General features: G+C 42.2%; 2 protein-coding genes across 3 annotated transcripts; both read right to left on the bottom strand.

Annotated features, from left to right (window-relative positions):
• Positions 1-2,651: 2,651 nt before the first annotated feature.
• Positions 2,652-32,930, bottom strand: GNG4 (G protein subunit gamma 4). Its single transcript, XM_054024380.1, has 4 exons — positions 32,647-32,930; positions 16,035-16,143; positions 4,960-5,088; positions 2,652-3,038 (listed from the first exon to the last, which is right to left on the bottom strand). Exons 2-3 carry the CDS (start codon positions 16,131-16,133, stop codon positions 4,960-4,962), a joined length of 228 nt encoding a protein of 75 aa, XP_053880355.1. The 5' UTR covers positions 16,134-16,143; positions 32,647-32,930; the 3' UTR covers positions 2,652-3,038.
• A 7,740-nt stretch (positions 32,931-40,670) lies between these two features.
• Positions 40,671-194,897, bottom strand: LYST (lysosomal trafficking regulator). 2 transcript variants are annotated; one of them, XM_054022597.1, is made up of 53 exons: positions 194,814-194,897; positions 165,851-165,950; positions 160,964-161,162; positions 150,760-150,850; positions 146,282-148,376; positions 143,002-144,037; positions 142,172-142,333; positions 140,739-140,895; positions 138,314-138,540; positions 135,605-135,671; positions 134,056-134,165; positions 132,695-133,115; positions 130,758-130,902; positions 127,517-127,690; positions 126,105-126,262; positions 125,671-125,861; positions 123,584-123,829; positions 121,614-121,787; positions 119,785-119,934; positions 118,902-119,039; positions 116,563-116,761; positions 113,144-113,275; positions 109,982-110,609; positions 108,389-108,566; positions 107,147-107,316; positions 104,803-105,033; positions 102,215-102,381; positions 100,388-100,540; positions 97,834-98,025; positions 94,646-94,824; positions 93,134-93,340; positions 91,253-91,429; positions 88,332-88,408; positions 83,807-83,995; positions 81,085-81,230; positions 80,894-80,990; positions 79,973-80,034; positions 76,866-76,921; positions 75,920-76,072; positions 75,288-75,532; positions 72,883-72,949; positions 69,768-69,924; positions 69,241-69,381; positions 65,160-65,377; positions 63,940-64,170; positions 61,930-62,119; positions 58,466-58,602; positions 56,587-56,685; positions 48,459-48,598; positions 48,180-48,277; positions 45,815-45,971; positions 45,498-45,569; positions 40,671-43,445 (listed from the first exon to the last, which is right to left on the bottom strand). In XM_054022597.1, exons 3-53 carry the CDS (start codon positions 161,153-161,155, stop codon positions 43,307-43,309), a joined length of 11,418 nt encoding a protein of 3,805 aa, XP_053878572.1. In that variant the 5' UTR covers positions 161,156-161,162; positions 165,851-165,950; positions 194,814-194,897; the 3' UTR covers positions 40,671-43,306. The 2 variants fall into 2 exon arrangements, with proteins under 2 accessions (XP_053878572.1, XP_053878573.1); XM_054022598.1 differs by having other exon boundaries at positions 130,758-130,899.
• Positions 194,898-243,793: the final 48,896 nt, after the last annotated feature.

Here is a 243,793-nt window from a genome sequence, read left to right as displayed (position 1 = left end):
CCAGTCTGTCACGGGGGGTGGATCAAGATTGGTACTGGTGTCCTTTTTCATGCACAGCATTGACAACTAGGGAATTTGAGGTGGGGTGAGAAAAAAGAAATTCCATGTCTTTTGTGGCAATATAATATTTTTTGTCTGCCATTTGCAGGTCAGTAGGATGGATGCTGGTGTCTACCAGAGCACCTTGCTGGAATTGAGAATGGCCTCATTGACAGAGAGGGATATTTTGGATGAGGATGTGTGCAGGATGTCAAGCTGTTTATGTTGTTGATCTTTCACTTCCTTCCGCCAAAGGAATCTGGAGAGAGTCCCCAGTCCAACAAAACAATGCTTGGAAGTGTTTGAAGTCATCGACTGCAGTAGGGAGGCGTGATCTTTTCTTCCCATGATGAGGCTAAGTGGAGTGACGGTGGAATTTCCTCCTCCTTTTCTTCCTCCTCATCAGCTATCGGGAGAGGCTCAGCCTCTGGTGGTCGAGAGACCAATGGAGATGGCAAATGTGTAGGTCTTTGGCTTTGTTCTACAGGATGCTTCCCAAACTGTGCTCTGTACATGGCCCAGGGATTCCAGAATGGCCAATGTGGAGGGAGTGGCACATGGGGTTGCATCTATGGTGGTCCATACCAGGGTCCCGGTCCAGTTGTGGATTGTGAAGACATGTAGAGGATGCCTTTTGCGCCTGTCCAGAGTATGGGGGTGTGGATGGAGTACTCCTCCTTCTCTTCCTCCTCTGCATCGCTGGGTAAGGGCAGTGCTGTCCTTGGAGGAGAAAGAGAAGAATGGTGTAACTCCAGAGAAGAGGACGGAAGTGGAGAGAGGTCGTGTCTGAGTAGTGGTGACTCAGACATATCAGATACAAGTAGGTCCTTAGGATATCTGAACTCTCGGGGAGGAGCATCACTGGCACTAGCGCATGTCTACTGAGGAAGAGGTGCATTCCCTTGAGCAGCCAGCAGATGGAATTGAAGACTTGCTCGGTGCTGATGGTTTGCTTGGTGCTGAAATGGTCATCAGCACTGGTGGTATTGTTGGTGCCATAGTACCCGAAGTTGGTCTGGTCAGGGCAATTGGCACCATTCTTGAAGGTCTTGTGTCTTGATCTCCAGCGCTGAGACATGGTGCCAACGGCTGTAGGCCTGCCTGATCAGGATCTTTAGACCTTTACTTAGCTCCAGTACCGGAGGTACTTGGATATCCCTTGAGCTATGTCCCCTGGCCAAGGATGTCGAGACAACTGACCTCACAGGGGATGATGTTCTGGTGGGCGGAGCCTCAGAGGGTGATGAGGGAGCCTGTTTCTTCCCATCAACGCAGGAAAGAGAAGATTTTCTTTTAGAGGGATGTGGCGAATGAGGGTTGGTGGACAACCGAGCAGAGCATGAGAGTTGCATGGGGGAGGTGTCCGGGCTAGGGTCCAATGCTAGATGCAGTGATTTCTCCATGAGGAGAAGTTGTAACCAAATGTCCCATTTTTTGCTGGCCCTCCCAGTCAGGTTGCAGCAATGAGTACACTTTTGCGGGATGTGTTCCTCTCCCAGGCAGTGAATGCACTGTGGGTGACTCAGTTACAGAGAAAGCATCTTGGCAGGAAATGCACCTCTTAAATCCAGGAGATCTGGATATAAGGGTGAGGGAAAAAGCTTCCTGGTTGGGAAGGGCAGGAAGCGGGAAAACAAAAACCTAAGCTACCAATTAACGGGGAGGGCAAGAAGACAGAAAAGCGATTTTTTTTTTTTAAGTGAGATGATGAGAAAGGAAGAAGTAACTATTAAACTACACTGAAAATCAACAGGTAAGGCACTAACAGGTCAAAAGAAAAAGAGACTCTGCTGCAGATTCCATCCCAGACCAAAGGGGTTAGAGAAGGGACGGGGGGCAGTTGGACCACACAACACTACATATACACATCCCACTCATGGCAGGAGACGAGAAGGTGTGCGTGTGGTCCGATGGGCATTGCTGATGAAGGTCTCTGATCCCAGTTGCAGGGGGCGCTGCTGCACCTACAGTGGAGCACCATCGGGCATCACTCAAAGAAGAACCAGTAAATCTCTGTCACAGGATAGACAGAGAACATATTATCTCAGCAACTGAAGCCCCTTTGTGGGGAATGGAGAAGTACGAGACCTTTCAAATAAGTTTTCCTGTGAAGTTTCTGGGACAAGCAGTTTTTGGAGCTAAGATGGTGAAAAAACTTAAGTAGTGTAGGAAGAAATTTCCAAACATAAAACTAAATTCCATCTCTCCAAGCAGCTGATGCGAATCATCGTAACTGTGGTAAAGTAATAATAAAAAATCTGGTAGGGATATGGGCAAAGTCTGTGGTTGAAAGAGGCCATTCTTGAAAATGTTAGAGGTGTCACATGGCCCAAACATGCATAAATGGAAAGTTAGTTCCACCCTTAATTATGGAGAGCCATAAAGATATATTTTGTTATTAACCCTTGAATAAAGGCAATTCTTAAGTGATCTAGAACTGTTACCACTACATTGTACTACCAGGTCCTTCTAATTAGGCACTATTTGCCCATGGTGTACGTACACACACACACACACACACACACACACACACACACGTTAAACAGAACATGAACAGTCTGTAAAAATGGGAGAAGGGTATCCCATTTCCAAATAAAATTAGAGTCACATGGTATATTCTCCTCAGATATATTATATACATACAATACGCCAAGTATGGATTACATATTTACCCCCTTTTTACTGTAAGCACAGAAGAGTCTCAGGAGGTATAAAATTAATTATCTTGATTTGGCTGAGTTTTGGACTTATCTTTGTTCAAGAGGATGAAAGTTGTTATAAACACACTAGTGGGTTATTAGAAAACAAGAACAGACATTTAAGACTAATTCCATCAGTGTTTCAGAGTGCAGACCATCATGCACAAAACAATGAGTTGTTTTCATTTCAAAATAAGTTTACCAATGAACAGACTTGATTTTTGTAAACACAGCTTTTTTAAACACTGATGCGCAAGTGTATTTGATGTGGCTCTTTAATTTGCAGACATTAGAAGTAATCTGAAATAGAAAACAAGAATTCTAAATAAGCTGTTGCAATATTAAAATGCTAGATGAGATTGTGTTAATGAGCCACAAATGCAAACTCAAACAAAACCTTTGAGAATACAGCTGTGTGGCCTACATTCCCCTCACTCTCTATTCTATTAAAACTGTATACATTGAGGAAGGACAAGTGAACATGTTACCATGGTGATCAGAACAGCCTTATCAAAGTTACAATATCATTTACTATGTAGAAAGGAGTCCCTAAAAGACCTTATTAAGCAAGAAGAAACACAATGATTTTTTTTAAAGTTTTCAGAAAACAATTTTTTGTTCCACTTATAATAAGGTATCTGATATATAGGGCCTTTCATTTTCAGTTGTTATTTTATTTAATTTTTCCCAGGAATTTATCAGTGTTTATTACCACAACAACAAAAACAGGTGAAAATCAGTGCAAAAAAAAAATCTAGCTCCTAATGAAGTCAATGACAAAACTTCTACTGGGGGACAGATAGCGCAGTGGTTTGAGCATTGGTCTCCTAAATCAAGGGTTGTGAGTTCAATCCTTCAAGGGGCCATTTAAGGATCTGGGACAAAAATCTGTCAGGGGATTGGTCCTGCTTTGAGCAGGGGGTTGGACTAGATGACCTCCTGTGGTCTCTTCTAACCCTGATATTCTATTGACTTCAATGGGAACAGGATTTGGCTGAAGCCTTACACTTTCACACACTGAGAACATTGTATGCAATGAACGAGCATGTCAGAACATCTAAACCTATAGAAGTCTTCTGGCACATTCTTCAAGGCACTGTGACAGACCTCTGCATTTACCATTCCCAATGCCTTGACATTTTGTTCTGGAGGGATTGTATAGATAGGATTAGATATTGAAAAATAAGCAATACAGCAGTGGTTATTTCAGTGTGGTGCACAGACTGTAAATGTAAACATTTAATTAAGGTGAAAGATATACCACTCATGCTCAGTACATCATCCTCATCATCTTCTAGATGCATCTATTTTAAATAAAGTATTTATATTTCACACATTCCTCACTGAGGGCTTACACGAGGGCAGGTTTGAGGCTTTAAAGTCTATGTTGCAATCAGCAGCAAGTATTAGCTAAGGGCCTACTTTATTTCTATTCAAAAGCAGCAGCATAATGTGCTCCATAGAACAGCCAAACTGAAAGAATGAACAAGGATTTACTCAAAGCTTCCTACAAGTTTATATCATTACAGTTTTAGAATGGGAGGTAAATGGCTTTTTGTATTTTTATAAGCCTTCTTGGTGCAGAGTTAAGCTAAAGGAAAAAAGCAAGCCCTAGATTGTGTGCTCCTTTATTTTCTTCAGTAAAGGAAATTTCAGACTCACAATGTTGCTTAATTCCACCAAGTTTTAAAGTAAAATTTGCTACAGTGTTCACTAAACATCCACATTTATAAATACCATTTACTGTACAGGATTGACCGTTCCAAGCAGCATTACAGCAGTAACGGACGTTCTGCTTCAAGAGAGGTCATTCTGCCTTTGTTAGATATAAATTTGTAAAGGCAAATGAAAATAAATTACTCACCTTTCTAAGAAAATGAAAATGAAAAATAGGTTCAAGAATATGTATGACTGATTTTGGTCTCAGAAAAATCTATGACTGGCAAAGATATCTACCATTTAATATTATATTTGGTTCTTTCATGAAAAACCAAAACAATCTTTATTGATAACTGAAATTATTAAACTTATGCATTGGCAGGAAAGTGAGGCTATCCTAAATCTGCATGTAAACCACTTATTTACCATAAAAATTTATTGTGCTTCTAAAAAGATTGTAACTGTGGGTTTAATTGTTGATAACTCAGGGAAAATCTAATGCTAAAAGCATGCACCATCAGTAATGGATTTTCACAAAGGACATTTTTAATTACAAACTGACTCAAAGGATAGTACAAAAGAATTTCTTCTCCCTGAAGGGATTTTCAGATGCAGGCACTGGTATAATAAGGGGATCTTCTCCAATATGAGCATCACAGTATGCCAATAAATCAGCTGCAGCCTTGGATACCTATTGGAGAAAAGAAAGTGATAACCATTATTAAACTTGTGATACTGAAATAGTCAGCGTTGTTTAAACATTCCCATTAAGCATAAAATATCAGAAGTCCCCCTTATGAAAGCAGCAGATGATCAGCGTATCCACTTTTCAAGGCATTAGACCAAAGGTCTGAACCTGCTCTTACAAGGCCAGATCATTCTTTTACATTGTTTTCCAACATAGGGGATAGGAAACAGTCTTGATTCATGAAGTTTCTTCCTAACTGTTTCCTCGGGGGCAAACAGTGAGTTTAATACCCTTTGTGAAGTCACCAATTAATGTGATAAATATAGCATTAATTATAATCTGAATCTTAGAGTAAATTGTCTTAACATTTATTTGTACTTATTCTTTCATATTCATGGGATAAATCTAAATCTTTCAAAATATGCAGGTAAAAGTTTTATTTTTTTCTGTCCTTATGGAAAAGTCTGATAGAAATTTAACAGAAAATGAAAACCTTTCTTATAGGGGTTTTTGAACTATACTACACAATTTAACAGATATCTACCTCCCTGTTATACGATTTTGTGAACATTAACCTTTCTATGTGTTTTAGCCACTCTATTGGAATGTATGTAGAGAGATTTTTATAAAGCCCTATTGGTTTCATACCTATCAAATTCTATAATTTTTCCATACAGATGTACCACTCTCCTCAATTCAGTGCTACACAAAACACATACTGATTTGTGTGCTGGGGTCAATTACAATATATTGATTTCCATTTCATGCAAAAATGTTCCTCATTAGCTGAAATCCTTCAACATTACTCTATTAAGTCTCAACAGGTTTCTTTACTGGAGGACTTCAATGGGAGCTAAGGATGCCCAGCGCCTTGGAGAATGAGGCCCAATATGAGTATTAATTGTTAGCCTTCAGGATGCATTGTAAGTCTCACTTATTTTCCTCAGGCCTTTGTGATAGGGCTATGGCACCTAGTCATCATGTGTCACAAAGTATGTGGAGTATTTTTGTATCCTCTGACAGCCTGGCTGGCTATTTCTGCTACGTGACTTGAGCCATTTAAATTTTTCTTTTTGTTTTTTTAAAAGAGTATTGTATCTTAAGTATTGGGACAGTGCCCAGAGCTTCGGATAGGTGCTCTTTTTGTCAGTCAAGCTATATTAAAATAATGGTGTCCAAATAAAGGACAATGATGTGCCAAATTCTCCCTTCAATTATAGACTGAGCTCAGTATGATTGCACCTGTATAAACGAGAGGAGAATTTGTGCCTAAATTTCCTATGTTCTCTAAAGAATTTGTAATCAGCCTCAAAACTCTAGCCTGCTCATGCATAGCTTCCTTTGGCAAGCGCCCAAACCTCCAGAGGGCTTTGGATCAGGCCCATAACATCAATGGGAACCTTTCCAATGACTTCAATAAGCTTTTAATCATGCTCCATATGAACTTTCCAATCTGTTTTCATATCAAGGAACAATTTATTCCATACAATTTTGTACTAGAAAACTTAAAACCGACCAAATATTTATGATTGGAATCCCATTACAGACTCCACTCCTTAGCTGAAGAAATCAAAATGTTAAAGTCACGATAACTAGTTTGTAGCAAGTGAACCATGCCGAGAGAGAGAAGGTTGGGCAGAGGCATTACACATGAACAACGAATCATTGGGGCAATACATAGCTAGGAAAAACAGTATTACATAGGGCAGGAAAAAAGTTCAGTTGAGCAAATCTTGAGGGGAAAGAGGTCTGCAGAAAGGAATAATACTTTAGAAAAAGAAACAGGAAAATAAAATGGGTGAGAAAGGAAGAAAGTAAAAGAGGTGGAAGGAGACTGTTTCCCTATTATTTTCAGACTCCCTCAAATATATACTGGGTGAGATGTGGCAAAAGAAAAGATGATTTTTCACTTTCTTCCGGAGCTGGTCAGGGATCGGACAGGTCTGAATTGTAATAACCAAAGAGAATTGCAAAATCTTTTTAGCAAATTCTGATGGGATTTTCATTTAAATTCACTGGAGAATTTAAAGAGACTCTACAAGGAGCCTTGCTGTGTATATTAAGGACAAGATCATTGCCCGCACTCCAGAAAGGCAAGCCAGAAGATGGCACAATGAGCTCTCCCTTACTAATGACCCTTGCAGGAACTGTGCAAAGTACAACTTTGTGTTTCATTGAATGGTAGGCAAATTACTCTGGCTAATGGGTAGGCCATGGCCCTAGAGGGAATGTATGCTACTGCATTCTGGAGCATAAGGAGAAATGAGTGTGTTGCCCCGGATTACAACTTGACTGATCTTTCCGCTTTTCCATTCTCACTCCTGATCAGACTCAACTTCACCTCACAATCCTCAAGGCAGAGTTCTCCCCAACTCACTGAGCTCGTCCTGAATTCACTTGTGTAAATTTAACCCTCAAAGCCAGATCTGCCTCCACAGACATCAAATCCATTACTCTGTAAGGTTATGTCATGTGCCTCAAACAACTTCACTACTGTAAAGAGCTATTACATAGTAAATAAATCTTTAAGCCTACCTCCACAACAAGCTGAAATAAAGTTTAGCTAAAGATGCTTGGTGGGTTCATTCTGAATTATTAAACAGCAGATAAGACGACATTTTACCCATGAAGCCGATTCTCCATTACATTTAGGGCCTGATCCTGCAAGCCCAGCATGCACAGAACTGACATTGACTTCAGTGAGAGTTCTGTACACAGGGGACTGATCTTTCTCTAACTGTCTGCTGCCTATCATAGACAGTCAATTTATGAAAGGTAACAAATCTGAACATTAAAAAAACCCACAGATTTCCACTGGATGGGAAAGGAAAGAATAGTTTTCTACCATCACCTTTTGAGAAAAATAAAGAATGTAATTCCACTGCCCTACCACACAAACACCAATGTGACTGAATATGAAGACTGGGAATGATGGCAGAAGTTCCAACTTCTAGAATGCTGAGGGGTTAGAATGTTGATTGGTTACAAGTTCTTTATATGGCATGATGTCTGAGAGCACAGTGATATGCACGGTCACAGCAATTCAAGATGAAAAAACCTATTACTGAGTCCATCCCTAGGCTCAGGCATGATATAGCCCCCACATCTAACTTATAAACCAATTTATGAATAGGAAAAGGGAACACTTCCAGAAACAGAGAGTTGGCGTACCTTTCAACAGCGTATTAAAACAACACTTCAGATTTACTAACGTCAGAACAAGAATCACAAGTGAGTTGTAGACTCACTATAGTATGATGCAACAGTACCCACTTACAACAAGCAACAAAGCAGCACAGGCCAACATTTCAGTTCAATGATTGTCACAAGCTAAAACCTCCATCTTCTTCCCCATACCAAGCCCAATAACTTTTTTTATGGGGGAACCCCCCCCCCCCACCTCAGGTTTACACTGCATTAGGGCTGTTGGAGTAGCTCCCTGGCGGCTATAGAGCTACAGCAGTTGACTATTTACAACAATAGCAAAAAAGTTAGTGGTCATACTCCAACAGCACTAAGTCACATCAGGGTGAGCTTTTATAGGTTACGGACATATTTCTGTCAGCACCCAAGAGGTGTGCTGCAACAGCCTACTAATGCATACCCTGCTATGCCTTATTTCTATATGTAATGTACTGTGTCATTATCACATTTGAAATACAGGAAATGTTAAATAAAGGACATGATTTTAAACTTTAATAACAGTTGCTCACCTTAAAATATTCAAGCTGAATGCTGCTTGGCAGTTTCTGTTCAATGTTGCATGGCTCAGGACTACTTTTATCAATATAAAAAAAATCAAGTGAACCTAACAAATGATTTGCATCAATCCTTCCCTATTTCCCCAATAAAACTGTGGCTTCTGTTTCATAAAAACTCATTTACATCTGCCACAGAAATGGCTAAAATAATCAGAATTCATCGGTCAAACTGAAGTCTAACAAAGTTAACACGAGGGCTTCTTTAACACCTCCCCTTTTTTACTGTATTAAAATATGTATTTGCCCAATCTCTCATTTTACATATCATGCTTTTCTACTCCCCTTAGGATAAAGGGAGTACCTAGTTGTCAAAGTTATCAAATAGTTGTGATGCTGAAAACAACTGGCAGCCTCAGGAGGACTGTGGAATTTTACCATTACATTTCAGAACAACAGAGGTGATTAAAACAGCCCAAGTTAGAATGTAATCCTGTTAGCTAGCTGTACTATAATTATAAGCTTCAAATGACAAGGGAAAATGCTGCAATTACTATGTCATCTGCCTTGTCATAGATTGTGACTAATTACTATCATTGCTATGACACCCACTCCACTTATTCCTTTGCATCCAAAAATCAACAGATCCACACACATTTCTCAGCAACCCCGCCGCTTATCTCATAACATTATTCAGAGGCAGTTAGGGATATTTTCTACTTCCTTTTGAAAAAAAGGAAACAAAGTAATAGCTGATACTATATGATACTTAAGTGTTTCAGCATTCCTTCTTGCTGAATTTTTCTACTCATGAAGGTGAAGAGCTCAAACAGAACTCAGAGCCTCTATTCATGGGACAACTATGGTGCAGCCAGTTGCAGCACTACATTCTCTTAACCTCTCTCAATTTCGATGACCTTCCTGGTTAGCAGGAATCAGATCTTCCATAGGCACCAGTAGTTGTTCTTGGGGCGTCTCTTAGGTAGGAGCCATTATGTATATCAGCATCCTGATTCCATGCTGTGGGATCGATCCTCACCTTCTGTAGTCAGATGACACCAAACTCAGTTTACTATTCTTCTACTGTAACTCATTCTTCAGGCTTATCATATGCCATCAACAACAGCATTCCCACAGACACTGGTACACGTACCAGTATTGATGCTTCCAGCTTTTATGACTAGTAGAAGTCTAGCCTCTCCCTCTCTTTAATGAGCTTCCTTGTTGGACTCCAGTGCACTGGCACTGCTTGCTTCTCTGATGGGCCATGGTGCTTGCTTTCTAGTCAGTTATGAACAATTTAAGCTGCAATGGAGTATGGGCACCTCCAAATGCAACTTTTAGGACCACAAATCTTTGAGATGAGCAGGCTCACATAACCTCTGCTGGTTACAGCATGTGAGGCAGCCACAGACAAGGTGATGTTCAATGGAGCCCTTTTGTTTCTTTATGATGTATGAAAGTGGTCTAAAAAGTTTATTTTAAGAAAAACATTTTTTATTCCTTTTTTTCTTCTCATTAGAAATTCATGTCTTATCTACTCTGGAAGACTGATTGGATAGTGAAGCAATTTTTATTCAAACTATTTAAAAACATTTTTTTTTATTAATGTCTATTTAAATTAAATAGTTAAGAAACACTTGGGAAAAAGGACATCTTTAATATTCAGCACTGCTACCTCTTCAGTAAAGATCTGCAAGAGCTCTAAATTCACATCTTGAGACTACCAATGAGTCTTTCAGTAGAGACAGGATAGACCAGATTTGTTATGTCTGCTATTTCTAAGGTTAAAAAATAAAAAAAAAAAGCAGTCAGAAGAAACCCTTTAAGCCGAGCCCATGTCCCCAACCTATTAACATCTCTTTTCAAGTTTTCTTTGATCATAAAAATAAGGCACAAACTCAACTGTTTTCTCCTTTGCAAGTCACCTTTAGGCTGTTAAGCTAATACAGTTGCCATGAAAGACTTGGAGCCACTGGTTTTTCAGCAGCTTATAAATTGCTATGATACAAATTTCTGTTTAGTTTGACCTTACATCAGGTACCAAAATGCAACTGGAGAACAAATGATTGGGCTTTTAAGCTATCTGGGCCTTAGGCCTGCCTCAGCTGTCCATAATTAAACTGACAACAAAAAAGCCTCATTTCCCTTCTGCCTTTGTTGTTTTATATTTAGTTACAGAGCATTACTTTGTACTTCTAACACATTACGTTGTCCCCACTAATTTCCCCGAACAAGACCTTATCAATAGCTAGGCTGTAGTTTGGTGCTGTAGTAGCTGTTTTAAGATAATGCCTAGTAAATGAAATTATGTTTTACAGGGGAAAAAAGCCAACTGAAAACGGAGTTTTTGAAAAACGGGGATCTTAGTGCAGATACACAAGAACAAACAGATTTTCACTAAATGAAATGCAAATATGAATGTACATGTATTCATGACAATTTCATCATCATGTAATAAAGAGGTGAAATATAATTAAAGCTGTGTTTATATAGTTTTCAATGGAACTTTGTGTAAGCAGTTTCCAATGATTGGTGAATAGATTTAGATAAAATAAAAGCACCAGTGATAATTGATATTCTGACTATTCACCTAAACGCAAGAGTGCCTTTATTCACTCAGTAATTACTAAAATGCCTGTATGACATTGAATTAGAAAGAAAATACTATTTATATGTACATGATGCAGTTTTTAAATACACAATCACATATTTTTTCTCCCACAGGTACCCTGCCTCATTTAGTGCATAGGATGGATTCACAAGGAGGCCAAGTTAAGGTTGCATGGGTAATCTTGTAACTGGCACTATCTAACAGTGCTTGGCTTTATAACTTAAATAACTGTCTTTTAACTTTTTTTGTATTGTAATGTGCTGAAGTGTCACTTTAATTCTGGGGAGGTTATCACATCCAAAGATACTGTAACTTTTAAATGAGTGCTTTGAAGACTTCCAGATTAAATATAGCATTTCAGAAATTTAAACAAGAACTTTTCAGCTTCTTAATGACTACATTTGAGAATGGTATAAATTCTAGGGTAGTAGGTTTTATTGAGTTTTTTTAAATACAAAACGTGATTCCCTTGTATTGATTTTGCAATTATTTTAAATGTGTATTTGAACAACAGCTTGGCTGCTGTACTTCTTCCATCTAGTCCTGCAGTAAATTTATTGTACTATTTGGGGGACAGAGTGGATAAAAACTAGGGTGAGATTCTCACTCCGATTCCATCCCCTGTATGTCAGGTAAGGGGGCAAGAGCAACTTAAACAGTTCTTTAGACCCCCAAATGTGGCCAAGAGAATTTCCCCCGCACAGGAATTGAGGAAGATAGCTGTGAGGCAGCCACCTAAGAATCCCTTGCAAGCCCTGGCAAAGGAGATGTGAAAGGTGCATCAAAGGTGGTCCTGCAGCTAGGATTCCAGACAGCATTGCAACCTATAGGGCAGTCTCAGAAGGATGTCATCATTTAGCTCCACAGAGATGTCTAAATTATGGTGGGTCACTTAGCCTCCAGAGAAGTCCAGAATTGGGAGAGCATAAAAAGCCATGTTAGATCCTCTTCCTCATGGACTTTGAGTTCTATGCTGCATCTCTGATCTTTCTTGAGTTAACCAATGAATATGTATTTATATTGAGAGATTTGATATGCGTTATCAGTGCAATCAAGCTTTTCCTGTAGAAGTGCATGGATTGGAGAGACTCCTTCTCAAATATGGTGGTTAAGATGATGGACCCAAATTTCCTCAACAATCACTTTGTTCTACTGTAGCTTTCCCACAGTAAATGAAAAGCGCTCAAATTTGGAAATAGAAAGAGTCAGAGATCCTTGTGTGTTTAATTTAGATTTTGTACATCCCTCAGATACTATGGCGTCCAATGTGGCAAGGGCAAGTTGTTTGAAAAAGGAAAGAACAAGAGGCAGATTGACATATGATAAACCTCCCACTATGTGTGGGGTTAAAAATACTGTTTTAAAAGTCTCTTACAACCTTTCATGTGTTAATGGATATTGGTCTTCATTACTAAAGCACACGTGATTATGGTACTTCACAAACTCATAGAAATGTCTGTAGGGACCTTGAGAAGTCATCAAGTCCATCCCCGTGTGTCAGGAACTCAGCTGGCTCTGGGCATGGTTGTGTGGCAACCAAATGAGCTTGGCTGGGCCAAACAAACCCTCATTAAGTGACTGTGCTCCCTGACTGGACAGAGGGGCCAAGAGATCAGATCATCCTTTAAGCCTTTCAGCAACAGCAGCACAGTGGCTGCTCAATGTGTTCCATACTCACAGCTGCACCAAACCTGCTTCCTGTACCAGCCCTTGCTCCAACTGATGTCTGCCCCCACTACAGCCTTAATTCCTTCCTTCTTCAGAATTCCTGGCACCGACCACTGGCTTGTCTATTGACCATGATTCCAGCTCTGCCCTTTGGTTCTGTTCTGACTTCCAACTCCGACCATTATCTTGTTCCCTGATTTTGCCCAAGCCAGATTCCTGTTCTGACCACTAAGTCACACCACCTACACAGTGGTCTGACACCCTGCACTGAGGAAGGACCAAGTAAACCTAGACCATTCTTGACATGTGTTTGTCCAAGCTGTTCTTAAAACCTCCAGTGATGGGGAGTCTACAACCTCTCTTGGAAGCCTATTCCAGAGCTTAACTACCCTTGAAGTTAGAAAGTTTTTCCTAATACCGAACCAAAGATCTCCTTTGCTGCAGATTACGCCAATTACTTATTGTCCAACCTATACGGTACATGGAGAATAATTGATAACAATCTTCTTTATAATACATATCACTTAGTAAGAAACAACATCTTTAACATCTCTGTAAATTTTTCTGGAATGGGAGCTAGACATTAAGCATTTGCTTTAGGTCTTTAAAAAAATAGGGAAAATATGTATATACAAATATTTTCCAGGTATCACCATTCCATGTGAAGGGTAAATAAATATTACTGATTATAGGAAAGCTATATGCTAGCAATACTAAGCTTATTCTAGATCATGCTATGCAATAACTAAACAGAAAAAGTAACCCTCACTTACCCAATAGATTATTTTAAAATATTCTATTCAAGAGCAGGTTGCATATTTAAGAAATTAAAGCCTATTAAAATTAACTTCTTGCAATGCAAACATTTATTGTACTCTTACACACGAGGAACATAAGAAACACACAACATTTATGATGAAATTTGTAAAATGGTTAGTTGGAGGAAAATTTAATTAAACTGAAGTGGACTTGCTTAAAAGCACTCCCTCTCTCTTCCCTCTCATCCTTTATTTACTGACAGTTATGTTTTTCAGACATAGTGATTAGTGACTGTGTGTGCAACATGACATCTTAAAAGGAAGCTGATTTTCAGAGTGCTGAGTACATGCCCTTGAAAAACCAGGCCCTTCTAAGGTGACTAGTGATTCTGGGGGCCCAACTTGTCACCTTTTAAAATCTTGGCCTAATGGAAGACATAGGGAGAAATTAAAAGTAATAATTCTCCAATTTTCAGTTCAAAAAATATAATCTCTTCACCCCACATGCTTAACAAATACAGTTAAAGGTGTAATATTTAACCCACAAAAAGATGTCTTCAAATATCAGATGCAGACAAATCTGGAGAAGCCAAAATGAAATATTGCATCATTCAACTTAATTCCCCAGCGCAATGACAACTCTGCTGAACAAAATAAAAGTGAAATTGATTGTGTATTTTGTGTTTCATCTATGTTCAGTGGTAACACAGAATGACAAAACAGTGATTTACAAGAGTGATGAAAATTCTAAGGGCCAAAATGTTCTAAAGGACAGCCTCCTTTACTATTGGTGCAATCTGCAACTGCAGAAACTGCTTTCACCTCAACCCAAATGCTGTTGGGCTTTGTCCTGCCATCAGGAAGAAAAGGGCTTGTGGCTCCTTTAAGGTTCCCCCTCCCCCCACTAATTACAAGATGAGTGCAAAGAGGACAGTTACCTGAGCCAAGGGCAATTGGATGAGGCTGACTCAGGTGGGATGCCAACTGTCTTGTGTATTGTAGGAGGGAAGGTATTTATAGACAGTTCTCTGCAGACCAGAGGTTCTCAAAATTGGGGTTGGGACCCCTTAGGGGTGGTGAGGTTATTAAATGGGGGGTCACAAGCTGTCAGTCTCCACCCTAAATCCCGCTTTGCCTCCAGCATTTATAATTGTGTTAAATATATTAAAAAGAGTTTTTAATTTATAAGGAGGGTTGCACTCATAGGCTTGCTATGTGAAAGGGATCATCAGCACAAAAGTTTGAAAACCACTGCTCCAGACATAATCTCTCTCACCATGGACCAGGAGCACTCACCCTCCCCACCCATGGGATCAAAGTTGGTCTGAGTTTTATGATCGGCTGTGGGCATTGCACTAGTTGCCTTTTTCTTTGGGGCTAAGAAGGAATTTTTCACTCACTGGCAGATTGGCTGAGGCAGGATGTTTTTTCGCCTTCCTTACAGCAGGACAGGGCCCCGGTGGGGTATTTAATGAGGGTAGGTCAAGTTCTTGCAACTTATCAGCTATCCAGTGCAGGTCCTAATTCCATAAGGGGTACAGTTCCCTGATAAATTGGAGTTGGGAATCTGGGGGAAGGGAGCTGGCATTCCTAAAGTCTAGTACAGCAATGAGACGACCCCCCCCCCACCTCCTTTCACCCTCATAGAGGGGAGGGTGATGGGGTGCAAGCAATGGGCGAGTTGGGTAGAGCTGATGATAGCCCTTCCAAATAGGTGAGAATGATTAAGGAAAGAATGAATACCTACACTATATGATTTATTGATGAATATTTCCCAGATGAGTTAATAAAATCATGGCCCAATTAACCCACATCCCTTGAATTTTGTCTTTCTTCCTGCCGGGTTAGGATAATGCACCTACATTTAATTGCAGGAGCAAATCTGAGTACCTGTGCCTCAAACCACCTGATTGTGGGTGCAGACCAGGTAGTTAGAGATGCAAGTACTTCTATTTCACCTGTTATTATTTACTGATGTACACTGTACCCACCAAAAAAAAAGTAGGCTGGGCATCAGTCCTTTGAGAAGTACCCTGATTAAAGTCAGACGGAATCAATTATAAACCATTGTTTTTTCATGTTGTTATTCTTTGAACATTATTTCATATATCACAATGCAAAGTACTCAGTTAAGGATTCTGAAGTACTGAAGGTGAAATTTTACTACACAAAAGTAAAGAGCAATTTCAGAACAACATTGACTCAATTTACCTTTATCCTGTCCATGTATGCTTCCATTTTTAACTGCTCCACAGCTTTTCTTGCTTGAGATATATTGGTTGTGTTGTTATTAGACATGATTTCCTTCATTCTGTTTTCCCTAGAACAGTCAAAGTTAAAGCATTTGAAAAGTTGCTTTTCTAAACAGATTCTTACAGGCTTGGTTAAGAGTACACTTGTTTAATGTAATATAGCAATCAGACTACAGTTAACTCTCCCTAGACTAACAAAAATAAAATTAAATGTAAAGTTACCATTGCTAAACTGCATAACTACAAATGTAAACCACATAAGGCGAGGAAATAAGTACCTATAGTTGTTCAACGATCCATCTATACCCAATTCCCCTGTTCATCATCTACCATCCTCCCCACATATTTGCACCCTCAACCACAACTCTGAGCATAACTAATATGCCAAATCACAAATACAAGTTTCTACACAGAAACTACTTAATTAAGATTGCCAACACAGATCATGCATTCATATAATACAAATACACCTCAACCACCATTTGCAATTTTATTCCAGGCCTCACTTACACACACTAATACAAAGCCACATACAGATCTGTTGTACATATGATTTATGAAAGCCACACCATCCTGATATCAGTCATCAAAACAGATGACCTTTTTAAGCAATTAGAATAGTAATAGTTAAGACTGCTCACAGGTTGTTCAGGAAGAGTGCTAGAGATAAGAGTAATGGAAGAGAAGCAATCAAGGTTGTAAAGGGGAATTAAGGAGTTGAGCATAGATGGAGCCTTCAACTAGATACGTTCATGCAGTATAGGTTCATCAGTGGCTATTAGACAGGATGGTGTCCCTAGTCTCTGCTTGCCAGAAGCTGGGAATGGCTGATAGGGAATGGATCACTTGATGATTACCTGTTCTGTTCATTCCCTCTGTGCCACCTGGCAGTGGCCACTATTGGAAGACAGGATACTGGGCTAGATGGACCTTTGGTCTGACCCAGTATGGCCGTTCTTATGTTCAAAGACTTAACTGCTTATTTCCCTGTTTTTTATGGTTTCCATGATTGGGATATGTACTTTCCCAGCCTAAACACAAAACAACCCCCCATTAAGTGTAGGAATTACCCTGCTTTTAAAAACAAATTGTTATCAACTTTGATATCTGTCTGCAAACTATGAAGGTAACAAAGATAAGATGGGTGAGGTAGAATCTTTTATTGGACCAACTTCTGTTGGTGACAGAGAGAAGCTTTGAGTTTATACAGAGCTCTTCTTCAGGTCAGGGAAATGTACTCAGTGTCACAGCCAAAGACAAGGTGAAATAGATTATTCAGCATAAAGAGTTAACACATGTTGCAAGAAACCATTCAAGGTGAAGTGGGTAGTTAACACCTCTGCAATCACAGGACAGAGGGTTAATAGGTTACAGATTGTTGTAATAAGCCATAAATCCACTGTTTTGGGGTCTGTGATTTTTAGTGTCTAGCAACGCTACCAATTTAAGCTTCCAGGCCCATCTTTTGAAGGTGTTGTGCAGGTTTCCTCTGAGGATGATGACAGAGGTCACATATGGAGTGATCGTTCAGTGAAGTGTTCATCAACAGGTGATATGGTGTTTTTATCTTTTATTATTTTTCTGTCAGTGTAGTGATTGTTTCGTTTCACCCACATAGTTGTTCTTGTGGCATTTAGTGTACTCAGTACTGGGTTTACCATGGCTCCGGTGGCACCATGGGTCCACGCTAGGGTGACCAGATGTCCCAATTTTATAGGGACAGTCCTGATATTTGGGTCTATAGGCTCCTATTACCCCCCCACTCCCTGTCCCGATTTTTCACACTTGCAGCCTGGTCACCCTAGTCCACGCCCACGCTTGGAAGGGGCCAACATAGGGTTAATCCAGCCTGGGCCAAAGCCCAGCAATGTGAAGAATCAGCAGCTTCCCTGTGCCAGCTGAAACACTCAGCAGCCTGAGAAGCGCAGGTGCAAAAGGGACGGGGTGTTGCAGGGTGTGCTGGGAGTTATAGTTTGCAAGCCACTGTGTTCCGCTGGGACCTGTGCTGCCAACTGCACTACTAGTCCCAGAATGCCCCGCACCATGCTACCAACCACCCCAACTGAAGTGGTCTGAGCGGACCAAAAAGAAATCCCAAGCAAGGAAATGGTCTGGTGCAGGGAGAGGGTTCCCTGCATTAATCCCGCTGAGCTCCTGGCTCCCCCCCACCCCTCTCCTGGAGTGGTAGGGAGCTGGGGGCAGCCCCCCAATGAACATGATGCCCAGGGGCTCCTGGGCATTGTCTCGATCTTGCACTTCACGGTGGGGGTTGATTATCTGTGGTCCCTGGGAGCAGGGCGGGTGGTGACAGTGGGGCTTGTCAGTGCTGGCTGCCGTGCCCCCTGCCAGTGGAAATGCCCAGAAACTGCCCCCCTGCCCTCTGGGGAGGGGAAGGGGTGCAGCCCAGTTTTGGGGGAAAGGGGCAGTTGTGGGGCAAGTCAGGGTGTGATGGGGGAGCTGGTGGTGACTCCATGTGGGGGGTGTAGGAGAAGCAGGGTGTTATGGTGGTGGTTGGCAGAGGGAGGGAGGGGAGTGTCTGTGTTGAAGATGGGGGTTTACTCAGTGTGTGTGGAGGGGGGGTAGTAGAAGAGAGAGAGGTGACAGCCCTGGGGTGAAAGTGTGTGTGAGGGGGTGGGCAGTAGCAGGGACATTGAGGAGAGCCTTTGTTAGGAGGTTAGTTGTGTGGGATGGGGACAGTAGGAGGGACCAGGGGGAAAACCCAGGTGTGAAGATTAGGGTAAGAGCTTGAGGCTGGATTGTGGCAGCCTTTGTGGTATAGTGTGTGTTTTCTCTCTGTGTTTTTCCCTGCAAAAAGCAACAGAGGGTCCTGTGGCACCTTTGAGACTAACAGAAGTATTGGGAGCATAAGCTTTCGTGGGTAAGAACCTCACTTCTTCAGATGCAAGTAATGGAAATCTCCAGAGGCAGATGTAAATCAGTATGGAGATATCTCCAGAGGCAGGTATAAATCAGTATGGAGATATCTCCAGAGGCAGGTATAAATCAGTATGGAGATATCTCCATACTGATTTATACCTGCCTCTGGAGATTTCCATTACTTGCATCTGAAGAAGTGAGGTTCTTACCCACGAAAGCTTATGCTCCCAATACTTCTGTTAGTCTCAAAGGTGCCACAGGACCCTCTGTTGCTTTTTACAGATTCAGACTAACACGGCTACCCCTCTGATACTTTTCCTGCAAAAGATGAGCACCAGTAATTTTCCTCCCCACATTCTGCCCCAATGTTTTGTAAACATTATTATACCAAAGTAGAAAATGCAGCTTTAAAAAATGTATTTACAAAACACAACTTTGAGTGGAGGAGGAAGTGGTTGTGCTAGGGAGATGCAGGTGTGACACCACTGACCGCTACATCCAGGCTTAATATGGCTCATCAGTGTTGTAATTAAACATTGTGTTCCGAGCCCCAAGCAGGCCATGAGTGTTTAAAAAAAAAAAAAGACAAAACTAACAACCAACCCCCTCCCACACAAACCAAATTCAATGGTATTCTGGGTACATTGATGTTAGCCCAGTTTGTTCTCTATAGGCGGAGTGTGGCTTCAACTATCTTATTTTGTTTTTGAATAAATGTTTTCATCCCCATCCCGGCAATACCACATTTACTATGCATCAATGGTGCTGGCACGCTGGGCCCACACTTGAAAGGGGCCCAACACAACCCCATGGGGGCCCTCAAATATGTTTGTCACTGGGCTCACAAAAAGTTACTGGATGAGTTACACTACATATTGTGATGTGAATTTGTAGGACACATGGGTCTTGAAAGATGTGTTTGGGGGGGGGAAGTAATTGATCACAGTAGCAGCGGAGGTATGTCTGCAGGTTTTGCGTATGTTCTGGCATGGTCTAGTGCTGTTTTGCGTTGGTGGGTCCTGGTCTGTGGGGAGCTTGCTTCTCATGATGAGCTAGATGAGGTTTGGGGGTTGTTAAAAGGTCATATGAGGAGGGTTTGGGAAAGATTTCTTTCAGAATGGGGTCTCCATTGAGTAGGGGTTGTAATTCTTTAATGATACCCCAGATGGATTCCACATCTTAACATTTAAGACTGTATAAACCAAATAAGGAAACTCCCCCAGAGAAGTAATTGCATCATAGATCAGGCCACCCAAATACTCCAAGAGAACCTTATAGGCCTAGCTTGACATAAGGAACTTGCCTCATTTCTTAGTGAGCATAATTGGGAAAGTGAACGAAAGGTTAAGTTGTAAATAGGGACTTGACAAACAGTGTGCGGGATGTTTGTGCAAGCAAAGATAAGCAGCCACATCTTGATGGTAGGGACTATGGACAAGATTACATTCCAGGTTTAAGATCAGTTTCCATGACACAGTACATGGACAGAGCATGCTGTACATGGATTGGTTCTTGCAAAGTAATCAATCCAATAATGAGCGAATTAATGTATAGCAAATGCAATGTAATGTGTAAATGTATATAAAGGAAGAGGTTGTCTGTGTAACTTTGGATGAGGGGTACACCCTATATCTTTTCCCCTAACACTTGAATCTAATCAACTCAGTGTAGCTTTGGTGTATGGCATTACCAAATAAAGGAACCTGAGTGATGAAATCCAGAGTCAAACTGAGTTTTTGGATCCCAGCGAACTGGATGAAGTGTTCTCTTAGAACTGGACAAGTGGAAAAGGTCTCTAAGGGAATCCCAACAAACCTGCTTCAATATGAAAAAAACCCCAACTGTCCTACCACACGCTCCTAGGTGTCACCTATCACCCCCCCCCCCCACTCGTGGTGTGCTTTTTGGGGCTGAAGTGAGTAGAGTGGAAGCAGGGCTATATGGGAGGTAAGCAAGGGAAAACAGTGGGTCCTGAGGAGGAGCTCTGGTCCAACAAGGCAAGGGGAACTCGACCACTACACCCAACTCTGGCTCACCCTTAGTGCCCCGCCCTCCCAAACAGGTGGCCTGTGACATTAGGGAGCCAAGTGTCTCTGTGCCAAAGAGCTGGAAGTTGAAAGGTTACACTGAAACTGCTGCTCCCACGTGTACTGATGTAGTAGCACCTTGGGGAGGGGAGCTGAGAGCTTTTGGTCAATAAGGCTTCAATACAGACGCACATTGGTGTTGGCCATGTTGGAGAGCTGTGGCAGCAGCACTAGATAGGCATGCAGACACTAAGTTCAGATATCAGTGCTTGAAGGGATCCCCCCTACAGTGCTGCTGCACAGTGACTGAGGGGACAAAAGGTATGTTTTGTGCAATACAACAGTTCACTATGTCATCTCTAGAAACCTGGGTTCAAGTGTGCTCAGGTAATTTTATTCAAGTCCCCTAATTTGCATACAATTCAGTAAAATTATACTCCGTGAGGAATTCTGTGCTACTACACATGCATAATTAATGAGCCACACATTTTTAAGTTTCTGAGCAGAAATAAGCTTGTGCTGAAATGTTGCTTCAGTTCTGCCTTTTTCCCACCAGAGGGCGATGTGGCGCAAGAACAGCAGCAGCTCCCAGCAGAAAATAACTTCTGCAGTTATGCCTTTTGCAATAGAACACAGCAACACCTCCCAGCCAGTGAGGGAAGAGAAAGAGCCTGCCTTCTTCGCAGCACCTGTCAGGACCGGCTCTAGGCACCAGCAAACCAAGCACGTGCTTGGGGAGGCACAATTCCAGGAGGTGTGTGTGGTTTTTTTTTTTTTTGCGCTTTGGCAGTTGCACTCTTGGAGGGTTTTTTTGTTGTTGCTGCTGCTTGGAGAGGCAAAAAAACTAGAGCCCGCCCTGCAGGCCAGGTCAGGAGACGGGGCTAGGGGGAAATAGACAGTGTGGGGTGCTAGGGGATGTCAGACAGGGGCTCATAAGGGCTAGTGGGGGATGACAGATTGGGGCAGAGGAGTGGAGGCACAGGGCCACAGGGGTGAGAGAGGTGAAGGGCCACATGGTGATGGGGAGGGGGGCACAGAGCTACATGGGGACGGCGGTGGCTGAGTGGGGGTGTAGGGCCACATAGGGACAGGGGTACAGAGCCACATGGGGATGGGGGGGAGTGGGTGTCAGAGTGGGGGTGGAGGGACATATGTGGACAGGGACTACAAGGACACATGGGGGGGTACAGGAACACATGGGGACAGGGGCTACAAGGACACATGGGGGGGGTACAGGAACACATGGGGACAGGGGCTACAAGGACACATGGGGGGGGGTACAGGAACACATGGGGACAGGGGCAGATGTGCCTGACTGAATGGGAGAGGCTATACAATTAAATTAATTATTACCCTGGGTTCTGTATTAATATACCTACTAAAGAATCTGTGTCAAAAAACATTTCCTGAAGCTTTTTTGTTGTCTGTATTGTTAGACATACTTGCTGATACATACTGTGAAATAAATGACCAAAAATAATTGAAAGTGGTGTGATAATATTGTGTTATTTTGACAAATAAAATATGCAGAATTTTAAAATATTGTATGCAGAAAGTTTAATTTTTAAGACCTAATTCAACTTCCATTGAAATCAGTGGAAAGACTCCAATTAACTACAACTGGATCAGATTCAAGTATTAAGAGGTGCTCTGGATTTCAGGAGCATTAGTACTGACATCTGCTGAGATCTACCATAATGGTGGCGATGTTGTACGAGACAAGTAACCTCTTCTTTGAGAAATTGTTCCTATGGGAGCTCCACTTCAGGAGATTCCTGAGCAGAACCTCTATTATGGAAGAGTGTGCTGAAGAGGCAGATTCATAACAGAACATAGAAAAGTGATACCAAAAACCGCATCAGCTCTGGAAGCATGCACAAGAGTACAGTGCTGTGAAAAAAGCATGCACCAACGATCAAGTAGCAGCTTTACAAATATCCGAGAGGGGTATATACTTCAGTAAAGCTAAGGAGGTAGACTGGGCACAGGTGGAATGAGCAATCACTCCAGGAGGGCTTTATAACAGGCTTTAAAATATGCATCCTGACATCTATTTAACATAAAATGGCCATACCAAAGGTCCATATAGCCCAGTATCCTGTCTTCTGACAGTGGCCAATGCCAGGTGCCCCAGAGGGAATGAACAGAACAGGTAATCATCAAGTGATCTATCCCATCATCCATTCCCAGGTTCTATTTATTATTATAGTCTTTACAGATCAGGTGCCTTCATTCGTTCTGTGATAGAGATTAAAAGTCTAAGAGAAGCCCTGAAGGGCTCAGTCCTGTTGAGGTAAAAAGCAAGTCTTGCATCTAGTGATTGGAGACTAGCCTGCCTCTAAGAGTGACCCTTGTTTCCTACCTAAGGTATCTTTTTAGAGTTCCACATTAATTAAGACATTCATTTAGTGGTGCTTTACCCCAAGTGTCACTCTTAGAGGCAGGTTAGTCTCCAATCACTAGACGCAAGACTTGCTTTTTACCTCAACAGGACTGTGGAACTCTAAAAAGATACCTTAGGTAGGAAACAAGGGTCCAGACATAATATCACCTTTCAGTGATGGATTAGCTAATGGGCCCATGGGGCCCATGCTCCCAGCCAATTAGGGGGCTCCAGAAAGATGGTCACACCATCCCCAGCAGATATCCACTGCAGGGCATGGAGCCCTGGTAGATGCAAAGGCTGTGCGGGGCGGGGGAAGCCCCTGCACCCTGATTCCTGCTGCAGCCCTGGGACTGGAGGAGCTCTAGCCGCAGCCTCAGGGCTGGGGGAGCTCTCACTCTCTGCCATGGCCCCGGGCAGTGGTGGGGGAACAGAGCTTCTCAGGTCTTGGGGTCATGGGGGGGAGGGAGAAAGGAGCAAACGGGTTGCAGGGCAGCAGGGGGTGGAGTGGGGTGGGGATGGGGCTAGACTGTGGGTGGAACAGGGGTGAGGAGAAGGGATAGAAAGATGTGGGGCCATGGGTGGGGCTGCAAGCAGGAGTGTGGAGGCCCCCTCTTGTTCTGGCTCAGAGCCCCACAAAACCTTAATCTACCTCTGCCACCTTTCCACGATAAAACACTATGTATGGTGAGTACCCACTAGGGTCCCTAGCTCTCTTACCCTCACAGCCAAGGTGATATACGTAAAGAACAAAGTCTTGAAAGAGAGACGGAGGAGGGAACAGCTATCCATAGGTTCAAATGGGGGTTTTCTCAGTGCATTTAGAACTATGTTGAGGTTCCATGGAGGACTACGTTCCTTGAGAGTCGGAAAAAGGTTAAACAGGCCTTTAATGAACCTTGCAGTAGTTGGGTGAGTGAAGACTGAAAACCCTTCAATGGGGTGGCAGGGTGAAAAGCTGTAAAGGCAGCTAGGTGAACCTAAACTTAGCTCAGAGATAACTCGGTGGTTTTCAAATTTTGCAGACTAGAGAATCCTGGAAAAGTGAGACTCAAGGAGGTATAGCACAGAGTCTGAAAAGATTTTCACTTTTTACAGGTAGGTTTTCCTTGTAGGGGATTTTCTACTATTGAACAGTACTGTTTGGAGGTCTGGAGATCAATCCTTTCCTATGCCAGAGAGGCATCGAGTAGCCAGGCACTGAAGTTAAGTGACAAAAGATGGCAGTGAGTCGTGGTCCCTGACTCTCAGGTAAGGAGACCTGCTGTCAGAGGAAAGTGGAGAGGTGGGTTGCAGGGACAGTCGAAGGAACTCTGGAAACCATACTTGGCTCGGTCATGGTGATGCTATGAGGATGGCCATTGATATGGGCGGGGAGTTCTATGGGCCCATGGTGCCCAGGCACCACGGGCCCGGCTCCAGCACTGTCTGAGGCAGGTATTGGTCTCTCCCTCGGCCCTGCCTTCCATCCCCGGGCGCGCTCCCCCCACATCCCCCGGGCCATTTAAAACAGCCCGGGGCCCCCCACTCACCACTGGCAGTGCAGCAGAGCTGAGCGACTTCCTGCCTGCTCACTTCATGTGTCTGTTGGCCCCTCCCTGTACCTCCTGGGCGGGGTGGTCTGTGACCCACCCCAAGTGCCCCAGAGGCCAATGGGAAGCTGCAGGGGCAGTGCCTGGGGGTAGCAGCAAATGTAGACTCCTGGCCGCCCTGCCTAGGAGCCCCAGGTAAGCGCTGCACCCCCCATCCACCCCCAGAACCGGCACCCCCCCGTTGGCCCCCAAACTCCCTCCCAGAGCCTGCACCTCCCCATTTGGCCAGTAGCGTAGCTAATGGAGTGCAGGGGAAGCAGCCGCTTCCCCTTAGCACATTTTCCAAAAGCGGAGCCCACGATCCGCTCTAAAGTTTGGTCTGCCCAGCGGTGCTGGGCTCCTGCAGGCAAGGGACGGCAGCACGCCTGGAGGAGCCATAGGGTGGGGGCGGCACGGTCAGAGGAGGGGGGTGCAGTATGGCGGCCCGCAACCCCCCCCCCCCCCCGCTGCAGACAACTTTGATGCACTGACCGGGTCCCGGGGCACCCTCAGGGCCGGGAGGGTCTCCCCCGCCTCCTCGCGGCAGCCACCCCAGGCGGCCCGCGGTTGGTCACTCCCAGCAGGAGCCTCGGCGCTGCCCTCGGCTCATCGGAATAAATCTCCCCCGAGGAGGGGAGAGCGCTTCCTCCCTCCCGCCGTGGCCTGTCAGCGCGATCCACCCACAGCCAGGCTCCGCCAGCAGCCCCGGGCAGGGCAGCGCCCCCGGGCTGAGCGGGCGAGCCAGACTGCAGCTCGCTCAGACCGCGCCTGGCGGGGCTCGCTGCCTTCTGCCCCCACCCCCCAAGGGGTAGCACCAGCGCTGAGCCTGGGCTGGCGCTGCTCGCGGCGAGCCCCTCCAAGGCAGTGACAGCGGGGTTTGCTGCTCTCTGCTGCTGGCCGGGCCAGGCCGGGCCAGGCCTAGTGGCCGGGCCCCGGAAAGAAGCAGTGGAAGGGCAGGCAGCGGACTCCCAGGCTCTCCCTCTCCTGGTCCCGGGGGCAGCTCCAGTCCCCTCTGCAGAGACCCTGGGGACCTCAGCCCACGGCACTCTCATCCCCGGTAACCCCTCCCCAAGCTCCATACCCCGTGTACCTCTCCCATGTACTCCGTGCCCCTGCCTTTCCCTCCCCTTCACCTCCCCTTGTACCCCCTATCCCCTGCCACCCTCCCACCACATCCCTCCCCTCCACCTCCCCTCAACCCCCCTGTCCTCTGCCAGCCTTCCTCTACAGCCGGGGGGGGGGGGAGGGGCAGCGCGGCCGCAGTAGCCAGCCAAGGGGGGGCACGGCGTGGCTGGAGGAGCCAGAGGGAGTGGCCAGAGGAGGAGCCAGGGTGGCGCCTTTTTTATGTTTGCTCTCCCTGCTCTCAGAACCTGACTATGCCACTGCATTTGGCCCCCAAACTCCCACCCCCAGCCCAGAGCCTACACCCAAACTCAGTCCGAGAGCCTGAACCCCTCATACCCTCCTGCATCTCCAGCCCCTGCCCCAGCTTGGAGCCTGCACACAGCACCCAAACTCCATCCCAGAGCCTGCACCCTCCACCCCCTTCCCACACACCCCCTCCTGCCCCTAAACTCCCTCCCAGAGCCTGCATCTCAGCCCTCCGCACTGATACCAGACACCTCTGTGTTCTTGGGGAACCAGGGTGCAGTATCCAACCTGACTCATGAAAGTCACCCCCCCCCCCCCGAGCCTCTGCTTAAACCAAAACGCATCAGAGGGAAAAAAAAATTGCAGAGAGCAGTGAAGGGCATTGGGAGACACACCTAGACCCCTCCTGACAAGGGTGACAAGATTACGATATCTCCATTAGCATACAGAATGGAGAGCAGAGACAACTCCCCTAGCCTCATCCGCATGACAGATGGGACAGGGGGACATCTCAATTTACATACAGAATGGAGAACAGAGAACTACACTGAATTCTGGGACCAGAAAAAGCAGGGAAGCACTGCATCATGGGAATCTCTGCTCCAGATGCTAATGAACCTATGTCGGCACACACCCAGCTCAGCAATTATCAGACCAATTCTAGTAATGAATCCTTAATTGATATCCAAATACTAAAGCAGCCTAGTTGCATTGTGAGCTCCCTGGAAAAAAACACCACCCATAGCCAAGAGTGATCAGCTCCTATTGTCTAGTCTAAAGAAAACCCTTGAGTCATCAGCTTACCTATAAACAAATCTAGTGTCCTCCCTTGAACCATTGTATTTTCTCTACAAAAATCTCTACTCACCCTCTAGTCAGGGTTCTGATGCTTAGATCCAAACTATGCATCAGTTCCACTGGGATTCCATCTTCTCCTGACTGATCATGCTGGGGGCTCTGCCTTTCTCCAGCATTCGGGACCCTCCGCTACCACCATCACCTGGGAACCCCCACCAGTTCAAGCCTCATGGAGTGGGTGAGATTCCCTCCCCCCACCCTTCTCTCTCTCTGTTTTCCTTTCTACCTTAGGCATTAACCTTTAATAATGTATGTTATGTTGGTTTAGTCCTCCTTGTGTAGTTATCACTATTATTCAATAAATAATTTTTATGGTTAAGTTGGTTGCTTCTCTCTCTCTTGCTGAACTTTACTCTTCTGTGTTTTTAGCTTCCCCCATTCACTCTACAGCAATGCTTCTTTCACCTAAGCTAAAGATCCCTGCAGTGCCCAAAATACTGTGGGGTTTGCTCATCAAGTAGCAGAGGGGTAGCCGTGTTAGTCTGGACCTGTAAAAAGCAACAGAGAGTTCTGTGGTACCTTTAAGGCTAACAGATGTATTGGAGCATAAGCTTTTATGGGTGAATGCCCACTTCGTCCAACCCTCACCCCCTCCATACCCCTACCCGGAGCCTGCACCCAAACACCATCCCCGAGTACGCTCCCAGACCCCCTCCCCCACCCAAACTCCCTCCCAGAGCCCAACCTCTCAGCTGTCCTGCATCCCAATCCCCTGCCCCAGCCCAGGGCCTGCACCCCAGACCTCCTCCCCCCACCCAAACTCCCTCTGAGAGCGTTAGGCAAGTGGGGGGGGAGATGGAGTTGGGGGGGGGTGGAGTTTGAGTGGGTGGGTTCTGGGCACCACTAAAATTTCTACAAACCATTGATTACTCCTCAAAGTCCTGAACAAGTTGAAACAGGAGAGAAGGCATCAGGGGATTCCTGAAAGGATAACTACAGCATCTCCCAGACAATTCTAACTGCCCCCCGCGCCGACTTTGTCCTTTCCCAGGCGGCTGCTTGACCCCCGCTCCTCCCCAGGCCCTGCTCCTACTCCACCCTGTCTCTTCCCACCCCCTCCCCTAAATGTCCCTGCCCTCACTCCTCCCTTCTACACCTCCCAAAGCCTCCTGCATGCCACTAAACAACTGATCCATAGTGGGCAGGAGGTGCTGGGGGTAGCACTTATTGATGGGGCTGCCATTGGGCAGGAGGCACTGGGCGGGAGGAGCTGATGGGGGGCTGCCAGTGGGTGCTAAGCACTCACCATTTTCCCCCCAGGGGTGCTCCAGCCCTGGCGCACCCATGGAGTCGGGGCCTATGCTAACTGCATCCTCCTCTCAACCAGAACCATCATCACTTCACACTGGAGGGCATCACAAACAGATCTATTTCCAGAAGACTCAAGATAAGGCAAATCTTCTGGAATACTGCATCGATGAGCTCTCACTTGTGGTCGTGGCCCAAAAATCTGCTCACAGAGACTGCTACTATGTTCCGTAACCCCAGTAGATAAATTATTGATCTCTCTGTGTCCTGTGATACACATCATTCCATAGTTTTATGGATTCTGTGCACAAGAACTGGGATCTTGCTCCTCCTTGACAATTTACATAATGCATTGCTGCTCTGTTGTCCAACATCAGTCTGATTGAGGGGTCCCGGATATGTTGTAGAAAGCAATGGTAAGTGTAATGGACTGCCCTGAGTTCTAAAATGTTGATATGGAGAGCCATCTCCTGGGGAGTCCCCTTGCCTTGAGCTGTGAAGTTAGTGAAGGTGAGTGACCCAACCTAGCAGAGAGGCATCTGTGGTGATCTTTGGGGGAGGCGGATTTGAGAACAGTACTCCCATACAGACCTTTTAGGGTTTTTTCCCCCAATTGAGGGAGTTGAGGACCTTCTGGGTATCGATACCTGCTTGGACAGATGGTGTTTTTTGGATGTGTAGACTGTTTAGTCAGGCTTGAAGATAATGGGAGTGTAATCTTGCCAAGGATGGTATGAATTTACAGGCTGCCACGTGGCCTGGGAGCTGAAGGTTTGTGGGTTCTGTTATATTGTAGAAATGAGGCTGGGTATTGTAGCAAAACCTGCCTGTGTGTAAGTATGCTCTGGCAATAGTAGAGTCTAGAGGAGCCCCTGTGAAGTTTGTCCATTTTGCGGGTATGAGCGTAATCTTTTGCATTAAGGCAGAGGCCCAAAGAGCGTTGCTGGATGCTAACTGTCACTCAAGAAATGAGCAACCTTTCAGAAGCTAGCTGGCCAGGTAGGAAAAGAGGATTATCTCCATTTGACCGATATGGGCTGCAACAGCCAAGACAACCTTTGTAGAGATCCTTGGGGCAGTGGAGAGGCTGAAGGGTAGGACCCGGTATTTGGTAATGGTCCCTACCACTAACGAAACATCTGTGGGAAGAGTGCATGGATATAGGAAAATAAGCATCCTGAAGGTCCAGGGAGACAAACCAATCTCCCAATTCCAGAGGGAGAATTACCATTCTGGCTGCCAGAGTTACCATTCTGAACCACTGCGACAGGAGGTAGAAGAGCGCTAGAGCTGAACTGAATGGAGTAGCCTGTTGAAATCACTTCCGGGATCCATCTGTTAGAGGTGATGAGCTGCCAGGAAGGAGTGGACCCATGGGCACTGCTGACAAAATCTCCGATCAAGAATGCATGGGCACATACACATCCTGAAGTGGAGCACTCACAGGTACAATTACTTAAAGAACAAAATTTCTGATAGCTGAGAAATGTTAGACGGTTGTTTAGAATTGTGGAAGTTCCAAGATATCAGCATCAGAGTATCCCACTGTTTTCCTTTTTTAAAATCAAGATCTCCCAGGGTGACCAGACAGCAAATGTGAAAAATCAGGACAGGAGGTGGGTGGTAATAGATGCCCAGGTAAGAAAAAGACCCAAAAATCCCGATTTTATAGGGACATCTGGTCACCCTAATATCTCCACTCTGCACCCAGTTCCTCTCAGTATTTTTAACCAGTACTTTATATAGAGTATACATGTGGATATGCCTTTGCCAGTGCAACCCAGTGTCAAAATAAAATAAATAAATAAATCCTAGGAATTAAATTATTTCATTTTATTTTGTTAGGTACTTGAAGGCTTTCCAGCTTGGGTGATCCATAAATAATTAAAATATTTATTAAAATTCAACAGCAGTGTTTTCATCTTACGCAACTACTATATCCAATACTACAACTAGCAGCCTCCAGGAATTCCAGGTTTTTCATGCCCTCTATCAGATTCCACCACCTCTGTTTTCAGAACACAAGATCTAAAATATGACTGAATTAATCTACCATTTCACAAGTACAAATTCTTATACAATTTACTTAAAATCTCATTAAAAATGCAAGGACATGGTTATTTTATTTCATGCTTTCTTGTTGTTCTTCCATGTCTCTGGTTTCTGTTCCATAGAAGTTTTTTTTTCAGATTCACATTTCAGCTATTTTCACCTCCTACTAATTTTATTAGGCTTCCTACTTGTGTGAGTAACATCTGTTCTTTTCCTCTATAATTATGAAAGTTATTTTATTGTAATGTTTTCTATTTATAACATTTTTTACATTTTAGTTCCTCTGCATTTTTATTTCATTCCCAACCTTATTTTATCCTTGCATGTTTCCTATAGGAGAAAAAGATGCTGAATTGGTTTTCTATCCTCTTCTCATTTTTGACGGAGAAAATGGAACACTCAAATTTATTATTAATTTAATAAAATAAGACAGTAAAAGTACAACCCAGCCCAAAGAGAGGTAACAATACATCTGCAAAAAGATGCTATTATGTCTAAGGGATGCTGTTAGGCTCAGTTAATTAGTGTATGTAAAGCACTTTGAGACCATACATTGTAAAGTGCTATTTAAGGGCCCAATTCTGCAGATACAGAAATTTTACTCATGTAAGTTCTATAATTGACTTAACAGGACTGGTTATGTGAGGTAAAGCTACTGAGACATCTAAGTGTTTTCTAGACTGGATTCTAAGACACAAATAATAGCCCAGATTGTTGTTTTCTCCCTCCTTTCTTTCTCCACTCGCAAGAAATGACCCTCCTGACACAAATCCCAGAGTTATCTTGGTATGTCAAAGAGATGGGTTGGACATTACACAGGCCAGGTTGGGGACATAGTGGAAGGAGTGGAAAAGACAGGCAGATCTGGAAAAATCACTGGATAAGCCACAGTCTAAGACTGTTCTAGCTTTTCCACAGGATCCGAGTAGCCACCACGGTGAGCATGTGCATACATGCCTGGCAGCAAAAGGGCCAACAGAAGCACACTGCCAGTATCCAGAGCCAGCGCATTGGCATAGATTCTCTGTGCAGATGACCCTAGACTCCCACAGGGTTTAGGTTTGGCCACTCCAGAGGACGTCATCTTGTCCCTTATTGTTGTTTTTTACATTAAAATTAAAATTCAAGAGAAATAAAATTGCTACATGTTCACAAGTTCCCTTTTATAAACAAATATGAAGGGATTAGGTTATTTCAGATTAATTCCTTTTTCAATTTTCATTAGCTTGCAATGAGTTGAAGCTAACAGACTATCAGAAGCCCAGAAGACTTTTCAGAAAGGAACATTTCCAAGTTACCACTTTGAATTTTCTGTTTTAAGTGCATTATCTTAATCGGTTTGCAAACTGTGGTATAGCTCACAGCACCATGACAATAAAGAAGAGAATTTATGTGCAATACTTGAGGCTTTTTAGATGACTACTACAAAACAACAGCCACTAGTTGAGAACGATGGGGCCTCCTAACCTACACCGATCTCCGGACAAAATAACAGGACTGCATAAAAATACCTCAGTCAATAAATTCACTGACCATCAAACAAGCTCATTTCTATGGAGAAAAGCAAGTAACTGGAAGCGTGCACTAGACTCCAGGCTGGGACTGACTTGTTTACATGCAACAATTACAGACCTAGGTAAAGAACCGAGAGGGGTGGTGACTAGTCAATTCGCTGTCGCTCACGTTTTCCAGCTCGCTATAAACAGGCAAAGATTTCGGCTAAGCCTCCCACCTCCAATTAAGCACCCCGAGAGCCGCTATGCCAGCGGCCGCTCGGAAACGCTTCCAGGAGGCCAGCTGAGCTGACGTAAGATCCAGACACTTTGAGGTTTCTGAGGCTGGAGGCGGCTTCTTCCAGCGCTTTCATGGTCGTTACTGCAACGAAACCAGCTCGCTCCTGCGCGGCCGGCATTTCCCACATGCCCGCCCAGCCCCTGGCGGAACCAGCGGCGAATCAGACCCGCTCACCTCGGTAGGACCGGAGACACGGACCCACACCTCCGTCTGCTGCCTCCGCTAACACTCCCAGCAACCCCCCACCCCAGCGCGCCGGTCACGGCCCCGGGCAGTGCACTGAGCATTGCCGGGGCTGGGAGGATCCCCCCGCCCCACGGAGTTCCCCACCCAAGGCCAAGCGGCCGGGCAGGCTCTCCCGGCGCGGACCGCGCAGCCCCCGCCACTCACCTGCCGGCCGGCGCCGCGGAGGCTCGGAGACTGCAGCGCGGCTCACGCCCCAGCAGCCGGGCTCGGGGAGCGGCACATGGCGGGGCTGGCTCCGCACGCCAGCCAGCCAGGGGACCGGCGCGCCCCGCTCAGCGACTCCGGGAGAAGGAGAGGAAGAGGCGGTGGCTCAGCCCCCCGCAACAGCCCCAACTGGCAAGAGGAGGCGCGCGCGCTTCAAGTCCTTCAGGTGCATCAGAGCTGGCGCGGCGCGAGTCAAATCCCAACTGCCTTGGAACCAGTGCGTGCCGCCCACGCGCATCCCAGGCGCTTCCTGGGAAAGTCCATTTTATTGGGAGGGCAGGGGTTGCCGTCAGAGAAAGGGGGGGGGGGGGGTCGGGGTTGGGGGAAGAGCACGTGCTGGTTTAGCCCACTGCGGCCCCTCCCATAGAGGGAGCAGTTAGGTCCCCACGGCTCAGGCTACTCAAGGTAGGCTGGACCCACTCTTCCCTTCCCATCGGGATGTTTGTGCACATGCATGCCCTCATTCAGGCATAGGGTGACCAGACAGCAAGTGTGAAAAATTGGGACAGGGGGTGGGGGTAATAGGAGCCTATATAAGAAAAAGACCCAAAAATCAGGACTGTCCCTATAAAATCAGGACATCTGGTCACCCTATTTAGGCAGGGTATGCACAGAGGGGGTGTGTGCACATGCACACCTTCATTCAGGCATGGCGTAACTCAAAATCACAGTGCAAGGGCTTTTCATGCCAGCCTGAGTTAACCCATCACCGGGCCCTGAGCAAACACACACTGCTCCTGGGCATGTGCAAAGGGTAGGCCAGGGCCTGGAGCACAAGCCCAATCAGCAACGGCAGCTCCTATCCCTGCTCTTCACTCTATGTATTGCATCCTAGTGCAGAGTTACAGGATTACTCAGGGTTGGGCTAGCATGCCAGGTCACAATGCCTGGAGTTGGGAGCCTGGGTCCAACCCCTCAGACGGAAGCTGTGTCTCAGATGAACATAAGGGGGCTTGATCTCAACCCCTCTGCTGCATTTTAGGCCTAGGTACATGCCTAGTTTGCCTCTGCGTTAATCCAGTTTCATCCTGCACCCCTCTGGAGCACTGGGAGTGCTTCGGCCTATGCTGTATACAGAGCACCACGAGCAGCCATCCAGCCACAAGGAACACCAGAAAAGACAAGGCTACTTTAAAGCATGTGGCAAAAGTATAAACCTCAAGCAGGAGGCAGGTTTATAGAGTAAGCAAGCCATGAGCTGCCTTGGGAGTGATAGATGTTTAATGGGACACAGGGTTCATCAACAGAGCAGACTCCCCAAGCAATCACTGTTACTTCTTGTGTTTAATGGATGGTTCTATACCTATAAATAATTATGTAAAAATCAGGCCTGCTGACAGCAATTCCAGACCCCAGGGCAGAATAAGTCAATGGGTCCCCTAGAAAGGGATGGCAAAGGTTTGATTCGTGCAGGGAGGACTGGGGACAGGCCCCCCGCTGCTGCTGGCCCAGCGTCACCACACAGGCATGGAACTGGATCATGTGCAGCGGCTGGTGCACACATGCACAAGCCACGGAGACAGTCCGCCTGCCATTTGGGCAGTGCTGCGCCTGTGCTGGTTGGTGCCCAGCGAGCTGCCCGTGGTGCTGCGAGGCATGCTCTTTCAGCAGAGCCAGGGCTTCCAGCTGCCTGCTTGGCTGCCTTCGCTGCCACTGGTACCACCCCACACACGCTTAGGCGCCCTGCGGCCCACCCGGGCGATTGCCTCCTTTGCCCCCGTGTCAGCAGGCCTGGTAAAAATGGGACCTCTTGTTTCAGGGTGGATTCAGTTAGATCAGCTGACCAAGCTAAAAAGTAGGCTTTACTTGCCTTAGTCTTAAAGGGCCAACATAGCAAGCTGATGTCTATTCTGGCTGATGCACTAAAAAGAATTAACTAATTTCCAATTCATGGCCAAATTCTGCCTGATGTAGTACCCCTGCAACAGCACAGAAGAAAATGGAGTTGGACAGGTGTCAGTGAAGTTTTGGAAGTAAGAATGGAAAGAAAAGTTTCGTGGGCTGTAGTCCACGAAAGCTTATGCTCTAATAAATTTGTTAGTCTCTAAGGTGCCACAAGTACTCCTGTTCTTCTTTTTTTAATGGAAAGAAAGGGACTCCCCCCCCCCCCCAGCTATTTCAATCTAAAATATAAGTAATGTTGAAGGGAAAGGGGAGAATAGGGAAGAGAGAACCAACTGAGGAAATGTTCTTCCCTCTAAGTAGGGCGACCAGATAGAAACTGTGAAAAAACAGGATAGAGATTGGGGGGGGTAATAGGTGCCTATATAAGAAAAAGTCCCCCAAAACAGGGCTGTCCCTATAAAAATGGGACATCTGGTCACCCTACCTCTAAGTCACGTGATCTCTAACTATAAGCATTCACTGTTTCCTAGCTCCCCTTCTTTCCCCCCCCACCTTTGTAATGTGTTGTTGATCCTTTTCAGAGTGCTTCACAAAGACATTCTTACAGCCCCCTCTCTAGTGTGGAGAGTGACACAAAACTGCATTTACCCTACAGTACAGGAATAGGGGAGGAGAAATTTAGGCCATTGCATTAATGGCAAACCCTTACAAAAATGCTGTAGAATAGTTTATTATCACATGGAAGAAACAGGATAATCTTTTAAAAAAACAAAACACAAAACAACAAAAAAATGTGCTAAGAGGAAGTCTTGGTTTCAGGGAGTCCAGAAACTGTGAGGCTGTATTTTCAGCCAAACCCAACCATTTTGACTATATTTTTTTCCCAAGTATTGTAAGTAAACTTTAGTTTTATACACACATTACTAGGGGAACTGAAAAATGTTGCAAACACTTCAGTTTGTTTGATTTCCAGTGCTTTTACAATTCTCTCCTGGCCTCGTCCTGGCAGCTTCACCCTCACCCAGCAAATGCAGCAGTAACTCATAATTCAGATGCACCTTCCTAAGTAGCGTTTGTGATGTAAACACTCATGCCTTTGTAACTGGACTGAGATTACTAGTTACACACAACATGGGTTATTTTAAAACAGCCTCTGATCACTGACCTGGGTTTGAACCAATGACTCAAAAGTTATTGGTTTCTGACACACATATCAAGCCCCACTATAAACATTATATTTTACCAGTCCACCCACACAGCTTCTCTCTTCTTCCCCTGCTGTTCTTGCCTTGAAGGTCACCCTCTAAGGGGGTGGGCATCCACCTCTCTTGAGCAGCCCCTGTGGTTGGGTGTGTCCATGGTCTTTAAACCAGTCTATCCCCGGTATGGGGCCATGTCCCCAGAGCTTCCTCCCTGGAGACACTATCTCCCTGCAGCCCTCCCCAGGCTCAGTCCCTACTTAGTCCCTGCAGCCAGCCAGGAGCTACTTCATTACTCCCCCAATCCCTGCTAGCAAACTGGCTTTGGCTCAGTCCTAGCAGCCAGCCAGGAACCTCTTGTTCCCCCAGTCCCTGCCCCCATTTAGCTGTCAGTTATGCTGCATTTCCCTCAGCCAGGCATGCAGTCCTTTCTTCTCTAGCTGCAAGCAGCAACTAACTGTGGCTCTGTCCTGCAGCTTCCCCTGCAACCACTCTAGCATGCTTGGGGGATCTCACCACTGCTCCTTACCTGGGAGGAGTGTGACAGGACCCAGAGGCCTCCAGCAGGGAGCCTCTGGGTTTAGTCCATCCCCTCACACCCTCCATTCCCAATCCCCTTGTCAAAAATAGACACTAGGGTGAACATTAATGGCTCTTAGGAAACAGAGCTATTAGGGAAATCTTGCCCAAGACGAAATGCCATAACAGGGGAATTGAGCTTTGAGGAAAAGGGATGGATTAGCATTGAACTAGTAGATAATTTAACATTGCGAATGAAGCACAGAGGTCAGTGACATTTAAGAGACCATTAAAACTTTAGTGAAAAAAGACAGTTCCCTAAGTAGTAATACTTAAATACTTACTGCAAAAAGAGGACACTCCACGGGGCCCTGGCCCTGCCCCAACTCCGCCCCCGGTCCCACCCCAACTCCCCCCCTCCCCTGAGCACCCCGCATTCCCCCTCCTCCCTCCCGCCCCCCGGCTGCTGCTGCACTGGGGAAGTTGCTTCGGCCCCCGCTGCGGTGGAGAGTGGCAGGAGCCGGGAAAGTTGGAGCCTGGGGAGGAGGCGGTCCCCTTACCATACCTCCCTATTTTCCTGGACATGTCCGGCTTTTTGGAAATTCCTCCCGGACGGGGATTTGAGGACCAAAAAGCCAGACATGTCCGGGAAAAGCCAGACGTATGGTAACCTACCCCAGAGGCGTCTCCCGCCCGCCCGATGCCCCCAGGCCTCACCTCAGAGCCGCCTCCCCCCTGCCCGCCGGAACCCCCAGGCCTCATCTCAGAGCCGCTTCCTCCTGCTCGCCAGACCCCCCCCAGGCCTCACCCCAGAGCCGCCTTCCACCCGCCCGCTGGACCCCCCAGGCCTCACCCCCGAGCCACCTGCTCTCCACAGACCCATCCTCAACCTTCTCCTGCCTCAGTGTCCCCTCTCCTGAGAGCCTGCCCTCCGCAGCTCCCCCACTCTCCACAACCCCTGCCTCAGAGTCCCCCACCTGCCATAGCCCCCACCTTCCATAGCGCCCCCCCACCTTCCACAGCACCCCCACCTCAGTCCTCTTCACCTCCCTCCATAACGCCTACCCTTCATTTCCCCAGCTCCTCCCATAGCCCACCCCCTCCACAGCCCTCCACTCTTCACAGCCCCTGCCTCAGAGCCCCACACCATCAGAATCCCCCCCACCTCTGAGTCCCCCACCCTTCACCTCCCTCAGGGGAGCCTCCACCCTGCTCCCAGCTGGACCCGGCAAGGCTGCGGCAGGTGCTGCAGCATGGGCCCTTACCGGGTGGGGGAGCTCGGGCTCCTGGGAGCCGCTGCCACGCACCAACTTTCCCCTCCGCCGGGGGAGGAAGCCCCGGCTGCATGGACCGCTGGGGGGGGGGGGGGGGGGCTCCTTACATGGCCGGGGGATGCTCGGAGGAGGAAGCAGCAGCCGTGGGTCCCCCGCACCAGCAGCTGGCTGCAGAGACGCCACCGCTCCTAGCCATGGGGCGCAGGGTTGCAGCAGCACGGGGGGGTTGCAATCTGCAGGCTGAGCGAGCTGACACCTCAAGAGGAGAGGGGGCAGTGGGTAGGGTTATCATATGTCCGTATTTGCCGGAAGTTTTTATATATTTAAAAAATCCTCCCAGATGGCAATTAACAACTAAAAAGCCAGACATATCCGGGAAATACGGATTTATGGTAACCCTAGAAATGACAACATACTGGAGCATAACTTATGCTCCTATAGGCATTTTCAAGTAATAAAGCATCTTGTAAACATTATTTTGGCTCCTTGCTTCTGTAGCACTATATTACAGCATGGAAACACATGACAATTTATTTTCTACTTGAGGGTTTGTCTTGGCCTGTACAAACCACTAAAATACCACTATCTTTGGTATAATTATTTTTAACTAGCAGAGCAATTCATCCTCATTAGGGAACAGTCAATAACAAATCTGTTTTTAAATTATAAAAATGACAAAGCTTGAAACTACCATATTTTAAAAATGTTGTAGTTCAGAAATGAACTACTTTCAGAGTCTTTCTCCAGGCAAAAGTATTTATGCAAAGTATCAGTCCAGCCTTATTTATTGAAAAAAGAATGACTCTCTGAAAGTAGGGTCACCTCCTTTCACATGGACAAAGACCAAAAACTATGCCTATGATCCTGTCCACCAAACTACACACCATCTCTTCTAATGGAATTGTAATGTGTACATTGCATTTTGAATTCACTGTAGTAGCAGCTCTAATTAAGAGCATAAGAACAGCTATACTGGCTCAGACCAGTGGTCAGAGGGAATAAACAGAACAGGGCAATTATTGAGTGATCCATCCTGTCCTCCAATCCCAGCTTCTGGCAGTCTGAAGTTTAGGGACACCCAGAGCATGGGGTTGTGTCCCTGATCATTTTTGCTAACATCTTCTGTGAACTTAGCTAACTAATTTTTGAATACAGTTACACCTCTGGCCTTCACAACATCACACTGTGTACAGTCAACCTGCGCCAGGGGAAGTAGTACTTCCTGAAGTGGGTTTTAAACCTGCTGCCTCTTAATTTAATTGGGTGACCCTGGTTCTTGTGTTATATAAAGGGGTCAATAAAACTTTCCTCTTCACTTTCTCCACACCATTTGTGATTTTATAGACTTGTATCACATCTCCTCTCAGTCATCTCTTTTCTAAACTGAACAGTCCCAAGTCCCAGTCTTTTAAATTTCTCCTCACATGAAAGCTGTTCCATACCTCTAATCATTTTTGTCACCCTTCTTCGCACCTTTTCCAATGCTAATATATCTTGTTTGAGATAGGGCAACCAGAACTGTATACTGGATTTATATAGGAGCATTATATTTTCTGTCTTATTATTTATCCCTTTCTTAACTGTTCCTAACATTAGCTTTTTTGACTGCTACTGCACATTGAGCAGATGTTCTTGGAGAAGTATCCACAATGACTTCAATCTTGAAGTCTTTGTACCACTCTTTCTTGAGTGGTAACAGCTAATTTAGACCCCATCATTTTCTATGTGTAGCTGGGATTATGTTTCCAACATGTATTACTTTGCACTTACCAACTGTGAAGTTCATCTGCTGTTTTGTTGCCTACTGACCCATTTTTGAAAGATCCATTTGTAAGTCTTTGTAGTCAGCTTTAGATATAGCTATCTTGAGTAATTTTCTATCATCTGGAAATTTTGCTGTTCAACATATTCATAAATGATCTGGAAAAGGGGGTGAACAGCACAGGTCTCAGTACAGCTCCTTCAGGGACGCTGGTATTTACCAATTTCCTTGGTGAAAACTGACCATTTATTTCTAGCGTTTAACCACTTACTGATCTGTGAGAGGACCTCTCTTATCCCTGTGGTAAGGGACCTTGTCAAAGCGTCCTAAAAATTCACGTACATATATCAATTAGATTACTCTTGTCCACATGCTTGTTGACACTCTCAAATAATTCTAATAGATTGGTGAGGCATGACTTCCCTTTACAAAAACCGTGTACTTTTCCAACATATTGTGTTCATCTGTGTCTAATAACTCTGTTTTTTACAATAGTTTTTCAACCAATTTGTCTGGTACTGAAGTCAGACTTACCGGCATGCAATTGCCAGGATTGGCCCTGGAACCTTTAAAAAAAAAATTGGCATTACATTAGCTATCCTCAGGTTAAACTACTTAGTGTAGGAACTGCCTATTGGACTCTACCATCATAAATCCTTAACAGGAAGATAAGCTTGTCTGTTTGGAGAATTACGTAGTGTAAGTAGTAAATCTCATGGTCTTTCTGTCCATTTTAAAAGAACCCTTCACAAATAGACTATCTACAAATCTACCACAGGTACTATGAAGGAACTCTTCTCTGGTAGAGCTAAGAAGTTAGAAGGGGAAGAATAGTCTTCTTGCTGCTGATGGCTAAGAAGGGACCCATTGCTCTTCTCCAGACTGTTTCCCAGCAATTCCCATATCAGAGCAAGTGGGTGGCCATTCAGTGGTGGTCTAGTGGGGGGATAGTACTGAGCCAAATCCTCCGATCCTCACTCAGGCAAAATATTAGTCAACTTGAGTGGGATTTTAGCTGAGTAAAAAATTGATTAAGGGCCTCAGGATCTGGGCCAGTGTCATTATGTCCTTACTATGCACCCATAAAAGTTTGATCTTAAATGAAAGTCTTAATTTAAGGAAAGGATTCACATCCTATAACCAGATCTACATCTGCCAACCCTTGCTCTGTAATGGAGGAGTCTAACTACAATGGGATTCCACATGGGAGCAAGGTTCTGCATGTATGGATTTGTTTGCAGGACTGCAATTCCGTTGAAGCCTCTGCCCTTACCAGCAATAGTTGAATCACCTGTTGTTGCTACGCAAGTCAAAAAATGATTGGACATATTTAATATCTGTAGGTGCTTAAGTAATGGCATGAAAACAGCTCAGTTCATTTTATTTCCAGTTGAAAGTGCTATGGATTTTACTGTGAAAATAAAGAAAGGACATAACCTGGGAAAATGAGAGCTGGTACATATGAGAACCAAGAACAACTGAATTAAAGTAGGTTGAAAAAAAGGGGCTCATATAGAAAAGTATTTTCATGTTGCAGATTGTCTACACAGCAGTGTTCATACATGGTCATAGCTATACAGAAAAATCTCTCGGAGTTTACAATATCTAAATCAGATTAGTAGCAATTGGAGGGAAAGTGGTTACAAAACAAATAATGGACCAAATTCTGCCCTCATTCACATCCAGGTAACCGTATTGCCTTTAGTGTGGGGTTGCCTACATGTAAGAGGGGGCAGAATTTAACCCTGTAACTGGTTCTGTTGTGAATGCAATTTGTTCATTTTACTTTTTAAAGAGAGTAGGTTAAGGTACAGGAACAGCCGCAAATGGCACTGAAGAAGTGAACAATGGAATGCTAACTGGAAATGAGTCGATAGACCGAACCCAAAAAACTGCTATAGGCATTGCATAAACAGCCTTTTATCTGTATTTGTATCAAATTAATGATTTATTACCCAACACCACAGGTGGCAGTGTATACAAAGACAGTGCAACATGTGATTATTTACAGGAATTTTCAGCCTGACATGCACATATACTATCATGAGATGTTTTAATATTTCCAAAACATGTTATCAAGCTGAATAAATATTCCCTGCCCCAAAAGTTCATTTGTGTTTTACATAAAAATATAATATTGCACTTTTTACAAGAACAGCTATTTTGCATATCTGAGATTTATAACAAATGGAATGCTGCTTTTTAAAAAATAAGACTCCATGAGCAACATCCCATATTTAAATTGGGGAGCAAGTAAAAGCCTCCAAAACAAAAAAGTTTTAAATGAAGCATATCACTTCAACATGAACCAAAAAGCTTCTCAGTTTGTATTTGGAGTATGAAAAACATGATTAAAGCCAGCTTGTAAAATGTACCTGCAATATATGCATTTAAAAAAGTTAAATTCATACAGTATGCAGCCATTTGCTTATTCTTCACTGGTCCAAAAGATCTATTTTTGGAATATGAACTGTGGGAAGATCCTTGTACTTAATCTATCAAGTTTTTTGAAAATCTAGACATTAAAAGATGTACACTTGGAATTTTCACAACAAATGCACAGATTGTACGTATATTATGATTTGCAGGTATCTATACATATTTTGTCTTTATCACCAGGTGCCAAATTATAGATCTTAAGTACAGTGTTTTGCAGGAGGATAAATACATGCAATGAGTAAAAATATAGCCATTCAAATCTATATGGTAGAAGTGGAATGTGTAAGTGACTTAAAGGAAAAAATAGGTTTTAACTACTTAATGGGTTTCTGTGGCATTCTTGGGTTGTAACTTTTTTCCCCTAGTGGAGGAATATGTAATTATGCTCAGCTGATATTGGCTTTCCGAATATTTAAATTATTGAGCGCGTCAGTCCCGTGTGGAGGATGCCATACAAAATTCACCTTCAAATTCAATTGAGAGGTTGTGAAGTATTAACCCCTGACCTGAATGCATGTTCCTTTTTCAAAGATTAGCACCTAGGAATAAGTATCATATTTGCACTCTGTGTGTGTAAACTTTTCTGAACGATCTAACATATATGATGAACACTGATTAGTCAAGCAGTTATGGTCTTATTCAAACATTTTACATATATTTAACTCTCACATGGCACTAAATGGGAGCAGATGATATCTGCACTGTTTTCTTTGTATTTTTGAACTCTGAAATGTATGCTAAATATATTCTGCCACTTAGATTCATAATAACTAACTAGTGTTATGCATTTGTGCAATTTACAATTAGATGAAAAATCTTGTTTAACTATTGCTTCATAATGCCATGAGGTGTCTGGTTGTTATTAGAAACCAATGTGTGTGTTTTGTCTGTTACAGGAATATTGTCCTATTAGAGCTGAGAAGACAATTAGCAAAAAACTATGGAATATCAGGGAATAACAGAAGTTCAATTTTTAGCATCATGACACACCATAAAATGGTTGGTGCACAAAGCACCTACTGAGTTATTTGCTTCTTCAAAAAGCAGTTTTGAATCCTCCATGTTTAAATTTTTGGGGTACTAATGCTAGAGCCAATTAGACTGTACTGACTGATCAGATACACACATTGACAATCTTCTTATAAATATTTAAGAAATTTTAATGCTATTGGTACTTTACAACACAAAGAATAAAAGGGAAAAAAGTCACCACTAGTGATTCAAGATTTGGAATACTTGTGTTCAAGAAATTATTTAAAAAAATACTATTACATTTTACACTGAAGCATTTCAGCTTGTTGGTTAGAGCATTTGTGTGCCACGTTCCTTGTATCAGAGTATATAAAACCAGAACTTCCTTGTAACCTTGATATGGTTTAAAGTTTGGGGCATGCATATACACATTTTACAATAGCCTCAGATTGATGTATGCTTTCATCAACTCACTTGTTTTAAAGAAGTTCAATACATTTCAAAATCCAATTAAACAACAGAGGTTCTATGATCTACTCTGGATTTAAAGTGCTTCACGAGATATGGTGATTTAGCAGCATGAAGAGTCATCAGCCAGCTGCATAGCTGCTAAGGAATGAGTAGAACATGGGTAGTTTCAAGCGCTGCTGGTCCTTGCGACACCAAGCTATAACAGTTCCTTCACTATTTGCTGTGTACAAGTGATGACCATCACAGGAAAATGTAAGGCTGAAAACAATAAAAATCTAATTTTTATATCATATTTAGCAAATTATACTATTTAACTGAAAATACTAGAGGAGATACTTTAAAAAAAGACAAGTACAGCATAACTGCAACCAACACAAAAATCAGTAGCTTGCCTTCAGTGAGGCAAGTTCCTATGAATGCATAATTCTAGTACTGTGTGCGCGCGCATATGTGGGCGTGGGCAATACCTGCCTGTTCAAACTGCAATTCAAGGTGTCAGTTACAAACTTTACTGACATAAATTTAACTTAATGCCCAGTCTGTGTGTTTTTATCTTTGTCACTTCAAGTACAATCTTCTGTGCTGCTCCTGCGGTCATTTCCTGGGTGGAACTCTCTCTGTCTGGCAGAGGGTATTCACAGTGCAGGGTCCATGCCCCTGAAAGCTGCTCTCAGATTGATGGCCAGAACCAGAATCTGGCAAATTTCATGGGATACGTTTTTTGTTTTGTTGTGTTTTTTTTTTTTTAAAAAGGCAGGCATTTCCTGGTTTTACCACCATAGTAAGTAAATCCACCAGTTCTTTCTACACCTCTACCCCAATAGAATGCTGTCCTCGGGAGCCAAAAAATCTGTGTTATAGGTGAAACCACATTATATTGAACTTGCTTTGATCTGCCGGTGTGCACAGCCTCCCCCCCCCCCCCCCCCCCCCCGAGCGCTGCTTTACCGCATTATATCCAAATTCATGTTATATCAGGTCGCATTATATCGGGGTAGAGGAATAATTGTTTTATTTCAAGAGACTTAAAAAACCATAAACTTGTACGAAAGTTCTTGTTTCTAATTACTGTGAGGTGCTGCTGAGGTGATGGTTGGTACACATTAAATTAAGAATGACTAAATTAACTTGATGCTGAGATCACAAGTTAAACCTGAGACCCCATTACAAATGTGAAGAGAATTATGTATCTATGCAAAGCTGTCAGATGGGAGTTCACCTCCAGCCATTCACACACACATTCAGAATCCCTAATTACACATTTGTACTGCAGAACCCAAGTGTTTAGTTTGCTGTACTTACTGCAATTTAAAGAACTCATTGTGGGTAGCAATGCCTCTCGTGCTCTATTAGTATTCTAACACAACTAATGTCAAAATAATCATTTTCCTCTCTATTTAAAAAGTAATTCTCTGGATTAACCAAAAACAGTTTCTAAATAAATTGATACCGTATCCCAATTTAAAAAAAGAATTTCTGCTGCTTAGAAGAGCAAGTCAGTGTTTCAGAAACCACTACTACCAGGGTGTGGTAACAGTGATAAGTGTTGGCTTTAACAGTGATCACTACAAAATGTTTTAAAATGTTGCTTCAGTAATGGGCACAAATATAAATTCTTGTAATAAAATTTGTTACTGTGTTACTATTGAATAATTATGAAATTTAGGGCATGATCCTGCGAGTCCTTCATGCAAGGAAATTCCCATTGAGAGCATGCTTTAGTGGGAGTTTGGGCCCCAATTCTGCAAACAGTTTAGCATGAGCATAGCTCTTACATAAGTGATCAATGAGCCTCTTCATGTGTGCAAAATTACACAGGTGCTTAACTGTTTGCAGGATCTGGGCTTTTTTGTGCCAGCCAGGGGGAAGGGTGAGGCAGAAACACACAGCAACAAAATAAAGCCACACAAGTCATTTACTACTGAAGCTCATACTATAACCATTTAAAAATTTGCTTAATTGAAAAGTAAAAAGATAACTTGTCAAATTAGGAGTTAATATGAAAATCCTGGGGGAAAATATGAACTTTGTTTTAAAAGACAAATACGCAAGTATTGTTCAGTCCACAGGGGAATCCTTCAAGTTTCGGTCTGTGTTTATCTCATCATGCTTGCAGCTGAGAATAGTTATTACTGTCATGTTGCAATGTATTTGTGCTCATTTTACTTTCATGGGGAACTAGTAGGATTGTGTGCCTGTTTTTAGATAGTTTTGTTCATCCACTTCCCCCATTTGTCAGTGTCTTAAATAAGTCAAGATTTATTTTTAAAGGGAACTTGAATTCTTTTTATGCAGCAAAATTTTTTTTACCTTACAATAGGTTTATTTGATTTAGGAAATGTAATTTCCCGCACAGGTTTCAAGTCCCAAGTACTCCACAGCCTGAAAGAAAGAAAAAAGTAATTATTTTCTCCATATTCCACTTAACCTAAATATTTAGGGATAAACATAAGTTTAATTTTAGAAACTGTGAACAGTTGAACAGCTAGTTCAATTTTTTGTAAAAGCAGAACATTAGCATGATTTTAAAACTGCATACTGTCTCAAAACAAAAACATACATTGATTTTATAAGTGTCTATCAGCAAAATACTTTAAGAACTTAAGGAGGAGAGTGTATGCTCTTACCTTACAACCCCATTTTCTAACCCCCCTGCAATAACATTGATGGACACTCCTTCCGGCTGGTTAGAGAAAGCAACAGAGCATATGATTTCCCTGCAGTGAACATGTCCTACAAGATCACCATTTACCGTCCAAAGTCTCAGATCACTGCCCCCTCCAACTGTAATACAAAGTAAACCACGAATATTACAAAATAATCTAGACTATTTGAATAGCCTATGTCATTTAGCTTTCAAGACCACATCAGCAAGAGATCAGTTTAGTAAAGATTAAAACTGATTCAGAACAGAAAGCTGTACAAATGCTGTACCAAAGTTATTTTTTCTTTTTACCATATTTACCATATTTTGTATAGGCAACCCCCCACAAAATTAATATGATTTATAATATAAGCCCTAGCACTTTAGCAGTAAGGAAGCTATAAAAACATTCTACTCACCAATATAACTTTTTGAAAATGCTAGTTTTCATGTTAGCAGGTCACAGTAAACACTAATCTCTCTCTCTCTCTCTCTCTCAAGGTTTACCTCGATCTGCTAATGTGTTCACACTACAACTGCCTTGTCTTTACTAGGATTTTACCTCTCGTTAATTGCCCTATGTTAGCTAACACAAGGTAAGAACACACCATTTTTTCCTAGTGAAGACAAGGCCTGAGAGTGGTAGAGATAAAGGAGACGAATATCTCAGGCTAGGTCTACACTGCACACCTGACAACAGTGCAGCTGTGACACTACAGACGCACCATTGTAAGGCATGCAGCGTAGCTGCTCTTTATCACGAGGAGAGAGCTCTCCCATAGACAAAATAAAAACACCCCCAACGAAGGGTGGTAGCTTCATCGACGAGAGAGCGGCTCCCGCCAACAAAGTGCTGTCCACAACGGTGCTTTTTGTTAAAACTTTTGTCATTTGGGGTGTTTTTTTCATACCCCTGAATGACAAAAGTATTAACAACTAAAGTGCAGTGTAGACAAAGCCTCAGATTCAGTCTTGGCCCTGCCCCTGGAATGTTAAGACCATGTATTGTGTTTCTGTAATTGCCAGAGGTCCTAACCTTCAATCATCCTTTAATATAATAACCTACTTGTGCTACCTTGCAAGATTTTTATTTACAGCCCTGATTTTGAAGGGCTAGAATGGTATTTGATCCACCTCACTCTACATGGGAATACAGGAAGGAAGAATGAAAGCAGCTTCCTGAAGAGACATTAGAAGCCTCTCTTTCACAGTACGAGTTTGGCATTGAGAACCAAGACATTATGTATAGAGGACTGGACCCAAACATTAGAAATAAAGTGAATGTTGGCACAAAAAACTGCTTGGTGCCATATGGATTATAAAATTAATCTATTTATCTCGCCTACCTCTCTTGATGGGGGAGAAAATTAGATGCGCGCGCACACACACACACACACACACACACGAGGCGCGTTGTCCAAATGACGGCCTCAAACTAACATTAACTACACTACAAGATAGAAAAAGTACTAAAAGGTAGTGAGTGCTGTTCAGTGTGCCTCCTCTTACAGAAACAAATATAGTGCTGTAGTGCGTGTATACAATAAGTGTCAAATCATCATGCACCTTAAGCTACTTCTAACTGCCCATGTGAAAATTTGACCTAATATACAAATACATGATTGGGGATGTGTGAGGAAGAAGAACAATTAAGAAAAAGCTGTTTTGTGCCATTTGGCTGCGGAGTCAGGGACTTTCTGGGAAAATTCCTTGCAGGGTTCCAAACTCCCTAGGGTTCTACATTAACAACAAATACCTACATTTTCTTCTGGAGGTTTTTTCCCTAAAAACACCAAACAAAGAAACAGACTACTCTACAGAATTTTTCTGGTTCCAGTCACAGCAAGACCACACGTGCTTTTCCTGTTTGCTTTGAGTCACTAGGTAATGAACTCTTTGTTAATATAGCATATGTGGTGCCTCAATATAGTGCATATATTAAGGGACATCTGAATACTCCAACAAGTCTGTAGTTTTAGCAAATGTAATTTTGCTTTGTACAAGTAAAATGCCTTAGGAGGATACAGTATTTTGGAAAACAAATCACTGCTATCATGAAAGTAATTAACTTAATAGAATTTGAATTTCTCAGGACTCAAACTTTCAAATCTTTAAAAAAAATCAAAAATTACACATGCAGTCCTGTCAATCACTTACAACTTGCAAATTTGTAACTACACAAAACAGATACACATCATATTGTATATAGAAATAGGTTATTGAGTTGATCAGTTGGCTGTTCAAATGATTCAAGTCACATGACAAACTATTGCACTGGGAAAGTTGGTTCATCTTTAAATCTGGTCTATGAATGTGGATAGGTTATTCATTCATGATACCATACATACCTGAATCACAAACTGTTGCAATATCACCTGTCATTTCACTACCAGAGACTGCGGTCACAGGACTCTTGTGTCCAGCAAGACTTTGGACATAGCACAGCCTACAAAGAATAAAAGATCTCTAAATAACCCGCAGTTTAGCTTCAGGAAACTGAGTTTTGGTTTCACACAAGATTAAAATACTTGGAAAGTAATAATCTGAAATGATTATTTTACACAAAGATTTTAAAAATAGTTAGAAAGTAAGCATTTTTAGGCTAACCTAGGAAATTATATTTGTACCTGTTCAAATCCCAGATGATACAGGTTCCATCCTTGCTTACACTTATCATTATACTATATGGTTTGCAGACAAATAAGCTGGTTATCTCTGCTGTGTGACCATATAGATGTACTTGAGATTCCATTTCTATCTCGGAATGCTGAAAAATAACAATATTAAAAGGAGACCTGAATTATTAAACACATCCACTTATTTATTGTTTTGGAAGTGTGGCTTCCATTGTTTTCAATTTGATCAATACATATAGATCTTAGGGAATGAACTGGCACTCCATGATTAAATGCTTCATATCTTCAGTTCAGATGCTTTTTGTAAGACTTTTAAAGAAGCAGACACATTGCTGACACGAGTATTTGGAGTAAGACATTAACTGTGAAAGGCGCTAGATTCTCCCATTTCTCACACACACAAGCTTTGAGAAGAAGTCTGTAGCTCAAATAGAGATGGCAGCTAGATCTCCATATTTCAGTTTGACTGGCTAGAGAGGAAATATCGGGGGGGTGAGGGACAGTCAATGGCAATGACCAGCACTTTTTAAAAAAAAGTTAGCAAAAACCCCAAGTTAATGGGAACATATTGAGCCAGTGCCAAGTCCTTAGATGGGGCTTAACTAGGTATTAAATAGGTGTGAAATTTGAAGCTTTGCTCTAATACAGAAACTATCAAAAATTAAATGCCAAAGAAAAGATGAAACTGCTAAGCATAAGTGCTACTTCTTGTGTTTTATTTCATTGCAATTCCTCAGACTTTTTTTTTTTTTTAAAACACCCTCTAAATTACAAGAGTTGCTTAATCAGAATGATAATTGCCCAATTAAGAGAAGTCCAGTGTACAAGGAGATTGGAATAATGTTTATACAAGAAAGGTAAACGTCTCTCTGTTACAATGAATTTTCCCATAGGTCTTCTTTACTACCTCAGAGCACAGTAATAAACAATCTAGGAATTTGGAAGAGGAAATAGGGCATACAATAGCTCTACTAAAAGATTAAAAGAGTCATCAGAGAACAGAAAAGGAGAAAGAACTGGTAATAGTTTTCACTCACAACATGCTAGTTATATATTCTCTAGCATGATCTGAGCAACAAACAGCAACATCCATCTCTGTGCTAGTTACATTGATTACTAGTCAGGACAAGATTGACCTTTAATAATCATAAAACATTTAGAGATGTTTCATTTAACCAACCACAAGAAAACAATAAACATTCTCCTACTGTGTACTATAATACTTGCTGCTAAAAATATCCAGTCTCTACATCCCCTCAGAGTAATGTATCTACTATTCATAGAAGTATGGTCTGCCATTATTTTAGAATTTTAAGAACAGAACTAGAACAAGGTTTTTAATGGGAAAGTGTCAAGCCAAGATTAATTTTTCTGCTAAACTATTTTGTTGCCTCATCTTTCCACTCCCCCCATCTAATTTGTCTGTTTTGTCCACCTTTTGCTGACACCTACATCTCTGGGACAGGGATTCTCTGCTTGTCTCTACGGTCCCTAGCTCAATGGGGCCTGATCCTGGATTGGAGTTTCTAGGAACTATCATAATACAAAGTACAAAATGGTAGTAATGGGAAAGGATGGAACTCTAGGACCAGATAATCTAATTTATTTGTGCTAATAAGTCATGCAACTATGACTTTTCATGCTATCCTCTATGCCTGAAACATACTTGTAAATACTGTGTGCCATGGAAGCTCTCGCCTCCTCCTTCAAATCTCTTAAGACTCATTTCTTCCATCTATCCTTCCAATGCTGATGTCCACTTCACTACACTAATATAAACATTCCACTCACAATAAAATATTTTTAAAGTGGCATAGATATAAAAATAAATTGATTTAAAGTTGGTCATATATTTAAAATGCCCTCTTTCTGTGTTAGACTGGATGGCTGTGGTTAAGGCACTGGAGTAAGGGATTATACAATAATTACCACACAGTTTCATCTATTCTCTCAAAAGGATATACAATAGGTTAAAATGCTTCCCTCTCTGCTAGCAAGAAAGCCCCAGATAGATTAGGAACAACTAAAGCGTGGAGCAACCCACTTGCCCAACAAAACCTCTTGGCTGAGGCCTTTTAAGGGTAGTGATTTGAGTGACTTCTCATAACAGTACTTCAGTGGGTTTTGGATGACAGACATTGACAATGCCTGGGAGAAGTAGCAGACAAGAGCAGTTTGTCTGGACTTTTTCAAACACAGATATGGGTCACTAGATCTCTGAAAGCAGGGCTCTCTAGACTCTTATGTCTATCCATTAGCAACATCATACCTGTCTCCTTGCTTTAATTATTTACACATGAAGATTTGCCCTGATTGACACATCCTGTACTGCATTTATAATAGGCTGTTCCACTACATCAGCACTCAGCTGGGGGGCTGACTACAGAACAGATGCTAGTAAACATGCTGGCATTCCCTATAGTCCTGTCTCAGGCAACTAACTAAACAACAGATGCTACACAATTGGCAGCAAGGTCATGTTGCCTGAGGTATACAGAAGTGTCAGTGCTGAGGGATTCAGCAAACATGATCTCACAAGAGGACACCTGAGGAGCAAAGCAAAGAACTCCTCTTTGCAGTTATAAAGTGCCTTACCGCTGTCAAATACAAATTGCTAGTTTCTTTATTAGCATTTTTAAAACACAAGTATTCTGTACAAAAAGTTTATTTCCTATTTTAGTTACCAAAAATGTAACGGATATTGCTTGGGGCTTTAAAAATTAATTGCTCACAGTGAGTGGGCTTTCCTAGTGTGTGTGGGGCTTGAGCCATGAATTTCTGCAAAGTTTTAACCTTGATGCAATGGAATCCTTCTCAATCTGCAGAGAGCACTTAGGCCTCTGTTGCTGCTCCTAGATTGATCAAGCAAATGCAACATAAAACAATACTGTGGCCAGTTTTAAGTGTTGCTATTCAGAACCCTGTGGCCTAAGATGGACTGTCAAGAATTGTGTCAGCGATTTGCTACTTCTTGGGAAAAAGTTATGAACTACTGAAGAGGCTGATGCTGGAGTTATTTACAGAAAAGACAACTTAAAACAGAAGGCAAAATCCTGGCTCCATTACAGTTCTATTCTATTTTACACCCTGAGCATCTTCCATCAATGCATGAAGCGATATGACTAACATCTGTCACACGTTATTTAGTCTCATCACTGGGGAAAAGGTGTGCAGGAGTGTTTTGGTAAGGATTCTTTTTTAAATTAGTTGATACATGATGTTATGTGTCTACCTTCGAGAAGGCAAGATCAGAGAAGCATGCCTTGCACTTAGAGCAGAATGTGGTAAGGTCTGCAAGAGTCCTTAGTTCCTGTGTGAGTTTGTGCCAGTCTCTTACTGGCCTCCAAGAAGTTTCTGTCTTCCACACAAATGGGCTTTAACCTTATTATAGAAAGCTCCATTGTACCACAAGACTGAAGCTGTTGATCGTGGTTTTCATTCCAGAGCTTTAGGTGATATTTTTGATACTCTGGGCCCAGGCCACTGAGTGTGTTGAAGCTAAGGATCAAGACCTTGAACCTGACTTGATGTTCTGCGGTAAGACAGTGTAGAGAACGGAGGACAGATTTAATCTGTTTGTGGTAGCTAGTGTATTGAGGTGTGCTGCAGGGTTCTGTACTAGTTGGAGTTTCCAAAGCACTGAAGGCTTCATGCCCACATATACCACAATTAGGTATCGCAGCCAAACGATGATGAAGATGTGAATAACTGAATCCAGGTCACTGTTCATCAGGATGGTTCATCCTAACCAACTGGAGATGATAGAAAGCATTATTTATGGATAGAGCTGGACAAAGTTTTTGGGAAATAGTTTATTTGCTGAAAAATGCAGTTACAGTCAACGCAAAAACTACTTACAAATTTTTGTCCTGTTCACCAAACAGTTTAGAACAAACAGCTTAGTGGTCAGGGCACTCAAATATGATATGGGACATCCAAGTCTAGTCTCTGCTCCAAGGGCTATAATTATTCGTAAGAAGCTTCAATAGGAAAGATTCAGAAAGTCCCATAACTGAATTGACATAGTCCAGTGGTTAGGGCACTCACCTGAGGGGTGGGAACTCGTGTTCAAACCCTCTCCATGTCAGGGAGAAGAAGAATTGAACCAGGGGTTTCTCATGTCCCAGGTGAGTTCCCTAACTACTGGCCTAAAGAGGCAGCTTCCTCCTACACCCATCCCATTCCGAGGTGTTATGTCAAAAGTGCCCCAAATTGAAACAAACTATTTCATCCCAGCTGTTCGATTCTCTGACCAGACACCAAAAAATCTGTTTCCAGGTCAACCCAAAAAGTGTTTTGTTTTTGCAGTTTATTGGAATTGCCAGCAAAATGAAAAATCTATTTATCTACGATAAGGCCATTGCGGAGAAACTAAATTAATTCTTTGCATTGGTCTTCACTGTTGAGGATGTGAGGGAGATTCCAAAACCTGAGCCATTCTTTTTGGGTGACAGATCTGAGGAACTGTCCCAAATTGAGGTGTCATTAGAGGTGGTTTTGGAACAAATTGATAAACTAAATAGTAATAAGTCTCCAGGACCTGATGGTATTCACCCAAGAGTTCTGAAGGAACTCAAATGTGAAATTGCAGGACAACAACTGTCATCTGTAACCTATCATTTAAATCAGCTTCTGTACCAAATGACTGGAGAATAGCTAATGTGATGCCAATTTTTAAAAAGGGCTCCAGAGGTGACCCTGGCAACTACAGGCCAGTAAGCCTCACTTCAGTACCAGGCAAATTGGTTGAAACTATTGTAAAAGAACAAAATTGTCAGACACAGATGAACATAATTTGTTGGGAAATAGTCAACATGGTTTTTGTAAAGGGAATCATGCCTCACCAATCTACTAGAATTCTCTGAGAGGGTCAACAAGCATGCGGACAAAGGAGATCCAGTGGATATAGTGCAGGGGTCGGCAACCTTTCAGAAGTGGTGTGCCGAGTCTTCATTTATTCACTCTAATTTAAGGTTTTGTGTGCCAGTAATACACTTTAACATTTTTAGAAGGTCTCTTTCTATAAGTCTATATTATATAACTAAACTGTTGTATGTAAAGTAAATAAGATTTTTAAAATGTTTAAGAAGCTTCATTTAAAATTAAATTAAAATGCAGAGCCCCTCGGACTGGTGGCCAGGACCCGGGCAGCGTGAGTGCCACTGAAAATCAGCTCACGTGCCACCTTTGGCATATGTGCCATAGGTTGCCTACCCCGATATAGTGTATTTAGATTTTCAGAAAGCCTTTGCCAAGGTCCCTCACCAAAGGCTCTTCTGCAAAATAAGCAGTCATGGGATAAGAGTGAAGGTTCTCTCATGGATTGGTAACTGGTTAAAAGATAGGAAACAAAGGGTAAGAATAAATGGTCAGTTTTCAGAATGGAGAGAGGTAAATAGTGGTGTCCCACAGGGATCTGTATTGGGCCCAGTCCTATTTAACATGTTCATAAACGATCTGGAAAAAGGGGTAAACAGTGAGGTGGCAAAATTTGCAGATGATACAAAGCTACTCAAGATAGTTAAGTCCCAGGCAGACTGCGAAGAGCTACAAAAGGATCTCACAAAACTGGGTGACTGGGCAACAAAATGGCAGATGAAATTTAATGTTGATAAATGCAAAGTAATGCACATTGGAAAACATAATCCTAACTATACATATACAACGATGGGGTCTAAATTAGCTGTTACCACTCAAGAAAGATATTGAAGTTATTGTGGATAGTTGTCTGAAATCATCCACTCAATGTGCAGCGGAAGTCAAAAAAGCGAACAGAATGTTGGGAATCATCAAGAAAGGGATTAATAAGACAGAAAATATATTACCTCTATATAAATCCATAGTACGCCCATACCTTGAATACTGCATGCAGATGTGAGCCCAATCTCAAAAAAGATATATTAGAATTGGAAAAGGTTCAGAAAAAGGCAACAAAAATTATTAGGGGTATAGAACGGCTTCCGTATGAGGAGAGATTAATAAGACTGGGACTTTTCAGCTTGGAAAAGAGGCAACTAAGAGGAGATATGATAGAAGTCTATAAAATCATGAGTGGTATAGAGAAAGTAATGAAGTGTTATTTACTCCTTCTCATAATACAAGAACAAGGGGCCACCAAATGAAATTAATAGGTAGCAAGTTTAAAACAAACACAAGAAAGCATTTTTTCACGCAACGGACTGTCAACCTCTGGAACTCCTTGCCAGAGGGTGTTGTGAAGGCCAATACTATAACGGGGTTCAAAAGGGAGCTATATAGATTCATGGAAGATAGGTCCATCAATGGCTATTAGCCAGGACAGGCAGGAATGGTGTCCCTCTGTTTACCAGAAACTGGGACTGGGTGACAGGGCATGGATCACTTGATAACCTGTCTGTTCATTCCTTTGTGGCACCTGCCATTGGCTACTGTCAGAGGACAGGATACTGGGCTTGACGGACCTTTGGTCTGACCCAATATGGCCGTTCTTATATTATTTGCCCAGCTCTACTGACAGATGGTGTGTATGCAACAGCTTAGTGTCAGCAAGGAATTCAAGTGTTCTCCTAAACTAGGGACTGAATTGACCAATTGTGGGTGTGCACCTTCAACTGAAGGAGCTCGCACTGTGGTTGCAAACTTTTCAAAGTACTTTCCTCTGCTCACCGGCATCATTTCTGTATTGCATGGGTTCCACTTCAGCCAGCTTGTTCTTCACCCTTGAGCTGATCCGATCCAAGCACTGCACTATCTTGGTGGCTGTGATATGGTTGTATGTGGTGAAGAATAGTCTGAACTTTGTGTCATCTGCATATTGCTGATATTTGAGTTCATGTTATCTGACCAATTTGTCTGGTAGGTGAATGTAGATGTTCAACAGGCACTGGGACACAATTGATTCCTGTTGGACTTCACAAGGGAGGGGTCTGGTGGCAGAGGTGCTATTTTTCCATCCTTACTCATTGGGTTGTCTCTCAAGGAAGGACTCAAGTCACTTCAGTGCATCATCGTGGACCCCTGCCACATCTCAGGCAAGACAAGTTTAGGTAGTGCATGGCTGACAGTGTCAAATGCTACAGAAACGTCCAGTGGAATGAGAATGGACGTCTTCCCTTTACCCATCAATGCCATTAAAGCGGTTTCAGTTCCATGACCTGGCCTGAATCCAGATTATGCCATATCTAGAGTATTAACTTCAGTACAGACGCTCCCTGGGTTACACAAGACCCGACTTACGCAAATTTGCACTTACAGAAAAAGTTCCATCAGCCAGAAATAGGATTTTCGAGTTGCGGAAATTTTTGCGTACTGTATGGGTATATGTTTCCGACTTACGCAAAATTTGAGTTACGCAAGGCTTTCCGGAACGGAATGATTGCATAAGTCGGGGGGCGTCTGTAAGGTGAGCTTGTAGTTGGAATTTGGCTAGCTTCTCTAAGCTTGCTCAGGAACAGGAAGTTGGACAAGACTCCCATTGACTTCAAGGGGGCAAGGATTTACTCCGAGAATTCCCTTCTTTCTTCCACAGCAGTTAGAGAGGGTAAGGTGGAGATTCAAATTTATCAGCCACCTATTAGTCAGGGGTGGATAGAAGAGCAATGTCCAGACATGGCATTTTGGTACCTGGAGAAGATACTGGAGTCTCTGTCAGAGGGGCTGGCCTTCCCCTTTGTCAGGGTGCCCTGAGTAGTGGTATCCCCTCACTCTGATCTCTCATGTCTGCATCTGGACAGTAGATTTATTCCTTTGGACAGTAAATGTCTGGAGTCCTGATGCTGATGTACTAGTAACTAAGTACAGTCCTCAAACACAACAAAAATCAGGATTTGCTTTGAAAGTAAAATAGGGTGGGAAAGTCATTTATTTTTCTTTAAAGGTGGGATGGTGGGAAAGAGAGAAAAGTTGGGCACCAATCAAATGGTTATTAAAATGCAGAATTCAAAATTTAAATTATTTGTCAAAATGTATATGATAGGGTACTTTGAAAGCCTCTTTTAGTTTAAAAAACCCTACATACAAGGCAGTTTTAATAATACAAGTCTAGTTTTAAGGAGTGAAGTAAACAACAGCAAGGATAAGAAAAGAAAAATAATGTAATATAGCTAAATTTCTAATTATAAATCCTGTCTGATATACTTACCATATTGCTAGAGAATCTGTTCATATATGCTGTGATGACACCAGATTTGCTACCTGTAAAAAGCTGGCAACTGTCTGGTACCCAAGCACAACTTGTTACCTTGGAGGAAAAAAAAGAGCCAGAGAAAATTAAGTACTATTTTAAATACATTCTATTTCATTATACCTAGCTATTTTATCAAATCTGTTTTTGTTGGTTTTCCTAAGAAAAACATGCAATAAATAAAATACCTGACCCAAAATGGAAGCCCAAGAGCAGTTCAATAAATCTGCAGAAGGTCATACATTTTGCATAGTTAGAGTTAAAATTATGGGTGAAATTATGTGGTGCATCTCTAAAATACATAGCACAGAACTCTCAGCTCAAAGAGATGGAGGTATGTGTTAAGGTAACTTTCTGCCCTCCTGATCCTGGGCTGCTCTGCTGGCTGGAGAGGCCTTGGCGTAATTTGGACAGTCCTAAGGGTCTGTGTAAGTTATAGCAGCCTCCCAGGGCTGTGTGCTTTGTCCCCATCCTTGATGCACCCCTCTCACATGCCCTATATCAGGGTTTGCAAGGTGGTCTTTGGAAAATATTCTTGCTGCGGTCTTTCATGGTATCTTTGCTGGAAGAATCATATCACAGTCAGATGCAGGGCTTTCAGAGCATCTTTATGCAGTTCTGACTCTTATGTGGTATAAAGAGGCCAGTGTAGGGTGAGGGTCTCACTCTGACTTTTTCCATTTTGTCTTTAATCAACATTTTTGACTGTACAAACCGTAGAGCCAACAAGGAGGCACTTATTCCGCACCCCACACATACCAATATTTTAAGGGATCTATGATCTTCCCTACTCTTGTTCTCAGCCTAGAAACAGATTGTTTGGAAAGTTCTATAAACTCATGAGGACATATCCAATAATGGTTTTTCTGCCAGGATAGAAGAGCAGAATCAGAAGCAAATTTTGGGAGCAGAGAGATTGAATAGGAAAATTTAGTGGAGAAGAAGTAAGAAAGAGGGATATTTGGTGGATGGAAATGGAAGAAGAACCACCAAAAAGGTAAATAAAGTTTTTTTGGGGGGAGGTGGAGGCATTTTGGAGAGTTTGGAGGGGCTCATCCAAAAATGGGTATGCCCCAGAAAACGAATGTGGCATTTAGCGTAATTCCTAGACAGACATAAGCAAAATACTAATCAGCAAAGCAAATGAGTGCAGCTGAGTTTAAACCTGGGATGTAAGTTTGTCTCCCCCACTCCATTACATGCTTTTGAAGAACTGATTGAAATCCTTATGATCACATAATAAAGAATGTCATCAAGGACAAGGTGATGCTGACATTGATAATGGGCTACAGAGCCTTACATCTCTGTCACTGGTTCAAGCATGAACAAGATAGCGAGCGACTAAAGACACTTATCTGATGGCATATATTAAGGGACCTACGGGATCCACCTTAGTTCCCACTGTATATGTGCCCACATCACATTGAGCACCCTGCTGGCATTTTAAGAGACTCTAAGGACTACATGGGCATGGATGCTAAACCTTGCATTGTTAGAAACTGTTCCCCAAAAGTAAAGGTGCAGTGCACTGGGGTTAAAGTAGGGTGACCAGATGTCCTGATTTTATAGGGACAGTCCCGATTTTTGGGTCTTTTTTTAATATAGGCTCCTATTACCCCCCACCCCATGTCCTGATTTTTCACATTTGCTGTCTGGTCACCCTAGGTTAAAGTGATCAGGAATGGTGGTGGAAGGCTATGAAATTTGCACTATCACTACCTAGGCTGTACATGTTCTCTATTAAAAATAGATTTCAGTTTTCAGTGATGTCATATAGAGCACCTTTTACAAATACATTAACTTTACAATCAGAAACACTTTAAAAAAAGAGTTTTACCTGGTGCAACTGTGAACTCTGTATAAAATTTATTGGAGGTTCACTTTGCTTGCTTTTTAGTCTTAAAATGTTATCAGCATATCCCCAACTCAGAATGGCTGACCACTGGATATCTGTACTGTGCATGCTTCTCACACCTGCAGGAAAGGCATTATATGTTGCGTGTCAAGTATGCTGTCACAGTTTCAGGGTTACTGCACCTTTGCCGCCCGCCTCTCCAGTCTTCAATGAGGGCACCCAATTAAGTTTTTAGACTTCCAGCCACCACCTCTCTTGGTGCAGAGATTCAGGTCTCTCTCCCTTCAGACTGGGGGTTTAGGCTTGCAGTCCCTCTGCACCTCACTGCAATTTCCCAGCAGGTCTGACTGGAATCCAGCACCTGTGGTTAACACTTTCTCCAGGGGCTAAAGCAGTGTATACCAGTTACCAAACAGCTTTTACAAAGCAAACTGCATTTATATGCTTAGGGCAAAAGCATTACAGAAAAAAACAAAAACAAAAAAAAAAACAATAAAAAAAAGCTAGACACATACTAAAAGCGTACCAGAGGTCACCCCCAACTCCTGCAGAGCGCTCTTAGGTGCCAGTCTTTCAAACCACATAAATGGGTTTGCTCCCTTGGTCCCAAGTTCATGTCAGCTTTTAGGTGGATCAGGAACCAGACCCCAACTGGACAGTCAGCTGTTTCTTTAAACAGCTCAGGCCATTATTCTCCAACTCTGAGAACAGGTAATCACCAGTCAATGGCCCTCTCCTCAGGGTGTAGCTTCAAATCTCTGGGTTTTTGCATAATGGGGGTTGTGGAATTTACATTAACCACTTGCCAGGGATTCCCCAGGAAACCCACTTAAATACTTATTGTCCCAAAATTCATGCCTGTCTGGCACATTTCAATGTAGTCATCTGAACTCCTTACACTTCCCAGGTCTCACATCTGTCATGTGTGATTACATAACGGATCATTTTGGCAGCTATTTGTAAAAATCCACGGTTAATATACAACACGCATCTTGCTTTATTAGGCTAGGATACAATGGCCAAAGTTTTTTTAAAATGGGTGTCTCCAATTAGGCTACAACATCCATCTTTAGGCTCCTAAATAAAGTGGCCTGATTTTCAAAAGTGCTGAGTATTAGAGCTCATTGACATTTTTCAAAGTCTGCCATTTTGACAAAAGTTTTCATTGATATTTTGAACTTGGGGGGGTGGGGTGGGGGGGAGACAATTTTTGTGACTATTTCTGTGGAAATTAGGTCCTATTTTTTGACCACCACTACTCTCTTCCCTGGGCATCGCTGAGAACTCAACACTTCTGAAAGAGAGACAACTTATTTTAGGTGCCTGTGGACTTCAGAGCCTAAGTTGGCTCTCATTTTTGAAAATCCTGGCAAGTAAAATGCTTTAATGCAAGAGAGGCAATTATTAAAACCCATTTGTACATATATCAATAGGCTTTAATTCCATTGAGTTAACCTGACAACAAAGCCTTCTGCCTTGCAGTTCTACTTTTGTTTCCCTTACTCATCCCCCATTCCATCCTCCAACAATTATTCCTTCACTTCTCCCTCCTACTGCTCTTCTATTCATTTACTTGTTCACCAATACTCTGGTTCTCTGGATATGTTGGCAAAGAAAGTTACCTGCCTTTCCCTAACTGTTGTTCTTCGAGAGGTGTTGCACATGTCCATTCCACTCATAGGTACTGACTCTGTGGGTGTTCCAGGGCTGGAGCACCCATGGAAAAAAAATCAGTGGGTGCTTAGCACCCACTGGCAGCCAAGTTCCCCCTCCCTCCCACCGACAGCCCTGCTGATCAACTCCTCCTCCTCCCTCCCAGGTAGGGTGACCAGATGTCCCGACTTTATAGGGACAGTCCCGATTTTTGGGTCTTTTTCTTATATAGGATCCTATTACCCCCACCCCGTCCCGATTTTTCACACTTGCTGTCTGGTCACCCAGGACCTCCTGCCCACTGCAATCAGCTGTTTCACAGCGTGCAGGAGGCGCTGCGAGGGAGGAAGGAGCAGGGACCGGGCGTGCTCGAAGGAGGGGGTGGAACTGGTCAGGAAGGGGCAGGAAGAGGTGGAGCGGGGTCTTGGGGAAAGGGTGTGTGGGGGCACCTGTGATTCCACGCTATGTGAGCGCGTGCCCAGCGCACTTTTGTCGGAGATTTTTTCCCCTAAGCAGTACCAACTGGGGCAGCTTGAATGCCCTCTGCTGCCATGCACCACTGCATGCAGGTATAAAGGGCGGAACCACTATCAACCCACCTCACTTTTTTCTTACTGGAAAGGCTCTGATAGCGAGGGGAAGGAGGGTGGGTAGTAGAATGAACATGTGCAACACATCTCGAAGATCAACAATTATGGAAAGACAGGTAACAGTTTCTTCAAGTGATTGCACATATCCATTCCACTGTAGAGGACTCACAAGCAGATCCATCTGGAGGTGATCCCAAAGTCTATTTGAACAGTGATTGTAGAACAGCAAGCCCAAATCTGGCATAATTTCTGGAATGAATGGCTATAGTATAATAAGAAGCAAATGTGCATGGACAACCAAGTTGTCATTTGCAAATGTCAGGAATAGGAACTTGTGCCCAGAAAATCATAGAAGCTTAAGAGGAAACCAGGTCCACCACCACAATGAACAACTGTGATCATGACACCTAAACAATTTAGTCCAGCCCAGGTAAAACACTACAGCTCTTCTGATGTCTAAAAATGGTGGAGCTTCTCTTCATCTCTGTGAATATGAGGTTTTGGGAAGAACGGTGGCGAACAAATTGCCTGATTAATGTGAAAGTTGGAAACTATCTTTTTCAGGAATTTTGGGCAAGGGTGAAGGTAAATCTTGTCCTTATAGAAGGCTGTATAGGGAGGCTCCAATACCAGAGTTCTCAACTTTTTAATGAGGAATGAGGGAAGAACTTACAGTAACAAAGCTATAATTGCTCCAACCACCGTCATTGGTGGTAAGAAGGAACTGAGGAAATTTGGGGGCAGCTCTGCCCTTTATACCTGCACACAGTGGCATATAGCAGCAGAGGGTGTTCATGTCCCTTGACAGGTATCGCTGCAGGGGGAGGAGGGAGGAATCTCCAACAACCATTCTCTGGCCGCGCACTCAGCTACAGTGGAATGGACATATACAATCACTTGAAGAAGAATTGTGGGTTTCTAGAGTTCTGATATTTTAAAAACACCAAGTTGAGTTATTTTAATGAAAATACCAAACTAATTGATAAGAATTCTTGAAATCCAGCACCTTTATTAAAAATTTACTTAATAATTCTATTTACAATCCTTAGCAGAATAAGACTGCAAACTTGAGCACTCTGCTAGAGTATTAGAGTGGCACTATAAAAATATAGTATGATTATGACTCGGCAACTGGTTAAGTTTTTCCAGTATTTCATACGTAGAGGGTAAACATGAAATTGATTTCTGGTAAGGCTTCCTTACCTTGCTCTTTGCTGTAGATCATCAAAAGGCAGAACTTTTGGGACAAACCACAGATGGCCCTAGTTGGCAGAGCCTGCAGAGAGCCAAACCTTTCTCCATGTGGCTGGCTGAAGCAAACAACTGGATCTGGAGCACTTGGGGAACCTACATATTCCCCCCACTTTAAACCTTTTATCCAAGGCAAAGGACTCTAGAGCAAAGACAAATAAAATGCCAATTAAAATAGTCAGTGTAACAGAGCAATGCTATTTTATATGAGGAAAAAGTACATTATAAATAAGACTCCTATAAATTATCCTAGTCTTGTGGTACTTTATATGACAGGGTCTATACTTTACTCTGTTATAAAGAAAAATAAAATTATGGAAAAAGGCAATTTAATGTCATATGCTAAGATATTAATTTCAAGTGAGTTCTGTTTATTCAGAGACACAAGGAGGGTGAGATAATATCTTTTATTGTGCCAACTTATTTATTTAGTCAGTTCTTTATAGGCTTGACTAGAAAACTGGTAACTTGCAGAGTTCAAGAAACAAAGTACAGTGAAACATCAGTTTTCCATTTCTATAAACCTGGGCCAAATTCCTGATTAGGTTTTAGAGAAAATAAGTGTCTGAAGTGAAGGGGGCATTTTTCCCCACAAAGAATGCTAAACTAGACAAAATGTTGATACAGATTGTTCACCACCCTATATTTCAACACTGGACCAAGAATTCACCATTCAAGGCATGTAACTAGCAAGCCAGCAAACAAACATTTAAGTGCAGTGCAAGTACTGGCATTCTCTTTGCTTCAAGAAAGACTAGTGAAAATTTATTCTACTTTTTCATATATCAAATACCAAAAATTAAAATATATTACAATGTAACTTCACTAATATTATATATTCTCCCCATGGTACAGCATTAACAGTGAGGTGCAACTTAGGGATTAGAATGCTCTGAAGCATTCTATATTGAAAAAGACCAGACAGCTGACATGGTGGACTATACTGATCTAATATAAGAATTCTATTCAGTGCCTCCTGCACAATAAGCATATCTCAACAGTCCTGAATTTATTGGGCTCTCTCACATTTCAGAGCTTTTATAGCTTCAAAAGAGTCATTCTGAGCCCTGATATTTTTAAGTTTAAAATGATATTTTATGGGTACTTAAAGTCACTTGTATACTAAAATATACAGATAAAAAAAAATTCCAAACGGTTACTGGCAGAAACCAGAAAGTAATTCATTTGATAACCTTGTTCAATACAGAAACAAAACTAATTTGCAACTTTCACATGCGTATTTACACATGGAAATTAGAATGGTTGTTTTTCCAGTAGTTCTTCCTAAATTTCAAGGGTGAGAAGAATGGTAATGAGGTTGTACTGAAAAATACTGACTCAAAGAAGACAATAAAATTATCCTACAATAACAGAAGAACTGCTTAGAAACTTCTTCTTTACTTCAGTTTGCTTACTGACAAATATCCGATGAAAAAGCTTATTTTAATTCTGCCCTAAATTTTGCAAAAGGTCTGAAGCAAAATATCTTGAAGCTCAGTCTACAGTAAGAGATATTTACTAACCACATTTCCTACAGAAAGACACATGGGCATATACTGAAACAGATTTGCCTCAGGCATGACAGACTATTTGGTGCTCTGTGGAGCAGAAAAATCTCCTACTTCCATTGTGGAGAGAGAGAGAACGAACAAACTATTCCAGTCCAGCACCTTCCGCCCCCCACCTCCACCCGTTATACACTCTGGGAGTAGGATCAGCAAGGACAGAAATTCACTGCCACACGGTTCCTCCAGAAGCTTGGGCACCTCAAGTCATTGAGCCAGTTCTGCTCTGATCCACATCATCATGAAATGTCTTAAATGTGCAGAAGATATACTGCTAACGCTTTTCATTAATACAGTGCAAGTGCAGCCATTTTGCTTAATTATTCAGATGTGTATATCAGGGTACAGTAATTACAGCCTGTGAATGTTGAGCAATCTTGTGAATCAAATTACATACTGGATATACTATTTCTTTAGCGTGCTCCCTGGTTTCTCTGAAAGCAAACTGCACTAATAACCCCATGGCAGCGGGAAGTTCTCCTTCTATTATGAGCCTGGATCCGGGTCTGCTGACATGCGCTGTGTGGAACAATTGACGAGGGGTTTGTCCATATGTTTTTATCATTGTTTCCAGGGCTCTTCTTTGAACGGAATCCTCAACAGCAGAAACATCCATCCCAAAGTAGGTCTAAAATGTAAAACAGCAAACACAAAAGCTAAGTAAAGTTATCTTTGAAAAATGTTTCCCAACTAAAACTGCACAAGCTTAGAGCCAGAGTCTTCAGCCCTTCTGTAATTGACTTCTGGATGCAACAGAATTGCAGAACTACACCCTAAAGTGTTAAGGAAAACCAGCATGAATCAAGGGGACTATATGATTGACATTTAAATACTCTATTTTACCATGAGCAATTAAATTACAGGGGTGAAACCCATAAGTGAGAGAGCCTGGCTGGACAAAGTCAGGCTGCTGCACTGCTAAAATATAAGCCTTTCAAGGAATGCATTTTGAGACCTGAAAATGTACAATTTAGGAATTCTTTTGAAATTGACAAGGCCTTAGTCATCTTGTTCTCCTTTCACCACTGTCCTGAGTAAATCCAGAGGCTTTTGCAGTGTAATGCAGAGGCTTAACCAGTTCTGTGATCCAAAGTTAAGGCCACTACAGGGGTTTAGCTTAAATGGGACATTAATTATGTAGCAGGTGAGTACAGTAAGGCACATAAATGATTGTGGAGGAGGAATAGCATAAATGTTGTTCTCTCTAATCAGACACTTCACTTATCTCTGCTGCAGCCTTCGTTACAATCTGCCAAAGTGAAAGGTTTCTTTTTGATGGAAGAGGAAACAAAAATACTGCATTTCTAGATATTATTGCAAACAATGACTAATTGTCCAATAGGCTTTTAAGTAGACATACATTGTGTGACAATTCCCTGCCTAGCTTTAGCCCAAGAAAAATGATTTAAAATAGACATAATTGACCTTCATGTCACAAACCCTGAGATTTTACCAATTCTTCATTTAAATATTCAGTCTTTTTCCCTGTTCTTTGATAGTTAGCTATTTCAAGGGAATTTGCCTAAAACTCGATGTTTTCCAAGCAATCGGTCAAACCATCTCAGAGATCAAATAATTTTATACTATGAACAGATTACTTGACAAAAAAATACTTACGGCAGGATGGAAGACATTGATAGCTTGAACCGAAGCCTTGCCCTTTTGCTTATACCCAAACACTAAATCAATCCAGTTACAGATTGTCTGGGAGACATGATCAGACTCTAAAGCCTGACGATGAATCAGGATGAAGAGACGGGGATCATTACGAGCCCAGGGGGGGAGATTGACATGGTTTACTCTTTCACCATTTTGACGCAGTCCAAAATCAAAACCTAGAAATGTAAAGAGGAAGGTTTATATGGTTTTATTATTTACCATTTATATTACTGTAGAATCTAGGAGCCCCAGTCATGGATGGGGACTCTATGGTGTTAGGTGCTGTACAAACACAAAACAAAAAGACAGTCCCGGCTCTACAGACAGATTGGGCAGTACAAGAAAACAGTGAGACAATATTTATCAGCAGATAGGCAGTGGTCTCAGCACACCAGCAGCTTAACAGTCCCTTTTTTAATCTGCATCACTGAGAAGGAAAGTTTATGCGGAGCTCCACCCAAGCATGAGGGGCAACATGGCAGAAAGCACAATTTTAGGATTTCAATTACAACAGCAACAAAAGGAAGGTCTTTGCAAGAGTTCTAGGTGTCCTGATACTTACTCATTCCTACAATAACATAATGAACCCAGCAGTGTTAAAAAAACATTCAGATATGAGCAAGGTAATTTGAATCAGCCAGTAACTAAGCTACAAAAGAAAAAGAAAAAAAAAAAAAAAAAAAAAGCTTCTTTCTGCCTCCCACAGTGCCACTATCTCCAAGAATCTTCTCCAAAAACCTCATAAAAGAAGTGTTTTCTGTAGGATACCCAGAAAGTCCCCAAAATTTTGGTTGATCTATATTTAAAAAGAAATCTGCACCCATTTCACTCTGAGCAGCATTTTCAAAAGCCTTGTGAATCTATAGGCCTTTTCTGAATCTCTGCAGGGAAGAGTGCTTAAACACAGTTCTTGCTGGAAAGGTGATAACATGCTTCTGAACCCTAGTGTAGAAATGATCTAACTATATTACAGAACTGTATACAGTAAGTGGGCTGGCAATATCCATGTGGAAAGCCATGTGATAAATTAAATAATCATGTACTTTAGTCTCACATGCACTCTGTACACTATATCCACTGGGACTACTAGCATTCAAATTCTCTTAGCAGCTTCAAACAGATGGTACTTTTGGGAGGGGGGCGGAGCACAAACCTTTCAAATGTTTGATATCCCCACTGTGCAACAGCGCTACCTGAGGTCCAGAATGGGTAATACTCAGCATTAACACTGCTTCTTGCTATAGTCACTGAAGTCTTCTACTGACTCAGTAAAACACTTCCTTCACCATCCTCCATCACTGATCTTTTCCATTCCATTCTCGATGGTCAGTCGCTCTTTCACATTCAACCCCGTCACCACCACCTGACTCCACCAGTTATAATTTAAGTTTAACAAGGAAACATGAATAAAAAAGGCTCAATCTTACAAAGTGCTGAACACTATTGTAAGATGTTGAGTGCCCTCAATTCCCAAAGGTTTTATTGGGCATTGTTGGCACCCAGCACCATATTGGATCTAGCCACAAGTCCCTTGAGGACAGCATGAAGGCAGTAAACTCTCTCAAAACAACTGACAGATTGTCAGAGCCTCCTGGGGAAATCCTAAAATGTAACAAGTATCAGGGGGTAGCCGTGTTAGTCTGTAGCCACAAAAACAACAAGGAGTCTGGTGGCACCTTAAAGACTAACAGATTTATTTGGGCATAAGCCTCAGAAGTGAGGTTTTTACCCACAAAAGCTTATGCCCAAATAAATCTGTTAGTCTTTAAGGTGCCACCAGACTCCTTGTTGTTTTCCTAAAATGTAACTAGCTGAAAAAAATAAACAGATTTATCAGAAGCACATTACCCTCAATAGAAAGGAGCAGATGCTCTTTCAGTTATAACAAACAGATTTTAATTTTCTACATTTACCAAACATCCTTGTCTGGATTAACTTTTATGGTTTTCTTAAGAACATAAGAAAGGCCGTACCGGGTCAGACCAAAGGTCCATCTAGCCCAGTATCCTGTCTACCGACAGTGGCCAATGCCAGGTGCCCCAGAGGGAGTGAACCTAACAGGCAATGATCAAGTGATCTCTCTCCTGCCATCCATCTCCACCCTCTGACAGACAGAGGCTAGGGACACCATTTCTTACCCGTCCTGGCTAATAGCCATTAATGGACTTAACCACCATGAATTTATCCAGTTCTCTTTTAAACTCTGTTATAGTCCTAGCCTTCACAACCTCCTCAGGTAAGGAGTTCCACAAGTTGACTGTGCGCTGCGTGAAGAAGAACTTCCTTTTATTTGTTTTAAACCTGCTGCCTATTAATACAAGAACTAGGGGTCATCAAATGAAGTTATGGGAATAAGTAAATAACTTTTCCTTATCCACTTTCTCCACATCACTCATGATTTTACATACCTCTATCATATCCCCCCTTAGTCTCCTCTTTTCCAAACTGAAGAGTCCTAGCCTCTTTAATCTCTCCTCATATGGGACCCGTTCCAAAACCTTAATCATTTTAGTTGCCTTTTTCTGAACCTTTTCTAGTGCCGGTATATCTTTTTTGAGATGAGGAGACCACATCTGTATGCAGTATTCAAGATGAGGGCGTACCATCGATTTATATAAGGGCAATAATATATTCTCAGTCTTATTATCTATCCCCTTTTTAATGATTCCTAACATCCTGTTTGCTTTTTTGACCACCTCTGTACACTGCGTGGACATTTTCAGAGAACTATCCACGATGACTCCAAGATTTTTTTCCTGACTTCTTGTAGCTAAATTAGCCCCCATCATATTGTATGTATAGTTGAGGTTATTTTTTCCAATGTGCATTACTTTACATTTATCCACATTACATTTCATTTGCCATTTTGTTGCCCAATCACTTAGTTTTGTGAGATCTTTTTGAAGTTCTTTACAGTCTGCTTCGGTCTTAACTATCTTCAGCAGTTTAATATCATCTGCAAACTTTGCCACCTTACTGTTTACCCCTTTCTCCAGATCATTTATGAATAAGTTGAATAGGATCGGTCCGAGGACTGACCCTTGGGGAACACCACTAGTTATCCCTCTCCATTCTGAGAATTTACCATTAATTCCTACCCTTTGTTCCAGTTCTCAATCCATGAAAGGACCTTCCCTTTTATCCCATGGCAGCTTAATTTACATAAGAGCCTTTGGTGAGGGACCTTGTCAAAGGCTTTCTGGAAATCTAAGTACACTATGTTCACTAGATCCCCCTTATCCACATGTTTGTTGACCCCTTCAAAGAATTCTAATAGATTAGTAAAACACTATTTCCCTTTACAGAAACTATGTTGACTATTGCTCAACAGTTTATGTTTTTCTATGTGTCAACAATTTTATTCTTAACTATTGTTTCGACTAATTTGCCCAGTACAGACGTTAGACTTACCGGTGTGTAATTGCAGAGATCACCTCTAGAGCCCTTTTTAAATATTGGCGTTACATTAGCTAACTTCCAGTCATTGGGTACAAAAGCTGATTTAAAGGCCAGGTTACAAACCTTAGTTAACAGTTCCACACCTTCACATTTGAGTTCTTTCAGAACTCTTGGGTGAATGCCATCTGGTCCCGGTGACTTGTTAATGTTAAATTTATCAATTAATTCCAAAACCTCCTCTTGTGACACTTCAATTCGTGACAGTTCCTTAGATTTGTCACCTACAAAAGCCAGCTCAGGTTTGGGAATCTCCCTAACATCCTCAGTCGTGAAGACTGAAGCAAAGAATCCATTTAGTTTCTCCGCAATGACTTATTCTTGAAATCAAATAAGACTATGGCAATACACCTCATGAGCATGAAGTCTGAGCTTGCAGAACTAACAAAAGTGGCAACAGTAGAGTCAATCTGAAGCCTCTGTGGCTAAAGATTCAAGATCTGGACCTGCCAGGTTTCCCCTTCACAATCAATTAAAAAACATGGGGGGAAAAAACCTGATCATAACATGGAATTATCAGTTTCAACCCAGAGGCCTAATCCTTGTGCCTTTTTAGAGATCATTTTGGCACTGTCTCATATACCTTCTCTGTTAACTAAAAACTCTGGAAGATAGAAAAATTCTGGGATAAGCTCCTTCACGTCAGTCATAGATTCATAGGAGGAGAGGCGCCAAGTTGTGTGGGTAGAATGAAAGGTTCTGTCTGGGATGTCAAAACTTTGATCTGCAAAGAAAAACCAAAACTGAGTTTATTACCTTGACAAGAGGAAAACATCAACGTACAATCGGTATTGTGTTACCTCAAAAAGTTCAAGTTCACCAACTTTGCTTGGCTGAGGCCTGAACATTTAGATCCCAATTGCTACATGTGAGATCTAGAGTTAAAAGCCATAGAGAGCAGACTTTTTTCTAACTGATCACAGAAGATATACAGACATTTTTAGAAGATTTAGAGTTTTGTGAGATGCACAAAGAGTTCATGTACTGCGGGTTCTCTTTATGAAAGCCTCAAAAGGGTCCACTGTCAAGGTAGGTCAGATTTCCAAATTTACCACACTTGATAATTTCACTTTATTTTTCATTCATCATTTTTACCAAAATTAATCTTACCTTGATAAGCTAAGAACATTTTAGTGAAAGGAGGCATTCTAACTAGAAAGTGAAGTACAGTTCCACTGTTGGAGTAATGAGATCCATAGTGATAAGGCTGCACAGGAGGCATTGGGTCATCCTCTCTAGCTCCTTTGCGGTACTCCTCTTCCAAATACTAGAACAGGAAGAACAGGTAAAGCATGGGTGTTGTATTTTATCCAACATGCTACTTAAAAGCTATGTTGCTAGGATACTATACTAAGAGATACATCCTTCCAGCACTTCACTGGTGCTTTTTATCCCAGACAATTTCTGAAGAATTTAAGCTCTCATTTAGAAGAAAGGGCCTCACCTGGTGGGTTTTTTTTTCCAGTTGTAAAAATAGCTGCTGTCTGAAGTAATTAGTTATTCATTTTTACCACACAATATTTTTCTGGAAGAGACCATTCCAATAACTGTTTCCAATGCTTCAGCTTTTCACCTTTCAAAACATTAACCATGGTTTTCGGAAATTGTACTAACCATGGTTTGTCCTATTTTACATCTGCAGTTAACTCTGTTCAAGACTAATTCAGCTGCACCTGTTGGTTTAATCTTTTTCAGAAATAGGTAACTTCTATAGTGTGGACCAGGTGCCATTTGACCTTTATGAAAAGGTGTAACTTTCAGGAAAGAGACAATCCTGAATCTTCCAGCCAAAAACTTATTCTTAGGGGTAGCAAATTTAAAGGGATAGTAAATATGAGTTTTTGTAGCAAAAGCTGCAGAAAAATCAGATCAAAGACATTTTCAGAAGTGCCAAAGTGACTTAGGAGCCAACACCTTACATTCAAAAGAGGACTTAGGGCTAGATTTACAAAGATATTTAGGCAGAGATGCAGATACATATCTTTGAAAATCTCAGTAGGTGCCTAAGAATTTTATCCTAAATCAGTTTGAAACTGCCACTGAAAATATGGATGTCAGGTTCACTACACTAGAAAGCCCATCACTTACATGCTTGAGCCCATACAGCAATCTAGTAATAAAGAATTGACATCACTATGGCAGTGTACTAACTGACAATCTGCTAAATCATTTTACATAAATATTGAATGAAGAGGAAACAGTGCCATACATCGATGGTTTCCATCAAAATTTCATTTTAAAAACATCAATTCAACCACAAATGACAGTGCATATGCACACTTAAGCTTTTAAGCAACAGACCACCTGACGTTCACAATATATTGCTCTAGTTATAAATACTGTTCTTGCTGTCCAGGAACACTGTGGTGTCATAATGTGGGTTTTTCACACTAAACTTAAAATCAAAACAAGTTCATACACACACTTTTGTCAAAGCACACTCCAGATCTTGATGCAAATCTAAATGAAAGGCCCATGTGTAAATGCTTTCCAGACCCATCAAGACTTTCGCTATGGAATTTAATTCGGGCGGGGGGAGGGGAGGGGAGAGAGACCAGGAACAAGATACATTTGTTGACATGGTCACTATGACTGCACCCCATATTCTTCATAGTATTATAATAATATGGTTATGGCATAATTATGATGCATTTTGTGCAAGATAATGCAAGTGAGGTGTCATTGGAAAAGATAGGATAATCATATTCAGCAAATCATATTTGTCTGCATGTATCATTTTTATATCTGAAGTTATAAACACTATGTATCTGTACTTCAAATGTAATTACGCATGGGTAACGCCCACTAGGCAAGATGCTTTCAGTCTAGATAGCTGGTTGGGAAGGGCCTATTCAGGGCAATGAGCCATTAGGGAAAACAACAGTCCTTAGGAGAAACTTATCTCCCCCCCACTCGGTGAGCCTTCCTGAGAATGCTCCAGACAGCCTGTAAGTAATGGCTGCTATGACTCTACAAGGACATGTGACCAGTCCACATGATTCTAGACTCCATCTTGGGATGTCAGTATTTTTCCACAGACCAGTCTGGTAACCAAGTTTTGAAACAAAGGGCTCCCGTCATATGCTAAAGCTATATAAGGCAGGGAGTCACATCATCTGTAGTTCTTCATTCCACACACAGGAAGACACCTGGAAACACCTGAGGAACAAAGACTAAACTGGAGGATGTGCTGGACCAAGGCTAAACGGATTTCTAGCCTGTGTATGAAAGACCTGGGGATTCCAAGCTGTAAAGCAAGTGCAACTTGTCCCATAAGAATCTGCAGTCTGCCTGTATCATCAGCCAAGATGAGAATTTGCTAGTTCGTATTCTATCTTTCTAGTATCTTAGACTTAGTTTGTGTTTTGTTTATTTATTACGTAATCTGCTTTGATCTGTTTGTTATCACTTAAAATCTGTCTTTTGTAGTTAATAAACTTATTTTATTTTTTAATCCAAACCAGTGATCTTTGACTGGAGTGCTTGTGGAAAATCTCTGCTTGGTTACCACAAGTGTACATTGTTCTCTTCACACTGAGGGAGAGGCGGGCCAGTTATTAAACTCATATACTCGCCAGATTTGACCAGGGCAGGACAGTTCTGCTCTGGGGTCTTAGGCTGGGAAGCTGGTGGTTAGAGAGCCTGTGTGTAACTGCAGGTGGGTGTGTCCCTATCTATGTGAATTCTGGTGTAAGTGCAGGCTGGAGGACTTTGCAGCTTGTCACAGCAACAGTGTGACAGGGAGCCCAGGTTGTTGGTTCAGAGGGCGCAGTGGTACCCCAGTTCCAGGTGGCACCCGGGGGGGGGGGGGGAAATCGGTCACAGTCACCATAAACAAACACTCAGTAGCAACAGCAGGCAGCACTAATGGAATACTAATTCTACTCTATATGATCAGATCTATTTTCAAACTAGATTGATGTTAGGAGATGAGGAAATACTTTTATCAATTAAATTAACCGCACAAAATCTTTAAATGACCCAGGATGTTTGAAGACAAACATAACTGTTCTGTTGCATACTAGAAAAAACCCAGATGTACAATATAATTTTTTAGACAAAATGCAAGGCAATTTACAGAGATATATTTATTTCTTTAGCTTCTTTGATTAACTTCATATGTATTTATCTGGCTGGTCATGAATTTAAACCCCAACATACATCATATTGTTTTGGTTTTAGATACCAGAATAAAACACATTGTAGAAATGAAAGTTTAAGATACCTTGTAAGTATCCACATATCGATCTTCCTTTTCTTTAGACTGTACAGCTATGGGTTTGGCTAGATTTCTGTAATAGGAGAAACGTTGACATCTTATTTTCATATGAAATTAGAAAATTCAGTAAAATGTAGATTAACATATACAAAGACTGATCTTTTTAACTAAATTAGATTAAGAAGAGTTAAAATATAAAAGGACAAATACAAAGACAAATCCTAAGAACAAAGCTCTACATATGAGTTTAGGAAAATAAAATGACTATAAAAATACATATTCTTAATTTAAAATTGGCCATTTGATGTTAGTGCTAGAGGAATGAAAGTCATTTGTCTACAGAACAGTTACAGTATAGGCAACAGGCAGCATACTCCCCATTCTGCCCCCACCAACATGCTTCAATCCTGACTTGTAGCATCCCTTTAAGAGTAATGCCTTGTCTACCGTGGCAAGGCACCTTCTCTGTCACTAGAATTAATACTTCCCCCACAAATCAGGCCCACTCTGGCCAGTGTGCATCTTCCCCCTCTGTATTTTCTTATCAGTATTTTCAAGGTAGGCCTCAGTTCAGGCCCAACGAGTAGGGTTGCCAACGCTCTAGGATTGGCCCGGAGTCTCCTGGAATTGGTATCAATCTCCCAGTGACTATTGAAAGCAATCCAGGAGATTTTAATAGGATATTTTAAGAAAATGACATGACATGTTGGGGGAAGAAAAAAATCTCCTGGAATAGCTTCAGTCAGAGTTGGCCACCCTACCAAGGAGGGTTCCTCCAGCTAATAAAAGAAAACCAATTTACAAAACACAAACAAAGGGGGGGTACCTTTCCCTGCCCCCCTGCTGTGGTGGGGTGGTGGGGTGGGGTGTTGTCCTGTTATTGGCCCCAGATGTGTCAACCCTTCCCCTAAACAGGCACTCAGCTTTGGCTGTTTCCCCTGTAGGGAGGAAAGCAGCCTCTCACCCTGGAAAAGCCTATCTCCCTGCTGCCACTAGCCCTGCAGCAGCTCATCTCTCCTCCCAGTCTCTCATCAGAGGAGGGGTTTTTAAACAGTGTCAGGAAGCCCTTAATTGGACTCAGGTATCCCTAACTGACCTGAAGTAACTCTTTCTCAGTTTATAGGAAAAATGGCCTCTCTCATTCTAAGGCTAACATACCTGCCTTCCATCACTCCTCTTGCTCGATACTAAGTGGCGGGACCTATTGCCATCTGTTGAGGGTGATGACCCTGGTGGGCCAGTCTGTATTCTGCCTTGGTCCCACAGCCCTCCGGGGATATTATTTGGCAGCTCTTTCATGGAGCTGTGAGCACAGGCACATACCTGGTGCGGTTCACCCTTATCACAGATGTCTGTCCCTTTTGCAACATGAGGGAGATCCTGGCCTACCTTGGGTGTGCAGCCCCTTTTCCAGCTTCTTCTGGACATACTTTTGTGGTTCTGGCTGCACTTCTGCTCCCAGCTTCTAATTTATGCACACCCCATTCGTGGCCCCTGCTCGTCAACCTCCTCCTAGCAATGGCCAAAGTGGCCATCTGTAACACCAGGGAGAGGATGCTAGCTGAGGGAGTGCTCTGCAACTGTGGGGCCTATTTCTGTTCCTCTCTCCGTTCACATATCCAGGCAGAGTTCCGCTGGCAGCTCCCTTGACATCTCTGAGGAGCAGTGGGCGCTGTCCGGGGCTCTCTGGTCGGTGTCCTCTTCAGGTTCCCTGATTCTGACCCTTCGACATGCACACCTGTCCTTGTTTACTATTTTGTTGTCCTCAATACTTATTTGAGTCCCAAGCTCAATAGTTCCTGCCCTTAGGCTTGGGGAGGAGCCTTTAGCTGTGGGTGGGCTTGTGACCGCCCACCTCCCAGAACCCAACAGGACTACTCCTCTTGCAGTTGCCTAGCCTGACTTTCACACTACACACAAGAGCTTCACCAACTTCACTAAAATCCATTTTAAAAATCAATGTAGTTAAGATTGTGCCTGTGTGGACACCTTTTAGTCTGTTTACAACTAGCTGATATAGATTTACCTTTGGTAACTGGCAAGTTGCTCATAGCATAATTCTGGTTTTGGTTATGTTTTGCTAAATTGTCAGGAGGTCTTTGGTTACAGGCTGTTTTTTGTTTTAAGACAAAGGAATGTATATCTGGAAGTGTAAGACAGCAGGTATTGAGTGAGACTTGCCAACTACTGTGAACATAAATGCTGGTAACAACAGGTATGCTATTCAAATTGACTAGATGAGCCACCTACCTATTGTTAAAGGTCATTCAAATACCATTAGACCAGATGTGTTTCCTAGCAATCTTCCTAATTAAGTCTTGGTTTATCAGGGTGATCATAAGTGGATTTTACTGAAATAACCAGTTTAATGAGTTATCTGGAAAGGAGTAATTTCAAAGATTTCATGTTACCTATAAACAGATGGATCATTTAGGTCCAATGTTTCGCTGGTGTAGTCAGAAAGTATAAAGGGAAATACTGGATACTGCATGAGATCATTGAAGGAACGGCCAGCATGTTTGTTTAAATGAGTCAGGTATTCAAAGTTGGTAATCTGTCCTGTGTACCATAGGTGGGTCAAAGCAGTAATGTTCCCATACTCCAAAAGATTAGGCAGGCTGTTCATTAAGATGTTGTGGTACACATCATCACGGACCTAAAAAAATTATTGTAGTTTTAATCAAGCAACACATTTAAACTGTCATAAACTACATCTCCTCCTACAGTATGTAAGATTCTCTCATTTACAAGATTCTAGAGATCAGTGAGATCAGAACAATGTGATAAAAAGTCACAACATTAAGATATTGAATTGGTTTAGTCCTTTGTTTTTAGAACATACCTGTGACACATCCTGTCTATCAAAAAGCCTGGCTGAGCCCTTAACTCGTATCAGCTTCCAGAAGTACCTAAGAATTCAAAGAATCCTACCCATTGTTTTTCTTAATGTATTCCATGAAAATACACATTATGTATTGAAGAAATTATAAAAAATATCTTTATACACATTATATATTACCATGCATTAATGCCACACTGTTACCTTTATGTTGTCAAAAGCTAAGAGTAAAGTTCTGCCATTTGTTAAAAATATTTCCACAGCATTGTCTCTTAATTGCCACCATCTCTTATGAACTTCCTTGATTTCTTCATATGTCCAAGAAAATGATGCTGGTTCAGTTTCCCCGTGAAAACTCTGAGGAACATACAGTAGATTGATACAGAAAATGTTTTGCTCAGGAGCCTTTAAAATTAGCCCTATTTGCAGTCAGTTTCCATTTATTAATACTGCATACTGTAAACTAATGCTCTGTGTGTAGTAATTTACTTTAAACTTTGGCTTGTGCTTTTGAAAATCTTAAATTAAGCTGCATTTCTCTAATAGACAAAGAATTAAGTTGTTTACCAAAGACTTTATAGAATGAAAACTATTTAATAGATCTTTTGTTTTTAATCTGTTTCACCCCTACGTCAATACAAGACACTGTTAGGGATCATAAGAATTAGCTCTATCAAATGTCACTTTAGGGTAATAAAAACAAATCTTTTTTTATCCACAAGTTTCACCTTTCAATAGAGAAGTATATTATGATTCCTAATTCTGGGGTTCTGGTCTATGATTAAGGCTCCTAGGCACTACCATAATAATATATAATAAAATCTGGTGTTTTTATAACACAACATATTAAAAGACTGGTAGAATTGGGAATAAAACTTCCATTATAGAATAAAGAGACTATCAGCCTTACTCAGGGCATTTGTATGTTATTGCTGAAATGTTGGCAGATAAGCATTTTAAAATTCTCAAATAATCACACACAAATAGAGTCTAACAGTCTATGAATTCAAACTCCCAGATATCTTAATATACAAATTAAAAATTAATATTATGGTGATTTTAAATGATAAAGCACCAAAGTTATTCTTGGTTCTGGTTTAGAGAATTTAGAAAAATGTGTGATCTGTGAAAAAATTCAGCTCATACTCACAGAACTTTCTATTGTGTCAGAAGCATTGTCTTCAACGAAATACATTCCATATTTGCCTGCAGAGAGGAATATTTATACAAAAGGTGACTGTTACTATACTAATTTGTCTTTACTTTTAACATCTATAAAATGATTATACATGATGTCTAAAGCACTAACGATGCTGTTCAGAATAGTAAGTAAAAAGCACAGCACTTAGAATCATAGAATATTAGGGTTGGAAGAGACCTCAGGAGCTCATCTAGTCCAATCCCCTGCTCAAAGCAGGACCAACACCAACTAAATCATCCCAGCCAGGGCTTAGTCAAGCCAGGCCTTAAAAACCTCTAAGGATGGAGATTCCACCACCTCCCTAGGTAACTCATTCCAGTGCTTCACCACCCTTCTAGTGAAATAGTGTTTCCTAATATCCAACCTAGACCTCCCCCACCGCAACTTGAGACCATTGCTTCTTGTTGCATCATCTGCCACCACATAGAACAGCCTAGCTCTATCCTCTTTGGAACCCCCCTTCAGGTAGTTGAAGGCTGCTATCAAATCCCCTCTCACTCTTCTCTTCTGCAGACTAAATAACCCCAGTTCCCTCAGCCTCTTCTCGTAAGAGATGTGCCCCAACCTTGGTAGAAATGAAGCTAAATACGATCCTTGACAAGCATTCAATGACTTAAAGTAACAATAAATCGAATGACAGGTTTCAGAGTAGCAGCCGTGTTAGTCTGTATCCGCAAAAAGAACAGGAGTACTTGTGGCACCTTAGAGACTAACAAATTTATTAGAGCATAAGCTTTCGTGGACTACAGCCCACTTCTTCGGATGCATATAGAGTGGAATAAATATTGAGGAGATACACACACACACACACACACACACACACACACACAGCATGAACAGGTGGGAGTTGTCTTACCAACTCTGAGAGGCCAATTAATTAATAAATTAATATTTATTCCACTCTATATGCATCCGAAGAAGTGGGCTGTAGTCCACAAAAGCTTATGCTCTAATAAATTTGTTAGTCTCTAAGGTGCCACAAGTACTCCTGTTCTTTTTAATAAATCCAATGAGCACACTGTGAAAACTGTAGGAAAGGAAGGCCAAACTGACTAGTTGGGTAAGCAGGAGGAACTCCAGTAGTCAGAGTTAAGGCCAGAAGGGGACCCCCATATTATCTAGTCTGTCTTCCAGTATATCACAAACCACTACCACAATAAATGCAGTTACAATCACATAAGCCAATGATGAATTTACCCTGGAATGTCTGTGTTAATAAAATTCATATAGAGGCTGTAGATATGTAAATTAACTAAGACTGAAAAAAACATTAAGTGCACAATAGCCATGCAACTCAAAGCAGCAACACGCAAATAAAATATTCTGCATGTGGGGTAATCTATGACTATTCATCATCCTCTGTACAATATGTGGAAAGTCAAGCAACATTTCGGATACTCCAAGATACATGTGAACCATATGTCTGAACGAAAATCAGTTGTGTGTTAATATATGGATTAAATTTTCTAAAGTTAACTGTGACACTGGCAGATCTGGTGCCAGCTCTTAGCTAATGCCTGCAGTCTTGGCAAGAACTGACAAACTCATAGCTGAGACTAGACTAGTTCACCTGTACCTCAGTTTTGCTCAAAATAGGCATAGTCTTATAAGAACGTATTTAGCGTTTTGACTCTGAAATGCTTGTAAATTGCTGCATGCATTAATCTCACTTGTAATGTCGATATTCTATGCTATAAGAAAATATGTAAATTTTGTCTGAACTTCATAAATGTTTGCTCTGAACTTGCAAACCCAGGTACAGGAATTGTCATTCCCCCACCCCACCCATTCAGGAGAAAGAACAGGAGCACTTGTGGCACCTTAGAGACTAACAAATTTATTAGAGCATAAGCTTTTGTGGGCTACAGCCCACTTCTTCGGATGCATACCTAGAAGTGGGCTGTAGTCCACGAAAGCTTATGCTCTAATAAATTTGTTAGTCTCTAAGGTGCCACAAAAAGAAGAACAGGAGTACTTGTGGCACCTTAGAGACTAACAAATTTATTAGAGCATAAGCTTTCGTGGACTACAGCCACTTCTTCAGGTGCCACAAGTACTCCTGTTCTTTTTGCAGATACAGACTAACAGGGCTGCTACTCTGAAACCATTCAGAGGACCATCAAAATTTAAATGGGGCCATTATAAGACAAAAGCTGCGTTAATTGTCCCATCCACCCATGGTGAAGTAGGTGCAGAAGGCCTGTAGCTTTGAATGCTCGAAGAGGTAAATGAAAAATCTTCACATCAACTCTTTTTTTCAATCTCTTTGCTGAACTCACAGGGCTAGAGAAACCAAACTGAAGCCAGAGATCCTGGGTCTACCCAGAAAGACACACTGAATTGACAGATCTCTACAACTCTGTCACTCTTTGGATTTAGATGCAACTCATTTGTGTATATACATTTGCTTGCTTTAACCTGTAAATAATTCTCTTACATTTTTCCTAATTAATAAACCTTTAAATAGTTTATTACAGGATTGGCTGCAGGGGCTGTCTTTGGTGTAAGATCTAGAGTATCAATTGATCTGGTGTAAGTGACTGGTCTCTTGGAACTGGGAGCAACATTATTATGATGTGATTTTTGATGTAAGTGACCATTTATCACTAAATCCAGTCTATGTGGATGGCAAAACAGTCTGGAAAGTCTCAGGGGATTGTCCATGAATCCATGGGGAGACTGTTATAAGTGATCCAAGAGTTCACATTTGTTACTGTGTTGGTAAAATCTAATTATAGACCATACTCCAGAATGGTGGTATCTGCCCTGTTTTTTTGACAGTCTGCCCTGAGACAGGCACTCATAGTCGTGAGCCACTCCAGACAAACTGACATTTACATGAATAGAATTAGATCTATACTAGATAATACAGTACTTAGTCCTGCTATGGGTGCAGGGGACTGGATTAGATGACCTCTCGAGGTCCCTTCCAGTCCTACGATTCTATAATAAGGTTTCTCTAACTATTACAGAAGGATTAAAGCTGCTCTTTAAACTAAACTAACCTTTTTACAAGAACATTTTTAATATTTAGTCATTCAAACTGTTATGCTTACCTAACAGCAATTCACCAGCTGTCTCTCTAGAAGGTGCTACATTGATGCATCTTCGATTCACTCTGCATATATACAAATAGAAACATTTACTACAAGTCATAAAATTCAGTAGATATCTAAAATTAACAGCCTCAAATACTATACACTATAACCAAGTAGATTTTTCCTTTTTTCTGTGACCCCAAGTGTTCAAATCCCAAAGGAACGTGTAAAACTAGCTCTCAGCTCTTTAAGAATTGTGAGCAGCTGAATAAAACAGCTGAATGTTCAAACTATGAGAGAAATACCAAGCTCAAATTTTTTAATATATATTCACTTCTACAAATTTAGGATTTGTTGCTTTCCGCATGAAACAGCTCTTTTTTATGTTAAGCTAATTTGGTGCTTGTGAAAGGTGCTGGATTGCCAGCACTGCAAAGTTAAAACCTAGTTATCCATTGAATACATATAGTATAGGCAGTGAAAGTGCAGATTTACTCAGCTAGTCAATGAAGGGATGAGAATATAATTCAATCTCCACATCCATTCACTTCTGGGCCTCTGCTGAAAGCACGAATACATTTCAATTGCAATGCTGATATTTGGAAATGAACCACAACAAAGGCATTGATCATAGGCCCAATACCACCCAGACGGTAATGACTTTCTACTAATTGTTAGGCTTTAAAATCAGCAACCTAGAAGTGAAAAGCTCTGTAAACCCACTACCATCTCTCAAGTCACCCACTCTACTATATTTGCGGTTTTTAATTTATGACAAACAAGTGAAGCAAGTTAAGTCTTCTTAAATAAAAATATTTTTGTTGGAAAACATTGTATGATCTTATCCCTATTGTTCATCTCATGGTCACCCCTCATGAACAAAGGCAAAAAATAAAAGTTTCCTTTGAGTAAGATTTTTTTCCTGAATTTAAAGCTTACCTTATATTCTCACTTGCTGCTTTGTCTTTTACAGTGGAAGAGTGAGAGGAATGTGTTTTATCTTCAAATAGGTAAGACAAAGGGGGTTTGATCACTTCTATTGAAAAGTGTAAAAGAAAAAAAACGATTAAAATATTAACACTCTAGCTTTTGTGAAAATTTAGTTATAATCTTAAAAAAAGTGTTATTACCTTCGTGTTTCTGCCTATCTCGGAGCAGGTACTTATTTGGTATAGTTAAATAGCACCTCTGCAAACGGCGCCTCTCTCTGTTTGGGCCTTCTGTTGGATCTAGTTGCCAAGATGTTGGGTAGCAGACAGGATCATACCAGAGTGTTCTGAAAATGAAAGTATTTTAGCATTTTAGAACAACATGACAACATTATATCTATATAGATCTCATTTATTCTAATTAATTTTTTTAAAAATTGGTAAATACATAACCATTACAAACAGGCATGAATTTCACAGTGAAACACTGTCCAACTCATGTTGCTATAAAATAGAGGACTGGATCATGCTGTCCCTTAGTCTCATGGGCTGTTCCATGGATTTTAATAGAACTATTCATGAGTAAGTACTGCTGGATTGGTCAGCAAACTGCTTGAAAGTTATCTAGGGAATAAGTAACAGTACTGATGCATAATGTGTGCTTAGTAAATTAAATTGCTACACTCCGACCTAATACAGCTTGTCCAAAAATAGAAGTACCATCATGGTGGACACTCTTAAGTTTGAAACTGCACTTTGTTTGGACCCTTTCCTTTTTAAAAGATCTTGTACGCTTTTGTTTCTGCAGTAACAAGATACAGCATTTTTGTTGCCAGTCAAGATTTCTTGAATTGGCTTAATGCATTTGCAAAAACACTGGCTGGAAGATACAGTTTATGCAAAACACTCAAACCAGATCTTTGTATTAGCCCTTCACTTTTACTACTGTACCTTTCCAATGTAGTATAATTTTATGTTGTTCCTTGTCCTTCGCCCATTACGTACACTGATTATATTTGATAGAGGGCCAATCTATAGATATTTCAAGATCTAAAAACTGTCCATTGGATTGGCCACTTATATACAGGGAAATATATTTAGTAGGGCCGTCGATTAATCGCAGTTAACTCACGCGATTATCTCAAAAAAATTAATCACGATTAAAAAATTAATCGTGATTAATCACAGTTTTAATTGCACTGTTAAATTTCAATTGGAATTCTATTGTTTATCAAATATTTTGGATTTTTTTCTACATTTTCAAATATATTGACCAACAACACAGAATACAAATGTGTACTCACTTTATATTATTTTTATTACAAATATTTGCACTGTAAAGATGGCAAACAAAAGAAATAGTATTTTTCAATTCACCTCAGACAAGTACCGTAGTGCAATCTCTTTATCATGAAAGCACAACTTACAAATGTAGATTTTTTTTTGTTACATAACTGCAGTCAAAAACAAAACAAAGTAAAACTTTAGAACCTGCAAGTCCACTCAGTCCTACTTCTTGTTCAGCCTATCGCTAAGAGAAACAAGTTTGTTTATATTTATAGGAGATAATGCTGCCCACTTCTTATTTACAATGTCACCTGAAAGTGAGAACAGGTGTTTGCATGGCACTTTTGTAGCCAGCATTGCGAGGTATTTACGTGCCAGATATGCTAAACATTCATATGCCACCATTCCAGAGGACATGCTTCCATGCCGACGCTCATTAAAAGAATAATGTGTTAATTAAATTTGTGACTGAACACCTTGGTAGAGAATTGTAGGTCTCCTGCTCCATGGTTTTACTCGCATTCTGCCATATATTTCATGTTATAGCAGTCTCAGATGATGACCCAGCACATGTCGTTCATTTTAAGAACACTTTCACGGCAGATGTAACAAATCCCAAAGAAGGTACCAATGTGTGATTTCTAAAGATAGCTACAGCACTCAACCCAAGATTTAAGAATCTGAAGTGGCTTCCAAAATCTCATTGGAACGGGGTCTGGAGCATGCTTTCAGAAGTCCCAAAACAGCAACACTCCGATGCGGAAACTACAGAACCTGAACCTCCAAAAAAGAAAATCAACCTTCTGCTGGTGGCATCTGACTCAGATGATGAAAATGAACATGCATCAGTCTGCACTGCTTTGGATTGTTATTGAGCAGAACCCAGCATCAGCATGGACACATATCCTCTGGAATGGTGGCTGAAGCATGAAGGGACACACGAATCTTCAGTGCATCTGGCACGCAAATATCTTGCAATGCTGGCTACAACAGTGCCATGTGAACGTCTATTTTTACTTTCAAGTGACAACGTAAACAAGAAGCGGGCAGCATTATCTCCTGCAAATATAAACAAACTTGTTTCTCTGAGTGATTGGCTGAACAAGAAGTAGGACTGAGTGGTCTTGTAGGCTCTAAAGTTTTACGTTTTATTTTTTGAGTGCAGTTATTTTTTGTACATAATTCTACATTTGTAAGTTCAACTTTCATGATAAAGAGATTGCACTACAATACTTGTATTAAGTGAACTGAAAAATACTATTTATTTTATTCTTACAGTGCAAATATTTATAATAAAAATAAATATAAATTGAGCACTGTATACTTTGTATCCTGTGTTGTAATTGAAATCAATATATTTGAAAATGTGGAAATCATCCAAAACATTTATATAAACAGTATTCTCTTATTAACAGTGCAATTAATCACAATTTTTTTAGTCGCTTGACAGTCCTAATATTTAGCATTTCACAAGAACTTAGAAGCTGCAGCATTAGCAAGTACAAGTCACGTTAATCTAATTTTGTTTTAAAAAAAAGCATATACATTTCAATTGCTTATAACATTAAAAATCACAAGTGTACAGAATGGCCACATTTAAGTCCAGTAATACAGATCTAAAATGGCCACCACTTACCTATCGTGTGTAAGTTGCTGAACAAGTTCCTGCCAATGCCTGCTGGCACTTAAATCTGTTTTATACATTCCTCTAATGTGCTGAATCACCTTCTTTCTTTCCATTCCCTGTGACAAAGAGACTGCCTGGGTGATGTCTGCAGCTATTTTGGAAATATCTTTTGACTTTGCATCCAGACGCTGAGAGAGACTGGGAAAAAAGTAATATGAACAAGATTATACATTAGGCATTTTATACTTCGTACTGAGTGAAGACCGTGTACTGAATACCTTAGAACGGGCTCTCAAACTTCATTGCACCACGACCCCCTCTGACAACAAAATTATTACATGACCCCAGCGGGGGGGAGAGGAGGAGGAGGCAGCAGAGGGGGAAACCAAGCCTGAGTTCACCCAAGCCCTCCCGTATCCCGTGTGGGGGCCAAAGCCAAAGGCTTCAGGTTTGGCCCCAGCAAGTCTAATGTCAGCCCTGGCAACCCCATTAAAACAGGTCCTGACCCACAGTTTGAGAACCGCTGCCTTAGAATCATAGGACTGCAAGGGACCTCAAGAGGTCATCTAGTCTAGTCCTCCTGCAGTCATGGCAGGACTAAGTATCATCTGGGCCATCCCTGACAGGTATTTGTCTAATCAGCTCTCAAAAATCTTCAGTGATGGAGATTTGTATTTTCGTGTATTTTCAAAGGGAAAGAAAAAGTGAAAGAGATAGCAACTAAACTATATTATGAAGAATAGTGGAAAGATCTGAATAATCCATCACAAGATTAAATTGGATCAAGAAACAAGAGTTTGCAAAGCTCAAAAATGCAAATGCGAAGGCAAATATATGGAGGTTACTTACTGTAGCTGGAGGTTCTTCAAGAGGTGTGATCCCTATCTATATTCCACACATTGGGTACGCATGTGCACCATGCGCTTGAGTCTGAAGATTTTAACAAGCAGTGTCCATTGGCCCACACACACGCAGCAGATCTCATGCTCCCAAGTGAGAGTATAAAAAGTGCAAGTCGACACCCTCTCAGCTCCTCCTCTTATTGCAAATCTAATCAGATCCACAGCAGAGGGGATGGAGGTTGAGTAGTGGAATACACGTAGGGAATACACATCTTGAAGAACCTCCAGTTACAGTAAGTAACCTCCACTTCAAGTGCTGGTTCCTATGTATATTCCACAAATGGGAGTTTGACAAAGAAGTTATCAGAGTGGCGGTGGGTGCAAGGAAGTCGGCCAACAAAGATGCTTGCAGCACTGCAGATCCACTGCTGCAACTGCAGCAGAGGCTTGGACTAGTGCATAAATGTCTAGCAAACATGTGTATGGAGCTCAAGGTAGCTGCTTCTGCATATGTCCTTCATTGGGACCTCCTGTGGTGGCCTGAGCTCTCATGGAGTGGGTCCTTATACTGTCCGGGGGTGGAATACAAGTTAATCTGTAGCATTCAATCATGCAGCCAGAAACCTGCTGAGAAATCTAAAAAGATAGAGCCTGACCATGGAATCGGCGTGTTATCACGATGAAGAGTCTTGGAGACTTTCTGATGAACTCTGTTCTTTGCAGGTAAGAGGCCAGTGCATGCCTTATGTCAAGGAACTGAAGTCTCTTCTCTTCAGGAGAAACACAGAGTTTTGAAAAAAGAATAGATAGTGAATATACTGCTTACGGTGGAATCTGGAGACTACCTTGGGTAAAAATTTAGGGTGAAGGCAAGGAAATACCTTGTGAAATACCATAAGGGGGGGGCATGTCCACCATGAGGGCTGCCAGTGTGCTAACCCTCCTGCCCGAAGCGATAGCCACTAGAAACACGGTGGATAGCGACACGTTCCATGTCCCACTTAAGGGTACAAACTGAGGTCTAGTAAGCTTTGACAGCACAAGGTTGAGCTCCCACAATAATGTCAGTTTAGTGACTGGAGAAAAGGCCTTGAAGAGGCCTTCATGAACAATGTCAGAGGGTAAAGAGAACACCCATTTACTTGGTGGAGAAAGGCACTAATGGCTGCCAGATGAACTTGTAATGAGCTGATTGCCAGATCAGATGTCTAGGTAAATCCAGATAATATAGAATGATCGAGATGCCATTTTCATCACCAACTTGTCCTCCTCTAGAAAAGAGGAGAACTGGGCTCTGTCCTCAGAGGAAAGTTGTTCTGAAAGGCCACAAGCCTAGAGTAGTTACTAAAGTCAGACTTAGTTAGCAGGACCTGGTAATTGGCAATGCAAAATGGCAGGCCCCCAGATGAGAAGACCTTTCAGCCCAGGAAATCCAATCTGATGGGGTGGTCCTTAGGTACGGAGACCTATTATGTTCCATCGCAGTCTGTACAACCAGGGATTTGGGAGCAGAGTAGGAGAACAGGAATTTAGCTCTCTTTACAGAACTAAATAGCACTTCTCAGCCTTTTTAAGTGTGGGGACGCAAGTCTCTGTGGTGTACCAGACCAGACCAATCTCACTGGTTCCAAAATGGCCTCGTTAACTGGGAGAGACACCATACTTGGGCCCTGAAGCTGCATAACGTCCAACAGTTGGTGTTGTGGGTCTTGGACTTCCTCCAGAGATAACTGGAGATCGCTAGCCACTCTTCATAGTACATCCTGGTATTGTCTATGATCATCTAGTGGGGATGTGGCAGGAGAGACCACCTCATCCAGGGAAGAACAGGAGATTCCCTTCAGTACCTGAGGTTCTGGTTCAACATCTTCCTCCTCCTCATACACCAACAGAACTAATCACTGGTGCAAGGGAGAGGAGTGGAAAGACTACTGGATGGTTCCTGGGTATCTGGTATAGGGATCCCATGTTTCCTGATAGGGTTAGGAAGCAGGACCAACGGTTTGAGGGGTATCCCATGGCATGGGAAACCATCAGGCTCCAGGGAGGTCATGTTCATAAGGATAGTGTCCGTAAATCCTGGAATGCCTACCCGGGCTTGGTTCTCTTTGTGGAGACGAAGGAGGGACCAGTTCATTGGATTCATCCAAATCTGAAAATTCTCCTGTTATAACAGTGGAGCTATCAGTACTGGTGCAATTCCATCGGATGGTTGTAAGTACGACAGTTCCTGGGACACTGAAGTAATATAGTCTACTGGTGTAGTAATGTCCCTCAGGAGGGCTGAGGCAGAGAACAGTGGAGGCTGAGGGTAAGGGAGAAAGATATCCTCTGGTGCCATATAGGTCCCTGTGTGCCCTGGTTGGCATCCAGAGTACCAGTGCATTCCTTGGGTAGATGAGTCAGTACCGCAGAGTCTGGAGATGCACTTGTGGATGAGACCAGCGGATGACTGTCCTAGTGCTTTGGTACTGAATATCACTGACAAAACCAATATATCCTCCTTTCTATGCACTTTACCCTCCATCCTGTGTTTTTTTGTGTGGAGCCAGTTCCTTAGGGTGTGTGCATAAGGGCTCATCTGACCTCGATGGGCTCAGGGAAGGAGCTTGTCTCTTATGGACAGTCCTTGCTGGGGATCGGTCCTTGAGCCCATGAGAATGCCCCTTATTCTCATGGGAAGCCCTAGAGGAAAAATCTTTGGACTTAAACACTTAGAGCTCCACTCCTAAGCATGTGCTTGGAGGGGCACTGCTCATTTGGTGAGGTCTATATATGGAGTGGGCGGTCTTTCTGGCCCAGATTGAAGAGGGGCTTCATAGTCTTGTCCATTAAGTGTTTTGTAAGTTAAAGCTCACAAGCTTGGGGAATCCTCTGTGGAAACAAGCAAAAAATGCTGTACCTCACCAAAATGTGAGAGATACCCACTCAGTTGGCAGTGTTGGTGTTTGCTGCTGACTGAGAAGGATCTGGGGCAAGAGATGCAGTTTTTCAAGCCCAGGAGCCTAGGCATAGTCACAGACCATGTGAAGGGAGTCCCCGGTTTGGAGAACTGAATAAGCTAAAAAATAACTATTTACAATCTTAGTTACTGGTTTTCTGAAAGGCTGAAGCAAAAGAGGACACTGAATTCCAACTCAGACCATACAGCAGTAAGAAGGAACTGAGAGGGTGTTGACTCTCAGTGCTTCTTATAGCCTTGCTTGGGAGCACAAGGAGATGTGCAGGCCAATGGATGCTACTTCTTAAAATCTCTGGACTCAGGTGCATGCGTACCCCACATGTGGAATTTACACAGGAACCAGCATTTGAAGAAGAAAGTGGTTTTGTGTTCTAACCAGCTGGTTGCAATGACGTGCCACACATTTAATTGCATGGTTCACATGCAATGGGAGAAACATCCTGATGGATACAGTAGCTAGCCTTTCATTGGAAAGAATTTTTTTTTTTTTTTTTTAAAGATCTATGCCAAATAAAAGATTAAATGTTCTGACATTTAAATAATGTCATTGGTTATTAGTGAAGGCAATCAGAGAATGTCACTTACCTACAATCAAGCTGTCTTAATTACAGCATAATAAATGTTGAAACAGGCATGGATATTGATTTTAAAAGATTTTTTATATAAAGTACCCGTGGCATTTTGCAACAGGCTATGCTAAAGAATACTCTTCCATAGATCTTTTACTTACTTTTGTTGATTATTAGTCATAGTCTTCTCCCAAACAGCTTTGTTCACACATTCTTCTGCCTCAAACTTCTTTCGATCCTGAAATTTAAAAAAAAAAAAAAAAAAAAAAAAAAAATTAATTCCAGTTTAACTAAGCAAGTTAAAATTTATGCTTTGTTTTTCATCTGCAAGTTCCACATCCGGAACTATTTTTAAAGTTACAACTGAGACACAAATCAATGCTCCCATAGACATCAACAGAATCCAAGTCTGCTCACTCGGTGAAATCATCTCTTCTCACTTAAAGGATCTTATAGCATCAGACCTTCAATCCAGTAACACTATCATTTAAACAAGGAAAGGAGTTATATAGTCAAAAACATAAATGACTTACAACAATTTGTATCAATTGGTTCCATTCTTCTAAGTAGCAAAAGTTGTTTTTAATTCACATATGGCCTGTTTCCAACTCAGAACATCATATTGTCTAAGTAACATATTAGGACATATAGTGTACATTCATAGCAACTATTCAAAAGCTTGTGCGTTAGAGACAGGAGGGACCTAATGTACTCCAGTCATTAAGTAAACATACTCAAGAGGAACCTGACCCACCCTGAAGTCAATAGCAAAATTAGAAATGACTCCAGTGAGAATAGGATTTGTCTCTATATTGTTAAAAAAAAATTAACATCTCCAAATGTTCTAATTTGCTACAACGCAGCTGGGGCTAGATTCACAGAGAAACTTAAGTGTGGCAACACCGAAAGTCCCCACGCCTTACTTTTAAATGCCTAGAAAAATCAATGAAATTCACAAAGCCTGAGTTTGGTGCCTAGGGTCCCTATACAATGAATTGAGGGAAATGGTGTCTCAGAATGGGAATCACAGAAGAGCCAGCATGCTAGGCAGCTCCCTAAGCTAGCCAATGGGAGATGCTGAAGGGAGGGGTGTGTGCTAAGCCTCACCTGACAGGGAGTTTGGCATTTAAGTCCTGGCTAGAAAGGTGGTCCCTCTCTCTGCTTAGGATTCTCAGATGCAAATCCTCTCTTGGGGTTAGGCACCTATACCATTTTTGCAAGAAGCTGAGGGGAATGTGTGTGTGTTTGGGGAGGTGGGGAGGGGGGGATGGGGAAGGACCTCCCTCATAAGTACTCTAAGCACTGGGCTAAAAGTTATCTGGGATATGGGAGAACCCTGGTTCAATTCCTCCCTTCTGCTTCAGGGGGAGAAGGTATTTGAACAGGGACTGCCACTTCTCTGCCCTAACCACTGAACTATGGGATATTCTAATGTGGGGCTCCCTCCGTCTCACCTGTTGAAGCTGTTCCACTGTGGATAAATATTTATTAAAAATCTTTGAGCTGGAGAGAGCGAGGAAGCATGAGACTAACTTTGTAGCTGGTGGTTAGAGTACACACCAGGAAGATGGGATACCCAGGATCCAGTCCCCCTGCGCCAGTGATTTTTTAAAAATTATTTTGGGAAAGTGGCAGTTAGGCACTTAAGTCCCTTTGGGAATCGAGCCACTTGTCCTTAATGATATTTCTGAGAAGAAAGCTATTACAATAGCACTAACAATCATTTGTTGAAACTGAAAAAGACAGCTAATTTTATTTAAACATGTTTATATTAAAGAGAAATGTAGTTATGAATAGTCTTTTCTAAAAAGGAAAAGGAACATGCGGATGTGTTCACAGCATTTTCACTTTAGTTATCACAGTTCGTTGATTTTTCACAAAAATGTAAAATATCCTCTGGTATAATCAATCACTTGGATGGTTGGAAACCCAGTTCAGTGTCTCTAGGTTCCATATTTAACCATTTTGTTACTTGATTTTTCCATGATCTCTCTTATTTGACTAGAAAAGATGGTTATTGATTATTTTTGAACTAAAATAAATTAAACAGAAACTGATTACTGAAACTTTTTTAGAAAGTGTTATAGGTTGCTTATAATCATAACTACCTACTGACCTGTTAGATTCTTATTTAAACACCTATTTATATTTATTGATTGATAAATAATCTGAATATAAAAGCAGAGTTGGGAATTTGACCAATAAAATAATTGGTCAAATTGACCTGTCAAACATAGGTCAAATGTTATCAATGTCAAAAATGGTCAAATATTTCAAAGCACTCATTTAGTAGAACAGTAATATAAAAAGTGTGTTTATGGTCTAAGAGTTAGACTTAGATATTTATGCCTAATTACAAAAAACCCAGTTACTTAACTGAGTTACTTTAACTAAAATTGCAAAGCACAATGAAGTTATGAAAAATGAAAGAATAATGATAATTTTTTAGCAATGTTACGTTAACATCTAAATGTGACCATTATTCAAGACTGAACAGTTACAAAAAGAACAAAGGAAACTCATCTTCTCTCTCTGTGGGGGAGGAGGTTTAAACATTGAACCTTCCTATCTCCCCCGCACTTCCTTTGAGTTAGTTTCTGTATGTTTGTCAAGTGAGTGTAGATTGTAAGCTCTTTGAGGCAGGGATCATGTCTTTTAACTTGTTTAATATGCTTTGTAAATCAACATTTATACTGATGGCCTGGTATACACATATATGTACTAGAAAGTTCCAGTCAATCAAGATGCTCAGCTTTCAATTATCTTAGCTTTTCCCCCAACAGGTTGCATTAGCATATAGTAAAGTGAGTGATCAAGGTATCTAAATAAGCGTGCTAACAGATGGCACCATGATGCAATCAAAAAGGTAGGCTGCCACCTGCATCAAGGCCTTCGTTCTGCACTGTTTGACCATGGTCAAATAGGAGGTCAACCAGCTTGCCAAGCCTAATAGAAACTGTGATCATCTTTGTGAAGTAGTTACTGTACACTGCATATTCAAGGAGTATAGCATTAATTGCAAATAATGAGGTCAAATAATGAATTCTGGTTCACTAGGAAATGCTTATTAATATTCACATACCTCTTTCATGGCATTAAGGAGGTCTGGTTTTGGTGGAGCACTGGGAGAAATGCATTTATAGCCACAAAATTTTAATGCATTCATAAATACTCCTGATGATACTTGTTCTTCTTTGGTCAATTCATCCTTGTGATCATGCATTAGCTCATAGAGATAGAGGGCTAATTTAGGTCCATGCTAGAAGATGAATAAAAAAAAAAAAAAAAAAAAAAAGTATAGTTATTCTCTTTTTGCCAGTAGAACACAAAGAACTTGCTATATAAATGTATATATTTTTATCTGTTATCTTTTCAGGTACACTAGGACAAGTTTTCTCTACTAATGCTCGTGATCCTTGAGCTGTTTTGGATTTTTCCTCTCCTTATCTACAAAATCCCAAATTAGATGAAGGAAAAGCTTCTCTTTGAAAGAACAGACACATTCATATAAAATCCAGGGCAGAAAAACCTGCACCTCAGCCCTCTAACTTTGACCAAAGTAATTATTGAGAGAAAGCTTGGAAGTTAAAAGTAGTAGTTGAAAGCAGGAAATACATTCAACATGGTCCCCCAACAAAAAAAACATTGCTGCTGAATTTGCTCTCTTCCCACTGCTTCTTTAGACCTTCCAGGGATTTTATAGCCCAGTGAGAAACCCACATATGATCTGAAATACATGTGATTTAGGGGCATTAACTACTTACTTTCTGTTTTCTTCTCTGCTGTATGCTAGTAAGAAGAAATCTGAGGCTCAGAGCCTAGAACAAAGACTTTTACTATAAAGCACCCTATAAGTCTCCATGAGGCCTCAAATAGGGCTTCGCTCACATAAATTTCAAGTTGTTGCTTCACAGAATGTATAAACAATGCCAGTACAGCTGAAGGAATGTGTCACTTTTGAGGAATACTGAAATGCAGTGCTCTCTAATATTACAAAAATATATAGATATCTATATCTGTTCCTCCATTTTTGAATTACAAGGAGCATAAAACAGATTACCCAATCCCACTTAAAAATTTCAGAAATTCTCAGACAAGAATTTAAGTTTACAATACAATTGACAGTTGATTAAAAAAATTACAATATATTTTAATGAGTAAAGACGGAAGGCTAAAATCCAGGACATTTGCAACTAAAGTTCCAGACCAGCCTAACTGCATCACTACCTGCATCTACCTTCATAGGCTGGAGACCTCCTTACCGAGTCCAATCCACTTTCTCAGTATGGGTTACTAGCCACCAATCTCCCACGCACACAATCTACCTGTAGCACCCTTGTCTGCTGCATTACACATTCAAACATCCCTCTGCAGAAAACAAAATATAAAATGTTCCTCTCTCAGTAATCTATAAGGCAAACATGCCTGAAATTATTCCATTGTGCCTCCTGCAGCACGAAGGACACATCAAGTGCACATGCCCACCTTGTATCTGAAACCGGAAAGGCATATGCTAAGTAAATTCATCACATAGTTACAAGTGCATCACCTACCCACTAATGCATCTAAACAGGATTTATTTTAATCTTATGAATTCCCCCAGCACTTTCAGATATCTGCCATTAAATAAACACAACAAAGATCAACCTTGCAGGAAAAAGGTTTCCTTGTCTTCCCCGCACCAAATGTGAAATTTTCCACACTGATTATGCCAAAGGCTCAGGAAGGACAATGTTCATGTTGGGCCAGTAACAGCTTGTACATGTAAAAATGATTGAACTATGTCCTGCTATATTGAATTCCAGCGGGGCTAGAAGTGAGACTTGACAATCTCTAAAACAAACTAATTTTTTATGTGCATCCACTGGAAAAACACTCCTGCAAATATTTTTAAAATTTAAACCAGGACGTTTATGTGCAAGGGCTTCAAAGTTTTTATGCTTAAAAATATAGCAGTGCTTACTTGCAGAGGTAGGCTGAGACATTCTCGCATAATCTCCTGGTGGTTTGTTTCACATACTATCTCCAAAGCTTTTTTTCTTTCTTGCAATGGTTGTGCTGGAGACAAAATATGCACTAGGAGTCTTCCAAGCTGCATACGGAATGTATCCTTACAGGACCAGAGGATTCTCCTCCACTGTTGCCTAGGAGTGCTGATTCTGCTTGTAGCCTAAAGCAAGAAGAGGTTTGTTTTCCCATCCCAGTAAACCGGGTTTCTCTGATCAGAACTTTGCATAGAGCATACAACATAAGCTTGCAAAGAAAACTGGAACAGGAAAGGACAGAGTAAATCTGGTAGAAAAATCTTATTGAGGAAGCACATTTACAAATAATTATTTACTGGGACAGAGGTTTAAAGATGACCTTACAAAGGGAAAAAAGGGTTGATATATAAAGATGACGAAGGTGTTTTTTATTTTTCTGTTTTTTCAGATATTAGAAATTCAGTTCTGGTTTAAGCTGGAAGACTAGGATGTTGAACTAACAAAACACTGTTGTCACAACTGCCAAGAGTGAAAGTTGACCAACTCTGAGGGACAGGAATTTTAATCAAATTGTTTAAAAAAAAAAACCTCATTTTTGTTAACTTTAATCACTAATTATAATCAATCACTAGTTGCAATTTTTCATGAAGGAAGCCTTTGCTAAAGATTAACACTTTAGTTGACAGTTTGATATCTAAAGTTCACAACAAACATTCCTGGGACCTCCAAACGATACTCAAGCAAAAAGGTCTGAGAAGACCAGATGTGGCGTTCCTGATAGTTCCAAGGTTAAAAGAGTTAATCCCTTTCACATGTTCCTTAAGTCATAAAGGAACAGAAAATGACAAGTCAAATTTTTATTAAATCCATTGCAAGCTCACCTTGGGAACATAGGAGTACAGTGAACCAACAGCAGCATTCAGGGAAACAGTTTTTGGCCATGTCCTTTTTGGGGGTCGGGGGGAGAAATAGCTATAATTTCTTCTTTTTAGATATAAAACTAAATGCTTCAAGTTTTCCACATGGACAAAAGCTACTCTCACCCCAAAAACAATGAATATTATCTCCGTATCTCGGAACTCCCCTTACTGCACATCTTCTATGGCCTTGCTGAAATCTGAAGGATGGGAGTTCAGCTATGACAGGTCTCAGAAGTATTGACAGACACCCCCCCCACACCCACCCAAAAAAACAACTGATTCTAAAACGTTTTTTCCCCCCCTTCAAAAAATTTTTTGTTTTGTCTTGTTTTTTTAAATGAGCACCAATTTACGTAAAGGTCAAAACTTATCCAATATCAGGATACTTTCTTTTATGCAATGGCCAAGTGACAAATTGCATTTGTGTTATAATACCTGAGATACATCTTGAGATGCAACAAAAACTGAACATTTATGAATAGGAACAGTCCTACAGAGACACAGCATTTGCCCCAGTGGGGGCTCCTTAAGCAATACGATGTAATACAGATATACTGTCTAGTTACTTACAATAGATACTTTGATTCCTTCAACCATCATTTTGAACATTTCTTTCAGAAAAGAATTTGTATTATTAGGCAGTTCTCGTTGGTCCTCCTCTTCAGAGGCTTCCAGCTGGGATGTTGAAAGTCTGCATTGAATTGTGGTCTCTGGTGTACCCAATACATCAAAACAATCTTCAGTAGGTTCTTAAATGTTAAGAAGCACAAACAGATCAATGGCATCTCAGACCATGCCAACTTAATCCTAGTGTACTGTAAGCAGTACTAGTCAAATATCCACTGTACTACACTGTGAATATATAAAATAGTTAATCTAGACACTGGTTAAACCAAATTAAAAATTAGAGCTAATCATTTGAAGACTCCATTCTGCAACTATTTCACATGCAGAACTTCCATACATTTCAAGCCCCATAAACAGCAAAAGTGGCCCCTAAAGAACATGATTCTCGTTAAAAATTAAACAAATTCACAGAAATGGGGCAAACAAAGGTGACTGACTAACTTTAGTAAATGGAACGGTTCTGACAAGCGATATGGACACTGAACCCACATACACTAGATTTCTGTTGCATATAAAAGTTTCCTTAAACTGGGGACAGGACACTTGGTGTATTGCAAGTCATACAATAGGAGTCCATTAGCATTTGGCTTAGAAATCTAATGAAAAGCTGGCAGAGACTTCAGAACAAAACTAACAGGAAGAGGCAAACGGCAAGAGGGGGACCATATCTTGACGTGAACACCAAAGGTCTGTTCTGGTATATTCGTGGTACAAAGAGAGACAGGCATCCTTCACCAAGGAATTAAATTGACAGCAAGTTTGCTTCATGAAAAAGGGATCTCAACCAGGCTTGAAAACACTGGAGACAACACTGGGTGAGAAACTTCTCAGGACAGGAATTAGTTAAATTTAAGGTTTAGAATGCTTGTTACAACTTTGGTTTAGATATAACCATTTGTTAACATCTCTCACACTATTTCTTATCTGAATCTCTATTTCCCTCTTTAATAAATTTCCTTTTGTTTTATAATTGAATTCAAGTGCTATGTGTAATACAAGAGCAGTGGTCTAAGATAAAACTGGTGAACTGTGTTACACTGTTCCTTTGGGTACAGAGGATCGGAGATTTGTGGGTATCCAGTGATCAGGAGCTGGATACCACAGAAGGGACTCAGGGCTGGGGTACATTTGTTGTCATCCAGCAAGGCAAAAAAACAGGGCTGGTATAGTCCAGAAGACAGTGCCTGAGTGGCTGACAGGCTGGTTGTGTTAAGAGGCTAATGCTCTGCTAGCACAAGCAAGAGTTCCTCAAATTGGAGGCAGCTGGTAACAAGGGGACTCACAGACATGGGTGCCCTAAGAAGCATCACAGGCCCTGCTTGGCAACCTCCCACCCCCTGAAACCAGCAGGAGTTGAAGTGGGGGAGACCTTCTGCTCCCCAAAAGACTTATGAGAAGGTGGGGGAGTCAAGACCTGGAATGTGAGGTAAATTGGTGGCAGCACATGGCTGTAGGGACATAGGGAAATGGGGAAGGACAGTCATACAGAATTTCCGCAGACGCATAGTCTACTGGGAAAACCCCAGAGTTGGCAGGTATGGGTGCATGTGGAATGGATGGATGGATGTGGTGTTGGGAAAATGGATGTGGAGAATGAGTAGCTATATGTATGCAAAGAGAGTGTATATGCCTACAGTTCTAGAATTGGAAAAGAAGTAGGTGTGGAGTGAAAATCTGTATGTAAAGACTACAAATTGAATGAAAGTGGGTGGTGGAATGAATGCATGAAGTGGCATGGGTGAGAGATATGTGCAATAGGTCTGTGAAATTTATAAAAATTAGGCAAGTTATTTTTAAAAGTTGCAAATATTGTCAGGTATGCATTATTCTAGAAGAGTTCTAAATTTGACCTACATTTCTGTACCTAATAATCTCAAAGGTGAGAGGCAAACTAGAAAAGCTCCCCCTTGCCTTAGACATTTCTCACATGAACTGGTCCAGTTCAATGAGATAAAAATTAGATCCAATCTGTCAAGTATTTAAGACAAGAAGCAGAGACTAAGCACCAGTGGTGAGGATAAATTTTAAAATGAAAAAAAAAAAAAAAAAAACATTAACCCAAATTTTGAGAGTCCTAACACCAAATAAACTCCGCTCTGTTCATACCCACAACACATTAAGAACATTAATACATTTTTAATGTAACAAAACATTGGCACTGTAAGGCAACAATAAGTATAAAACAATTCTTTGTCCGGCTATGCTGGAAGGAGGACAGGAGATACTGGATGTAGTTTAATTAGGCAACAACTTTATTCTTATATGCCTGGGAGGACCTGACAATTAGAAGTGCACAGTGCAGGCAAGTTGCTTAATCATTTCAATATATACTGGGGGGTGGGGTGGAGGGGAGGAGCCTTCCATCGGTCTTCCTGCTTAACCATCCTGGTCCCCAGCCAACCCACTGCTGGGACCTCAAAATTCCTGCCTCCCTCAAATTAGAGGGAGATATAAAGGAGAGGGGGATTGGCTTCACGACATACCAGACATAGAAGCCCAAAATCCCCCTTCCTGCATTTCCACTCCTTTGAAGGATACCCCCTTTAAATCCATTACCAATCCATTTTATTTGATCACTGTATCCCCTCCCTATGGAATACCTACACTGGACATCCACTCCATGTTACATAATAAGTTGCCACATCATAGCCTAACTCCCATTTCATGTTCATCCCAACTAAGCTCCCCCTCCTCCCCCCAAAACCCACTGTGGGGAAGGCAAAAAAAACCCACTTTGCCTTGGCCAATCTGGCGGGGAAGGGAAAATTCCTTTCCAAACCCCCAAGAGAGTGGCAACTAGTGTAGCAGATCCTGACAAAACCCGATATTTCACCACTTCCATGGATGGAGGGTGGCTACTGCTCCACCTGATCCAGGTAAAAGAGGGCTTTTCCTGCATCAGCATGGACCTATATAGTCCCTGCTCTCTCTGCTGGTCACCTGGGGGAGGGAAGAGTCAGCATCCCCACACTGACATGGTCTGCAGTGCAGCAGAAAGCCTCTCCCTGCCTTTCTAGCCCTTAAAAGGGCACACTCCTTTTCCAACAAGCAACACAGCAATTCCCACCACTTAATGTGCGGTGAGGTCATTATAAGCACAGTTACTGTATATTTTTTTCCCCTGTTCCTACCTTGATAAATGAACCTGTTAACTGCTAGAACAGTGAGTCTCTGTAACCTCTGTATAAGCTCATTCTCAGTGGCTCGAATAGGATTCTCTTGGCTCATTCTCCGCTGCATCATCATGTTAAGTTCATCACTTGCTACTAAACGCATTTTCATCACCAGTGTGTCAGACTGAGCAAGAGAGAATTTCCTGGAACCTTTAAGTGTAGAGAAATATATCAATAGCATCCTCATGAATAGATTAAATATCACATTCGTAAATTAATTGCATGCACCAATAGCTCTCATCTAGGAAAGAAAATTGGTTGTGGTTATGAGGGAAAATATTTGAAATATATTTCTTTAAAAAGGAACAAGGAATGTCCAGGTTCTTGTTTAAATTTGGAAATGTGTGACAGTTTTTCCACTTGAAAATGAAATGTATATAAAATTCATGTAATAACAGAGCATTAAAGTCTTTAAGATGAGTGCTTCATCAAATCTCTAAACTATAGCACATTATCTATTTTCTTTAGAGTTTTCAAAATGATGTAATTTCTCAGAAATATTCACTGTACAAAACAGCTTCTGAACAGTCACTGTTTCACTTCCCTACTTTTATAATGTTACCTCATTACTGCTGTTATTTAAAAGTTAATTGTTCTTACACTAACATGCTTATAGAATGTAGGTTTTCAGCAATGTGAACTAAGATCAGTGAGGTTAACAGCTCTGAAAGGTAAACACATTTCATATTGATCTATCAGAAGTTATTTTGATAGATACATCTATTTCATATCTAATCCTGTAAAACATTTCCTGCGAAATGTTTTTGCAGAATGAATTGGTAGGCATGACCCCACTACTGCACCTGCTTCTGTAGGGAACGTATATGAAGTGGATCCAGTAAGGGACTGGAGGGACAGCTCCTGATTTAACAGGCTGAAGGAGGGGGGCATCAGAAGTCGACTGTAGGAACAGAAGTGTTGTTTTGGTAGACGAGGAATAATGGAATCTTTCATTGCAACTGAACCTTTGTTTTAAACAATTAACAGAACACACATCAGTTTTTTAATGTAACAGTCTTCAGTGAAATCTTAAATGCAGCTGAATATAATGACCTAGATTCACAGAGCACCTTTCAGCCAAAGAATCCAAAAGCACTTCACAAAAATGTTTCACAAACTATTATAGTCTGAACTGGTAGTGCTACCTAGAGTGAAGGTTTCATAACACTTTCCATTACAGCATTTACTTGCTTATGAAACTAATGGTTCAAATTGAAATTATGCATGCCAGGTGTCTACCTCAAGCGGATTTTTTTGTGTGAAAGTTTCAGTTAAAACAGTTCAGTTAGTTTTCCTTAATCTCATTCTTAAAAACATGTTTTTTTTCATGTTAAAAAAACAACAACATTCTTTCAGAAGTGCTACTACCTACATGCTTTGGAGCAGGAACTTGAAACTTAAAAATCTGCACTAATTTATCATCCCCCTCTAATAGCTGGGCCACATAGCAATAGTGAGTTCTCATCCTCTATTAGTTACTCTGTTAGCTTAAGTTGTAGACTGTGGATGTAAAGATCAGAACCCTGTTCATGTCCCAAGTGGGGGGGGAGGAGGTCCATATGATACTACATGACAATTATTTTTCAGGGTTGGTTTGTTTAAAGATTAAGAAGTTATATACAAATACTGTATGAAAAAGAATGTAAGGTTGCAAAGACACATGCTCAAGTTAGGAAATGCCAGAATTAAAGTTGCCTTTTTGCATATGCATTATGATGCAGTCTTTAATTATATGATCACATAACCCTGTGGAAAACAGTAGCATGTGATCATGTAATTAAAGACTACCAGAATGCAAGGAGGACAAATTATATAGGCAACCTTAATTCTGCCATTTCCTAACTTCAATGTGCGTCTTTGTAATCTTAATGTTATTTTAATGTAAGGTGTGTATGTGCAGGGAGGGGTTATATATGTATGTTTGTTAACTGATTATTTCAAATCCAAGTTGAATTTGGCTCTGGAGTCTTCAGGGATGGTGCAGTGTTAGGTGAAGGAGAAAGTATTGCTGCACTCCCTTCTTTCAACGTATAAGCAACACTTATTCTGCACACCTACTGAATTCAAAATTCGTACAAAATTTACGCTACTGTTCACCTTACATAGAACATAGAAAACTTAGATCATCATTTTTTCCACAGGTGGATTTGCACTTAGGGTGACCAGACAGCAAATGTGAAAAGTCGGGACAGGGGTTGGGGGTAATAGGAGCCCACATAAGAAAAAGACCCAAAAATCAGGACTGTCCCTATAAAATTGGGACATCTGGTCACCTTATTTGCACTAGACTTATGTTTCCCAAACATAGCAGTACATTGATTGGTGAAATGGGCTGTAGTACCATAAGTAAAGTTGCAGGGAACTCATCAACACAAGTACACAGATACACACTTTTACAACCTCTGTCTCATTGAATGCCAGGGTAGGAAAATATGACTGGCTCCAACACATAACGAGGGCAGGAGAAGCTATAAAATTCTCTAATACAACATACTATTAAATTATCACTCACCAGCAATGCTTTTACGTTTTTGAAACATTGCGTGATGATGGGTAGCAGGTAAACGTAAAGAGTTAGCCAGATCCTGAGAGTCTTGGTTTGCTGTAGCTTTTATTAATTCAATAGCTGCCTGAAGAACTCTGAATTGCAGAGCAATTGCCATGTCTACAAATGAGAGGCAACAATGAGCACTTGACATTTTCCTCAAGGTAGTTTACATAAACAAACATGCTAACATTTCAGAAACTTCTTATTTTCATTTTATCCTTTACATCTATTTCTATAAACACCAAAATAATAGAATTTCACACATTATAAAAACTTTTGAAAAAACACATTTCAACACTGGTTTCAAAAAGAGGTGACAAGCTTTTTTTCGAGACTCTGATGGAAATTAAAAGGGGCAAGAAATTTAAAAATATATCAAAACTACGTACTTCCAAGAAAGTCATTGCAAAACCACCCCAATAATAGATGTATGTCACAGTATCAGTTACAAAGCAAAGACTCCCCTCCCTTTGGGAAAAACAGCCACCAAATTTTAATATCTTCATAATTTTATTAAAAGTTATAAATGGAAATAACTATTATATAGACTCTCTGAATATTGTCACTATTTTCATGTAAAAAGCAACAGAGGGTCCTGTGGCACCTTTGAGACTAACAGAAGAACTCCACTGGCCATCACCTACAGTCCTCAGCTTAAACCTCTCCAACGCATCATCAGTGATCTACAACCCATCCTGGACAATGATCCCTCACTTTCACAGACCTTGGGAGGCAGGCCAGTCCTCGCCCACAGACAACCTGCCAACCTTAAGCATATTCTCACCAGCAACCACGCACCGCACCATAACAACTCTAACTCAGGAACCAACCCATTCAACAAACCTCGATGCCAACTCTGCCCACATATCTACACCAGCAACACCATCACTGGACCTAACCAGATCAGCTACGACATCACCGGCTCATTCACCTGCACGTCCATCAATGTTATATATGCCATCATATGCCAGCAATGCCCCTCTGCTATGTACATTGGCCAAACTGGACAGTCACTACGCAAGAGGATAAATGGACACAAGTCAGATATCAGGAATGGCAATATACAAAAGCCTGTAGGAGAACACTTCAACCTCCCTGGCCACACAATAGCAGATGTAAAGGTAGCCATCTTACAGCAAAAAAACTTCAGGACCAGACTCCAAAGAGAAACTGCTGAGCTCCAGTTCATTTGCAAATTTGACACCATCAGATCAGGATTAAACAAAGACTGTGAATGGCTATCCAACTACAGAAACAGTTTCTCCTCCCTTGGTGTTCACACCTCAACTGCTAGCAGAGCACCTCACCCTCCCTGATTGAGCTAACCTCGTTATCTCCACACTGATATGTACCTGCCTCTGGAGATTTCCATTACTTGCATCTGAAGAAGTGAGGTTCTTACCCATGAAAGCTTATGCTCCCAATACTTCTGTTAGTCTCAAAGGTGCCACAGGACCCTCTGTTGCTTTTTACAGATTCAGACTAACACGGCTACCCTTCTGATACTTGTCACTATTTTCATAATACTCCAAATATTCCATTCTAGGCCTCTTACTTCAGATGCCCAGGCAGAACTCCAGTTGCTGGTACATATTTATAAACCACAGATTAGGACTGTAATTAAGTCACTATTGTACAAGGGTCACTTACAGGAAAATAAGGTACACAACCAGGTACCCCATCAATTCTAACAATTAGCCCTTTTTGTGATAGGAATATCCTCTGTGAAATCTATGAGAAAGTTAGCGGTTACATTTTAAAATCCTGTGGAAATGAAAGCTTATGACTTACTTTGTGTCTTCTCATTTTTATTATTTTGAAGATGTCCCAGTAGTACAATGAGATCCTCAATAACACGAAAATACTGAGAACCTGAGGAACTGCAGGCATGAATTGTGACTGCTACTAGTAATTGTTGTATATCACACACAAGTAGCTTGTAGTCATTCAAAGGAATGCTGTAAACAAAGTCAGATATAATTACTACAAATAGTGCCATTTTAATTCTGATCGTTTCATATGAATACAAAAAATTAACACAGTACTTGGTATGGTTAGTAGAAGGAAAAGTAATTTACAGATAATGTTACAAAATCCAAACACTGCCACACTTAATCTGATACTGCTGAAGACGGGAAACAAACTGTTGACACATAAAAGGCAACATTAGCTATCTTTGGAAGAGATTCCAGTGTTAAGAATGAAGTTCCATATAATGGTCTTGAAAGCAAATGACTTTTACTTTAAGTGAAGAACAGATCTGAATTATAAAGTTCTCAAATTACTGAACTTTAAACACTGTACTATTCTCTCCAGTTTTGCAACCATAAATTAATGTTATACTGAACATTCACAATTCTGAATATTTGTTCTGCGCCAGAGTAACTGAACACATGGGCAAACAGTTTTACTTTCTCCTCTGTTTAGATTTCAAAAAGGAAGTATGTAAAATATTTTTAAACATATCAGCTTTTTTGGGTAAACTTAGTGCATTATTAGATCGTGAACAGTGCAGCTATTCTTTGGATGAGAGTAGCAGAATATTCTTATGTAAACTGCATCTCTTCTGTAAACTGCATCTAGTTGCTCCTGCAGGTCAGCCACAGATCACATTTTTAGTAGAATGCTATTGCTTCTTGTCCATGATTGATGTTTAGTTGCATAGTATAGTGTGACTTGCATCTGGGTTTCCCAACCTGGGAATCATGACCCAAGACAAGGAAAATACCTGACTTTCAGTTTTTTAGTCCCATCTCTGTCTTTCAGTGAAGGACATTGCTCATTTAAGTCTCAAAGTTTCCTAGGTGCTACACAAATTTAATGACCTCCTTAGTTTAATTGCTGATCATTTACATCAAAAGTAAAGAACTATGACTATAAGTCCTTTATACTAAAGAAATTAATCAAATTTTTATTTCCTACATGAATAATTTTGTTGCGTCCCTTATTTTTGGTCTTTGTTACAAACTGCATCCCACAGTTGAGGCTTGGTAAGTTGAAAGGCATGCTTTTAGCAGCGACCTCCTTGCCAGCAGTGGCCACTACCTCCCAGAAGCTAGGACTCTGCTCTGCTGTAAACTCATCTGGCTCCTTGCCTATGTCATTCCCTCAACATGCACAGCATAGCAGACATAACAGCCAGCTGGGCAAGGAATGGGATGAGCCTCAGAGCAGCTAGCCAAGCAAAATTCCTTGTCCTCTCTACAATAAGTCAGATCCAATATGGAGAAAATTGGAGGGGCCAGGAGGATTCTTGAACGTTTTTCCTCCTTCCAGTTTTGCATTCAAACTGTCCCATGTTTAAATCTTCTAACATTGGTTCATTGCATTTGAAAATCCTCTATTTTGAAAAGACTACCACAACTTGTACATTTATTTTACTGGAAGGTAGATTAGCTATTTAACTCATCTAATTCAACACATTTGTTAGCTACCATTTACAGATGAATTGCACAATGGAAATGTTAGACAAGTACACAGTGAAAATTAACGAGGTTTTAAGAACTGCCATGATGAATGAGACAGATTTTAAAACTAAATTTACTTTAAGACTAAACGTAGCATTATCCATTGATCCAACGTACAACTATGGCTCACCAGGAGACGACTGCTGTGGGTACAAATTAAAGTACAATATCTAATTTATTCAACTGAATTTAAGACTGCGAAATGTCTATTACAAAAATGTATGACCAAGTTATCTGAAAAAACAAGAGTGATTTAGAGCTGAAATAGATACTTTGTACTAGAATTCTGTACAAAATGTCAATTCTCTACTATTGATTATATCTAAGTTAATGTCATAAAAGATTCCATAAAATCTGCAAGTTATGGCCTGATAAAGCAATTATGCACATGCTTAAATTTAAACCTATTCAACAAGGCACATGCCTAAATCCCATCAGTCAATGGAATTTAAGCACTTGCTCCCTCCCCCCAAATTAATAAGTCATTGCCATAGTAACTGGACAAAACACTTTTTGCTAAGTAAGTTTTCAAAAGAGGCGCTTGAAAAATGTGGTAACTAATTAAAAAACCTACATTTCTTGCTTTAACAAGTTCTCAAATGGATCAATGAGATTTTACAAGAGTTTCCAAAATTAGACCTACACACACACACAAAAGTCTGAGGCTTTTTTTTTTGGAGAAGGAAAGAGCACACACACGGCTATTAAAAAGAAGTGCCTCTTAAGCATAAGTGAAGCAAGGCATTAAATACACTGGGCCTGATTTTCATTTCAGAATCACACCCCATTGAAAAATAATTAGAAGGGTGTATATGTGTGTATATAAATAAAATCATGCTTAAAATAATCTAATGTGAACTTGTAAATTGTTTTTAGAGTGAATCTGAAATATTCAAGTAATGCAACACTTACTTTGTTTCTAGACCATTAAGGGCTGCTAAAGTATTACACAGCACATACAGCAAACCATTATCAAGCAGCATGTCTGCCATTTTAGAGCAGGAATTTATGATTTGTAGCAGAAGGCAAAAGGAATTATGCAGCAGTACGTTGTCATAGAGAGAATTCTCTATAAGTCCCAGAACAGGAATGACACACCATTTTTGAAAAAGTCCAGCATTTTTTACATCTTCCATGTCAAATCTATTAAAATAGAAACAAATAGGAATTCATCATCGTCTGTCCTTAAAATAATCATCACAGTATGCACAACTGAATTTTGAAAAAAGCAACAGAGGGTCCTGTGGCACCTTTGAGACTAACAGAAGTACTGGGAGCATAAGCTTTCGTGGGTCAGAACCTCACTTCACTTGCATCTGAAGAAGTGAGGTTCTGACCCACGAAAGCGTATGCTCCCAGTACTTCTGTTAGTCTCAAAGGTGCCACAGGACCCTCTGTTGCTTTTTACAGATTCAGACTAACACGGCTACCCCTCTGATACTTAACTGAATTTTGAATTATTGAAAAGATTATGAATACTAAGGAGTCTCTACGCTAACTGTTATGTACTGGCCAGGGGATGGGAGTGATTTCCATGGTATTTCATTTCATGTCAATGGCAATGCTTATCTAATCTGTTAATGGTAATAAGAATTACAAAAAAATGTTTGGAAGGCTTACATGGAAATGAGACCCCTAAAAGAGATATTAATGAAGTTTAGCTACTACAAATAGGTTTACACTACACATTTCATAAACAGAAAAATCTGACTTTCAGCTTTTACTAAAAGCCAGTGGCACAAGAGTTTTCTTATGACTCATTCTATTTCTCATAATAAAATATTGCAGCTTGCAGTGCCACTGTCATGAAATGAGGTATGGGTTTGCTGTAATAAAATAATCCACTGACCAAGAGGAGGCTTTGATATACTGTATTCATTACTGCTGAAACTAATTATATCAAGGATGAATACCTCTTGTTCATTTCAACTCCAGAAGCCATAAACTGAACTACAGTCCTTGCATTAGGACTTTCTATCACATAATGGAAAAGGAAATTAAATTACCATTAAAAATAGATCATTTACCACAACATGACTAATATATTCTGAAGTAAGCATCATAGCGGATTCCTAAAAGGCTAAGTCTCATCCCCATCCACCTCAGTCCTTTCTGAGGAGAGGTCTGCTTTCCTTCTTGGGGCTGGTATGACATCTGGCAGGTTCAAAGCTTCCTATTAGCATGAGTGGTTAACTTCTGGTATATGTAGGAAATAATCTGTGAGTACTGATCTTGCACTATAGTAGGCAACTGAAGCAACAGCTTTTTCCTGATTGGGCAGATTGTGGGCCTTTGGCTATACTTGGATATTGACTCTCCATTCTGTATTGTTAGATCTCTGCAGCATTAAATAGAAGGGTCTGACTAGCCATATATTCAGAGAAAAATTACTTCCCACCGCTTTGGCAGAATGGCCTGCTTAAAGTGAGATTTTCTCTTTCCGCAGTGCTTCCGTGGGATTCCGCCTCTTTGTGGTTCAAGAATGTAGTACAGGGATTGGCAACCTTTAGCCCCCTAGCGGGCCAGGCTGGTTTGTTTACCTGCCGTGCCCGCAGGTTTGGCCTATCGCAGTTCCCATGCTGCTTCCCACAGCCCCCATTGGCCTGGAGCAGCAAACCGCAGCCAGTGGGACCTGCAATCGGCCGAACCTGCGGACGGGGCAAGTAAACAAACCAGCCCCGCCTGCCAGCAGGCTTACCTTGACGGGCCATATGCCAAAGGATGCCAATCCCTGAGGTAATACAATTTGTGGAAATGACACTAAAGAAAATCTAAAGATTTTGATTCAAATGCAGATTAGGGTAGCAGTTGGCACCGAATTTTTTTTCTAGCTAGTTGTCACATTTTGGTAGGCGGGGTCTATGGTGGTGTTTGAGTTGTTAATATTGCCCAGAGTCTCATATGGGCTCTGACTGGAGAATGGCAAGGGCTAAACAGAATATGGTAAGTTCAAAGGATGTAGAGAGGCCTCAGTATTGAACAAAGATATGGGGCTCCCTCTCCTCATGAAAGTCCAGTGAAGGTGCACCATGTTCTGGTAATTAAGGGAAAACTGAGATAAACTGGGTTTTTAGAGTTCCAATAAACTTGCAATCAGAAGCATTTTTGGCGAGGAACTGGTTTATAAGGCTGTCTGCTGTTGAAAATATGGTGGGACTTAAATGCAATTATATCCTCGCCATGAGAAGACAACTCAATATCATTGCTTGAACTAAAACAGTGAATCTTCTGAATGCTAAAGAAAAGCAATACTTACTCTTCATCAAGACCAACAGATCGACCAAAGAGCATTTCCAAAAAGCACTCCACAAGTTCCTGAGTTCCTTGGTGAAGATACAACTGGTTGGCTAACAAGGAGAAGCCACGATTCTTTAAGAATTTTTCCTTTTGTTCCCTGGTTGCTCTGTTGAAATATGCATCCAACAACTAGAAAGAAATGCACAATTTTGATTCAAGATAAAAATATTTTTATGCATTATTTCCTTAGAAATTTAAATATTCTTGTTTGCAACATGTTCCATTCAGAAAGGAAGATTTAAAAATTTTCAGATTCCAAATTAAATGACAAATTCTTTCCTTTCATTGTGTTTGCACTTTCCATTGACCTCAATGAATCATAGGAGTGAAAGGGACCTCCAGAGGTCATCTAGTCCAGTCCCCTGCACTCATGGCAGGACTAAAGTATTATCTAGACCATCCCTGACAGGTGTTTATCTAACCTGCTCTTAAAAATCTCCAATGATGGAGATTCCACAACCTTCCTAGGCAATTTATTCCAGTGCTTTACCACCCTGACAGTTAGGAAGTTTTTCCTAATGTCCAACCTTAACCTCCTTTGCCACAATTTAAGCTCATTGCTTCTTGTCCTATCCTCAGGAGTTAAGAAGAACAATCCTTCTTCCTCCTCCTTGTAACACCCTTTTATGTACTTGAAACTTATGTCCCCCCTCTCATTCTTCTCTTTTCCATACTAAACAAACCCAATTGTTTCAGTCTTCCCTCATAGGTCTAGCTAGCTAGCTAATTATATTTATTTATATGAAAGACTGAACAAAAAAGTTTATAATATTAAAAATTTATTTTACATTTTATCTAAATTGTTACTGATTGGTGACTTAAGTGGTTTTACTTTGTATTTATCTATCCATCCATCTTTTTAACTAAATCTTTGAAGTTCCTCTTCAAACTACAAGCCAAAGCTACTCCTTAGGCCCTGCCTCAAGAGCAAAATTCTCCATTGCAAACTGTTTTCCCTCTTCATAAGGAAGACAAAACCACTCTGACAAAAATCAAGATAAAACCCACAGTCAGTTTAAGTTAATACCCAGGCAAGAGTCACACTAGGATAAAACTAGGGGAATATAATAAAGAAGTCAATCTTATTTTTGCTAACAATCTGCATATAAAGAATATCTTAGATCAAACTTTGCATATATTCAAGTGAGCTAGTTTATATGCTTATCCAAGTTGCAAACATTTAGACTGTATATGCTCCTACTTTAATGACTCCTTGTTGTATGAGAGGAGATGGATGGTTCACAAGAACGATAAGAGTGTCAGGCTGAATAAGTTTGTCTATCACATCTTCTAGCATAATATCTGGCAAGATTAAAAGAACTCCACGTAAGAGGTCATACAATCCACAGCATGTAAGCACAAGGCAATCTTCTGTGGATCTGAAAACAAAGAGGAAAATGTGCTATTACTATATCGAATTGCCTATAAACCATAGGCGTGTATAAATGCCATTACAGGCTACCTGCAGGGGGAAAGTGACCACACCGCACCTTTAAGCGCACAGGGGGAAAAGGGTGTTCTCCAGCTTGCAGAATGAGAAGGAACAGTGCTTTATAGTGGGGTCGGAGAGGCTCAAAAGCGGCTTCAAAAGGGGGAGTGGGTCAGCATGGTGATGCTGATTCATCCCCTGGAAGGGCTGAGTGGTTGAAAAGGGGCAAACCTGCACGAGAAGCCTTTTTTCCCCAAGAGCAGGTGAAGCCACTCCTTTTTAGGGGGCTGGGAAGGAATTTTTCCCTCACCACCAGCTTGGCTTACGTAGAGAGTGTGTGTGTGTGGTTGGGGGGGGGGGGAGAGGGGTTTAAAACCTTCCCCAGAGCTTTCACCACAGTGGGTTCGGCATGGGAGGGGGGGCTTTGTTATGGTGAGTGAAGGAAGTTAGGCTATATCTTGCAAATCATTATGTAAGTGTGGGGCAGATGTTCAGTGCAGGTACTCCATGGGGGGGAGGGGTGTATAGTGACTGGATAAATGGCTTGGTAAAGGATTTAAAGGGAAGTGCTGGTTGAAGGAGCAGAATGGGGTGGCTTGGGGCTCCTATGACTGATCCGGCAGGGAGCCAACCGCCTTTTCTTATAGCCCACCTTAGCTCTCCTTTGAGATCCCAGCAATGGGTTGGATGGAAAACCTGATGGAAAGAGAGGGGGCTGGCAGAACTTCCCTGAGTAGATATTGAAAGAACATGAGGATACCTGCACTGTACCTGTTTATCTGCTGGGTAGTCCCAGACATCTAATAATAAAGTTGTGGCATGATTAAAACCATATCAAGCATCTCCTGTCCTTCTTTCAGTATAGCTAGACAAAGGTCAGACTAATGACTGTCTGACAAAGGTATTTCCCCAAACTCTTCCCAACACTCTCCTCTTCGTCCTTTTTTTTAGGGCTTAATTCTTGACTGCAGTCAGAGGGCAACATGACTAGAGTTATTTGTATTACAGTAGTGTCCGAAGTTTCCAGTCAAGTTCAAGTCCCCACTGTGCTAGGCATCATACAAACAGTTAACCCTTCAAGGCAGGGATTAGCCAAATAATGTGGAATTTGAAACAAAAGCAATTTTCTAGCATACTACTAGTTTAATGAATAGATTTGCAAGCTTTCACTACAGATGTAACACTAAATTTCACACTTATTGGCTATTTTTTACAAAATATGTAGTCCAGAGCAAGAACCACAAAATGTTTGTCAAGTCAATGAGAAACTATTCTATATGTTATGGCAGAAATTACTGTACTATTAGAATTATTTCTGGAATGTTGAGGTATTGTAGGTTTCTTTATAAAAAAAAGCGTGCATACCTATAATGAGGTCTTTCAGATCTTTTAAAGGTCTCTTCACTAACTGAAGAGAAGGTAAGACTTTCCCAGTCTTCAGGAAGTACAGTCCTATCAGTGAGGCTTGGCCAGCAAGCAACGGAGGATGATCCACTCTGAGCAGAAAACGCTAGACCCAAGCCTGCAAAATTATTTTGACTTTTCTGAAATGAAGGCAGCCCCTTCAGATTGTCAGGACGGCGCAACAATGATTCAACTGCAGCACCATCATCCTCGTTACTTTTCAGTTCTGCATTTAGCTCTTTGTTCTCAGATAATTCTAGTTCTTCTTTTGAAATGTCAACCAATGCTTCAGCAGATGTTAACTCTGAGTCACAAACTGTTTTTGCAGACTCACAGCTGCTGACAAAGAGTTCCTCCTGCACCCTTTTTAATGTTTCAGAGCTTTCCACAAAAATTTTTTTTCCCTGTGGATCAGAGTCACTCTCCCGAACTTCCTGCAAGTCATCAATACTTCTACCTAAGCTGCCAGGTAGCCTTTTTGGATGCACTTGTGGTGAGGAGGTAGGAGATGCTGGTAGGCTTTTGCAACGCCGTTGAAGTGCCTGAGAGAGTATTATCTGTGGTACGCTAATCTTGGAAATAATGTTTCCTGGGGAAGAGAACACAAAATACTCTTAGCATCTATTTTGTATTAGAAGCCACATTAGAAATGTTAATGTTCTGTTTCACCACCAACTAACATATCCACAAAATGCACAAAGTAATGTGCCTTTTGGCTTATTATACTGACAATCCCCGTTTCCCGCCCCAAACATTAAATCAACTATGAACAGATACCACATTCATTTGGAATAGCAGGTCATAAAGTTTGCTCAACTATTGAGACATTTGATTTCAGAGACAGAATATTCAGTTTAGATGAGTTACAGCATATTGCAATAAAATAATGTATATATAAGTTAATTTTCACAAAGCAGAATGGTCTTTTTTTGGTCCTTCTAATTTTGTTTTGATTTAAAGATATAACCTTCTAGAATCTGCTATTTAAGTGGTATATTCTGTTATGTCTGATCCCTTCAGTTAAGTAGGTTGGCAATAAAACCCTGAACAAATACATGACTAAAGATTTAAATAAAAAAAATATCCTAAAAGATTAAGTGTTTGAATATGGCCAAATGTTGAATAAGTAAAGTTGTGTATATAGATCGCAATGTTTAAAGGTGCAACTCTGATCTCAGAGTCACAAACATGCAACACCTAAAACTGGATTAGTCTCTGTCTACTTTTACTGAATGATAAATGTAAACTAAAGATAAATATTGCATCTTCAACTACTTCTGTATACTAACTCCCAGTTCATCTTAATTTGTCTTATTCAGGATATTTTACTCTGTTTCCTCTTTGGAGTCTGTGAGCCTTCTTTCCACTCTGTATTCACAGAAAAATCAATTTTTAAATGTAGAAGTTAAGTATTTGAAGGACTATCAGCAAGTATTGCACAAAAATATTGTTGTGCTGGGACACTACAGTCTTCATAAAAGGATGTTAGATCTGAGTATCTAATGCAATATTTCTATAATCAAAAAAGATGCAATTTGACCAAAAAGGTTTTAGAATGATACACCAGCTAATATTTCTGTCTGAAGTCAGCATATCAGGAATGCATTCCTAAGCACTGTCTGACACTTGCTGAAATAATAGATACATATGAACTCCCTCCAGCAGTCAGTACAGAGCTGGTTGCTTGGGTGGTTTTACACATCTTGCAGCTAAATCAGAGATGCAAATGCAAATGTGCAGTCCTCAGGAATATCATATTTTTGCAACAATCTGAGGAAAACCTGTCTGTAACATTCATCTGTGACAGATGAATAGATAACATTCTTTATTTAGCAAGGAATAACTTGTACTGAACTAGAATTTATAATTGTTTAGGACCTCATGTAAGAGAACATAAAATGACTAGTATTAATGCAAAAAACAAAACAAAACCAAAAAACTTATGAGGAGATTGCAACATTTCATGGCATGGCTCTAAGCAAAGTGAAAGGCATATTTTTTTTTTTTTTTTTTTTTTTTTTTAAATGGACAGTCAAGTCTCAAACTAGCAGGTACATAACATCTGAAGAGCTAACTTGTAATATGCTTTTCACAAGGGAAGAACTGCTTCAACATTAACTGCAAAATGTATTATATTGGTCAGGTATGTGGTACTGTTGGATTTTATATTATAGAAATTGCAACAGTCGCAAACAGGAAGTGAGAAATGGAAGCAAATCACATCTCTCTCGTACATGTTGCCTAAATTGTTTGGGTCCTGCAGTTTTAGCCAATGATTATACCTCATTGTGGATGTACATTAACTTCATCGTTAAGGCTGCACTGATAGTTCCATTGCAAGATTTTTTTTGACCCAACTTTAAATTTTGATCCAGGGATGATATTTGTTTGAAAATGTGTGTAATATACATTGAAAGACTACATTTTAAAATTCCAGAAGTCTAGAGCACTTTTCCCATACTAGTTAATAAAAGTGGGCACATAATTTTTGCTGGAGTGACTTCTGATGTGTTGGAAGGTGTGAAAATTACTAATTTGTACTCTTTATGCTAAAATGTTGCATTGAAATCACAACAGTAGCATAAGTTATTTTGGGAAAGGGTGAGAGTTATTAACTAGCCCCGATCCAATCTATGTTTAGCACTCATACATGAAGAGAATGAACTAACTACAAACTTTTTACATTTTAAAGCTCAACTGGAATAGTGTACTGTAATAAAAAAAACCTCTTGACAATTTCTCTCTCAGGCAAGTAACTTGCTGGTCATCTAAGTCATACAATTTGGGATATACCTGGAATAAGTTGCTCCTAATAGGCTTTCCTACTTTATCTCAGATACAGAAAGTGTATTATTGTACTCACTGCATAATCAAATGCGGATTTTCTATTTTATACTAAATTAAAAATGGCCAAATCATCATTTCTCACCATGCTCAAGTTATAAAACATTGATACAATCTTAGTTATTTTGCACCAATTGACTGAATTTAAGCCAACTTTGCCACCACTCACCTAAGTTCCACCTCTGTAAACAGTTGCAGCCTATTCCCTTGCTTCATTGCCAAACCCAGAAACTGAGCATATGCTTTTCTAGCAGCAGGTATGTAATATAAATATTTTACCTCCCAATGGTGAAGCAGTAAATCCAGCTGGACTTGTAGTTAAATATGTAGGACTGTCAATTGATTTGCCACTAATGCTGGAATTTCTCAGGTACTTGATCGATTGGACCTTTTCCTGAAAAATCTTGCCATCTAGGAAAAAAATGGGGGTGGGAGGAATAATGACTTAACTCTAGGCAAGTTTTTTTTCCTTGGCAAATTAAAAAAAACACAGAAAACAAGTCAAAGTTAAGATTCATAACATATCACTGCAAGGTTTAATGAGCCAAACACTTTCCTTCCACATTTAAGAAACACACTTGAGAATGAAAGAATTCTACTTTTGTTCAGTATAGTGGTGTTATACTTCTCACCAAGAGAATTTTTAGAATATTCCTCAGTGAATATATTCTGAAATGGTTCTCAAACATGTAGGTTTAAAAATAGCATTTCCAAGCTAACTGCTAGTAGCCATCTTGCTGAAAATTTTGTGAAATCAAATAATGATATCCCTCCCTAATCCTCTTCCCCCACAAAAAAATTAGTTCCTTTACCAGATTAACCAAGCCTCAAACTATCAGAAGTGGGCTCTAATTCTGTGCTAATAAAGATGTACATGGAGTCATGTTGGAGTGCAAATGCCAACAACTGCACACCATTCAAGTAGAGAGCTAATTACCCAAACTGGACATGAAAAGTAAATGCATCTGCAACAGTAGAGTATGGTCTGAAAATTTGGCTCAACGCATTTAACCTCACACCACAAAGTTTCACTATTTTCAAAACTACATATCTACAATGTCAACAAGATAGTGTGAAAGTGAAATGAATTATATTAAAGAAATAGAATGAATTAAAGAATGCTGTATGTACCTTTAAGTAGAAATGAGAAATGCTGCAAGCCAGGGGGGCAGGAAAGCAGACATTAACTGCTTAACTTGCCACTTAAGGGCAATTGGTGAAGCATTAGTCTTAGATCGATAAGAGTTAACAAGGAAGCAGGTTATGCATATTGTGCTCCATGCATAATTTTACAATTTTGCTCTCTCTGTCCCTTTGTTTAGTTTACACCCTTTTATCTGTATAAATAAGACTGTTTGAATCTTGCATGGAGGCTCACATTATCTGAATGTATTAGCAGAGCGCTGTGCTAATAAAACAGAGTGGTCTGACAAACTATGAGTCCTGAGTCTAACTTTGACAATAGATACTGGCAAAAATCTTGGAAATGCCAACTTTAATTAGAAATAATCTATAAAATGCATTTTACATTTTTATAGATGTAAAAAATGCTTCTTTACAGAAAAGAGATTTTAGAAGCCTGTACCCATTTTGTTCAGTACAGTAATGATTTGCTACTACAGACTACAGGCCTGTTCTGGATTACAAATTTCCTAACTTCACCAACTTTCAAACACTTCTGTGTTCATTTTCTCTAACTAAGTGGTGCCAGATCATCACTGGATGTCTTCCACTGCTAGCTCAGAAGGATATTTGACTATAGTAAACTTGAGCAAAAGGAACCTTGTCATGTGGTTAGTTGCAGTTTGAAGGATCTCTCCCTTTCCTCTCCTGCCTCATCTCTGAGGGATCCTCTGACTGGATCCCTTCCAGCTATTTAGTTGTCCACTCTGTCTCCCCCAAATATGAATTTTACATCACTGTCAACCAATCTCATTAAAAATTATTGAAGTTCGAAATAATGTATTTAAAATGGATTAAAAATTCTAGTATAGTTTAAGTACAACAGAATCCTCTTAATTTGCAAATCTTGTTGGAAATAATGAACCAGTTAAGCAATTGTCCACATTATCCAAGTTAGCATGATGTACAGAACATTGCACATGATTTATAATAGTTTTGGGGAACTGGTAAACTGAGAGTATGTCTCAACTTTGACCTGGAGGTATAATTTGCAGCTTGAAGAGGCACCTTATGCTAGCTCGAATTAAACTTGCACATTAAAAATAGAAATGCAACTGCTGCAGCATAAGAACTGGAAGGGGCTAGCTGCCTCAAGTATGTACCAGTCCAAGAAACTACGAACTTGCTAGGGTAGCAAGCCCCTATCACCACTTGCACTGCCACAGCTACATTTCTATTTTTAGAGTGCTAGTTCAATCAGAGGTGGAAAGTACACCTTCACATTGAAACGCAGACATACAAGAAGATTTTAAGTTCCACCTAAACTAGAGACCTTTCAGGTAGAGGTAAAAGCACCATGTTTATACAGAATGCTGAAGAGAAGGTGCAAGCTAGCCCTTTCAAAAAAACTCTTAACAGGAGGATGATTGAATATGAAGAACCCTGTAGGGTAAACTGAAGTGGCTGCCTGTCGGAAATGAGTGTCCCTAAAGCAAATCTACTTCAGTCAAAACCATGACTGACCCATGACATAACAGACTTGAGGGAACAACAATTAACTCAAACTATAATTTGTTTTTATTGAACAGAAATGGTCTCTGATAGGAGAAAGGGTACTGAGAATAATAAAGAGGCGACTGAAGAATACAAAATGCATTTGGGACTGTGGATGTTTCATACCCTTGAACCTGAACATTTGATGCTGTGAAAGGATGTACATGTGGCTCCCACTGGACAGTGCCATCTAGAAGGTTACAAGCTTGCATACATTCCCATGTGGTGGATCTAGATAGGCGGTTCTCAAAGGAGATGTAGTGTTAACATGTTGCAGACAACCCCATGTGCGTCAATTTAAAGGAACAATGTCAGTTTTCTATTATTACCAGCTAAAATGCATGTAACTCAACTGTTCCCTACAAACTATTTATGAGATGTCACTTAACATGATTTTAGTCATGTGAAAATAGCTGGCCAAGCTCTTATTACCTACTGTTGCATAAGCTGTAATTTTCAGCAAATTGGTACTGTGGTGCATTCACACATTCAGTATGTGTGATGCACAGAGAACCCTAATCTAGTCTTCCAAGTACATCATCAAAGGCCAGGAACTGGAAGATTCTATAAGTGATAGACTATTTGGCTTTGGGCAAGTCATTTACAAGTTAGTTTCCCCATCTGTAAGACCGATCATTTACCAACCTCACAGGTGTTTACTTTTTAGAATTATTAATAGCTGTCAAAGATGAAAATGAAGTATAAAATATAGCCACTAATTATTAATATACATTGTCTTTGGGGGTTTATAACGAAGAACCCAACCAGGTATCATGCAAAATATGAAGTCCAATTAAAGAGTCTTTTTTGATAGACTCAAAGTAGTTATAATGTATCAGAAGAAATTTTGGTTGTAAGACTCAATTCAGTAGCTTTTGTAGAAACATTAATTACATGGTAGAGTACAGCACAGGCATTTACAGAACTGCTATTTATAAAATTAGCTTAGTTTTATTTTTAATCAAATAGGTTGGCATTTTGTCTTATAGTCTATTTCTGGTTAAACAAAATATTGTATCTACCTATGTGCAGGGAAAAGTAGAAGTTGGTGGGATTGTGACAAACATATGTATTAGTGGGAGGGTGAACTGCTAAGAGGAAATTGAAGATCAGTGTCAGTAATTCCAGGTCTGGGGGAGATCCAAGCACTTCTTCAATTATTTTCACAAATGATCTACAAACCTCCCGAGGCAGGGATGTAAGATGCCCTTCCTTTTGCTCCTGAAAGAGAAATGCACAGGTAAAATTACCTGAATGCTCAGTTTGTCAATTTATTGCATCATATACTTTTCCATACAATAGATACGGGAAAAAGTTTTAGTATACTTTACCTAACTTGGAAGAAGTTACTGTGTCCATTCAATATTACCTGCAACTAGCATGCCTGAAACATAACTGTAATACTAATCAAGTTACACAGGTACACTTTTTTTAAAAATGGAAGTTTGTTTCCATGGAAGCACTTATATGTAATCTGAAGTTGCAATGTTAATGACATCTATAGGTCTAATAAAAAATAATTAATAGATTTTGAAATATAACTACAATTGTACAACTATTTAACTGAATAAGGAGACCTAAGGTTAGACTTACAAAAATCCCACTGGGTGCCTTTGACTTCAAATGGGAGTTAGGAGCTTAAACTATTTAGACACTTTTGTAAATCCTAGTAGGCATCTAACTGCCTCTTCTTCGGGCACTTAATTTTGTAAATCTGACCCCTAATATGCACTATGGACCAACTGCTTAGTAATGTTACCTGTGTTACAACACAGAAGTCATCTAGCTTCATCTCATGTTCTAATTAATGCTCTTAAGAGGCATGCAACTATAGTTAAAAGAAAGGTACTCCTGTTTGTGGCAGTATTTGACTTCAGATTATGAAAACAAGTCAATCCATTTAAAAAATCCAAAATTCTTTATTCAAATGGAATGAGAATCCTAGCATCATAGCAAGAATAAAGAGGTATATTATAGTCATACCCCTTTAAGGATAGGCTATAATAATTTGTATCACTGCATTTTCTTAGGAAATAATATAAAAAGTGAAAGATGGTTATGTGTTAAATAAAGTTGAAACTGTGTTTCCGAAAACTTAGAATGGCTGATTACAAAAACACTAGCACTACCTGTGCTTTTCCTTAACAGTGATTTGAGAGTAAAGCTAGATAGATATTCAGTATGGAAGCTCTAATACATATTTGATGTTACATAGAACAGTGTTTTTCAAACCATGGGTCGTGACCCACCACTGGGTGACGGCATGTAAGGTGCTGGGTCACCTTGCTCTGGTCAGCACCGCTGACCGGGACGTTAGAAGTCCTGTTGGCAGTGCTGTCCAGCTAAGGCAGGCTAGTGGCTACCTTTTCCGACACTGCGCTGCACCCTGGAAACAGCCAGCAGCGGATCCAGCTCCTAGGCGGGGGGGGGGCCACGGGGCTCCGCGCGCTGCTCCTGCCCCGAGTACCAGCTCCGCACTCCCATTGGCTGGAAACCAGCCAATGGGAACTGGGGGGTGTGGAGGCCGGTGCCTGTGGGCAAGAATCGCGCACCTTCTCCTAGGAGCCAGACTTGCTGCTGGCCACTTCTGCGGCACAGCGTGGTCCATGGTGCCAGGACAGGCAGGAAGCCTGCCTCTGTACCCCCAACTGCGCCGTTGACTGGGAGCCGCCGGAAGTAAGTCCGCACCCTAACCCTGTGCCCTAGCCCTGAGCCCCCCCAAACCTGGAATCCTTCCTGCACCCCAAACCCCTCATCCCTGGCCCCAGCCCAGAGCCATGACCCCCTCTCACACCCCAATCCCCTGCTCCAGCTCAGAGCCCCTCCCACACCCTGAACCCCTCATTCTCAGCCCCACCATGCAGCCCTCACCCCCGCATCCCAACCCTCTGCCCCAGCCCAGAGCCCCTCCCACACCCCAAACCCCTCATCCCCAGCTCCGTTGGGTTGCAGGCATCACCAATTTTCTTCAGCTGGGTCCCCAGAAAAAAAAAAGTTTGAAAGCCAGACATAAAAGGACCATCTTAACATTCCAGTGGCAATGTTCCAGTGGCAATGGGTATAGGAATGAGTCAACATCCCTTGGCTCCTGAGGTTGGCAGGAATGGTGGCACTACCCTTAGCCATTGGGGGTACTAGAGGATCTTGCATCACCCTCCGATGACCTCTACAACTGATGTGTTCTGGTGAAAATATCACCACTTCATAATGTCTGTTAGAAGGTAGGAAAAGGGAAGGACTAATTTTTATGGGGATACTTGGGAAAGTAAAACTAAAAACATTGAAGAATGAGGTGCATTTTGTTTCTAGTTTAAACGGAATTATTTACCAAGCACAAAATAATAGAGAAGATTCAAAGTACCTGCAGAACCTGACATGTTAGCAGGAAGTGATGCACCACTTGAGCTTTTAACAGTTGTTTGATGTTAAACATCTGCTGGTGATGGTTAGCTCTGATAAGGATTTCCAGAGCTGCTAGAAGAGTTTCCCAAACACCTTGCTGAAAAACAGAACAAATAATAGTATAAAACAAGCAGCACCAAATATAGTAACTGTTCTATCTCCTCCTCCTCTCTATTTTATAGGCGATGCTATCCTAGTTTCAACAGATTAAGAAGGTAATATGAAGCGTTATAACTGAATCAAGATGCTTTTTAACAGTATTTGCATGCAAAGAAGGAAGAGGAAAATTAAAAATTAGTTCCAAACTCTGACCTAGAAGAAGCATGTTAAGGGGCATAATTTAGTTTTTAACCCTTAAAATTTGAGATTCTTTTAACGTCTATACCAAGTTTTGCAAAGTTAATGAAAAAACATCACAAAATTATAATTGTATGCAGTGTTGTAGCCGTATTAGTCCCAGAGTATTGGAGAGACAGGGTGGGAGAGGTTCTCTCTTTGAGGTCACCTAAAGAGCTCTAGGTAAGCTTGAAAGCTAGTCTCTCTTGCCAACAGAAGTTGGTCGAATAAAAGATATAACCTCACCCACCTTCTCTCTCCAAAAATGTATAACAAAATTGAAGGATTTGCAATTATACCCTTGCGATAACACTGAATGCAGTCATGAAGATCTGTGCTATATTTAGTTTTATTCTGGGTACAGACTATTTTGGTAGCTGTTCAAATCCCCAAACTAGTATGTAGAGAAGCATTTCAGACTAAGTAAGGATGATGACAAAAAGGAAGTACTGTACTTTTCTTAGACAGGAATCCATTTTATTTATCTGTATAAAGAAGGTAAATACCTGTGCTTTAGACCATATCTTCCAATCAAGCAGCAACTCTTCTAACAATTTAATATCTTGGATTACTGCAGTGGAATCTGCATCAAGCATGAATTGTCCGCTCTCATTTATATTAAGAATCTCATCACTGCAGCAGCCTTCAAGAAGTGTCTTAAAACAGAAAAACAAAAGTACTTGAGGTTTTGATTGGAGTATTGAAGACCACAATTACAGCCACCCATATTTTAAGAAGGGTTGTTTCCAGCCCATCCTTATCTGCATCCTTTCTAAAATTATGATGGAACATAATAGGCAGCAGGTTTAAAACAAACAAAAAGAAGTATTTCTTCACACAGTGCAAAGTCAACTTGTGGAACTCTTTGCCAGAGGATGCTGTAAAGGCCAACACTATAACAGTGTTAAAAAAACAAACTAGATAAATTCATGGAGGATAGGTCCACCAATGGGTATTAGCCAAGAAGGGCAGGGATGGTGTCCCTAGCCTCTGTTTGCCAGAATCTGGGAGTGGGTGACAGGATGGATCACTTGATGATTACCTGTTCTGTTCATTCCCTCTGGGGCACCTGGCATTGGCCATTGTCAGAAGACAGGACACTGGGCTAGGTGAACAATTGGTCTGACCCAGTATGGCCGTTCTTATAACTATACTTAATCCTGCATCAGCACTGGATTAGAGGTGGACTAGACCTCCCAAAAGTCCTACATTTCTAGGATTCTATTATATTTAAAGAAACCCCATATCTTTGTTTTCTCTTAAAAAGGCATTTTAGTAATCAGAAAGCCTAGAGAGCTTTTTATGGCTTAGCAGGCCTACTTTCCAGAAGTGATCAGTGAGTTTAGGTGCCCAATTTGACACCCCTTAGGAGGGGCCTGATCCTCAGAAGATTGGTGTACAGCACTTTCTGAAAATCAGGCCTCTCTTAGGCGTCTCAAGTTGGCCAGCCAAAGACTAATCATTTTTGAAAGACTTAGCTATAGATTAACTTCAGAAAAGAGGTCTACAGAATTTAAGGATTGTAGTCCACTTTCTCAATAGGGCAATGCACACATACATCATATGCCCATTTCAAATAAACATTCTCAAGCAAAAATGAAGCTTTGAAAGATTCAAAGGCAGTCATTGGGATGGTCTCCTCCAAAGGACACCTATTCCTGTGGTTCCCAGAGAACCCTGCAGTTTTCCTCCCAAGTATAATACAATTATGTAAGGTTCATATGCCTTACATCCATCAAATACCCTTGTCAGGAATTCCTGTGCCTACAAAGTAGATCAAAAACATTTCCATCATAGAGCAGATGTTCCAAAAGAAATGCTACCAGGATTACTGTTTATGAAAACTACATGTAAGGGATTATATAGATAACAGTTTTTGCTTTCAAGATTTATCCAAACTCTTCCTCCCCTATTCCCAAAACATCCTACACTATCTACTGTGATAGCATAAAATGAACAGTGTCAGTTCAGTCCCCTCTAAAATAATATTTTTAGCTTCCACTTCCGATTTAAAAATTTCACCTGTAGGTTTCTAAAATTGATCTTCTGTTTAGCTTGTCATCTTAAAATAACTTTGCCAAGGGGGGGCAATTATAGAAAATTGTATTTGCAGTTGTTTCTTTCCCCTCAAACCCAAGTGGTTTCTGTAACATTCTCTCATTTCACCCATCCTCTCAGTTTCTGGATTGAAGGCAATTGTTCCTGCATTGGACGGGCTCCAAACCAAAAATCTGCATCTCAAGTAGGGCTTCAAATCTAGGACTAAGAGCATAGAGGATCTTCTAAACAACCAAATAGTCCAAATTAAACTATACAAACATTAACAGCATTATACCTTCAAAATGTGAAATCCAACAATACACTTGGGTTTAATCAACACCTGATGAATCATGGAATATCCATTACAGTTTTCCATCTCTTGTATTCTCTGTTGATTATATTTTGTTAACGAGAGTATAACTTGCAGTGCTAAAGCTTGAGTCTCTTCACAGTTGCTGATATCTATAACCTAAAAATAAGCCAGTTTTAATAATTCAAGTGATAAACATTTGATAGAGCTAGTGTAATGATTAATGTCTTAAGGCTCAATTAGGCTCTCATATCTATACAGAAATACCACTCCATTATTCTACCTAAAAACACAGGATTTCCAATGGAGTTAATGAAGAAGATCTCCCAACAAGTCTGAGACCCATGACAAAGATCATCCCCGCTGGAGTGAAAAAAAAGATGCTCCAAAAAATAAAACTAGAGCAGAAAAGTGTAAACAGCTCCCTTTCATTCTGGGAAATCACATGTCCAGCACCTGCTCAATGAGGTTGAGTATTTTATATAAAGAGGAGGAGATGCTTCGTAAATGCTATAAAAGCCCCTTCATTTATGGCTCCTGGAGATCTAGAACATGGCAGACTGCCTATAATGTTAAAACTCTATTACACATAGCACAGAGGTAGTGGTAGCTGTGCTGCTGGATAAAGCTGGTAAAACAGACAATACAAATATGGAAGTAGTAAACAATGGGAATGCAATCCTGGACCCTACGAGAGACAACCCATAACATTTGAATTAAGTCAGAGGTGTACGAGAAGGAAGGCTCAACTGACTTTGTACACATTCATATCCTACTCTGTTGTGTACATGTAACAATGCTCCATTTCCAACACCTGTGCTGTTTGACAGCTCTAAAATCATGCTTCATTGATGTGAATGCTGTGTATGGTAGAATGTGTAGTTATGTAAAACTTAAGTAACACAGTAAAAATTAATAGGAATAATTTCCATTGCAGATTTTGCCTGAACACCAGAGAGCCTCATTCCCATACAAATTGATTCCCCTATATGACTTATCAATAAGATAATAATTTGATGGACTGTGCAAATGAGTCTTGGAATCACATTAATAAACTTTGGGAAACCAGATATTCCAAGTACAAGGACTCCACTTTAGCCCCAGTATCTACCTTGATTTGTTTCATTTACATTTTTTTTTTTTTAAGATAATCATTCTAAGGGATTTAGTTTTGATCAGACCTTTTTGTTAAGCCATTTTTAATTTATTTAGAGTTTACCCCAAAAGTAAGCAAGCCCTATGAACTGCTTGTGCCCCTCCCTCTGCCCAGGATAGCATCCTTTTAGGTTTAAAGACATTCAGAGATTATTAGATCTAATTTGTACCATTTTGTCAGATGTGCACAGTGCATAAAAAAAGGTGAATTTGGTCCCATACTTTAATTACATGCACTATAAACACAAAGTCTTCGTGCTAAAAAAATAGAACTCCTATGAAGAGGTCCATTGTATTTCAAAACAATTTTTTTTGGAACAGCAGTTTGTAACCAACACATGAATTCAAATATTTATATGTGAATATAAAACAATGGCACGGGTTAATAAAAAGATTAAACGAAAGTTACGTTTTCATTATATAAACTCCAAAATATTTTAAACACAAGCCATATCTTGATATTTAAGAGGCTAGTACCTCCATAAAGTCAGATGCAATGTACATTAACACATATTATACTTTCAATATTTTTGAGTTTAATTTGCACAGGAACTTGCAGGATATAATCACGAGCTGTTACAACAGCTTCTTGTTTCTTTTAAGATGCACAGTAACCACACTGCGTTGGTTGGTTATGTTACAAGCTACATTTTCCATAATGTCAAAGGCATAATTTTAAAAAAATAAGTGAGAATACTACATTTCAAAATTCTAACAAGAGAGCTGAGTCTTAAACCACAATAGATGTGCTAGACTGAGGGGGAAAAAAAAAAAGTATTTGACAACTTTAAAACTCTTACCCTAGCAAAGAGAAAGACAAATGCACCTGTTCCTCCAATCTCATGCAGTATGCCCTGAAGAGTTTTATATTCAACAGGCTGAAGCATTTTCAGGTGATGAGGATCCAATAAATTGCTCTGCACTTCTTTTGAACTGAAAGGTCTCTGAGAGGGCACAGTTTTCACTTGACCTTTCAGTCTAATAACAGGTTCATAGATGGTGTACTGAGCAGGGCAGCAAGTGGTATAGACAACAGCGAGACTTTCCTGAAACATACATTTAAGAAAGTTCCAGTTTCTAATCAGTTCTTACTTTGCCTTAAAGAATACAGAATAAGCTTATGGCCTAGGAAATACAGAGCAGTAGCTTCAATAAACTTGTTTCTACTCCTCTCTCAAAATATTTTTCTAAATATACATTTGAGAGGCAGAGACACGATGTGGTTCCCAGGCTTTCGTCAAGATATTTGAAAGATAGATTTCTGAAAGCAGTCACGATCTGAGATTTCCCTTCCACCTTTCCCCAAAAACTTTTAGGAGTATTGTACATTAAAAAAAAAAAAAAAAAAAAAAAGGTTATTTGCTGGTGGAAGGGATTGACAAGCTTCACTTCCTTTAAAAAAAAAGGAAAATTTTAGCAATGCCTCATAGTAAAGACTACAGGTGCTCCTTTCAAGTAAAAAAAGGATTGCTATAACACAATTTTCACCTTCAACTTTGTTCTCGGGTCTTCTAATCTGCTCACATACCAACATTCTTAAAGATGATGTCTAATACACAGAAGACTACTTCAAAATCCTCAGTAGAGGAGGTGAAAAGGTAATGAAATTAGAGCGAAATTCACTTCTATCATCAAATAAATAATTCACCCCTCAACTCCAGACAGGGCTAAATAGTACCAAAGAAGCTTGCATGCGGTTAATGTCATACTTTTAGGGAAAAAAAAAAAAAAAAAGAAAAAAAGAAAAGAAAAAACAGGCTATGCTTTCGTTTGAAAAAATTACAAAAAAAAATTTCTCTGCAAGTCTTAAAAAAATCAACTCACTCATGAACAGACAACTATATTTCTCTGAACATTTTGCTATTTAAATTTTTAGTTCTTCCTTTACTGTAAAGCAAAATGAGATAATAAAAGTTGTGTCACTCTGGTTCATTAGGCATTCCACCTACACCACTTTCATCTTCTCTCCCCTCCAGCCCATTCATAAGTCTTTCTAATACCTGTAAGCGTGTGCAGGAATTTAAATTTGACTGCTTTTTGAGGAGCATGCTAAAACATACACAAATGAAAGGTTCGTGTGAACACCCCCCCACCCATGCCCAGCACTCCAGCAGGTTTCTTGGGATGCCTCTGACAGGTACGCCCAGCAGTGAGGAGGCAGTGACACTCTGTGTCCCTGCAGCCCGGGGAAGGGAAGAAGCAGCAGGGCTGCTGGCTGCCAGCTATGCTCCTCCTCCCTCCACCCCTACAGTTGCTACTTCTCCTTCCCTGCTGCTGGAGTCCCAGCCCTGCTGCCTGCTTTGCAGATCAACCACTGAGGTGAGTCCGGGGTGGAGGCAGAGGCAACAAATGGGACTCCAGCAGCAGGGAAGGAGAACCAGTAGCCGTATGGGTGAGAAGAGGAGGAGCTCAGCCAGGAGCCCTACTGCTTCCTCCCTCCCCAGGCTGCAGGGCCACACGGGATTTTTGGGGAGGCCTGTGCCCCTGCTTGTCCTCCCGTTGTGCACGCCTTTACCTGTAAGCTTCATGTTCAGCCAGACTCAATTAACAATTAACAGAACAGCAAGTGAAGACAAAATCTTGATGAATAATGGAGGGGGCAAAAGTCATCTGCTACTTGCTAGCAAGGTGCCCAATTCAACATCCATTGAAATCAATGGGAATTCTTTCCACTGAGTTCTCATTGAAGTCAATCAGGCCTCAGGGAAACTCCCATTCTTAGAGCAGAGGGCCTCAAACAAAGAACGCAAAATAAACAGAACCACAAATAAAATCTCTTGTACAGACCAGGATTTCTGTGCCAATGCAATTTAAGGCCCCCCCCCGATTTGTTAATGCACTGCTAAGAGTTTAAGAACCCAGGCTTTAACTTGGACTAGAAACTTACAATTAAAGGTCCAACGTCCACTTCTTTCTTTTTCATGAAGAGTTCCTTAATTTGTTCACACTGTAGAATGTCTTTACTTATGTATTTGGAGTAGTCGGTCATTGTTTTGCCATATTTACAAGGCATTATAGAGGTAAAGTCTGGCCCACAGGCGTATAGGTAGAATGCTTCCTCTGGACCAATCTTTGCACCTAAAACAGAAAAATAAAAATCTAGTTATCTATCTTCACACTGTTTACAATAATTCATATGCAAGCAACACTCAATTCAGGGATCTCTTTAGTATTTAGTAGAACTTTTATTTTTTGTTGTAGTAAGTTTGCATGTTAAAAAGTTTCTATTTAGCTCATATTTACACTATCTTTACATTCAAAACATGTAAGTTAAGTGGAAAAAGTTATATGTATTTTTTTTGCCTTTAAATAGATAAATACCATTAAAGAGAAGCAGATTTCCCAGATCCCATTTCCCAGCCAATTGTAGCCGCTCTTCTTGGGATGATATGCAATGACCAACCATACAAAATGTTTTATTGCTGTCAGATAAACTTGTTTTTCTTGGTAGAGTGTAATCTAAACTGATCTCACGTTTCCTAAAATATAAATAAAAAAGCAAAAGTTTAAATATTGCAAAGTTCTTGAAAAACTTATCAGAATTTCCATCTAAAATATTCAAAGTACAGTAAATTTGATTAACTTTTCAGGATCGTGTTCATTTTTAATATTAAAGGATACAGTCAAGATATAAAATTAAACATAGCCTCTTAAATTACTACAAAAGCTTTAAGAATATATTTATAATGCATTTAACTATTTATACTACTTATTGTTTGCATTTCTCTCAGTTTAGATAGTGAACCTAGAGACTATTAGTTTCACTTCTTTGTCAACTATTAGCAAATTGCTGTTATGGCTTGAGGAACACAGCAGAATATGAGGTGCATAGAATTAACTCCACGCCCTTGCCAAAAAACCTCTCTCACTAATGCAAACACTGACAACTAACTAGTTAATCTGAAATTGGATTTGTAATTCTAAACAATACTGTGCAACTGGTAGAACAATTTTAATATTGTTACACCAGAACGAAGATTTCCCAAGTCACTTGCCTGCTGAACAGATTAAAAAAATTATTTTAGAAAGGAAGGAATTCACAATTCTTTTTAGTAGATCATATATTTTAGAAGGCAGCATACCGACCACAGATTAATACTTCAAACACAGAATCTACACATCCTCCAGGATCTACACTTTAAGAGCAGAAGATAGTTCTCAGACATTCAATGCCTTCCTTCTCCTCCTCCCTCTCCAACCCATTCTCAAAAAATTAGTGTCCCCTCCTCCCAACCCTCCCATAACATGCCTTCCTTCTCAGCCAGGCACCAAAACCACAAACCATTCCTCTTTCTCTTTCACAGATCAACTGCCTTCTTTGTGTTTGTTACCAGCTTGCACCTGGAAATGTTGCTGGCTACTAGCTCCATGCAGGTACCCTTTCTGACCCCAGTATGAATTCCTGTAGTGTCCTGCCTACTCTACTGGTTCCTGACTGGAGGAGGAGGAGGAGGAGGAAGGGAACCAGTACAAAAATCACAGTGAGGGTAATTGGTCATGTATGGGGCATGGGCCTGAGGCTGAATATGGATTCTGAAAGCAGATGAGAACTCACTATGCAAAATGTCCCTCTTTTCTCACCCCAAGAATTGAGTCTCAATACTGTCCCCTCTATGAACCCTGGCTCAGTGACCTCTCTCTTCACCAGCAAAACCTTAAGGAATTAGTCTGTTTCCACTAGCTGGCTTCTTAAAGATTTAGTTACAGTGTGAATTTTCTGAAGTGTACTTTACCTCTGACCAGAGACCCATAGCGACAGTTCTCCGTGGATATTCTTCTTGCCTTCTGGCTGTTGCAAGTATGTTATTGCCAAATGCTGCCACTTGCCTATAAGGAAAATGTTCTCTGGTGATTCAGCCTGTGCTAGCAGGCCAGCTTTCATTTCATCATTTGGATCCATACACATACTACAAAAATAGCAAAGGAAGAAACAGGTAAAGAGTTATGGATATCTACTTTTATTTATATTTCTAAAACTGCATTTCTAACTGCGTCTAAGATCAATTTTATTCTAAAATACTTTTTAACTTTCATTTAAAGAGAGTCCAGCGGAGGGCAACGAATATGATTAGGGGGCTGGGGTACATGACTTACGAGGAGCGGCTGAGGGAACTGGGCTTATTTAGTCTGCAGAAGAGAAGAGTGAGGGGGGATTTGAAGGCTGCTGTCAGCTACCAGAAGGGGGGGGTCCAAAGAGGCTGGAGCTAGGCTGTTCTCGGTGGTGGCAGATGATACAACAAGAAGCAATGGTCTCAAGTTGCAGTGGGGGAGGTCTAGGTTGGATATTAGGAAACACTATTTCACTAGGAGGGTGGTGAAGCACTGGAATGGGTTACCTAGGGAGGTGGTGGAATCTCCATCCTTAGAGGTTTTTAAGACCCAGCTTGACAAAGCCCTGGCTGGGATGATTTAGTTGGTGTTGGTCCTGCTTTGAGCAGGGGGTTGGACTAGATGACCTCCTGAGGTCTCTTCCAACCTTAATATTCTATGATTCTATTAATTATAGACATTCTAAATATAGAGAGCTGTGATCTTTTGGGCTGAGCACCCAAGTATGAGTCAGGAACTCTTGACATTGTAGCCTGGGGAAAGTCACTTACATTCTCTCTGCCTGAATTTCCCTAGATATAAAATAAGAATAATACTCCTTTACTTCACTGGGGTGTTGTGAGGGTACTACATTAAAAAAAGTTAATGAAACACTTGGATACAACCTGTTCTAGAAGTCAAATCTTTAGGGGGGTGTAAAATTATGTTTGTGAACAGCTTAGAAGATTAAAACCATATACAAATGCTAAGTATTAAATCAGATCATGGGTTTTTCACCCATGGAATATAAGCAATTTGAAAAAAAATAGCAGATATGATTGTTAAAAATGAGTGACGCTGACTAATGCATTGTTTCAACTGTTCATGACTTTAAAGTTTTGCCAGGAGACAATGCTCAGGGTAGTGGACAGCCTAAATCAATTACAATTTCTGAAAATTGTATCTTACAAAGAACTGACTGAATGCTGAAATCTTCATTAAATTCATTTTAAAAGATGCAATGCATACAGAATTAGTTGCAACATTTTTGCAACAGAAAAGAAAGATCATACAAATAAAACCTGAGCAAATATTTATCATCAGGGCAGCTTAAATGAAGTTAGTTTGTTACAGTACCAGCAACAGAAATATAAAAGGAGACTCCACCACAGATGTAGTATAAACAGAGAGAGACTAACAGCAACACCTCAATTCTTAAACGTTAGTGGTAGCCTGTAAAATTTAGTCGTATTGGCATAACATTTTACTTATGTTTTCAGAGATGCAAATACCTTTCTAGCAAATCATTTCTATGAAGAGGCCCCTTTAAAAGCTACCTCATTCTTTAGAAAGTTTGAGGGCAACCCCACCATCAACACCCACTGCTTCTGTCTATCTAAGGCTGTGTGAAATTGTCATAACTAAAAATGCATTTACATTTTTACAAAGCCAAAAGTCTGAAAAACATGGCACAGGAAACAAATACTTTTGTTTCCTATGAATGAACAAAGACAGCAGAAACAGTCACACCTCCAGGAACCACCCTGCATTAGCAGGTAACCCAGTCATGGGAAGTTCAATTTTCAAATTTAGATGAAAGATTCAACATTTGGGTGCTCAAATCAGAACAAATCCAAGAACCTCAAACATTAGCCAGTTTAGCCCCACAATATCTCTGAGGTAGGTAAGAATTAAGCTCATCTGTGAAATAAGGATAAGCAACTAGCCCAAGGTTTTGCAGAAAATCTATACCAGAACCAGGAACAGAAGCCAGATTTCCCAATTCCCAGTCCAATCTTCTAACCAGATAACAATGCCTTTTAAAGAGAAAAGAGGATTATTTATTTGGGTGCCTATAGTAGGTGTCAGTCTCAGGGTCCAAGGTATAAAAAAAAAACAAACAAAAAACAACATCATGTTTGTTTATTAGCTGCTGCTAGAGCCAAAAAGGGGAGACAGGTTAGGGCCACGTTGCAGTTAGTTAAAAAGAAGAACAGGAGTACTTGTGGCACCTTAGAGACTAACAAATTTATTAGAGCATAAGCTTTCGTGGACTACAGCCCACTTCTTCGGATGCATAAGATATGCATCCGAAGAAGTGGGCTGTAGTCCACGAAAGCTTATGCTCTAATAAATTTGTTAGTCTCTAAGGTGCCACAAGTACTCCTGTTCTTCTTTTTGCGGATACAGACTAACACGGCTGTTACTCTGAAAGTTGCAGTTAGTTGTAACTCCATTAAAAACTCCAGTCTGCTGGTTGATGTCCACAAATTTACACATTATGATGGACACCAACCAGCAGATAAGAATTTTAAGTTAGACCCAAAGTTGGCCTGACCAGGAGGACTGTAACTATCAGCATATCCTAAAGTTGAGGATTGGATCCAAGGTTAGAACAATTCAGCACTCACCATTTCCATCTCCCCAGGAAAGACAACATTCTTCCATTCCATTTTGATACGCATCTCACCTTACTGCCTCTCTTCCTCTGTCATGCTGCCTCCTATACTTGGAACAGCCTCCCTATTCTTATGCATCAATCCTTCATCCACCTATCCAAGCAACTTCCCTCCTTCCTTCTTAATTCCTTCATCCCTCAGCTGCTGTCCTTTATTAGCTCTTATTTGTCTTACATCTCTTACAACTTGCTCTGCACAGGCATAGGATCATGCCTACCTGGAAAAAGATGAAAGGCTGGAGCCAAAGCCTGTACACAGGGAAGGTTTCTTTAGGTTTGTAAAGCACCGTGCCATAAATTTATGGCATGATGTCAATGATCTTCCTGTTCTAAGTAAGCAATAATCTACAAGCCAAACATATACATAGCTTTGTCTTCTATCCTGGGGCTGACTCCATGCTACTACTCCAGGTCAGCTCGCACAAGATGTCATACATTATGGAATTTACAATTCTTCCTACTTTTGGGCTAACAGAAATATACAGTACCGAAATATGAAGGCTCCAGTGTTCAAATCTGCCCAGACTTGCATCATCAATGCTTTGGAACCCAATGAAATTATATGAATGCAGCCGTCTTCAATAAGTTTGTCCCCCAAGTTAAGGTACTCCATTCGTACAGATTTGCTTTCTTCTAGGAAAATAAATAGATATTAAATAAAACAGCATATATAGCATTTTTAACTAACTAGACCATGACTACAACAACATCTGTTTACAGTCCACAACGTGCAAAAAAGCAGGTTATATATCATAAGAAACTTCTTTAAAAGTGAATTGACTAGTATAAGCACTATGTTGTAGTTTCATCGTTGGAGCCTTAGGTCTTCCTTGGTTAGGTCTATCTTACATTAAAGTTGATGTAAAGCACTCTCTAAAGCAGTGGTGGGCAACTTGCGGCCCATCAGGGTAATCCGCTGGCGGGCCACATGAGACAGTTTGTTTACACTGACCATCCGCAGGCACGGCCACCCACAGCTCCCAGTGGCCACAGTTCACCATTCCCGGCCAATGGGAGCTGCGGGAAGCAGCAGCCAGAATGTCCCTGTGGCCCGCAGCTCCCATTGGCCGGGAACAGCGAACCGCAGCCACTGGGAGCTGCAGGTAGCCGTGCCTGCGGATGGTCAATGTAAACAAACTGTCTTGCAGCCCGTCAACGGATTACCCTGATGGGCCGCAGGTTGCCCACCACTGCTGTAGAAGGTATCTCCACAGGCATGCATTTAAATTTTCCACTTTAGCTTAAGGGGAAAAGAAAACTCTGGAGGCAATAAATCTGCATGTTCTTTGAATCAGCATCTTTACACAGAGCCAGCCATGCAGCTACTATAATTGCGTACAGCCACAAGTCACTTGTGTTTTAGGCCCTCACCCAGCAAAGCACTTAAGCACATGAGTTCCACTGAAGTCAACAGAACTGCTTGCATGCTTATAGTTAATCAGTTTAAGGGCTTTGTTGGACAGGAGCCTTAGCGTGCATCAATAAATACTTAGAATAGTCTATGTATGGAATTTGTAAAATATTTTCCCTTTATCACCAAAAGCAAAGGCCTCAACTGGGAGCAGGCATACTAAGTTTTGGATTTCAGCCTTGTTACTGTAACCTTGGGTAAAAAGGGTTTCTGGTTAGAAGTTTAGAATGGGAAACTTATTTTTCCCTCCTTCACGGACTACAGTTTGACTAAATGTTTGCCCAGACGGTGAAATTTTTGAAAAGCTGTAGAAGCACATTAAAGCAAAAGGTTTCAGGGTTGGTGGTCCTGCTCGCAGCAGCAGTCCTTTCCTCAAATATGTAGTCTCATTTAATTCAGAGAAATTGCTTGCTTGAATAAGGGTTTGAAACGATTTTGTAACCCGAATTATAATCGGCATTATCAGCTCCCACTTAAAAACAAAACACTCTACAACTTCATCAACTTTTCAAATAAAGGACCAAAATGTACTCAAGAGACAGAAGCAGACTTCTCTAGAGAACCTCTAACTGAAAGTCAGAATATTTTCATTTCCTTAATATGGCTATGATGGCACAAATAGGTATTTTATTATCTCTGGCTCCTAATTCAATGAGAACAATAGTAAGTAGTGCTGAGAAAGTGAGTGAGTCAAAGTGGGGGCAAACCTACTATGATACTTCTGAAAACAGTAATATCTTCTCTTATGGACAATTAAGGGTAACTTAACTTCAACACTTAAATATTTTCACTGTTTTCAAGTTAAAGCCGGAAGTGGGAGATCATTCTACCACATCTTATCTGTCCCAAAAAAATATAAGGCCAAGTTCACTCTTGGGTGCCATACATTAACTTTAACAGTACAGAGCAGCTAATATTGAATTACAGCTTTCTGTTCAGCATTTTTATTGTGTATGTCTAGTAGAAATATCTGAAATCCCTCAGCTTTATAAGTTCAGTAATATTATAACTTACCTGTGCCATCAAAACTGCTCTCTCGCATAATTAGTGGTTTGCTTCTTTTCTTCTTCTTTCCTTTTTCTGTGGGACTTTCTGTTTCTTGAACACATTCCACATGAAACCACAATGAGACACTGAAGCCCTCAGACATGTGCGGCCAACAGTTTTGTCCCACCAAAGGCAGGTGGATTGGGGCTACGTGCCAAGAAGAAAGAAGCTGGTGAGTCAAATTCTCACCACCTGCTTCCTTCTTATTTTGTGAAAACTTTGCTCTTTTTAATAGTCCTACGGTCTTGCTGTTGAGTGCACTAGTCGATTTTTGTGAAGAACTACTATTTAAATTTGGGCTCTTTAGCAAGGGAAAGGAGAGATATTGTAATGGACTCATATAGATATTCATCTCCACAATCTTCAAGATACCCTTAAGTAGTATCTCCTAAGAGAAATAAATCAGAAAAATAACCAGAATCAAATTGTGTTAAATCTATATAGCCAATGCTAATGCGTAATATACAGCTTACATAGAAAGAAACCTCTTCATTTAAACTCAGATCCACATGTTCAGAAATGGCCTCCAATTTTGCATGCCCAACTTAAGATACCTTAGCCTAATTTAGAGGTCCTGAGCACTAATTTCAAATCAAGTTGTAGGCTCCCAACATTTCTGAAGATTACGGCCAATGTTTCAAAAGTAGCATGAGATTTTTTTTTTTTGGATGTCTAACTTGAGAAACATTTCGGCCTCCATGTCTTCTTGCTTTGTTGGTTACTATTTAAATAAAATGCCTATACCATGAAGTTATTCTTCCAACATGGAACAGAATGAATGGAAGGATATTCAAAGTTTCCTGTACAAAACTATAGATTACAGTTCAGCAAAATGGCGACAACAAGCAATAGGCTCAAATATTGCTTTAGTTAACTTGAAAGTGCTTCCTATTCACAAAACAATGGTAATTCCTGGGAAACTGGAAGGCTTTTTGCCCATGATGCAAACAACAGGAAGGACCTTCTATATTATCCCTCCCCTCACCATCTGTCTCCCCACTCCAAAACCGAGCCTTTCCTTGCACTTGAAGAATGAATACTCAAGTCCCTCCATCAAAAAAATTAATTTATATTTATACCTCATCTCTCTCCTACTCCTTCCACCACATTTTATTGTACCAAGCAAAATAGAAAAATAGATTCACTAACTAGTGTTTACACAGTGTAAATGGCACAGTTATATACATTCTAACCAGTAACATTATAACAATTTATAACAAGGTCCCTTAATAGTACCCAAAAGAAATGCATATATTGATTTGCCAGTCAATTTGTTCAGCACCACTCTTTGTTGCATTAAGGAATTTTCTGATCTGTAGTATACTTACGGTACAAGGTGTTTCCTCTAAAAATATCCTCAAGAGAAGGGTTAGCTCTTCTGCACATGTCCTTGAGCTCATCAAAGACACCAGAAGCTCTACCAGCACTATCTGGCATGCTACATAGATGATAAAAAGGTATCAACATTTGCCTAAATAAAGAACATTTTTCATATACAATATCACAGTATATTGCTGCCATAACTTGCTTTTGGACAACATTAAGATGAGACAGAATAAACTGACTGAAAACATTAGAACCAACATATTTTGTAATGCATACTCCATTATGGATCTCAAGTTAAGAATATTAATGAATATAGCCTCACAGCTCTCATATGGGGCATATATTTCCTGTTGCTAAATGGGAACACCAAACAGAGGAGTTAAGCATCTTACCCAATGTCACAGCAAATCTGTGGCAAAGGCAAGGAACAGAATACATCTAATAGGACCATAGTTCACTATACAATGAAAAATGTTTCTAGGTAAGTGGGCTACTACTTATGTGCAATATATTAAACAACTATTCACATATAAATGCCTAAAAGGAGAGAGGGTACCAAATTTTGAGTCTTTTATACACAACCTTACAATCAGATGAAATCCTATCATTCTACCATTTCTGTGACAAAAATCAGACGAAATAAATACAGATAATTTCATCTACCTCAGTTACTAAATTAGAATAGGCACTTCTGGCAAAAAAGCTTTTTTCCTTAAATTAAAATAAATAAATTAAAAAAAAAATAAATAGTGAAATGGGAGCTGCCTGTTACCAGATTTGTGTCTTGATCACTTCTAGGCTGGGTGTGTAGCAACCAGAAATCATTGCTACCAGACATTTATTCGCTGGCTTCAATTATGTGCAATACAGGAAGGTTGGCTGGTCCACAATACACACATCACAATTAATTCGTATGAAAGTCTTAGGTAAGAAATCACAGATTGCTTGGGTATAGAGATATTCTCACCTCAAAAGGTATCCCTACATAAATAGCCTACTATGAGGAGGCTTACACTGCCATGGCTGTACCTCTTGAGGACTTGATCCTCTAATATCAAGCTAAAACTTTCTGTGAATGCTAATTTCACATTTAAACATTTAAAAACAAACCAATTGATTCTAAAATTTATTATAGAAGTAATAACGTCATTTTCTTTTGAAGAAGCTACACTGTCATCTACAAAATAGAAACACTAAATTAACACTAATCTCTTCGGTCCAGATGTTCAGAAAACCTTTCAAATCTGCAGGTACACCTGTTTGGCATTATGCAGACTCCAATCATTCCCCCAGCAAAACCACCAGAACCAAAAAAACCCAACACTTTTGTATATAAAAGTTAAAATACAAGCATACTTGGATTGTACATATAAGTGTGGATATTTGCATGTGCCCATGGATGTGCTTGTCAGTTTTGCATGTTCATTAATAGTTGTGGGCTGAAAGTTTGAGCATATATACTTGTAACTGTATAACATATACATTATTTTAATTTCAGCATTTCTTAAAACAAAAAAACAAAAAAAAAGAGTAAACAACATTAATACCCACCATGAAAACTGGAGTCCTTCTGTATCAAGATATTTAGGAATCCTCCCAGAAGACTTTTTACAGCTCCCTGCAAGAGAAAACGTTGAAGTTAGGTATCTGAACAATTCGCATCAGTTTGAAGAGCAAAACTCAACAGAATTTGTTTTAAGTATTCCACTATATTCACAACTGATTTTGTCAAATAAAATGTTGTTAGTGATTTAATTGTGATTTTTAGTATGTGTTCCATCAAAGAACTACTGAATTTGCTTGCAAGATTCTGACTAGTTCAGATGCTTCTGATTATGAGACAGCCTTTGGGATCAAGGTGATTAAAGCATCAATTGTTGAGCCACGGCCAGTCTGGCAACTACTTGAGAACTCATTGTTCTTACAGACTACATTGCAGGAACCTAGGTCATCTTTTCTGCATCACCATAAATTGATTAAGTACTGGCCTACAGTAATTTACTGTACAGATATAAGCAAATTACACATTCTCAGGTCAAGTAAAGGTGAAACAGTGTTTTAACAGAGCAAACTCACTTTCACTGCTAGTAAAAAAAAATTGCATCCTTCATAATCCAGTCTCAAACAATTTTTGTTCATAATCACTAAACTGATTAGTCCAATAGATTTGTATTCCTTTTCTTCTTTCTAAAGTCAACATTGTGTTAGATTTGGAAAAAGTATTCTTGTCACTTTCTAAAAAGAAATCAAATTATATATATTTTCTTGAGGCTTCTGAGTCTTCAGGAACGGGGTTTATTTAAAAAGTGACTAATTAATAAACATACAATCAACAACCTTCTTTCCTCATGGAGTCATAGGTGATTTGGGTTCTAAGCCTATCCCCTGAAGTTATTTATATTTTAAATACATTAAATTTGTATTAAAATATAGGATTTTCCACTTTTTCTATGTCATAATAAAGCCTCAAACATCATAGGCAATACAATATGAAAAGACCACTAGATGGATTATTAACTTAGTCATAAAAATACCAGGTAAAGTCCATACAGGTAAAACTACCACAAGAGTTACATGACTATAATTTATCAAGAGAATTGCTTATATTTGTACCAAAAAGTCACAAAAGCATATAAAAAAAAAAGTTGTTAAGAAGATCTCATCCTAAATCAGATTAATCAGGTATTTTGTGTCTTTATTCTCAATTTGTCTGAAACACAGGAACTGAATCTCAAAGTATTATGGGAGGTAATTATAATAATTAATTATATTACTATGGCTCTTAGAAGCTGCAACTGTGCTTGGTACTGCATAAACACATAGTAAGACAACCCCTGTCCCAAAATGGTTTCCATTTAAATAGATAAGATGGACAAAGTGTGGCAGGGGAAACAAGAACAGAGAGGTGCCATGAGTTACCTTGTCACACAGCACATCAGCAGCCAAGCCAAGAATACACAAATCTCATGACTCTTAGATCAGACCTGCTAAACCACCTTGTCTCTGCCAATGATCAACCAGAATATTGCCCTAGGACACTTCACCAGGGAATCAAAGGCTTTCAAAAAAGAAGATAGGACTAATAACAGGGTGTAGATAAGAGATGGAGCAAGTGAGTCTGCCATCCAATAGAAAGTTATTTAGTAGCTTTAGAAATGTGTTTGTTTTAAGACAGTGGCTGTCTGGCTCAGGTTTGCCTGTATAGAAAGGATTATGAAGAGATGAAGGGCGTGGGGTGGGGGTGAGGAGAGAGACAGCCAAACACATTACAGTAAGTTTGCAAAAATAATTTGAAGAATCAGTGTGCAGACAGTGAAGGTTTCCTGATACAGAGGGCATCAGTTGGGCCAGTTCTAGATCACTGGTTCCCGGGTAGTTAATGCTTCTAATTTCAACTGTAAAGCATATCTAATATTTTATTCTAAAGATTCCCTGTTTTCATATAGGCAAATGATTGAGAGAAATAAGCTTTCAAGTGACACAGACCTGAAGAAGCGCTCTGTCAAAAACTCATCTCCTTCACCAACAGAAACTGGTCCAATTAAAAAAAAAGTATTACCTCACCCACCCTGTCACTCTAATATCCTAAGCCCAAATTGACTACAACACTGGCCTGATGCTGTAACATTTTTAAAATATGCTGATCAGCTGCAAAGCAGCCACAGCCCACAGTGACTATAAACAGTCATAGGCATAACAAGGCTTTGCAAACCTGAACTCAGGGTACGTCTACACTTACTGGAGGGTCCGGCGGCAGGCAATCGATGTTCTGGGATCGATTTATCGCGTCTGGTTAAGATGCGATGGATCGATCCGGGATCGATCCCGGAAGTGCTCGCCGTCGACGCCGGTACTCCAGCTCGGCGAGAGGAGTACGCGGCATCGAAGGGGGAGTCTCCCTGCCGCGTCTGGACCCGCGGTAAGTTCGGACTAAGGTTAATAACGTAGCTGAATTCGCGTACATTAGTCCGAAGTGGGGGCTTAGTGGGGACCAGGCCTCAGAATCCAGACAGGTAAAGCAGCTTTCAGTACATTGTTTAAAATATACTGTCTAGTAACTTACCTCTACATGTCACTAATTTGTAATTTTAGTCATATAAAAACATTTCAGTTTATATTAAATATTCCAATACAAAATAATGGATAGTATGCAAGAGTATATACTTGAATATTTTCATGGTTCTCTTGGACAATATTTTCACCAGTTTCCTATTAACATGCTATACAAGTTCTGTTTTGTTAATCACATTCATCTTCTACCTGTTGCATAAGGAAAGTGGCATTTTTCTCCTTTTGCCTGATGACTTTCAAAAAGCTCTGGAAAACATGGGCAAGTACATCTAGGCTTGGGTTGCCGGCTGAGAGCAAGTTCAATTCTAGCATACAGATTTCAGGGTATATTAATTCTCCTTGATTGATGTTTTCAATTAGGTCACTGGAATAACTTGAAGGGACCATGCATCCCGCTTCTCTTTTAGTGTCTGTTCCTGAAACAAAAACATACATTTTGTTGATAGTTTGGGGTTTTTTGTTAGTTATTGTTTGGTTTGGTTTTAAGACTACTACTACTTAAAGCAAAGACACTTGTCACACAAACAATTACAAATAGATTTATTAGACATCTTGTGCAAGTACTTCCAGTAAGCCATAAAAATTCTAGAATTCCCCTCTTATTCAGACAGATTTAAAGTACACTATACAGTTAGTCTTATAATATATACAGGAGTGTATGTCTATAAGGTTGCCAGGTGTCTCATTTTCAACCGGAATGCCCGGTCAAAAAGGGACTCTGGTGGCTCTGGTCAGCACTGCCAACTGAGCCATTAAAAGTCCAGTCGGCGGTGCTGTGGGTGTAAGGCAGGCTAGTGCCTACCTGTCCTGGCACCACGCTGTGCCCCCAAAGTGGCCAGCAGATCCAGCTCCTAGGTGGGGGGGCCTACGAGGCTCCACACCACTGCCCAAGCCCCTAGCACTGGCTCCACACTCCCATTGGCCGGGAACCACAGCTAATGGGAGCTGGGGGGCAGTGCCTGCGGGCGAGAGCAGTGTGTGGAGCCTCCTGGCCTCCCCGCCTAGGAAACGGATCTGCTGGCTGCTTCGGGGGCACAGCATGGAGCCAGGACAGGGAGGGAGCCTGCCTTAGCCCCGTTGTGCTGCTGACTGGAAGCCGCCTGAGGTAAGCCCGTGCCCCAGCAGTGAGCCCCAACCCCATGCCCCAGCCCTGAGCTCCCCCAAACCCAGAGCCCCCTCTTGCATCCCAAAGCCCTCATCCCCGGCTTCAGAGCCTGCACCCCCAGACCAGAGCCCATACCCCCTCCTGCACCCCAACTCCCTGCCCCGAGCCCCCTCTGGCATCCTGAACCCTTCATTTCTGGCCCCACCCAGGCACCTGTACCCCCAGTTAGAACTCTTGCCTCCTCCTGCACCCCAACCCCCTCCCCCAGCCCAGTGAAAGTGAGAGAGGGCGGGGCAGAGCAAGCCACCGAGGGAGGGGGAAATGTAGTGAGTGGGGGCAGGGGTGGGGCCTTGGCCTCGGGGAAGGGGTGAGGCTTGGGTGTTCGGTTCTGTGCAATTAGTAAGTTGGCAACCCTAGCCTAATATTTCTGCCACACAGATTTATAATATACACAGAACCACTGACAGACCTTATTGAAATTACAACTCCAACTCAATTATAATTAAATGCATACTTTAGATCAAATTGTTATACAAAAACAAATATTTACATCGTAGGCTTAATTTGAAAAATCATTTTTGTAACAAAAACGAACAATGATATGTAGGTTATTAGAAAAATTAGTATTTTACACACACACACACACACACACACACCTCTCTACCTACCTCTACCCAGATATAACACGAATTCGGCTATAACACGGTAAAGCAGTGCTCTGGGGGGTCGGGGCTGCGCACTCCAGTGGATCAAAGCAAGTTCAATATAACAGTTTCACCTCGCTCAGTGGTTTGAGCATTGGCCTGCTAAACCCAAGGTTGTGAGTTCAATCCTTGAGGAGGCCACTTAGGGATCTGGGGCAAAATCAGTATTTGGTCCTGCTAGTGAAGGCAGGGGGCTGGACTCTATGACCTTTCAAGGTCCCTTCCAGTTGTAGGAGATAAAATAAATTACTGGAGATATCCTATTTATTTAAGATTTTTTTGGCTCCTGATGACAGCGTTATATCGGAGGTAGAGGGGTGCATATGTACACACGCACACACAAAGATTAAGCTCAGACTAGGAAATATTTTACAAGGAAGATAACCTTGTAAAAAAATTGAGCATAAAGTAATAATAAATAAATAAATAAAAAACCCACACACTACTTACTTATGATCCTATCTGGAGAAGAAACTGCTTTTAGACCACAATCAATAACACACTTCTGTGAGAATGACTCAACAGTACTTCAGAGCAATCTGACAGAAGCCAAAACTCAATGCGTAAAACGTTTCCCCATAATATTTGGATAAAATAGATGTGAACTGTTACTCTCCCCTGCAATAAAGTTGTTTCATACTTCAAAAATAACCTACACTGAAAATGTGTTATGGCCTCTGCAATCTATTCCACTTTTGCATGTTGGGAAAAAGTCCAGTACTTCACATAAATCACATGGTAAAAGCTAGTCTATAAAACAGTTAAAGATGGTTTTGCCTGATGCTTGTGCAAAGTTTGCATTTACCTTCATCCTTGCTTTCACTGTCATCAGGATTACTTTCACTATCCGCTTCATAGCCTTCCTCTTCAGCAAAGAGTTTAAAACTACAGCACTGTGATTCTTCAGCTTCTTCAGAAAGGTCTTCAGGTTGGGACACAGATGCCTTTTCAGTATGATGGATCTGTGACATCCATATTTAAAAACAAGAACAAAACAAACTTAGAAACTTATAACCAACTGTTTCATTTTCATTCAAAAACCCAAATGTTGTGGGAATCTTCCAGATCAGAATTATCTCTGCTCTTGAAAGTGGAGGGAACAGCACAGTCCATACCATCTATTGGGAAATACTGTCTCTACAAACATGAGTCAAAACTTAAATTGGAAAAAAAAAAAAAGTAAAGGGGTGGAGGGTAATTTTTAAAAGCAAAAAATGTAGGTTGATTTTTCTTTTTTTAGGATGAGTAAAAAAATGCATCAAATGTATCTTAAAAACAAACAGGAAAAAGGATTCTGTTAAGGGGCCCATGCTCTTAAACTTGACTTTCTGGCAGCACTAACAGTTAAAACAGGGGGAAAAAATAAAATTAAATTAAAAAAAAATCAGAACAAAAATCTCGTTTCCAATCTAACAAACTGACCGAGACCCTGAGCAAGTATCTTGATCTCTTCATCTGTAGAAGGGGATGATGGTTCCCTACCTCACAAAGGGTCTTGTGAGCGTTAGGAGAAAAGCATCAGGGTCAATCAGCCTCCCACACTGAAGAGCTTTCTTGAAAATTCCTTTTTTGGGGGGGCAATTTATCCTCATTGTAGAGTAAAAAGTGAACTGAAACAAGTTTCAGAGCTATTCTCCTTGAATCAATACTATGATGTATGTAGCTTGCTTGTTTTTCCCCTTTGTGCATAAGCACTTTCATTTATGATCGACACAGCGAATAAAACAGACATCCACTAACTTCAATGGTGTTTACATGCATCCATGAATGACTCCCTAAAAGCATTAAAAACTGTAAACAAGCCTGTGCACATATTGGACCCCTCCCAAAATCCCCGCCCTGGCCCCGCCTCTTCCCCAGCACGCCACGTTCCCCCTCCTCACCTCTCCCTCCCAGGCTTGCCGTGCTGTTTTGCGGCCCAAGCGCTGGGAACCAGGGGGAGAAGCAGAACGCGGCGGCGCGCTCAGGGAAGGAGGTGAGCTGGGTGGGATGGGGACTGGGGCACCCACTGAGTGGACACCCCAGGCGCCACTTTGGAGAATGTGCTTAGTGGGGGAGCGGCCGCTCCCCCTGCTCCCCCCCAGCTACGCTACTGGCACATGCCCTCTGATAATGTGACAACGCATGCTTATTTATGCATAGCACATACAGGCCTGATCCAGCAAACCATTACACATACAAGTAATCTCCTTAAACCAGATTACTTGTGTTTAGTCAGAGTGTTATACTGTTGCATACCTTCTCTGTTTTCTCTTCAGAATGATCCAGATCAGCAGAATAATTTCCCAACGCAATTCGAAGCAGCGAATCTAACAGAGGTTTTGCCAAGCAAGTTTCAATTGCTTTTGACTGGGCAAGCTGGTCCCGCATTTCAAGTAATATATCTTCCAGACACACACTCTACATGAAGAAAACAAGAACATCCATTATGCTTGATGTTATTCTGTATTTGGCTAAATGAAACAAAAAATCCATACTATATTCAGTCCCAGTATTTATGCAATGATTACTATATCCTAATTTATTTTTAGCTTCCCCTGTCCACCACCAATCTCCTATCTAAATGGATTGAATTCCACTGCCATTTACATACTCAGCCCCATCCCAATCACTTGAAATAGTATGAAGATCTCTCTGTTACTATCTGTCATCCAGTAAATCAAAATCTTCATGCCGCTGAAATTTAGGCAACTGGTTACTTCCCAATTAACAGTACAAAGCTAATGCAATCAAGTTTTTAAAATAACACTTATTTCTTCCATGCCCCTTTAACATGTCCAGAAGGCTCACACCATTCCACATTTTACTGATTAGGAAAATTAGATGAAAAGGTTAAGAAAGCTGTCCAAGTCCACAAATCAAAAGTCAGATCGACCTGGTGTCTAGTTCTTTGACTTTCACCCTCATCCCTAAACCACAATCAAGAAAAAAAATAAAATGGTACTGTATTAGAAGAAAATAAGGAGTACTACCCTTTGCCCACTTCTAAAATAAGTTTTCTCTGAGTTACTGGCAAGACAGTATTGTACATATAATCTTTAAGAACTTTATGTAAATTATATATTTACCTGGTGAAGCAACTCCACTTCCGCTTTCTGTTGGGTACTATTTGTGCTGTGTAGACAAATAGTCAGCAAAGCTTCCAAGAGTCTTATACTCTGAAGTGACCACTCATTCTCTTGCTTTACAGACTTCTTTAGTTCCTCAAGCTCATCAACCATAGCAACTGAAATTTGTTCCACTTTCAAAGAATGGTCACAGGAGATACATTCAGATACCAATTGTCCACTAGCATCAGGATTTTCATCAAGACTATTAAGCTCTGATTGTGTCAACTGTTTGTTCAGAGTCGAGTAATATGAATCTTCTTTGAAAACAGGTTCATTAGGAGGGCTGCCATTTAAACATTTATTATTTTCACTTAAAGTTCTCTCCTTTTTCTCTTGCTCCTTTTCTTTATTTTTGGCAAGTTTCTGGATTATCATGATTATTAATCTATGACAAACTTCAAAACCACCAAGCCTATGGAACTGTCTCTGGAAAACTGAACTACACAAATAGATCCAACGACACATAGACCAAACGTCTGCTGCCCTGTGGATATGTTCTGGGGACGGTAAAGTAAGGCTCTCTAGTGGCAAACATGGTAGCTTGTGACTCAAAGGCTCACTAGCTGTGCTATCATAGCCTGATGTGTCTTCAGAATCATTAGCTGAATCCCGATCACACTCTTCTTCTTTACTTACACACAAAAAAGCCACACAGAGAAATAAATTTATCAAATTGACATGAACATCTTGATTGACACCCTTTTTCTTCTTTGGATAAGCTTCTCTGAGGTCTGCATAAAACTTGCTCAGGCTTTGAGGAACATCAGAAATCATCTGCTGGCTATGAAAGGAAGTCACTAAATCTAAAATGGACTCCTTTTGTTCATTATCCATAGCCTCTAGTTCTGGCATTGCTTGGTCTTTCTGCTGATCTCCAAGGCAGAATATCAGAGTTTCAATTACTTTCAGAGAGTGACTTCTTACAGAATCTAAGTAATTCAGTTCTGTCATTTGATTCACGCCATTACAACTTAAGAACAGATTTTGTATTATCCTATGGGAGAAAGCACACAGAAACTTCACTATTATATAAGCTGGGCATAAAAAGAGCTTTTTAGATTCTTTGTCCCAGAGACACTAATAGAACACACTTTACTAGGATTCAAGAAGGAAGTTATCTTTACAGTAAAATATATACCCAAGTATTACATACCAGGGTTATACATAAAATTAGATTGGGGTCAAAGTTTATCTTAACCCCAACACTTTTCCATTTACGTTTCTATTGGGGCTCATTGGCAAGAATCTATGGAGGACATCTTTTGCATTACTCTAGAGTCGTGAATAAGGATAATCCATTCAATAGTGGGAGAGAAGCCACACAATCTTGCTTCTCAAATACGGAATGCATAATGGCAGACTACTATAATTCACTTCATGTGGATTGGAAGGACATGCTGTTTAGGGCCACAAGAGTGTTTTAATTAACCCCTACAGTTAAGTATGCTGCAGAAGGTTTGACACCGGCTTTTATGCTAGACTTGTGCCTGAGCCTCTGATGCTCTTTTTAAAAAAAAGAAATAATCATTTAGAATTATTGAACATGTTAAATGACGAACAATTTTGAAATAGGTCGTTGTCCCTCTTACTTCTGTTACTCACTGGAAAGTACAAATTCCCTTTGAATATAACAATTTTGGAACATTATGTAACTATAGTTAGTAAAAATATTTGTTTGAATATGTTGCAGGTCCACAAACAAATGCACTTTTCATTTTATCTGAAATATTTTACAAGCAGGTTTTTGAGTCCGATGTTTTAAAATAATGTCATAGTGTACACAAAATATTACTGATTACACACTGAAAAAAAAGCACCCTTTCATGTATTAACCCAAACTCTACTTATTTTAATTTCTAGGAGTATCTATTCACCCGCACAATAAAAGTTATTAGTTCATACAAATCCTAACCCAAAGTCTCTGTAACCCTTTTAGGTATTTATATATTTCTGTAACATCAACCTATAGCTTCTTCCCCTCTCCCCGTCCCTGAACCAAGAATATTTAGTTGTGGAAGTAGGCTATAGAGTTCGAGACATTTATAATCTCATTTATCTAAACCATTTCCAAAATATGTACATCCTTACAAAGGTGAAGTGCCCATAAAATGGACGCAGCACGCCAGCTGTTCTCATTTTAACCTGCACAATAATTTGTCTTTTTGATTATAGTAATCATTTGATGAAACCTATGCCCTTTACTGCAATTGAGCAATGTGTTCCAAAAGTCACACTGCTAACTTGAATACTCATGTTATTTCCACTGCCCGTTTTTTACCGAGCCATACATGGGTTGTCTTAGATAACTTATTGACTCTAGTCTTCACTTTTCCCTTCTCAATCTTTCAATTTTCATAAAGATTTTGTTTTCTAACAGGCGTTTGCATTTCTATACTAACCAGAATAGCTAGATTTTGCCACTATCCGTTTTCTCGACATGTTATAAGTTTGGTTCTATTATACATCCAGAGCAGTCTGTCTTTATAACAGTCATTTCACATGATAGATTGAATTCACTTGAAATTTTCAGGGTTGCAATTGGGCCACCTAGACCACAGTCCCTTGCAGGAAGGGAAGAATATACCCTTGTTTGTACTTTTAGCACATACCATACTTTTTTAAAGGTAAAATTCTCTCTGTAGAATCTTCCCTTTATACTTTGTGTTTTGCAAGTGCTGAGATTTTTTTTTTTGAATAGTTAAACAGGGTGAAGGCTTTCCAAACAAACAGACAGACAGACAAACAGTTCCTTGTCATTTTGGAATTATAAGCAATTCTACCGCAAGCCTCAAATATAGTTTGTTAGAATTATGGATATACTAATAATTCTATGAATTCAGTTGCAATGGCAGAAGTTAGACGTAATTCCATGCAGTCTAATTCCTTCACAAAAATGGCACATGAACCTATTCAACACGCCCAACTAACTTTTGCTTGAAGAATAAGAAGTGCAGAATAGATTTGTATATCGCATTCTGTATAAAGGTTTTACACATTTTATAGCGTAGACACCATCATCCCAGATCTGAGACCTTCTGGGGTTTATGAACCTATTGGAAAAAGTCAGATAATAAAGGTCTCAATCCTAATTATTTACATGGTCCCCATCATCTTCATTTCCAAGTGTGTGCTGCTACCCAACCACAAATTCATTACATTTTAATCAGTGATTAATGTACAAACATTTCTGTAATTTTCAGCTACAGTTTTCCCATTAATAAATACAAAATTAACAAACCTGGATTTAAATAATGCAGGTAGTGTCTGTAAATAAATTTGAAGTACCTCCTGGGGCAAACATCGGCTATGACAGCTGCATACGTGATTGCATGCTGCAGTTATACCAAGCTGTTGAGAGTGATGTGCTAACTCAACCCCTCTCTGGAGCACTGGGTTATATATATAATTGTATAACTTCCACTGAACCACCACATTGCCCTTTTGCATTAAATGACAAATGTGGCTTGCTATCTGTACACTGCGTAGTTTGTCTTCTTCAAAAGCAAAGTCCTGGTAAGCCTCCAAAGCATCCCACTTCAACAACATATCTTCAGATCCACTACTAGGCAAAATCCCTTGAAACCTGTAAGAGGGACATGAAAAATTTGATGCGAGACCAATATCAGTCGAGTTGCTTTGCAGGGTATCTTCTAGCTCAGCAAGCTGGTCACAGTCAATAGTACAAATATTGCAGGCTGCTTGTATAATTTTTTGAGAAATTTCAGCTCCTCCCAATTGATCCAATATAAACTTGTTAAGGATGCTCAATATGTGCTGTTGAAAGTTTTTTAACACTGGTAATTTGGAAGCTCGAAGTAATGGAGTAATCACAGACTTTGGGTCCATACAACAGCATATTCCTACATTATGTACACCTGATAGAATCTGAGCACAGGTGCTGCTCAAAGAAACTTGCTGCAGCAAGTGGAAGCACTGATGAGCACAAACAGCAATGCAACAGCAGCGTTCAGGATAATGAACTTCTCCATGTACTACCTCCTCAAAGGGGTTTCTGGAAACCTGGTTTTTAAAAGCAGAAACCGGAAGCCCCGAGAGATCTCTGTGGTGATGCATGAAGTGAGAATACTCACATCGTCTATGCCTCTTTCTTGTACACATTGACTGATGAAGCTGTTCTGATTTCACTTTTTTGACAGTGCTGATTATTTTCATAATGCTGTTGATTAGGGCTTTTAGATGTTCTAAGGCTTCGGTAGTTATTTCCTCATCCCTTGCGACCAGCCATTCCATTTGAAGCACTGTCATTTCCAATAGTTTAAATCCCTGGTGTTGTATAAATTCATGGACGAGATCCACAGCTTGACTAAAATAAAATGGATTGGAAGCTGCACTCTGAAGACAACAGATCAGAATCTGCAAAACCCCTTCTAGAAGCTCAGGTAAAAGAAGGGCTCTGTGGCGATACTTGGAGAACACAAAGTTATCCTGAACCTCCTGTAGTGTTTTCTTGTATCTTGGAGCAAAAGGATCAGACTGCTTTTCCAAACAAGTTCTAATTTTTAAAGCTGCTCTAAGTAAGTCTGTTAGATTTTTTCTCAAGTTGTCAGGCATAGTTTCAGCACTGGTAATATCTATGGACAAAAGGTGCAGCACTGTTCTAAAGAGCATCCTTTGAACCAGAGCCACAGGTTCTTCTGTCCAGCCTGCAGAAACCACTTCACTTTCTGCATCACTACTCATATTGCAACAGTCTCCAAATCCTGATAAGAATTCTGTTAAGGTGGGCACTACAGTGGCTGCAAGTGCAGAATTGTGATTCAAGGTAATATCAAATTTACATACTTTTTCTAACAATGACAACAAAACATGGCACAAGTCAAATGGAGAATTGTCCATGCTGCCAACAACTGCTGCTGCAGCTGACTCATTTAAAACCTCAGATTTTGACTCTTGTGTTGGAATGATCTGTATGGAATTTTCTAGACTCATGGGATCTGGATTAAAACTTCGTACTACTTCTGCCAGTGGGGGATCACCTGTACTTGCACGGTAGTCGTCCCTAGGTGGGTGTGTTACAAAAGGCTGTAGGATTTGAGACCGCCTGTGTTTCATCATTATGGTATTCTTGTCGTCTGAATTGGCTTCTGAATCCGAAGTGGATAACTGAGATTTTCTTGCATCCCTCACAGAATACCGATGGGTGATTTTGCGCTGACGCCTAATTTTTCGAGATGAAGAATTTAATTTTACAGGAGTCTGAAAGGATGGACAAACTATTCCTTCTAAACTTAGTTTTTCCTGTGTAGATCTCAAAGAACTTGAATTTGTCTCTTTGGTCAGGCATATGTCAACTGTGAAGGGTAGATAAAAATCTGTTGAAAGAAAAATCAGCATATACATTACACTTCAAAGTAACATGATCAAACTTGTATTAAATACAACTGTAGCACTTTATAACTTGAACATATATATCTTTGGGATACATATTTGGTTAGTGTCTCTGAAGGTTTCCCACAGGACATGCTTTGCTTTTATTCATTCTTTGAACACCTCCAGGATAATTAAACAAAAAATGTTATCACAAAATGGCTATTTACAATTCAGATTCAGCAATCTGATTTGCTTATTCTCAAAACAGGGACCCACCAGTTTCAGTTTCTTCCCATTATTAATCAAAATCTGGACTTTGAAACTTCATTTCCCTTGCCTAGATCAACATAGACTAGGTTTTTGAGACAAACAACTGTATTTAGCAAAATGTGGTTTAGAAACCCCTCTTACCTGTTGAAGATCCCCTACTTTAAAGAAGCACACTGACATGCTTAACTCTGGCTATATCAGAACAATACAACCAAAATATTAAATCTGACAAAGAACTACTTGAAGCTCTTATTTTTTATTGCGCTAACAAGTTGGATAGGATTTCTTTTACAAGAAAGTAATTTGTTCATATAAAAACCTAATGAAAGAATAAGCACTTAACATACACCACTATACCCGGTCAGAGCATTGTACAAAAGTTGTCTAATCCCACAACACTCATGTGAGGTATTATAAGCCTTATCCTCAAATAAACAGGGATCAGGCACACACAAGAAGAAATTCGCCCAATGCAACACAGCAAATCAGTGGTTGAGCTGATGTGAGAATTCAGTGCTATCTGACTCCCAACCCTATTAAGAGAATATAGTACACCGTTCTCTTCAACAAAGATTCCAAAAAATGCTTGGAAATGGAAAAACTAAAAAGTGTGTATTTACAACAATGCAGAACTTGGTGAACTAAGCGTCTTTATTTGTGTAGGAGTGAAAGAAGTTTAAGTTAATTCCTAAAAAATATTCTGAATAAAAAAACAACAACATATTATATCTGTTAAAGTTGACTTTCAAGGATCCTAATTCCAGTAGTTTTACCAATATGTGCCAAAGGGTTTTTTTGGGGGGTGGGGGGGAAAGAGGGAGGAATGGGGAAATATCTGCCACCCTTAATGTGCTGAATGCCCTCAACAGCGAGGCCAAAAGTGACATTCAAGCATATTATGTATATTGCTAACAAAATCTGGAGAACATCCAACGACAGCCTATTTGCTTTCTGCTTGTACCACAGATATGAAACTTAAGACTGCTCAGGGATTTAAGTAGGATTTGAGAATCATTATTAAGGGGTTGAAATAGGCATTTTTTAGTAGCCTGTATGCCTGGACTCAAGTTATATCCAATAGCTAGAAACAGACATATAGGATGTCTCTACATAAGGAACTTACATACTCATTTTTTACCAATGATGAAGCTGCAATGGTGCTACCAATGGTATAACAGGTGTAGACCAGTTGCAGAGATTTTTACCCCCTACTTAGGAGCTCTGGGGATGAGATAAGAGGGTAGCAAAAAAAGCCTGTCCCTGGGTCTATGATGGAGTTTAAACCATTCATAGGACCTGTGCAGCTGCATCATTGTTTAAAACCAGGTAAGTAGTTCTCGCTGATCCTCATTTTTTATAAAAAGGCACAATTCCGGTGCTTGAGAAAGACCCTTATAATCAATTGCCCCCCTGCCCCAAAAAAGTATACTTCATGCAATAGAGGGTAATGACCACTTGGGAAGAATGAAAGCTTATCACAAAAGAGAAAGGAAAAAGAAAAAATTACACCGAAATGCAGCCCAATAGCTCCTAATGAGAGAAATGTTGCTTGAAGTTTACCACACTAGTAATGCTAGCTAGGGATGCAGCTGGGAAATGGCAAATATTTTATACACTGTACATGAACAGGTTTGAGACATTAATCTGTAAGCGATACATTGTTTTAAAACTAGTCCTGACAAAGCCACTAATTTATCACATGTCCACAAGCAGGCTTGTTTTTGAGTCAGTCAAGCTGAAAATTCAACTGGGCTTAACTGCTCAAGATGGGTAGTAAGTTACACATACAGTAAACTATCAGACTCGCTTTATAAGTATGGTGAATCTACATATGGCAAGAAGACTTAGATAAACAAAGGACTTAAAGTATAGAGGAATGTGGGGACAACTCTATGTAAGATACTTTAGTCTTCCCTCTATTGGTAGAAAGAATACAGAACTCAAAAAAAAGGAAGGTCACCAGTTTGAAATGTAAGAGACTCATTGCCTGATGAAATTCCTTGTTATGTATGGTTTTGAATCAAGGATTTTTTTTTTTTTAAAGTTTCAAGCACACATTATTACAATACATAATTTTTGCTATGATTCTGATAGTGTAGTATGATGAAAACATACCTATCGCTTTTTCTTCTTGGACGGGTATTTTCCACACCAATGGTAGAAGTGACAGGAGGAGAGTTAGAAGTTCTTCTCGACATGTCAGCTCCTATATTGGAAACTAAGTATTTTTAAAAGTTCATGTTTTGTAGTTTTACAGAAACAGCTGGACTTTTCCAACTGCCATAGATTTCCTAGTGTAAATTTTGTTAAGAATTAAACACTCAGTTCCCTGCATCCCCAAAAGCTACACTAGAGAAATAACTCATCTATGCAGAAAAAGTGTTCTAACCATAAACCACAGCCAATCAGAAAGCATTGCAAATATTTAGCACATCTTTGCAATTGAGTCTATAAATGTCAAAGCTATCCAAACCTTTCTTGTTGAAAGAATTCCTCACCTAAGGGAGGAAAAAAACATTAAGTGAAAATTGAAAGCAAATAACTTGTTCTGAAGGGAGACCATAAGAAAAAATATTGTGGATGCAAGACATGCTATGCTTTTTGGTTTTTTGTTTTTTTAAATAGCATCTGTATTGCCTTCCCACATTTAAAAAAAAAAAAAAGGTCCTTCTTTTGAGGCTGTAAGTTACCTATTAAAGGAAGAAGTTATCTGCAACAAGGCACAATGGGAGAATGGAATTCTGCAGAGGGAGGAAAAAGTTTATTTATCTGTAATTTTGTTTCTCTGAAACTGTCATTCCTACAGAGATTCTGGAACTCTCAACACTTGAAGAACTTTGAGCCCAGAGGGCAGCAGTAAATAGGATAGAGCATGAACAAAACTCCTCACTGGCCTTCATATACTACACTTTGCCAGGGTCAATATTCCTTAGGAGCTGAGGGTTTTCCACTGGTCTCTACACTAAGGAACTAAGGCTCCAAGACTGGAGTTTTCGCAGATTGTTTCTTCAAGGAAAAGCAAGTTTTTCAGAAGCCTCAAGAAGTTGTGAAATAAGCTAGCACACATGTTCTATTGTTCTTGGGAGCCAGCTAGATGGTAATATTTATTTATCAATCAAATAAATAAAAGTTAAAAAATACGATCTAGCTCTTATATAGCACTAATCATCCATAGATCTCAAAGGACTTTACAAACAGTGGCCAGTATCATTTTATAGATAGAGAAATTGAGGCATGGAGACTGACCAATTTGCTGCTATTTTACTCAATAGGAAGGAGAAAGTTTTACATCACAAAACGGACAAGGAAAACATTACATTAATCTGCCTTCAGAATGTAGTATTTATCAGAGGTATGTCATTACTGTAGTACTGGAGGGTCACAATCTTAATGTATTTATCTTCATAAAACCACTGTGAGATAGGGAAGTGCTATTAATTCCCTATACAAATGACAAACTGAAATAGAGAATCTCCAAGTTATTTGTCTAAGGTCACACAGGAAGTCTGACAGAGCGGGGAACTGAACTAGGGTTTCTCAAGTCCCAGGTTAGTGTCCCAAACAAACACTGGACCATTCTTCCTCTAGTATAGTGGTCCCCAAACTGTGGTGGGGCACGGCAGGGCCTTGACCAACCCCCACGCAGGGGTGGGAAGGGAGTGCCACCCACCCCTGCTCTTGGCCCCCATTCCCAGCCCCCGGCCGGGGGGGGACACACTGCATTATTGGTAAGGGGGGGGAGGGGAAACAAGAGGAAAAGTTTGGGCACCACTGCTCTAATACAATGGTCACCATTTTAAAAAGTCATTTACTACAGTTTTTCCTCTATGCGGAGTTAGAAGGTAGATGGTATCCACTGGGAAACGATGACATTTAAAATGGATTCCTATATACAAGGAAGCAGTTCTCATCTGTCTTTGTACAGTCTTTTAAAAATCTATATTCCTTTGCTGTACTCTTTCAAACTTCCTTAAAGCCATGGAATGGTTTCATTTAGTGGTTGTAGTAAGAACAGATTGCATGTGTAAAAGAAACACATTTACTGCAACTTAACCAAGGTTTTGCGAGGATCTATGACAAGCAACTAAATTTAGTCAGTCAGCTACTTTGAACTATTGATAGAAACCTTAGTTAAGTCCATATATTTTGTAGACCATCACATAGAAGAGGAGGTTACTTACCTGTAACTGGAGGTTCTTCAAGATGTATTCCACTGAGGTTTACGCATGTGCATCCTGCACTTGGAGTTAGAGAATTTGAAAGTAGTGTCCGTTGGGCTGAACATGCTCCCTGACTCGCCTCATGCTTCCATCCGAGGTGATAAAGAGCAGGATGGACCAACTTTGATTCCAGTTCCTTCTCCAACATAAATCTGAGAGACCCCACCCTCTTCCCCTCTGCTGCAGGGGGACCATACACCCCTTGAAGAGCCTCTAGTTGAGTAATCTCCTCCTCTTTTTCGAGTGATGGTCCCTACTGTATTCCACAGAGGGTGATTGACAAGCAGTAACTAAGTTGGTGGAGGGTGCAAGGATGACAATGGAAGGGTCATGCGAAGGACCACCAGGCCAAATTAAGTATCTGCTGCTCAGTCTTGCACCAGTGCATAATGTGTCACAAAGGTGTGCACTGAACTCCATGTGGCTGCACTAGATAGGTCTATTAGAGGCAAGTCTTGGAGGGAGGCCACAGTTGCAGCTTGAGTTTTAGTGGAGTGAATGCATATCCCCGCAGCAGGAGGCAGGCCCATCAGATGGCACCAGGGTTTGATACAATCAGAAATCCACTTGGAGATTCTCTGTATGAAGATGGCCCGTCCTCGGAGTCTCTCAGCTTTTGTACTGAATAGTATAGGGGACTTTCTGATAAGTTTTGTTCTCCACAGGTAGAAGATCAGCACACACCTGACATTGAGGGAATGGAGTCTACATTCGTCTATGAAGGCATGTGGTTTCAGAAAGAAAACAGGTAAATGAATAGCTTGGTTAATGTGAAAGTGGGATACTACCTTTGGTAGAAATTTAGGGCATAGACGTAAAGAAACTTTCTTCAATACTGGGAATGATGGGTCAACCATTATAGCACTGAGTTCAGACTCTCCTTGCTGAAGTGACTGCCCCCAGGAAGGCAACTTTCATGGAAAGGAGAGACAAAGAGGAGGACACCAGTGACTCATTAAAGCTGAGGGTATCAAATTCGAAACCCAGTGAGGTGCAATCATTTGGCAGGGAGGGAAGGTTCTGAGGAGGTCTTTCTGAAATCTAGCAGTTAACGGGTGTGTAAAAACAGAGCAGCCCTCTACCAATGGATGGAATGTGCTAATCGCAGCCGAGTGGACCATCAAAGTGCTGAGGGTGAGACCCAATGACTTCAGGGATAGAATGCAGTCCAAGATTGGGGGAGGTCTGCCTCTTCTGGTGGAATGCCTTTAAGTTAGGCCCAAGAGGAAAAGCGCCTCCACTTAGCTCGGTAGCATTGTCTAGTGGAGTCCTTCCTACTGTTAGAGAGAATGTCTTGTACAGATGAGGAGCATACTGATTCTAGAGTAGATGCCTATCCAAATACCATGCCCCGAGATGGAGTGCATGTGGATTGGGGTGCTTGATTCTGCCACTGTGTTGGGTGAGGAGATCGGAGAAGTTCAGGATGGGAATCAGAGGACGTGCGGAGGAGATTGTGGAACCAGAACTGCCTGGGCCAGAAGGTGGCGATAAGGATGACCATTGTCCTGTCTTGATGGATTTGAGGAGAACTCAAGGTAGGAACGGCAGTAGAGGAAATGTGTAGTTGATTTGGTTTGACCGCAAGAGAAGGAAAGCATCGCACTGGGAGCGACAGCTGATGCGTCCTTTGGAGCAGGTATTTGGTGCATTTGCTACTGGTCTGAGAAACGAATAGGTCCCTGGTTGGGGTCCCCCATTGTTTGAAGATGTTGCATAGCCCCGTATTTTGAAGCTCCCATTCCTGGTTGGTCATTCACAAAGTGCCTGCTGAGTGAGTCTGCAAGCACATTCTGTGTTCCCGGAAGGTAAGCTGCAGATAGTGTAATTTGATGCATCAGTTCCAGAGCTTGACCACTTCTGTGCGAAGAATGGGGGATCTCGCTCCCCCTTGTTTGTTGATATAGAAGTGGGAGAAAGGATTCACACACCTTTTGCACTGCTCAAAGTTCCAAGATGTTGATATGCATCCTGGACTCACAAGAGGTCCAGGAGCCTTGTGCAAAGCAGTCATCCATATGGGCTCCCCCGCCTATTAGAGACACGTTGGTGATGATAATTTTGCTTGGAGAGGAGGGAAGAAAGGGACCTCAGACATACATGATGGGGGTCTGTCCACAGTAGTAGGGATGATAGTGTCTTGGCCGGAACTTTCAGCCTGAAGTCCAGAGAATGATAGCTTTGCAAGTACGCAGAATGGAGCCATGTATGGAGGCAGTGAAGATGAAGTCTCATGAAAGGGGTCATGTAGGTGCATGAAATCATGTGGCCCAGAAGAGGCAGGCACATCTTGACCAATACATGTGGGTCATTCATGATGTGAGAAATAGTGTTCATTGCCTGACATGTGTCTATGGGCAGGTATTCCCATGATGTGATAGAGTTTATGGTAGCCCCTATGAAATCTAGTGACTGTGGGGGCTGAGGATTGATTTCTTGATGTTGACATTGATTCCCAGTGAAGCAAGGAGTTGAGTAACATGGAGGGTGACGCGAGGATTTCCTGGTGGGATTTGGCTGCCAGAAGCCAGTTGTCGAGGTATGGAAAAAACAAAACGATCAGAACACCTGAGGCGAGTTCTCACTATAGAAAATACTTTGGTAAAGACTCTGGGAGCAGTAGCTATTCCAAAAGGAAGTACTGTATTGGAAATGGCCGGTGCCCACCGTGAATCTGAAAAAATGTTTGTGGGCAGGATGAATGTTGGCATGGAAGTAAGTGTCCTTCATATTGAGAGCTGTGAGCCACATGCCTTTTCCTAAAGAGGGAATGATTTCTGCCAATGTGACCACATGAAACTTGATTTTGCAGATGAAGTGACTAAACTGATGGAGGTCGAGGATTGGTTTCCAACCTCCTTTTTCCTGAGGAATCAGGAAGCAAGTTGAGTAGAACCCTGTTTCTGCTCTATTGCTCCCTGATGCAATTAGGAGTTCACCTCTGGGAAGAGGATACTGTCATGAGAGTGATTCCTGAAGAGGGATGGGGAAGGGGCTTTTGGAGGAGGAAGCATGACAAACACAATGGTATAGCCATGGCAGATGACATTCAGCACCGATTTGTCCATTGTTATTGCACTCCAAGCATAGAATCATAGAATACCAGGGTTGGAAGGGACCCCAGGAGGTCATCTAGTCCAACCCGCTGCTAAAAGCAGGACCAATCCCCAGACCGATTTTTGCTTCAGATCCCTAAATGGCCCCCTCAAGGATTGAGCTCACAACCCTGGGTTTAGCAGGCCAATGCTCAAACCACTGAGCTATCCCTCCCCCCATGGTAAGAGAGTACTAAGTGACACCCAAAGGGAATGGAGGGGTCACGAGGTGTTAGATTCTGTGGTTGTTGGCTCTTCAGCTCACATCAAAAATACCTGTTGGCCTGAGGCTGGGCCTGCAAAAAGGAAGCCAGTGATGGAGGACAAGGAAACAAGATATTTGGATTTTGGGACATTTTCATCGAGGCTCATAAGGTCTCTGGTGATAGAATTGAGAAGACCAGTACCTTGGGTCGACGATAGGTGGTGTAACTTCTGTTTCTGGCCCATACATTCATGCCCCAACGAGCAGAGGGTAGCCCTAGAGTCTTTCAGTGTATGTAAGAACTCAGCCTTAAGAGCAATAAATCAAAATTGGCAATATGCCAAAATGCAGTGGCCCAGTATTACTTACATCAGGTTTAGGAAAATATGTATATATAAATAAATAGAGCCCAACTCGCCCCCAAACAATAAAATTAGACAATCATACACAGCTGTTATAATGTGTTCCTCAAAGCACTATATAAACATTAATAGTGCCTGTCATAACTATAGAGGGAAGGGTAACAGCCCTCCTGTGTACAATACTATAAAATCCCTCCTGGCCAGAGACTCCAAAATTCTTTTACCTGTAAAGGGTTAAGAAGCTCAGGTAACCTGGCTGACACCTGACCCAAAGGACCAATAAGGGGACAAGATATTTTCAAATCTTGGTGGGGAGAAGGCTTTTGTTTGTGCTCTTTGTTTTGGTGGTTGTTCGCTCTTGGGACTGAGAGGGACCAGACATCAATCCACACTCTCCAAATCTTTCTGAACAAGTCTCTCATATTTCAAACTTGTAAGTAAACAGCCAGGCAAGGCGTGTTAGTTTTATCTTTGTTTTCTCAACTTGTAAATGTACCTTTTATTAGGGTGTTTACCTCTGTTTGCTGTAACTTTGAACCTAAGGCTAGGGGGGGTTCCTCTGGGCTCTTTAAGTTTGATTACCCTGTAAAGTTATTTTCCATCCTGATTTTACAGAGATGATTTTTACCTTTTTCTTTAATTAAAAGCCTTCTTTTTAAGAACCTGATTGATTTTTCCTTGTTTTTAGATCCAAGGGGGTTGGATCTTGATCCACCAGGAGTTGGTGGGAGAAAGGAGGGGGGAGATGGTTAATTTCTCCTTGTTTTAAAATCCAAGGGGGTTGGATCTTGATCCACCAGGAGTTGGTGGGAGAAAGGAGGGGGGAGATGGTTAATTTCTCCTTGTTTTAAAATCCAAGGGGGTTGGATCTTGATCCACCAGGAGTTGGTGGGAGAAAGGAGGGGGGAGATGGTTAATTTCTCCTTGTTTTAAATTCCAAGGGGGTTGGATCTTGATCCACCAGGAGTTGGTGGGAGAAAGGAGGGGGGAGATGGTTAATTTCTCCTTGTTTTAAATTCCAAGGGGTTTGGATCTGTATTCACCAGGGAATTGGTGAAGTGTCTCTCAAGGCTACCCAGGGAAGGGAATTAGCACATTGGGAGTGGTGGAAGCAGACCAGATCTAAGCTGGTAGTTAAACTTAGAAGTTTTCATACAGGCCCCCACATCTGTACCCTAAAGTTCAGAGTGGGGGAAGGAGCCTTGACACTGCCCACTTAACAGCTTTTACAAGTGTCAATTAAAAATTATGCTAACTGAACTGGCATCAAAATCTCCCTATCCTTCCATCAGTTAAATATGAAGTTCTGAGGACAAAACACAAAAACAACCTGTCTCTTATCCACAAATACAATATAAACAAAGTAATACAGGTAAATCCGCTCTAGACATGGAGTGTAAAACTAACCCACAGAAGATATTAATTAGAACCTTCTCCATGACCAAACACTTAGGGTATGTCTACAATACGAAATTAGGTAGATTTTTTTTTTTTTTTTTTTTTTTTTTTTAAGAATTCTATTTTATACAGTCCACACTATGCCTATGTCCACACTAAGCGCATTAAGTCGGCAGAGTGCATCCTCACTACCGTAGCTAGAATCGACTTACAGAGCGGTGCACTGTGAGTAGCTATCCCACAGTTCCTGCAGTCTCCACCGCCCATTGGAATTCTGGGTAAAACTCCCAATGGCTGATGGGGCAAAAACTTTGTCGCGGGTGGTTTTGGGTACATGTCATCAGGCTCCCCTCCCTCTCTCCTTCTGTGAAAGAAACGGCAGACAATCGTTTCGCGCCTTTTTTCTGGAGTCCCGTCCACCGGACCCACTCAGCCTGCTGTCTGCCTGGATGATTGGAACCCCAGACAGGCAATGGGCTGAGCGGGGCCGGCGGACGGAGCCCCAGACCAGCATCACCTCCATCCCCCAGCTCCTGCTAGCGGGGGTCCTGCTCAGCTGGCAGACCTCAGTGAGGTCAATTAGGAGTGCCCGGACAGACATGGCTATCCTCCTCTTAGAGCACCGAATGGGAGTGACTCCAGGTCATTCTCTTTACCAGCCATCGCTGGTAAATAGTATCAATGGCCAATGAGGGTCTGGCTGGAGAATCTTGCCTACATGCTCGGGGTTCTACTGATCGCCATATTTGGGGTCGGGAAGGAATTTTCCTCCAGGGTAGATTGGCAGAGGCTCTGGAGGTTTTTCGCCTTCCTCCGCAGCATGGGGCAGGGGTCGCTAGCTGGAGGATTCTCTGCTACTTGAAGTCTCTAAACCACAGGATTTGGGGACTTCAACAGCAGAGTCAAGGGAAAGGGGTTGGGACGCCTTTGTGGCCTGCATCATGCGGGAGGTCAGACTAGATGATCATAATGGTCCCTTCTGACCTTAAAGTCTATGAGTACCAAATTATGAGAGGAAGGTTAGCATGAACACATAGTATCAATATTCTACAATACTGTGGTTTCAACATGTTCTCGGAATTAGAATACTGACAAGGCTCTGAATCCCAAGATAATTATTTTTACAGGTTTAAATTCCATAAATAGCATTAACAAAGAGCTATGAAATTTGAGTGGGAAATTTACTGTTCTCCCTGATACTTACAAATCTCTAAAGATTCATAAAATCCTTAAACAAATCTGTAGGTGCCATCAACTACAAAAACATTTGGGACCCACAGAAACTGTAAACATGCATTTGTAATGGTCAGTCCTAAAATTCTACACCTTTGAGCCAGTACACTGCAAGGAACTAGTTCTAGAATTGTCTGAATTTCTATTAAATGCAAATCAATACCCAAAAGTTAGAAACAATGCAGTTGTAAACAGGATAACTTATTAAACAAATAACTTAACGAGACCATGAAGCTTCATCTGCACCATATTAGGTAGGTAATAACTGCATCTTAGTTTATCAGAAAGTTAGTGTAATATTAAGAGTTGTGTTTTGCAGAAACCAGTACCACCGGCTTTTATGGAGTTTGTTTGCCTTGTTTATTAAAATGCGTACTTTGTGGGGAAGATTTCTGGGTTGCTGGATTAACTGATGTTGACATTATTTAGAAACAAAGACAAGAGCTGAAGACTACAGTATTATTGTTTAAATGAGAGACCGCTATCATAATAGTTTAGAAATGTGATTATGGAAAGGAAGTGCACACAAACAAACAAGGAACTATTAGTTTAAAGACTTCACTACCATTTTGAATTTAATAGGCTTTTTAACATTTCAATTTCTGTTTAAAAGTACAGTATGTCTTGTACATTTTTAAAAAGAAGAACAGGAGTACTTGTGGCACCTTAGAGACTAACAAATTTATTAGAGCTCTAAGGTGCCACAAGTACTCCTGTTCTTCTTTTTGCGGATACAGACTAACACGGCTGTTACTCTGAAACTTGTCATTTTTAAAAAGGTATCTCAAAAAAATACTAAGTTTTTTCTGCTCCCTGTTGATGTTATAAGGGTCTTTTTAGCAAGGGATACATTGACTAAAAATGGGAAAATGCAAAGGGCTGGGAAATGCGCAAAGTGAACAAACTGAGAAAAAACATTTTTATCCTGAGCTAACTTTTCAGTTAAGAACAATGCTTTAAATTTTTGTAAGAGTCTGGTTGAATGGGAGAGCCTGGGGGGAAACCCAGAGATGCCATGCGAAATAGGAGATCACATTCTAGAGTATTGGTGACATAGTGTGCATGGATATTGGACAGGTATGGCAAAAAATTTTACACAAACGCTTTTTTTAGGGGAACAGAAAATTGGGTTTTTGACCAAATGGTACTTAAATGTAAGTGTCTGCTTTCCTCTTTTTTTTTTATTTTATTTTCACTTGGACTTTTGGTTGAGGGAAAGTCAAAATTCCCTGCTAAAAATTTTGAGTGAAAAAACAAAGTTAGTTTGCTGACATTTGATAATGAGGAAAAAACACCACCATTTTCTAACGAGCTCTAGTATTGTAGTCTCTGAACAGTGGCAAGATGATTTCCAATACTGCGCTGTATAGCATCTCTTTAAGGCCTGCACCTCAACTACAAATTCTAGTCCCAGTACTGCAGTCTGATCTTTTAGCACAGACCCTGGAAGACCACCATGTTAGTGGATCTAGCTAGTGGAACACTAGCTGTTTCAAAGAAGCATGCATTTACCCATTTGTCCTTTTTCTAGTAAGGACAGAAAGAAAGCTGCTACTATTAAACAAAACAAAAAGTTTACTGTCTTTCACACTTCCTTTTTAATCATGCTTATTCACACGCTACCATGCAGAACAAGAAAACCCAGAAGAAGAAAGTACAGACTCTCAAAGGGAAAATACAAACAAAAAAAGCCTTTCAAAGGCACATCCTGCCACAAACATATTTTCTTCAAAACACAATAGCAGAAATGTAAACTGCTGTAATGCAAATATAATCTACAAGTCACTCAAAACTATGAAAACTTACCTGATCCATGATGGAATTGAGCATAGTAAGCAAAGTAAAACCACGACCCTGAACAAGGTATTGTCCAAGTGCTGCCATGTGAGTTTCTTCCTCTTCCTCCTCCCTGGCCTCAGCCCTCTGGACCACAGCATTGCAGAGACGATTGACATCTATCAAAAATTCACGTGCCAGCGAGTTACTGGCACTGCTCATGTCTGAGCTGCAAACACAAAAAAGAAAAATAGAGAAGTATCAATGCTTATCCTTTAAAAAGTTTACAATTCTCAAGATTTTGAGCTACACGTGAAGTCTATAGGACTGAAAAGTTTTAAAAAAATTATTCCTATATTTTTTCCAATTATGGCTTCAGCTATTCACCCTCCACAAACTACACTAAACGTAAGTTAGTCACAGATATCCACCATCTGTAAATTTTGAAGGGTTTCTGTTTCTCATCCATATCATGAGATATTTTCCATGTACTATTAATTGCTTTTATATTTTCTAACTATTAACAAGCAATACTCATTTATAAAATATCTATTAGATGAACGTACACAAAGCAAAGTTTTCCTTGGGAATGTATAAAGGGAAATTAATGGCTTAATTCCAGTTTTCTAGTAAGCTAGAAGTGAGCTGTAATGCCCAGACTGCATATTTAGAAGCAGCTAAAACTTAAAGGAAAATGATTAAGTCAGAGGAAAATCAGATGTCCTATGATTCAGGATTTTTTTTTAAATGTCTAAATAAACATTGTGAATTCAAACTAAATGCATCTTCTCACACTCTATAAAGTATGTATGCATAGGCTGGGACTTTTCAAAGAAGATTAAGGGAGCTAAATGCCCAAATGCTATTGAATTTCAATGGGATTTGGGCATCTAGCTCCCTCCTGTGGTTTTGAAAATCCCAGCACCACTGCGCAAGTGAGGCACAAGTGTTTATAAAATAAAGGGACTCCAGCATCTTTCCCAGGATAAAACAGGCTTTACTTTCAAAATAATCAAGAAACTTTTAAAAACCATAAGTAAATTAGATCAAAACGGAGATCTAAAACTAAAACATCTCAATTTCTAATAAAATGTAATATTAAATTTTGGGTTTACCAGCATGGACAGTGGTCCTTTTAATTAAACAAATGATTGAATTAAACATTCACTAATAATGCATGTTGCTCAAAATGTGATTCTACTTTGGAGAAGACTCAAATGCAGTAGAGCAAGATTACTTTCAATTCTTCACATTATATATGTCCAAACATTTGAATTTTACTTTAAAATAAATGCACATAGTGCACTGGATTTCAGTATTTGGACACTATTTAAAAAAAATTTAAATACAAAAAGTAAGAAAACCTAGAAATGTTTCTTCAAATTCCTCCACTCCCAACTACTCCAGTGGAATTATTAAGTTTCTCTTTTCTCTCGTAAATATTATGGTAATATTGCTAGTTGACCAGTAACACACTGGCAATTTGAAATTAACAGGAAGGGAAAAATATATTAGAAATTACAACATAAATTACAGAAAGATCAAAAGTTATCTATGTTACTGAGAAAGCCATAGTGAAAGTGGCATGAAGCAGTGGTGGTGACTAGAGAAATATTGGGTGCACTAGGATGCACAAAAAGTGAAGAGCATATATGCAGTATGACTCATTTTAAAAAGTTACTGCTACAAGACTAGATAGAAGAACCAAAAATAAAATTTAAAAATAGAGTTAAGATGTGAGATCAGTAAGAACAGGCCCAGGTGTGACTCCCTTCACACCAACAAATAGGAAAAAGGATCTCTAGGACTGCTTAACTCTGTTCTTTAAAATAGTTGTATTAATGTTGCTGAAATGGAGGAAAAAACCCTGTGCAGTCATTATGTCAAATATGACATCTTAAAATAATTTTAAGACATGCCTACAATAATTTTGGGATTAAGAAATTCTGACACTCAAAACCTCATGTGAATGTTGTGATCACTACTTCTTCCACTGAAAAGGTATATATTGCATGAGCAACTTTTCATCACAGAAATAAAATTAAAGAGTATAGGTGTCTAACATCGGACATCCTAATACTCAGCCCTGGTTTACACTACGAGTTTAGGTCGAATTTAGCAGCGTTAGATCGATTTAACCCTGTACCCATCCACACGACAAAGCCATTTTTGTCAACTTAAAGGGCTCTTAAAATAGATTTCGGTACTCCTCCCCGACGAGGGGATTAGCGCTGAAATCGACATCGCCAGGTCGAATTTGGAGTAGTGTGGACGCAATTCGAGGGTATTGGCCTCCAGGAGTGCTCCATTGTGACTGCTCTGGACAGCACTTTGAACTCAAATGCACTAGCCAGGTACACAGGAAAAGCCACGGGAACTTTCGAATTTCATTTCCTGTTTGGCCAGTGTGGCGAACTCAGCAGCACAGGTGACCATGCAGTCCCCCCAGAACGTTTCTATGCTCCCCCTATCATCTCCATCCCTGAGGTTATTGCAGATTAGAAGGCGGAAAAAAACGCACTCGCGATGGCCTGTTTTCCGAGCTCATGAAGTCCTCCCACACTGACAGGGCTCAGCGTAATGCATGGAGGCATTCAGTGGCAGAGGGCAGGAAAGAATTGCTATGTTTGCTTAACGGCAAAAGTATCATGCCTCGCTAGCGATCCTGCCCGAGTCAGGTTGCTGTGTCCCATGCACGCCGCGCTGAGTCAGCCGTGGGCAGGGGCATGACTGCTTTGTGAGCAAGAAGGCCATAGATCTAGACATTGCATTAGGTAGCTTCTGTAGCTATAGAAAACATTCCTGTGCATTCGGCAAAGGATGTGGCAAAAAAAAAAAAAAAAAAAGAGAAGCCCGTAGTGTTGTGCTTATCATGTTCACTTAACACGCAAAACATCCCCAGTTCGAAACTGGGCGGAAACAGGTCACTGTTCCTTTTTCTGACTCCCCTCCTGCATTTTTAGTCTTAGAACAGACCGTGCTGTGAAATTTTACTTTGAATTATATCAATTATGAGTTAAATAATATGGAAGCTCTCTCTAAGTTACAGTCCCAGGTTCCTTATCCTTTCAGCTGCTCTGATAAATTAACATTTTTGTTAGGGGCGGGGGGAAATTTTCATGAAGCCTTTTATAGGGAATAAATGCTATCTAGGACTCTGAAATAATCTGAACGTGGCCCATAGAGTGCAATCCTTCATTCTGGATTTGTCATTCCACAAGTTGAACTGCTCCTTACTACTGTCCATGGGAGCAAGGGGCAGGCTGGGGTAGGTGCGACCGCGCGGTACTGCCAGCTGGGAGAGCAGCCTGAGGCAGAAGCCTCCAGCTCGCATGATATTCCAGGCAGGACTGAATCTCCATGAGACAAAAAACTTAGAATCATAGACTTTAAGGTCAGAAGGGACCATTATGATCATCTAGTCTGACCTCCCGCATGATGCAGGCCACAAAGGAGTCCCAACCCCTTTCCCTTGACTCTGCTGTTGAAGTCCCCAAATCCTGTGGTTTAGAGACTTCAAGTAGCAGAGAATCCTCCAGCTAGCGACCCCTGCCCCATGCTGCGGAGGAAGGCGAAAAACCTCCAGAGCCTCTGCCAATCTACCCTGGAGGAAAATTCCTTCCCGACCCCAAATATGGCGATCAGTAGAACCCCGAGCATGTAGGCAAGATTCTCCAGCCAGACCCTCATTGGCCATTGATACTATTTACCAGCGATGGCTGGTAAAGAGAATGACCTGGAGTCACTCCCATTCGGTGCTCTAAGAGGAAGATAGCCATGTCTGTCCGGGCACTCCTAATTGACCTCACTGAGGTCTGCCAGCTGAGCAGGACCCCCGCTAGCAGGAGCTGGGGGACGGAGGCCCAGACCGCCAGCGGGCTGAGCCACTCAGCTGATGCTGGTCTGGGGCTCCGTCCGCCGGCCCCGCTCAGCCCATTGCCTGTCTGGGGTTCCGATCATCCAGGCAGACAGCAGGCTGAGTGGGTCCGGTGGACGGGACCCCAGAAAAAAGGCGCGAAACGATTGTCTGCCATTTCTTTCACAGAAGGAGAGAGGGAGGGGAGCCTGATGACATGTACCCAAAACCACCCGCGACAAAGTTTTTGCCCCATCAGCCATTGGGAGTTTTACCCAGAATTCCAATGGGCGGTGGAGACTGCAGGAACTGTGGGATAGCTACTCACAGTGCACCGCTCTGTAAGTCGATTCTAGCTACGGTAGTGAGGATGCACTCTGCCGACTTAATGCGCTTAGTGTGGATGCACTCCGCCGACTTAATGCGCTTAGTGTGGACATAGGCATAGTGTGGACTGTATAAAATAGAATTCTTTTTAAAAAAAAAAAATCTACCTAATTTCGTATTGTAGACATACCCTAAGTGTTTGGTTATGGAGAAGTAACTCTGGCCAAGACACAATCAGAATGAGGGGCTGGCAGGGTGGTTTACATACATATGAAAAAAAGTGGAGTTCAGGACTAATTATTGCAACTTATGGTGCAGGCAGAAGTTAGGAGCACTACAAAAGCTGAGCTTTCAGCCTTGTGCAGTGGAAAAGAGGAAGAAAAAGGATGCTTTGTGACCAGAAAAAGGCTAAGCATGACAAGAGGTCTTTGGAAGGAAAATGAAGTAAAGATGTTAAGAGACTCAAGGAAAGGAAGAGAGAAAAATTCAAACAGAGATGAAAACAGAGACAAGAAACTCAAAAATGAACTCTTCCTTTTAAGAGTTTTCAGTCTCCCCTATTTGAAAAAGGGAAGTAAGGTAACTGTTTCCTAAGGGTAGAGGCATCAACACTGATCTTAGCTATTACCAATTATGACTCATGCAAATTCTACCAGCGAAAATTCTGTGCACACCTATGACATTGTAGAAATAAATATTCATGGTGTGTAATGTAAATGCTAACTGCTACTTACCAGGTTGTTGTTGTTTTTAAATACAGCTTCTAACACATTCCTTTTCTTTTTACAAGAGAAAAAACAGATAAATTCTGGGAATATTTCCTTAAAGTTTTGCCTGTAAGACAAGAGAAATGTTTGTAAATCACAATGTCTTTAAAAAAATATATCTGTAATGCGCTATTTTGTAATTTTGAAGTTAAAGTTTAAATGTAGTGTTTCATAAACTTATGAAATTGACCAATAAATCCTTCCCAAGTCTTTTTTGAGTGTTAGGATGGAGGATTGACTCAATCTAAAGCTTTATGATTCTGGTAACAGGAAATAAAGGTTACGTATACAAGACAAGACAAGCTAATAACATAAAAGCTACTCTAGTTCAAATATTTTGAAGCAAAGTGTTGACAAGTAACGTTTTTCCGCAGAAGTGATGCCAAAATTTTCAGATTGGCCATCATTTGCATGTATACACAGACTTTGAGCATTAACACCTGTGACAAGTGAGGAGCAGATATTAGGAGCCATGAATTATACAAACAAATGTAAATGCTTGAGAAGTGCATGCACAGTGTAAGGACTCACATAACTGAATGCAAAGATGGAGGACCATTATTTGGGTGCTACCACAAAACATATTATATCTAAAGGCCTAAATATGGGGAGGGGGGAAGAATTCATGAGTTTAGGAAAGAGAAGCAGTTAAATCAAAATCATTGCCAGACTGACAATCATTATTACAATACAACTGACAAAGTGGGCAAGACAATACCCTAGTTGAGATGAAAGTAAGTGCTATGCTTAGATAGGAAGACATATGCAGTATACAAAGAAAAGATTGTCTTGGAGACGGTACAAAGGTGGCTAGGAAAAAAGGGGATCCAACTTGTGACTCATATGGCAGACTAACTAGAACAAGCTTAGAAAAAAAGCTTGCTCGAAAACCAAGAACCAGGATGAAGCTCCAGATGTTTCACATGACATATCTGCTTCCCTGTAGCCTAGGCAGGCTACAATGTTGACCTGCAATAGTTTCTCCAGCTTCAGGCAGCTATCTACCCCTATCAATAGTTCAGGCAGGGAGTGAAGCAAAGTCAGTGGCTGTCACCTGTGAGTAAAAATCACACATGGAGATGCACAAACCTTGGCAGCTCTGAACATAACTATAATAAACTCAAGAACTTGCAGGGTTGGGCCACATACACACACCCAGACAGTTATAAACTTCAGAGCAGATATACTAAACCAGAACATTTAAAATAGCACTTTGTCTGAAATAATCATGAATGAAGGAAAATTACTGTAGATTGAACTCCCTTTATGACTCTTTGACAAATCACCAAGTTTAAAAAGAGCAGTTGTCAATCAACTGGAAAATGAAGTTCCTGATTATCAATATACTTCTCCCCCCGCCCCCCATGTCTTTACAGCATGAGACTTAAGGGGGGGGGGGGGAAGGTTCTTCTGGTACTACTTAGGTAACCTGAATCCCTCATTCTTTTCTAAAAGTACGCTTCAGAAGAAGAGTTATTTAATGTTTTTAAATTCCCAAAATATGGCGGTCTTTGAGTGGCTATATCATACAACATCTTCCACGCTTAAAATGAGGACAAATATTTTTACAAATATAAAGGGGATGACGCCTATCATGTAGCCTCTACTATGATTCAGTTTGTCAAACTGTCAGTATTTGTTTCTTTTAACTTTTCAAAGTAAACTTTTATCTTGACCAAATGTCAGTTGCTCAGTTGTTCTAAAGTAGCATGAATCCTTACCAACCATCCACAAATTTGAGCCTCATGTTTCATCTGAGTTGTATTTAAAATACAAGTTGTAGTTAGCGCTTAAATAACACCTTTTGACTGAAGGTGCTTTATAGCAATGGCTCTGTAAAGCAGACAGCAAGTATTCTACTAATTTAACTTAAGTAAATGACATATTTTCAAGGCTGTTCACTAATTTTGGTGTCAAGTATCAGGGGGTAGCTGTGTTAGTCTTTAGTTTTTTTTTGAAGATACAGACTAACAGATTTATTTGGGCATAAGCTTTCGTGGGTAAAAACCTCACTTCTTCGGATGCATAGAGTGAAAGTTACAGATGCAGTTACAGATGTATGTCTGCATCTGTAACTTTCACTCTATGCATCCGAAGAAGTGAGGTTTTTACCCACGAAAGCTTATGCCCAAATAAATTTGTTAGTCTTTAAGGTGCCACCAGACTCCTTGTTGTTTCATTAATTTTGGGTGGACCATTTTAGTATCCTGCTCAATATGCAAAACCATATTCCTCAGAGGTGCTCGGCACCCACAACTCCAGTTGACACACTGCGAGTACATGATGTCAGCATCTCTTGGAAGAGGAATCAGGGGGGGGGGGGGGGAGAAGAAGAGTCAAGTGCTAGAGGTCTCAAGTTGAGCACTCAAAAAATAACCAAACAATTCTATAAACCAGAATTATTTCATAAAAAAGGGAGGGCCTTTGCAAGAGCTGGCACTGGTCTTCCAGCATCATCATTACATCAAATGTGACCTGGAAACTTAAAGTCAAATATGATAATTATAATTAAGTTAAGCTGTATGGAAAGCAATCTTCAGCATATATGACCTCTGTAATAGCAGCAAAGAGACCAGAGCAAAATAGCCAAGTAGTTTTCTGTAACAATACCTTCTGCCGCTTTCTTATTGTTCGGTTTAGCTATTTAAGCACTTGATAAGATATGTGAAGTGCTTTTAAGATCAATAATGAATGATTTCTCACTGTGATCATAGTACTACCATGCACTGTATACAGCTAAAGCTATGCTAACACACACGTATATTGTTAGGCACCTTTTCTTCCTCTTGCTGACCATGGCCACCCAGAGGATTCAGGGGGCCGGGGGCAAAGCAATTTTGGGGGCCCCTTCCATAAAAAAAGTTGCAATACTATAGAATACTATATTCTCGTGGAGGCCCCTGCAGCCCCGGGGCAAATTGCCCCACTTGCCCCCCGGGTGGCCCTGGAAAAAATAAACGTTTAAAAACCTTCTGCATCTTGGCACAAACCCAGTTTTGAGAAAACTTCTTTTCAAGTCACGTTTACAAGGTGAGAACCTCACTGGTTCTCAGCATCAGCTAGTGCTAAAAGGCACTAAAGCTCATTAAAAGGGTTGGACAAATATTTTCCATCAAAACTTTTTTTGGATCGAAAACTAGGGGTTTTTTAAAAGCAGAAAAAAATCACGGACAATGTCTGCTTTCCTTCAAAATTTGTTTTGGTTTTTTTAAATTGAAAAGCTGAAATTAGTCTGCCAAAACCTGAACCTGGTTTGGGGTTTCAGAAATGTGTGGCCAAATATTTGCTCCTTGCTGGGTTTGATTGTTTAAAGAAACAACAACAAAAATTCTGCTTAAAAAAAAATCCAAATTTTTTGAACCACCTCAGCTTGTGACCAAACGCCTGAACCCATCCAGTCAGAGATTTTTCCAGGTTTCTGATACTCTGCTGGCTTCCTTAACTCATATCTGTCTCCATAACTTTGGGTTCATTTAGGTTAGAACATAAGAATGGCCATACTGGGTCAGAACAAAGGTCCAACCAGCCCAGTATCCTGTCTACCGACAGTGGCCAATGCCAAGTGCCCCAGAGAGAGTGAACCTAACAGGTAATGATGAAGTGGTCTCTCTCCTGCCATCCATCTCCACCCTCTGACAAACAGAGGCTAGGGATACCATTCCTTACCCATCCTGGCTAATAGCCATTAATGGACTTAACCTCCATGAATGTATCTGTTTCCTAGAGACTGGCTCCATGGGGTCCCTCACAAACTGGAGACGGTTACTGTGGGTTTGTCTTTAGTACAGACTATGTACATACTCCACGAACTGAGCATTTGAGCTTGTTCCAGAATCTGGGATGAGCCTATGTTGTGAAAACTGAAATGCTCAAAATATGCTCCATGTGAATGGACACAGGGTGCTAAAATTAAATTAACCCAGGGGGTCTCAAACTGGGGGTCGGGACCCCTCAGGGGGTCACAAGATTATTACTGGGGGGTCACGAGCTGTCAGCCTCCACCTCAAACCCCACTTTGCCTCCAGCGTTTATAATAGTGTTAAATATATATAAAAAAGTGTTTTTAATTTTTAAGGGGGGGGTCGCACTCAGAGGTTTGCTATGTGAAAGGGGTCACCAGTACAAAAGTTTGAGAACCACTGAATTAACCCCTCTGGAGCCTCGGGGAATGCAGGGGGGGGGGGGGGGGGATCTCCCTTGGTAGGGTTGGGAAGGAGGTAGGTGGTGTATGATCTAGCTCATCTCATGTGATCCCTCCCCCCATGGCTCTCTTGGCTCTATCACTGTTAATCTAAAGTGGCTAACTTTAAATGAAGCTACCCTCCTCTGACATGAATCTCCCTATGGCACTGAAATTAAATGTAGACTATAATTTGGCATTTGAGAAGTGAAAGGGATGGTAGCCCTAAGGGAAAAGATAACAGCTTGGCTCATTGTGTTAAATAGCTGTCTGCAAGCCTCAAACTGCTGAATGAGTTTTAGAGTAGGGAAGGCTGTGCCTCCCCAAACAGCCTGGCCCTGCCCCCATCTGCCCCCCACCCACTTCCTGCCCCCCAACTGTCCCCCTCAGAATCCCCAACCCATCCTGCTCCTTGTCCCCTCACCCCACCCCCACCATTCTCCCCATCCCCTGACTGCCCCGACCCCTATCCACCCCCCCGCTGAGTCCTGACAGATCCCCGGAATGCCCACGATCCAAACCCCCCATTCCCCGTCCCCTGACCGCCACCCCCAGCAGCGCTGTCCAGGGCCACTCCTGGGTTACTGCTACCTCTCCCCTCTCTCGGAGCCTCAGCGCACCACGTCCAGGAGCTGCCCTGGCCCCTGGACAGCACTGTAACGGCGTGGTTCCAGCAGGACCGGAGCTCGCAGCCCTGCCCCCTTACCACGTGGCTCTGACTCAGTGGGAGGAGCTAAGGCCCCGCCTGCAGCGCTGTCCAGGGCCGCTCCTGACGCGGCGCGCTGAGGCGCCGGGGGATGGGAGAAGGCAGAGGCGGGGCCAGGGGCCCCTGTGGGGCCCGGGGCAAATTGCCCCATTTGCCCCCCCCCCCTCCCGGGCGGCCCTGTTGCTGACTGTAGCATTGACACTGCTCTCTACACAGACTGACACTTCCTCTTATTCTGAAGTAGCAAGCAAGCAAACTAATAGGATTAAGAAGAAGGTGGTCTAGTGGGCCAAGAAGCAGCCCTACAAAGGTTCAGTTTCAAAACATCACTGAGGAAGGCTATCAACATTGCTTGGGCTCTTGTTAAATGGACCCACAATCTCTGGAGGCAAGGTCTGAACTGCCTCATAAACTGTTTAATGCAGTACATAAGAACAGCCATATTGGGTCAAACCAATGGTCCAACTGCAAAATTCTGCAAATTTTATTGGTCAATAAATAAATATGGAGGCTCCAGCATGACAGTGGGGAGCACAGGCCACTGGCTGCATGGAGGTAGAAGATCACCCTGCATGCAGCCCCTCACCCTCCCAGGACACAGGCTTGGCTGTGGGGCTGCACCCAACCTTGACACAGCATAAGGGCCAGGCCTGCCCCAGAGGTCCATTTCTGGGGCTGCGGGGGGGGGGGGGGGGGGGGGGGCGCAGAACCGGGAGTAGTTTCTGGAGATGTGTCTGCTCCAGTCGCTTTCTGCAGGGGAATGGCACTCCTTCCCCACCCCCAGCCCAGCTGGGACTAGCAACTGAACCCAGCACAGGGTATGAGCCACCACCAGATGTGGGGAGGGGGTCTGAAGGAAGGAGGGGTGAGGCTCGGCAGGGAGGTCTGTGGGGGTCCAGATGCATAAGGGTTGGGCAGATGGGGGATGGGTCTGACCCAGCACCATCAGAGGTGTCTCCAGCCCTGCCCAGTGATTTACCTCTATGCTGGCTGCTCTGGGTGCCCGAAATGACACACCCGCACTGCTGGGGAGGGGCGTATGACTGGTTTTGCGGCTTCGTTTTACTTCCTCATCAGAAAGTAATTTTTTGCAGGGAAGCAAAGAAATCCACATGGGAAATGAATGCTGTGCATGCGCAGTGGCACAGAATTCTCCCAGCAGTAAATGAGGATCAGTTTGGCATGATCCAACTTCAGTTTGAGAATGGCTTGTGGGATGATTGGGATCGGGGGGAAAAGGCGTACATCAGAGCCAAACCCCAACTGAGGTGCAAGGCTTTGGTCTAGGAGCTCTGATGGAGATCCACTTGACAGCAAAACTGACTGTACTTCCTGTTGTCTCTTGTCACAAACAGATAGCTGGTTAGAAGGCCCCATTCTGCAAATATGGACTTCAGCACACTGGACTTCAGATATCACTTAATGATTCTGTGAAAAGTTCCTACCAAGGTGATCAGCCAGGAGATTGTGAGCCCCAGATAAGTGAGTGGCTGTAGGAATAATGCTCTCCTTGATGCAGAACGGCCAAAGTTTCCTCACCTCCTGACAAGGATGTCTGGAGCAAGCACCTCCCTGCTTCCACACACATATATTGTAGTAGTGCTGTTGGCGAGCATGTGAACTGCTGAGTCCTTGATGTGATCCCAAAAGACTCAGCAGACATCATAAATGGCTTGAAGTTCCAGGATGTTGATATACAGGGAAGCTTCCTATTCTGACCACAAACCCTGAATTTTCGATGTCCTTAGATGTGTTCCCTGGCCTATTGAGGAGGCATCAGTGACTACAGTCCTGGTTGGTGAGGAACAAGCAAACGGAAGGCCCTGGCATACATTATATTTAACTGCCTACCACAGTAAAGAGTCCAGGATTGCTGGAAGCACTCAGACCAGCCTGTCGAACAAATAACCCGGATGATATACACGACCATGGTTAAGATTGATACCACAGAACCAGACATAGGCCATGAATTGTCAGTTCATTCTGCAGAAGTGTTCTCGAACTAAGAATCTAGAAGGACCCTAATAAACTCAATTCTTTGAGGAGGTACAAGTGTCAATTTTCTACCTAGACAAGAGCATGCTGCTCTCCGCTGGTGTTCCCTTACAGGAACTTTCAGTTACATGAGTACATATTTCTCAAACACCAAAATATTATACTTTTTTCTAAATCCAAGACATCAATCCTACAGTAACTCCTCACTTTAAGTCATCCTGGTTAAGGTTGTTTCGTTGTTGATCAATTAGGGGAACATGCTCATTTAAAGTTGTGCAATGCTCCACACTTATGTTGTTTGGCTGCCTGCTTTCTCCACAGCTGGCAGCCTCCCTACGCCTGACCCCGCGCTTCCCAGTGCCTCGCGTCCGCCAGCAGACCTCACGGATCAGTGCCTTCCCCGTCCTCCCCCCTCCTGGGGCAATCAGCTGGCTTGCAGCGTTTCAGGGGCAGGAGGAAGGGGGGAGGAGCAAGGATTCAGCGCGCAGGCTCCCCCTCCCACCTGAACGCCACTGGCCAGCTGATTGCCCTGGGCAGGGGGCAGGAGGTGGGGGGGAGGGGAGCCTGCGCGCCCAGTCCTTGCTCCTCCCGCCTCAACACCGCAAGCCAGCTGATTGCCCCAGGCAGGAGAGGGGGGGAGGAGCAATGACTCAGCATGCAGGCTCCCCTTCCCTCCCCTCCCTGGGGCAATCAGCTGGCTTGCAGCATTTAGAAGGAGGGGGGAGGAGCGAGGATGCAGCCTGGGAAGTAAAGGGGGAGGAGGTGGGGGAGGGGGAAGAAGAGGTGAGTGGGCAGGCTGAAGGTTGAGCCCCGCCCCGGGTGCTTGCAGAGTAGAGGAAGCTGCTGCTGCTGCGCAAGGTGCTTCTCCTAGACTACAGAACCTTCAGCCTCCTTGCCTGCCTCATGTCCAGTGGGCTGTGCCTGTGTGGGGTAAGGCAGGGGCATCTCCCAACTATAGTACTGTATGTACAGTATGTTTGTAAACACACAGCACATGCACACTACTCCCCCGCAGCATAGTATTAAATTGCTTGTTTAAAATGTATATAATGCCTTATGTCTGGCAAAAAAAAAGTTTCCCTGAAACCTAACCCCACCCTATTTACATTAATTCTTATGGGGAAATTGGATTCGCTTAACATGGTTTCACTTAACGTTGTAGTTCTGTTCCTGAAAAATGCGACTTTAAGTGAGGAGTTACTGTATGTATGTTTTAGTACTATGTGCCACTTAGGGGCAGCAGGTTTGTAGAAATGTTGGTGGTGCCCAGAACCTGCCCCCACAAACTCGCCCTTCCCCTGCCAAAGGCTCTGGGAGGGAGTTTGGGTGGGGGGAGGTTGTCTGGGGTGCAAGCCCTGGGCTGAGGCAGGGGATTGGGTGCAGAAGGGGTGCAGGCTCTGGGAGGGAGTTTGGGTGCAGAAGGGGTGAGAAGTTGGGCTCTGGGAGGGAGTTTGGGTGGGGGAGGCGGTCTGGGGTGTAGGCTCTGGGATGGAGTTCGGGTGCTGGGTGCAGTCTCTGGGCTGGGGGTGCAGGCTTTGGGACAGAGTTTTGGTGTAGGCTCTGGGCTTGGGCAAGGGCTAGGGTGTAGGAGGGGGCGAGAGGTGCAGGCTCTGGGAGGGAGTTTGGGAGTGGAGGGGGTGTGGGAAAGGGGTGGGGGTGCAGGCTCGGGGGGGAATGCGGCGCTTACCTGGGGCTCTTAAGCAGGGAGGACCGGGGGGGGGCTCTGCACGCTGCTACCCCCAGGCACTGTCCCCGCAGCTTCCTATTGGCTGCAGGGGCACTTGGGGCGGGAGCAGCGCACGTAGACACAGACCCACCCTGCCCAGGGTCTGCAGGAAGGGGCCAGGCAGCCACGTGGAGCAAGCAGGCAGGAAGCTGCTTAGCTCCGCTGCGCTGCCAGTGGTGGATGGGGGCCCCAGGGCATGTGCAGGGGGAGCACCTGCGGGTGAAAGGCAGGGCAGAGGGAGAAACTCGGCCTCAAATATTGCTGGAGCTGGGCCAGGAATATTCCTGGTGCCCAGAAACCATGGGCCCAGAGAACTTGCCACCCATAGTGCCGCTCTGTATGAGGCACAGAACCCATTTTCTGACTCCTTGACTATGCAAGGTCCCTTTTTGGCAATTTTGTATGGCATAAGAATAAGTATTTGCATCTGTTAAAAACCTGAAGATATCAAAGTAAATCTTAAAAGGACAGAATTATTTGAGAAACAGGAAAGTCCAAAACAGTGAAGTGATGTTATAAGCAAGTTTAATAGCTAAAAGTAAATCACTAAAATTAATCACACTGAAGTGAATACGCTACTGTCTCAACATTTTGAACAACTTTTCCACCATACTAGTACTAAAAAACAAAGTTCCTTCTGTGGTTTGTTCGAGATGAAGGATGATCTTATGGTTAATGCACTGGACTTAAACTCATGGTATGTACAAATCATTGCTCTGACACAGACTTCTTGTGCGACTTTGGGCAAGTCACTTCCTCTGTGAAACAAGACAGAGTAAAATATATTCCCTCTCATCTATTTAGAATGCAAGCTCTTAGTGTAGTGACTGCATCTCTTATGCATCTGCAAAGGGACAAGAACAATGGGATCACAATCTCAGCGGGGATCTCTAGGTGTTACTGTACTACCACCATAACACCACAATAGTGGATGTGGCTAATAGAAAAACTTGTTCTTTGAAGCACCAGACAAAGACCGTTTCTACCAGTAATATTTGTGCAGTCATATGGATCTCATTACTTGACGATTTTACAGAAACCTTTTATTGTATTTGAAGTATTTCAATTAAACTATTATAAAAATGGTTGTGTCTTAAATTGTTGATTTTATAGCAGGTATAGAAGCTGGTATCAGCATATCAGAGCAACGAGAAGTCAGCTACTATACTTTTATTTCTTGTGAAATGGTGTATCAGTATTGCTTTGGACTTACAGGACTGCATTACTTAACATCAAATACACATCCAAAATGACAATGTCAACAAGCAGTGCTCCTTATGGATTTATTTGCTCAGGCTTAATGATGGTCTGAACGAGAGAGTGATGAAGTACTACCTATGAAATAGAGCTAGGAGAGTTAGTTAAGAGCATCTGTTTCTTGTAACTAACTACACAGTTTTCACTAAAAGGCAAAAGCAGTTGTCTTCAAGTGGAAGCATTATCTAGAGGACTGCACAAGTGTCTTATTACCTCTGACAGGCAAAACCAGCCTCTAGAGGAGCAGAGTGAGCATCTCAAGAATCAATTTAAAGGGCAACCTAGAGAGGAAAAACAAGAAGTAATGACAACTACTTACAAGCATACATTCAATTTCTGAGTCTTGTCCATATTTGCTTTTTGGAAAATTTTAGTAAAATACCAAGTACCCTTAAGTTCAAAAGCATAATAGTTTTCTAGAGTATCCTTCATAAAGCCACCCAGGGCCCTCAGCAGCAAATCAAACCTTTTCAATTTAGATATAAAAAAAATGAGACACATGCAGAGCAATCCATCTAACAAACAGAAAAACAGCTATGTTTCATATATTCTGTGAGTAAATTCAGGGTGTAGGAAACCTGCCAGTTTCAACAAGCATCAGGATAAAACTGTTACTCAACTTCTCGTAACTGTTGTTCTTCGAGATGTGTTGTTCATGTCCATTCCAAGGCCCTGCCGACCCGACCCCCACTCAGTTCCTTTTTGCTGGATACTCCGACAGAGGGGTAAAGAGGGAGGGTATTGAAATGGACATGAACACCACATCTCGAAGAACAACAGTTACGAGAAGGTGAGTAACCGGTTTTTCCTTCGAGTTCTTGTTCATGCTAATTCCAATCAGGTGAATCACAAGCCCAAGTTCAGGAGGAGTCACCGATTGGCATACTGCTCTACCAAAGGCCGCATCGTCTCTGGCCTACTGGCTAATTGCATAAAGTGCGGTGAAAGTGTGTATGAAGGACCATGTCCCTCCCCTGCATATTTCCTGGGTAGGAACCTGAGCCAGAAAAGCCGCTGAAGAGTCCTGCACCGTGGTGGAGTGTGCAGTGATTGGAGGGGCCGGTACCCCCTGCCAGGTTGTAGCACTCTCAAATGCAGGACATGATCCACAACAAAATTTGTTGAGAAGAGCCTGGAAGACCCTTCATTCTGTCCACCAGAGCCACAAATAGTAGAATGAATATCCAGAATGGTTTTGTTCTTTCGATATAAAAGGCTAGAGCTCTGCAGACATCCAAAGAGTGAAGCTTCTGCTCTCTCTCACTCAAGTGCGGCTTAGGATAGAATGCTGGAGGAAGATGTCCTGGTTGATGTGAAACTGCGATACAACCTTCGGGAGGAAAGCTGGATGTGGCCTGAGCTGAACCTTGTCTTTGTAGAACATTGTGTAAGGGGGCTCTGATGTTAGGGCCTTGAGCTCAAACACCCTCCTGGCAGAGATCACCACCACCAGAAACACCACCTTGTACGAGAGGTAGAGCAGGGAGCACATCGCTAGTGGTTCAAAAGGTGGCGCCATCAGTCTGGAAAGGATCAGGTTGAGGTCCCACACCGGGAGAGGCTGCCTGACTTGCGGGTATAGTCTGTTGAGACCTTTGAGGAAACGGCTGAGCATAGGGATGGCGAAGACTGACCGGCCCTCTGAGCCTGGATGAAGGCAGAGATGGCAGCCAAGTGAACCCTTATTGACAACATGGACAGCCCTGGCTGCTTGAGATGGAGAAGATTGTGCCACTTATATAGACTGAGGCGAGCGTACGGGACGAATGATGCTGCGCTGACCAGACTGAAAATCTCTTCCACTTGGCAAGGTATGTAGCCCTGGTGGAGAGCTTTCTACTGCCAAGGCAGACTTGGCTAACCGGGTCCACGCAAGAGCTCCATCGAGTGCAGCCATGGAGCTTCCACGCTGTGAGGTGCAGTGACTTGAGGTTCAGGTGCTGGAGAAAACTATAATTCTGAGTTAGTAAGTTTGGCAAGAGCAGAAAGTGACTGGAGCTTCCAAGGACATTTCCAGGAGTAATGTGTACCAATGCTGGCGGGCTCAGGCTGGGGCTATCAATATCATAGAAGCTTGTTCCTCCCCATGAGGCTACGTGTCCACGATGGAGCCCAGGCCGTGATTCAGGAAGGAGCAAAACTGCTGGCACTTCCTGTTGTATTGCGGGGTGAACAAGTTACCTGGGGAAACCCCACTGATGGAAGATTGAATTTGCAACGTCCAGACAAAGACCACTTGTGGCTGTGGAACGACCTGCTCAGATAGTCTGCCAACTCCTTCTGTATTCCAGGGAGGTACGATACTTGCAGATGTATTGAATGCTCTACACAAGTCCCAGAGCATGAGAGCTTCCAGGCACAGGGAAGAGAAGCGTGCACCCCCATTTGTTGATATAAAACATCACCATGGTGTTGTCTGTCATGACTGGGAGATGTGCATCAGTTAAGTGAGCTCAGAAAGTCTGGCATGCAAGGCACACTGCTCTCAGCTCTCTGACATTGATGCGGACAGAGGTCTTGTGTCCTGAGGTCTCCCAAATGTGTTCCCCAGCCAAAGGCTGATGCATCCATCACTAGCGAGAGAGACTGCTAGGGGCTGGTGAAGAGGACCCCTGCACATACTACATACATACTACCTGTGGGTCAAGCCACCCCAGGAGGGAGACGAGTACTGGGCGACGCAGGGTTATAATCCTGTCCAATCTGTCCCGGACTGGCCGATACACTAACACTAGCCATGACTGAAGAGGTTGAAGTCTGAGTCTAGCATGCTACATTACGTAGGTAGGAGCCACCATGTGTCCCAGAAGTTTCAGGCTCCTGAGGCTTAGGAGAGGGAAAGCGCCCCCTCTCCTGCCTCTTTCTTCTGGGGCACCAGGAATGAAGATCGGTGTCTGCCAAAAGTCTTATGTTTAGTGCCATGTCGGCGCCAGGAGTCCTTAGCCTCCACTCTTCGGGCCAGCTTGCACTGCGCATGGAGGCGGCAGCAATCGGCATGGGCTCCACCGTGGTCGGACTGCGGATGGAAGGCTTCCTCCATGAGGAGAATTCGGAGTCTCTGCTCATGATCCTTAAGGGTTCGCAGCCAAAACACCTTGCAAATGCGGCACTTGTATTTTTGGGGACTCTTGCCGAAGCACTTCAAACAAGAAGTGTGAGGGTCACTCTTTGGCATCAATTTCCCACACACTTCACACAATTTGAACCCCGGAAACCGAGGCATGCCCCAGTGTTGGGTAAAGCCACTAATGCATGTGAAGATGAGTCATCAATAGCTGATAAAACACTGGATTTCTTTAACACTGCACTCAATTATTCACTTTAGAAAATATTTCTCTCCATGTCATCATTTGCACCTATTATTTCTGTTCAGTGGAGTACATCGGTCATCTTTTCAGAGAAAGGGATACCATAGCAATTTTAATTAGACTGTTTGTATTTTATTTTTGGATTTGAATTTTAAAATGCTGGCTCTGTCATTTCAATAGATAAAGGACTGGAGTCACAATGCAGGATACTGGTATACTTCTGCCACTTCAAAGGAGAAATACTCCCCAGTGTATTTTTGACTTACTATATGTCCAGTATTACACGCATACTCTAATTACTGTGCTTAGTAAATATAACTTTACTGCTGAAATGTTAAGTGAACTTTCACTTATTTTTACATTTGTTTCAAGGCATATTAAAAACTTGGGGGGAAGTTAATCTGGAGAAGGACAAGAACAACAAATCAAGCAGGGTCAAGAGCCCCAGTTCGGAAACACGGCAGCTACTACGTGACATTTTTCTATTCAGTAGAGCCAGGACCAGAATGATTACCCATAGGTGCAGCACAGCCTTTTCCAATTCAGCAATATCTTTCCTCCATTTGCTATTGCTCGGAACTTTAGAGTCAAAGCTAGAGACTAGACTCATTGAAGAAAAAAAGGTTTTGATGAAAATGTAAATTAAAATGGCTTTTCTACCAAATAAAAGCAATTTTGCGGTGGAAGAAAATTAAGTTTAATTAATTTTTCCAGTTTCTTTGAAACTTTTTATTGAAAATTTCAGAATTTTTTTTTTAAAGTATCTGTCCATGAAATTTCTAAGACTTTTTTTCAACATGTCCCATTAAAAGTAATCACATTCTTCAGCTTGCTAAAGAAAGAAGCTATCAACTCTTCCACCTTTAAAGTGAGCGAATCATTCAACCTCCCCAGTGACATATGTTCCAGTGTAGATAGGAGCAATCCTACACAAGAACCATCCACCTTCAATTCAAGTGCATCAGCAGAAGACTAACCTGCTTGATACCTCATTTTGCCATTCCAAGTGCATCAGCCAATGATATTTAAGTAGCCTGGTTGATAGTAGTGTCTGCACCACTGACATGAAGTAGAAATTACGTACTTAGAAATGTAGCAATAATTAACAAGGCTACCAAGTTTGCCTCTTTCTTTTTTAAACACTAAACAAAGACTGGTCTTTCATTTGAAAAGAGCCTCAACTTTGAAATGTGCTATCAATGAAGCCAGCTATACTTTAATAGAGCTTAAATTTAAAACAAAGCATCCTTTCTACTTATTAGGACTGACAGTTTATCTTGTCTCATGACTTCATGTGTTGCGAAGAACTATGCCATGATTTACAATAACCAGCACTACAAGCAGGACGCTCACTAAGACTGTATATTAAATTACATGCATTCCCATTAACTTCGGTGGTATTTTCACAAGTCACCTTTAAAACGTTGATATTTATCAATACTCACCACACAGTATCTGAGCTACTGCAATTAATTCCTGTACCAAGTATTGTAAATACGGTGGTATCTCAGATATCAGTGAAACATACACTACTCAATTTACATTTAAACAGTCAGACAAGAATTGTTTATATGAGACATGTTTTTCATCTTTGCTGGTGACTAACACCTTGATACAGGCTCTATGCATATATTTTCATAATATTATAGAATCATAGAAGATTAGGGTTGGAAGAGACCTCAGGAGGTCATCTAGTCCAACGGCCTGCTCAAAGCAGGGCCAACCTCAACTAAATCATCCCAGTCAGGACTTTGTCAAGCCAGGCCTTAAACACCTCTTAAACACCTAATATCCAATCTAGACCTCCCCCACTGCAATTTGAGACCATTGCTTTTTGTCCTGTCATCTACTACCACTGAGAACAGCCTAGCTCAATCCTCTTTGGAACCCCCCTTCAGGTAGTTGAAGGCTGCTATCAAATCCCCACTCACTCTTTTCTGCAGACTAAATAACCCCAGTTCCCTCAGCCTCTCCTCACAAGTCATGTGCCCCAGCCCCCTAATCATTTTCATTGCCCTCCGCTGGACTCTCCAATTTATCCACATCCTTTCTGTGGAGGGGGGCCCAAAACTGGATGCAATACTCCAGAGGTGGTTTCACCAGTGCCAAATAGAGGGGAATCATCACTTCCCCCAATCAGCTGGCAATGCTCATACTAATGCAGCCCAATATGCCATTAGCCTTCTTGGCAACAAGGGCACACTGTTGACTCATATCCAGCTTCTCATCCACTGTAATTCCCAGGTCCTTTTCTGCAGAACTGCCGCTTAGCCAGTCGGTCCCCAGCCTGTAGCAGTGCATGGGATTCTTCCATCCTAAGTGCAGGACTCTGCACTTGTCCTTGTTGAACCTCATCAGATTTCTTATGGCTCAATCCTCCAATTTGTCTAGGTCACTCTGGACCCTATCCCTACCCTCCAGTGTATCTACCTCTCCCCTCAGCTTAGTGTCATCCACAAACTTGCTAAGTGTGCAATCCATCCCATCATCCAGATCATTAATGAAGATGCTGACAAAACCAGCCCCAGGACTGACCCTTGGGGCACTACGCTTGATACTGGCTGCCAACTAGATATCGAGCCATTGAGCCTGAAGATCTAGCCAGCTTTCTATCCACCTTATAGGCCATTCATCCAATCCATACTCAACTTTCTGGCAAGAGTACTGTGGGAGACCATATCAAAAGCTTTGCTAAAGTCAAAATATGTCACGTCCATCGCTTTTCACATATCCACAGAGCCAGTTATCTCATCATAGAAGGCAATCAGGTTGGTCAGGCATGACTTGCCCTTGGTGACTCCATGTTGACTGTTCTGGTTCACCTTCCTCTCCCCAAATTCTCCTCCTTCCCTTTTTTAAAAGACGGGAATGATATTTGCCTTTTTCCAATCATCCGGGATCTCCCCCGATTGCCACAAGTTTTCAAAGATAATAGCCAATGGCTCTGCCATCACATCAGCCAACTCCCTCAGCACCCTCAGATGCATTAGATCCATCCCATGGACTTGTGCATGTCCCGCGTTTCTAAATAGTCCTTAACCTGTTCTTTTCACCACTGAGGGCTGCTCACCTCCTCCCCATACTGTGCTGCCCAGTGCAGCAGTCTGGGAGCTGACCTTGTCTGTGAAGACCGAGGCAAAAAAAGCATTGAGTACTTCAGCTTTATCCACATCATCTGTCACTAGGTTGCCTCCCCCATTCAGTAAGGATCCCACACTTTTCCTGACCTTCTTGTTGCTAACATACCTGTAGAAACCCTTCTTGTTACCCTTTACATCCCTTGCTAGCTGCAACTCCAATTGCGCTTTGGCTTTCCTGACTAGCTAGAGATAGGTGAACAACAGATTTTTTCCAGTTTGGCCAGCAAACTACAAAAAAAAGAAGTCAGAAAAAGTATTTGGTTCCAAAAGCATTTGAAATTTGTCAGCAAAGCCTTTTGCCCCAGCAAAGCAAGCAAGCAGGCATGACTGAATCCACATCTCCAGCCTCCCAGTTCACATCTCCTATCTCTCAATCTGCAGGATGGACTAAAACTGAGAAGCTAATCATGTAACCAAGTAAAGATTTTTGTATTATACTAAAACAGGAAGTGCTTAATGTGATGGAAATTGACCAAGATTTGAGTTCTTGCCTCTCTCTGCCCAACTGCTATCAGTAAGTTATAGAAGAGACACACTGTGTGTATTTAAAACAAAGTCAGTCAGGGCAGATAAAAGTTGAGAGGATCTGATTTTAAAGTAACGACTTCTGCAAATTCTATTAAAGTAGGCAACTTGCAAACTTTCCAACAAAGAGGGTGTGTGCAAGTTTGGTCACGCAAAGTGTTTTCTAAATATGGTATAAATAAGTGGCTGGCAACAAAAACTACTTCAAAAAGAAAACAGACAGACAAAGAGGAACCTGTGGTTAAGAAAGTTTAAGAAATAGAGTAAGCAAGACTGAAATTGTGCTTGACTCCCAAATAGGTCCAAATTTGAAATGAAGGAGTAAAGTATACACTAGATAGTCGAAGAATGGGAGAAAAATAAATACTTCCATGATAATAAAGGTTTGGAAGCGGATGTGTTGTGTTGGAGTCTACCTCAAAGAACAAATTGAAAAAGCTTGTTCAATTTCAGGGGGACACGAAATACAAACAAATCCCAATTAATTCTGCCATACCTTCAGACAGATTTAATTTACTGTTAATTTATTCTTTAGCGTGTCAGTGACTGCGGCCATATCAGCACAGTGGCTGAAGTCTATTTCCAGAGCCAGGATCTGGTCATCACTGAGAACAGTGAATGACAGGAAGATGTTTTCATCCACAAGAGCTAGAAAGTTTGGAAGAGCTGTGGGAAGATATCAATTTAAAAAAAAAAAAAAAAAATCTATTCTATGGGATTCTGAAAACTAAGCAGTATTGCAGCAACTATTAAAAAAAAAAAAAAAAGCAGCAGCATACTACGCTAATGATTATATCAGAATTATGCCAAGCATGTAATGTCTAACTTTACATTTTTAACTATATCTGAACAAATCATGATCTGGAGGACCATATAAAGTGTTTCTCAAATCTGTAAGATTATACAGTTGGTATCAACCACAAAAAACATAAGTGAGATATGGAGACGGTAGGAGGGTCAAGGGTGGTGTCTTGAGGCACTCTTCTGCCTAACGGACAATAAGAGGATGTAAAAACTGCTCCAGAAATTGAGCAGTAGTAATGAGAGAGACAGAGACACAGAGAGATCAAACAGGGAAGTAAAATGCTTAGGGCGAACATTGACATCTTGCTTGAAATGCTCAAAAACAGCAGAATAGTGGGCATCCAAAAAAGTATGAGATATTAAGCGGTTATGTAAGAGGGAGGGATCAGTGATCAGAGCTAATAAAGAGGTCATTAATTATGAGGAAAAGTAAAGTTCCAGAAGCTAGAATTAGCATAAGAACTAGTTGGGAAAGTCCACCATCTCCAGTAACTTGCTGAGAAAGAGGATGAAGATTGGACAGCAGTTAATAGTTCTTTTGGAAGCAGATATGATATTAAAACGTTAATTGATTCTTTGCCTCTCTGAAGCAGCCATGATTTCCCTGCCCAGCCAAAAAATCATCCAAATTGGCCGGCCGACTCAGCCTGACCTCTCAGGTAGGGATGGCAATGAACCAAACTCCTGCCTGACACTCAAAAGGAAAATCATTTACATTTCTTTGTGCGCTCACAAGGACTGCCGTCCTCTTCCTCCCTGCAAAGTAAAGAATGATCCGAGTTGGGCCATCACAATAAAACAAACTAGACTACCCTGGCTCCATATTCCTTGCAGTAATCCTGCTGTTTTCCCTAGTATTTGGGCATCTGAAGACTGCCAACAACAGGACTTGGAATTGCTAAAACATGTAGCCCCATCTACAATGGGATGGGAAATAGAGGAAATTAGGATAACTCTAAAACAGCTTATTAGAAAGAATTTCAAAAAATATGAAGAAGAGGAGTCATTCAGAGATAGCATCACATATTGTAGTACAGGTAAAGCCAATATAATGGATATATTACCTCTCAAGATGACTTCTCAATGCGTAAGAACATGAAATTTCTAACGTATGTACAGTCTTATAGGGATTGATATAAAATAGGTTTATCTAAAAATGTGCACCTAAAAGTATCCTGGCATGAACAATTGGAGCCGAACCAAACAATCCATGAGGCAAAAATAAAGTGGTTAATTTTTGCCTAAAATGAGACTACAAATCTCTCACACACACACCCTTCTCTTCTAGCTGTATACAAACTAGATTTTTATTATTAAACAGATTTGCTAAGCAATTGATTTGCCAATCAATATTACTATTTGATCATTGGATTTATTTGTGAAAGTCTCCTCAAAGATGAATGGTTCTGCAAGAGTTTTACCATATTTTAAGAAAGTGACTTTCCATTTAAAAAGTGATTTAGATTTATAAAGATATTCTGAAATAATCCACTTTGGAATGTCTTATGGAATTTCAAAAAAGTATATCACATGGAATGTCATCTGACTAATCCAAAAAAATGTAAAGTCAATTTTCCTTTCCCAAAAAGGCTTGCTCAGTTTGGAGGATTTTTTTTTTTTTAAATCATCAATTAAATGCTGATACAGTGCTACCTTCCTGACTCTGCAGAAATAGCTTCAGAGCCTCTGATGTTTGTAGATTGGCTGAAAGACAGCAGCATTAAAGTAACACAACTGCATCAGGTTCATTGCTACTATTCTGAGTTCTGCAATCAGCAGTGTAATTGTCAAGAATCAAGTCAGCTGCATACAACTGCTGCTTGGGAAAGCTAAAAGGGCTTGTCTTCAGGGCAAAGTTAGCTTGAGCATTGCTCCTACTTAGAGACTATGGCCTGGTCTACACTACAAATTTAGGTCGACATAAGCCACGTTAAGTCAATCTATTAATATATGTGTGTACACAACCAAGTCCCTTACGCTGACCTAAGTGGCCTGTAAAGTTAACTTCTGTACTCCACCTCCACGAGAGGCATAGCGCTTGATTCGACATCCACGGATCGACATTGGGATAGTGTAGACCAGTGGTTCTTAAGCGGGACCCTATGGCCCCCTGGGGGTCTGCGAGCCCTTTCAGGTGGACCTTGGGGTCCCAGGGCTGAAATCTGGTTCCCCAAGCCCTGGCACCCCCTGCGGGGCTGAAGCCAGCAGGGCCCCCCAAAGCCAGGAGCAGCATGGGGCTGAAGCTGGCAGGGGCCCCAGCAAACCGCCCCCCCTCCCCCCAAGCCGGAAGCCCCGCAGGACTGAAGTCCCGAGCCCCAGTGATTGGGGGGGGGGGGGCGCGCATAGGGTTCCCAAACTGCAATGCCTTACCCAGAGTGGGGCAGTCTCCACCCCACCCCAAACCTCCTCATTCTCCCCAAGCCCCCTTCAGACCCAGGCCTCTGGCCAGGTTGTATGTGGGAAGCCAGATCCAGGCAGTCGGGGGCAGCTGCTCCTCTGGCTGGTGATGCCATGGAGCAGGCAGCTGTGGCATTCCCCTGTCTGCTGGTGCCTGAGGTTGCAGCTGCTCCTCAGTTCCCAGCCCTCTTCGGCTGCCCCCACAGGGGGAGCGGGCCCTAGCTATCTTTCTCTCTGCACCCTGAGCTATCCCCCCTGCCCGACTACCCAGTCTGCACCCTGAGCTGTTTTCGAACTTTTTGAGTTCAGTCCCCCCTTTAAGTTATATCTTTTGGTTGCATCCCCCCCACACCCCAGTCAGGCTGGGTAGCCTGCTGAGGTGAGTCCCTGCGCCGCCCCCCCCCCCCCCCCCCAATAGAAGTCAAACTACGCCTATGCCCGAGGCAAACGTGCTCCAGCCTGGAGTACACAGGAGGTGGTGGATCTTATTGCTGTGCAAGGAGAAGAATCTGTGCAGGCAGAGCTCTGATCTAGCAGAAGAAACACTGACATCTATGCCAAGATCACGCAGGGCATGGGGGAGAAGGGCTATACCAGGGACCCGCAGCAATGCCATGTGAAAATAAAGGAGCTTTGGCAAGCGTACCAGAAGACAAGGGAAGTGAACAGTCATTCTGGTTCTGCCCCACAGACATGCCGCTTTTATGAGGAGCTGCATGCAATTCTCAGTGATCACCCCAAAATGCTCTGTAGATACCTCCCAGGAGTCCTGGGTGACCGTGAGCAACAATGAGGAGGACATCATTGACAAGGAAAAGGAGAATGTGAGGCAGGCAAGCAGAGGATCCATTCTCCCCAACAGCCAAGAACGGTTTTTAACCCTGGATTTCATCCCTTCACAGGACCAGTTGGTGGCAGAGCACGATATCGGGGACGACAACTTCGGTGAGTACACATTGCCCATCAAACTGTAGGGGTTACATGCTATTATTTTTTATGTTTAATCTGAACAGAAAAGTAGGTGTAGTGGGTATTGGTGGGCCACTCCAGCTATGCAGAGGGTGCTCTCTGAAAAAAGAGACTGTTTATGTGCACGAGGATGCCCCGGGAATCCTCCATGGACATCTCTAGGAAGCTTTCATGGAGGTACTCTGAAATCCTTTGCAGAAGGTTTCTGGGAAGGGCTGCCTTATTTCATCCACAGAAAGACACCTTTTCCACACCACTACAGTAAACAGCATTACAGCATAAGGACCAGGTCTGTACCCAGACATTTGCAGCATCTGCTCCCTTGCCACCTCTGTTACCCTCAGGAGAGTGATATTCATAGGGTCACCTAGGGGAAACGGGAAGTTTTCAATGCTAGCCCTTAAACCGCAAACAATTTAACAAGTAATCCACCCCGTTTGGTTGTGAGACCCAGATTTCACCACTTTCCCAAACATGCCATGGTTGTGGTTAGAAGGGATCACGGTCTACTGCAAGCAGCACTGAAAAATAAGGGGGCAGGGTGGCAGCTTCCTGTTTGTCTCCCTTCTCCCCCAACCCAGTGCCACTTTTGTAAAAACAAAACTATCTGGGGGGCTTTACACTGGTGCCTGTCCTCAAGCACCATCCAGGTTGCTAAGGGAAAGGGTTTTTTTCCCCTCAAGTTCCAACCTGTGATTCCAAGGATGTCTTCACAAAAGCAGCAGCACAAAACCTCTTGCCCATGCCTCATGGCCTTACTCACCATGGCTGGAGCAGCAAACCAACTCTTGCAATAGCGAGCGGTTGTGGTTACATTGTGGCTTGTAGGGAAGTGCATTGAGGGGTGTTTTTGTTTTGTTTTTAAACATAAAAAAATTAACAACCACCACCTTGCACCAGAAACAATGTATGTACTGTCAATGCTACCCTTGTGCTTTGCATTCCTTGCAGCTGAAACCTTGTCCATCGGCACATCCTCCATACTGGGACAGAGACTTTCCCAGATTAGAAGGTGGAAAAAGAAGACTCGAGAGATCATGTTCAATGAGTTAATGCAGCCGCAGAGAGTCACAAAACGGAGCTCTGAGCATGGACGATTGAACTATCCGAGAACCTGGACATGGATAGAAGAGCATGCAGGGAACAAGAGATGCTGCGAATTATAAAGGAGCAATCAGACATGTTAAAGCGTCTAGCATCCAGATGCCTTTCTTGAACCTCAGCCAGAGTCCCTCTGCTGCCTCTGCTGAACCTGCTACCATCATCCCCAGTTCTACATCCTCCTCCCACAATCATCCTATGAGGTAGCAGGGGGGCGAGTGGGGAGTTGGATGTCCCTTGCACTCAACACCAGAAGAGGGTACAAGGACCAGAAGGCACCCATTCCCACACATACTGCAATAACAATCATAGATCTGTAAGCAAGCTTTCCTTGTTTCGCTCTTCTCCTCCCCTCCCCCCATGTTATCAGCCCTTTTGCCCCAAGTTATCTTACTTTTCTTTGCGGTCTCCAAGTGTTTGTGTGCATAATAAAACTTAATGGATTGAGGAAAAGAGGCTCTTTTTGTTGGTGGGGTGGAGTTTACAAGGGAGAAAATGCACTGGAGGGTACCATTTGGTAAGGAACAACACAGATAAGTGTCACATTACTCTGGCTCATTGCTGAAGCTGGTTTTCAAAGCCAGAGAGACAGAGCCCCTCGAGGTGCTCTTCTTATTGCCCCAGTGTCTGGCTGCTCAAAATTGGCTGCTAGGCAATCTGCCTCAGCCCCCCACCCTGGTGGAAACTTTCCTCTTTGTTTCATAGATATCACAGAGCAAACAGCAGGCAGCAATAACAATGGTTATTTGACTGGAGGTCTCACCTAGTAAGCAAACAATGCCAGCAACCTTTTAAAGGTCCAAAGGCACATTCCATCACCATGGTGCACTTGCTCAGCCTATGGCTGAACCGGTCTTTACTGCTGTCCAGGCTTCCTGTGTATAGCTTCATGAGCCATGGGAACAAGGGGTAGGCTGGGTCTCCCAGGATCACAATTGGCATTTCAACATCACCAATGATTATTTTGCAGCCTAGAAAGAAAGTCCCTGCTTGCAACTTTCTGAACTTATGTTCCTAAAGATGCATGCATCATACACCTTTCCTGACCATCCCACGTTGATGTCAGTGAAATGGCCCATGATCCACCAGCTCTTGCAACACCATTGAGAAGTACCCCTTTCGGTTTATGTACTCTTTGGCAAGTTGGTCTGGTGCCAAGATAGACGGAACGCATATCCCTATCACCCCACCTCAGTTAGGGAAACCCCATCATGGCAAAAACATCTACTATGTCCGCACATTGCCCAGAGTCGCTACCCTTCTTAGCAGAAGTCTGTTAATGGCCCTGTAATCTTGGATCACAACAGATACCATGGTAGATTTCCCCACTCCAAATTGATGCCCCACTGACCAGTAGCAGTCTAGCATTGCAAGCTTCCACAAAGCTACCACCACTCACTTCTCCACTGCTAGAGCAGCTCTCATGTTAGTATTGCTCTGCTTCAGGGATGGGGAAAGCTCTTCACACAGTTCCTGGAAAGTGGCCTTACGCATTTGAAAGTTCTGCAGCCATTGCTCATGATCCCATAGCTGCATAACGATGCAGTCCCACCAGTCAGTGCTCGTTTCCCGGGCCCAGAAACGGTGCTCAACCATGTCAAGGTGATGCATGACTGTCGCCAGCAACTGCAAATTACTCTGCTCTATGTCTTCCATCAGGGCTGCCCGCATGGCTTCACAGTGTTCCGTGCGGCGGCTAGTATATCAGCTGTGCAAATACTTCAGGATAAGGTGCGAAGTGTTTGTAATGCTCACAAGAGTGTACAGCTGAGTGGGGTCCATACTTATTGTGCTATGGTGGCTGCATGGGTAACTCAGGCTTAAGAAAAAGGCATACAAAAAGGCGTGGTTTGTTTGCTGTTGATTTCAGGGAGGGAGGGAGGTAAATGCATCATGGGAGGCTAACGCCAAGTTCCCATAACCACCTGTGCCAATGTTTTGGTCCCATAAGGCATTGAAAGCCCAACCCAAATTCCACTATGTGCACTGTGGGATAGCTACCCACAGTGCAGTGCTCCGTGCATCTATGCAAACCCTGCAAGTGGGGATGCACTCTGCCGACACAATGAGCATAGCGTGGACATGCAAGATCGACTTGCCTAAATCGGAAGCTCAATGTCAACTTACATGAAGTCATCTTAACTTTGTACTGTAGACATGGCCTCAGCCACACAAAAAACCCTTCACTTCAGGTGATCGTGCTTTTACTTCAAGTTGGCTGGCTTATCAGAGGGACAAGGAAAAAGTAAGGGTATGACTACACTGCAATTAAAAACCTGTGGCTAGCCCAGGCCAGCTGACTCAGGCTCACGGGGCTATTTAATTGCAATATAGATGTTCAGGCTAAGGCTGCAGCCCAAGCTTTGGGACTTTCCCACCTCACAAGGTCCCAGAACCCGGGCTACTGCCAGAGCCCAAACATCTACCACACAATTGAACAGTCCCGTAGCCTGAGCCCCATGAGCTGGATTCAGCCGGCACAGGCCAGCTGCAGATGTCTACCTGTAGTATAGACATACCCTAAGACAAGGGTTCTCAGGACAAATTATTTGGTGGCCTCAGAGTGTGGCCACCAACTCTTGCTGGTGGATGCTCACACTTTTTCCTAAAATACTTAATTAGCTTTAAGGAAAAAAAAAAAAACAAACAAAAAAAACAAAAACCACACACACACAAATATGCACATATACACTCCCAAATCAACATACTTTATTTATAGCTACCTAGTAAATCTGTTGTGAAAAGTGATATTAACAAACATACACGTATCACTTTTCACAGCAGACTAACTGAGCCCTGGCAAGTTTGGGGACAAATTAAGCCCTGGAGGGGGGAGGGGGGGAGGGAGGAGGCAATGGGGGGCCAGAGCCTGAAGCCCCGTGGCCGGAGGACAGCCCAAAGCCATGCAGCTGGAGCCCAGGGCCTGTCGCCGTGCAGCCAGAGCCCAGGGCTGGAGCCTGAAGCCCTGTGGCCAGAGCCTGCCACCCCACCACTCCAGAACTGAAGCCTAAAGCCTGAGTCCCACTGCTCTGGGGAAGGTGGGGAACTCACCAGCTGCTCCTCTAGTGTTGTACCTTGGGTGTCTCCAGAAGGGGGCAGGGCTCAACCCCTATTGGCAGCTCCAGCAACCAACACCAAGGCAGGGTATCCAGGAGCAAGAGTGAGGGGGAGGGGCCACTGCTTCCCCCCACCCCCAATCACAGCTCAGGTGGTTGTGGCCACAAGAAAAGCTGTTGGTGGGTGCATGCAGCCATGGTGGCCGCATTTGAGTAACGCTGCCCTAAGAGGTGAAAGCTTGAGTTAGCACAACTCAAGTTTGAGTTTGTCAACTGCTAACATGACCACTCTGTAGCATGGACACAGGTTAACACGGCTCGAGCGGCATTAGTTCTCTAATGCCATCCCAAAATTCCCTCCTGAGTGCCTAGAAAGGGCAGACAAATTATCCCATAATTCACTGTGAAAGAATGCTTAGCCTGACTCCAGTTACACAAAGGGCCACGGCCCCAGAAGACTTAGTACCACACAAGTATGGACAAAGCAACTCAAATATTGTTTTGCAGTGTTGCTGGCTGCTCTCAGTTGAGCTAGGCTAACTCAAGTCACTCAAGAGAACTCTGCAAAGAAGCAGCAGCAAGCACTGGAGTTATTCATGGGTGGAAAGGGGACCCAGAAGAAGTAGAGTAGTGGAGACCCTACTTCTTGCAGTAGAAAGGAGGCTCCGGAGAAATGAGAAGATACAAGAGAGACACCAACAGCTGGAGATTACGTTTCCAAATGTGCAAGACTAACTAGCCAAAAATATATATAAAATATAGAATTCCAAAGTGAAGTCCAGGGACAACAGCTTAGTGGAAATTTCAGCATTTGGAGGCAGAAGTGAGATTGCTGATAGGAAGGCACCCTTGCATATTTACATCTGCCTGTTAGGTCTAGTTCTTAGGCTTAAAATCTAGTTCAACGTTAGTTTTGTTAGTTCAACTTCTATCCTTGGATTAATTCTGCACCACTGTGCACACACAAAATTCATGTCCTCCAGAGATTTTTCTTCTTCCGTAGAATATAGATTCTGCTGGAGAGGTGCTGCAGTTACACCTTTCACCCAGCAGGGGCTGCTGTGGCACCAGAAGAGGTGTGGCCAGGTGAGGAGGCATGGAGAGTGAAGCACACAGGGATGCTCAGGAGTTAGTTGGGTGACAGCACTGAGCCAGGGGCTGAATGGGAGGGGGGCTGCAGGGTCACACATGGGCAGGGGTCAGATATGCCTAACTGAATGGGAGAGGCTCCCCAAACTCCCTGTCTCTCCTCCCTCCATAAAAAAACCCCTGGAACAACCCTGTTCCATACTTCCCCCACTCACACCCAACAACCCTCCCCAGGCTCCTTCCCAGCAATTACTTCCCTCTCCCTCAGCTTCTCTATTACCCCCAATTCCCCAAGCCTTTGCACGGCTTCTAAGGGATGCTGGAAATACATTTCTGTATTGTAGTTTAAAGAATTACTATGCCAAGTTCTGTATTAATATGACTAGCAAGGAATCCATTTGTCAAAAAAACATTTCCTGAATCTTTTTTGTCAGTATTATTATGAACATACTTGCTGACAGGTATTTTGAAATCAATTACCAAAATAATTGAAACTGGCATGATTATATTGTGTGGTTTTGACAAAATATGCAGAATTTTATAGAATTGTAAAATATTGTGTGCAGAATTTAATTTTTTTGGCACAGAATTCCCCCAGGAGTAAACTTAAAGAGGTGTTCGGGTTGGGCATGCAAAGTTCTCCACCCACGTTTTTACAAAAAGGGGGGGTAGAATAAGAGGAGAGTTAGCATCTCTTGTCATGGTGTAACTTTAAACTGATACTATTAGAAAAATTCCATCAAACTATACAGTACTCTTTCATGCACAATTGTGACAGGTAAAAAACCATATTTTTCCCCTTTACGCTATTTATGGTGCTCTGTGATCCTGAACAATAATTTACTGAGACCTTTTATTTTCATTGTGATAACTGTATGCCTACACTATGACTACAGGACTGTAAGATAAGACATGCACGCAGCGTAAACATATGCTAAAATATTGCCAATAGATTAGTAGGTATTCAATTTTTACATTTAATATAAACAAAGAATATCTTGTTCATTCTCTAACATGAACACATTGCAACAGGTATATTTAACAAGACACTCCATTGCACATGCGTCTTCCCTTGGGGAGAGGATAAGAGAACAAACAACAGATACATGTTTAGTCACATGGCTTGATGCACTACTGGAAGCACTCAAATAATACAGTGATGAACATAGCATAAAAACCTAAATAGAATAAGACTCTTGTTCACATACAAATAGACTATTTAATAGATGCTTATGACACTATTACGTAGTTAACACTAAACCTAATGATAGCAAAGAAAATATTAAACACTGGAAAGATATAGCAGAGCTATCAAGGGAAGAGAGATATTAAAGTGCTCATGAATATATATAAGCTAAGGCCCAGTAAGTAACAAAGGAAGTGACACTATTATGTAAATATAACTTATTTGCTCTTTGGATTGTACAATACAAAAGATGTGAGACGTTAACTAAACCAATCTGATTATTATTTACTCATTTTATTGAAACTCGTCAATCAAATCATATTACGTGAAATAAAACCAGAATGCCTTAATAATACTATCTACCTAACCACATCTCAAGATACCAGGTGTGCATATCTCATACAACAGCAGGTGTCATCAAGAAAAACATGTCCCAAATATGCTGCGCTATCAGTTGCTTATGGAACTCTGTAAGGCCATTTAAATCGGATAGAAGACACAGCTCAAACAACAAAAATCAATACATGTTTCCTTGTAAATAACAATGTTGGCGTAGTCCAATATTTTAGTCTCCTGAAAAACCTTAAAGTTTTCACTTTGAAGATGCAGGGGGAAAATGACTAAGTTTACAAAATATGGTGAAATCTGCACTAAGGATCTCCTTAGTTACTTCTAAGTAAGCATGGTTTTCTGTGCCCATCACTCTGTACCACTCTACAGTACAAGAATGATGTAGAGGACTTATGAAACTGATAAAGGTTAAGAACAGTGAAGAAATCATCCAAAAGGACTAAGGGAAGGGAGAAAGTCACATATCTAAGCTTTCCACGTTAATGCTATTCCTCCTGTAGGAAAAGTCTTTTCTGTACTTAGTAACTGACTTTTGCTAATGCCTTGAGCGGTTACCCCCAGCAGCACTACAATTTAATGTTTTCGCTCTGCCTAAGAACAGATGCTCACCGATGCAAATTAATGCCATCGCCACCCGACGCCGCCCCTCTAACTCACACAAACAGCCGCGTGGGACCGAGCTCCTTGATAGTCCTTATAGCACCAAGCTCAGCGCTGCCCCCGGGCTGAAGAGCCTGGGCCCGGGAACAGCCCCCCCGCCAGTCGGGGCCAGGGACAGCCGAAGAGGAACCGCAACCCCGGCTCTGCCCCAGCGACCAACAAAGTTACCGCCCGCCCACAAGCTGCGCGGAGGGGAGGGGAGAGGCTTTGCGTGCCCCGGAGCCCGGGCAACCCCCCTCCCTCGCTACTCTGTGGGGGGGACGCCAGACTCAGCCAGACACCCCCCCGCAGACAAGCCCCGTCAGCGCCCCTCCAGCCCCACACAGACCCCGCCCCACACAGACCCCGCCCCTCAGTGCCCCCAGACCCGCACAGACCCCGCCCCTCAGTGCCCCCAGACCCGCACCCGTTCAACTCCCCCGGAACCTTAGGCCCACACAGACCACAGGACCCCGCTCGGGCACCAGCCCCCCCCCTTACCAGGTCCCGCCGCTGTCACCGCCGCGTCCCCGCGCAGCGCCGGCCGCCCCGCTCTTATCCCTCTGACAGCGGCCACCCGCCCCTGCCAAGATCCGGCCTCCTCCTGCCGCCGGGACCGGAGCCGCCCCCTCCCGCTCCGTCACCCGGGAAACGCAGAGCCCGCCCCCTGACCCTCCCCGCACAGGTGACGCGCCAGACACCAATCAGCGGCGCCGGCGGCCCGCCAGGAGAGCACGTGTGTCCTGCGGGCCAATGGGAAACGCAGCCCCGAGCGTGACTGGAGCAGGGGAGTTCCTTGGGCGGGGTGCTCGCCTCTTGCACAGCCCTGATCGCCTCATGCCCCTCCCTCTACACCCCTCCCCCTCGCCCTGATTCCCCCGCCCCCTGTTACCCCTCCTAGTCCTCTTCCCTTGTATCTGGAGTCACTGGTGGGAGCAAGTGGGGACCCCGGGGCTGGGCTCCGGGCAGGGCCCGGTGAGGCAGTTTCATGGAGGGAGGTTTGCTGGGGTCACTTGGCCTAGTTTACACTTAGAGGTTTCTGCAGAAGACTAGTTCCGGTATGGCTGATTTCCCCCCCCTCCCCCGGTATTATTATACCTGTCCAAGCCCTAGTGTGCGGTGTGAGAAAAGTAGTTGGTTTGACTTGAGAGTACGTGTTAGAGAGGGCTGCTTGCTACCACCAATCCCCTTCAGCTGTTCTCTTGAAAAATCTTAAAAAGAGGAGTGTGTGTACCTGTGGCTGGATGAAAAATTAGTCATCTGTGTTTCCCTGATGATATGGTCCTCAATGCAAGAGGAGGTGCAAAAGTTGCTAGACAGAATGGCATTGGAAGCAGAGAAGAAAGAGCTTAAGATGTCACATGAAAAGACAGTGGTGCCAGTCAGATATGTTGAAAAGGCAGAGATAGTTTTATCCAAATCTGAGGAGGCATTGGAGTGTGTTCAGCACTTCAAACCGGGGTAGGATGACTACAGGGGACACTAACCATCACTTAGGGATCCAACATAGAATTGGACGAACAACTGCTACTCTAGAAAAACTCAGCCACAGCTGGAGAAACAAAGGTATTACCATGAAGTGTTAAATAAAATTGCTCCAGTCTCTTGTCTTCAGTATCTTGCTATATGGATGCCAGACATGGATGCTAAGGAAACAGAACCTTAAGACCGGTTTCAGAGTAGCAGTTGTGTTAGTGCCTTCTAACTGAAATGCTACAGGCACTTGCAGTATGTTAGCTATACTGCACACATGACTAAAGAGGAGGCAATTGCCTAGATTTACACAAATGATATCGGATATCAAGACGATCAGATAAAGAAAACTTGAGTTTGCAGGACACGTGGGTGAGATGAACGGAGGAAGATTGCCAAAGCGAGTGTTGCAGGAACTGATGGTGGGGCAGGTGTGGTTCCACTACGTGGGTTGTTGGATGGGATGTGATATGGCACACTTCTCACGGCTGTGTAAAGACTGCTTTAAAGACTGTGTAAAGAACCGTGGAGGAAGATTGCAGGCCAAGGACTCTGGTGTGTTGCATTTACTGTTCATTGTGATGTGACTGAGATGTTTTGCATAATAAAAGAATGCATGTATGTATACTACTATAGCTTATTTCAGTACCTGAATTGGAATAAACACTCTTATGTTGGTATAATCACATATGCATCCAAACTGAGGGGGTTGCTTTAATTATGCTAATACAGTTTAACTGGCAAAACTTTTAAGTGTAGACAAATCTTTTATCTAGCAGACAAGGGCAAAATTCTCCCTCAGGCCCCTTAAGAGCACTATTAAAAATGGTCTCAGAAACTAATTCACTTTCAGAGAGTCTTCCTGGCAGTTCTGAGCATTCATTACACTAATAACAGTGGGAGTCCAAATGGAGCAACACCCAGGGGTCTGTGCAGCTGAAACCAGGAAGGAGGCCAAGGGGACACTAAGTGCATGCAAAATGTAACATCATGTTGTAGCCACACATGTTCAGTGCAAAAAATAATGATACAAGTGTGGCAGAAGGAGAAACAGTCTATAACTAGGTACAAATATAGGTCGATGTGGGAGGAAATGAATCACTGAGCAAACACCAGGGACCCAGAACTAGATTGGTGTCATTGCTTGACCTGTATAAATTTCACGTGTCACTAGTTGATCATGGCAATATAGAAAGACAAGAGATGAGGAGAAAGTGATACATTGGGGTGAATGCAGAGATGAATTTAAATAAGGTAGTAATTCTAGACAGAATTTAATGACACAAAGTGTGAGAGGTGCAGAGCTCCCTTTTGTATAATTTACCATCTGCTGGCTCCCTCAAAATGTATGTTACACCAACTTAAACTCCCTTTAAACTCCTTCTAGGCCTGCTTTAATACATTGGGGCTTGATTCTCATTTACACAACTCCCCAGGGTTTTGCCTTTGTTCTCCTTCCACTTCCACGGGAGGATCGGGGGACAGGAGGTGTGTCTGTAGCATACTGTTTTAATCCCAAGAGAGTCTAAAGACTTGCCTATATGAGAAAAATGGAATTGATTTAACTAAATCGATTTAAAATCAATTAATCTAGTTAAACCAGTGTAAACCCCTCCTCCCACATAAATGCACTTCAACCAGTTTAAATCTCACTTAAAAGCAGTTCAGCTAAATTTGGCAATTTAGCAATGCAAGCTGCATAGGGGAGTTGAACTGTTTAACATCAATGTAGTTAAGCTGATATAATTTTTTTTCTGTATAGAAAAGACTTAAACTGGTGTACCAAAGGAACAGAAGAGCGGAGTGCAGATAGAAAAGCAAATAAGATTGGGTAAGAATTTATACATTAAACTCCCTGCTTTGACACTTTTTTTATGGCTCCTCATTGTATAGATTATACCTATTCATACTCTGTTACTGTGACTTACATATTGTTAAGGGGCTGTAAGTAGATCTAGTTAATAAAAAAAAAAAGTTCTAAAGGCCAGGTTCAAAACTAAAAAGTTAAGTTGACCAAGCTAAGTCACTCCGGGGTGTGAAAAATCCACACCCCTAAGTGACATAGTTAGGCCAACCTAAGAATTCTTCTGTCGATGTAGCTGCTGCCTCTTGAGGAGGTGGATTAACTACAGCGATGGGAGAAACCCTGTTGCTGTAGTGAGTGACTACGCTGAAGCACTACAGTGACACAGCTGTTTAACAGCACTGTAGCTGTTTAAGTGTAGACATGGGCGATGTTGTGTTAGCTAACTCAAGGTTAAATCCTAATGAAGAAAAGGCAGGTTGTAGTTTTCACACACTTAGCAGATAGAATTAAAGACTAGGCTCCTCCATAACCTTTATCTCAAGCAGCTAATTTGTGAAAACTACAAACTGCTTTGTCTTCATTAGGATTTTACCTCAGGTTAGTTAACTTGAGTTTTGTAGAGAAGACAAGTCTTAAGGGAGTTTAATTTACCCTTCTACACCATCTCTCTGAATTTGGTCCTATGCATCCTAAAATGTTTAAACAAACATGTTGGGGAGGAGGAAATGCTTAAGTTGGGAAGACATTACATAAATGGGAAAGGAGGTATGGTTAGGTAACTCAAGAAGGCATGAAGCTTTCCCTAAAACATGCCTAACAGGACCTCCAGTCGATGTCCACAGCTTGTAATTTTTACCACAATTTCTTGATATCTCAAATTTTTGCCACAAGAAGCCTTACTTGTCCCCCAATATTTGTTAAGGCAGTAATATATCCTTAAAAAGGAGTGTCGTATTGCACTGTTAGGTCTCAGAGCCTGTCTGCATGTGTACCAAGGACAACAAGTATGGTGATGTTTGCCTCAACAGTTAAATCAAACACTCAGTGTTCCCATTATCAGAAACTTGTTCTCTCATTTAGGGCACGTATACACTACAACATTAAGTTGACTTAGCTTACATCAGCATACAGCCACCACAGTAATTACATTGCTTGTGTATGTCTACACTTTGCTCCTTGTTTCAGCGGTGCGCCTCTTCACGAGGAGCACTTGTATCCATTGTACTGTCAGTGTGGGGCGGCTTCTGAAACCCAGTAACAGTCAATGTAAACAGTGCAGTGTCTACACTGACACTGCATCAACCTAACTACATCAACATGGACTCTACAGCTCTCATGGTGGAGGAGTTAAGTCAGCATAGCAAAGCAGTTACATTGGCAGCAGCGAAATTTTAGTGTAGATGCTTACATACTTAGGTTGATGTAAGCTGCCTTCCTGGGGGCATTTGTCTTGCTCCAGCATGTAAGGCTATGTCTACACTTAAACTGCTACAACACTTCAGTGTAGATATTCATTATAGCCACCAGAGGGGTTCTCCTGTTGCTAACCCACCTCCCCAAGAGGTGGTAGCTAGGTAATGGAAAAATTCTTCCGTCAACCAAGTGCTGTTTACTCCGGGGTTAGGTCAGCTTAACGGTTGCTCGGGGGCATGGATTTTTTACACCCCTGAGAGATGTAGCTGGTTCTACTTACCTTTTTAATGTAGACCTGGCCTAAGTTTTCCTCCTCCATAAGAACAAGCCCTTTCTCTGTCCTATCTCAACACAATCTTTAAATAATCTGTGAATGTTCATCATTACCGGGTGTAGCTAATGTTTTTATTTTTATTTTGGTGCAGGCATCTCCTTGACTTCTGCACAGATTTCAATTTCCCTCTGGAATTATAGCCCTGTCTGCTTCACCATTTCAGCCTAGATTTGGAATGATAAATATTAAGTATTTGTGGTTGTAAATTGCAGATCCATGCTACAGAGCATTTACTGCAAAACAGCATTTTGTCTTCCACAAAAAATGACAATACCTTTTATATATATTTAGAGAAAAGTGGATATACTTTCAGAATCAGTCAGTGGGCCAAATATCTAAGTGATTAAAATAATAATACTGATCAGAGCACTGAATAAATTATCAAACAACTGTAGCCTCTTTTTCTATGTATGAATCTGTGGCAAGCTGATTTTCACTTTTACAAATGTATTCGTTCTACATCAGTAGGGACAAAATAGTTTAGGTGAACACATTTCTGGCTCTGCAAATTATTCTATTTGCCTTCCTGATGTGTGATGGGTCACCTACGTAAGACACTATTGTTTCTATTCCCTGACTGCATGAATACAGCATTTTAAGCAGCAGAATAATGAAGGATGAATACTGAATAATGAGTAAAACACTCCAATGAATCTCTGGGTGAATAATCTTCAATTCTAAAACACAATATTCAGGGTTTGTGAACATTTTCATGGATTAGAAGGACAGTCCTTCAAATACTTGTAAACAAGAAATAGTCCATCTCCACAGATAACAGCAGAGCACACACATTACATTTATTCTCAGAAATATTTAACCAACTCTAAGACTTCATCATACTTGGCACTTATTTATCTCTTCAAAGTGCTGTGAAGTGGTGGTGTAAGTTACACAGCAGAGGTCAGCTGGTGAGAAAACAGGTGTAAGTGAATTTAACTTACATCCAGAAGGAAGAATTCAGCTGTGTTGTGTAGCCTTTTTCTCCCACTAGAAAGTGGCCACAAAGCAGCCAGAATGCTCCCCTGAAATAAACTTCCAGTGCGGAGGGCCTTGCCATTAGCCTGCTCCATGCCTTCCTCCACTGTAGGAGGCATTGAAGTAACACTGGTGAGGGAAGAGCAGGAGGCGGCATGACTGGGACATCCCTCTGCGGGGCTAGTCTCTTGCTGTCAAAATGTTATAGGGGCCAGTGTAGCCAGCGCAAATGTTGAGATGTCTCACAGGGCTGTTCTAATCCGCACCAGCAGGCCAATTCTAGGTCCCACTGTCCCAACAATCCCAGGATGAGAGAGAGACTTCACCCGCCACTCCCACTCCTCTGCAGTCCCAGGATAAGAGAGACACCACCTCCACCCTTGGTCCCCCCACAAACTTCTGCATCAGCCCAAGAGGGATTTGGGCCAGAGGGAGAAGGGGAATGCTGCGAAGATTGGAGGGTGTGAAATAAAAAGCAAGCCAGCCTCATTATCAATTGGTAGTGCTCCACTTGCTAAGACTGCAAAGTGTGGAGGGTTGGTGTTGTGTATTCTGATACAAATAGCTCGTTTGTGCAAAGTGGACACCTTGTCAGCATTCAAATTTTGTGAACTTCTATCTTCTTTTGGCGGTTGCTTTGTCCAGATTAACCTCACTGATGCAGACAGTAGCCCTGTTACAGACTCTGAATATGCAACATAATATAGAACACTCTAGGCATTTAAAGCACTCTTTTTTTCACGATTATTTCTTCAAGAGCAACAGACTAGTCTTTAAACTATTCTGATAGCATTATATAAGCGCTTATTTTATGGTTTCCTTTTCTTTTCCAAATGTCTTGAGCTTTGGTTAGCTATTAATTTAACACTTTAATGTGGCCTTATAAAAATGAAAATAATGTTGGGTTGAGGCAGGATAGAAGGAAGCCGAGTTTCTGGTTTTACGTAACTAATTCAGTAAGAGCCTCATACTTGTATTAGTTGCATTAAATAATTCAGTTGAATGGCTGTTTGATGCAACTATTTCTGTGTTAGTTTTGTTTTATATGGAAGACAATTCATCCTTTCAGTCCTGCAGACAAGCACCCAGTAAACTGCACTGCAGTTTTGCAGAAGAACACACACTTACAAATCCATACACTTGCTTCCCAAAAATCTCTAGGCATCTGCCAAATCTTCCCATTTTCCCCATAGGAGGCCAGATTCTGCTGTTTCACCACTGTAAATCTATAGGTTTCAATAGAGTTGCTATTGAGCTATATTGGTGTGAGTTTATTATAGTTGCTGTAGTGCCTCTGACCTATCTCATTCCTTCCTAACCCTTCTGCACCTCCTCCCTGCAAACAACCCAATCCCTTCTCCCACCTATTTAACCTTCATGCTAAGCTGCTAAACAAATGCCCCATAATCCAGCTGTGGAGCACTCCAGCAACCCTGATTCCCAACCAAGTGCCCCAGGCACCTTCCATCAGCCTAACCCTACTGCAGCCTCCACCACCCTCCTCACCTTCCCAGTTTCTAGATATCCTATCCACATGGAAATTAGACATCATTCTAAGGGATAAAAACAGTTTTAAGACTCTGCATCCCACCTGGTTTCTTTATGGTATTGGATTTCAAAAGCCAGATGGATGCTGCCCCAGCATTATATGGACATCTTTCTTCTGGGTATCCCTCTGATGGTATTAGATACAGACCAATTAACATTGATGCTGCATCTGCACAACTTGCTGCAGTGACGCTTCAGAGTTTCTATTATACTGTTAGAAGAGATCACAGTTGGCATGCTGGGAAGTTCTGGCTCATTTTCAGCTTAGTACAGACAGTATTATCCTGCAGAATGTTTTTTTTTTTAAATAGTTTGTGCTGCTGTGACTGCAGCACTGCTGAAAAGAAAAAGAAAATCCATCAATCATCTACCATCTATATGTTGCAACAGCATGAGTAAACAATGCAGATAGCTGGAAAGATTGCACAGTGTGGTGCAAGAGACTAAAAGCTTCCCAATGTGCAATATTATGAAGCAAGTCTTGTGAATTGTACATATGCAGATGAAAGGAGGGGACCAATCAGAACTCTTTAAACTTATGATGATTGCTGTTCCAAATGACATTCACTTCAGTCAGGAATCCCAGTTCATTTTCAGAGAATAGTGCGAGCTCAGATTTAAATTATTGGTTAAAATGATGAGTCATTTGATGTTTAGTCAGTTTGTTTTAGAATTGTTAAGTTTGTACTATTTTTCATCATAACAAAAAACATTTGGTGTAATTGAATCTGTGTGTGTCTCCAGATTTATGTAAGTTGGAAAATATTGCATTAGCCATTGCAAATGTGAGTATGCAGAGTCACCCAGAAGCACAATGGAAACAGAAATCATGATCAAAGTCAATAGTGTTCAGGAAGAAGAGAGTTCACCCTTTTCCAGAGCTTTTGGAAAGCTGCAGCATTGTGCCTTTTGCTTGGCCATGTTATGTCCATGTCTATGTCCCTGAAATGATGGTCCAGCAATGTCTACATCACCATGGATTAGCACCCCTTTCTGTTAATATATTCCTGCATTTGTTGGGGAGGGGAGGGTGGGACACACAGGTTCTGGCAGTGGCTGCTGCAGAGTCTGGGAAAACTACGTTTACATCTATCACATGATTATTGGCATATAAACCACCCGTGTATTACCCTGCAAAACACCGCACCACCACTCATTGTGGATTTCCCAAGCACAAACTGGTGCCCAAGAGACCAGAAACAATCTGAAGTAGGAAGCTTCCAGAAAGCAATCACCACCCTCTTTCCCTTGCTAAATAGAGTTTTCAGCTTGCTTTTGCAATGCTGGGACTAGCTCCCCACAGGGATATGGAAAACGTTCTTTGCTCTTTCTGAAGTTCTGTCGCCACTATTGCTCATCTCAGGTCTTGAGAACAACTTAGTTCTGTCAGTCTGTGGTCATGGCCTGGACACAAAAGCTGTGCTCCTCCCAGTGAAGTACAGCATGCAGCCAACCACTCAAATAGTGGCAGAAGGTGTCCAACCATTGTATGATGTGTTCTGTGAGCTCATGGTTTTAATCTCTGGTTCTCTGCAGGCACTTCTGGATCACCTCTATTTCTTTTCTGCTGTCACCTCAGATGGTCTTGCTTAGCCAGGAGAGATATCTGAGTGTTCATCTTGGCATCCATTTTGAGAAGATGAATATAAACTGGTGCTGTCACCAGAGGACTTAACAGGAGTTACCCAGTGGATTATGGTAGCTTGACCTCTTTGTCCACAATTCAAGAGGGCTTCCCTAGATATCCCAAAAGGCCTTTTGAAATCTCCCAGAAGCCACTGCTTCAATGATCTGGAACAAGTTTCTAGAGCATAGTGACTGCAAATGGTATAGTACAACATTAGTATGGACACAGTACAAAGCTGCAATAGACCTACACCTGACAGAATATGCCTAACGTGGAAACAGCACCACTGATGCTTATACAAGTGCTGTTCCATCAGTTCAGTTCTCTAGTGTATATTTCCTGCAAGCGATTCTGGGATGCAGAAGCTTTGCTGTTTTACTCTGTGTAAAAACTCCCTTAACACACCCTGCTAGCACTGAATCCATCGTCAAATGCTGCCTCTAATGCTTCTGAAGTCAGGAACTGACACCTGTGTATTCCCAGCACTGGTTTGGGCAATGATATAAATGGCGCACACTGGATTGTTACAAACTAAAATAAGCAAAAGATTGATGTAGAAGAGTACAAGACACCAGCTGATCATAAATGGTAGATTGTCCTGCGTTGATGCTATATCAGTGTCAATTTTTCATCAGCCTTTCAATGATTCCAGTCTTTACCCTGACAGACGGATGATGTACTGTACCATAATCACAGAGAACAACAATGATTCATCTCCAGACAGCTCAATTTCTTGTGTCAATTTAATACTCTTCATAAAAGATATGAGGACAGAATGACACTCCCAAATTTGATAAAGGCCAAGAGCGCTGTGAAAGCAGTACACTCGGTCCTCTGCCTCACTGCACTCTTGAACAACCTCCCTCTGGACATTGTTCGGAGTGAAGCACATCTTGTATTCTTTTCCTAACCTGGAATACAATCAGAGAAACATGGTGCAGCTCAGTCAGAGTTGAAGGTTGGAATTTCAGTGTAATAGCCAAAGTGAATATTCATGGTCAAGGCAGGAGTGTATTTCTAAAAGGGGAAGCTAACAAACTTCCCTTTCCCAACCCACCCCTGCCCTAAAATCCAAACAAAGCCCTGTGTCTTGGCTCTAAATACTGAAACACTTTCCAAAGAAGAAATTAAATTTCCTCTTTTCTATATGTTTTTCTGTGATTGCTAAATGGGACTAAGGATGGTCTTGTGGTTGTGGTCCCAGACTAGAGGTCAGGAGACCAGCATTCAATTCTGTGTTCTGTCAAAAACTTCCTGTGTGACTTTGGCCACAGTTTGTCCCTCTGTAAAATGTGAATAACAATGTTTACCTACATCACCAGATGTAGTGAGATTTGATACACTTATATTGTAAAGTGCTTTAAGAACTCAATTCATAACTTCAAGTCCTTTCTGTGGGTTCCCCCACAATATTCTACTAGAGATTTCACAATGATACTAATTTGGCCAAGAAAGAAATTCATACAATGCAAGAATGCAAGGCCAAGAGACATACACATAATACATTAGCAACATTAAAGAAAGTGAAAGCATGGGTTTCTATTAGTCAGGAGCAGTTGTTCAAGAAAAATTAATCTATGAAAATATTATCCTTGTGATCCTACTCTCAAGACTAGTATTGGCAGATGTTGTGTACACAGGGTCAAGTTCTGGCTAATGCTGGGAAAGTGGCATAAGTAAGGGCCTGCTCCAGAGCTCCTTGAAGTCAATCGGAGTCCTTGAAAAGTGATATAGTGTAATAGAAATGTGTGTGCATGGCAGAAAGGCCTAGGGACCATTGCTTGGTCTGTGCAACCACACAAGCAAATGCAAACTATGCCAAAATTCCCACAACTTATTATGTCCCCCTCCCCCTGCAGTATTAGCCATGGAGCACTTGGAGAAGGCATAATTGAGTAGCTAACTTTGCCATATACTCTTGCTATTGCCCACAGGTTTTCTGGAATGCATATACATGTATGGATGTCCAATAATTGGCCCTTAGACTTGTAAAGGCATGGATTCTTTCATGCAGGATTCTCCCCTTGCTGTTAACCCATATCAAATGTCTGTGAACCAATGACTGTTAACAAATATCATTGCCATGTAAGCTACATGGGTAACTCTTGTTGCACAAATTTTCACTGTAGCTTATATGAAACTGCCTTACAGCATTTCAAAAGACTAAATGCATTTTAATTCTTTCGTCTTGCTTTCTATAATGTTTATGTACTGTGAGCCAAATTATGCTTTTATGTACACCAGCAAAAGATAAGGAGTAACTTCAGTGCAGCCAATGAAGTTATGCTGGATTTCCACCACTGTGACTGAGACCAGAATTTGAATATCCAGGTCTAGTTAGGTCTAGCAGAACTTCAGCTAATATAACTTAACATATATGCCACAAACAAATATAGTGCTGATCCTGCAGTGAACTCTGGGTAGTTAGATCCCACAGAAGTCAGTGAGGCTCAATGCAGTCCCACCCGTGAGGAACTCAATATAGGATCAGAGCCGTAGAGAGCAAATGCACTTCACAAGTATATTAAGGCCAGAAACATTTGGAGGATATCTTGTCAATGGATGTTCTGAAAGTTACATGGTAATGCCAAGCATTTTTGCTCATGTGACTTGTTAGTATTTCCTCTATCTGTTATTAATATTTATATTGTGGTAGCACCTAGAGGCCAACCAGATCAGGGCCCTATTGTGCTAAGTGCTGTGCAAATAGGAGTCCCTGCTCCAAAATAGCTTACAAATCTAATGCTTAGGGGGAAACATTATGCTGTGTTCCTATTTTGCCAGTAGTTTGAATTATGGCTGAGCTCACATCTGAAAATTCTTCATTCCATGAGAAATCTCATCATAAGAGGTTGCAATATAGCAAATGAGTAAAGCAATCCAAACGAGGCCAAAGAAGCAGGAACAATGGGTAGCTTAGAGAAGGAGTCCTAGCCAGAAGGGAGAGAGGCTAGGAAGTGAATTCAGGCTGCTTAAAGCGGTCAGAAACTTGTGAGAGGGCTGGCTGTGGCAGGAAATTAAAAAAAAAAAAAAAAGGCACACTGAATGAATCACTTGATGCTCTGATTAAGAGGCATGGGACTCTGTATCATGTGATAGTTAAAGCTGTACGCTCTAGCCTTGAAGATATTATTTGGAACACAAGCAATATGAATGGGCAGATGGCATTCAGGAACAGGATTACAATTTCAAGTAAAAACAGGTCAAACCAAGTCACTTACAAATAACATTCAAAAATTCAAAGATATAAATGGTTTTAAAAATAGAATATTTACAAAATTATAAACTAAGAAGCATGTTTGTATCTCTTAAACAGTAAAATCTTTACATGTAAAAGAGTAACAATCAGTGTCTTTCCTCTTTTCATTAGTCGCATATATTTGTAAATTTCCAGCATGAAAAATTCTCACAGTAGATATAAAATACTAATGAATAGGTATTGATCAAAATAATATTTATAGAGCATCCCCATCGCCAATAGCCACTGATTAACTAACATAATGCAGTATATAAAATGAGACAAATATTGCAAACAAATAATTGTTCAATAATAGCTCTGGGAATGGGACCAGGGGAATGCCCTTGTCTCTGAATGACCTAGACCAGTGGTGGACAATCTGCAGCCCGTACGTGGCCCATCAGGGTAATCCACTGGTGGACTGTGAGACAGTGTTTACGTTGACCGTCTGTAGGCACAGCCGCCCGCAGCTCCCAGTGGCCACAGTTTGCCATTCCTGGGCAATGGGAGCTGCGGGAAGCAGCGGCCAACACATTACTGCGGCCCGCGCCACTTCCCACAGCTCCCATTGGCAGGGAACAGTGAACCACAGCCACTGGGAGCTGCGGGCAGCTGTGCCTGCGGACGGTCAATGTAAACACTGTCTCACGTCCCGCTAGGGTGACCAGCTGTCCCGATTTTATAGGGACAGTCCCCATTTTTGGGTCTTTTTCTTATATAGGTTTCCTATTACCCCCCCTATTACCACCCCCGCCCCCGTCCTGATTTTTCACATTTGCTATCTGGTCACCCTACAGCCCACCAGCGGATTACCCTGATGGGCCGTGTGCGGCCCAGGGGCCGCAGGTTGCCCACCACTGACCTAGACTTACCACCCCATAGCAAACAAAACCAGTCCCTTGATGGATGACTGCTACTTTGAGTAATGGATTATAATGGATTGTACAGACAGTTCAGAGGGTAGCTTACCTGACCAGGGGGAATAGGAATCATTAACCTCTGCAGTTATGTATGGAAGGCCCAACATTGTCCCATTAGAGCCTGTTTTGTAGTGTCAACTCCAATGGTTGGCTCTGGGCCACACAACTCATTCAGTCTTCACAGGTGTCTCAGTCAGGAAGGAACCTGTCCTTCTACCCCACTAGGATGTTGGAGGAGGCACTGCTGTGCCCGGATGTCCCACAACTAAGCAGCCAACCAAGGTTGCTGCAGGAAGCAGACGGAGCTCTCCCGCCATCCCCTCAGAAGCCAAGAGGAATTTTTAGGTAGGGAGAGGGAGCAGCTGACATTCTCACAAGCGGGGAATAAGGAGAAGGGATCAGAAAGGGCCCAGCAGCTCAGGGCCGTGCTGCTCCCTCCTCCCCACTGTGAAAAGTGGGTCAGCTCCTTTCTGCAACTCCTTCCGCCATCTCTGCAGCACCAGGCCCAGGAAGAGGAAGAGTGGGAAATAACTCCTGGGACGGTCCCCCCCCATGTCCCCAAGGTCTGGGAAGGGGGAGAAGAGGATCCCACTGTAGCTGCCCCATCAAGTCTGGGAGATGGCGTTGAAGAACAACTGGAGCTGCAAGAGGAGCAGAAGTGCAAGGAGCAGATGGGGGAGCTAATTAGTATTTGGAGGAGAAACTGGAAACTCCACATCAATCAAGGAGCTTTTTATACAAATCTTTGTAATTAGATCTCAGTTGGGTCCCCTGCAGCACTTGGCTACACTTGCAGATATACAGCGCTGTGAGTTAAACCTGACTTTGTGCAGCTGAGTAGGGAAAGCGCTGCAGTCTGTCCACACTGACAGCTGCCCAGCACACTGTCGTGGCCACATTTGCGGCAATTGCAGCGCTATTGGGAGCGGTGCATTATGGGCAGCTATTCCACAGAGCACCTTTTCCCATTCTGGCGCCGGGGGTTGTGGGAAGGGGGTGTGGGTGCGTGGGATTCTGGGTCCTGTCCCAATGCCCCGTGATGCATCGCTTCGCATCCCAGAAATCCCTTTGTTTCTGTCCACCTTTGGCGCCTCTTTCAACGGTTTCTGTGCAGCGCGATCTGTCTGCGGGAAATGGAGTCCGAACTGCCAAGGTGTATGCTGACGAGTCTCGCCAGCACATCACGTTTGGCTGTCGAACTATTCCTTAAGATCCAAAGTGACAGTGAGAGTGAGGGTGAGGAGTCCGACGATGCTATCGAGCCACGTAATGCGTACGAAACGAAATTGCTGGTGGCATTCACAGACATGCTCAGCACCGTGGAACGCCGCTTTTGGGCTTGGGAAACAAGCACCGAGTGGTGGGATCACATCGTCATGGAAGTCTGGGATGACAAGCAGTGGCTGCAGAACTTTCGGATGAGAAAAGCCACTTTCATGGGACTGTGTGAGGAGCTTGCCCCCACCCTGCGGCGCAAGGACACGAGATTGAGAGCTGCCCTGCCAGTGGAGAAGCGGGTGGCTATTGCAATCTGGAAGCTACCGGTCGGTCGCAAACCAGTTTGGAGTGGGAAAGTCGACCGTTGGAATCATGTTGATGCAAGTTTGCAAGGCCATTAATCGCATCCTACTCAGAAGAACCGTGACTCTGGGTAACGTGCAGGAAATAGTGGATGGCTTTGCACAAATGGGGTTCCCTAACTGTGGAGGGGCGATAGATGGGACGCACATTCCTATTCTGGCACCATCCCACCTAGGATCCGAGTACGTTAATCAGAAGGGGTATTTCTCTATGGTTCTCCAGGCGCTTGTGGATCACCGTGAGCATTTCATTGACATTAACACAGGCTGGTCTGGAAAGGTGCATGACGCAGGCATCTTTTGGAACACTTGGCTGTTCAGGAAGATACAGGCCGGGACTTTTTTCCCAGAGCAGAAGATCACGGTAGGGGAAGTTGAAATGCCCATTGTGATCCTTGGTTATCCCGCTTACCCGTTAATGCCGTGGCTCATGAAACCCTACACAGGGAGCCTTGACAGCAGCAAGGAATGGTTCAACTACAGGCTGAGCCGGTGCTGAATGACTGTGGGGTGTGCCTTTGACCGTTTAAAGGGCCGCTGGTGATCGCTGTAGGGGAAGCTGGACTTGGCCGAAAACAGCATCCCCGCGGTTATATCCACATGCTGTGCCCTCCATAATATTTGTGAAGGGAAGGGTGAAAGCTTCACTCAGGCATGGACCTCTGAGGTTCAACACCTGGAGGCTGAATTTGCACAGCCAGAGAGCAGGGCTATTACAGGGGCCCAGCGTGGGGCTGCAAGGATTAGGGATGCCTTGAGGGAGCAATTTGAGGCTGAAAACCAGCAGTGATATCTGGTGCCCTGCACGGGAGTGAAGTGCAGTAGTTCCAATCTTTAAGAATCAGTGTTTGCTAAGGAGACTTGCAGTGCCTGTTTATTTCCTGGCCTAAGGAGTCTTTTACTTTATGCAATAATAAAGGATGTTTTCAAAGCCAAAAAATCCATTTATTGAAAAGAAACAAGGGGGTGGAGTGGGGAACAGCACAATCACAGATTCGCGTATGTCCTGTCTGGTGTGCTGTGCAGTGAATGCTGCACTTCAGGACAACTATACTGCATGGTGATGGGGGTTGGGTGCAGAGGGTAAATGTCATGGTTTTCAGGGCTGGGTGGTGAATATACTGGTGTTGGAGGCAGCGGGTGGCGTGAAGAACACGGAAGTTGGGGAAAGTGGGTTGGAGGTGACAGTGGGGCACAACGGAAAGAGTTTTGGGACAAGGGCTGTGGCGTTTGCGGTACTGCTCCTCTTTCTGCATGGCTACCAGCTCCTGGATAGCGTCTGCTTGGCGCTCCAGGATGCTTATGAGCCTATCAGTGCTTTGCTGCCGGTGCGCGGTGCTTTGCCGCTGGTGCGCTGCGTTTTCCTGGCGGATCCTGCTTTCTCTCTCCCTCCAGTTCTGTGCTTTCTGATTTTCTTAAATAGATTGCCGCATCACTTCTTGCAGCATGTCTTCTTTGCTTTTTTGCGGTCTTTTCCTGAGTCTTTGCAGTCTCTGAGCAGGCGATAAGAGGGATAGCTGAGGTCTCAAGGTTGATACAGCCGTATAGGCAAAATGCAATATTGAACAGAGGCAGCATTGTTTATACCAGACAGAGTAATGATTTCCCCCGCACTTAAGGAGTAGAAAACACACAGGGTCTACACAATAGCAATTTTCCCGTCCGAAACAGAGCACACATATCCCACGGAAGCCTCAAAATGGTGAGTAAGGGGGACTGATTGTTTCAGGGCTGCGCTGTCCTCTGGGTTTCTGTGCCTTGGGGAGAGCCAACAGCTTCAGGAGGCCCCAACACTGAACACTGTCCCAACATTTTCCACAGGAGTTCGTCCTGGACGATATCTCGCTGCTGGGGTGACCTGGGAAGCAAGGGAGGGTCTTCTACTGCAATGCGGCTTCCGCCCTGGCCCATATGCAGCTTGCATGTGTGCAGCAATGGTCCCCCCGCGGCACAGTGGCACGGACACATTAGCCTGGCTGAGACAAGGACCACGGTGGCTCTACCGATAAACCTGCGCAAGCGCATTGCACACATTCTGGATGAGACATTGGAGGAGATTACCGAGGCCGATTACCGCAATGTGATAAACCACATCAATGCACTATTCCGCATCTAGGCATACATGCCTAACCCTCCTCTCCGCTGCGACTGGCTACCTTCCTCCTGGCTCGAGAAGAGCTCCTGGCTGCATGGCTCCAGGGATTCCGGGGTATCTCCATCCGGCCCACCACCATCACTCCCATTTTCCTCCTCCTCCTTCCCCCCCCCGGCTCTGAAGTGTCCATGGTGGTGCTCAGAGTGGACTTGGGGTTAACTCCACGTATCACATCCAGCTCTTTGTAGAATCGGCAGGTTGCGGGGGGAGCACCCGAGCGGCCATTTGTGTCGCGGGCTTTGCGGTAGGCACTCCGCAGCTCCTTCACTTTAATCCTGCACTGCAGGGCGTCCCAGTCATGGCCCCTTTCCATCATGTCCTTTGATGCCTTCCCGAAGGTATTGTAATTCCTACGGCTGGAGCGCAGCTGGGACTGTACAGCTTCCTCCCCCCAAACACTGATGAGGTCCAGCAACTCGCCATTGCTCCATGCTGGGGCTCGCTTGGCGCGTGGAGGCATGGTCACCTGGAAAGGTTCGCTGATAGCACTCCACACCACGCCGGGCTGAGCAAACAGGAAGGGGATTTTTAAAATTCCCGGGGAATGTAAAGGGTGGGTCACATGGTTGGTTACCTGAGGCCAGGGCAGTAGAGTTTGAACTGATGACCAGAGTGGCTAGAACAGGCACTGTGGGATACTGCCGAATAATTCTGGAGGCCATTCACAGCGCATTGGGCGGCCACACTGGCGCCGCAGTGGCAGCGTAATACTTGCTATTCCTCTCGGAGAGGTGGAGTACATGCAGTGCTGCAACCACAGAGATACAGTGCTGCAAATGCCTTGCCAGTGTGGACGGGGAGTGAGTTACAGCACTGGGGGAGCCTTTACAGTGCTGTAACTCGCAAGTGTAGCCAAGGCCTAAGGTGGGCAGGGGGAGTTCAAAATGACAGACCAAAATAACTCCACAAAACGATCTTTGGTCAAAAATCATGAGTTTTTTTTTTTTTTTTTTTTTTTTAAATCTCATGATTTTTATGGGGTCTGACTCATGATTTTTGAACTTTGGGGTTGGCAATACTGAGACTGGTACACGCACAAGTCTGTCCTCCCAACCATCTCAGAAGTGCCGTCCTTCATGAAATCTCCTGCAGCAGAGTTAGAGACCCCTGGCCCAATCATACTCCAATTGAAGTCAGTGGTAAAACTCCTACTGACTTCAATATTAATGGTCTATTTGTACTGCAGTAGCACCCAGAAGTCTCAACACAGACTGGGACCCTATTGTGCTAGGAACTGTACAAACAGAAAGTAACAAACAGTGCCTGCTCCAAAGAGATTACATTCTAAAAAGACAAGACAAAAAGTGGGAGAGTGGGGTAGAACATAAAAGTAGAATAAATATTAAGTGCATTACAGAGGGCAGGGGTAAGAGGATGAAAGACAAGAGGGGAACAACAAAAAGACAAAGCAAAGAAGAGGTGACACTGAAGAGTGAGGGAAAGATGGAGGGCTAGTGGAGCAAGACTGAAGTGAAGGGACATGGGGGTGTTTGAGTGAACAGCTAATCAACACGGGAGATAGAGGTACATGACATTGTCTAAACACAATGTAAGCTAGTTTTCCCCCCAACCCCAATTCTTGCTTTTCTTAACTTGCTGCATCAGGCACCTCCCTTTCTGTTGCCAGAGAGCCCCTTTTGGACACAGAAGATATTGATCAGCATGACCTTGAAGAGACACAGCAACAAATCAATATCAGACCAGTTTCCGTGCCAGAAGATTTAGAGTAAACAACTAAACAGCCTGACCGATTGCTTGCAACAACTTCAACATCTCTTTATAGCTTGGATGACAGGTCAGAGATGGTAAACTCATTCTGTGGTGACATTTTTATTCATCACCACCTACTCAGAATGTTACTTTTCTCCCATTCCCCGATACCTCCAGTATGAATTTTTTCCTTGTGAACAGTGTCAGATAGAGGACTTCAGTCTCCAGAACTGTCACATTTAGCTACAGAACTGGTAAAGCCTCTACTTGTGCTATACAATGCTTGTGTGCCTGATCCCTCTGTAGGGATGCATAGCTCCCGAATCATCAGCCCACAGGCGCGGCAAACTGCTCCCATGGCTACGAGGCAGGAGTGACCTTCAATCCAGCGTTTGTGTTTGGGAAACTTATTTGGCTGATTTGATTGTTTCCTCGCAGCTGGTGTTCACGCGCTCAAGAGATGGTTCGTTATCTTATGTGCATGTATACTGCCTGGCTTTTCTATGCGCAGGAATGTAACCACTAAGAAGAGTTGTAAACAAAGCAAGGAGAGAAATAAAAACCCCAGGAAAAGTTTTCCTGGGAGGCTTTTTGCAAGAGGCTTGTAAAGCTCTCTGGCTACCAACAAACCTGGCGTTCTGTTTCCTGCGTCGTCGCCACAGCTGGTGACCCCGACGTGACAACCCCCTACTCACCGGCTGGATATGCCGAGCGCGCCCGCGGCTGTTTGCCGCCCCTTATTCGTGAGTATGGGGGTCGAACTTTACAGTGCCCAGAAGGAGCACACAAGAGAGTTCAAGATTACACGGCAGCGATCATGCATCGTTGTCCCGGTCGCTCATATTGAGGACCCCCTAAGGGAAATAGACCGCCAGTGCCCCTGGTATCCGGACTGCAGGTCGGTATGGCTTCTTGACTGGAAAACAGGTTGGAAACTTTGAGGGCATAGAGGAAGGAAAGGAGTAAGTAATTATAGGCATGGGGATTTCAAATCCCCAGGATGATAACTGGAACGGTAAAATGTGTATGAGACAGAGTTTTTGTACCAAGGTGCAAAGCTCTCCTTTATTCTGCAGAATAAAGCAACTCCTCCTTATCCCTGTCTGGCTGTTATTGGCTCTCAGCCAGGTGGACCCGATATTTCGGTAACAGTTTCTGGTGACTCTGCCGCGACTCTCCTGGCTCGGACATTGGACTCCGGACGGCTGCGGCGAACTGGGAACGGCGCCAACGGGTTGTTTCACCCCTTTTCTCTGCTTCACCGCAGCCCCTGGGGTTCGTGCTCTGATAAGGTGAGTCCTAATAGGATAAGGAGACACTCTCTGGTAAAACCCCCTAAGGATAGCTCTTTGAATTATATGTTAAGTAAATGGCCTTTACCCGGTGTTTAAAAAGAAATAGTTACACCTTGTGTAGAAATTGATGTGGCTAGTGTTGTGGAAATTGAATTGTGGAAAACACGTGCAGTATATATTGTAGTAGAGGTATAAGAAATGCAAACCTACCAATATAGGTTGTGTTGTCTTGTTTAGATCACTGTAAAGAAGTAAAAGGCAATCAAAAGTCCGGGAAAGTTAATTGTGTCCCTTTTTAAGTAAGAATCTTTCAGCCATGGATAGCTTTGGATCTGGAAGCAAGCCAGAAAGCATCTGTATTAATGCAATTTTCTAACTAATAAGGTAGTAGCCACTGAAACCTGGGCTGCATATGAAACAAATACAAGGAAATATGTGGTGATTTCTCTGTTTTGCCTAAAATCAACAAGAGTATGTGTATATAAAGGAAATATTTTAAGTAATGACTGACTGCCCAGAAGGGGTAGACCTCGGTTCTTTTGTCTTTCAGATCATCAGAGAAAACGGATGCCAGCTGAATAGCATTCGATGTACCATGCATTTACTGGTACAATAGGAATTATTTTTGTGTTCTTTGTCCTGTCTTGTGATGTTTGTCTTGTGGCCAGAATTGTTGGATTTAATATTTTCATAGGACAGTCTAGCTCAAATTTAAATAGAAGGGTTAAATCAAAAAGCAGATACTTGTTTTATTCATCTTGGAATACAAAGTGTTTGGATAAATCAGGAAAATGTGATATACTAAAGTCTGATATATTTGCTTAAGTAAGAAAAAGAAACTTCATTGGCCAGATTTTTAATTGCAAAATTGTTGTTAAAATTTGCATACCAACAGTCTTTGGAAACAAGGACATGGAAGGTTAACCCACTCCCCATATTGCCCATGGGATCCTTCTGGCTACCTCAGATTTCTAGCCAGAGGGCTGGGGAGGGAGGAAAGCAATTAGACACCTGAGGTTGTACCGAGTGCACTCCTCAAAAGTGGGTGTGCTTGTCCCCGTTTGTTACTCCAAAGCTCTGTAATAAAGTTATTTTACTGGAAGAGTGAAGGTTTCCTTTGTAGGTTAAAAGAAGCCGAGAAAGGGAGAAGAGGAAAAAGCACAGAATGAGTTAACTGAGAGGAAAATACAGCTTGCAGGCTCATCCAAGGCCACAGCCAAAACTTGGCTGACCCCCAAGACAAGGGGGGGGCTTAAATGTGCCCGAGCAACTATGAGATCTGCAAAACACTGCCAGGCATTAATGAAATGTGTTAGGTTTCTTTTCTCACAGGTAGAAAAGTGCTACCCAAAGATCCTAGCACCCTTGCCATTTATTAAAACCAGGAGACTGAGTCTATGTAAAGTCCATCAACGACTGCTTTGGCTCCATGCTGGAAAGGCTCTTTCCAAGTCCTGTTAACCACCAACACTGCTGTGAAGTGCCAAGGACTGCCCACCTGGACCCATGCTTCTCACTGCAAAAAGACCCCTCCACCTGGAGAGGATTCTCCAGCTGCTAATCAGCCTATTTCTCCTGCTAGCTCTGCTGTGCCTCCTGGACAGCAGGGAAAGAGAACAAGGTGAAGTGCTAGTAACCTCTCCCTTGTCCACTGACAGACCTACTGTTGCTTTGAATTTTTCTAGAAGACACAAAACCATTACAGGGTGATGTGCTAGTAACCTCTCCCCTGTATGATGCTAAACCACACTGTTTCAGGAAAAGAGAAGAAGGAACACTTGCTTCCTTGAAACCACAAAGTCCAGGAATTCCTGACTACAAGAGACATTAAGAACTGACCCTGGTGAAGAAACAAAAAATTATAACCTGGAAAAAAAGAAACTTGTGGGACCCATTCTTGGGAACGTGGTATTGATTGGATTTTGGGGTTTATTCTACAGGCTGCGCCCTGTGTTTTGGATAAGTCCTTCAGTATGTATTGCCTTCCCTAATTGGATTTTAAATGATAAGTACCAAAGGCACCTTGTTGCCATTGCCCCTGCTATTTTCTTTATTACACTATTACCCCTGTAACACATCCAAATACAGACAATGACCCAGAAGTTGCTGACAGAGATGGTATTGAATATCACTGAGGCTGGGAAGGCATTGGGATCTAGCATGTTCAGGCTTGGCCCACTGCCCTTACAGACACATTAGGAGTACCATCTGATCTGTGGCCATAGAGACATACTTAGAGACTTTCTAGGTAAAAGTGCAAACGTTCTTAATGCTCCTTCCAAGCATATGGACCGGTAAAGGGGGTGTGGCCTTCCACATACCAAATCCTGCCGGGTCCATGGGGAGGATGCATGTGGGATTGAGTAATTCACCAAGACATCTGGGAAATTAGACTACCTGGTATGCCCAGTTAATTTTAGTCAGTGCTCCTGGGATTACACCTGACAGGACGCTTACTTCTTCAAGTTAATGACAGCTGTGTGTATGTTAATGACACCATATTACAAGAAATGCAAGGTCTGTTAAGTACTTGCCTTGTTCCTGTCTGCAAACCACCCAGCAACATCTGGGGTGTGAGACAGTGAAAGAAATGTGTTGTTTTAAGCTTACTGATAATAGTTTTGCATCCAATAGCAGACTAATATGCTGAAATGTTATGTTTAAGCTATCTGCTAGGACGTTTTTCCTCCTTGGTGGGATTATATCTAGTCATAGCCACCCTTAGAGTGGATAAAGACCCTTTTATAGTATGGGGTCCTAGTTTTGATTTTTGGCGTTTTATTTTGCTGCTTTGTTTAGTGTATACCTAATCTAGTGACATTGTGTATGCTACCCTGCGAGAGTGTTTTGTTTAAACACTGCATCTATAAAATAAAACAGGGGGGGATGTAGGGATGCATAGCTCCCGAATCATCAGCCCACAGGCGCGGCAAACTGCTCCCATGGCTACGAGGCAGGAGTGACCTTCAATCCAGCGTTTGTGTTTGGGAAACTTATTTGGCTGATTTGATTGTTTCCTCGCAGCTGGTGTTCACGCGCTCAAGAGATGGTTCGTTATCTTATGTGCATGTATACTGCCTGGCTTTTCTATGCGCAGGAATGTAACCACTAAGAAGAGTTGTAAACAAAGCAAGGAGAGAAATAAAAACCCCAGGAAAAGTTTTCCTGGGAGGCTTTTTGCAAGAGGCTTGTAAAGCTCTCTGGCTACCAACAAACCTGGCGTTCTGTTTCCTGCGTCGTCGCCACATCCCTCAACTACAGGGATCTCTTAAAGGAGTGAGCATGGAGGAGAGCTCAGTGTTCATGCCCATACATTTCTTGTTCTCTCTTCTGAGACTTTCAGCAGTTGTAACAATGCCTGCCAGATGCTGATGACAGATTTGTAACATGGATGCCTGCTGGCTCGCAGCTGGACAGTGAGTGCTCCTTTTTAGTCTCTGTTAAAGGATATTGGTGGATTCTTTGGGTCTCATATGTCTCCAAATTTTCTTTTTTATAGGCTGGGGCAGCAAAATATATGGTAGTTACCACCAGGAAATCCAAAGAAGCTTCCTCGGAGACAGGGCCGGCTCCAGGCACCAGCTTGTCAAGCAGGTGCTTGGGGCGGCCGCTCCGGAGAGGGGCGGCCGCTCCGGAGAGGGGCGGCATGTCCAGGTATTCGGCAGCAATTCGGTGGACGGTCCCTCACTCCGCCTAGGAGTGAAGGACCTCCCCCCCGAATTGCCGCCACAGATCGCGATCGTGGCTTTTTTTTTGGCTGCTTGGAGCGGCCAAAACCCTGGAGCCGGCCCTGCTCAGAGAGGTGGAATTATTAGTAATTGTACTTGATTGTTCAAGAGTCTGCATATTTGCCTTCAACAAGTAATAAATCTTTTACATGAGTTGGAGGATTTAAGCAGGATTTAAATGGTGCATAGGTCTTGAGCAAGTCCTCTGTACAGAGGTAAATTTCACCCTCTGACTTTGACGTCTGCTATCCATAATTCATTATTTGTGGTGTGTGAATCTCACATGTATTATTTCTGTACTCTGATTGGATGACAAATTCTGTATGCCAGGGAAGAGTACACTTTTGGTACAAGTGCATGAACAGCAGCGCATTCTAATTTTGTGAAAATAGTTGGGAATAATTTCTCTTTTTCATTCAGCTCTAATCAAGCTCTGCTAGTTCAGCTGGAAAGATTAAGCAGAGCACATGTGAAGGTTTGGCCTGCTATAGACACAGATGCTTCATTTGGATCATATTCTGCAGTCAGTTCATTAATAGGAGCATCTCTTTGAGTTGTACTCGATCCACAGTTCAAATTACATGTAACAAAGACACGGCGCATTAGTCAGACTTCAGTAGGCTCAGTCACCTGGATTCAGTTTCCAAACTTTCCAATTTGTTGTTCTCATCAGATGTCACAGGCCTTACATCTACTCTTTCAAAAAGCATTTGGCAGTTTAAGGGGAGCACAATACTGCTAATGACAAAGGGAGGCATATAGCAACTCCCCCCACCACCCCAACTGCCTTTATTCACCATCCTCTACATATATGTCTACTTAGAAGCTGGTCCAATTGTCTCTCAACTTAAAAGCCAGTCATTTCTGTGAGAACCTTTAAAATTACCTTTTGACAAACCTGTCCAAAAAAGGAAACAATATATGATGGTAAAAGCCAAAAGGTAAACACACTTAGTTTTTGCACCATTAGAATTATGAAGAACAGATTGAATCAGAGAACAAAAACAAAGGAAGTATGATCTTTATTGTCACTACAGCCCATTTACTGCTCTGGCAGCATAAAGGAGACCTTAATACCAAAGTGGTATAAAGGGCATGAGAATCAGGCCCAGTCTGACAAAAAGGCTGTAACTGGACCAGTCCCTTCCATAGATCCCTTATGATCTAAGGCAGTGGGTTTTAACCTTTCCAGACTGCTGTACCCCTTTCAGGAGTGTGATCTGTCTTGCAGACCCCAAGTTTCACCTCACTTAAAAATACAGAAGTGTCTCAGCACACACTTACTGAAAAATTGCTTACTTTCTCATTTTGTCTGCATTACATTTTAGTTTGTAGTGACTTTGCTAGGCTTTTTATATAGCCTGTTGTAAAACTAGGCAAATATCTAGAGGAGTTGATGTACCCCCTGGAAAACCTCTGGTACCCCTGGGGGTACATCTACCCCTGATTGAGAACCCCTGATCTAAGGTCATGCTACAAACAGCCTGACTCATTTTCCTCTCTTAGATGTCAAATAAAAACTTTCCTTCAGGCTTTTTCTTGGTCAGAAATACCCTCCTGAAGAACTACATTTATTAATCTAAAATAAACTGCAAATAAAACTAAAACTCTCCAAATAAAGTATATTTCTAAGTCCACACAACACAAGGTTTCTCTTCTTCCTCCCAGGCCTTTCTATCTGGGGCCTTTGTAACTTTTCCCCTGCTTAGACAGGGTCCGTTACCTGGCAGTCTGGAAAGCATTCCTCATTCTCTACAGATTCCATCACAACTTCCTGGGCTTTCCTCCCCTTTCACTGCAACATCTTGCTCCTTTTATACTGGAATCACCTGATTCCTATGAGGTGGGGCTCATCCTGTAATCAGGGTTGGCTTAAACCAGGGCTCTCCCAGTCCATGGGGCAAGCTACCATGTTATAACGGCCAATTTGCAAGTGAAAGAATAATTATCAATGACAAACTGTTAGAGCTTTATTCTGCAAGATATCAAGTAACTCCTAGAAGTGCTGAATATTTTCCACCTCTGTTGATTTCAATGGAAGTTGAGAGCACTCATCTCCAGTAGTTGCTCTTCACTTTGTGGTATGAACCTTTAGGGAGAACTAAAGAGGAGGCACAGAGCCACTTGGATGAAATAGCTTAATAGTCTAAGTGTTGTCTGTTTAATAGCTACACTGCGCATACACAGGTATGTCTACCTGCAGTTGGAGCTGTGATTGCAGCTCAAGCGGACATACCCAGGCTAACTTTAATCTACGTAGCACAGTTAGAAATAGCAGTGAAGTGCAGCAGCACAGATCTGGTCTGGGCTAGCACTATGAATATGTACCCAGAGTTCTGGGTTGGCTTGTACAGCCTCTGCTGGAGTCTCCCAAGCAGTAGGGCCTGCTGCGCTGTGGGGAGAGGGTAAAATGGGGTCCAACCAGGGCTATCCCACCCTTAAGCACCCCCCTAGACCCAAAATTGTGCAGGGAGACCCCACCCACTCTGGGGGCACTAAAAGCCAGGCACTGCCTCCCCTCACCCTACCATTTGGGCTGCAGAGAGGAGCCAAGCAGAGACTCCACCTGGTAAGACAAGAAGCAGCTAAAGCAGGGCACGTCGGACATTTCCAATCAAAACTAGAGAATGTTCTCTGACTTTCTCTGCCCTGTGTTGATTGGCTGCTTGCGCCAACCCTCCTCCTCACAGTCCCTTCACCTCAGCTTTGTTCTACACCTGCTTCTCCTCCCCCTCACACCTTTTCCGTTAGCTGATCCTCTCCTAAGTAAGCAAACCCCCAAAGAAACCAATGACAAAACCAAAAATATTGTGATTCTAATATGATGCTTGCTGCCAACACATAGTTGTTTCTTTGTACTCCCTCATCTGTCTGTATTCATCTGTTGTCTCTTGTCTTATACTTAGATTATAAACTCTTTAGGGCAGCGGTGGGTAACCTGCTTCCTGCAGCTTCCATTGGCCGGGAACGGCGAACCGCAGCCACTGCCAGTGGATTACCCCCATCGGGCCGCAGGTTGCCCACCACTGCTTTAGGGCAAGCAATGACTTTTTGTTCTGTGTTTGTACAGTGCCTAGTGCAATGGGGTCCGGGTCCATGACTGAGGCTCCTAAGTGCTACAATAATAAGAATCAGTGTAGCTCACTGTATATAAATGGAGTACCTCTGCAGTGTGGGTAGTATCTCTGAAACCTTACCTATGAAATCCAAGATCCTATTGGTTTTGTATAGGGATTAAAATTTCTTGTGGTATTTTTAAGAGAACATATTTGTCATGGAAATAGTTTTTCCTCTCCACCTCTATAATGCAGGTTACATTTTAGCCTTAAATTCATAAATTGGGTAGGTTAATATCAACACAAAAGTCACAAATTTCACTAGCATTGCCATACTTAGAAAAGGAGAGATGTCTGCTGGTCACCTGTGTTTTTATTATCAGCAGCAGTATCTTGTACTTGTTGGCTGCTGCCTGTGTCTTCAAGAAATGACAGTGGGGTTGTATTTTTTTTTAAACAACTTGTTATGTACCCATCATCATAGCACCTGGATACCTCACAGACTAAGTACAGCCATACAACAAACTGAACAGGATACAACAGAGAGCATAAACAGCTTTCCTCCCTCTGCTGACCCATCTGTGGATAACTCACACATGATCCACAGAGCTAGACTGCCTTTTTTTCAAGCATCAAATTCACTTTAAAATAGTCAGAAAATCATTTTTATACCGGTTCTGTTTCCCAATGTTTATGCCTATGCTCATCTTAAAGTTAAGGCCCTGATCCTGTGAACTGTTCAATGCAGGTGTACTCCTGCTCCTATGCAGAGACCCAATTGACTTCAATCGGTATTCACATGGGCAGCCGCACAGGGGTTTGCCTGAATGGAACTCATGGCAGGATCAGGACCACTGACTAGAACTTTTGTGCTGGTGATTAAGGCCTCTGCTTATAAAGCTTTCCTTCCTAACTGTAACACCAGAGAAGACTCTTTGATTATATATATTTTAAATTCAGACTCTGTGTTACACCTTAAGTTGACACTCCCATGATTTCTGTTCATGTTCACACAGTAAAATGTGCCAGACAGAGCCACATAAACAAGAGGAACAGTTCACTGAACATGAGGAGAAATTCAGCTCTAGAGAGACAGATTCAACACTGCCTCATCATTCAGCTTTAACTAGCCTGACAAATGGAAGGGTTTGGTGTGTGTTAGTGAGAAGTGGCAGGAAGCCAAGAAGCAACATTGAGCCTTCTTAATAAGGGGAAGCTTCACAATAAATTCATGCCGGTTGTACTATGAATGAGAGGAGGATACTGATAAACTATCATTTTAAAAGGTGTGTGATCAGAATACTGATCATTTATTTTATTTTTACTGAATCTCACTTTCTATGTTTGTGGCGAATGAGTGATGGTCATAGCATTGGGTTTTATTCAAAAATGTAATGCAGGGGTCAAATCATCCCCTTTTGGAGTAAACACAATGCTCCAAAAATTACTGAAACAATGGGAAATTGTGAACTATTTCCCAGCATTCTATCAGATCTGCACGACTGCAATATGAGCAGCAACCAGTGGGAGTGATTTCAGGGAGGTGTGTGTTCCACATAAAATAAATACCCCAAAAGCACCTTCAGTAATGGCTCCTAGAGACCCAGAATACAATGGATTGAGCTGGTTGCTATAGTTTCAGGCAGACATGAAAACTCTCACTCATACATCTCACCAGCTGCTGTTATTGGATGAAGCTGGTAGACAGGCAGTACAAATATGGAAGTTGAAGGGGCAATAAGAATGCAGTCCTTAAGCCACAGAAGAGACAACCCATAAGAGTGGAGGTAAATTAAAGGTTCATGATAAGGAAGGCTCTGCTGACTGTGATTTGAACATGCATGAATTCTGTTGCTGCCTACAATGTGTGATAGGTATAGCACAAATATTGTATGTACAGCACTAACTGCTCTAGAATGGTGTGTATGCAGTTATAGCAGAAAGTGCAGTGACGTCCAATCACCAAAAAAGGTAGGCATCACAATTAAAAAATTATAAAAGATCATTACTAATTCAGATGTCATCTATTCAGAGACAAGTCTGTTATGAAGACAGTGCCCCCCCCCACTCAATTTCAGATGACTGAACACCACACACCTTCCATCTCTCTGTAAACGGGCTCCCCTATATGTCGATCATCAATGTGACAGAGATTTGACATACTGTGCATTTAATAAATTAATCTAGATTACATTAATAAGATTTAAGAACTCAGATACCCAGGGTACAGGGACTCTGCTGTGGGCCCATGTGCAGAGAGGCAAAAGTGCAAATTGAGTCTGTCATAACTAGTTTTAATTTGCTTCCTATTTAATGCTGCTCTTGGAAGGAATCATTTTGTGTACAGGATTTAGTCCTAATCTCACACCTCATTTTTCTCTACAGCTCACCCAATAAGTCAGCAAGTCCTGTGCACTATTTGATATCCACCCTGCCCCTTGTCCATGGGATAATGTGGTAGCATTTTTTTGTGAAACACACATTGAGAAGATTAGATATAACTTGCATCATTTTACAAACTGCTCATCAGAGTAAGTGCACTTAAATGAGATACAGTGTTAGCAATTTTCTTAATGTTTTTACTGCCCTGGTAAATCATTTATTGGGGCAGCCTTTTTACAAGGTCCTCTCAAACACCATAAAATATATTCATTACAAAAGCCAACATTCTTTCCTTCAATAAACCAGGCTCCATTATCCAAGGATAGGTGATCAGTTGCCAACTACAAAATAGCTGTTCCATATGGCTACGTGCACAAGCAATATTTAGCTCATCGCTTTGTTCAGAGCTTTGAGATACCTTGGGCAACCTTTTTGTCCCCCTGCAGAAGGGGGTAAATCGCATTAACTCCTCCTTGCCAACTGTCATAGTATTACAGTTGTTTCCTTAGTCTTTAGAAATTATTTCTCTCTCCCCAGGGTTGTGTGAAAGACCCACATAAACATGGGAAAAAACTAACTAACTAATTGGTTCGATTGGGGAGGTAAGAGTGAAATTGAACATACACCAAGTGAAGACAAATGCACAAAATAAACCAATTAAAAAAAAAAAAAAATCCAACAAAACTTTCTTCCTATAATACATTTCCATTAAAGTAATCTGAGATAAAAATCACTGAAACACTTCATATTCTAAGTTGATGGTTTCCTACCCTAGGTTTTACAGGGAAACCTCCACCAAGTGAGGGATCATTTAGAAAGTGAAACCTAACCAGGAGGGTGAGCACGGGCTGTAAAATATATGTTCCACAATTAATAAGTAAATAATCATACACCTGATTCTGATCTGACTTACTCTGGTTTAACAACAATGTAATAATCACCCTGCTGAAACTTGTTGAACAATGATATAGCCTGCCCTTGTGCACTCCAAACATAATTTATACTGTGGCTATATTTTCAAATGGACTGTATAAGATTGTGAAGTTTCATAGATAGTAAAATAAGTAAATACAACTTAGATGAAAACAGATCTGTGAAGAAGGTGCCATTTTCATTCCAGAATTTTTCCTGACCATAAATGCATGCCAGATATACATAATCCTGGGATGACAAGAAAGAAACTGAAAGCAAGAACACATCCCCTAGTCCAGTAGTTCTCAGCCTGCTTGCAGCCCAATCAGCACACAGCTGCAGTCCATGTGACATCCTTAGGGCCATACAGGTAGTATATATATTGTGTGGATACAGTCTACATAACACACACAGCACAGGCATATGCAGCCTACAATGGTAAATAGGTTGAGAACCCTGCCCCTAGTCTGTGCTTAGAATAGTCAAGCAACAAATTGATATCACTTTGAACAAGTTAATCTGCTGTACCATGAGTAATCCATTACATTATGCAATTCACTAATGGCCCATTTTAAAGATTTCACTGAAAATCCAGGGCCTGTTACAGGCAGAGAAACAATCAGCATTAATGGATTTATTGTGCAAGTATCTACATGGTTAAAAAAAACCATCTGGCTGCTTTCAGCTGTTGGTAAAGCCCTGATTAAGGCTTTTGCTGCTGATGCCAAACAAAAATCCAGACCACCTATTGCTCTGCTAAATTTAGATCACAACACACTTGCCATAATTCTAGCAACAGCAAAAAAAACTCAGTCAGACTGGATTTCCAGAACAAAAAGTCAAATCTAAATGAGGCATTTGTTATTTCCCAAGCAAATCAGAAATGGACAAACTTCATGCCAAACAACTTAACTAACTGTAATGACTGGGGTTACTTATTAGTTTTAGATGATCTACTGAGTTTCTGTGGTAATTATGATGGCAGAAGCACAATGCATGCTGGGGCATCATTCAGAATGAAAGCCAGAAATTCACAACTTAAGGGACCAGAAATGAGAAAGGTAGGTGTTTATTGAATGTCTCTCTTACCCTTGCTACAACAGATATTTAGCATGTAATCTTACAAATAGCACATTTAAAAGAATACTTGCAGGTCATCTTTAAGTGGTAGCTTCAGAGATATGCAACTATCTTTATCTAAAAGACCATAAAAAGAAAAGTTAAGGGGGGGAGAAGTGGATAAGGATGGTCAGCTGGATTCACCTTGAATAAATATGCTGAGCCTTTAGTATATACACAAATGAGTGGCATTTCAAAAACTCTGTTTCATATGTATTCATAACAACAATAAGCAGAGAACATTATTTGCTTAAACCAGCAAAGAAAGAGTCACAAATAATCCGAGGGTTTGTTTTCATGTTGAATCACTGCACTGCAAGCCAGGCTCTGAATCTACAGTGCACCAGCTTGCACGCAGTAAACTTGCTGTGTGGACACTGCTACAGAGCAGCGAAAGTCCTGGAGTAGAATGCTAAACCTAAAGATGTTGAATTTAGGTCCCTAAAGTGGCAGTCGGATGTACAAATCCTTTTCTGGATCTCTTCCTGGGCATCCAGGATTAATCCCAGTTCTGACACTGACTCCTGGCAATCAAGTTCATGAATCCAACATATCAGGTATGTTACTGCACCATATGGACAAGCCCCAAATGTTGGATGCAGGAACATGATTGCCAGGAGTCAGTGTGAGAGCTGGAATTAGTCCCTGACTCTCAAGACTAGATCCAGAAAAGGACTCAGGCATCTAATTTCCACTTTAGGCACTTAAGTGCAACATTTAAGTGTCCCTGGGATCCTCAAAACCCACGCTCAGTTACTGCCTAACTCTGTAGGCACCTGAAATCCAGTGCTTAAGTTGAGAAGAAAGAGGTGCCAGGGCTTAAGCAATAGTGATGGCCTCCTCTGAAGTGTGATCTCATATGCACTGTATGTGCGAGATCCTGCCTTGCATGCCACTGACAGAAGAGATGTCAGGGCAGAGCCCTGGGACAAAATAAATTCTGCTACAGTCCCTTGGTGCCTAAATGTCTGTCATTAAAATTCCCTAGGTGCCTAAATTTCTACCACTGAGCATGCACACAGTCACCTATCTCACCCCTAAGCCCCAGTGCGATCCTCAGGCAAGGTGTTCCTCTCCTACCTATCCTGCCTCTGGAACCTGATTCAATATGCATGTTCAGAGCATGCCCAACCCCACACAAATAGGCAGAGCAGTAGGTAGTGTACAACCTTTAGTCTGGTAGTTAGCACACTCACCTGCAATGTGGGAGACCTAGGTTCAGTTCCCCTCCTCTGCCTGAGGTGGAAAAAGAATTTGAACTTGAGTCTCCCACCTCCCTGAGAAGTACACTAATCACAGAATCCTAGAATATCAGGGGTGGAAGGGACCTCAGGAGGTCATCTAGTCCAACCCCCTGCTCAAAGCAGGACCAACCTGTAGGTAGATTTTTGCCCGAGATCCCTAAATGGCCCCCTCAAGGATTGAACTCACAATCCTGGGTTTAGGAGACCAATGCTCAAACCACTGAGCTATTCCCCCTCCCCCCAATGACTGGACTATGAGGTATTCTGGGGCAGGTCTCAATTGCTCCTGCTGAAACTGTTCCACTGTGTATTATTAAATAGTCACTGAGCCAGAGACAGAATGACTCCATAGTCCAGTTGTTAGGGCACTCACCTGAGAGGAGGAAAACCCAAGTGCCAGTCCTCCTGTTCTAATGACTATTTCATTATTTATATGCAGTACTGCCAATTCCCGTGTTTTGATCACGAGTCTCACAATATTTGGTGTCTTGTTAAAGGGCCCAGCTCCTGGAGTCATGAAGATACCCAAAAATCTCAGCTTTCATTCAAAAAAATTTGTTTCTATCCCTCAAGCTTGGGAGATTAGGCTCTTTGTGATGAATCAGGAGTCATGGAAGTCAAAGGTAGAAAAGATCTGTTAGAACATTGAGTACATAACTTGTACTGTCAACAATTCTGTTTAGCTTTGGTGAAGAGTGAGTAAGTAGAACATTGAGAACATTCCCTACTGTTGCATGATTTAGTTCCCTGATGAAAAAAGCTTCAGTGATTTGCTGAATCAGGGCCACAGGAGGTTTTACTGTAAACTGCAATTCTTTGCTTTAGTCAGATTTATAAAGAGGGATTTTCAAAAGCACTCAGCATGGGCCTAATACTGCTCACACTAAAATACATTATAAAGCTCGCATAACTTTCCTCGCATTGAGGAAAGTTAGTCCAAATGATGACAGTGTTTGAAAATCCCACCCTTAATAAATATATACCCAAGAGTGCCTAGCCTGGACTCTTGGTGACTTTACCAAATGTTAAATATACAATGAAAAAAAATCTGTAGCTGCTTTTCAACCCCTAATCCCCACCCCAAATAACCAACCAAAGATAAAATCAAGTCCAAAAACAGCATTCCTTCCTTTACCACAAACATCAGTTTTATATTACTCCTACCTCCCCAAAAGCATGGGTAATTAGATGGAGCTTGCAGCATTTCCTGGAAGTCAGACTTCTGGGTAATTTTGGACTGAGTATGTTCCGAAGCTGAGGTCCTCTGACAGACACTGCCATTCCTTCTCTCTTATACTGATAGTGTTCATACTTGACTGCCTGTGTTGTCTGCAGTTGTGGCAATATTGCATGAGGAGAAAGGTGATCTTTCAGGTAGGGTTTCATAGGTCAATATCAACACCTGTAACTCCAACCAAAAACAATAGTCATATGGTGTGTATCATGGAGCATGGATGTCACATGAGCTTCTGCTGAGAAACACTATGTAAAAACAGGTTGCTGCACTCTGCACTAGCTTTAGTTCTTTAGATAATGCAAGATGTAGCCCCACATAGAACATGTTACAGAAATCTAATCTTGATGCAGCAAGGTCATGGATCACAATAATAAGGTCCACATCCAAAACAAAACCTGTCTCAATCTCTAGGTCAGAGGAAGATGGGAAAAAGTCTTTGACGCTGCTGGTACACAATCATTAAACAGCAGATAGGGACCCAACACACCACCACCAGATTGGGAACTCTAACAGCATAGGACAACAGCATCACACAGCTGAACAGTCTCTCTTATTCCAATAATCTATAACTAATGAGATTGTAATACAACAGCATATTAGTTTAGCAAACATACTCTAGAACTACCTAACTAACCACCAACCCAACTTCAGTGGTAACTTACATAATCAGAGCAGTGTCCTTTCATTGTGTAAGTGGGGGAATGGTCCCTCTATTGTGGGGAACTTTCCTGGCTTCTGTGCTACTCGGGTGAAACAGGCTAGCAGAAGGATCTGAGTCCTCGCTCCCACTTCCTTTACCCAGAGGCCTCCCTGCCCTCGAGGACTCCCCTTCCACTCTCCTGTCTGGCAGAGTCCTCGTAACCCCAACAAGGCTGGGCCCAAGATTCCTGCGGGGCTCGACCCCCAGCCCTGCTGTGGTCACCTAGGACAGGGATCGGCAACGTTTGGCACACGGTCCGCTAGGGTAGGAACCCTGGGAAGCCGGGCCAGTTTATTTACCTGCTGCGTCTGCAGGTTCGGCCAATCGTGGCTCCCACTGGCCACAGTTTGCCACTCCAGGCCAATGGGGGTGGCAGGAAGCAGCACGCAATCGGCCGGACCTGTGGACGCAGCAGATAAACAAACCGGCCTGGACCCCCAGGGTACTTACCCTGGCGAGCTGCGTGCCAAACTTTGCCGAGCCCTGGCCCAGAGTGTCCCCACTTCGGCGTGCTCTCTCTGCACTGGACTCTTCCCTGACCCACCGATTATTACATACAATTAAAAGCAAATACAATTTATTTAATCAGCAATTAATCTAAAAAACAATAAGGAAAAATGGGAAAGGTTAAAAGAAAACACATCATCCCGCTCTGTGGCAGGGAACATTACAAACAGTGTCTCTGGAATGTCAGGGCAGGTCACAGTCTGTTCCTTGTAGGTTCCAGGCCTCCTCCTCAGGCCCTGGCTGTGCTGCAGGGATGCTATGGGTTGGACACTTGCTCTGGTGGTGGCCACATACCTCTGGCCTTGGGTAGTGGGACTCTTCTTCCCAGCGTCAGCCCCCCGTTGGGTTAAGATCCCCCTCCCAGTTTGGCCTGCAAGGACCCTTGGCTGTGGGTGTCTTTCTGTACTGGGCCCTTTGCCCAGGGTCCCCCTTTGGCTGGCCCCGGGTGCTCACCACACCCGGCTCCAGACTGCTCCAGTCCCACTGTTCTAACTCTGGCTCCATTCTGCCTCAGCTCTGATGCTGCTGCTCTACCTCCAGCTCCCTGGCCTGGTTCTCTGCCCCCTCTGGCTCTGGTTGCTGCAGCCCTGCTCCCAGCACAGGGTCTGCTCTGTGGGCTGCTTCTGTGACTCTGCTCCCAGCTCTGGGCTGATTTTCTGGCCTCTCTGGCTGGCACGGCTCTGCTCCCTCACTCAGCTTGGGCCCCTGTTTTCTCCTTAGCTTGGCCCCATTCTGTCTGACCCACGCAATTCCAGCTCACACGGAGGATGGGACCCACCCTGGCCTCTTGACTCCCTGATTAGCCTGCCCACCCTGTCAATCAGGCTGGCCTGGAGCATTAGCCTCTCCCCATTGTTCGAGGATTGTCAGTCTCAGGGTCCTGATTTCCCATTGACCCTTCCCCTTTCTTTTAGTACTGGGAGCTGGCGAACCAAAACACCCCCAATGAATATTAGTAAGGGACAACAGTCCCCTTACAATTGCACTGGGAATGTAAAGGAAAGACAGAGATTTTCTAGCCTTAAACAAGAATAATTCTGAGTCTTAAAATCAAGACAGTTAAGGTTTTCATAGGTGTTTCCCACAAATTTAGCATGTTAAAGAGTTTGGAATTTCCCTAGTATTAAAAGATTTGTTAAATATTAACTTAAATTGCTCAGCGAATTCCTCAGCCAGTTCTTTTAAAACTTTTGGATATAAGCTATCCATTCCTGCAGATTTAAAAATGTTTAATATTAGTAGTTGCTGTTTAATATACTCCCTACTTACCGTTGGAATAGTAAGTGTGTAATTTTAATTGTAAAATGTGAATAAATCATCCAGCTTCTTTCCAAGTACAGAACAGAAATATGTATTGAACATTTCTGCATTTCTGGTAATTTCGCCATCCTTATCCACTAATGGACCTATAGTCTTATACTATTGGTAGGACAGCATTTGTTCTTTACATATTTAAAAAAATTCCTTCTTGCTGTCTTTAACCCTCCATTGCTACATAGGTTACAGAGTTACATATCTTTGGTAAGACTGACAAAGAATCCTGTGGCACTCCAATATGTCTGTTAGTCTATAAGGTGCCATAGGATTCTTTGTCGCTTTTTACAGATCCAGACCAACACAGCTACCCCCCTCTGATATTTGCTAAGACTGCAAAGCCTGCCCAGTTGTTTTGCAAAACAAAAACCAAACAGATTAGGTTAACAGGCGTTTGCTGCTTAATGGCCTAAGAAAAACTTTTGTAGTTTAGAAATAAATTATTTCTTTACAATGAAAATATTGTAGCTACAGTATTAATCCATAATGTGGGTGGAAAATTCCTCATGCTATTTGAGAGGGGGAACAAGCTGTGTTATTTTGTTTAAAAAAAAAAAAAAAAAAAGGCTGCTGTCTGTGCACAATAACTTTTCTCCATCAGAAATGTGTTAGACAGCATGTGTAATGGAAGATGCATTGACTCAGTATGCTGTACCTTAAGGCATAGGCTGAATTCTTACTGTCTGGCAGGTCAATAATGCATGAACTAAAATGGACTCATATTAATCCTCGCTCCTTCAAATCCACCACAGACTTCAGAGCCATTAAAGACTTCACTGGCCTAGTCAACTAACCTAACTGCCTCTCTATATATATTAAAAAAAAAAATCTGTAAAGACTGAATAAAAGGAAAGATGCAGAGATGCAAACTGATCACCAGTAGGCAGGGATTAACTCCCTGCTTAAATCTCCCAGCAGGTATGGTGTGGAATAAAAAAAAATAAAAAAACAGGACTAGAGACGGAGGGCCTCATCTGAAGCGGAGAGAAAAGCTAGGGAATTCTAAAAAAGCCACTGGCCAGCGAAAGATAGGTAAACAGTACTATAAGGCAAGGTGAATCTTCAGTGGGCTACTTCAGCCAGATTTAAGTCTGTTTTGTATCAGAGTTGCATAAACACACTGAATGTGCTGCAGTCTGGCCTGACTGAGGGTTTCCAGCATTCACAAGCCATAATTGTCCAATATCCATTTATGTTTGTAAAATCTTCTGCTCGCTCTCATTCTCACAAGGGATCCCTGCTACAGACAGGATTCGCTCCCTCTGAAATCAGAAGAAAGAATCACACTTATTCCAGTAGAAATTGAATCAGACCCTTATAGCCCAATTCCACAGATGTGGAGCGCTCCTAATTGCATACAGCCCTAAAGCTCAAGGGACAGTGGGGCCCCCACCATCATTGTTCTTTGACTAGTTGTTTGTGTAGGGTGGGTTTTTTTAAAGGTGTCTTTTTTTAAATGAAATTCAAGCAGGCTGCCTCTCCCAGCAGTCCCTTGAAATCATCTCCACTCAACTCTATCCTGGACTGATAGCAAAGTTTCACAAATGAGCAAAACTTGAAATAAATATTCACTAATTCAGATGTCCCTTTCTCCCCAAGTGTTCTTGTCGAGATGGAGTCTTTGCAATGCTCTGCCACAGTCTGGAGACAGAGTCCACATTCCCCCTGTGGAAGGCTAACTGTCCTCTTCTTACTAAAAGAAGAACAGGAGTACTTGTGGCACCTTAGAGACTAACAAATTTATTAGAGCATAAGCTTTCGTGGACTACAGCCCGCTGTAGTCCACGAAAGCTTATGCTCTAATAAATTTGTTAGTCTCTAAGGTGCCACAAGTACTCCTGTTCTTCTTTTTGCGGATACAGACTAACACGGCTGTTACTCTGAAACTCTTCTTACTAGTGTCTCCTGTTATAAGGGAAAAGACTGGATACATGCTGCTCTCCTTCCCAGGGTTTGTCCTTGTTGGCTGAAAGAAGGAGAGCCCAGCCCTCCCCTACACTGCAAGATTCTGGTTTGGGGCCCTACTACAGCCTGCATGGGTTGTGTCAGGACCACTTTATCTCTCTCACTCCTTAAGTCTCTGCTGCTGCGGAACGGAACTTCTGGAAGGGGGTAGCCTGTTCTCCTCCCCCCCTCCCCCGAGACTTACCCCTCTGGCCTTAAAGGACCAGAATATCTCATTACAGGAAGATTGGGTTCTGGCATCATGAATGCAAGGAGTTCTAAATCACCAAGACATAAGCAATGTCCCCACCCCCAGAAAAAAAACAAACCAAAACCAAACCACCAGAAAAAGCAGTTTCCCAAAGTAAAAGACACTCAGAAGGTCATCTTGCATGGAGACTGCATCTCTTAATCATAACTGTTTTCTATTTGTGAGCATACTTTAAAAACAAACAAAAACAGTTCTGAAAACTAAAAGCTGACAAATGCATCTCCTGTTAAATTTACAGGCGAGTCTCATCTTACGCTGGGATTATGTTCTGCTGTCAGCGCGTAAAACGAAAATCACGTATAGTCAAAATTACATTGAGTGTAATGGCAGGCGGAATCGCCCGCACTACAGGTATAGTATTTAAATTGTTATTTTTCTCTTTTTTTTTTATTTTGTTTTTGCCAACTGCGCAAAGCTGAATTTGCGCATGTTAAATGTGCGCAAGATGAGACTCTCCTGTACTTTCATTCTGTATATGAACATTCCTAGCCAATGTGTCGATTGTTGACAGAATATTTAATACAACAGCTAGACAGATGGGGATATACTGGAATTGTTTGCTGCATGTTACGCCAGTCGGTTATAGGTACCATGAACATCGGATATTTTAATCCAGGTGAAAAGAGCTGTTTTAAAAATACTACTGCTAATATGCTCTCCTACTCTCAGTTGTGTATCCTTTGTTGGGGCACCTCCATACTTGCAACAGTCTCTCTCTTTCTGTGCACTAAACTTCTTCAGATTCTCTTTAAGGAGGGGCAGTGATTCAGTGGACAGGATTGCTGGACTGGGAGTTAAGAGATCAGGGTTTTGTTCCCACCTCTGCCTATAATCTGCAATATGACTTTAGGCAGAGTCACTTCATCCTGGCTTGCCTCAATTCATCATCTGTAAAAGGTGGATAATAAAACTCAGATTCCTTCCAAAGCATGTTGAGAACTATAGCTGAATAGCGCTATATAAGAGCTAAATGCTATTATTAAAAACACAACTTTTTCCACTTAGTTTTCAAGGCTGACTCTCCTCTGACTATCTCTACACAAACTCGTCTCCCAGATTTTTTACCGTTTGAATGGTATTTATCTGAGTAAGGCAAATGTCTTCTATTTTTTTTTTAATCTAGGCCCAGATCCTCAAAAGGTATTTAGGTGCCTGACTCACATTGATTTCAATACGTTTGAGGATCTGGGCCTTGATTCTTAACATACAGTATGTTTACCTCTGGGGACTGAATGGCACAAGGCACTGGAAATGGGTAATCTGTCCCATATCAGTAGTGTTTAAGAGTTCTTACCATCCAAAAACTGCTTGGTGACTAACAGGATTGGACATAAACTGATAGTTTCAGTTCAGTTTGCAGTGGACAGGTATGTATATCACAGCTAATACTACTGCTGGCTGTCTCTTTGCAGAAGTTAAGGACTGAAGGGACTGTGCAGATTCAACTACTTTCTACTCTAGAGATAGTCTTTCTAGGTTAGGGTTAAACACAACAGGGCAGTGTGGGGAGCTTGGACTATCATTATCTGTGCTGAACCTATCGTGTGGATAAACAGAAGACTTCACTGTGTAGGGCTGTTCTTCTTGCCCCTTACACCAGTGCAAAATTCATTTGGCTTTAAAAAGAGAAGAAAATGAGAACCTACCACATGCTAATAACTAAAATTGTAATCCAGACAAATATATACATATAAACAAAGGAGTAGGAATTGTCCATATACTCTATGCTGCCTCACTGTATGTCCAGATTTGATTCTGGTTTCTTGCTCCCCAGGCTAGATGGGGCCTGGAGTGCTGAAGAGGCAATGTGTTGCATAGCTCTCAAAGATGCCCTATGGCAGAGCTAGAAGCAGCGCTGATTAGCTCTGAGCTGAATCCCTTTTCATCTTCCTGTGCAAATAAAGGTCACCACAGGGCTTTGAAAAATGCAGGAGGAAAGAGGAAGTCTTCTATAGCCAACCAGGAGGCAAATAATTCTCAAAAGATAAATGTTATTTTTAAAGTTAGAAAATGTAAAATGAACATGATACTTAAAGTAATGCTCAATGAGGTCTTTCTTAAAAACAAAAAAATGCCTGTCATTTGTGCACAAATGTGTTTTCTTCCAAAAAAGATGTTTTAACCTTGTAAAGTGCACAATTTTCCCATTCATTACAGCTTTATGGCCTACGCTATGGAAAAGCACATTTTCATAATACCTTTAAGTAGGAGGACATAGAATACTTAATGCTCTAGCAATATGATAGATAGGGTAGTTTTCAGTGAATGAAGCAATGACTAAAACACTAGTGCTGCAACCCTTGAAATGGTGCAATCTGTCCTGGAGATTGCTATATTAAACTGCAGGAATAGAATGAAAAAAGTTATGCAGCCATATCATCTTGAAAGATATTTTATCAGGGACTGGAAATTTCTGGGTCTTGGTAACTGAGTATAGAGCCTTCTGCCTCTAAGTTGGTAGTTTAAATCCAACCCAGGTCAGCAGAAACAAAGGACCAAATTCTGCTCTTATTTGCACAAATGCAAATCTAAACTCACTTTACCTTATTAGGCTGATCAAGTCCTGTGCAGTTGAGAGCAGAATTGGTGGCCAAATTTGTTATCAGCAGGCTGTTTTGATTCCTGTCTATGGAATCAGTTGGTGTATAAAGCTGAGTAGGTATCAATATCGGAAAAACCACCAAAACAATTGGTGACCACAATGTCATAGAAATTTTTGTCCATTCCAGCTGAGGAATAAGGAGAGACGGACACAGATAATCAAGCAAGGAGCCCCAGGAGGAGCGAGCTGTTTATTTCAATTGCAATTGGGTTCGAGCTCATAAGTCAGCAAGAACAAAGAAAACACTTACAGCAAAGCATTATATGCAGTTGCTTATGATAATCTATCGCTCTATGATTGGCCAACATTTGCCATCATTACCATACATAATTAGCAAGCTACATGCATTTGCCCCTCTTATGACCCCTTATTGTTCATCTACTTGCCCCCTCCTCCTTGCTTATTTTGCAAACCAAGCAGTTAGGTATCTACAGGACGCAGGCACAGACAGTTCCATTGTCTCCAGGTTTGGAGTTTGGCTATATTTCCTCTTGAAGGAACTTCCTGAGTTAAGACAACCCATAGCTGATGTTTTCCTTTCTTCTTTCTCTCATGTTTACGTGACAAATTTGCCCTCTGGCAGTTAAGCGGAATAATTTTATATCAACAGGAACTAGGCAATGGTTTTAGATCACTCATTCAAAGGAATGTAACAGAAAACGAAGAGAGCCAACTGCCTTGAAACCTCTCTTCAACTCTCCACTGGGGTGCATAACCTGGCTTGACCAGGTTCAGAAGATCTAAGGCAGATGAAGGAACTTTGAAAGGCATAAAAAGGAAACCCTAGAACAACAAAGAGAGAGGCAGTATCTGCAGCAGGAAAGCAGATGGAACCCTGGTTCCTAGAAACACAGGTACCTGGGATAAGTTGGGCCTGCCTAAGCTCTGAAGGCATGGTAAGCTGTGTGTTGGCTTTTTATTGTTTCAAGTCTTTTCTCTGAATGCTATGTTCCTGTGGAAACTGTTCTGAGTAGAGCTGGGTGACTTTTTTTTTTGGCAGAAACTGTTTTTTCACTGAAATCTGCAGATTTGCGTCACCCAAAATATTTCACAAATTTGCACTGAATTCATCGAATAGTTTCAGTAAAAAAAAAAGTTTTTTTGAACATTTTCCAAAACAAAATATTTCAATTTATTCAAAATTACTTTTAATTTCAAAATGTACTTGAATGTGTTTTTTAAATTAAAAATGTTTTAAAATGCTTAAAAGCAAAATGGTTTGATAGAAAATGATTTTTCCCGCCAATTTTTCTGAATGGCTAGCAAACTGAAAAACGTTATTTGCACAGCTCTAGTGCCGAGTCACTGTATTTACCTACTGGTCATAGCTCCTGAAGGGAAGTCTCTTGCAGGTGCCAAACCCAGGTGGGCCTGCTGAGGAATTATGGTTGGTAACCAGGGAGGCTGCCACCCAGGAACCTGGTCTGTGAGTGGGAGAATTGAAGGATTCCATTTCAGGATAAGAGAAGGCAGGGAGTTGATACCCGAGGATGTGCACTCTGGAGAGACAAATGAGGGGTCAGAGGCACAGCTTACTCTGTAACTATGAGATTGGTCCTTCTCAGTATAGAGGCACATTGGCACGTCAGCAAGGGGAAGCCTGCACTACCGCAGTCTATAGTGTACATGTTTTGTGAGTAACTAGAGTCTCCAGGTTTGTCTTCACTGCAGTGTTAGTTTGAGGTATAACTTGAGTATTACCCCCAACTTGACTTCTCTTCACACACAAAAATATGTAGCTCAAGCTAAGTGGTGTTTTGAATTCAAGCTAGCTGGCCTGTCAGGAGGGATTGGTTGAGTGTTGCTGATGCTATAATGCAGTGGAGACTTGGCTGTGTTGATAATCCAAACACTCTGTGCTGCTTGATTGTCATTGTGCTTGATTGAGCTAGGCTAGTGAGTGTAGATAATTCAAGCTAACACTGTAGTGAAGAGTAACAGCCGTGTTAGTCTGTATCCGCAAAAAGAAGAACAGGAGTACTTGTGGCACCTTAGAGACTAACACATTTATTAGAGCATAAGCTTTCGTGGACTACAGCCCACTTCTTCGCATCCGAAGAAGTGGGCTGTAGTCCACGAAAGCTTATGCTCTAATAAATTTGTTAGTCTCTAAGGCCTGGTCTACACTACGACTTTAATTCGGATTTATCAGCTTTAATTCGAATTAACCCTGTAACCGTCCACACAACGACGCCATTTAATTCGATGTAAAGGGCCCTTTAAATCGATTTCTGTACTCCACCCCAACGAGCGGAGTAGCGCCAAAATCGATTTTAGCAATTCGAATTAGGGTTAGTGTGGCCGCAATTCGATGGTATTGGCCTCCGGGAGCTATCCCACAGTGCATCATTGTGACCGCTCTGGACAGCAATCTAAACTCGGATGCACTGGCCAGGTAGACAGGAAAAGCCCCGCGAACATTTGAACTTCATTTCCTGTTTGCCCAGCATGGAGAGCACAGGTGACCACAGATACCTCATCAGCACAGGTAACCATGCAGGCTGATAATCGAAAAAGAGCACCAGCATGGACCGTGAGGGAGGTACTGGATCTGATCGCTGTATGGGGAGAGGATTCAGTGCTTGCAGAACTTCGTTCTAAAAGACGAAATGCAAAAACTTTTGAAAAAATTTCCAAGGGCATGATGGAGAGAGGCCACAATAGGGACTCTGAGCAGTGCCGCGTGAAGGTCAAGGAGCTCAGACAAGCCTATCAAAAAACAAAGGAGGCAAACGGTCGCTCCGGGTCAGAGCCGCGGACATGCCGCTACTACGCCGAGCTGCATGCAATTCTAGGGGGGGCTGCCACCACTACCCCACCTTTGTTCGTGGATTCTGGGTCGGGGATAGTCTCGACGCCTGAGGATTCTGCCGATGGGGTAGAGGAGGAGGAGGAGGAGGATGAGCTTGCAGAGAGCACACAGCACTCCATTCTCCCCAACAGCCAGGATCTTTTTCTCACCCTGACTGAAGTACCCTCCCAAGCCTCCCAAGCCAGTACCCAAGACTCTGACCCCATGGAAGGGACCTCAGGTGAGTTTACCTTTTAAAATATAAAACTTGTTTTAAAAGCAAACGGTTTTTAACGATTACTTTGCCTGACTTTGCATTCGCGGTCAGTTCAGCTACTGGAAAAGTCTGTAGCTACTGGAAAAGTCTGTTAACGTGTCTGGGGATGGAGCGGAAATCCTCCAGGGACATCTCCATGAAGCTCTCCTGGAGGTACTCCGAAAGCCTTGCCAGAAGGTTTCTGGGCAGTGCATCCTTATTCCCTCCTCCATGGTAGGACACTTGACCACGCCATGCTTGCAGCAAGTAATCTGGTATCATTGCCTGACAAAGCCTAGCAGCGTATGGTCCCGGTGTTTGCTGGCATTCAAGCAACATCCGTTCTTTATCTTGTTGTGTAATCCTCAGGAGAGTGATATCACTCCTGGTAACCTGGTTGAAATACGGGAACTTAATTAAGGGGACAGAGGTGGCCGTTCCTACTGGGCTGTTTGCCTGTGGCGGAAAATAAATCCTTCCCTGCAGTTAGCCAAGCGCAGATGGGAAATTGGCCCTGAAGTTTTCCGCGTTTGGCTAGCAGGGTTCTTCCCTGTTACCAGCCACGCGGTGGGGGGAGGGTACCGTGATCATCCCAGAGAATTCATGGCGAGGGGGGGCGGCGGCGGCGGGGGGGGGGGTAGTTTGGTGCCTGCAGGGATCTTCCCTGATACCAGCCATGCGGTGGGGGGAGGGGTACCGTGATCATCCCAGAGAATTCATGGCGGGGGGGGGGGGTTAGTTTGTTTTCTGGTGCTGCTGAATGTTAACAGAAAAACCGCAGCACTCTACTTGCCTGAAGGGGCCCAGACAAGCCCCCCCACACTGCCCCCCCCCCAACTGGCTGAGATTGGCCAGGCTTCTGCAGCACTCTACAGGCTATGCTTGGTATGTGGGAAAGGAGGGTGCAGAAGCTGTAAAACAATGGCTTACCATGGCCGCATGCAAGCCAAATTCTGTTGCCCAGACCTGTGATCTCTAGCAGCAAAGCCACAAGCACTCAGCATTAAGAGGCAAAATGCGACCTTGCACAGAAATCACATGTGCTATGTAATGTGAACAGTGTTGGTCACCGTGAAAGAGTATAAGCATTGTTCTGCAAAATGTAGCTTTTAAAACAATTCTCTCTTTTTTCCCCTCCCTACAGCAGCTGCAAATTCCTCAAGCCTCCCTCCTCCATCCCGAAGGTTATCACAGATAAGGCGTCGTAAGAAGAAGACGCGGGAGGACATGTTTTCTGAAATTATGCAATCCAGCAGGAGTGACAGAGCTCATCTGAATGAGTGGAAGGAAACAGTTTCAAAGTATAGGAAAGAAGTCAGTGAACGTGAGGAGAGGAGGGACCAACGTGAGGAGAGGAGGGACCAACGTGAGGAGAGGAGAGACGATCGAGATGAGAGATGGCGGCAGGAAGACCAGAGGATGAAGGATGCAATGCTGGGGCTGCTCCGGCGTCTGGTGGAGGTTCAGGAACGGCTGCTGGAAAACAGACTGCCGCTTCAGCCCCTGTTCCACCCTCCCCCCTCCCCATGTTCCGTATCCTCCTCACCCAGACGTGTAAGAACGCGGGGGGGGAGGCTCCGTACACCTTCCCATTCCACCCCAGTAGACAGCCCAAGCAAAAGGCTGTCATTTTTTTAACCTTTTCTTTGTGGCTTTTTCCTTCCCAGCAATCCTCCTCCCAAATACCACCCGGATTCCCTCCCTCTTTTTCTAATCTATTAATAAAGAATAAATGATTTTTAAATGATAGTGACTTTATTTGGTTTGAAAGAAAGCTGGGGGAAGGGGCAGGGTGGGTTCCTTACAGAAAATCAGTCAGTAAAGGGGGAGGGTTTTCATGAAGGAGAAACAAACAGATATTTCACACGGTAGCCTGGCCAGCCATGAAACTGGTTTTCAAAGCTTCTCTGATGCACAGCGCTTCATGGTGTGATCTTCTAATCGCCCTGGTGTCTGGCTGCGCGTAATCAGCAGCCAGGCGATTTGCCTCAGCCTCCCACCCCGCCATAAAGGTCTCCCCCTTACTTTCACAGAGATTGTGGAGCACACAGCAAGCAGAAATAACAATGGGGAGATTTCTTTGGCTGAGGTCAGAGCGAGTCAATAATGAACGCCAGCGACCTTTTAAACGGCCAAATGCACATTCTACCACCATTCTGCACTTGCTTAGCCTGTAGTTAAACAGCTCCTGACTCCTGTCCAGGCTGCCTGTGTATGGCTTCATAAGCCATGGCATTAAGGGGTAGGCTGGGTCCCCAAGAATAACTATGGGCATTTCAACATCCCCAACGGTTATTTTCTGGTCCGGAAAGTAAGTCCCTTGCTGCAGCCCTTTAAACAGAGTAGTGTTCCTGAAGACGCGAGCGTCATGAACCCTTCCCGCCCAGCCCGCGTTGATGTTGGTGAAACGTCCTTTGTGATCCACAAGTGCTTGCAGCACCATTGAAAAGTACCCCTTGCGGTTTATGTACTCGGTGGCTTGGTGCTCCGGTGCCAAGATAGGGATATGGGTTCCGTCTAGTGCCCCACCACAGTTAGGGAATCCCATTGCAGCAAAACCATCCACTATAGCCTGCACACTTCCCAGAGTCACTAACTTTCGTAGCAGCACCTGAGTGATTGCTTTGGCTACTTGCATCACAGCAGCCCCCACCGTAGATTTGCCCACTCCAAATTGATTCCCGACTGACCGGTAGCTGTCTGGCGTTGCAAGCTTCCACAGGGCTATCGCCACGCGCTTCTCAACTGTGAGGGCTGCTCTCATCTTGGTATTCTGGCATTTCAGGGCAGGGGAAAGCAAGTCACAAAGTTCCATGAAAGTGCCCTTACGCATGCGAAAGTTCCGCAGCCACTGGGAATCGTCCCAGACCTGCAACACTATGCGGTCCCACCAGTCTGTGCTTGTTTCCCTTGCCCAGAATCGGCGTTCCATGGATAGAATCTGCCCCATTAACAACATGATCTCCAAAGCACCGGGGCCTGTGGTTTCACTGAATTCTGTGTCCGTGTCCGTGTCCATGTCCTCATCATGCTTGTCGCTGCGCTGCCGCCGCCGCTGCCTCCTCGCCTCGTTTTTCTGGTCCTGGCTGAGCATAAACTCCACAAGAACGCGCGAGGTGTTTGCAATATTCATGAGTGCTGTCTTGACCTCAGCGGGCTCCATGCTTGCCGTGGTATGGAGTCTGCAGTGTTCACCCACCCAGGAAAAAAGGCGCGAAAATGGTTGTCTGCCGTCCGTTGCTTTCATGCAGGGAGGGAGGGAGGGAGGGAGTGAGGCTGTACCCAGAACCACCTGCGACGATGTTTTTTGTCCCATCAGGCACTGGGATCTTAACCCACAATCCCAATGGGCGCAGGAGACTGCGGGAACTATGGGATAGCTATGGAATTGCTACCCACAGTGCAACGGTGCAGAAATCGACGCTAGCCCCGGTACTTGGACGCACACCACCGAATTACTGTGCTAGTGTGGCCGCACTCATTTCGACTTTATACAACCTGTTTCTCAAATCCGAATTATCTAAATTCGGATTAATCCCGTAGTGTAGACATACCCTAAGGTGCCACAAGTACTCCTGTTCTTCTTTTTACTGTAGTGAAGACAAGTCCTCCAGTCCTAGCAATGCAGCATCTTTCTCAAGCCCTAAATTCACCCAGGGAAGATGGTATTTTATTCAAAGTTTAAGAGTGCTTCTTTTCTTCCCATAGTTGTATGCAGTGGTGTTGTAACCATGTTGGTCCCAAGATATCACCCTATATATGATGTGTCAGGCCTCATCCTCAAAGGAAACCTTCACAACACTTTCAGGAGAAAAGCCTGGGAGCTTACATTCATAACTTTGCTAGACACTAAAAATCATGGACAGAATAGAGACACTGGATTATCACAACAATCTACTAACCCACCAGCTGCTTTCCCACTCCCCTTTCCTTTCGTCCCTATGACTAGAGGGGTGTTAATGGGCCCCTTTATCTTGAATGGTCCCTTGAAATGTGTGTTAACTACTTATGCTAGACAAGCTGTTCCACCTTGTATTTAGCTGACACTCTGAGTTAGTTTCCCAGATCTGAAGAAGAGCTCTGTGTAAGCTCAAAAGCTTGTCTCTCTCATCAACAGAAGTTGAGCCAATAAAAGATATTACCTCACCCACTTTGTCTCTTTTCTACCCACTCATTCCACAGTGGAGAATATTTATATTATGCATAGGCAGATGACCCTATTTTTGTTTTGTAGGATATTAATATCTGGGCCTTTTCCCCTATGCACAAGCTGTCAGGGCCGTCCCTAGCAATTCTGGGGCCCTACGCAACCCCCCTCCCCCATGGGAGTGCTGGGGGAACCCCAGCACTCACTGGCAGAGTGGGCTGCGGCCGGGTCGCTGCACTTCCCGCTGCCAGTGAGTGCAGGCCCAGCCCTGCTGCAGTCCTCAGGGGAGTGGGGGCGGGGCTGGGGCAGAGCAGGGGCGGGGCTGGGGCGGCGCAGGGGCGGGGACCATGGGGAAGAGGCAGAGCAGGGGCTGGAGCAGCACACAGTTCCGCAGGGCACCAGGAAATTTGGTGCCCCAAATTTCCCGGTGCCCTACGCAGCTGCGTACTTTGCGTATGGGTAGGAATGGCCCTGCAAGCTGTTATATCTTCAACTCTCCCTTATATGCTAGCTATAATAGTTTTACTACTTCCAATACACACGTATTTGTGTATTATTTCATTAAAGATCAAAGTTCTCAAAACCAGAACCAGTCAACTGCTGGCAGTAGCTAACACATTTAGTCCATAATACATGAAAAAGAAGAAGTCAGTCCTTGTTGACTGTCTTTATTATCCACCCGTGTAGAGATGGAATCATATTATTGGAATACTTCAGAAGGTAGCATAAAGTTACTTGATTCTACTAGCAAAAACTGTTGATCACTTTTCCAATAGGTATACAGTAGTTTGAATTATGTTCCTGTTTTATAAGACCTGCTTGGATAATCACACTGGAACTAAAAATATTGTACATATTGCATTAGGTTTAATTGATAATTAGACTATGATTTTTAAGCCATGTCACTGATGTTGACAGAGCTATAACTAATGATGCAAAAAAAGGTCTTGTGACATATGAAATAGGGCACTGAGTACAACTGGTTATACATTAGAACAACATTACTCGCATCTAAAGAGAATGAGCCTTAATGTTACATAGGATATTTCAAGCTATTTACATGTCTTACGTAACTGAAATTTGTGCAATATAATAGTACTGGATAATGCTGAGATTGTTCAACTAGTAAAATTCATGAAGATTTATTTACATAGAGCCAAATTCTTTCTCAGGCTGGATAGTACATCACTCTGAGT

Source organism: Malaclemys terrapin, chromosome 3, assembly GCF_027887155.1.
Source record: "Malaclemys terrapin pileata isolate rMalTer1 chromosome 3, rMalTer1.hap1, whole genome shotgun sequence".
Taxonomy (NCBI): domain Eukaryota; kingdom Metazoa; phylum Chordata; order Testudines; family Emydidae; genus Malaclemys; species Malaclemys terrapin.
The sequence above is the reverse complement of the archived record's forward strand: the minus strand, read 5'-3'. Positions and strand labels throughout refer to the sequence as shown.

Bases quoted from the DNA above. Each gene is read 5' to 3' on its own strand.
- GNG4 (XM_054024380.1), bottom strand. From the start codon at position 16,133: ATGAAGGAAATCATGTCTAATAACAACACAACCAATATATCTCAAGCA. The intron at 5,089-16,034 runs GTAAATTGAGTC...TTTCTCCAATAG, and splicing joins CATACATGGACAGGATAAAG to GTATCCAAGGCTGCAGCTGA.
- LYST (XM_054022597.1), bottom strand. From the start codon at position 161,155: ATGAGCAGTGCCAGTAACTCGCTGGCACGTGAATTTTTGATAGATGTC. The intron at 119,935-121,613 runs GTATAATGCTGT...TTCTGTTTTAAG, and splicing joins TTGGATTTCACATTTTGAAG to ACACTTCTTGAAGGCTGCTG. The intron at 62,120-63,939 runs GTATGTAATTTG...TCTTTGCTCTAG, and splicing joins CTAAAGAAATAGTATATCCA to AGTCCTTTGCCTTGGATAAA.